This window comes from Ischnura elegans, chromosome 12 (assembly GCF_921293095.1).
Source record: "Ischnura elegans chromosome 12, ioIscEleg1.1, whole genome shotgun sequence".
Lineage (NCBI taxonomy): Eukaryota > Metazoa > Arthropoda > Insecta > Odonata > Coenagrionidae > Ischnura > Ischnura elegans.
Window position 1 is genome coordinate 79356806 of NC_060257.1, and position 288358 is coordinate 79645163.

The window sequence follows — 288358 nt, forward strand, 5'->3', positions numbered from 1 at the left end:
ATAATCAATTAACAGTGCCGTTAAACCATTTATAAATCGAGAACGGCTTAACTAATTTGGACAATTTTTGAGTATAACTACAAGGCATCAATAAAAATGCAAAAATAAATATTACAATGGCTTATTAGAAAGGTATTTTATTTACTCAATTTTCCTAAGGTAGGCCGAGGCACGTTTACGCGAATTTTTTTTCAATGCATCTTCTAACTTTTATGTTTTAACGGAAAATTTTAGACATTATAGTCCTATAAAGCAGTTAATAAAGACAAAATTTTTCGCATTCATTCGCGTTATTGTTCTCTTTGTGTTTTTTACCGTAAAAAATGTTTTTAGGCCCAAGTCTGTTGCGTCTTGGGCTAGACCGATGCTAGACTGCCCCGGTATACCCTACACATTCGGCTTTATTCTCTTGAGTCAAGTAACTTTCAATGTATACAACAGTTTTTGTTTTGTTGTCAGGTGCAAGAACGAATAAAGCGGTTGGTTTAGCAGCACATCAACCTGCAACATATATCTGACAATGAGAAAAACATGGGTTTTCTATATTCAGACTAAAAACACTCAACCACTGATCTTGTGATTGTTTAATTGTCATCGCGTATGCTGCTCGAATTAGAAATGGAATTCGTTTAAACTCAAAGGGCATATCGGTTGGGGATCTTCGGAATGAGAACCTTAGTAAGTGAGAAGAAAAAGCTTATTGAAATTTTAACGACTATAAAAAAAGGATTTTAATTGTGATTAAACTTAGAAAGTGATGACAAACAACATAAACGATGCTGACGGTCGTCAAGGGGACAATAAGCCAAAAACGCTAAAATTTCAGCATTTTTTACTGTTTTTAAAAATTCATCTGTAAATCAAGTGATAAACGAAATTCAAATGAAAGAAGAAGGATGTGTATTTATTTTTATTTTCAATGGTATATATTACAACTATATGTGACCATTATCACTAATTTAAATACGCAAAAGTAAAAAGGTTTGCTGGCATAAATAACGAACTTTACATGTATTTATTATGAAAATGATTCAGGGCCCATTCCAGGGGCTTATGGGCCCTGCGGAAGAATGAAAAATAGTTAACGTCCTATTCTCAGGCCTACTGAATGTACCCAAAACATTTCGTAGGAATCGGTCAAGCCGTTTCGGAGGAGTTAGGCAACAAAACTGTGACACGAGAATTTAATATATTAGAAGATATGTTAAAATAAAGTATTTTCCTGCGCACTGTATTTCCATAAAACATATTGCAGTGGGTGGTACGTGGTATAAAAAGGCCTGAAAGAAAATAACCACATATCTTTAGCCTAGTTAATTCTATTTCAACTTTTAAATAAAATTTTATCGCATCGTTAACATTGACGCTTGAACGCCATGTCACCGTTTCTTCGCATCGTGACGTCAACTCGCACACAACTTAAACGCTTCACAGAAATGCAATAAAAATGCTGCACTTACGCTGAAATGATATTCACAGCAGCGCAAATGCGATGATGGAGATGTCATCGTCCTCAAACCCCTTCTAGTGGCAATCATACAATTTCTTCTCAAAATTGATGGGCACTCTTACGAATACTTTCTTCTTTTTATTTCTTTTCTTTTTTCTTGAACTTATTTCAAGGGGAGAAACACTCATACTAGATCGTGATCTGCAGAATAAAACAGTGCTCTCTCTAGGTATTCTTGGACCTTTAATGAATTAATTTACTTCATTATGAAGAAATTTCTGAACCAACCATTCATTTGCTCCGAAAAGATTTAAACAAATATTTAAAAATAAAAATTATTTGAGAAAACATAGTCACAGATACAATAACCACTTTTTTATATGATCCACTTTTTTTGTTTTACCGAGGTTTCGACAATAAAGGTACCCTGAGTCATTCTCAAAGGTGAGAATACGCGAAACATGTGTATTTCCACCTTTGATTATGACAAGGTTTATAGTGTCAAAACCTGGGTCAGACAATGAAATAACTTATGGATCATACAATATTGTAGTGTGTATGTCATTATGTTTCACAATTCCACAAAATATCGCCATCCAAACTTAAATTATTTGAGAATGCCAAAGAGCTATATCAAAGAGAACTGAGAATCGCTAGTTACCAAGCAACAAAAATAAACGAACAGATGCCGAAGAACAAACCCTCGTATTGTGTGTGCCTCAGAGTAGTGTGTGCAAGTTGACGTCATACATCGGAAAACAAGAAGGTCGCGTGTTTCGGCACAATTCCAGTTTTGAATAATTTAATAATAAATAATTAATCAACGATATGTCCTTTCGACGTAAGATTTGAAATTTAGTGTTTTGGCTGGTACAGACTTTTTGTTTCAGTTTCCCGAAAGTGAACAAATACTCTAATGTTTGAGATTAAGCCAGAAAAAACACTCTATAATGAAATGTAATGTTTGAATTTTATCAATCTATCATGCATTTATTTGATAAAGCAGGTGGATTTTTTTTGGGTTTATCCCTGTACAAAATTGAAGCAGTCAGTAATAAACGGGGAATTCAATTGGAGGCCCGAGTTGTCGCTCTATATGGAGAGTCCGACCACGTTGAGGATGCAGTGCATGGTCTCGTTGTCCCATCGGAGCGACGAAATGCCATCTTGCGTCGCTTCCCAGTAGCACGCGGTCGACGAGTGGAAACCTGCGCCGTTGCGCTGCATGATGCTCACCTCCACTGCGAGAAAAAAATAGATAAAGATTAATTACGAAAAGAGGAAAATTAATAAAATAGCATCTAGGTTATTATCTCTTTCGTCTCATGCTCCGCCACGCCACGCCGAGTTTTACTTTTATTGCTAGTCACTGTTCCCAGCCCAAGGTAGTTTCCTTAATCAAAGAAAACGAAAGGCATTGATTGCGATTCCTTACCCACCATTAGTGTGTTCATAACATACAAATTATTTGGTTTTTAGAATTCCCAGTTTGGACGAATGTTAATGGTCAATTTAAACTCATTTGAAAAAGACCAGAATGGCGCCCATGCGATTCCACTCCACATGACGTCACATGGACCTAGATGCTATACGTGTAGATAGGATTTTACATCGTCTGAGATTACCAATGCATGCATGAGGCACAGAGCTCAGGGAAACATCTCTTAATAATCACCTATTAAGACTGCCTAAGGTCGGAAAGTTTCCTTCCTTTGATAGGGGAATAATAATCCTTATTTAAGCCAAGCGCTACCTGCTAGCAGGGTACTCTGCCACCTGGTAGCAACTTGAATCGTATCAGCGCTCAAAGCCTCGCTCCAAGGTCACCTCACACGGCGACAGCTGGAACCAGAAATACGCCACACGGGCTTTTCCCAGCATTCATACTCAGCCGTCGCGTTTTCGCGCGCTTGAAATTTTTCTCTTTTCGTTTAATCGCGAAATATAGATATCGTCAATTAAAAATCTAAGAGCGTGAAATGCGTACTCCAGGAGTAATAACCTTTCAATTTAGGCAATAAAAAATATTAGTAAACCACCCTATTTGACTGTCTACAGTGGGTTGCAAGAATTTTCATTGCAATTGTTGATATTCATTGGTTAGTCACAGTGTGGCAATAGGGAATAAATTAAGGGAAAGGGATATGGTGGGGGAGGAGGGCAGATTTTGGGGATTTATGCGTTTCAGAAGGCGAGGGGGAGTAATTTCAAAGATTTAGAAGCAGGTTATTGTCCGTCGAAGCCAGGGATTTTTCAAAAGTTTGTAAGCTATACTTTAGTTCAGTGATAATGGGGATTATATTTAAGTCTTTTCTGGTGTCCTTGTTCCGTAAAAACCGCAGATAGTTCAGGAAATGAAGCTCATAAAAGTGAAAAACCTTGCAATTTTTTCAAACTGAATGGATTTGCACAAAAATTTGGGATTAAACTAATTATACCCCCTACTTCAAAGTCTATATTATGCCGAAGGTCGCTTTTTATTTTTTAGGGGTGAAAACTACCCCTAAATGCTAAAACTTAAAAAATTGTATTTTAAAGCTAAATACATGTAAAATTTAGTTTAAATTATTTGTATAATTATTTTTTTATGTTTGGATAATAATTTTATGGTGTTTCAACCCATAATAATCAACCCTTATTGGGGATTAATGTAAAAAAGAATTTTCAAACCAAATCGATTTTCATAAATATTTGGGATTAGACTAATCATACCCCCTTCTTCAAAATCTATAATATGCTGAAGGGCGCCTTTTATTTTTTAGGGGTGAAAACTACCCCTAAAAGCTAAAACTTAAAAAATTATATCTTAAAGCTAAATACGGGTAAAATTTACTTTAAATTATTTGTATAGTTATTTTTTTGTTTGGAAAATAATTTTAAGGCGTTTCAACCCATAATAATCAACCCTTATTGGGGGTTAATGTAAAAAAAAATATTTACCCTATAAATATAAATTATTTATCACATTTTATCTTCTTATCACTTTCTTACTCCTTTTATTATGTATTCACTTTTTTCTCTCATGATTTTAATCACAGCACTGAAAAGATATAACAATAGGATAAACAGAACAAACTTCGTCATGGTAACATAAAACACTGTCAAACGGAGACTGTATGGCTTCCAGTCTTCCCACCACATGCATGCTCACAGGTCAATGTGAGCGAGAGCACACATACTCACATATGTGTATGTATGTATACATCATATGGGTATGTGTGTTTATTTTGTAGCAAATTTGAGTGTATCGTTATCTTCGAACGTAAAGTACACAAAGTATATGCTGATTATGAGGAATGATATACTCTGTATTGTGGATTTCGAATTTTTCGAAAATAAATTTGATGGGTATTTCAAACATAGCTCCTTTATTTTTTATGATAGAAAGTTCATTTAAATTGTATTTTGTAGGGTTTTTACTGATTACGAGGTCATGTGAATTAAATATTTTTCTCGAGTCATTAATTTTTAAAGGGGAGGGATTTAAGGGTCTAAATAAGGTGGAGCTCCCTTGGAAATAGAGGTTTTAATTATCAATATCTCACCAAATATTTATTGTATAGAAAATTAAAACACACCAAAATATTTGGAAATAAAGAAGCTACAATTTATTTCCCTAGCATTTTTTTCATATCTCCAGTTTTTTGGAGTTATTTTGAAAAAAAGAGTATTTTTAACAAAATTGTAGAAAATGACTTTTCACTTTTTCCTCCATTTTTTTCAAAATTTAGAATTGTAAATTAAAAAAACTTCTAGGATCAATTAACAATAGTTAAATAAAGAGAAATTCTGAAGGGCATTGGTCAATTTTGACTAGTGTAGTAATAAGGAGTTGTTTTCACTGATTTTTTCGTTGAAAAAAGTAGGGACTGATCTTATTTTTAATCATAACTCGCTCAAATTTCATGATAAAAACTTTTTTCCCCATTTTAAGAAAGTTTTTTAAAAACACTTTTAAACAGTTTGCATAAGTTTTCCTCGAAAAATACATTTTCCCGCTATTTTTAGCATATGACAAACAATAGATAACCATCAACAAGTTGCAGCTCGGTCCGAATTCGTCATAAAGGAAATATAAAATAATATTTTTATTTAATTTTCTACAAGCTAATGTTTAGTAATTAACAATTTTCTAATAAAATTAATACTTTTCAAGTTATTTGCCTATAATCGATTAAAAGCGTTGATTTTTTCGTCAAAAAACTGTTACTTTCAATCGCAAATAACTCGAAAAAAATTAATTTTACGCAAAAAATGGATAGAACATTTTATTCTTAGAATTTATTTTTCTATCGATTTCTGTTGTCAAAATATAATTAAAATTTTCCACCCCCGAGATGGGGTGGAAACCACCCCTAGGGTAAAAGCGCCCGTCGGCATGATATAGATTTTGATTCTTGGTATATTCCCTACTTATTGTGAAAATTTCAAGAAAATCGATTCAGTTTGAAAACATTGCAAGCCAAAATGCTTCATTTCCTGGACTACGATCTTTCTGATGATTTTATTTTCAGTAACTTAAAATTTTTAAGATGGTTCTTGCCGCCATGAGCCAGGCCGGAGAAGCTTAGGTTAGTAATGGCTTTCACATAACATTATACGGAAGGAGTTTTGTTTGTAAAGAATGTTTTGAGTTTCTGTGGAGCAGGGGACCAAGTGAATAAGTAGCTGCCATTGTTCTCCCTGTGGCAATGGTGAGATGTTACTTCCACCTCATTCTCTGGTACTGTATGACGCCCGGGAAGGTGGCTTTCTCGGATCGATGAATTTCGATGTTACCGTAGAAAATTGGTTCTCCTATTCCAGCCTTTGGGCGGCGCGAGAAAGTCACGTGAACACATTTGCGGGGGTTGGCAGATAACTTCCAGGAGTCGGCCCAATCTTAGTATTCATCTACCTGTCTTTGGAGCAGTTCCGCCGTAGTTCTAGGGTTTGAACCCTGGGCGATAATGGTTATATCATCTGCATTGAGGAGGGTTGAAGCGCCGGGAATGGTAGGCAGAGATGTTATAAAAAGTTTTAAAAGGGTGGGAGAAAGGATGGCTCCTTGACGAACGCCGGAGGAAATAGGAGCGGTATCAGAGAAGGAAGAATTGCATTGAACGAAGAAGGTGCATCGTCTAATGCTTAACCTTGCTGAAGTTCATTTTATCGTAAACTAGCAGGCCACCCGGCGTTGCTCGGGAAGGAGATTAGGTACCCAGAGAAGTGGAAAACTTGAAATTCATGGTCACATCAGTGCTGCAGTTGGGAACAAATTTAGGCGGTTCTCACCAAAATTTGCCAACAGATGAACAAACAATACATCCGGCCGCAATAAAAAGTCAAACTCAAGCTCTTATATTAGTTCCAAGTTGTGCCACGAGATAACTCTGAACAAGTAAATAATCATTTCCAATTTTTCTTTCTAAAATCCATTGGACAATTTACAGTTGGATTGTTTTTTACAGATTTAAAAAGGCAGTTTAACCGGTACGCTTATAACGAGTTTGGATTTTAGGGGGTACGCCGTACCGGCCCAACTACAGCACTGGGTCATGCAGTGGCGTGGCCCGGAATTTCCTTCGGGGGAGTCCAAAACCAGGGGGGAGGGGAAAATTTTGAAAAATAGGGTACTAACAATAAGTAATGGGTCTTAAACTAATATTTAAACTTTTCACAATCGAAAAAAAATAAATTTGTTAAAGAAATATTTTGTAAATTCATGATTTTTCAATATGTTATTTCTTTTATGGAGGAAAATAATTGTTTTTTTATATTTCGGGGGTGGGGGGGTTCCGGAGCCCCTGGACCGCTCCCCTGCCTCGCCACTGGTCGCATGGCAGTAATTTCAGGTAAAGGAATAAAGCAGGTATGATGATGGTATACATATGTTACAGAAAAAAATGGGAAAAATGATTTCCGTGTACGATTCCGTGATGGGATCAGCTTATACCCCTCACCAAACAGTGATCATTATGTGTGTCCGTTAGTGCGCAGGCCAAAAGCGTCGAGTGAACTCATACCCGAGAAAAATGGTTTGAATCAAGAGGATTAATCGTAAAGTGTAGAATCCTTTGAGCGTGTAAAGAGGTGTGTCTACCCATCAGGATGGGCAACCACCAAAGTTTTACGACCTGACGTAACAAACAATAATGAGAAAAGGACGGGTCGGACACAATCAGAACTAGCACTAAGGGCTTAGGAAGTATAATATGCACCTATTTAATAACTTTGGTTGCAATCCGTTGTATTTGTTTATATAATCCACCAATTTATTTTCAGTTTATTTATCCAATTTAGCTTTATGTAATTTTAGGGTTATTTATCCAACTAGTTCCGACTCAGAGTTTTTGCCTTCATGTACGAAAGGTACCTGAAGATAACGCATCTACATCGAAACTAGTTGTACCTGAAAAGTAAATAGGTGGAGTATAACAAAGGTTGTATTTTCATTTACGATACGTAATACCCTGTGATTCACCGCAGTGACGGAATTTAAGAGGGCTGCAGAGGAATTGGGGTCCCCCGTAATTTTGGAAATTTTTAAAGAATGGCAATCTTTAAGGTAGGATGAAGAGTTTTCGGGTTTCCAGCCGGGTCCAAGGGTTTTTCAGCACCGACGTTTCGAAGGCTAAGTCTGCCATCGTCGTCAGAGTGAATTTATGGCAGACTTAATCTTCGAAACGTTGGTGCTGAAAAACCCTTCGACCCGGCTGGAAACCCGAGAACTCCTCCCCCAGTCTATTCGCCGGGAAACCCTTAGATCCTTCAATCTTTAAGGTAGTTCCAGCAGGAAAGATTTATTGCACCAGCTTAAAAATTAATGTTAAAAAAATGATTGATGAATATCTAAAAGCTACTAGTCTGCGCATTTGAGACCTCAGCGACCGTTAACGCATGGAGGTTTTGCATACGGCAAAGGCGCTCCGTAAAGTGGCGAACCACCCCCCAAAACTCCATAGAAAACGACCTTAATCCGCCCCCAATCCACCACCAGGGTATTAGGCAAGGTATGCCTGGTTGGGTTGGGTTGGCTGGCAAAAATCTGGGACGATAATACCAAGTCTTTACCACATGCGTACTGCATAAGAAAATGACTTTAGCGTCAATTACTCCGTGCGATTAGTTTTGAAAATAAATTCCATTATTTAAAGGGGCAGAAATTAAAAAAAAAGCATATTTTACAATACAAAAAATGATCTTATATTTACCCAGTTGGCAGATAACAAAAGTTATCGAAAATAATACATTTTAATTGGTTTTTAAATGAATATATGGAGAAAATTTAAATTCAATAACACAATTGCCAAGTTATTTGATCAAAATCGTGTACTGCCGTGAAAACTATGAGTCTCAGATCATATCATTGTTTTCGTTTTTACTTTTAAGATTCTTGGTTTTCTCTTTTAAGATTACCGCATTATTGGTGATATGCCGCACCATTACTCTGGGAAGAAGCTGCCAGTATGGGTGGAAAAACGTCAGAGTTAGCGCGCGGTAAGAACTCCGAGGGTATCATATACACTGTGAAAAAGATTTTATCGTGATTGATTAACGAATTTTGCATTTACTTTGGCGAGTCCTTGAGGAACCTTCCATACTACCCAACTCAAATTAAAAGAAGAGTAAAGGGCCGGCTTTAGATGAAAAGAGGCCATAGGCTATTCCACTTATGAGCCCCTTTCACATGCCATTTTTTTGAGTTTGTAAAGTAAATGAGAGATAATAAAATACATAATTTTTATGTTTGTTTATTTGTCATCTGCGTAGAATTTCTCCTCCTTTTCGATTAGGTGTTTTAGTGTTCACTGTTTTTAGAAAAGTTTAATTTTTCTAGCAATTTGAATGTAAGCCAAAGAAAGAGATATGACTAAATCCTCAGATTAATAAAGATAAATAAAGATAAATTGCTGGCTTTTGCTCATTCGTCTAAGATTGGAACGGCCAAATCCCAGATCATGTGATGCGTGTTATGAGTCGGATTGGATGACTACGACGATAAAGTTAGTCATGTGGCGCTTATAAATATTTACATGTTTTAGTGATTAGAAATAACATCGTAGAAATCGATAGTTATATTCACACATCATTCCACGCTTGCATAAGATAGTACTATCTGCATTCGTTACGAATACTTTTTATTGAGTTATCTTTCATTACACTGTGGGACTTACCAATAAATTTGAAAGGCTTTTCCAGGGCAGCTATTCCTTGTAAACATCTTTCACCAATGTCATGCGCCCAAGATTTGACCTTTTCCTTTTCATAATCTTTTTCTTTCAGCACATACTCAATGCTTTCCTTTATTATGCTTTGAATTGTCTCATCCTCAGCCCACGGAGGTCCCTATCTTACAAAATCCACAAGTTATTCGAAAGGAGATGGAATTTATTACTTATCACAAGTAGTCTTCATCACAAGTAGTACTTATCACATAGTAAATATTCACTTTTTACCTTTCTCGTGTCATCTTCTTCGATAATGAATGACATAACGATGTCTGAGATCCGATTAAAAATGGTAAAGGCGAATTGGTCACCGATTCACTAACTAGCTACTTTGGCTAATGGACAAGGTGATATGCTTGCTATCTTGACTAAACCCTTGGGTAAGTAATTGATAGTTGATGCTTTCAACTTTTTGCGAAAATTATCAAATATAAAATGCTGAGAAATTTAAATTTACCACGGTTTCAGTCAACGTCTTTCAGACAGTGCTTTAGAAGTCTATTCTTGATAAATGGTGCATTAAATCTTGCCTATAATTATCTGATTTTCAGTCCGCTCCAGCCCTCAACCACAATGATTACGCACTTTTCTATTCCTCCCCGCGATACCATAACGGTTACTGTTCGTTCAATCACTATGGTTACGAATCAACATAAACAGTTGAGCATCTGTGGTGTATCCACGAGCGGCAGAAGGGGAGGGTTCGAATTAGTTCGGCGGCACTTTGCAAGCTATACGAACATTGAAAGAAACGGAAAACCTAATTTATAGTCGTGAAAGCTCAATAAATATTAGCCGTTAAATGGCATGGAGAATATTTGGAAGGTTGAAACGAGAACGAAACTCTCACACTGCAGTAGAAGCGCCATTTCAACGATAATATTGGTGTGGTATGTCTACTATCTGGAATACAATCCATGGAAAAGGAGTTCTGAAGCTCTTCAACCGATTTTTTTTTCAATGTTTCAGCCATTATTTTAACTTATTATGGCCTTCTAGGGTATGCTGAAATGGTGTGCACACAAGTTTGGCAACGAATAACAAAATAATGAAATAGAATTTAGATAAAATAATTAAAACAATAATTTCCCATGAGTAATATTCCGACGTTTTGAACAATTTTTTTTTAAACTTTAAAAACGTGTTTTAGCCATGTTTATCGCTTTAAAATCGCGAGAAAAACTGCTAGATAATAATAACTAACCATTTTAATGGCGTTCGGGCGAAACACAGCTACGGTTGCCCATACCTCGGAAACAAGTCGTTATATTGCAAGCATATTTGAGAACCTATTATAGACAAACATTCTTAATCTATTTTTCTAAATTTCAATTATCCACCTAAAACAGAAAGTGAACTAGAACTATCAAATTTGTAAAATGAGGTAAAAAACTGGGGTGTCGTAGACTCTCGTTTTTGATTGCGTTAATTAAATCCGCATCTGATCTGCGTCGATAAAAAATAGCTCAAGTGACTATAAAATCAGCTGATTTATTTTATGAGAATTTATTGATACTTATATTGACCGAAGTTGATTTTGAGATTTCCGGAAGGCGCCCGGAAGTCTTCGTAAACCGTAAATAATAAGCCCTGGACATGGGAACTGACTCGGTTTCTGAAACGTCGGCAGCAATGTCCACAATAACCCGGTGGGAATCCCGAGCAGCCTTCCAGGACGCATTATGCTTGAAAACAAGAGAGAACACGATACTTGCGGTTCTGTCGCCTTTCATCGCTCGCAACTGCCAGTGGACAACGAATTTAATCTTGTACATTTATCAAACTCCCTCCATGAATTATGCCATAGAGTAAGTATCTTCTATATGTAACTGGATAAGGAAATTAAACTCGTAAAAGCCAATTTACTAGCCGAAATTAAAGAAAATATTTTTATAACTATTGTTTTGAACAAAATCGAACTATTGCCAACACTAAACGTAGCGACCCTTTCTGCTTCAGAATATATTTTCATACTTGAGGAACGAGCAAATTCAAAAAAAATGCAAAACATTATTCCTCGCCTTCTGTTTAATTCTTCCAGAACTACATCAAAAATATTTTTGATTTACGATTTATGTACGTGCGGTGAGCCCTCCATACATACTTACTCTATGATAATACTCAGCCGGTTAGAGCTGGTACAGAAATTACGGGTGCGATAAAGTGTCTCCAGATAAAGGTCTTGAAGCGTGACGTCATAGTAGGTAAACTTCACCGTTTTCTTACGTAATCTTGATTTAGATTAATTTTTTTTAATCCTGAATTTGCGCATATTTAACATTATGAGGAACTTTTAACGACCTTAAGCAAAATTAAGCGGAAAATCCTCGTGATTTATTTGAAAAGGAAGAGTGAACCACTGACGATGGCGGATACAGATGGGGGCGCGCGCCCCCCCACGCGGGTCTGCCCGTATTGCCGAACATTGCAAAACCACAATTGCAACTTTTTTATATCATGAGATGGCATTGTACTTTACAAGTGTATAATTACTTTAAATTAAATTTTCTTATACTCTGCCTGTGACTTGATCATTTTTTATTACGATAAAAGTAAAGACAACTCAAGATATATTTTTCGCCCCCCCCCCCCCTTGAGTTTCTTTTGTACCTGCTACTGGCCAATGATGAATACGGCAACGACCCTAGGAAACGCGGCTAGTGTGTGCCCCGGAGAGCAGCTGGTTCCCGAGGGCGGTCTGGGGCAGGGATGCCGACTTACAAAAAATATTAGGGGGGCAAACCGGGGGTCATGCCCAGGGAAATTTTTTAAGTAGTGAGTTTTAAGTTTTTTTAAGCATTTTAGGAGAGTCGTATGATCAAAATTAGAACCCTGATAACTCGAACCTCGATACCTGGACACTACGGGAAAAATCGGCAAGCCTGACACATTTTTTCCTCACACCCATAAGTAATTTTTGAGGGGGCTCGGGCCCCCTTAACCCCAATGGAGTCGGCGCCCCTGGTCTGGGGTGCTTAGGGGCCCTTGGATGTGGCTTATGATTTGGCGCTCCATAACGGAGTATTCGGGGGTTGTCCCCCGAAAAATTTAGGAAATTTAATGTCCGAAAATGGATTTTGACGCATTTATTTTAGTTATATTTTATATAGTCTTTTTACACTAAGTATGTTTTAAATAAATAAACTAATGAAAACGTAGAATTTTATAATAGGGAAGTTACCTTCATCAAAGAAAACGAAAAGCATTGATTGCGATTCGTTACCTACCATTAGTGTATTCATAATATAAAAATTATTTGGTTTTAGGAATCCCAGTTTAGACGAATGCTAATAGTCAATTTTAACCTCTTTCGAAAAAGACCAGATTGGCGGCCATGCGATGCCACTCCACGTGACGTCACAGGGACCTGATTTCTATACGAGTAGATAGGAGTTTTACATCGTCTGTGATTACCAATGCATGCATGAGGCACACAGGTCGGAAAGTTTCCTTCGTTTGACAAGGTATTAATAATCCTTATTTAAGCCAAACGCTACCTGCTAGCAGGGTACTCAGCTATCTGCTAGCAGCCTGCATCGCAGCGGCCGGCAGCGGCGCACATATATCCTCGCCCCAAGGTTACCTCACTATGCGGCAGCGGGAACCATAGAATAACGTCACACGGGCTTTTCCTAGCATTCATACGCCGTCGCGTATTAGCGCGCTAGAAATTTTTCACTTTTCATTTTATCGCGAGAAATAGATATCATCATTTTAATATCTAAAAGCGTGATATGCGTACTCCAGGAGTAATAAAATTTCAATTTAGGGAATAAAAAATAATAGGAAACCACCCTATTGCAAAAAAACTTCGGTTCAGTTAATATGAAGGCGTGATGGAAGTATTGAACGTAGTTCAACTGCGAAAAAAATGAAGAATACTATCGCTGTGAGAGCTAATATTGAATTCCCATTATCCATAATATTTGAAGTTTTCCTCCAAAACTCGTTCGATTAATGGATTAATAATTATCACATGAAGGAAATAAGTTCCTAATGGTGAAATAAGGGGAGCTTGGTAGCCTAGTGGGTTGAGCGATGGGCTGTTAATGTAAGAGTCTCAGGATTCAGTTCCGGGTGAAGCCTTAGGTGACCTTAAAATAAAAATCCTCAAATAAACAAGTTGGCGCAGGGGAATGAACTGGCTCCCTCTACCCTGAATGTGTGAAATTCAATGCGACATGTTGTAGTCACTAATTATCCAAGCCAACCCTCGGGTTATGACATATTTCTAACCTGCCGACTCCACAGCGGTAAAATTAAAAATAGTTTCCTTGGGAAAGAGTCCGCAGAATCGAATCAGAACCGGGAATCGAACCACGGAATTAAATATTTCACGGCAACTGCGCAGACCACGGCGCTACCCTGGTGAATTAAAGTTTAGAAATTGGCGGAAATGAAGCCAACAACCCGGTGTAGATATCGAGCATAATTTCTGGATGTAACATAATTTCTATGATGCGTTATACTTTATATGTAACAGAAAAGATAGCACGAAGGTGTAAAAAAGACATAAATTACATGTATAATTAATGATCCATTTCATAGATACGATATTAATTGAAAAAGTTCTCAGAGCTACTCTTAAATTATCGTTAGAATAAGTTAAAGTTACTTATTTCAAAATCTAAGCCATTATCTTGGACAGTAAAATTCAAAAAATTTCTATTTCAACCTTTAGTGCGCGATAATTCTATGCAAGCATTATCGTTTTCGGACATAAATTACTCCACCTACCTGCTAATGAAATGACCAAGAGCCTATGTATGAACATTAGAGGCTACAAAGCATCAGTATAAGAGTAATGTGCCATTAAGAACGATCCGAGGAGCCTTTCCTCCATGAATGAACTCAATCTTTTACTTTTTCAAACTCCCTCCATGAACGTACAGGCCACCCATGGATGCGATTAATTGACTCCAGTAAAACGTCTTTAAGCGTGACGTCAGAGTAGGTACACCATTTTCTTGCGTAATCTGGATTAAGATGAATTTTTTGAATTTGGGCATATTTAGCAGTTAAAGGAACTTCAAACGACCATAAAAAATTAATTAGAGATTTCTTGTGATTTATCTCAAAAGGAAGAGTGAATCAGATAATGTTTAAAAAATCCCAAGGGAAAAACTGAGCCATCAAATTAAAGGCAAAGGCATAAAAAACCTATAAAATCATGTAAAAGTTCACTCAAAATTAAAATATCTTTTATCAACAAGATGTAAATTTTCCTTTGTCAAAGGGAAAAGTGAGAATATGATTAAATACCATTACAAAAAAATGTTACGTCACAAAGCCTCTGGCACCAATCTCAAAGGATGAACATCTCTAGTGGGCTTGTTTTCTTTCGGAAAACAAATGAAATGCGATTAAAATCCTCCACTTCGTAAATGTGAATTGCGGTACGGGTGTCAGTGATAGTTAAATTGTGTATTTTATGGTATCGCTGGTTTGATTGTGAATTAAATTAATGTTTTGTTTCTTTTATCTATGAATTTTACACGAATTTGAGCATAATTATCGATTTTAGTGTCCATTTAGTTCAGAATGATGCAACAAGTGCGTTTCAATTTTCTGCGTAATTCAGTTCAGAAATCCCTTAAGTCTCTGCATAGTGGAAGTACACAATGTGGATCGAAAGAAAGTACAGGAAATGATGCAAATCCTTTTGAGTCCATGAAAAGTGGTGAGTGAAGCTAATGTGGCTGTTGGATTGGCAATGGATGTTCTACTGTGTCGCAGTTATTATATGCCAATGCAGCTGTGATATTCAGCTGCTGATGATTTCTCGAATTTGATTCCCGCATATTTTTTATTACAGCGGCGGATTCTGAAACTGCAAGACCTTTATACTTAGATGCACAAGCGACGACGCCTATGGTACGTTATTTACCGGTTTTAGTGATAGCTAATGTGTACCATAATTAATCGAGTCTTGTTTATCGCTGATGATTTTGATGTTGCACTATCATCTTACCATCTCATAGATTGGGAATATCTTCTTATCATTGAATTCGTTTGTTGTATTTTCTCGTGTGACATTTTGTTGTCAACGGCCTTACTGTAATATACTTCGCTTTGAATTGTGTAACTTTGAGAGTTTCACAATTCGGTAGAAGGCACTTTCTTATTTTCCCCTTAAAATTAACATCATTTCTTAATGGAAACATGAAAGATTTTTTAACTTGTTGTTTTCAATTAGCTGACTTTTACCTGTCATCTGTGATATTATTAGTCGAAATTCTGATGGCTATCATGGCTCGTTTTTCTTGATTCTTTCAATGGACTCGTGCTTACCCAATTTTGAAATTTCTGTATTTTATACTGCATTACAGTTAAAACATGATTATGTGCTCCACTATTGTATACACACTTCCAGCTTCAGATGTTCAGGTCTTTTTCAAGAGGCTGAATCTGGTAGTGTCTTTGATATATTTGTGGAATATAAATACATGTTTTCATTACCATAATATCAATATAGTGATGATGCTGAACAGTAAATTGAGTTTCGCTAGTGGTCGCTAGCGTTGCCCAAATGATGGCAGAGTATTCTTCCATCCTTTCCAATCTGCTCCAATCCTCCTGGAGGAGCCTGATGACACCCTAGAGGTGTGATCGAGCTTCTATCACGACAGCTCCTCCTTCCTTTTGTCCTCCGTCCTCCTGAGGTTCAGGTGTAAAAGTCTCGAATTTATGAGGCAGGCCTCGAAAGTGTCCCTGCAGACCAATACAAGGTTTCATTTCTGTTTATATTATGTCAATCTATAGAAAAATATCTAGACCAGTGGTTCCCAAAGTGGGCGCTACCATCCCCTGGGGGACATAGCTGTAGTCTATGAGGCGAAAAGTGCCAAGGGGGCGGCAGGGGGGCACCGGAGGGTCCTGACAATGTGACAAATGCAAAGGTTCCGTAACCTTCTTTTTGCCTTCTTTTTTAAGCTTCGCTTCTAAAGTTTACTTTGTTTCCCGCGTATGGAAGTAATTTAAACCATGTGTTTTCTTACATTTTAAAGTACGAACGGTTGAAAAATATTTCCAAGCCTTTCTTGCACAAGGGAAACGTTTGAAGGGGTTTAGTTTCATTAGGTCTATCGTTGGTACAACTTCACGACACAGAGAACTTAATTATTTATTAGTCATTTAATTAGTCATTGTTTTTTATTCAATTATTACAATGTTCCTCATTTGGTTAATTAGTATATGATTCTGATTATTATTTTAAAGATACCGATTAGGGGGGCGTTGAGTATAGGTTTATGGATCCAAGGGGAAGGTGGCTCGAAAAAGTTTGGGAAACACTGATCTAGACCACCCCTTTCTACATGTTGGTCTTCCCTTTTCCTTGGAATATCAAATTAAGTTTAGCTTGTGGTTACTCACTCTCAAGATTCTTCCAGCGTTCTCCCTTCATCTGATATCCCTACACTGGAGGCATAGTCAGGCTCATGATCGCAGCTACACCTGTTTCCTTTCCTTTGTGTCTACACTTTACCTTGAGGTTCATGTCGGGAGGATTGACATGTCTCAGACTTTTAGGCCCTAGGCTCGAGGGTGTTATTATTATTAAAGTGTTCTAGCGATTAAAGTAGGTTTCCATGGAGTACTTAGGGAGTATTCCGGTAGCCTCCCCTTCCTTCAAGCACTTCCCTCTTCAATTCTTTGTGATGCCTACTCCCGTTTATTAAGAATAGTAAGAGCTAGAAGACGTTTTAAAATTCCAAATTGCCAAACTATGGTGCACCAATTGTCAACCTTAAAGTCTGCCATAAGAATATGGAATGAAATACTGGATGACATTGTTAACTGTAACACTGTAAATCAATTCATAATGAAAATGTCTGCTTATTTACTTGACAAATATAATTGTTATTAAAATACTGTTATGCTATATATCATTAATACAATCAATTCCTCAATACATCAATAACAAAGGATTAAAACAGACTTAAAACTTATACACAATATTCTAAATTCACACATTGATTGTTCTGATTTGCTTTCATCCATTAATTTCAGAGTGCCTTGCCGACCCACTCATACACATTCCTTACTCCATACGCCTATCCCTAGACTATCCCTCGTTAAGCGCTCACTCCAACACCGCCTTTGCTCCCTGCTCAATTCATTACCAGACAATATTGACCCGTTTTTTTCTGCCCTTAAACTCATTTATCAAACTCGCCATGTCCCATTCCTTGGCTAATAAATAAACCTCCCTCTCCACCTCCCTTTCCTCGTGCCTTCTATTTGTTCTTTACTATCTTATGCCTGTGCTCTTTGTTCAGATTTTTTATGTTAAAATTTTATGTTTGTTACTGCATCACTGTAAATTGGCAGAAATGCTGTATGTGAGCAACTCCTTAAATAAATAAATAAAAAATACTGTAAAATTGTATTTTCACTTTTGCTTTGATGTTCACTGCTGGGACTTATTTGTAAAATGTGATATGTTCCCTAGGACAAGGTTCTAGAACAATAAACTTATTATTATTATTTTATTCTATCTAGAAATCCTATTCTCTTCCTTCCTCTTCCTCGTTTACCTAACATTCTACCCTCTAACATCAAATTCAACATCCCCTCCCTGCTAAGTACTCCCTCCATCCCATACTTTCTGTCTCCTCCATATCTCATCAAGAGGCTGCCTTTCCTCACGCACCACCTCCAACACTTCGTCGTTACTCCTACTCTCTGTCCACTTCACCTTCTCCATTCTTCTTCACACTCACATCCGAAAAGCCTCCAGTCTTCTCTTGTCCTCCTTCCTGTAACCCTGTGGAATTCATTGTAGGATTGCAATTATCCAATTTCACCTGTGATAATGTCTCAATACCATCTGGTAAACTCCATGACAATGGATTGTATTTATATTGGTTTCATTTGTCTTGATGCTGGCTGTTTCTTGTAGGACCCCAGAGTTTTGGATGCCATGTTACCTTACTTTACCTATTACCATGGAAACCCACACTCCAGAACGCATGCTTATGGATGGGAAAGCGAAAAAGCTGTAGAAGATGCTCGAAAGGTATGCATTATGCTAACACTTAATTTTTTACAGTGCCAACTAAATGCAATACATTTTTGGCTGCATTGCTATGTATTATCAATACTCAAAGACCTTTTTTTTTACTCATGGTAGAAAGTTGCAAACATCATTAACTGCGACCCAAAAGAGATAATATTTACATCAGGGGCTACTGAATGCAACAACATTGCTGTGAAGGGCGTTGCACGATTTTATGCCAGCAAGAAGAAGCATGTAATCACCACACAAACTGTAAGTTGTATTCATTTAATTCTTTGATCCCTTCGATGTCTCAGGCCTACTGGAAGCTTTTCATAGTGCGAGATGCATAAAAAAAGGATTCTGATTCCTCTATTACTTTGCTCTCAATGGCCATTATTATTTTTGAATCATTTACTTTGGAGGAAAAAACTCTTATGAGTTGGCATTGCTCAAGATGCATGGTACATTTTCTGAGCATAATCAAGTACTTAGAGTAGAGCTTTGCTTATGTAAGGTCAACCACTCAATTCAACTTCTTATAGTTAGCTTTTATTCGCAAACTTCTGAGGTTTAGTCCATATGCCATATATATTATTAGCCGTTTTGCTGCAGATGGCTTGTTAGACAGTGTACATTTTTCTACTCAAGGGAGCAAAGGACTTGTGAGGTTAGACAGTGTAATTTTTTTTACCCCAGCAAACCCAGGAGATGTTGAAACCGGAATTTTTTTACATTCACAAGCCAATGATGTGAATAGACGTTGCTGAGCTGGGAAACTACTCTAAAGCTGCCTGAAAAGGTTTTTTTTGTCCTAATCCACCCTTTATTGCTGTGTGAGCCCCACTCATTGCATATACCCATAATCGCTAGCTGATGCAATGAAATTAGAAGTTAATAGGTTTTTGTACTATGTATTTGCAAGTTGAGGGTATAACTTCGTTCCTTATAAAAGAAAGCTTCGTGTGTAATTTGATGTAAATCTTTGATATTTAACGTTATGGTTGGTATTTCTCTATTTCCAAACTTATTTATTCTAAACGACCCAGGTTTCAGCACATAATGCCATTTTCTAGACCATCTTGAAAATGGCATTACATATGGACTCAACCTGGGTCGATTGGAATAAATACCGTATTTTTCCTAATATTTTCCCGTAATTTTGAGGCTTCAGTTTTGGATAAAAATTAAAAAAATGCGTTTGAATATAGTCCCTCCTTTTATCATGTGCATTTTTGGAAAAAAAGGGGGGGACTATATTCAGATAAATACAGTAAGTGTTGAATAGACAATTATTTTCATTCTATTAAATTCATTCTTTACGTTATCTGCACAACTACGCGTTTGTACAACTATGTACTAAGGGGAGGTATGCCGTACTATTTCTGCAGATGTTTTGAGCACCTATATCTTTTACTTGTGCTTGTCAATTGTTCCTTTCTCGAATTTATTCTTCCAGGAGCACAAGTGCGTCCTTGACTCATGTCGAGCCCTTGAAGCGGAGGGTTTCTCAGTGACATATTTGCCTGTGGGTAATACCACTGGCATGGTGGACTTGGACCAATTGGAAGATGCTATCCGACCGGACACATCCCTCGTCTCTATAATGACTGTAAACAATGAAATTGGTGTCAAGCAAAAGGTCAAGGAAATAGGTGAGTAATGGTGGAAGTAAAGGGAGAAATATATTCCCTAAGCTTTAGCTAACTACAGTGAAACCTCGTTAAAGCGAGTATGGGCTATAGCGACACCCCCGATATTACGAGAGATAGCCGATACACCATCAATTGACCCTATAATAAGCATGTTAAAAAATTCGTTTTTACGAGACCCTTTCGGTATTGGCTCTCGCCATAGCGAGGGTTTCACCGCCGGAAGACTTTCATCAAGACTCCTTAACCTCTGTAATTGCTAGCGATCTGTTAGAAATGAAGTTAATGGAGTGCTCAGTCTCAAATTTATGTGGTAAACTGTCGTTCGATAAATATAATGATTGACGAAACAATGCTTTGCATGATTTTTATTCAGTGCGGCGCTTATAAATTGTTTGAATAGTTAGTCATTATTTGAGTAAGGAAATTTAGTGATACAAAAAACATCGCCTTTCTTCTGGATTTTTGCTTACGTTTATCGGATAGATGTTTATCTGTCGCCGCACCACTCCTGTTCCTGTTTATCTGTTCGCAACAGGTATATTGGCTATTATTTGCTCCACCTCCGGTAAAGCGACAATTCGCTATAGCGAGTGTTTATTAGTGCACCGTGGAGTGTCGTTATATCGAGGTTGCACTGTATCTCTTAAATCTATCAGCCAGTTTTCTCTCACATTCCGGCATTTTTAATTGTGTTCATAGTAAATGGTATGCATTTTAGCCAAGGAGGTTGTAAATATCTGGAGTCGCTGTTTCCAAGTTTTTGGCGTGGTCAAAATTCTGCCATCTTAGTTTGACAATTTTTGGACTTAGTCTCCGACTGATATTTTGAGGTGGCTAAGTATCGTTCTGATAATGAACTGAATCAAGTGAAAAATGCAACCATGATCATTAGTCTTGACAAATATTTCTCGGGTTTGCATCCAGGTTAAAGCTTATATGCTAGCCGACGTTTCGGAAGACGACTTGTCTTCCATCCTCAAGGCTGTGTTACACACAGCATTAATGAAGACCATGCTGTTAAATGGTATGACACCAAAATCCTTTGGCAAGCTCAACGTTACTGGGACCGCGTAGTTAAGGAAGCAATAGAGATCCGCCTCAATCCCAAAAATTTCAATCGGGACACCGGCTTTCATCTAAGCACTACATGGAGACCTGTAATCAGCTGTATGAAAAACATAAGGGTTAAACGTGAATAATTTCAAAAGACGTACAGCCAATCAGACGACACCTGAGCCGTATTGTTGTCTTCGGTAAACGGTCGATCCAGTTCAGTGTGAAATTGAACTTCGATAAAGTAACACAGCCTTGAGGATGGAAGACAAGTCGTCTTCCGAAACGTCGGCTTGCATAAAAGCTTTAACCTGGATGCAAACCCGAGAAATATTTGTCAGAAGTAATCACCAGGAAAAACTTAAATCGTTTATGATCATTAGTATTTCGACAGTTTTTTTTCTTGGGATTTTCCCCATCATTCGTGATACATCTATTAATGTGTAAACTCTTTGTCTGTTAGCCACTTTTCTGGTGGGGATATACTTGAAAATATACTTTATTACTGTAATAGTTAATTTCTGTTGGCTATAATGAAATTCATTGCCAGTATTAGTGCAGGTAAATACTAGTTTACCCTCGTAAAATTTTAGTTTAAGCTGAGCTGGTTGTAGAACGTAACCATTGTGATTGATAATAATTTTTCCCCTGGGAAAAGATGCTTGTGTCATAACTTTGCAAAACCTTCCAATGAAGTGAGAAAAAAAGGTTTAGTTTGTGTGTTCCATAAGTTATTTTAATGTATTAACGAGTTACGACCAAAAATTTCACCAACTAGTAAGCATTGACCCTTATGGGATTGTCTATGTTTTGGTTTGGTCGTGGCTTGTCCTACCCAAGCACCCCCATTCTGGCCACACTTCACTCCACGCTTGAAACCAGTGGTGCCCCCTCCAGATATTCACATCCTCCTTGATTTTAGCAGTGGCGTGTATTAGCTGGGTCAAGGGAGCTTGTCCCTCGCCCCACCCTGCGAAATAAGGATAATTAATAAATCAAGCATCTTACTCGGCATTAGTGTGATGAATCATGCTAGAGGTAATGGTTGCAGTATACAGAGACACTCCATCATATATATTGTTGTGATATGCTTTGAACCTGCCACATAAACAGCGGTGAAATTCTCAATTATGGCCATGGGCAAAATCCCTTTGGATCAGGAATCGAACCGCAGACCTTTGGCTTTCTGGCTACTGTGCAGACCGCTATACTATGCATCCAGGTTCCTTTAGTCTCATAGCATTCCCTTGAACCTCATTAAATTGTCAATTGAAATACTACGAAACAATGTGCAATTTAGTACAATTTAAAAGAAACAGCTTGCAGCGCTTGTAGAATAGAAACTTGGAGATTCTAAGCCCACATTTTTATCATTGCCAGGCCTGTTCAGTTATACAATTTCAGCCCTTTGCTTAGTATCTTTCTTTGTTTTGTCCGTACCTGGGCCACTAATTCTTGGCAATAATTTGAGGTGATGGATTGATAATTTTAGTGGGTACTAAGATTGGTTAACTGAATTTACATAAAGGCACCCCATGATTTTACTCAATGTGTAATTCAACTCCATTGTAAGTTTGGATACATCTACATAATATCCCGCAAGCCACCTAAAAGGCGTTTAGAAGGGGGTGTTAGGACACCAGCCCTTTACACATAAAAAGCAAGTGTTCAAACAAAATTACGACTTGCATTTATTAAAATCCTTTATCGTTCGGGGGAAAAAATAATTCCCATATCTATACGTTTGGCTAAACATCTCTCTTAATTTATCGCTTCTGTTGGATCTGGAAATATGGTGGGGCTCTAATACCTAATGTGTTCTCCGCGTCATTTTTAAAGATATCCATTAGGTTACTATCCATTAGGGTGGTGCGAAAAAACTCAAGTTCCAAATTTCGTGTCGTAATAGTGCGGAAAAGTTGCGATACGTTAGTACAAGAAAAACAAAAAAAGAATTATTAAAATCGGACGTCATCTTCCGATCCCGCAAAGCACCTGAAAAAATGACAAAAATGAAAAAAATAGTTTTTTTTTTCGTTGTAAAAAAATTAAATTAAATTAATACCTTTTAACGCTGTAGCAAAAAATGATTACAAATAGCATAGGTTATTATTTATATATGCATATTTATGGCTTTTAACTGTTATTACCGATCGCACAAGATCATTAAAAATGTATAAATTTTGCAATTTAGCCGGTTTTTCAGAGTTGTGTCATAATAACTTAAGGTAATATTTTAATCTAAAATATATGTTTGATTATGCAGCTCTTCCTTTGTTTATAAATGATATAATAATATTTAAACAACCCAGAACTCACCGCGGAGAGGTGGCTGCACTTTGAGTTCTACCCGCACCCTCCCATCCAACCAATGAGGGTTACTGCTTCTACAATATTTAAATTTTTTGTCCTTCTTTTAAATTTCAACTCATGAAAACTACTTTGTACTGCGATTTAGTGGTAAGGTCTGGCATAATGGACCTTGATTTGAATTAGCCCTAATAAATCCATCTCTGGATCGATAGCCATAAACCTTAAGGGATGCCTCCGTTACCAATTTCACACATGGCTCCATTGCTTGTGTGTGATACGGGAAGTTATAATATCCCAATCTTGTTTATCGCCAGATTCAATGAAGGAAGCTATTTCTTCATTAGTAATTATTCTCATAAGAAGAGGTGGAGTAGATAGTTTGACTACATTCCAGTCAATCAAATCTATATGGTCAGTTATTTCGAAGTTTATGGTAGGAGTAATGAAGTTTACGATAGGTTTGTCTTTTGGTTAAGTCTGTCTGGCTTTAAATACTCTTTTTAGCTCTAGCTCTCTAATGTGCCTTCTGTAATAAAAAACCATCGCCATGAATACATTATCTTCGTGATCAAGGTTAGAGTTCCGTTCAATAACAGAGAAAACTACTTTCTTTTAATATCCAGGTATGTATCGAGAGGTTTCCTTTGCTCTGTTCACACGAGCCATCTACCATGTGAAAATGGGCCCGTATCCCGGTTTGCTAAGTCATTTGGAAAGTCGCCACTTGTGATTGCTTGACTAATGTCAATAAGGTATCTTTGGTTCTTGCTCAAAATTTATCCATCAACTTGTAGAATTTCACATTCAATAGTTTGGAAATGCAGTTTGGAAGCTTTCCATAACCATTCGTATTTGTCCAATTGGCCCACTAAATGATTTTTGGCCACTTGTTTCACCATCTAAATACTGAAAAATATGACAAAAGTAATTCAATGAGAAGAAATCACCCAACTGCCCACTGCAGCGGGTGTCATTGGTGTTTTACGAGCTTTCTAATAGTGCAACCTTTCCATCTAATGTTGATGTTCGTGCCATCACAGCAAACTAACTCTAAGAACTCTAATGATACTCCTTGACCAGAGAGATAAGATAGTATGGAGACCACAATATCTTTAGCAGACCCGGAGCATGGAGAAACATAGCTCAAATACACAAAAGCCGGTTCTTTTATTAGAGAATGGTGTTCCTCTATAACTGTCCGACAGTACTCCTTCGATTCAATCATTTCTATTACTATGGTATTGTCTACCCTTCCGTCAAAGTATAACCGTGTAGCTCACCTAAATCAAGAGGGATTTGCTGTAAATCGCTAATAATATTTTTCTTTTCCCTTTTAATTCTACATCGGTCAATGAACTTAGAAGTATATTCTTCAGTTATAACACCAATGTCTACAAGTACACTTGATGCTATAGCAGCAGCTGTACGGTGAGACACCCCGTATTGAACAATGAAAAGCTGTACTTTGGAATTTCACCCTCATTTGCCATGGTGATTTATATTTTTTTGGATGTACTAGGCATGTAATCTTCCTAATCAACAAATTTCTCCTTGATTGTTGAACTTTGCGTTGCGTCATTTAAAACCTCAACATCTTCACTTTCGATTTCAATAGGGTTAACATGCTGCCTATTTAAAGTGCAATTTTGTCGTTCAATTCTAGTGGTCAGTTTTATTGTCATTTTTGATCTAAAGAGCTAATTAAAACTTCTCAAATTTTATCCTCAAGTAATTATTACAAAAATCTGAAAAATAGGCGAAATTGCAAAATTTATACATTTATAATGATCTTGTGTGATCGGTAATAACAGTTAAAAGCCATAAATATGCATAAATAAATAATAACTTATGCTATTTTTAATCATTTTTTGCTACAGCGTTAAAAGGTATTAATTTAATTAAATTTTTTTACAACGAAAAAAAAACTATTTTTTTCATTTTTGTCATTTTTTCAGGTGCTTTGCGGGATCGGAAGATGGTGTCCGATTTTAATAATTCTTTTTTTGTTTTTCTTGTACTAACGTATCGCAACTTTTCCGCACTATTACGACACGAAATTTGGAACTTGAGTTTTTTCGCACCACCCTACTATCCATATCCATATAGGTGAGGCTAGAGCTGACTAAGTGAACCAAGCCACAGACATATGAATTTCACTCATTCGTGGTATGCGGGCCAGTATCTCTCCCTGGGCAACTTTGCTTCTAATACCATGTAATATCACCGGAGGCTATGTACCGTATATCTCCGAATATAGTCCCCCCCCCCCCTAATTTTGAGACCCCAGTTTTGGGAAAAATTTTAAAATGCAAAGGAAGGCAGTTTTTCTGTGATTAGCAAGATTAAGATTCTAGAGTCAATAAAAACTATTTTTTTCTGTGAATAATAAGAACAAATCTGTTCACATATTTTCCATCACAACAAAATAACTATTCCTAAAATATGTTGTTATCCATTGCATGTATCAGTAATTTATAGTTCCTTAACCAGATGTAATGAAGTAATGAGAAAATTTTCAACTATCCAAGGCTATTGTATTTTTTTAAACATTCACAAATTATTAATATTTTTGATTTCCAAATGACTACAGACAATGTAAATATATAAGCTTTAACATAAAGCTCATAAACAGTATTGCATTTGGCCCTGAAACTTCCTTAGACCCAGTGTAACACACCCATCAAGTCATGTGGAATCCAAGTGACTAGAAGAATTTAGGATATCTAAATAAAATTGTGTTAAATAAATTATAAATATTATAAAAATATTGCCATCTAATGCCTGCTAAGCAAAATAATTAAACTACAGGACTTACAAATATCAAAGTAATAAAATTAGGAAATAAACTTTTTCCACCAAACATAAACACTGAAAAAACATGTTATCAATTTTCAATGCCTCGTTGCGAATCATTGCATAAGTTACACAAAGAGTTTCTGCTCTGCATTTGCGCACAAATTCGACGATATTTTCCTCTAATTCTATGAATCTGCCGCATCGAGACCCCCGAAATGACTTCCGCGATGTATTAGCGCTTTGCAATCTTTCCAAAGACTGTCTTTCCATGCCAAATTTTTCAGCCGTCATATGAATACTATGATTTACGGCGCATTCTGCGACGGCTATTTTTAAATTGGCATCGAAACTCCGTCTTTGATAGCTTCTAATCTGCCGCAGGATTGATCCTCATCTTTCTACTTGATCCATCACCTCACTGTTGAACACGGTCTTAGAATATCTGTTGAACGTAAAATTATTTTAATTAAAGAAAATATCGCGGAAATAATTGCGAAATATTATGTGACTTAATTTATCGATCCTACTTACCCTGGCGAATTGAAGATATTCCTCCTAGAGATGTGCGAATAGTATCCGCGAATACTCGAATACCTCGAATATTAGAAAGTATTCGATATTCGAGGTCTCGAATAGTTATGCGAAAAGTAACGCCTCGAATACCTCGAATACTTTGAATTTCGCGTCGTACACTGTCGCACGCACGCGTCGTTGGTAGTTGACTGGGAAAAATGTTGAGAACTCTAGTCGTTTAGTGCATGCAGCGCCGTTTTAGGCAAGCTGACGAACTACATCAAATGCGCGGGTTAGAGCGGTGAAAAGAGTTCGACGTGGGGAACCTAAATTGATCCGGGTGATAAAATCCGAAAATCCCCGATTCCCCCCACCAGGAGAACCTCAGTGCCGTGGGATAGCAACCTTAGGGCATTTCCCACGATCCGCTATCCCCCTCTGTTCAGCACTCGCCTCACCCACTCTGACGCTTTCCTCTTCTCCAAAATCAGACAAAAGGTCCCAGCTCGCGCAGGGATCGCATTACGAAGACCTTAGCTTCAAAAAAAATATCGAGTTACGAGAACAATATAAACGTATTTCACGCCCTCCCCCCTTTCTCACCCACTGACCTTTTTCTGGCTACCTGCTTCGAAGTTCCCCATTTCTGGAGGTCAACTGCTGCGTGAGGACCGTGGGATACTTACATAAGCGCATTTCCCAAGATCTGTTATCCACCTCCATTCAGCCCCCCCCTGAGGCTTTCCTCTTCTTCGAAATAAAAAAAGGCCACAGCTCGCGCAGGGATCATATTACGAAGACCTTAGTTCGAAAAAATACCAAGTTACACGAGAACAATAGAAACGTGTTTCGGGCCCTCCCTTTTCTCCCCCACTGACCTTTTTTTCCTACCAGCTTCGAAGTTCCCCATTTCTGTGGAGGTCAACCGCTGCATGGGTCATCTATTAGCACAAAAGGTGTCTAAGAATGACTTTCGTCAATTGATGTTACACCTTTATTGGATTGAAATATTAGTAATGTGCGCGTAATTTAAAAAAGAATAGGACCAAACATGACGTATTTCTGAGTTTATTTAAGCATTTTACGCAAAGAAATAAATGTCAAAATACGACTGAGACTTGGCATTCTGGCGAGACTCGATATGAGCAGCAGAGCTTCTCGGAAGTTGATGCGGTATTTTTTTCCGAAAACATATATCAAGTTACAATTTATGAGTGGTGCTATAAATCTTTATTGTTACAGTCCCAGACGAAGGGATATTTTCTCAGGATATTTGGTTTCTCCCTGATAGCAATTCCAATTCATCTTCTAATCTCGTGAGAACTCCCAAAGATGGACTGAAAAGTAATCGAAGAAAATCCGGTGGAGAAGCGCGTGTATTTTGCAAAATGCCTCAGATTGTCAGCTAGCACTTGGCAGCAGTAGTGGGGGTAAAGGGATGTTAGTTGAATTAATTATATGCCCAATTGTTTCCATAAAATTAAAATATTCCATTAATCAGCTAAATTCCTGTTCGAATCCTTTAAAGGAAATCAAAATTACTCCCCAAAATCTTGCGTTGCCTGCTGCATATGCAACCGAGTCAAACATTCCAGCATTCATCGTTTAGTATTCGAGGTATTCAAAATTCGAGGTATTCGAATATTCGAGCAATGATTTAATATTCGAATTCGATATTCGAATTCGAGAAATCTGCTATTCGACCCATCCCTAATTCCTCCATAAATTGATCGCACTTTCGATGCTGAGTCGCTGGATTTCGATCAAATGCAGTAATGCCGGCGCTTCTGGTTTAAAGCCATTGATTATTGTGCCTTTTCAGAAACAAATGCATAACTTTTGCACATTCTTGTTCTGTGAAGGCGGTAAAGGCAGTGGTTGTAAACACGAACCGCACGGGCACATGGACATATAGTAGCTACGGCCGCAATGCAATGCGAAATCGTCACGAAAGGTTTACTTTATCTGTTTATTTTTCGCAATGATTTAAATCGTGTTACTATTAAATGAGCGACGGGTACATATACTATTGATTCAATTCTAGTGTTCGATTAGTGTGATAGTGTGTGTTTAGTTTTGATTTTAATTATTTATTGTTTTGCGTCATAAAGTGATCAGTGTCGATTGAATTATTCTAACAATACTTTTCCAAGAAAAATTTACAGCTACCCGATGGATTCCGTGAAAACCCGTATTCGATATGCTATTTGAATCAGAAGAATCATATCTTTACAACATTTGTGGCAAAAATTGTCTTAATTTCCGGTAAAACGTGGCAGTATTTACTCATATCTTCGATTATAATCCTCATATAAATATACTCAAATAGAAAGACTATGAGAACATTAGCCATTATGCCGTTATTTATAACTTGATGGTCACCTTTAGTATGCTAAATTGGATTACACTCGATTATAGTCCCCCCCCCCTTACTTTTCCTCGGCCATTTTTGGAAAAAAGGGGGGACTATATTCGGAGATATACGGTACTTAATAACTCATATTTCCCCTCCCCTGCAACATTTTTTACTACGAAAAATGATGCAACAATATTGTGTTAATGATGTGGAAGTTCTTAGGAGGGTAAGAGATAAGTCTTTTAAAAACATCTTGTATGATATTAGGCACGATGTGGTGGAAGTTCGTAATATTGTTGAAATGACACATTGCAATATTTCCACTTATAGATTTATTTTACACTACGCGTTTCGTCGTTACAGCGACATTTTCAAGTGTGAAAAAAGTCTTAAAGATTTTCCTTATATATCATGGTGCTTGAGGGGAGGGTGGGAGTAAGATGGAGAATGGGGTTTGGGTGACGAGAAGCGAGCATATTGAAGGCTGTGGGGGGGGGGGGGTTGGAGGGTCGTTTTAGGGTCTCGAACTGAGGCAGGGTGAGGGGGAAGAAAAGAAAGGTTCTAGGATGGGTGAGGGTACCCCGCACTCATTCACTGTCTTCTTTCGGGTTGTGGTTGTCAGGATAGCGTCCTCGCCCAGATGATCTTCTCCTCCTGGGTAGTTGACCTCGTGTCCTTCTTCTACTGTTCTTCTGCGGTGTGAAAGTGGGGGTGTAGTGTGGAAAGGGTTTGTACAAAAATTTTTTAAAAAACCTTTGGATATAGTAACATATTAAAAACCTTGGTTAAGAGACAGGACTACTGAATTGGCTGCATTATGAGATGCGAGGTGATGGTGTGATGAGAACAATCTTTGAAAGACAAATGGAAGGGAAGAATAACAGAGGGAGGCCTCGGATGAGATTCATTCGGAAATGTGTTAAAGGATGTAAAACAGTAGAAAATGTATGAAAAGATTGCTTGATAGTAATAATAATATTGTAAGCGCGGTTTCATTAAGATTATTATAAGCTGCGAGACGACGAGGAGCCGCCTCGAACGGACTTCGTTTGAGACCCAGCCATTAAGCACGTTCCTGCTGTCATCGGAAGGGTCGCTTGACAAACGATCTCTTTTGGTGACTCCATGGACATGGGCTGGTGGCGGCTAGGGGAGGCAGTTGTGGTCGGGCAGCGAAACAATGTGTAAGGCTCGGGCTGAATAAAGGAAGTTGCTTTGAGTGAGAATTTGGACTTGTTCCCTGCTTTGTTTCCCCGGAACCCCTTTACCGTCAGCGAAGACGACTTACAATATCTTTATTCATCTGTAGCACAATAGTAATTGTGGTAGATGTTGTCAGTCAATACACCTCTTATGAGGACACAGTAACAAGAAATACCCTTGGTATAAGAGGCAGTAGAATGTACATATACAATACAAATAAGAAAGAAATCATACAATTGGAATCAAAGTGCAAAAGTACATTTAAAAGCTAATAGTGGAGAAATCGACTTCCTGCAGTGAGTATATGGGTTTAGATAATAGGAATTTTTTTAGGGCCCTGCGGTAGACATTGTTGTCAACCGTTCTTGCTGAGTTGGGCAACATGTTGAAGTACTTAATTGCCTGGTTTTCCTAGTTAAAAGATTTGACCAGCCTACATTGAGGCATATCTAATTTACTCTTTGCTCTGGTGTCATGGTTACATACATCAGCTCTTGTGGAGTACATTTGCAAATTTCCCTTGATGAACAACAGAATATGAAATGCATATAGGCTGTAGACAGTCATAATGTTTAATTTGACAAAAAGTGGTTTACAATGTTCAGTACATCTAGATAGGTAAATAGAGAAGAGAGCTGCATCAAATAAACCTTTGGATTAATGGCTATTGACAGTGATTTGGCTCTAACGATGACTATTTGTCCATGATTATGTAACCATGACTCACGGCTTGATTTTGCAGTTGCCTTATGTATGCATTTCTTATGTTTCCAGGTGCATTGTGCAGGAAGAAGAAGGTGCTGTTCCACACAGATGCTGCCCAGGCCGTTGGAAAGATTCCATTGGACGTGAACGAGATGAACATTGACCTCATGTCAATAAGTGGTCACAAGCTATATGGACCTAAGGGTAAGCAGCAAATTCCTTTTAATTCATTAGAATGGAATTCCACAAAGCGGGCACCCCCAGATGTTGTAAAAATAGACAAAATTTTTTATGCTGCTATCATTACGTTCGTTTTGTTTTGTGTATTACTGAGCCTTAATCATTTCATTTTATGTTAATTACTTTCATGTTAAAATAAAGAGAATATTTCGTCCAGCAATTGTATCTTTTTTGAATCTCAACTATGAGAAGATTATTTGTCTGTCAGACTCTTGTGCCCTCTCCCCCCCCGGAAAAAAATCCTGGACCCTCCCCTGGGTATACTTTGAGCCCATATTGTCCTCATAGTTTGTAAAACAAACCCTTTCCATCCTACGAATATTCTAGGCTGTCATGCCATTATTTCTGAAGTTGATGTATTTTTAAAGATATTTCTTTTTTGTTTCTGTGGGCAGGTGTGGGTGCATTGTATGTGCGTCGTCGTCCAAGGGTGAGGCTGGAGCCCATCCAGAGTGGTGGGGGGCAGGAGAGAGGCATGCGCAGTGGCACGGTGCCCACTCCACTCGTGGTTGGCCTTGGTGAGGCGTGCGACATCGCCAGCCGTGAGATGGAGGTATGTGATCCCTAAACATCATATAGCCTTTGCCCATGTGGTGAACTCCCGATTATCAGGGCTAATGATGGGGACAGGCAGCATGAAGAATCAGAAAATGCGGTGTGCACGCGATACGAGAGTATTAATAGTGGACTGTATTTTGTATATGCACTGGAGTCCCATGCTATCCAAATCACCACTCACCTGAATGTCGGGCTCCCGTCGATGGCTTCCTCAGGCAGCATTAGCTCGAGACCCTTCCTACATGACGACCCATTCACAACGCCAACTTTCACGTCAACAACCACTGAAACAATAACTTTAAACAATTACACTCTCGCCCACACAGGCATACAACATAGCAAGCAGTGGCGATTACGGCATAGGACTCCCTATGGCACAAACACCCAGATAATCCAAATTTACTTTAATTCTTGCAAAGTTTTTAATTATGTAAATCAAACAATATATTTTACTTTTGCACATTGTCTGTTATTTTAGGCTGCTTCCCGGGCTCATTGAGAACTTTCATCGCCTGACTATGATCGTTTTTTATCGGCGATAACATGGTTGTACTAGAATTCCCACTGCGCCACATACTCCAGCAAACTGTTAACGGAGGCGAGCACCTGGCTATGACTCATTCAGTCTCTATTTCCTTTGTCTCTCCTTCCGCTTCCTCCGCTGCTTCACTTCTACTATTCCCCTCCTCTCCAGTTTGAACTTGACTGGTCACGGCGGTAACATGCGTGAGTGCGACGAAATCTCTGGTTTTCTTGGACTGTATGCAATTGCGTGCCAGGCCATGGCAATAACAGTGCATTTACAATTTGGCAAGTACATTTAAAGATCGTAGATAAATTTTTTCTTAATTTATAAGTGGTTAACGACAGAAGATTCTTCTAAAATTAATCTGGTGCTTTTTCCCCGCAACTCATCGTCTTCTGCAATACTACAGTAGACGTCCAAGTAAACTTGAAACATCCCTTGTCCGCAAGTCAATAAAGTTATTCCGTTTTACAAAGGGAATTCTAATAGTAATAACAATCCCTGTGTAACCTTGCATTATAATGCAATAATCCTGGTACTATTGCATCCGAGTTTATCATTTATTACGATGGTAGAAAATATCAAAGGAGTCTGAAAATCATGCATGGATAATCTGCAACACTTGTAATCCACAACCATATAATTGGCAGTCTGCTGTATTTTGGCTCAGAAAAGTTTCCCAACAAATTTAGTGGTGCCACAATCGTTGTTGAATATTTGGATACTTCTCTTGTGACATATCATTCTTAGGATAGGTTGCATTGAAGGGAATTAAAAACAGTCACGCACATCATACTGTGCTGCATGATGTAGTCAATAGATTTACCTTAACATATGCTTATCATGATTATTTAACAAACTTAATGTGTTGTATGGCATAATTTAGTCAATCAACTTACCTAAAGTCTTGTAACATGGAATAATTTATTTATCCTCAGAATGCTGCCCCCTGAGCTTACTTTTGACCACTCTACTGCTCTAACCGAGTGGTTTTCAATATGTTTTCATTTATGGTGGTTGTTTACTTTTCACTAATAATCAGAGAAAAAAGTATGGGGAGTGCTCTTTTTCATTGACCGTGCCTGATAGAAATATTATTTTTTCCCTAATTTTCCATGAACTTTGGACAACCTGGATCTGAATTAATATCCTATGACAGTATGGTGTTGAATTTTTGATCTTAATGAGAGTGGCTCTGGATTAATATGCAGCAATAGAGGAGGTCAAGTTCAAGGGCATATGTGATGCAACTCCTTTGTTGGGAAACATTTTTGGTCCATAGTATTGAGTGATTCAGAAAGAATACCACAGCTTTAAAAATGTGTAATAATTCAAAGAAATATAATATAACCTTGTGTTATATGTTAAAAAGAGTATTAAAAAGTTTGTTTTCACTTGAAAACAAGTTCACAATAGTTCAATATGACCCCTTCCAACACTCGAGCAATCTCAATCCGATACTCAAACTCCTTCCACATTCTCGATAGCATATCAGGAGTAAGTTTGGATAGCAGAGCTGCTCTGTTATTTCCTGTTTCAGATCATCAATGCTAAATGATAGAGGTGGTTGAAACACCATATCCTTATCATACCCCCATAAGAAAAAATCAGAGGGTGTGAGGTCAGGGTTTCTTGGAGGTCAGTCATGAAGTGGATTGTCATGGGCTCCCTGTCGTGCGATCCATTGCCTCGAGTAGTTGTCGTTCAGATAGTCACGGACAGATAAGTGCCAATGTGGTGGTGCTCCATCCTGCTAGAATATGAATTGGTTCAAGTTGAGGGAACAGTCAATTCTTCAACATCTCCAGATAGTTTAACCTAGTTACTGTAGCACTATCGAAGGCAAAAGGACCAAAAACGTTATTGGCTTAAATGGCACTGAAAACGTTCACTTTAGGTGAGTTACGTGTATGTTCAATCATTTCCCGTGGATTCTTAGTGTCCCATATCCGAACATTGTGACAGTTGACTTTCCCGTTGATGTGGAAAATTGATTCATCACTGAACACAATCTTTGACATCAACGATTCGTCTATTTCCATTTGAGCAAGGACAAACTTGCAGGAATGGATTATTTTAACCTTATCAGCCTCAGAAATGGCTTGCACCAATTTCAGACGGTAAGGTTTCATCACTAATGTTTTCCGTAGGACTCTGTAAATACAGTGGAACTTGTTTAGTACGTTTCTGAAGGGACCACAAAAAATGAACGTACTAACCAGGAAAACGTGCTAACGAGGAAAGTAAAAAATAGCAGTCGGGGTAATTGTAATCTGTGGAAAAGTCATCGTAATTACAATTACTATCGGTAGTTCTCGTAGGATCGCCTTCCTGAACTCTTTTCACCTTTAAAATAAAGAAAATGGGCGCTACATTGAAAAACAATACCATGTGAATAAAAATCACAATGTTTCATAGATTTCCCGAAGACAATTACATGAAAACGGCGTCTATCTCCCGTGATTTATCCTATGTGTATTTATAGAAAGAGGACAAGTAAAGTCATTTCTTTTTTGTCACAGCATACTCGGAGAATATAACAACAACCCTGAGTATGTCAACGGGTTGTTTATAAACATCATAAAAATTGGACAAAATTATATTAACCTTAAATTACGGCAACAGCAGTACACATTCGCTTCTGGGATAAAGCCATATCGAGTGTTATATCGATCGATATATCGAATAATAACACTCAAGATTATTAGAATACGACGTAATTACAAGAAGATTTTATATTATACAGTTGAAATTTACTTTAAAAATTTGTTTAATGTCGTCTGCTTTTGTGCCGAGATCAAGTATTTTTAAGCTAAGCTTCGCGTAGAGATTCAGAGCATCGTCTGCTCGCGCAGCAGTAGTCAAATACGCACGTAGTCCGTAGCATTGACGTCGTGCAGTACTGCTTTAGATGAAGTGGGAATTGGATAAGACTCATTTCTTCATCATGATAACTCGTGCAATAGCAACAATTGCCCACTCGTGAAATTTGTGCGCAGTGGGCACTCCAGAGGCAACAGAAGGTGAGGAGCTCGGGGTGGGGAAAATTAGGGCTTCTCATTGGCTGCAGTTTTGCATAGTCAGATAAATTCATCACGTCATAAGAATTGAGAAATGCATTTGGATAAATCACGGTCGAATAAAGATATGTAGAATGAATGCAAGAATGTTAATGGCTATTAATAATAAATTAAATCATGAATTCGGAGCTTTACGACCCTTAAGAGGATACTGGAGAACGAATTGCGGGTTGCATCACGGCTAGCAATTGAGCGTACTAACCAGGAAAGCGCAATTTTTTAAAACGTACTAACCAAATACTTTTGCCTGTATTTTGTTCCGATGGTACCGGGACCGAGAGAAATCGTCGTACTAAGGAGGAAAACGTACTAAGGAGGAATGTACTAACCAAGTTCCACTGTAGTTGTTTTTGGAAGTTACAACTCTCTGCCAGCGCGGTGTGTCGAATTTCCTGGGCTGTGAACAAGTTTTTTGCTGGAATCAGGCTACATTTTCATCACCTAAGTGCAGCCCTCTGGATTTTATTCTTTTTACAAACATCCCTTCTCTACAAATGAGCAAATAAATGTAACATTAGAGCTCTAGAACTTCAGAACTTCCTTCATTCGATGACTGATACTGCTCATCTTCTCTGCAGGGTTATAGATTTTCAAAGATGTGGTATTCATTTTAATCACCATGTATATTGTGCATTCCCCTTATAATGACAGTAACATTTAAGTCTCTCTCAATCATTTATTTCTTTCTATTTATGCTACGGAATTGCAGCAAAAGAAGAGCCCTTTTTCTCCTATGGAACACACAAAAAAACATGACCTTAAAAAAACAAAAATAAGTAACTTCAAACTCCACAATGTTTTATAAATACTAAGGATGGGTTGGATCCCCATTTTTTTTTGGCAGTTCCGGTTCAGTTCCTGCAATTAGTTCTTCATTCTAGTTCTTAAACAAGTGACTAATTTTCATTGCTTAGTTTGAAAAAACTATTAATTATTTTCATTAGGGTATTATGGAAGCTACTTATATTGGGACATAAAATCATCCCACAAGTGGTTAGGTTAAAAAAAATCTCACTATTTTATGTCTCTTGCATAAATTTTCTTGCTAAATGTTTTAAACTGGGTTTTGCATGTATAATTTTGGTTCTGATTATAGTAGGCTCAATTCCAGTTCCTGTTATAAGCTAAATAAGAGGAGGAATGGAGAACTGAACCATCCTATCCCTAATAAATACATCAAGATAATAAGAAAATGTTAAACATTACATCCTCTATTTATCATCTCCATCTCTCATTGCAGTATGACCACAGGTACATAGAAATGCTGTCCAAGAGGCTTCTGGACAAAGTCACAAGCAAAGTTTCTCATGTGTACCGCAACGGGGACCCAGTGCACACTTACCCAGGATGCATCAACCTGTCGTTTGCTTACATTGAAGGTCAGTTTGTGTTTGTTAAAAGTGTCTTAAAAGTACACCGTGTTTTGACATAGAAATAAAATACTTAAAAAGAAGCTTCCATGTAAAAAAATGTGAAAAATCAGATGCCGCCTGTGTAAAAAAAAATTTCTCACTCAGTATTAAAATTTTCAGTGGGTATCATGAAAATAATTGTGAATAGCAGGCTTCTGTATGAGAAAAAAAGTAGTGCAGACGAGACTCAATCTTGGAAATGTGGCTTGGGAGTAAAATACCTTACCCAGTTGTCCAGGGTAACATATATGTACTCAAATGCATTTCTGAAGGGAATTCGTAGCCAAATGCATTGACACCTACCGACCCTCGCACCACTAGTGACAAAAGTCGGAGTGTGATTTAGAGCTCGGAGATCAGGTTCACTATATGAATGCCACTGCTACCAAGTGGAGCCTCTTGTAGGAATATGAACTCCATAGTCCATATAGTAAACCCTTATGGTCCCCCTTCTAATGCAGGGGAGTCACTGCTGATGGCACTCAAGGACGTGGCGCTGTCGAGTGGTAGTGCATGCACCTCAGCCTCCCTGGAGCCCTCGTACGTGCTGCGTGCAATTGGAGCCGAAGAGGACCTCGCCCACTCTTCAATCAGGTATACTCACTCTCATTTCAGGAACTGACCATTGATTCTTCATTTATTCTACGAAGAAATTTCACACTAGTTAATATGGAATCTGTGAACTTCATAGAGGAATTATGTTTTTTGAAGAGTGGCTTTACTAATTTTGCCCTTTGCTCTCTTCAGGTTTGGACTGGGTCGCTTCACCACAGTCGAAGAAGTGGACTACACAGCCGAGAAGTGCATCAACCATGCAGTTCGTCTCCGAGAGATGAGGTAATGATCTTTCCTCTACTTTCCATTGTATTTCCCATCTATTTAGCGTAAAATATATCTTTTTTGACTTTGCTGGTTTGTGGTTATGAGACCATTTGAAATTCCTATTGATAAAAAAAACACTGATGTAGCAAGTATTTAAAAGAGATGGACACAATTTACCATCAAAATTTGTAATTAGATTTTACATAAATGGGCATGCTAATTACTTCTGGTTTGAGGGTTTATTTCAAAGTATAGTTTAAATGAAGATGGAAAAAATTCTTGTGGCATTTAATTTTTCTGTGAGTGTCTACCGATGTGAAGAAAATAAAAATGGGTGGCAAATGAGTTGAAAAAAAACATATGCTAGAAAAACTTACTAGAACTTCAAGAAGACTTTTATTTTACTTTTATAACTTTCAATGTATTTGTTCAATCGTTCCTCAGTTCATTGAACTTGTGAGTTATATTTAATTTGCAATTCTCAGTCGTAAAAAGTGCGTCAATCAAAGAGACTTGGGTTGATTGACTAAGCTAAGTAAGATTTTGGCATTAATGAGTAAATTATTTTTGTTGCAGTCATAAATAATTTTTCTGCATGCTCTTCAGTTGTCAAATAGGTTTAATAAAGATTGAAGCTTTATTTTCAGGATTTACGTTTAGAATATTTACAGTGTGCTTACCAGGGGTGGTCTGATCAGGTCGGCTGGTTGGCGATCGCCAAGGGCCCCCCCACAATGCTAGTGCCTATTATGAAGCGTACGTGAGATGTGTAATTTAAAAAAATCCAACTTACTTGAACCAAAGTTTCTTTTCCAATTACAAAATTCTACGTTATCATTAGTTGCTTTACAATGTAGCATGCATACTCGTTGTAGAGAGATTATATAGAAAAGTGAATAAAATGAAGGTTTTACAAGATAAAAGAAAAGAAACTGAAGATTTTTTAAAGGGGTTATTTTACAGATTTTTTTAGATTTCATCGCAGTTTCAGGGAACAATTTCATTAAATAATAGGTAAAGGAACCAAAATGCATAATTAAGTTTTATAAGCTGTGAAAGTCTCATTTGTCACTGTATTTTTTCTTGCAAAATTTCTACTGCTTATTAAATTGTATTTGGTTTTCAAGAGTGAGAATATAGCGTTAAAATCCATTCGCGGGCATGCAATTTCCTTATATTTTCTGTGGGAGGATCCCAGAATCCTGCGGCAAGGGGGGCCCCATCATGAGCCCTAACCGAGGGCCCCCAATCACCCCAGGTACTTACGCTGAATATACATTTTCCCCTACACTCCACGAAGATGAAATTAGGCCTTTTGACTGTTTGCCACTTGTGGCAAACCAAGCCAGACAGGCACAAATAAATTAACAACTTAAAGCACAAAATTAAATTTAATTAAAAAGCGTGAGTCAATATTGTATCAGTGTTTTTCTGTTATCCAAGTGTTTCTCACAGTTAAACTAGATTTTTTAATGTCTCTGTTTCTGATCATTTTGCAGTCCGCTGTGGGAGATGGTTCAAGAGGGAATAGACCTGAAATCCATCAAGTGGACCCAGCACTGAGAGTATATGTACTTACTTACTAGTGCGTTGAATGTTGGGGAGTACCGTTAATTTGTTAGTTTCATGAAGTAACCTGTATATATTGTAAAGGCAAGTATAGATTAATAAGACTGACGAAGAGTCATCAAAGCTGTGAATCTTCTTTTCAGGCGATTCAAACTCATTTATCCTCCATCATTTTCCATGTCTGTGTTTTTAGATTATATTGAAAGGCTCAAGCATATGTCTCCAATCCATACAAAATTGGTGCTCTCTACCAAAACTCATTTTATTTTGCAGTTTCTGATTTTGTACTTGCTGGTTGTTCCTATTTGAATATCATGAAAATTTATGTATTCATATTATATATATTCCTTTCACATAAAGTATATTATTCCTTAATGGTAAAACCTGAATTTACCGTGGCCTTGATTGCACACAGGTTCTTATAGTCACTGGACCTAGACATGGCAGTGAACTTGGTGACCTCCTGGTAATAGGGGTGGGTAGAGGGGAAGTTGAAGAAAGTGAGGCCATCACTGTTAGGTCCCACAGCACCATGGGAGTATGCTAGAGATCCTACTGTGAGGACCTCCCAATACTGTACCTCTAGAACTTAGCCTCTAGAACCCACTGACAGACCTTGGTCTGCTAATTTCTGATATATCAGTTACCATCTAGGCATCAGACTAAGGCCAGTGTTAATGCCCCTTCACATTACACTGCTGAGTGACACCACTAAGTGGTGCCGCAGGTGGAAATACATTGAGAGCAATGGATGCCTTTGCACAATGCCATGCAACGTGCGGCACTGCAACCTGCTGCTAGCGGCTACTACTAGCCATCAGCTGCGACCACTAGCAGCTCTGTTGCCCTTCACACTATGTCACTGCAGCAGCATGGCAGGGCTTGGTTCTGCTGGATCACCAGTTGGTGCATGAGTGTTCTTGAGACAAAAACTGAAGTCCAATCTATAAGGTTTTGGTGCGGTACTGCTATCTGGTGATACAGTGCTGCTGAACATCACCATAGCAAATGCACCACCAAGCAGCGTGTACATCTGTTGGTGCTGCTAAGCGGTACCGCTCAGCAGCATATTGTGAAGGTGACCTTAGATGGAATCCCCAGGGATGTGCCATCCAAGTGGTGCTAATGCCATTTATTTTCAACTGTTATAGTCAAACTGCATTCTGACTTGGCCTCGGACAGTGGGATCATGTAACATAATGGCATGATAATGGGTTTGCACTTATCATAAGTGGGTGGAACTTGGTTTGAATTTGAAGAGAGACAAATTTTTTGAGATACCTCTACAGAATTTTTCTATCGGAGGATGCATTAAGAATGTATAAAGTTCAAATAATATGTCATCTATTAATTGAACAATGCACCTTTTTTTTAGCCCAAAGTTATTTTTTCAAAAAGTCAGACAGCTTTTTACGATGAAATGCCTTTGGACTCCTATCCATAATAATAATTACTGCCATTTTAGTCATAGCAAATGATGAATTTAACTTTCAGCATAATGCAAGCAAAATTTGCAGCTTATTTAGTGGAATAAATAGGATTACTATGCATGAGAATAGACCACCTTAAGTCTTCTCTCAAGCACATCTCAGGTGCTTGGTGCATCTCGGTGCACATTTCTGCATCAATATGTTCAAATTAATTGTGTGAAAATTGATCAAAAATGGCAATAAAATTATCTTTAGAATGATGTGTATGTTATGGTTTTATCATGCCCACAGACCAAAATAAAAGCGTTTCAATTGCAGCAGCACATCATTTAGGAGGCTTAAGGAGTGGGTTGCAAAATTATAAACCATGATTTTATTCTACTTTGATTACTAGCTCCATTTATTTCAAAATTTTATTCTTTTCGGCATACATTCCATTGATTATGTATAGAGCAACAGTATATTGAGCGAGATAGAAATAAATCTGCGTACAAATGCTCCTAGAATTTTCCAAAATAATAAAAAAATTAACTCACAGTAATAGACAAACTCACTTCAAGGACACATTCACGCATGCAAGGGAGATGGACATTGAGGGAACTAAAAAAAAAAAAAAAAAAAAAAAAAATGGAACGACAATTCATCAACTTCTTTTTTATCATTTAAGGCATATGAGGGGGCCGTTAAAAAGGCCACTTCAGGGACACAGCCAGCAGTCAAACACTCTTTGAGCTCTTCTCATTCAGACGCCCAAGTCCCTTCCAAAAGCACCAATATGTTTGGTTCCATGCCCAAACACTGGACTAGTTGAACACACAAACTTCTCCGCACCATTCCGCTCGTTTGTGCCAACGCAGCGCACTCGCTCACAACACAGACTGCACCACATGCAACGAGTGGCTTCCCTCACTCCAGTCACCGGTGGCACTTGATTACAACATTGCAAATGTAAAAAGTAAAAACACACATACATACATACTATACACCAATGTTTAAAAAAATTGAAGCAATGATTATGGGATTATATTTTTCCATAAATTGTTTCTTTCAGATTTAAGCCATTGCTACATTCAATGTCTTCATTTCACATCCCAACATTACACTATTTGGGAAGCTTGCAGCCTATCCATTACATTTGTAATTATTCTCCAAAAATCACAACCAATAATACAAATGAAACAATTGATCCAATCCAATCTGATTAGAGTTAAAAAGAGGGCACGCCCCAAAAAGAAAAAAACTATGAGGAAAATTGAATGTGGATAGGCACTATGCTTGTCTTTTCCATTTGCACTAAAAATGTCATCTACCAAAAATGGGAGTGGACTTACTCATGATTAATCAGATGTGAATTGTACATGCATTGCTGACACATCAATCCCTGATAGCCCATTAGCAATTCAACTTCTATTCATGGAAATTGTGTACTGTTCATAGACTGATACTGTTATATAAAAAACACAGGGCTTATGCATGAAGGCCAAGCATCTTTACATCAAAAACTTAACATTATAGACTTGAAAACGAATTGCTTACATAAAACTATCCTGAGAGACAAGAGCTAACTAGGGATTTCTCACAAATGGAAACTACGTACCAGTTTCTGATGATAAGATTACTTGTCAATCTCATTGCAACATTTACGTATTGCACAAGTAGTGATCTCTCAAAGTAAAAGCTGTGCTGCAGTAATCTACTGACTGTACGTTAAGTAATAAATTCAGTCTTGACTTTGAGGAAGTTGCGAACTTTCACAATGAAACCAACTTTGTTCAAATCCACTTTCTTAATTTCCAAAACCACACAACAAATTTTCAGAGGCTTTTGATACAGTAGTGCAATTAGTATGGTAACATTTTTCACGTGTGGCCAAAAATTGAAGGTTAAGGTGGACGGGATAGAATGAACATGGTTTACAGTTGAATATTGCATCAGTGGTTGATGAGTTTTAAAGGAAGGAATGTGAGTTATGAACATAAAAGATTGATTTGGCAGCTAGGCTTGCCAATGGTTGTAGGGTTTTTTGAAATTTTACTTAGAAATGAGGAAAGTACTTAACTGGAGGAGCAATTTAAAATAGTCAATAGATGCATGACTTATGAAATCATTACATGCTACAGACTCAATTCCCCCTCCTAAATTTAGACCTACTCACATCCAAATTTTCAAGCTTGGAAATTAAAAACTTAAAGGTTATATTGCTGCGGTTTTTATATGAACCAATATGATATTTTGCTGGGTAATTTTGTAAATGGAGCAACTGTCTTGAAATCCACGGCAGTATGAAGTACAGTGTGGATTTAAAACAAATGATTGTCATTATGAATGGCTTGGTAGCTTAAGTGGCAGAGTACCAGGCATAAATTCAAGGGATCTGCATTCAAATGTCAAGGCATACATTTTTTTTCCTTCGTAGAATTGTTGCACTTGAGCTTGCACTGCAGTCTGCAATTGAGTCTTGAAGCTGCATGCAAATTAAGGAATCTGAGGCATGAAGATATTTCCTGAGTAACTGATTCACTGCCTACCATGAGGCCTGAGCCAATAATACCATGTTGCATCTGTAACCATTATAGACCCTTAGATAAAATATCCATCAAAAAGACTGGCTTGTAATGGTGATTATTTTGGTTATAAGAAGAATATTGTATGTATTTGAGTTTCCTCGTAAGCTTAGTATTAATGAAAAATCATCCATCCAATTAACCTAATCATCAGCTGATTTATTGGAAGATACTTAAAAATGTCATCAATATTTAGTTACCATGGAGCATCAATGCCTTTCTGTGTTTATCAAATCTACTAGTCAGCGACTTGATCATGTTTTTGAAATTGAGTTACTGTAGCTCGGTTAAAAGTTCCTAGCACTTAACTGTGGTGTAAGGAGAGGAACACAATAAAATTAATTAGGTTAAGAAGTAATATAGAAGAGTACCCAAAATATGAGGAAAACTGGATGAAGAAAGCAGCCAATAGGAAAATTTTACATATTGAAAAGTTTTGGGAGGGTGAGGGACACGTCAATCATTTTCGTACTCTTAGTCATCAGGTTTAGGGAGGCTGAGCATCCATAATCTTTAACCCTCTTATTTCACGCAATGAAACATGGGACAATATTTCTGGAATTATGCATGTCAGATTTGAACCTTTCTCATTTGGAAAAGTGTACAGGATCAAATATATCAATGAAAGTGGCAATAAGCCAAACTTATCTTTAAGGCATTATGGTTTTTTGAGCTTTCGTTAAATGGTGCTATGTTGACTCAGGCACTAAAGCATTAGAATCTGTCATTGCCCAGAAAATTTCCAAATCTAGAGGGAACACATTCACACAAGATATTTTGGGATGGCTAAATGGTCTCTAAAGGATAGTTTATTGAAATTATTAGCAATAAATTAACCTCCGGGAACATTAGCTCAGTGATTTGAGGTCAATGACAGAGTTCAAAGAAAAAATTGGTGCCAAATTGAGTAAATTAACGAAAAGCATTGAGCTCAGGTTTGATGGATTTTAAACTAGGGTGAATTTCTTGAATGCATTTCCTACTTACTATTACTTTACTCAGGCATTACTCATCCGTGTCTTGTTTGCTTAAACCACGAATTAAGGAAGAAGACGTCTTGAGATGACGAGCTAAAATGTACAACAAAAATTTTTTCTGGCAATTGTGGCAGACATTTTTCAGAAACTGCCCAATCCCTACTTGAGTGCCTTTTGGGAGCACTTCAAGTGCACTCTGTCCGTTAGATGGGACGTAAAGCCATGGTCCCCTAAGCACTTTTCGTTATGAGCAGGCTAATGGTGATGCTGGGTTTCTCTCCATCCTTCCTTTCCTACCCTTCCATCTCAGCAGAAATGATCTTAGCAGTCGGTCGCCTCCTCCAAATATGTACCAGGAAAAGAACAACTAAAGTCACTTTTATCAAAGTATGATCAGGAGATGATGGATGACATTGGGTTGGCTTTAATGTTTCTTTAAGAAGCCCGAAGACATGGATAACTTATGGTAAGTATTTAATTAAATTTCGTGCTATTTTTTCTATCATCCAGCCATAACTAGCAGGCCATACTCACAAGCCTTGCAGTAGAGATTGGGAAGGCTTCTTCCGCGGATTGGAAACATACCCGCTCAATGTCTTGAAGGGATATCCATTAGTTACAGGGGGGTTCTTACCACTAACAATAAGTGAAGTGACAACAAAGCTTTGCTCTCTGGGGTGGAACATACATAATTTCTACATAATTAGTGTTTCCACCTCCATCTGTCTCTTCTCAATTCAGAAGTGACCATAATTAATTGTGATAGTATTAACACATATTCTGAAGATTAAGATGCGATGCTGTGGACTTTAACCATTATGAGGTTAAATAATTCAAGAATTTTCCACTATTTTTACCTGTGTCTACTGCTGCCCGGGTTCCAACATTTTGCAATTCTTGATGATGATTAGCAAATCATTGACCTACTCAGTGATTCAACCTGATGGTTGATTTGGATAGGTGAGGATAGATCTCCCTCTAGACTAAGCCATATCACAAATTCATGGTAGGGGGCCAGTTCATTTCCCACCATGCATTGCAAGGATTTTTCCTTGAAGTCCAAATTCGTAATCAGGGGTATGACCTCAGGACCCTAAGGGTAGCATTCAAGCACTCTACCCACTTAGCTACACACTCTTGTTGATGTTGGCAGTAATGGTAAATTCATTTAACACAGCAGACCCTGCTGTTTGATGAGTTGGACTAATGATATTCGGCAAATGATCAGAGGTGATACAACGGATGATTTTCAACATTTCAAATTACCCCGATTATACTTCAACTCTCCCAATATGTCATCAATTATGTAATCCTTACCCTTATTTGTTAACAAACATTTTTCATATGGCAACATTTCAACGCCCAGTGCTCTTAAAACTCATCCCTTTTCCAGAAATAATGCTGATTCAACATACGATGGAATTCACTTTATGATCGATCTTCCAGAATGGATTAATATGTATCATAGAGCAAGGGTCTACACTAAAAGGAAAATACTTTCAATATTTAACCCCATAGTGATAATAGTGGGTTAAAAAAAAACTTAGAAAAGACAAACTTAACAATGAACCATTGGTTCATAGCATGTCAAGCAGCATAAAATCAATGCCCTCCATAGAGGTGACATTTCAGTGCAAATACTCAATCGATATACAACATACTCAACCTGCTTGCCTCATGAGCTCGCTATATGCGCACGGCTCCCTCGACAAAACTACAATTAGGAGAGGGAGAGGAGGATGAAGGTGATGTTCACGACACTCTCTGGCACGATGTGACGGCAAGCCGCTGCCACCACACAGCGCTAGCAGAGACAAGAGGGTTCTGTGGCCTCCTCTGGTGGCACGATCTTGAAAGAGTCTCGGTCCACATTCTGAAGCTCTATTCGAGATCGGTTGGACTGAACGAGGCGTTTGGCTATGTCGTTGAACATTTCCTCCACACCCTGCCCGGTCCGACACGAGGTTCGGTAGGTGGCACTGATGAGATTATGGCACTGTTCGCTGCAAGCAGACACGAGAACAGGAAAGTGAGAAAGGACTTAGAGGAATGTCAACCCATTCGGGAAATCCAATGGAGCCCTCAGGAAAAACAGGAATAGAAAGATACTGGATAGATCCAGGAATTAACTCAAGTTCCCCAGAAGTTCTGACTTTCTAATCTAAAGGAAGATAGGAATCTAAGTATTTAAATGTGCTCACATAATTAATCCATCCTCGTCACATTCTTGATGAATTTTAAACCAAGTTATTCTCCATTCTAAACATTTATACATTTTCTTTTTTGTCAGTACCAAATTTTAAAGGGCATTTTACACAGAGCACATAATTTTACAGATTAAAACAGCATTATTTTCTCATTATGGTTTGAAATTATGCAAAAGAATTTAAAACAGGGACTATTTTGCCATCTCACATCCATGGATTTTCGCATGCATTCTAGCAATTCACTGCTTACATGATGAAATTTTTACTGCCTTTTAAAACACAACAAATTATGCAATTATGTGCCTCATGTAAAACCGCCTTATGAGAAATCTTGCTGTAACTTTTTAAGCTGCTATGGGGAATCAATATAATTTATGCAACAAATTGTTGGTTGTCATACTAAGATAGGAGAGAGACAGTTGAACAAGGTGATAAGAGGATTGTTCGGTAAGGATGGAAAGAAAAGGCTAGTAAAAAGTCTTACCAGGAGATAATTACAGGGTGGCAATGTGAGTGCTGATGACGGAGGACAAAAAGATACTGGTGGATTTAAGATTGACGTGTGGAGGGAAATGGAGAAGGTGAAGTTGACGAATAGCAACCAGCAAGCAGGAATGAAGAAGAGCTAGACATGGAGGATGATTACTGATGAGAGGGGAAGCTGAAAACCATGTTAGGGGGAAGAATGTTAAGTAAGCAGAAAAGAGGAAGGAAGATATGTAATAGGATTTATGGATAAAATGACAAGTAACAGGCATTATCGTGAATTTAAGAGGGAAGTTCAAAGCAGGAGAGAGTCAGGCAAGGATGATTCACTAAGTTTCCATGTAAATCTACCACAGCAGGCAAAATATTCAAACACACACAAAATCTCTCACTACAGAATTTAAGGGCTATTGCTACTGAATCCACTTTTGTAAATACATATTTTTTCTTATTTAAGAAAATAAATCCCTACAGAGACCAGAGACAGAATGAGTTGTTAGTCAGATGTGCTGAGGGATAAATGAATGAATGAGTTTGCTATTCTGTTATAAATGTATGCTAGTACTGGAGAACTTTAAACATAATAAATTCTGAATAGATTTTATAGCACTTAATTGGGATACCTAATATTGAAATGAAAGCTTTTATAACAAGCTGCTGAAAATGCACAGCCGTTTCCAACAGTGCATGACCTAAAATTAAGGGGTACCTCTTCGTTGCAAACCATTTACACTATGGATGGACTCACCAAAATGTTTCCACATCAGCATCAGTCACGTGACTCGATGAATCAGCAGCTGCTCCTGATCCGCTGCTGCTTGAAGATGGGACAAGATCAGATTTGTTCCCACAGAGAAATATTTTTGCATTTTCCGCATACGTAACAACGTCCAATAAATGCTGAGAGAGGACATGAAAGGACGCGGGATTATCCAAGGCAAAAACTAATATGGCAGCTTCGGCAAACTTGTAATAACTGGATGTGATTGAGGCAACACGTTCCATTCCGCCAGTGTCCCACAGCTGTAACTGCAAGGAAAAACAAAATACTTCAACACTTGGAAACAGCAATACTAAAGTCAACAATCACGATAAACACATAATTCTTAAATTCAAAATCCCTTACTTATCTCCACCAAAAATCTTCATATCCCCTGAATTTTTCACCCTTTACTTTCACTTACTCCATAAAATTTTCACACAGATCAGGCAATCATGGCCAACTTTACCTGTGATTCATGTTTACCTTGGAAATACACATCATTGTTCTCACAGGTTATTAAGAGCACCTCAAATTTCATTGTAATAAAATTTTCTGTGAGGAAAACTTGGCGAAGATGAATGCCAATTGGAGGAATTTTTTGGAGGTAAGACAACAAAATAAACACTTGGTAATACAGAGTAAACTACACTATGCAATACAGTGTAGTCAGAAACATATTTTTCCTAAACAACAATTAAATAGGTTTATAAGGAATTACTACTTATAGGTTAACATTCTTAACTCTTGAAAATTACAGTGGTAATAGAAGAGACATTTTGTGGAACTTGGGAGCTCGGACATTTGAGTATTTGGGAAAATGGGTGATGATGTTCTTGCCTAAAATATTTTAAATCGGCCTCGGTTTCCGGATCACTTACAGACCAGCATCACACAAATAAGTGCCTTCCCCCTACCCACATCAACACCCCCACCTAGTTGACCTTTGATTCTATGCCATGATATAACTGCGAATAATTAACAGCTGAAACCATCCCAAAAAGAAAACTCTCGGTAGACAGCTATACAGCTGGGAACTTGAGCTCTAAAACTGCCTGAGAAAATTCAGCGATGCGATGACAAATAAGTGCATACACTCAATCCATTAACATATGCAACCAAATTTATAAAATACAGTAGATTCCATTTAATGGGTCCACCAGTTACTTGGGGCAGATCTTGAAGAACAGAACCCATTAGAGGAATATCCCAGAGTATTCTCCACTTATTTGGGACAGCATGCCGCTTTATTGGGCCATGAGTCGGCGACATATACTCTATACTGGCGGCGAAATTAAAATTTTTTGTTTTCAGAATACTATTTTTTTTATTTTCCTCCTTTGATTTACTCTTATTTTTCACAAATGTTCCTATTCTTGCCCTATTTTAAAAGCTCTTGTTGTTATAGTATCCACAAGAGGATAGGACTTTTCTTTAATAGGACTTAGTAAAAGACAGTCATTCAGCGTCGCCCGTGGCTGTGAAAAATATTTTTAACAAAAATGTTATAATTCTTAAAAATGATAATAAATAAACTAAACTCGCTGACTTATTAATCAAATTAATAGTTTAATAAACTTATGTTGCATTATAAACATTCTTTAGTCTTCTTTCTACCATTTCTACCCATATAAGTTTTTATCCCCATATACAAGAGAGTTCGCCTAATCGGGGCAGCCGCTTAATTGGGGCAAAGTGCACTAGTCCCGATATGTCCCAATAAACCATAATTAATTTTTCCATACTTTTTCCAACTCTCCCTTTGATTATTTCTTTTCATTTTTGCCTGGCTCCACCAATTACAGCCAACTTCACCACTAATTCAAGTTATTCTGTGTAATATGGTACATTGTAATTCTCATAGGTTACTCAGATGAGCTCGTATTCCAATTTTTCTACGAGAGAACCATGGTAAAGTTGAGTTTAGACAACAGAGTTATTCTTCTAGAATTTTGTGGAGGTGAGTAAACAGCTACTTGGCGATAAAGCATAGATAGTGCTAAGCAAAATGAGTTTTCCAGAACCTTAATTTTCCCGCATGATTAAGATTGAGTTGATTTAAAATTATGTAATTCAAAAATTTATTTCCAAAGGCAAATTTATTGGATCTTTCCATGTCATACTATGAGCCAGTAATAATACTGGGTTATTCTAACACCCATATTCTATTAAAAAGCCAGTTGAGGTAATTATTTTTATTCATGACATTAATTTTCCCTAATGCAATGGACAGGATTCCCAGGCTTTTCCCAGTTTTGTGGAATATGATCATCTTCATTGTAGCTCCATAATGACTTGGTAATTTTATGCACAGCCATTATTTTAGCAAACTGGTTTTGAAATTTCACTGTTTCATTCTGAAGGGAGTATTATCCTTGAAAATAACACAGTATATGTATTAATGAATGAAATTGAAATTTGTGGAAAAACAAAGTTCAATTTTCATTCATTATGAATAAATTCCACAAAGTAACGCCTCCAACCATCAACAGTATATGTAGAAACAGGTAGGGTTAAATAAATTTTGTGTGGAAACTAACTATGTTGTAACCACTCCCGTTAACTTTTCCCTGAAATCCCTGACCTTTAACCCTGCATAAGAGTAGCCATTATAGTTGTTCTGTTACATAACAGGGTGCCCAAGACAATTGGAAACTTTTTTAGAAACTTGGTTTGCCTGCACCAACAGGAAAGGGATGCATACTATAAAAACAACAGGTGCATTAAATTGCCTCAGAATGGACAATGAATTGTAACAATGAAAAGAAGACGGAAAATAAAGTTCAAGATTACTCATAAAACATGGTATATAAAGTGGTCTAATTGTGTAGACGCTATTTTCAATCCAAGCTATTAGGGAAGATAGAAAAATTCTTCAATTACTATTCTCAATTTAACTAAATTCTTACATCATTCTCAACTTAATTGAAGTCTTTGCATGGCTAGTGGTATGCCTGACCAACCCAAACCCACTACTGATATGACTCACTAAATATAAGGAGACAGTGACTAATGGAGAATTTATAAACATGTATTCTTATGGATTACCTGATTAACTCAGGTAATCCATAAGAATACATGTTTATACCGTAACATATTATAGCAGAAGGCAAAAATAGGCATCAGTAGAATATGTATTTTAAAAAACTTGGAGTGCAGAGAAAACACATAAACATATCTATTATTTTGATATATAGAATGGCGATAGAGGAATACTATGATGAATGCACTAAAACAAGAACTGAAATATTGAGTTGAGTGTGTAAGCACAACACAGCTTTAGGACATACTCCTATTGACTGGTAATAACATCAATTGCAGATCATATGTATTTTCCCCGATAAGCCAGTTCATGGTCGAGTGAATTACATGAAATGAATTTTGGGTGCACTATTCCTTCTATACTTCATAGAGAACATACTTGGAGAGGGCATCAACGCCTTGGGAAGTCTACTTACCTTGATTACTTTATCTTCTACTTTATAGGCCTTATCGTAGTGATCCAGGCCCAAAGTAGACTGCCTATCTGTAGACGTTATGAACGTGTTGGCTGTGTAGCGACGAAAAAGTGAACTTTTTCCAACCCCATATTCACCACAGAGAATGACTTTTTGCTCAGGGATTTTCACCGACGCCATCTGAGGTAAAAAACAACAATAATAGGAAAAATGAAATTCGAAATAAAATACTTAAAACGGAACACTACTTCTTCTGATGCACTAATTAATATGACAAGCACCACACAACACCGAAAACTGAAGTGTATGTAAGCGCGATGGCTAGTTAAGTCATAAATACAATGTGCTTACGTAAGTCTTCTTTCGTAACGAATAACTACAGAGTTTTTTTATTAAAATTTATCAAAAAGAGCACAAAATGTGGGATGAATCACGAGTTATTAGCATAAACCTAGATAACTTGACGACAGCCCCAATTTTTCATTTAATTCATTTTCGCTTTTCCTTTGTCATATATCATCTCACGGTTGACGTTCTTTATTTGTTTACCTTCGAAATTCGAATGTTTTCCCGGTTTCTCAATCAAAATGGGTGTATCATTTGACCACAATTTAGATTATCCCGTGTGGTGAATAATTGTGTTAAATTCGTTTCGGTTTATCATCGGTGAAGTCCTCTTGATTTACTCGAAGAAAATTGGAAAAACAAAGGAATTACAGATTTTTGAAGTAGACATATCACACTTTTCTGAGAAACAGTCTGTGCAAGGTAAGCATTTTCTGATGAAGGTCTTGCATTGTCCTTTCCCTATCACCATCAATTAGTAGTGTAGAATTTCCATGTATATCACTATTTTGAAGTGCGCAAACTTTGGTGTATATGTGATTTGGCTTGGTGATATCTTGTTGAATGATGTTCAAGAATTTCTCACGGGTTTCCAGCTGGGTCATCAGCCTGTGTATTTATCCTGGTGGCAAAAATTGTATGAATTCAGTTTTTCAGCCAAATACTTTCCATTGATGTGTGATCGTCGGCTCGTATTCACTACCATTGATGTAGTGTAAATTTCGAATTGTAACTGTATATTAATGGAAGAATTAATTATGTTATAATCGCTTCAGAATTATTACATTTTGGCGCATTAAATCAGTCTTACAACTATCATGTAAACATGCTTAAAGTTGAGTAAGTCAAAAGTACCATGATTGTGAGAGAATCACTTGCAGACTACGTGTTTAACCAAGGATTATTACTCCCACAACGACCGCAACTGCAACCTGCAAGCGCCTGGTGCTGTGTTTAGAGTGAAGTGTGACTTTATTCCTACTCAGCACAAGGCGGTTGCCAGACATATTAATTGGTGGGAGGGTGATTTAAAGGCCACTATACACATTGAATGATCGTGCAAATGATCATGTGGAATGATCATGCAAATGAAATCATTCGCTGTGTATAACAGAAAAATTTGCGAATGAAATGTCATGTGCAAGATCATTCAGTGAAAATTAGGACATGTTCTAGTTTTTTTGCATGATCCTGTAAATGATCACGTGATCATTCAGCATGATCATTCGCATGATCATTCACGTTTATAGCGGCCTTAAAGTGAATGCTCCTAGGATGAACTTTATTTGTCAAACATTATATGGACGGTTGAAACAATAGTGTAGCCAGGGGCGGATCCAGGATTTCTTTCTGAGGGGGGGGGGGGGGCACAAGCAAGGCCGTCTCCAGGATTTTGTCCTGGGGGGGAACAAGGATACCTCGTAAAGAAAACGAACGCAATGATATTGGAACAATGTTAAAAATCTTGCATATTTTTTAAGGGTCTGGGCCCCCCCCTAGATCCACCTATGAGTGTAGCCACAGAGGGGGGGGGGGCTTCCGGGTTACAATCCCCCCCTCGAGCCTTTTAAAGATTTTACTTCATCCAGTTGATATACTTTATTTTAATGAATACTTGTGCAAAATTACTGTTGAGTCGTAAAAATCACGTTTTCAAAATCAAAATCCCAAAATTTTCCAGGGGAGGACTCCTATTTCCCCCAGGGTATTTTCCATACACCCCGGAAAAGGCCCAAAATCTCTGGTAAACCCCCAATTTCAAAATCCTAGCTACGCCACTGGGTCGGAACCCCTTCTTTCCCTGCTCACTGGAGTGAAATAACTGTTTGCCAAGACACATGAGCAGGGGAATTAATTTACCTGATGAGCTGTGAATATATATAAATATTAATATATTTTATATCCATAAAATATATTTTTTCTTGTTTCAAGTAATTTTTATTGCTGTTGCACGTCAGCCTCTTGAGCTGCCTTTAAAAATGTTAAATGATGGAGTTGATTTTTTAAGGATATCCAATTTTGCACTTCAAGCATATTTTAAGACTCAGAAATCAAAAGTCTTAAATAAAATATAAAGTAATCCACAGCCTAAAATACACGCCTTTTGCTCTACATTTTCTAAAGAGTCTTCTCTGTTTCTAAAATTACTGAATTCGGCGAGAAAGGCTATAGGACATAGACATTTCCTAGGTCTATATTCTATAACATTTCATAGCTAAGGCTCTGTAATTAGAAGATTTGTTAGTGGTGCCACGGGCCGGTTCAAAATACCCCGGCAAACTGCTGTCATGTCAACTGGGAGGTTTGGAATGGAATAACCCCCAAATAAATGGGTGTTTGAGCATTTGGTCACCCCCTAGCTACATTACTCTGGACAGTCGCCCGCGTTGCCAGGCCCTTAAGCTGGCCCTGGTGGTGCTCAGCTGTCAGTTAAAGAATTTGGCCTCCGTTATGTATAATAAAAAATATCTGACTTTGCTTTGCCATCAAACAGACATAATTGGTGGAATTTATTCATGTTCTATTAAAAGGGGGTAGCAGGCAGATGAGGGAAGAGGAAATGATGATATCACAGGAATGGGTTTGTTGTGAATCCATTTTGAAGTAGTTAAAAAAGTGATCATGCTAATGCTAATCTATGGTTCATGAAGAATGTAATTGACTCTAAAGTGTAGTGGATTTTCGACTCAGTCACTTGAGTGGTTTTTCTTTTTCATGTGATATGTCTAATGAGGAATGAAAGCATTATCATTGGTGTCATACTCAAATCTCACCAATATCAGTATATATGTACTCAAACAACCCTTTCGCGCTGAACTTTAGGTGGAGCCGACAGGCATTTTCAAATGCAGAACACCTGACGTCAGTTATAGCTGTCACGGATATTTCAACTCAAACGACTGCGGTGTCTGCTCTGGCCGATGCAGAAGGGAAGGGGAGTGACCGCTGAGGTAGCAATTGTTGCATGCATTCAGGCCCGGCCTGAAACCAAGCTTAGCGATTCCTTAGGGTCTCTCCTCAGCAATTAAGCCTGACCCTCAATTTGTACTCACCAGGATAAGTGGTAGGTGCGAGATTAATACACCCATGTCTCGTATAGCGCAATTTCGATTAGAGCAATTTCGATATAGCGCAAATTCGTTCCTCGGGGAAACATTGCAACGCAGTGTAGCCTAATCAAAAATTTTAAACGCTCTCGTGATAAAACGTGAACTTGCGCTAAGTACACACGTAATTTCTATCAATTTACGCATATTAATATTATTTCTTGCCTCAAATCTTCTTTTTTGCTTATATATTAATCGAAATTCATTGCTGTGCAATTGCCAAAAGTATCACTCGTCATTGGGTCCAGATAGCCGGCCTACCGAAGATTTATCTCGTCTCCTTAACAGAATGATAATAAATAATTTAGATCGTTAATTAAGCGTGGGGCTAGTGGAAATGAGTTTTTTTTTCAGCAATACGGTTTGAGACGTATTTTTGCCGTCGTAGGTTACCGGGCGATTGACTTCCAGGTAGAGGGTCTACGCTAAAGCCTTCAAGGTCATCGGTATTCACGGGGGAGAAATGGAGCGGTGGCCGAGTTGCGCATGAATAGCATCAACACATAAAAGGGTCCGCTATAGAGTCTCAAACACAATGGCTTCGTTCCCTCCCCGCAGTCATAGGCCTTCTGCGTCTCAGGAATACAGTTCAGCAGAAGAATGTGATTTAGATAGAGCCATACAGAGTAAAAACCAAGAGAGTATGGCAAAAAATAGGAATGCGTTTAGAAAAATCAAGAATTTATCAAGAAAAACCATAAACCTAGAAGAGGACTTGAGAGAGGTCAATTGCTTTGAAAATGGAGAGCGTCAAAGCGATATTGCGTGGAAGTTTAAACTTCCACGCTTCCACTTCCTTATACTACTATTCTATTAGTAATATCAATTCAATTAAGTAAAATGGATTAATTTAAATAAATAAAAGATCGAATAACTTCCACCAATTGAAGCCTGACTGTTGAACTTAAAATGGGTTAAACTTAAAATTTCTCTGAGCCCTGGGTTTATCCCCCACCCCTCGCTGCACCACTGGACCCTCCCACTCATTTATGATCATTCTCACCGCAGGAATCAGTTGCGAAGTGGTCATATTGTCAATAGTTTTTTCAATGACATATTTAGTTGCATACTACAATTTTTTAATATTTTGAAATGAATTCTTCGTTTTGTTGTGTGCATAAGCAGTTTTCAAACAAAATTTTAGCGTTAAAGATAATGCACTTCCGATCTTATAGCCTTACTACCTTTGATTTAATAACTTTGTTGTTATTAACGCTAGAAATACCTATAAAATTCCTCAATGCTTAAAAAATGTCGATAATCCTTTCAGAAGAGTAAATTGTTGAAAATCAAAAGCAATGTTTGGTTGAAAAAAAGGCAGGTGGGTTGTGTAAATACAATACTTGCAGCCATTGGGTTATTATATCTGGATAACGCACTTCGATAATAACTATCTCTTATTCAATGGATAATTATAGGTGAGTTATTTATGTTATTGAATGTAAAGCATGCAAATCATCAAAAGAAAACTTAACATTGTTACTTTCTTAAACAAGTGATAACCTTACATAGTAAATAGTTCATCTCATACTCTATCACTACGCTCTCATAAAAATTATATCTGTATTCATGTGGCTTTGTAATTTTCAGGGAAAACTCATTTCTTTTTGGTAATGGAAAGCAACCAGATACTTTCCCCTGCAGCTGGCCTGAGCTATGCAGACCCCATGGATGCTGAATTACAAAAAATATTGGGGGGGCCCAAACCGGGGATCTTGCCCCAGTAAATTTTATAAGTAGTGAGTTTTAAGTTTTTTAAGCATTTTAGAAGGGTCATATTATCAACATAGGAACCCTGATAACTCGAATCTTGATATCTGGACACCCCGGGGAAAATCGACAAGCCTGACGCATTTTTTTCTCACACCCATAACGAACTTTTGAGGGGGCTTGGGCCCCCTCAGGGCCCGTGGAGTCGGCGCCACTGCAGACCCCTCTCAGAAGGGTCCCCTTCCCTTACATAACATATTCGGAGTGCAAGGCAATTGTCCGACCCGAAGGCTGGTTTGGTTAGGTGTAGGTGGAGCCCACCATAACATGTAAACGTCACATATTCAGGTCGGGTGCCTTTCCCTTGACCACCTTGCACATTGTGAATTTTGATTTGGGTTTTCCGAAGGCTTCCCTTGGAAATACTGACCACCGCTTGGACTACCAACTCTTAAAAATATTTAGACTCATCCAGTCCATTATATTGGTGATCTACTAGATGCCATAAGCTTTTGCTAGGACTTAAATATGTATCTCTTTTCACTTCATCGAGCATTCAATGTTATTTTTTGTTAATATTATGCTGTTGAATATTTTTATAATCTTGAATATTTAATATGACTCTGACTGATCAATTTTTTTGTTGGTTCTTATTAGTTTCTATTGATTTTTTCATTCTATCATTGGTTTTTGTTTCTCATTAACGTATTCACTGGTAATTTACACAGCTTAAGCTTGAATTCAATGTGTCTAATGATATTTGCAGCATTTTGATAATTTTTTGTGCCAGCTGCTATTCAGATGTCATCCTCAAAATAATGTGTTTTCATCATGCAATGAACTGTCTCTCCTGTGTTACTTATCAGTGGCACATATATGTCCTCGTTTTATGGTAGATGGGAAGAAAGGCAGGCACCCTGCGCTGCCTCCATTATTACACTGCACAGCTCTCATTGTGAGTGAACTTCTTTCATGCTGTCTGTAACTATTCACTTAATTTTCACTGTTGTTACCGTATTGAGCGACTTTAAACAAATTATATCGGTATTATCTACGTGGAGTATTGGTATTTTTTCTTCAACCTACTATTTGTTAAAACTACTAAATTCATTGAAATAAAATGTTACATTTAGCTTAGTGAAGCCAAAACTTTAATTCACTCCTGTTCTTGTTTATTTCCGAGGAATACGTCTTTCCCATAGTTTTAATTTTTGGACGTAGGACTGAGGTGAAATGAATTTCTTTCCACCCACTTCCAATTTGGCAAGACACTGCACTAAAACTAGTCGCACTAAAGATATGCTCTGATTGGCTCGAAATAAGCCATAAGGATGTAATTGACCATGTTGTTCTTTCGGCGAAAGTCCACTGTGGAATGGCATTCTGGATCCCTTACGCCTTACATCCCAATATTGTAGACTAATGATTATCGATTGAATTTGTCCATTGAATCATTTACATATTAGTTCCCTCTCGGTTCATCCTGGGGGCTATTCTACGTGGCGGACACTAAAATATAGCGGGTCACATACATCACGTAATGTTTGCTTATTTGGCTGCAATTGTAAGATGCCAGTATTTATTACAATCATTAATCCGCTAGTTGCTAATAGAATTTGGTGGTACCGGCAAAAAGTGCCAGCTATATATGAGCATCTTGTAGCACCTATGAAGAAAATAATGCGAAATACTATTGCAGGTAGGAATGCAACGTTTTTATTTGACTAAAATATGTTGATATTTGTGCATGATAAATAATACATTGTTTAAAATATAATTATGATAAACATTTAAGCTGGTGTATTGGCTCATGGCTTGGTTTGTGTTATCCATGTCACTCGGAAAGATAACTGTTCTTAATTACTCAAGTAATCTAAGCTCACCACTTTTACCTTCAAGTCCCTCCTTAAAGCTACTGAATTCATTGAAATGAAATTTAATTTTTAGCTCACTGGAGCCAATACTTAAATTTTATGCCTTTAGTTGTTTGTTTGGATTAATTATCCTATGCCTCTCCCATAGTTTTAGTTTTTTGGACATAGGACTGTAGTCAAATGAATTTCTTTCCACCGACTTCCAATTTGGCAAGACACTGCAATGAAACCAGTTGTCCTGAAGTTGTGCTCTGATTGGCTCAACATAAGCCATAAGGATGTAATTGACCATCGTTCTTTCAGATTTAGTCAATCGCAGAATTGAATTCCGACTCTCTTACGCCTTAAGCTCATGTTAAAGCTGTTAAGTGCTCTCTGTTCATTCGTAGCAGTTTTTGATGAGTTTGGCTGCTTTCCTTTGTATTTTATTGACTTTACGGATCATGTCTTTGTATGCCTTTCTCATATGGGTATTTAAGGTGGTTAGGCCTATCAAGTGCTATGAAGCTCCTCTCACTTTTTCATCGGAGGACCTTACCACAACACAATTCACAAATCCTAGTGTCTTTAGTGTTCTGCGACAAAGATTTCTTGTGAGTGCTCCCCATGATAGGCTTGCAGTTACAGTAACTCCCTGTCATTGACTTGATCTGACACCTTTAAGTTAACCAATAATCTTCCAATATCCTACACCCTAAAACATGTACCTTTCGATTCATGTTTTACAAATTGTCTTCTCAGTTTCTGTAATTGCTGTGTTAGGTTTAGTCCCTGTGTCTAATCTTCATAAAGTATGCACTGGTGGTGGTGCACAACTGTCAGTCGAAGAATTTGTAGAAGTAATACTTATTTACTTTATTTGCCCTCTCTCTTAAAAAATGCATTAACTTCCATTTTGCATATTTCCTGTGTACAGTAGCGGATGCAGAAAAAACAAAGGATATCTTGAGCTAACTTTGCTTTTATCGTAATAAAAAAATCAATCAAGCCACATTGCGAAGTTGAAGAAAGTTTTGTTTAAACTCATTATACTACACGTATGTAAGACAATATCTTAGGATACAAAAAAGTTGCAATTGTGGTTCTACAATGTTCAGCAATGGGGGCAGCCCCGCAAGGGGGAGGGGCATGCTCTCTCTGAGCCCCCCATCTGTATCCGCCACTGCCTGCATAAATATGTATCTTGAATTGAAATGATGGTTATACCCAGTCCATTGCATGTTAAGATTTTTTCAAGAGAAAAGGTAGAAAGTGCTCTAAAATAAGAGAATGGCCTTCAACTCCACTGATTATGCAATGTTGCCCCTATTCTGGAGATCAGGGAAGAAGAACCTGAAAGGAGATCTGGGAAAACTTGGTGAAAATAATAAAAATTTTATGGAAAACCTAGTGCCTTCATATTCACCATATAGTCATGTATAATAGGCAGTTGGGTGTATAAAATGACCCCCAAGTTTTCCAGTTAAACCTTCAGCTTTGGGAATGTATACGGCAGACTCCCGATTATCCGGCTGCGGTTTATCCGGGTTGCGGATTGTCCCTGCATGATTTTTGATCTTGCTCAATATTTTCCACCATCTTCGTTTAAAAAAGAGGGACGAAAAATCATCTTAATTACGGCATTAATGCTAGGATACACCTGGATTTCCGTTAGAATCCCCTTCGTAAAACGGAAGCGATCACGCGCTGGCTGCATTCCTGTATTCCAAGCCTCGCAGTGAGCGACCGTGCTCCTTGATCACAGATAAACGTCCCTCAGCAGTTGCAACCTGGGTAACTTGTGCGAGATGTGACTATGTGGCGTGGTGCCTGACAGTGTAGTTTCCGACGCCGAGCAGTGGTTTTGAAGCATTTGTGCAAACCACTTTTCTGTATCCGTGATCACACAGCCACGGATGTGTGGTTTTCGAAACCAGGAAGCATGGAGCATTAATAATATGAGTACAACCATATTATCGCCACTAAAATGATCGCGAAATGCTGGAAAAAGCTCTCAATGAGTCGGGGAAGCACTCTTAAATAACAGAATAACGGCATAAATATTAATAATATACCTATTGTTTGTTTTACGTATATTATGACCATTACAAGACGTTTAAGTGAAAGTTTGTATTATCCGTGTTTTCTGATTATTCGTGGCGTATCTCTCCATCATTAGCCATTAGGATAATCGGGAGTGTGCTGTATATAGGAGTGTACTTGGACTGCAGAAAAAAATCTACAAGAATCCCGCTCCCTCAGTCCCTTCTTATTTTTATGGCTCTAACTCTATATTTCATGAATAGGACAGTTGGCAACCCTCCCTTCTTACCAAGGCCGTAGCCAGAAAATATTTTCGGGGGGGTTTATGGAATAGTAGACAAACATAAAATTATTTCTATAGGATAAATAAAATAGCGTATATGGTTAAATATACATATTTATTATAAACCCTTAAAGGAAAATATAAAAATATTATTATAAAATTGAATTTAGCCTTCTAGCTTTTTTTTGCAGCGACCAAATGAATTAACTCCTCGGTGTCGATGTCAATTCTGCGGTCCCTCAGGAGGTTCATAAGTCACTCACCTCTCTACTAATTCACATCACTATTATTTCACACACTGCACTACAACTACACACACTGCACCTACAAATTCGCTTAGATAATTATTGACTTAAGTCGCATTGGACTACTAGATGTCCCTGCGCCGCTATATAATATCGTCGTGTGAGCACCAAGCGAGCATAAAGTATCTATTTAATTTTTTTCATTTCGGAGGGGGATCAATTCCCCTTGATCCCTCCCCTGGCTATGGCCTTGCTTCTTACCCAAACTAATCCTTCCCTTGTTTGTTAGCAGCTGCATTCCATGCTATAGCTTGTTTGTCCAATATCCTCCTAAAGCACTCTGGAGATAGGATGCAAGATATTAGGTGTATGGTAGAGTTTAGACCAATGTGGGCAAATGTCAACCAATTTACTAGGCGTTTCTTATGAAATTTAACAAAATTACAATCAAACTTCACACAATATTTATTTTTTAGGTTTAGGCTGATAAAATAATTTTACTAAATTATCTTACAAAGTTCCACAAAACTGACTCGAAGTCCTACTTACAAGCCGTTGGGAAAAGGGTCGGGGGGAATCACAAGGGCCTTCACCCACTCTGCTCCTTCAAGTTGAAATAAGGCTCTGGCAAATTTTCCCGTGCTGAGTGGAAGACTAGCGATTCAGCTACCACGTAACTAAAGGGTTAAAATATATTTTCTGGGCTATACATACTCACCATGTAAGATGATCCCTATTCTCCGACAATACTCTTACCTTCCAAAAATATATCCATGGTTTTATATTTTTATAGCATGAACTGCTTTCATACTTTTTCCGCTCACAGAAGAGATACATGTGCGGGCGGTCAGGGGCACAGCTAGGAATTAAGACCATGGGGGGTTTTAGGCACAACTAATACTGGGGGGTATGGAATACCTGCCAGGGTAAGCAGGAAGTGTGGGGACCCTCCCCCAGAAATTTTTTCAGACAAATGGTGAGTTGTAAGGCTTTCTGAGGAATATTTTATTAATCCTTACACTATTCTATTAGTAATATCAATCCAATTAAGTGAAATGGGTTAAACTAAAAAATTTCTCTGAGATCTGGGGGGGGGGGGGTTATCCCCCAAAAAACCCCCTCATTGTGCAACTGTGTGTGGTTTTTTTTCTAGCTTCCCCCCACTGTCATTCAAGCTGGAGCCCACCTCAAGAGTTAAAAAAATTGGCTCTATGAGACCAAATCAAGAGTACAAGATGACTCCTGACTTTTGAGAAGATTTCCTGGGTTAAAAAGTTGTCTTTTATGCATGTATGGTGAATACATGAAAGCCTTCTCTGTTGCAGCTTGAATGCCTAAGAGTCTTAGCTTGAGGGGGAAAGAAGCATAGCCAGGAGACTGAGGAAATTTCAGCTATCAATGGGAAAATTTCAGACTTAACTCCCTTATTATTTCAATAAAGATTTTAGAACATTAATGTCTCTGTATCCACTTACTTTGGCTGGTCACATCTGACCTATGTGTGATTTATAGTGTTACTGTCGGATTTGGTACTCTTGTACATGATTCTAAGAAAAAGACTTCTTCTGCTAGAGGTTTTTTTCCTTTTCAAACAGAAAAAAATATTTTGCTTTGAAGTTAGCATATATGTGATAGATATACAGCAAAAATGTCTTTGTTAATTGCATAACACCGATAGATTAATTCAAGTTATTTTAGGAAACCCTCAGGGACTTCAAAGAGTTGAATATTGAAGTATGCTTTGTGTGGTGAGGCAGGTATCAAAAAAGTCTCATTTGCCATCACTAGACACAAACTGTAAGAAAGGCGAATGGGAAAGAATTATTTTGCATTCCTAATTGAGAAAACAGATTGATTTTAAGTTGGCCAATGAGCCAGAATACCCACTTAGATTCCTTCAGCTTTTCTGCTGCAGCTAATTAACACTAAGGAATGTAAATAAAAATGAAAATTCATTTATTAATTTTTAATTATTGCTAATTCATTCCGCAAACATTATTTGGAATGTGTTAAATTAAGTATATAACACTTGTATTTTAACTTTTACAAAATTTTACACAAATGCATATGCATTTTATACAGTGGTAATCTATCAATTTTTGGCTTCAATAACCTTATCAAATTTGACAAAGGATAAATAATATGCCTTCAACTTTCATGGGCATTACAAAATTTCTCTTATTTGCTCTAAACTCATGGTTTTACAAAAATTAGTAGATGCTAACATACCAAAATACAGCAACAAACTATTTATAAATTTCTCTGAAAAAAAAAAACTGCAGCCCAAACGTACATTGACAGCTGTAAAATTAACTTTGTTGGGCATTTTTTATCGTTCTTTGGGCCTGAGAAGGCAGTGCATACTGCTCCCATCTCTTCCTCTAGATGTCCCTTCATATGACGTTGTCCGACATTACAATATTTAAGCCTTTTAGGCTTAGAGTGGTACATACAAATTGCGTGGATTTAGGAAGAGGGTTTCATATAAAAACTGGTCTTTATTATCACAAGTCACAACAAAAAGATTGTTTAATCTAAAGATTGGCTTGTAAGGGACGTGCGTTTTGGTAGTTTCCACAGGAAACCAACACCAAACCAGCATGTCTACATCACTAAATAACAGTCAAAGTCTCCCTGAGAGAACATAAACATTGTCCAAAGCATAAAGGCATCTGACTGATGAACATAGCATCAAAAAATTACCACCTTAGTAAATCGGTGCTTTGGCTCAAAAATTAGCATTCAATGTGTCAGTGCGATCCTGTAGATAATTTACACGATTGACAGAACAGGTAACATATTGAGTAATCCACTTTTGTTTGTACAAATCTGCATAAAAAATTCAAAGAAAAAATGGAAAGGACAGTGTGTATTCATCATCTTCTCCTTGTTTCCTTCCCTCTGCAACTATACATCCGATGGCTTTCCTGTCATCAGCTCAGTTCCATTCTGGGCTATTTGAAGTTCCTCTTCTTGAAGCTCAGTAGCCAGTTTCCTGGGGGAACAATGGTTAATGAAAGATACATGCTTCAACGCACGTCATCCAATTAGCATATTGATGCTATTAATTAGACTCATATTTTAATTCGTATGATTAATAATCCTGATATTCGCTATGCACTTAGGAAACTTTTCTGGAGAAAAGAATGTTGAAGAAATAAATGTTAAAGTTGCCGTCAGAGCTGGATTCAGTATCAAATTTGGAAATTTTTTTGTAGGGAATGCAAGCTCTACATTGAATACAACTAAAGCTTCTCTCATGTTTGGTACTTGTAGCCAGGGGTGGATCCGGGATTTTTTTCTGAGGTGGGGGGCACAAGGGTCTGACTAGTCTTTTTTGTATTTTGTTTTTAATCTCATATTTGAGATTAACCTCTTCCCTACGCAGGGCGTGATTTCACGGCCTGAATTTTCTGATGCTAAAGAAGGAAGGCCGGATTATCACGGCTTGACGTTTTCGAAGCAAAAGGCCAAAGGCTGTGTTTTCACGATTTCGCGGTCAAGCATGCCAAGTGGGTCCCAACCGCCATTAGGGTCTCTCGGCGTGAGAGGTCCGACCCTTTCATATTGTCCGCGTGGGGATTATCTCGGCCCATCCCGGCACTTAGTGACCCACTCAAGGAAGGTGCTCATGGTCACTTATTTGTTTATAAGTTAAAATAACTAAAAACGTTTATGTTGCATTTATTGAAAATCAATGCGAGGAATTACATTCTGTATGTTCTGCTGATTGGTTCCAAATTTTAAACGGAATTCTAGCGTTCATATTAACGGAGTTGATCATCACCTAGAACAATTTTTGGAGACGCTAAGGTTAGATGTTTAATTGTTATTTTTACAACTCACTAGCAAGTTTGTAGGAGCGATATTGTAATGATTTACATCTAAAAATATAAGTTATTTTGTTAGCTACATTCTAGATGTACATTTGCGGTGAAATTCGATAGAATATTCGATTTAACTTCTATGAATAAAGCCCTCGTAATGTAATAAAATATGATTCTCTCACTTCTTTGTCGTGAGCCAAAATTACAGCGACTATTTTTAATAACCTCTTACCAACCTTCGAATACAAAGGTATTATAAACGAATTTCGCTATAAATACTGATTAATGCATATCCTAAAAATTCGTAAATTTAATGTACGATAATGTATGATAAGGAATGTTTTACGTAGACACATGTTGTGAGAAGCATTCCATACCATTGCAGGAAAGACAACTGCTCTACCCAGGTAGTTACTCTCATATCTTGGATCTCTGGTCAGGTTGCACCTCACAGAGTTAGTTCGGGACACATTAGCGCATTAATGTTTTCTTAGAAAAACTTATTATCCTCCAACTGGAAGACCCAAGAGTATATTGGTGTAAGTATTCTCCTACGGAAATATGTACGTGAAAGATGATAACCTCACTCTTCTCGGAAAAGCTCATTTTCTTTTCAAAATTTTCTTGGCGTGTATTCAAATTTAGCCGTTAACTATCTGTACGCATTCCGCTACCTATACCAGGGATGGTTTCTGTGGAACCCTGCTGTGCGATGCAGCCCATACCATGAATGAAAGAGAACTGCACCACCCAGGTAATTACTCTCATATCTAGCTTCTCTGGTCAGGATCCAGGTGGTCTGCTTTGTGCCCCTCACGGGCTTATTTCGGGACACATAGCGCATTAATGTTTTCTAGGAAAAACTTATCATCCTCCAACTGGAAGACCCAAGAGTATATTGGTGTAAGTATTCTCCTACGGAAATATGTACGTGGAAGATGATAACCTCACTCTTCTCGGAAAAGCTCATTTTCTTTTCAAAATTTTCTTGGCGTGTATTAAAATTTAACCGTAAATGTTCTGTATGCATTCCCCTTCCTCCTCCTGCAAGGATTTTTTTCAAATGATATTTCGGTGGAATTACATTTTTTCTTGGAATTATACATCCAGGATTTTTTTCTTGAAGTGCCTTTCGTTTCGCTTTCGTTAGTTTTGCTTACGTTCTCGACCTTTCGGAGTTGCTTGGCCGAGAGGAGCGTTAGGCACATTTCCTGGACTTAAAGTATTTGTTGGTCTATGACATAATGCCGTTTTGCTGAAAACCCTAAAAATAACCGTAGAACTTCATTTAAAAGTTCTTCAGGCATTGCAAAATGAAAGGAATACATTGACGAACTGACATTTAATGCAACAGTAACAATTAAAAAAAATTAAAATTGCACTGGTAACAATTAACTGACCGCAAAAGTACGCCGGGATGGGCTGCTCTCGGGGAAAAGGGTCGAGGATTATCCCCACTAGGAAAGGTCATTAAGGGGAGGAGCGACTACCTGGTCAGTCCCGAGCCGAAAAAAAACTCCGTACGGGGTGAAAAAGAAAATCTCAAACCCTTCGTAGAGCCAAAAGCAACTTCCCGCGAAGGAGCTCGGCTCGAAAAGGTTAAAAACAAAATACAACAATTACTGTAGAAAATATTCTTTATTTTGATATGAAAGTTATTATTCATAAATTAAATGATTGAGGCTCTGTGGTTATTACACAAAAATAAAAACACTTATTTTTTATGGTTTTAAAGGTGTTGCAAGATAATTAATTTACTTCATTGACTATTTTTGAACTAATAACCATGAATTTTTGCTGTGGCTGTGTTAAAAGAAAATCTCAACTAATTGTCACTTCATCTCTGTAAACCGAAGAAGTAATACAAAATGCCATGCATGGTTGGGAAAGGGGAATTTTTCTTATTGTTTTCCTCACATATATATTCCCTGACTTACACCATTGATGTGCACATGATAATTCCACAGAGGTGGTAAACGAATTTTTTAAGTAAGTAATTATAATTGCTAATCGATAATGTCAACAATGGTTGTTAAAAATAAGATTAAACCCTCAATTTATAATGCTCATTAATATTTTGTAATCTATCCCAAAATCCTCTGTTAAGTGGCCACCCCTGCAAACAGCTATATTTTCCTGGAACCAGCAGTCATCACCTTAGAGAGATTTTACTGTAATTACCAAGGGACTGAAGTCCACAAAGCCCCTTACCTGACTAGATGCCTGGAAACTACTATGCTTGTTTATTCAACTCCACTTAATTTATCCGAGAAACAAGATTATATACATGTTTAAACTGTACAGAACAAAGGGGAAAGTTCTCTGTCTTTGTAGTCAAAATTAAAGGCAAATTGAGTTTCCCACTTGGTCAAAGTTGACATGGCTGCCGATGAAGTCAGTTTTAGAAATGTTGACAGTCGTATCAGCATTGATCTAGTGGGAAATCAGAGTTGCCCTCCAAGATGCTACATGCTGGAAACACACCAGAGAATACTTTATGTAGCATTTATAAATTTCTTCGATATAATGGATAATTATGTATTACCTTTGACTAGCAATACATCTACAAGCAAAAATATCTGCATATTTAGGAAAACGCATCTGACTAAGTTTTCCTGGATATCACACAATTACTAAGACCACTTCTTTTTTAGTTTTTGAAGTGCAACTTGCCAATTGTCCTCAGGGACGTCAGAAGCTGTGGCACTCGAGAATTTTTTACTACCATTGTTCGCCAGGAAAAATGAGACATCATATCACACTATGGACCTTAGTTTTTGAGATATGTATTGTCGATAGAAAGTGATCTACCGATTTGATCGATAGATTTTTCTTCCTCATAGGAAAATCTACTAAAATTGGTAGCATATTAATTGCGTAAGCTTGGTTTCGTTAGTAGTAGGACCTGCCCGCCTTTGTGACGGTGCAGGATTCCTCGTCCCTTCCTTCCTTCCCCGTCCTTTCCCTGGAGGCATCGTCGGGCTCTCATCGCGGCGGTGCCTCCTTTCCTTGTTCCTTCCCGTCCTTCCCCTTCTGGTGGCAGAGGAGAAAAGCTGATCGCTTATAGTCCCTGCCCCAGGAGTGTATCCTGCGAACCCGACCCAAGGGTTTCGTTCCTATTGTCGATAGAAAGTGCTAGTGAGTGCCAATATTTATGCAACCTACTATACAAAAATACCAGAGTATAATAGTAATATCGCTCCATTTTCATTTACGGAGATTCTGCTGGTCTGTTGCTAGGTTCGAGGAAGACTGTGGAAGGCCCTATGCTGCCATTATATTGCAGCATAAACAAATTGCAGGCTGCATAAATACAGGCGTTTTACTTGTTCTTTCTATCAATGATGCCTCGAAAACTTAGACCCAATATATGCTTGAACAAAAACACATATATCTAACAATGTTCTTTTCCACCACACTGTTTGAATGCGATCTTTTGGTGACACTACCTTGGTACCTTCCCTTTTAAGAGCTAGAGATAATGAAAGCGTTAAGTGGAGAGAAAAACGATCCATTGTGTTTATATTACAGTTAAACACCTAAAATAAATTAGAGTGCAATTCTCCCCAACAACACACATTTGGATATACATATGTATATATATTGTATTTTCATGGGTCACATACATATATATTTTTGTTATGTATTACATCTGTAGTACATATGTATTATTGAATGTATTTCCTTTGTATTCATACATATGTAAAAGTGGCACTTGTTACACGATAAATACATTTGTATTTTTTGTGTATTTTGAAATTTGGATACTTATGTAAATGTGGTGAAAAATACACAAAAATACAAATGTATTTATCGTGTAACACGTACCACTTTTACATATGTATGAATACAGAGGAAATACATATGTAAATGTGGCCAAAAATACACAAAATATACATTATGTATATTTCCTGTAATACTTGGGAGGTAGATTTTCGTGGCGTCTTGCGAAACGTTCATAAACATTTTTTCCAGAAATAATATGTTCACAGCAAACGCCAGATTTCCCTATTTTAATGATCATTCATCCATTCGAATTTATACCCAGAAAGCTTAAAAATAAATCATATACTAGTCGATGTGAGCAAGGGTAGTAAATATGGCGGCTATTTATGTTAATTTGTAAATGCACGCGAAATACAGACGTATTACATATGTAAAATTCAGTTTCTATCCGCGAAATATACACATGGAAAAATGGTTCACAATACATGAAAAATACAAAACATAGTACTTGCACAGATCAAAAGTAAAAGCGAAGTTTGATTTTTTAAACAATATTTTAATGTAACTGTTTAGACAAAAAATTAAATTCTCAATTCCGCGGCTCACTGTCGCTAGGGAAGTGAGTGGGAGTGATACAGTTATAATCTCGTTGACAGTAAACCTCGGCCTCGGCATTTCGTTCGAGACTACGAGAACGTGCTGTAGGAGGAACTCCGGCATCTACGCTAATAAACAAAAGGAAATCCGTTATTAACTAGCTACTGATGTATAGTTAATTTTATATTTGTTTGTATTATTATACTAATTGGAAGAATTGACATAGTGTTTTAATCCTCGATAACCGGTGCGTGTGGATGGTGTGCTCAACCCGAAGCTATGTTTTGCTGGAAATGTGCTTCAATCCCACACGTTATTGCGATTCGTGCAAGCCAGCTCCAGCAGTTTCCTGTCACTGGATTATTAAGGTAAGGTATGATTTATCTTTTATTGTATTGTACGCCTACATAGACTACATTAATTATGTTATTTGAGTATATTTGGATACAACTATTGGCGCAATGTGTTGACCACATTGCGCCAATAGAGGTAATTATATTGTTTATGTTTGGCTATTGTTTTCCTTTTTTGTTGAGTTATGTATCGAGGAGACTGGTCTCCATTGAAGTTATATGGTAAAACATAGTAATGTCAATCTTGTACGTATAAATTAATAGATTATGCGTCGTATAGTAATTCCGTGCTTCGCGGCTGAAGTTAAATTTTTTCTTCTCTTAATTAAGAGCAGAAAAAATTGTTTAAGGAATGTTTTCGTTCACGTGTAAGTTGTTTTATCGCTGTTTATTACCACAACCTACTGTATTGTAGTTCTTGCATTCCTAGTTATCCTATGCTTTAGTCGTAACATCTTTGACCGTAGACTTATCAACGTAGCCTTGTCACTAATAGATTCCTAGAGGTTCCGAGCGGTTTTGCCCTCTACTTCTAATTATTTAACGAACAAGAAGTATTGGTCGTGTAATATCGGTTCCCTTAAAGCAAAATGTAATATTTCTTTCATCTTGAAATGCAGTCAATCAAGGTGCATTTCGTCATTATTATTAACACAAGATAAATACGTAATTTTCATGCGAAAGTTTGTCATTATATGTAAGAAAAAGGTGCGTACGGGCCAAATTAATTACTTATAATTTTCTTTTCATGCTCTTTCGCGCATACCCAGCAGGCGACGATGTAAATAGCTTGGCCTGGACAAGAGGAGAATGGATTACGGAAAAGACGACGAAGCAAAGCCAGAAGACCAGGTGGAATTGTTAATACCGAGGTAAGCTTTGAGGGAAATTTTTTTTTTACCATAATGGAGAGGTTTCTTAAAGTTAAGCCTGAAATTATCGGTTATGTATGAAATTTATTTGTTTGAAAATTTGATATCACAAGTTTATATTTTTTCTGTGTGAGTCATCCGCTACTAAATCATGGTAGTAATATATTAGTATCATGTAATAAATAAGCATACCAATGGATTCACGTTTTCCTAGTTAATTTATATTTAAAAGTAGTCATATGATCTTTTCTCATATTTCTCATTCTTCTTAAGAGAAAGGCTATTAATTTTGTAAAATGAAAGCATATCCCCAAAATATATGATTTCTCAAAGGACAAGGTCAAATCTGTGCTAGTTGGGACCTCGACATTATTGGTAAATGAAAAAATTTAAAACTTATGTCTGGAATCTATCAGAGAAGCCAAACTTTCATTTGCATTCAGAATACAGAATTAGTACTAAAATTACAGACTTCACAGAATACTGACTGCCTATATGAATTGATAAAAATAAAATTGAAAGGCCTTGAGCTCCTATTCAGATCTTACAAAAAGATATATTTTTGCATGACTTTTAAACTTGACTTCTTCTTTTCTCCTTTCAGAAAGTGGCTAATTGTGCAGAGTTGGTTTCCTGAATTCAGGTTTCTTCTTGTGCAATGGGTTACAACGCTTGTTCCGTGCTAACATTTTTTTCTATTTTCCAACTCAAACCATTGTTTGTACTTGATTTATCTTTGTGCCATTTTTTTTAAACTAAGTTTCACCTACTGTTTGCTGGCCCTTAATGCTTGTTAGCAATATTCATGGCCACACTTGTTATTTGTGTGTATTATTTTATTTTTCTCTTTGAATAAATGTTTTATTATCTGTACGTTCTGGTTTCCTTATATTTATTCATCCGTTTGATCGATATTGATATTAAGTGGATGTGGGTCAGAAAATCAATATGTATAATTCGTGTACGAGGGCCTGCAGATACATATGTATATTACATGTAAGGATATTCAGATTTCCAATTTGTAATACGCATGTATACATACATCCTGAGGGACTTTTGAGCCACTTTTACGTGAAATATACAGACGTAATACGATTGTATTCCATTGTATACATATGTATAATTCATGTATGGGTATTCAGATTTCCAATTTGTAATACGCACGAATACATACATCCATAGGGACTTTTGAACCACTTCTACGTGAAATATACCGATGTAATACGATCGTATTCCATCTTATACATATGTATTTGGTCACGTTTTTTGTGTGTATTATTGATGTAATACAAATTCCGTGTTATCTGGGCTCTAGGATTTTAAAAATTACCTCTTTTTAATCTGGAATATTATAAATATGATGATCCCATTTCCAAAAAGTAGAATTCCAATGATAATGGTGGGGATGAGGATATCTGGAAAAGAAACATGCAAAGCATGAAATTTCAATCATCATTAAGTTTGAGAAAGCAAGAACATATATCAAATCAGGCATTCAGCCATTCTTACCAAACATGAGGTCCGTTTCCATCCATGCCTTCTTCATTTTGAGCTTTTCAGTTGATTTCGAATTATCAGGAAAAGCAGACAACTTTTTGGTTATGTTTCCTTTGACCAGAATGCTGTCACCATCTGAAATTCCAGAAAAAGACTTTGGTCACGATTTTGCTGATTCAAAATTTGAGCACTAAGACATTTCAACTAGGTATTTTGGTAACAATTCACTGTAAAACATGAGAGAAGCATTTCATGTGTGCTCTGGACGTAGGGAAGTCAGCCAAAAAAATGTTTCATGGGGAATGAGGGGGTTTACTTGTATGTATGGAGAATGAAGTATTTGAGGTGTGTTTAAAAAAGGAAACGAGAAATATTTCCCAAATGTATTCACCTTCCTTAAATTTCACTTTCATAAATATTCTAAAAATGCAGTTCCAATATGTACCCATACAGCACACAAGGTGGAATACGTATGCATTGCATCTGTAATACAGCCAAAATACACTAACGATAAGACTGGATGCTGTATTCAAGCGTAATACAGCCGTAACGTCTGTGTACTTTAACTGTATATATGCTTCAAATGTCCTCTAGTACACATATAATTCAGTGTAATACATGATGTACAGTAGTGTATTTTTCCACGAAAATTACATGGTGTACCTAAATGTATATTTCTATGGAATAATGCCCGATGAGGACTAATAGATAAAGAGTCTTTTACAATAACTTCTTAAATTAAACACAAGTTTTCAAAAATCAAGTAGCTCGAAAAGGAAAAAAAGCTATAGCGAGATTCCCTCACACAGGAGAAACTTCTTGAATTGATGATCTCAATCTTCTGAGTAACCGTGCCGCTTGATAGAAGGTATCAAAAGTAATGGTGGCAACAGTTTCAGAGGAAACAGTACTGTGCTCAGAGATGATCTTATGAGTGGACTCATTAAAATCATTAATGCGCGACTAGGCAATTATTAGGTTTTGAGAGTGTATATAAATCCAACAATATAATTTTCCTCAGCATTGTACTATCCCTCACGTTATAATTAATATCTTTGGTCGCTAATATGAGCTCACAGGTTTATGCATTATACTCGTAAGGATACACCTATGTGCATCATGTAAATCCCTATATAATAATGCTGTAATACAGCAATAATAAGTTACAAAATACATTATGTATAGTATAAATCAATTTCCTTGGTAAATACATTATGTAAGCGAATTCTTGTGCGGTGTGGGTACTTTACTGAGATAAAAAATTGTGAAATTTGGCAAGCCATCATATAATCAAGAAACGTCACCGTTTTCATCTCTATGGTTGCCTCCAAAATTTCTGTTGTCCGTACCATGTTAATAGTCAGTTTAAATGGATTCACTTTCTCCCCTCATCCCCCCTAGAGATGACAAGGGGTGTTCCCCTGCAGTGGCACAGCGAGGGGGGGGGGTTTTGGGGGATAAAATCCCCCCCAGAGCTCAGAGAAATTTTTAAGTTTAATCCATGTTACATAATTGGATCAGCATTACTTATAGCATAGTGTTAGGATTAATCAAATATCCCTCAGAAAGCTGTAAAACTCGCCATTTTGAACCTTTAGTCTTAAAAATTTTCTGGCGGAGGGCTTCCCGCAACTCCTGCTTATCCTGGCAGGTATGCAATACTCCCACACACCGAGTATTAGTTGCGCCTAAAACCCCCCCTAGCCTTAATTCCTAGCTGCGCCCCTGTTCCCCTCACTACCCGAGAACCAACAAAAACCCCCAAGATGATTAACTAAGACTGAAATTTGATTTTATATCCAGCTGCGGATCTGATTTACCGTACGAACTACTTTTGGGGGTTGCAAGTTTTAAAATGTCTGTTAAGTTTTAACTGAGCCATGACACACCTGTGGCAATAATTCTTGATAATTAATAAAAGTGAAAGTGAAGCAAAGAGGAAAAGTTTGGTACATATTTCCAGCCGCAAATATTTTCCATGATTTTTGCTTAATACTCTAAAACTATCTCTAGTAAATATCCTAATGAAAGATCGGAGAGCCTATGTGTCTCAAACTAAAGATACGCGTCTACTTATTACGTCAGGTTTTTCCAGAAAAAAGGGTCAACCATTTTACGACACTAAACCACACCAATATTAACTAAATTATATAATTTTATTACCATTACCATTATTATCTAATATATTAGGTAATAATGGAGAATGTAGATAATGTACCATATTACCAGAATATAATGTTTTTTTATTCGTTAAAATGCTTCAAAAACTCTACCAGAAGCTTAAATCTCAGTCAAAGAAAAATGAGATAGGGCGTGTTTTTGGAAATTAAATCATGCTTGGTCCTCTGTATCTCCGCAACGACTGAGTTACACGAAGAATGACTTATTGTTTCACGGTCATCAGTTATTTTTGAACATATACGCCAAGTTTCAAGTCTCTTCCACAAAAAACGCTATTTTGGAGTTATGTTCGGCTTTTTCCGATTTCAGATCGTTGCGGAGCGACGGCGAGAGCACAATATGCGTACAGTGAACAAGAAGTACAAAAAATACGCAGCGAATAGATCGCGATATGCTTTAGTTTAATAAATTATGACCTGAAAATTTCAAGAGCGCAATGGTTGAATAAAACACGATAGCACTTTTTCCTCAAGTTTTACTATTTTACTACGCGTTTCAACCGCTAGGCCATCATCAGGTACATATGAAATGTCTCCGAGCTCTGATGGATTAGTGGTGGGGGAAGGAATAATTGAGATGCGAGAGGGGTGAAGAAGTAATTGAAAGGCCGGACGCTCGGGAAATGGAATGGCAATGATTGGGGAGTGATACGGAAACGTTTATTCTTTCAGTAGCGTACTGCTTCACAGTGGCGTAGCCAGGAATTTCGTTCGGGCGGGGGTCCAAAACCAGGGGGGAAAATTTTTGAAAAACCGGGCACTAAGTAATGAGTTTTAAACTAATTTTAACACTTTTCATAATCGAAAAAACTTGATTTGTTAAAGAAATATTTTGTAAATTCCTGATTTTTCAAAATTTTGTTTTCTTTTACTTAGCCAAGGGGGGGGGTGGCCGGACCCCCCGGATCCCCCCTCTTGGCTACGCCACTGCTTCTTCTTGTAGTTGAACTCGGGCTGTCCGCGGGGTGAAAGTCTCCATTGATACCGACGTTTCGAAAACCGAGTCAGTTTTCATCTTCTAGGCCAGTGGCGTGACTGGAAATGTGGCCAGAAAATTTAGGTAGGGGGTGAATGTCAGGTGTCTGCTGATTGGTCCGATTTTCCCGCCTTTTTCTTTTCTCTTCCCTCATTGATCAACCTCAAATTCGACCTCCAGGCGATAATTAAGTTGCAGCCGTTGTCTCGGGTGATATTTTTTCTTTTACAGCCCAATCTCCATGGCTTCTTGTGTGAGCCTTTCCCAGTAATGGTCAGTGCGACACATAATTCGGGCCTTGACCCAATGGATGGTACATCTACATCTACATAATACCCTGCGAGCCACCTCTAGGGGGTCTGGCAGGGGGTGATCAATCACCAGCATGCAATTGGACTCCCACATGCACACCACACGGTCCAAAAAAAGTCACGTATACTAAAAAATTATACTACCATATGCTGTAAGAAATAAAAATAAAAAATAAAATTAAGAAACATGCATTAAGTTTTACATAGGTTAGTAGGCTACACAACAAGTCATGCAATCTATTTATGAGTTCTATCGCTGCCGTTATAACCTCTTATTGATCGTGGAAAAAAAGACATTATGAATCTGTCTATTCTACAATCTATCTCTCTTATTTTATTTATATGATCTGATCTTCCGTAGTACGTTGGCGTCCGTAAGATATGGTTAACTTAGTTAGAAAAGACACTGCTCTTGAATCTACCTAAAACGTTTAGTCTACTTTTCAATCTACGGTCTGACAGAGATTCCCATCCGAGTTTATCTAAGAAGTCACTAAGAAGACTATTGTAACGACCTTTAACATACCTGGTAGCTCTTCTTTGCACGCGTTCTAACTCTGTTATTATGCCTTTTTCATGAGGGTCCCAAACACTGGCAGCGTATTCTAAAAGTGGTATGGTTGGTTTATGCAGGGGATTTTTTCCGGTTGACCAAACCTATAATGCCTTCTGTTTCTCTTGATGCACGTCTCAATGGTCCTGCTGGTTTCGGATACCGCTTCCTCTCTGCACAATTTCCAGTCTTCGGCCCACGAATATTACAGAAGAGGATCTTCAAGTCGGCCTCTAAATGTGTTGTCACCCACCGCGCATTTCAATGGGTTTGCAGAAGTCGCCACTTACGTCGCTGATTGACCAATTGATCGGAGTTTCACGGGGAAATAAGGTGTGAATAGGGATTTCAACGGATATCGATATACATAACGATATGATCTATCAAATTCATAGCTTTTCCATGTTATTCCTCGAATTTACAAACTGTATACTGCAAAATATCGGAAAAAAATGCATCGCATTGAACTCACGGACATTTTTGAAAACCGATTAAAATGCGACCGAAGTGGCAACAGAAATCAGCCTTCTAGGGGATGGAATTGGGCCTCCCCTATGAAATCCCCTCGCTCTGGCCTTTCCTCTCAACTGGAGTATCTCCGTGTCAAATGCACACATGTTCTTCTACTAGTAGGTGTTACACCACGAGAGAAGTGGGGTCTCCTTTTTCCCAACACGTCTTGTGTTCCAATATGCGGATAGAGAAGCTTCAGCCCTTCTGACCAATATATATTTTATCGCAATGTTGATTAACGCCCTGGAGGATAGGTCTAAGAATGATATTAAAAATTATTTGCCAACGATATATTTTATATCTTATTCAGGGCTATAAATTAATATGATTGCATTAAATTGACATGTAAAGGCATGAAAAATTATTTAATGGTTTTTTACAATAATAAAATAAAAATAAACAGAATTAAACTGTACCTAACTTAAAAAGAAGAGACAAGATTTTTGACACTACTTTTTTGCAAATTTGTTTACTGATTTTAACTAATCTAGAACAATATCACAGTTGTCATAAACAAACATTGCAGCCTGAACGTATCGATTTAATGCAAACATATTAATTCATAGCCCCGAAGAAGATGCAAAAAATATAGAAACGTTTTCAAATAATTTTCCATATCATTCGTGGACCTATACACTCCGAGACGTCAATCAACATTTAAAAAATTGAAGTCAAGAAATAGAAAAAAACTGTTACATCACAATCACAGCACTTGATTTTGTGCCCTTCTGATTGGAGTGAGGAAGTAGTTTGTGGTAAAAGCTATCTTGTTTTATTCAACTAAAATGTATTTTTCCCACTACTTATCGCCTGCCTCAGTAAATTTTATGACAGCATAAGTATGAAGCGAAAGATTCGTCGCAAAAAAGGCAAAGAATACGATCGGTCGAGTAAGAGTGAGGTGTCCTCTTGATGAGTATTTACTAATTAGTATCTTCGCGGTGTATGTCCTTCCAATTAGCGTTCGATGCGTTTTAGCCCTTGGACTGGTCGCCGAGGTGCGAAGTGGACGAGGAGTTGGCTTGGCTTGGATTGATGGAGGAGGAGTTGAGTTGATTGAAAGACGATGTATAATTGGGAGAGGGGAGGATGAGGAACGAAGCAAGAGCGGCGACATCTTTGAACGTTTCATAACAACATTCCATTTTCAATTTTCCGTGCTTGATTTAAAAAAAGTACACTATCGGGAGAGATATCGTAGAACAGCGTACATAATGTACTTAAAAAAAGTTATCGTACTGTCTACTTATGTTAATTTCAAAACTCTACAACAAGTTTTTCTCACACCCAGGGTTCACACTCTAGCTAAATTATAAAATTCACGGTCTTTGTTTCAGGTTTTCACGGTTTAAATGTCGTCGAATTCACGGTCTGTTTGTAAGCAATTGCAGGCAGAAATATCGATCACGTAACAATCACCGGCCGCGCGTTAACTAAAGACTTAACAAACGCCGTGAATGCAAACGCAACAATGAAAGTGCTATCCCCCATGACGTCACTTATTGTTAACAAAATTCAGGGCCGGCTAAAGGTCGTGAGTGGGAAAATGGAGGGATAAGGGTGGCATGGAAGCGAAAAAATGTCTGATTTTTCGCCAGGGTTAATGAACACTCTGATTACTGGGGCGGAATTCTGTACACCGTACCGACGATTGTCGGTGTCGGTAAGCCGGTCCTACCGATAAGTCTCGGTACGAGCGATTCAGGAGACACGTTTTACCGACGATTGTCGTTATCCCACCGACAGTTGTCGGTAAACCCGTCGGTACATACCGACGATTTCAAAACGCTCGGTAGGACCTACCGACAAATTTTTAGCAACATGGCGGACTTTTGTTTACACTTTTCGGCCTAAGCTGACGATTTTAAATCATAATCTACGACACTAGATCCGTGGAAGCGCTCTAATTGTATGTTATTTATAATAAAAATGATTGATTAAACACTTGAAACGTAAAATTTACATAGTGGGAGCAGTATTTAACTTAACCAATGTTTCACGTATATTACATTATGCGTTCCAATAGCGTAAGGTATTTTACATTATAAATATTCCGTAATTTTAAGTATGTAACGTATTGCTTTGCTTTTAAATTACTCACAACAAGACACGATAGGTATCTATTGTTGATTTGTAAAGTTTGGATCCGAAATTAATTTATATTTTCAATAAAAACGAATGCCTATTGATGCACTTCCAATGAAATATATACGTGGACATTTCGTTCACTTTTATATTAACTTCAATACCCTATGTGAGCGTCTGAGAATGGGGTTTATACTCTCCTACCTTCGTAAGTACTCTTGAGAGCATCAGACAGCAACGGCGAAATAGAAAAAGCATATTGCTACTATATTTTAGAAGAATATAAATGGCATCACTTAACTCCTCTCACTCTTTGACGTCGTTACCGGTGCACAAAACTTCCCGTAAAATTAATGCTGAATTTACTTCACCATACTAACCAAACACCGTACGAGACTTCAAGATAGATTTTCATTATTACTATAAGAGCACTGAGTAGGTACGTACCGTGTATTCCATCGGTAGAAAGGGGCAAATAAAAAGAATGATTGCACGAAACAAGGAAACATTTAATGAATTATTCATCATAAAACTACAAAAATTTGATTTCAACACGAGAAAACCTTCATACTTCCAACGGTATATCACAAATTAACACTGATCAAGCATATTTAGTCAAAGTCATATCAACGCAAAGTTTGAAATAACACACAAATGGTATCAAAATGCAAAAGCTAACACTTCCAAATAGATAGCGTAAAGTATGTCACTCAAGTTCACAATCACAACACTTGACGCGATGATACTGATGATACCTTCCGTGACATCCGCGGAATCTCGGTGTTTTTCTCAACGAATGTATTTTAAATAGCCCAAAATGTGAATTCAAGCGACAAAAATGTTTTCTAATTAAATAATTACCCTTGTGGAAGTATCGGACTTACGGCGAACAATGAGGCAAACGATGTAAACAAGCCGTGGCTCAAGATGAAGGTCCACTATCACATAGTACATTGTTACAATACTAATAAAAATAATTTAGTCACTGCTAATCCCAAGAATACAATTATAATAAGCGTAGGTGAACATTTATGTAGCAGACAAAGTCCTCTTCAAGACAATTATACTTGAAAATTACAATACATTGAGCACCAAATGTTGCCGGTGTTCTTCTATCAACGACCGTTGAATCCTTGAATATAAAGGCTTTTTTACTTGGGCTAGAAAAAATCCGATGGTTAATACAGCAAAATCTCGGAATACAAGCCACATCGCACCAACGGGAGTAAGAAATTGTGTTCGCAGAGTGATTAAACATCGTAAATATCTCACAAAGCAGTGATCAACTCTGTTTAACTTCTTCGCGGTCTGACGAATAACAGATGGCGTTTTCGGAGCCTCATTTGTTTAATGGAAACAAAGGAGAAATATGATTGGTCGAGGCACCTAGCCTCGCGTGCGGGTGCCACTTTCGTACCGACAAAAGCACTACGTCACGAATTTGTCGGTTGCACCGACAATCTGTCGGTAGCGGCGTTTTGTGAATCACATTTCTATCGGTGCTACCGACGATCGTCGGTAGCCACCGACACCGACGATCGTCGGTATCCGTGTACAGAATTCCGCCCCTGGTCTTCCAATCACAGGCGTAAGGTCAATGTGTCGTCATGGCACACGGACCAATAATTGCGCTCCGAAAACACGTGTGCAGATAAATGCGAAGACAGTGTCTACGCTTTGCTGACCTCGAAACATGATCGACACATCGATTTTTCTATTGATCTGTCAATCGTAGTTCTAAAATCAAGTTTGAGATTCACGGCTTTTTCCTGGCGCCCTGCATACCTAATACCGGGGCCGGTTCTGGACATTTTTCTATTGTTAGCGAACAACATAACCCCTTCAAAAATAACCTGAGGATTCTCCATGCATACATTTTAAAATAATAAATTCAAATACTTTAGGAATAAGGGTCGAGATTTAAATATCAGCGTGAACTTATAAGTGTATGCTCTGGTATATCGAATGAGATATTTTTAGGGCTAAAAAACCTGCGATCAGGTGCCCCCTTTTGCTTGGCGCCGTAAGCGGCCGCGTACTTTGCTTACCGCTTGAATCGGCCGTGCCGGATGAGGACAGCGAACCAGTTTAAACACGTGTTGTAGAAAATTTAAAAATTTCTCGGGTTTCCGCGCGGGTGAAGATATTCGAAGAGCGCCGACGTTTCGGGTTCCGAATCGTCATTACGTGAGGTTAGAGATTTGAAATTAAAATAAGTAGACTTTGATATCTTTGTGTATCTTTTTTTTTCGTGACAAAGCAGTCGTATTGGTGAATTTAATAGAAAAATGCAGTCACTGTCAATAAAAAAAGTAAGATGCCCGAGTTTGAGGAGACCTGTCGTCTAAACGAAACAACACAAACTATAATAGAGACCTCTAATTCCTACGATGGATCACATGTAAAAAAATCCTCGCCATCATCATTAGTCAACACTGTTGACCCAACAATCCTAAAGCCTGAATCACACGATCATTTTTTTTCGTCGCGAAAGTGATCACTATACACGGGAAAAGTGATCGCGATAGTGATTACTTTCGCGACGAAAAAAAAAATGATCGTGTGATTCAGGCTTAATATTAGTTTGACGTAACTCTCCATTCTTCTCTCATATCCGCTACCCTTTTCATAGCGACGTATTTCTTCTCTTTTACATCCTTTATAACATGTACTATGTAACCCGTTTTTTGCGTATTAAATCCGAGCGCTTGGTGTAAATTTCGTTTCAAAAGCTTATATTATTTCGGTGAAATTGAACATTTTGGCTTATTTTTTAAAATAATATTTCCCTTCAATATATTTTTCTCCTTCGGAAATAACTTTGTTCACTTGCACTTTACGTAAACGGGTAATGACTATTTGATTCTGCTTGTCATTATTTAAGTGACTTTGCCTCGTGCCTGTGACTAATCGGTAATTATCTCGTCTTTGATTCAATTGACGCACGAGTGACACTTATGTTTTATCATCGTGCTATCTGTGGGTATTGAGGGTTGCACACATTATATAAAGTGATACTTCAGACATCTAACTTTTACGAATATATTTGGATCATACTGAACAATACCGCTAAATGGATACGGTTACAATGCCACGGTAAATGTAATACAAAGGTAAAAACGTAAAAAATAATGCACGTAAAATAAAGATGACATTCGCTCATTACAATTACTTCTCGTACTTCAAATTGGATGAAATATTCTGAATCTGAGAGCATTTTATTGAGAAAGAATGGGTTAGACAACTCAGAAACGATATCGTTCTTCGTTATCAGAATTCGCTAGATGGCAGGGAAAGATACGTTCGGAGGTCAAAAATATCCCTCCTCCTTCAGCCATTCTCTCTTGATTCGAAAATAAAGAAACGCCAAATTTGCCGCCCACTTTTCAATAGTTGGTGATGTCATTAGAGATCCGGCTCATTCGGAAAGAATCACTCACTGAGGGAAGTGAGTGATTCTTTCCGAATGAGCTAATGGAGGAAAGAACAATGAGCTGGGGGCCGATTGTGTAACTTTACGTTCGAACGTAAAGATCCGGTTCCCGTGGAGTTTAGATCAACAACTCGAAAACAATTGAAGGAGCGATTGTGTAACGTTACGTTCGAAAGTGTTTCGGCTCTCGATCGAAAGCATCTCATCGTCAACACATCACTTGACGATAAGGCTCTCGAATCGTTCGCAGGTGAGGTTTGGGATGGAGTAGAAATGTTTATTTCCTTTCATATTCTCGTTGTATGTCCTTTATTTGGCATTAAGTGAATTATGCTTCCGATAATATTTATAAATCCTATTGTTATGTTGTTAATTACGTGAATTTGTAGTGAATTGAAATAAATAATTGCAATTTGTGCGAGTTGGTTTACCATGGCACATAGATGAGCAAGTTTGAATTTGCTTCGTCAAGACATATCGGTGCAATTGTAATGAAACTATCGTTTTTGCATTCTTCATTTAAGAATGGTTTAACTGTGTGGAAAGTTATGTTCTCAATAAGGTTTAATTTATTGCGGAACGTTGGTCGGTAATTGACAAGTTATAATTGTTCTCAAATGTAGTCAATTTGTAAGTTCTTGACCTAGTAAAATCTTTTGAATTTATAATTGTTTTTACATTCTTAAGTGAATGTCCATGATGCGATACGATTTCTCATCAAAGTTTAATTTTCTAAATGATATTCGAGTGTTTGATGCGAAGTGATATATATCAAAGATGAGTATGTTTTTAAGATTTTTCTTTCAAGTAATGGGTGAAAGGATTGTGGCGGCTTTGTTCCTCCTCGAGGACATAGAAAGGCGAAGACGGGATCCAATTAATATCGAAAGGAGGCTCCTGCGGGACCGAATGGATCCCTACATGATAGAGAGGGAAGAATTCGTAGCTCTATACAGATTACCACAGGAAGGTGTGAGGGCTTTGGTGGGAAATATAATTTAAAAGGCCCTGGCTGGTGAATTGATCGTGAAAAGCTGTGGCACAGAAAAAAACAAAAATAATGTTGTATCTATTTCAAGCGAATTTAAGAATATTTATTCCTTTCTTACGATTTACTTGTTTTCAACAATCACGTACAGCTATGCTCCTAATGGTTGTTAAATCATCCAGGCGGGATGTGAACCCGCGACCTCAAGGTTGGCAGTCGGGGGCATTACCCAGGCGCCACCGAGGCCGTCAAACAATATTGGTATCAGAAATAGACAAACGAGTAATTCGTAATTTTATCTAACACCATCCATTATTTAAGGAATGAATGGTGTAATAAATATAACTTCGGAAAATTAAAAAAGGTGAAATTCAAATCAATTGGCGCACAAGGCGATGGAGGAATACGTTTAGATGCTTCTTATGGAATTAATTACTCAATGCAATCAGCGTTGAAGGTTACTTCCGAGCCACAGTTTTCACGACCGTTCGCGCACTTGTTCTAAGTGAACCAACTAAATAAAATACTGATGCAAGTTCTCATTTCGTAAAATGCAAAAGTACCGAAAAAGACACTCACCGCGACATTTAAAAAAAAAAATCAGCTCTGCCTAAATAAAGTCTGCTGTTCCGAATGGAAGCAACTATCCAACAGAAATGAATGCGTTTAATATTGAGCAAAACAAGAATGCTTTGCAAGCGAAGTGAAATTCTTTTAATAATATAAACTTAATTGGTCAATTGTCTCTAAAACCAATATTGTTAAGTTAGTTTCGCTATTCAAAACAACCGCAGGAACTCGCAGCCTTACTGCGCATGAGCAGAAAGAAAACAATCGCGTAACGTATTCCCAATTCCAAGTAAATATGACAACGTCGTAACTTTCGATTGCTTGTTGACGAACGTCCATACACAATCGCACTTACGGCTTACGTTCGAATACCGGGAACTCAATCGAGAGTGAACGGATCTCTAACGATCGAAAGGTAGCCAAGTTACACAATCGGCCCCCTGAGAGGAAACGAACGATGCACGACCGAAAAGCAACTCACACGGGGTTTGGTGATGGAAAACTGTCCATCAAAATCGATTTAAATCGAAATGAAAAAATCGACTTTTCAACAAAAATCAAAATTTGAACCGATAAAGATTGATTAATCGAAAAAATCGACGGTTCTTTAAAACAAAACAGTTTTTACAAAACATTTTAGTATACATTCGAAAAACACCCAAAATTATCATTTAAGATGTAGAAAATCCCTAAATACCTACTTAGAATACATGCGTGAGTTATTAATAGTGAAAATTTACAAATGCAATTACAATTCGGCTTCACTGAAATTTTAAGGAAGATCAACGGATTGAAGAGTTATCTTGATGATGAGGGCCTGCTTCCCAATTTTACCGGCCTTATAGAAAAGTATTTCATAATGTGAGATGGATGACGTTATTATAGGCCAGCAGAGATGCTTCTGAGATCAAACGAAATGGTCACGATCGAAGTTGAAAAATAGAGTTTGTTGTAGAGAATAAAGTTTGGATTGAGACTGGAAGATCAAGGGTCGATGTCAATTTTCTCGATTTTTGCTTTTAATCGAAATCGATTTTTCCATCTCTAAACGAGGTTACCTGTTCGGAAGAAGTGCGTGACATCATCAACTTGTCTTCGAAAGGTTTATGACTGAAGATTTTTCTATGCTGATAGCTAAACAAATCCAAGGTTCCAAACATCCAAGACGACTACTGGCGATATTTTCTCTCAGCCTTGATCAGGGGATGGACAGTTGATGACAATCAAGTAGTATTAGTATATTTTTTAAATTAGTTATTAATTACATTTTTTTCATCAAGGTGGTTTCCATTATTCTCTGAAGACGGTATTTTTATTTCATACGCGTGACATACATATAGCTTCCAGTCCATAGGTAATTGTTAGTTTTTTTACTTAACTTTATTTCTGAAGTACTCCTTTATTGTTTTACCGTTTATCAATATTTAGCCGTGTAGTACAGCCACACTCAATTAGTTTCTTTTCGATTAATTTCTTTTCGTTATCATAGTATATATTTCACTCTAGCTTGAACGTTTTTTTTTTTTCAATTCATTTGTCCTTAAGTTGGTTTCACTACATTTTGATTTTTATGCATCTGACGGATTAAAAAATGAAAGACATACGGGTCTCTTTATCTCAGTATCTTATAACTCAGTGTTACTTCTAGGAAACATTAAATTTGAAGACCTGCCTTTTAATAAATGCGTGCACTTTGCGCTCTTTTAGTGACAGAACTGAACTACTTGTTATTTTTTTAACCAAATGAAATTGTTTATAAGATGCTGCCTCGATTCTTATGTTATTGTGGATTCGCATTTTTTTAAATGAAAAAGATTCGAGTTTAATTTGTTCCAGGAATAATGTTGGGTCAGGAAGTGTTAAAAATATAAATCGGTAGAAGAGATTATTACTATCAAAAGCAAACGGTTGAAAGTCCACGGTTAATGACGTAAAGTAATAGGTAATGACATCCATGCATTGTCATCACTCCAATGTGTAAACATTCTCTGAATCTAAGACCATTCTCTTGAGGTAAAAAAATCGGAAATATGTGCATGGAAATATTGGGTAGCGGGGGTAAGTTCTATAAGGTAATAACTTGCTATTGAAACAGAGAAGCGGAATAGGGTGGTTTCCTATTATTTTGTTATTGCCTCAATCGAAAGATTATTACTCGTGGAGTACGCATTTTACGCTTTTAGATTTTTAAATGACGATATCTATTTTTCGCGATTACTTGAAAAGTGAATATTTTCAAGCGCGCGAAAACGCGACGGCTAAGTATGAATGATGGGAAAAGCCCTTATGACGTGTTTCTGGTTCCTGCTGTCGGCGTGTGAGATGAGCTTGGGGCGAGGATATTGTGCGCCGCTGCGTTGCTGACTGCTTGCAGGTAGTAGAGTACTCTGCTAGCAGGTAGCGCTTGGCTTAAATAAGGATTATTAATACCTTATCAAACGAAGGAAACTTTCCGACCATAGGCAGTTTTAATAGGTGATTATTAAGAGATGTTTCCCTGAAGTCTGTGCCTCATGCATGCATTGGTAATCTCAAACATTGTAAAACTCCTATCTACTCGGATAGAAACTAGGTCCCTGTGGCGTCACGTGGAGTGGCATAGCATGGGCGCCAATCTGACCTTTTTCAAATGAAGTTAAAATTGATCATTGCCATTCGTCTAAACTGGGATTTCTAAAACCAAATAATTTGTTTATTATGAGTACACTAATGGTGGGTAACGAACGCAATCAATGCGTTTCGTTTTCTTTGATGAAGGAAACTACCCTATTGCGTGATCTGTAGCAAGCTAAGAAATAAGTTCCCAGTGGCTCGTCCTATTTGTGCGGGAGCAGGAGGAAGGTGAAAGGTTAAAAAGACCGAAGGCACGGGGAAGAGTTACCCAATCACTTGAAAAGACACGATCCAAAGAAACTTCTCGCAGTAGGCGACAGCGCCATAGATGTGACAGAAAAATGTCGGTCAAAAACGATTTTTCGAGCAATCGATTTTCAATCGAAATGAAAAGCTCGAATTTACAACAAAAATCGAAAATTGAACCGGAAGATCAATTAATCGAAAAAATTGACGGTTTAAAAAAAAAACAGTTTCTACAAAAACATGTTCATTTTACATTCGAAAAAACGCAAAATTCACATCTGAGATGTAGAAAAAATTCCAAAAATCTATTGGAAATACATGCGTGAATTATTGATTGTAATAATTGGTACTAAAAAAATAGTACAAATGCACGCACATTTAAGCTTTGGGATCATGGGTTGGAACCATAGAGCTTTACTAAATTTTTAAGAAAGATCAACTGATTACTTTGCTTTCTTAATGGTCAAGATAGTGCTTTCCAGTTCTACGGGCCTTACACACGGGACGGATGACGCTATTATGTGCTGGTAGCGATTGTGTTGATACCAAATGAAATGGTCAAGATCGAAGTCAAAAAATCGGGTTTTAATTGAAACTCGAACACCAAGGCTCGCCCTCGATTTTCTCAATCTTTGGCATTTTAAACTCGATTTTTGATGTTAATCGAAATCGAATTTCCATCACTACGCGCTAGTCTTACTCGTACCTTCATTTCATCCAGATGCCATTTTAAGGCCGGTTCAGAGAAAACATAGATACAATTAAAACGTATTTAAAGTAACGCGCTTTTTCCAAGAACAGTATAAAATGCACTAAAAGGTAAAAAAATAAGCTTTTCATTGCTGGAAGAAGTTTAAGGAAGAATTTTGGACAGTTGGCATGGGAACGTTTGCATGGAAACGTATTTTGGTTACAATAAATAAATAACAGTATTGTTGTTCTGTTTTGATACATTGAACTGTATTTTTATTCTCTCTCGAGTAACAAGAATAGTACAACCAGTGAAACCATATATAACTAAGAATTCAATATTCATCACTCGCAAAATAAAGCCGGGTTGCTGATTAGGTATATTAGAATTGAGAACTATCCGTTAATATTTATACCTGGACCTTATCAGCAAGATGATTATATATTAACTGGTTGGTGTATGAAAAAGCTCATATTATGCTCGTCAAAACTTGAGTACGTCTAATTCTGGGTGATTGTTACACGCAGAAAATTACTGCAACTGAGAAATCTAGCTTAACTATACTATGGGAGAATACCAGAAAATGAAGTAATCGATGTGGTTGGTAACGTTCCGTTGGAGGAGATGAGGAAGTGATAGAGAAATTGTTTGGAAGCAACAATGGAAGGAAGAAGGATTCCCAAAGCACTTAAGTATGGATACCGATTATGAACGATGGGATCCCTGCTCATGAGTCGAAGGAATTGAGCTGGGATATTTTCAGCGATAAGTACTAAGAGAGAAGACACGTATACTTCTGCAAGAAGTGAAAAATTCTGTTCCGTATATAACTGCCGCAAACAGAAAATCACTGCTGATAATGATTTTAATAAAATGTTCACTGCGATTCCTAAGCCTTTTATTGAGACAAATCCCATTTATTCTAAATAAAATAAACACGCAATCAGCCGCTTAGTGGATGCTCTTCACAGTGGCCCTAATATTCAATTAAAATATTTTTGAACACATCGAATTTGTCGTTAAATTGAACGAGAAAGTAAAACATTCCTGCGATGGTTTTCCTATTCTCTTTTATTCATATAAAACCATACGATTACCGTAAGATCATGTTCAAATCAGATGTAACACTCGATTTGAAATTACCTACATCTATTACCATTGATTCTTTGATCTACGGCCTTGCGCGCCCCAACAATGGTACTACCATGGAAACCGTTGCTTGAGGGTCCCTTCATTATTCATTAGGCGTGATTAATTGCTTAACGGCGAACGTGTGTTTATTATAAGTTTTACAAGGAGAACTCATTGGGTTGTTGAATGCATTGAAGTTTGCAGTGTGAATTAATTATTATTATTACACGAATTTATCAGTTTCGTTCTACCTCTGACATTCTGGACGGCGTAGTTTGTGCATAGGTTTATCTAGGAAAAACGTAGACACAAATAGAAGTAAGTATGCACTAACCTATAAGAATTGGAATTTTTCACACATCCACGTCCGGATTGTTGAAAATTCACCCCAGCAGGACTAGAACCCGTGACCCCAGGATTAGCAGTTGAGGACTTCACCACGCCTCCACCCAGGCTGACATTTAGTCGACTATGTCCTTTGTTATCTATCGCATTTTTAGTTTGAAATGTGGGTTTCGTTGTAGCGCGTGTTATAACGGGTGCTTATCATTCTCAAGAAATTACGGTAGATGCTGTGTTTGGGTCCACAAATGGGAGGCCATATCTTCCTCCGCAATCGTTACGATAAGAGATAAACTCGACCATGAAAACGCCAATGATGCAGATCTTCTTATCAGAATGCAGATGTTTGAGAGTGGGCGCGTTTGAAAGAAGGAAAAAAAGAACGTGCTCTTGATTCTGCCGAGTGTTTGGGGCCCAACGTCAGCACGAGGCCAAAGTCCAAATGGCTAAACATCACAAGCTACTCGACCTAATTCAAATCCGAGAGGGTACCAGTGAGTACAACATTTCCAGGAAATTCTCAAAACCATACTTGGTTGAATCACACGATACTTGGAATAGTCTCCAGAGAGGGATGAGATTTCCATCCCTGGGGCCTATTGAATGCTTGATAACTTACGATAGTGTATTAGTACGACATTTTGTACAACAATGGTTGTTATGCCAACAGGCAGAACAAAAATTACGTGTCACTTCGAACAAATGAGTACCTTTTAAATCAAACACATTCTCAACAGATTCATCGCGGAAAATTATGGCATGAAACTTGCGTCATTGAAGCGATCGCTGGAGCTATCGCTCGGAAGGGACGAGAAAAAAAATCATCCTGTGATTCAGTCATTTTGTATGATGTGAGGCACGATGTGGCGGAAGTTCTTATTATTAGTAAAATTAGACGTTGCAGACAATCGTCGAAGGACAGGTGGAAGGCAAGAATGGAAAAGGAAGACCTCGAACAAAATATATGGAACAAGTAAAGAGAGATGTGAAAGAGAAGAAATACGTAGGAGTGAAAAGATTAGCTGATAGGAGAACTGAGTGGAGAGCTGCGTCAAACCAATCCTAGGATTGTTGACCAGTGATGATAATGATGATGAATATTTCCACTGAGTTTTATTATGATACTACGCGTTTCGACGTTACAAAAACATTATCAAATAATGCTTCATAATCAAATAAACAAATGTTTGATAATGTTGTTTGTAACGACGAAACGCGCAGAGTCCTAATAAAACTCAGTGGAAATATCGCAATCTCTAATTTTACTAATACAGGCTTAAGTCGCTTGAGCCCAGCATCAAGAGTATCCCGTGGTAACCACATGGGTATGTGTTCTGAGTGCTTAGCATTTGGAATAAGAAGTAAGCTAGTCTAAACTGCTATGACTGGTCTTCTTATCTATTCTTCTTAAGTAATAGTAGTCACCACATTACACACAACAGTTTTCTGCAAAATAAACCAACCGATTCAATGTCCACAGTCACAAATGAAGCAATATCACTGAAAAATTAAAATGAATGTTTTCTTTGTGTATAAAACTCTCAACATAACTACCAGCATAAATAATTTTTGGTTTCTAAGCACCACCAAAGTCCACCGAAGACTGCAAGAATCAACCTTAACATTGTCGATCCAATAGTATTCATGAGTCAGGCAGTATCGCGATAAACACGCATTATCTAATTTATTGAAAAATAATTGACTGACATACTTAAAGCGAAGCGCATTAAATTGTCTCCACGGCTGGCGGGCTGTCGACCCCTCTTCACTGTATGTATGCATCTCTATCAATAAGAGAAATCGTAGGGGCAGAGCGCGCAGGAAATGAAACTATTGTGGGGGAGCGAGCCGAGATGCCGTTGAACACATCTATAATCTATTTCCCACTCAGCTGTTCGATCTGACGTGACCTCTTCTTATTCACGCATGGCTCATCTTTTACTCACTTCGGAGGACGCGTCACTCACTCGAATTCCGATGCATATTACTCGAGTAAGGCATTTTCAATATCTTAATGTGAAATATGCGAAGGATGTAGTCTATGTCCACTTTAATGTCGACTCGTAAAAATAGTTTCGACACATTCAGTAGCGTTGCCAAGGGGGGGGGGGGGAGGGGTCCCCAAGGGGTCCGGACCCCCTCCGAAATATAAAAGCATAATTATTTTTCTCCGTAAAAGAAAACAAGAATTTGAAAAATCATGAATTTACAAAATTGTTCTTTAACAAATGAAGTTTTCTCGATTATGAAAAGTGTTAAAATTAGTTTAAAACCCAATAATTAGTACCCTGTTTTAAAAAAAAATTTCCCTCTGGTTTTGGACCCTCCCCCCCACCCCCGAACGAAATTCCTGGTCACTGTACACATGCGTCATCGTCGGGTTCCCATGACGCACTGTGATTTCATTATTATCATTACCGGTTGGAACAATGGGATTTAATTATTATTATTATGAACTACATAGGGAAGAATTTGAGGATCGATCTATAGCATTGGATAGCGACCAAACACCATTTGCATAGACTTAAAACAAAAAATGCTTAGAAAGCCAATATACGTAAAGGCTTCATCACCGTTAAAATCGCGGTAAAGATCATTATCTTACGTGTGTGAATGTGAACTAGCTGTACGAGTCAATATTAAAGTGGAAATATACCGCATCCTTTGCTTATTTCATTTTACATCATTATGTTACACAACATCTCGCAGCACACCGTTGACTTTAATCAATAATATCTCCTTGATATTTTTAATGCGCAAGATGTGCACTCTCGACCCCATTTTCCTCCTATCAAATGTGAAAATATGAAAACTTAAACTCAATTTTTTCTCATACGCAAATGTTTGTATTTGAAATAGAGGTAAATTTCAACCACTAAACTCTATAAACCGTGATTATTTAAATAAGACGTTTTTTTAATCATTGATATTTGTTAGTGGTAGGTACTACCGAAAGCAAAGAATCGCTGTGGCATCTATTAAAAATATTAATAATTTCGCACTGCAACGCAAGTCTCCTTAGCCCGGCAGAGCATTGTAATACAGGCAACAAATTCTGGGAGGAATACGAGGATCGATGAATGGCATTGAATGAAGACCAGACATGATTTGCATCGATTGAATGAATTGACTTAGTACAAGATTTACGTCAACATCGATAATCAAAGGGTTAATTGATAAACGAAAAATTAAACGAAGACTTCGCTTTCGGCGCATAGTATGAGGGGAAAAAACAATGAACGAAAGTAGGTTTTCTCATTAAAATCTGACGAGGCTTAGAGCTTAAGTGTAAATGTAAACAAAGCAAAATACTGCATGAAATAAGTTCCTTGAGTTTCAATTTGATTTTAAAAAAATATATGGCTTAGCCGGGATTCAAATTCGGTTCTCCTGATACCCGGTCAGGTATGCTGCCAGTAACAGCACGTAGCTTGAAGGTGTAACTGGTTGCATACGTGACCTGTGATCGGGAGATCCGAGTTCGAATCCCCGTTAAGCCAAATATTTTTCACACTTGGTGTATATACACAAAGCACTCTATCAAGGGCATTACCGTAGTTGTCACATGAATAAAGGATATAGAATTGATAGAATTTGATTTTCGACGATAATTTAAAAAAATAAAAATTAGAAATAGTATTAAATAAATCAATAATAATGAAGTGAACCGGTAAACATATGATGATAGAGAAAATTTATATGCAAATGCTTAGCAAAAATTAATAGTAGCGGGCGTAACTTGGTGGAAATCCATAATCGCAGGAATAGAAGGATCAACAACTTTGCTATTTCCACATAGTAATTTATTGACACCGACCATGGTTTCGTTACAGAGTAACATTATCAATAACATGGTGCCCTTGATAATGTCACTCTGTAACCAAACCATGGTCGGTGTCAATAAATTACTACGTGGAAATAGCAAAGTTGTTGATCCTTCTATTCCTGCGCTTAGCAAAAAAAATATATAAGGTGGTTGTGCGTAAATACGAATTATATATTTATTTATCACGAAATTCCACATACAGTAATAATGCCAATTTACAGTGGCCCAATAACAAGAAACTGCGAATATACATAAACTGCGAATTACGGTCACAGTACTCGATGAAGGGCAGTGCGGGGAAATACAGAGACGGAAGCGACAGAGAAGCTGTTTAGCATACGTCTCATTAACTTGTCTGTGCGATGGAAGGCGACCCGTTCCCACGGCGACGGCACAATGAGAGGTCCAGCGAAAGACCCAGGGGAGGGGGTGAAGGGTATCTTAACGGTCAGACAGGGGGCAATAGACGCAGGGGAGAGAGACCCCCCTCGATGTCGACCGGCGACTGTTTGGCGGCAGTCGAAACGAAGGGAGATAGGAGCACTAGGGGGATACGGAGGCAGATTCAAGGAAGGGAGGAAATGCGAAATACGTCTGGGGCAGGCCTGTGGCTGGACGCCTTCTTAAGGCCGTTTTACACAGTACACGGAATTGCACAATCTGACGTACGCGCGAAGGCGCAATCAAAATTGCGTCGTGTTAAACGGTGAATTGCTTGAAACACATGCGAGAATGCGTGGTTGCGAGACGGCAAAATAGCCCCTGTTCTAATTTCGTTCATGCATTCGCGCAATTTCACGCCATTTTAGAAATTAATGCAGCTCTAACCTGCGCAATTCCGTGCCCCGTGTAAAACGGCCTTTACGGCGGTGGACGGCCATGGCCAGCACTATTCAGGGGGAGGACTACCTCTGGGGGTGTGGAATATAATAAGTTATAACCCATATAATAAAATAATTAATTTAGAAATTTTATTCCTTACCCTCTTGAGATTGAATCGAATCTCACCATATTGAATTATATTATTTTAAGTTATTATTTTCTTGACTGAAAACGGTGTTAATAGGGTGGTTTCCTATTATTTTTTTATTGCCCAAATCGAAAGATTATTCTCGAATTCGAAAGAAACTCCTGGAGTACGAATTTAACGCTTTTAGATTATCGAATGACGATATCTATTTTTCGCGATAAAGTGAAAAGTGAAAATTTTCAAGCGCGCGAAAACGCGACGGCTAAGTATGAATGCTGGGAAAAGCCCGTGTGACGTTATTCTGGTTTCCCCAGCGCCGAGTGAGGTGACCTTGGGGCGAGGATATATGTGCCACTGCGATGCAGGCTGCTAGCAGGTAGCAGAGTACCCTGCTAGCACGTAGCGCTTGGCTTAAATAAGTATTATTAATACCTTATCAGACGAAGGAACCTTTCCGAACATAAGCAGTTTTAATAGGTGATTATTATGAGATGTTTCCCTGAGCTCTGTACCTCATGCATGCATTGGTAATTTCAGACGATGTAAAACTACTATCTACTCGTATAGAAACTAGGTCCCTGTGACGTCACGTGGAGTGGCATCGCATTGGCGCCAATCTGGCCTTTTTCAAATGTGGTTAAAATTGACCATAGTCATTCGTCTAAACTGGGATTTCAAAAACCAAATAATTTGTTTATTATGAATACACTAATGGTGGGTAACGAATCGCAATCAATCACTTTCGTTTTCTAACTACCCAATCATATTAATTTATTATTTTCTTTACTCAAAACGGCGTTAATTGTACTGTTAAATGAGACATCGTTGAAATCAAATTAACTCCTCAATTTTGGTATTCTGACTGTATAATTTGTCAGTTTCGGAACAGGGGGACGCCAAAGATTTCCAGGCTGGAGGGCGCAGCGGGATACGTTCAGGTGTCCCGGCGGCCCAGCACGGGCCTGTTCTGGGGGTTTTGTTTGGTCATCTCACGATAATTCTGTGAGAGAAAAAAAAATGGAATACGATACAACCAAGTTATTTTAAGCGATGAAAAATGTGTAGTTCATCATCACTGGTCCAAAATCCTAAAGGCCGTTTTACACGGAGCACCTACTTGCACAATCTGACGAGTGTACGAAGGCGCAGTCAAAATTGCGTCGTGTAAAGCGGTGAATTGCTAGAACACATGAGAGATTGCGTGTACGTGAGATGGCCAAATAGTTCCTGTTCTAATTTGGTTCATTCATTCAGGGTTAATTATGATGATGATGAATGCCAGGTTTAGCGGTAAGCTAAACGTTTAATTCCTAGTTATATCCGATCCATTTGTCTGTTCGTTGCATACGCGATTTATCGTCGTATCCGGATACTAAGTGTAATCGCGTGTTCTTTGTACTCGTTACTTTAGTTTCGAAGTACCTGGGTGCATAAGAAAATGCGAGTACCGATTCCTTTGTGGCAATCACAGGCACTTGGACACATCTCCAGCCAGATTTTTATCACTTTAGATCGACGAAACTTATGACAACGTTTCAACTTTCCGTTTTCCAAATAATTTAATGATACCTGCAGTCAACGCTGGCTAAGGGGGTTGCCATTGTTTGCCACAAAGTATCATTATCACCTCACTAACATATCGTTGTCTTTCCCGGCGAATAATATTAGTAAAATCTTTTACGATCCGGCTCCGAGGCTCTTAAAGGCCAAGGTTGCGATGAGTGACTCCCTCATCTTCATAACGGCATAAGTCAAGTCATCACGGGCTATAGTCTGCATTTCCAAATAAAAATGATCACATTCGGAGAGCTGTTGGATCTTCAAATGAGTCGTTCAATGAGTTGCTTATCGCTCGAGTAAACGACAATGGGGCCGATTGTGTAACTTGGCTACCTTTCGATCGTTAGAGATCCGTTCACTCTCGATTGAGTTCCCGGTATTCGAACGTTAGCTGTAAGTGCGATTGTGTATGGACGATCGTCAACAAGCAATCGAAAGTTACGACGTTGTCATATTTACTTGGAATTGGGAATAAGTTTCGCGATTGTTTTCCTTGAGCGCATGCGCAGTAAGGCCGAGAGTGGCTGTGTTTGTTTTGAAAAGCGAAACTAAGTAAACAATATTGGTTTCAGATACAATCGGCCAATTAAGTTTATATTATTGAAAGAATTTAACTATGCGTATAAATCGATCTTTCTCAATTCAGTTTTAAATACCTTCCTTTCCGTTGGAGCGTAACTGATATTTGGGATAAGTAGTTTTTACTCAGATATCGCTGACTATTTAGAAATGCCGCGGTAAGTCTCCATTTCGTTACTTTTGCAATTCGCTAAATAATAACTTGTATCATTTGTAATTGACTTAATTCATTTAGAGGAAATATATGAGCGGATATTCGATATTGATAGGCTCTCGTCTTCGCCTTTGTGTGTCTGTAAGGAGCAATGCCGCAGAATATTGAATATTTGCAAGAAATAAAAACTGACGAGTGTGAATTAGTACGACGTCTTAATAATAGTCGTAAGGTAAACAGATAAAAGAGCACGTAACTCATGAAATAAATAAGTACGTTAATATTCTCAATAAAAAACATTCTCATCATCACAAACCTTTCACCTATTACTTGAAAGAAAAAGCAAATATGCAGAGTCATCTTTGATATCTCTTCTCGTCTCAAACACCCGAATATCACTTCAAAAATTTACCCTTTTTGAGGAAACCATATCGCATCAGAGACATTAATTGAAGTACATAAACCTTATAAATTCAACTTAATTTACGACGTCATTGAGAAGTTAAAATAAACTATTTGAATACATAAATTAAATCATTTACTTGTCAATAACCGCCCGATGATCCGAATTAAATTAAACCTCGTAGAGAATATAATTTTGGCAATTTATTATAGCACAACTATAATTTACCTAATATACTACAGTGGAACCACGTTTAAATCAAGCATAAAAAAAGGATAATTTCAATTGAATTGCACACACATTACATAGCGAAGCAATTGTAAACGTCCTCATCTTTGTATCGTATAGTAAACTAACACGTACAAATTGTATTTATCGATGTAATTTCACTACTTATTCACGTTATTAAAAACATAACACAATGATATATAAATTAAAAATAGAATGTTTAATTCACTTAATTCCACATGAGTTAATTTCATTTCAATTGCACACACATTACACAGCGAAGCAAATGTAAACTTGCTCATCTTTATACCATAGTGAACTAATACGCACAAATTGCAATTATTTATGTCAATTCACTACAAATTCACGTAATCAACAACATAACACTGCGATTTATGAATATAATTGATTGCATAATTCACTTAATCCCAAAAAAAGGACAAACAACGTGGCCATGAAAGGTAATAAACATTTAAATTCCATCCCAAACCTCACCTGCGAACGATTCGATAGCCTTATCGTCAAGTGATGTGTTGACGAAGAGATGCTTTCGATCGAGAGCCGGAATACTTTCGAACGTAAAGTTACACAATCGCTCCTTCAATTGTTTTCGAGTTGTTGATCAAAATTCCACGGGAACCGGATCTTTACGTTCGAACGTAAAGTTACACAATCGGCCCCAATCACACGATATAAATGAACCGTTCCCGTTCGCATGAGCCGTTACTCACGCGCCGTAGGCGGTGCCTACCGAACTTCCTAACAATACCCGCAATTAATCTCTGACGTCATTCGAGTTTGAGTCCATATTCGGAGATACAGAAAAACCCTCACGGCGATCAGTCTCACAATCAGCCCGGATGACGATACGGCCTGAAGTATAATAATCCGTGCCAAACCGAGAAGATTTGATCAATTATCACTTACCTCCCTTGCAATAAATATTCTAGTGGAAAAAGAAAATACATTTATGTTTCCAAAAGATCTTCCGATCAAGGATTCCTACGGAGTTTCCTGCAGAGATTACTTATTTACTCTATATATCAATAGCAAAGTTCTAAAACTACGTATCTCAAAATTTGGCCGGACTGAGATAATACCGATAATACTGTCAATAAAAAATAAAATTCAAGCAAAAAAAACAACTCTTTGCTCGCAAACGTATCTTTCTTTTTCAGTTTTATGTATTTTTGGTTTTTAACTTCAATTAAAATTATATACAATGGTTTTTTCGCTCTCCTGAAAAGCTGCTATTTTTGAGATACGTGTGGTTAGAACTTAGCCAACGATATGGAGTTTTGTGATCATTGTTTCCGGGATTCCACCGCGTTGTTTGATGCCACATGACGAGAGTTTCGCTGGTTGCCCCGCCGTAATCTTCAGGTCGAAAGTAGAATTTCATGTAAAAGTGGTAGTTTTTATGCATAACACTTCACTTCTGATCTGATGATTCTGTTGAGATTTCCAGATTAACTGACGTTATCTGACATTAAGCAACGCGGTACAATCCCCTTAACCATGGCCACATCCATTACTCACCGCTGAGGCCTTCGCAAGATGGGAGTTTTTCTCTCGAGGACATAATCTGGAGCGGCGCAGACACAACCCCCAATTGTCCGTCCGCCAAGGCGCAAGCACGCACATCCTTGGAAGATTTCACTATCGTCGTGGTCGCCTCCGAGGGGGTGATATGGACGCGCTATCTGCTTAACGGCTCGAATTCCTCATCGCCCGCAATCCGCATCGTTGGGAGAATTCTCTCGCTACACCAGTCGTCATTTTTCCTCGGCGCATAATTTGTTCAACACCATCATCATCATCTTAGCAATTCGAAGACTGTGAAGCATATCCGGTTTATTATAAACCATTTTATGGTTGTACTTCTGCGGGGAATGAACTTTAAAAGCTCAATTAATATTGTTTTAATTTTCAATTAATTTATTTATTGGGTTTTATCATAATATAATTATGTTATTATAAAATGTTTCATAATAAAATAAAACTCAACAAATACGTAAATTGAAATTTATAAATTAAAAAATGGAGGTATTTAAGTTTATTCCACGCAAAATGCGACCAAAACTGGTTTATATTAAGCCGAGAACGTTTTATAGCCTTCTGATTGCTGACTTTTATAATTATGAGGGCAAGTTTTGGACAAATTATACGCTAAGAATTTTACTTATTTTATAAATTCAAGGCAACAATGGTGAGAATTCTGAATATCCATCCACATAAAAGCGGTTAAGCGGTAGTCAATCAGTCTTATTTCGACGTTTCCTGCAGGAGTAACGTTTAAGTTGACCATTTAAGAGTCCATTCCACGCAACAGTAAACCAAGTAAAATGGTTTATATTAGAGAATCTGACCACTGCTAAAATCTGTAAACAAAAATTAGTTTCCGACTAAACTCTGTGAAAACACGATATAGGGAAATAAAATGCACTTTGTGCGTTCTACGTCAGCATCAGTGGTCAACAATCCTAAAGGCCTGGTTACACGGTACATTAGAATGGACAAGAATCTGTACATTTTTCTGAATGGTTTTCTGAACAGATTCTTGTACATTCTCATGGACAAGATCCACGAATGGGTGGTTACACGGTACATTTTTTCGGACATTTTTTCGTACATTTTTTAATGCGCAACAAATTATTTCAACTTCAAATATAAACCAATGGGGAACATGCAAACTTTTTTAAAAGTACTAGAATAATAAGATCAAATGGACTTGCCGAAAATTACGCGGATGAATAATGTTTTATAGCTGAGATATGAGTCTTTAAAAATAATCTTCTTCGACTGTTTGAAAACACGTGACGGAGCGTGCGCGCGTTACATCACGGCCTGGAATCCACAGATGACAGACTGAGGAAGTGGATAGAAAAAATGTCTATTTAGGGACTCAAACGCAAATTTGGCGAATATAATTGCTGCTTTAACGTCAAACTTCGGATTGTGAATATAATGGGTTGCCAAGGCGTTGTTGAAATAAATAAAGGCGATTGTTTGGGGGGCTTTGGAAAGATTAAATTAAAATAAGTTGATTGCAGATTGTGATCTACGTTACACACCTACATCATTTGCTTAATGCAGTAAGTATATTGTAGCATGGACCTTCAGTAGAAAAACGTGTGAAAACCATGTAAATAGTGTATCCCATAAAACCATATAAAGTGCCCCGACGTCTAGTACCTCTATTTACTCGCCGGAGAAGTTTTTTGCTTGTGTTCGAAGGGACAAAAATAAGAGTAATGAGTGGTTGATGATTCACAGAATGGAGTCAAATACATTATCTATATTGTCAACGGGATATCCTCAACGTAAGTACACTATTAAATCAGGGTTACCGCAGGATTTTATCAAGTTAATTATTTCACTTTGTAAACAACTCTAAAAATGCATCTATCATTCTACCCATTGTAGGATCAAATTATAAGGAAAGTGGCTGTTTACGAGAATAAATACTGATTACGATTAAACCACGGTGAAAAATAAGGAATGTAATGGGCGGCCGGCCTCTCGTCACAAGGAGCCCCTAACAAGGAATATTCTCAAAGTGTCTTTCGCCGATATCGTTAAAATTTTGTTGGATAGTGTTCCTAATAAAAGCACATTTTCAAAATTTCTCGTGCCCTTAAGCCTTGTGATATAATAAACAGGACATAATAAAGGCAGTTGAATTTTAGATTTGAAAGCGAGTGTGTCGTGATTTCTCTCCATCCTTCTCCTGTGAATCCGCGCACGCTGCAGGAATATACGAGAAAAAAATATGAGGCTTTTGGCAAGGTAAATTCAATATTTATTACTGCGATGCCCATAACGTTCGCTGCATGTCAACGTAACACCTAAAATTTCGACTCGCTTTGCAGTCGGTCTCGATTCAAAAACAGGAACTTGAGTAAATACAGCGTAAATAGTACTTGAATCTTATTTCTTTGCCTATCACATGCTTTTTATGACCTTTTAACGATCATTTGGATCTCAATCTTGGACATTCTCGCGGTTCATACATTCAGCGCCTTTCCATCTGATCCTTCATTTTACCCATCCCCTTTTCTTGTGTTCCATTCTTTCGCTACCTATATCCAATCAGTGAGATATCCAAGTCAAGCAAGATCATATCAAATCGAAATAACTATCGGGGCCGTACGTAAACAAAGAAGTCGCCTATACAAGCCAGATGAAATGAATGTGTCGTTTTCGTATTCTGCCACCAGGTGACTCTGAGTTCAAATTGTATGATTATCTGAATGAAATTAGAGCAGGCGTTCAGAAATTCATACATTCTTACATTTTGCGTGGTTACACGGTGCATTTTCGCGTTCATTCTGAGATTCAGACATTCTCACATTTTCTTGTACATTCTCATGTACCGTGTAACCAGGGCTTAAGATAGGTTTGACGCAGCTCTCCACTCAATTCTCCCACCAGCTTATAATTTCACACTTAACGTATTTCTTCTCTTTCACATCCTTCTTTACCAGTTTCATATATTTCATTCGAGGTGTTGCTTTTTCGTTCTTGCCATCCACTTGCCCCTCGACGATTGTATTCATCAGGCCATCGTGTCTCAAGATATGGCCCATAAGATTGTTACGTGTTCTTATTATGGTTTACATGAGGTTTCCATTCTCTCATACACTTCTTAGCACTTCCTCATCATTACTAACTCGTTCGATTCATTTGATCCTCATCATTCTTCTGCTGCGCCACATTTCGAAGGCCTCTACCCCATTGATTTCTCCGCTGCTGTCATTACACTGACTACCACCAAATATTGTTATGTCACTGCTATGTCATTTTCAAGGTAAAAATTCTCAAAAGTCGATACCTTAAATAACGGAGGGTCAGAGAGGGGTGAATTAGGGGTAGGGGTAGTTAAAGGGGGAAAAAATTACGTAACAGTGTCGAAAACGTGGTCGGTGTAAAATTTTTGGTTTTCCCGGTGTGTAGATTGATGAAAAATTTCTCGGGTTCCCCACTGGGTGATGTATTGGGTTAATTCTCCCAACGTTTCAACGGCTAAGTCTGCCATCGTCTTCAGGGGTTACTTAAAAAAAAGGTATCATAAAGAGTAAACCCCTGAAGACGATGGCAGACTTAGCCGTTGAAACGTTGGAAGAATTATCACAATACCACACCCGGTGGGAAGCCCGAGAAATTTTTCATCAACGTGGTCGGTGATAATAAATTGTCAGTGTGGAACATACACGGCGTATATAATTTCCCAAGCAATTCGAAGTTTGTTTTGACGCAGCTCTCCACTCCATTTTACGATTAGCTTACGCGTTAACGCTTAAATTATTCTACTAATTTACACTTCCACTTCGATCAAGCAGTAAACTAATAATACGCTCCTTTACACACCTTAACATTAAGGTGCTTGGTCTCAACAACAACTCAGACCGCTGACTTACATGTATATTCACACGAGGAACCCATTTATGCCAATGCTGGTTGTTTCGACTTACGCATGCACTCCGCAAATCACGAGCAGGGATGGCAAGTGAAACGAAACGAAAGTGTTCCGTTTCGACGCGGAGGGAAACGAAAATACGAGGCCTAGGTTTAGTTTTGTTCCCGCACGAAATTAAAGTAACCAAGGAGTTTAGTTTCGACCCGGGACGAAACTTTATTCCCGGGAATGAAACTAAATTCATCGGAACTCCGTTGCTCATAGTTAAGTTTAGATCCCAGAAGTTGAGTGGAGGGGATAAGAGGGAATAGTTTCGATCCATTTCATGACAGAATATAGAAAGGCGAAAAAATTTAGCTTAAAAATCGAATGGCCAGTTTTCGTCCACCGTTCTCCTGTTAGAGTAATAGTATGAGTGCCCCATGTATCTAATGGGGTTATGCCGAACCTCTACTTCATTCAACGACACTTTGTATCTACTCGTTGTGCGGGTCGAAACTAAACCGTTCGAAAGTGATGCATGCGGTCCCTCCAGTGCGAAACATTACCTGCGTTTCGCTTCGTCCCAGAGTTTAAGTTTAGTTTCGAGACTTTCGACCCGAAGTAGTTTTGACTCCGATTTCGTTTCGACCCTGAGTTTAGCTCCCCGGGTTTAAATCCATTTCGTTTCTACATTTGCCTCCCGGGAACGAAACTAATGAAATTTTATTGGTTTTGACTTCCGTTTAGTTTCGATTGCTATCCCTGATCATGAGGCGTATGACGGTGGTGACCAAGAGCTAACTCCTCATGAAAGGGTGACCAATTAAATTATCTATGCCCTAACCACGTATCACCTGCGGACGTGATTGTAGCCAGGTATGTCACGACGTATTGAAATTTCATTTCAGGGAGACCTTTTTTTCAATTCCCGAGTGTTTTAATGTAATGCTTCCCATAAAATAATTAAAAAAATTATGGGAACAGGGTGAATTTTATTTTTATCCACTAAAGATTTTATTTCTTCAAAATTAAGACGTAGGCTTCATCATTAAAAGACGGTGAAAATACGTAATAATACCGCTTACACGAATATCCTCAAAAATTTTCTCACTTTTGGTGAATGTATTTTTTTTCAAGAAACAAGAGAACTCTCTACGGCACACTTTCCAAGTCCAAAAAACGATTCATGAAAACGAAAGTCAAAGACTGTATCAGCTGGAGCCAATTCTGTTCCTTTTCACAGAAAAGATGATATCTTTCGTGCTTCCGGTCACAGCCTTTCAATCACGCAACAATGCCGCTCGATCAGTCTCTTTTATGACGCATTAATCGTTCATATCTGAAATGATACACGCAGATGTAAAAATACTTATGCACAGACAGAAATTGAAGTAATTCCATGTCGAAATTTGAAGCCATTCGGATTTTTTTCTCAGCCCATTTTCACTAAAGGCAATAAGAACCGCAACTTAATTGTTCTCTTTGATGCCATGATTTACAAAACGGTTACAGGTCCTTTTGGGCAGAATTAGGTGATGAACAGTAAAAAAAAATATCTTTTGGATATAATATATAACAGGAACGCACCGCTGAGAGAGATTCCGCCGTGCAACACAACAGGTACACACTCATTATGGGATAATGGAATTTCAAGCTCAACAGGTTCCTTCAATTCCTGAAATTCTCTTAAAGAGAACCATAACGGTTTTATTTCAGCACATTATTTCCATAGTGGTTTAATGAGGTTCGTTTCAGCATCTCAGAGGGGTTTGTAGTGGAAAAAAGGAAACGGGATAAATAGATGCGAAATAATTCTCACATCGCGCGCGATTCTCACTTGTCATTCATTTCCACCGAGGTGGCTTTGAAAAAAATAATTACAAGGTATTTAAAAAAATGCTTACTTAACTTTTGAGTGAGTAAGAGTTCGTCCTCTAGTGGCAGTTTCATTAATGAACTTATTAATAAAATTTCTGTGTTACTAGGTTACCAACTAAAGTCGGATACTCCAAAACATAACGCGTCCATTCGGCAAAGTTTTGAGATGTGAAAATTTCGTGCGTTTTCAAAGTTAATGCCATCCGTAGCAAAATCACCCGATGCTTCCTTAAGCATTAGCAAATAAATATATTCGAAACAAGGAAGCAGTCAAAACGGCGACTTCTTCGGGAGCGCAGATGGGGAAATATGGAGTGTTTACAATTGCATCAATAACTGAACAATGTAATAATAAGCGTATAAATAAGAAACTTTATATGATCATCGCGAAAGCCTTTAGCTACATTATACACGAAGAAAAAGTTGATATCTTGATTCCTTTTGTTGCTACAAAGCTGTAAATACGATGAATCGGTGCGGCAACCAAATAAATAGACTAAAATTCCGCTCCTAAGCGCTAGAAAAAATCATTTTGAACATTCAAATAGCTTTCATGCCACGAATCAACACATAAATAAAAGAACTTAAATAAATTTCCTTCGTTTTTATAATCGAATGAGCGGTCTTTGAGGCATTGGTCTCCATACTCGGGTGACAGAATTTTACGAAAGACAGATGGACAGCCATAACTTAGTTTTCTTTATCAGAGTTACTGATGTACTATTCATTCATAAAAAAAGAGAAACAGCAGAGTTAACAGTAACGAAGATTGAAAAAAACTGTCTATCCGAATTCGTCCATAGTGGGGCTGAGATGTTTTGGAAGTCATCCCTTCAATTTCTTTTTTTTTCTTGGCCATAATCCGGGTAAAGAACATCTATCATTTATACCTAACTTAAAGCAACAGTTTTTCTAAATAACCTCATTTCCGAATCAAAATTCAGAACCTTATCTAACTAACGGGGATATGTATTGTCACTATGGGGATGATGACGGCATCATACGTACGTCTGAATCACGGGGGGTATTGATTTATGGGTCCGAAATATTCGACGTGGTGATTTCTTAGTGCGTCAGCCTCTGCCTCAAGGGGAAATTTGAAACGTATACTATAAGCAATTCCAGGTATGAACCAAGTTGTTGACCGGTGGAGTAAAATTTTAATTTATGTTAGGGTCGTAATTAAAATGTATATCTGATTCTGAATATAAAATGGAACTGTTAATTACAATTTACAGGAATTATTTGTGCATGAGAGGATTTTTTAAAGTCTGAGTATCTGATTTTGCGTTGTTTTCGAATTCACCCTTTCAGTTCTTTGCGATACCCATAGGATTACTTTGATCATACTTAGATCGCAGGTATATCCTGGGATATATTTTCCTTACTCTTCCCCGCGAATGTATTTTTCCGCTCACACCCGTTAACTCGCTGCAAACTGCACACCGAATCGCTCGTTGTTACAAGTTTCAGCCCTCACAGGTGGTATTTTTTACGTATGTTTTAACTTACGCATGGCTCATACTTTTAAACTTTTACCGTCACCATGACATATTAATTCGAGATTTTCTGAAAAATTGATAAACTTCCACATTAAGTGAACCGGATGCCGAATCTTTTGCCTAGAAACTGATAGCTACTATCACGTAAGTCGGTAATGACCACATCGAATCCATATTTCTCAGACAATAGTACTGCTATGTTTTCTCTATGAAAACTATAACATTGAAGACATTGTATAGTCTGTGACTCTAGGGTAGAAAACCTAAATTAACAAAATGACCCTAACTTGCATCCGTATGCGTCCGGAAACGTCGTCGTTATAGGAGCATTGATTAAAATTAAGTCTGCACCGATTAAAGGCCTAGTTACACGGTAAATTAATGCAAAAGAGTTAATGTGTGAATGCATGAAATATTTCGGTGAATCTGAACCTAACGTAACATGCACGAATGCATGAACCAAATTAAAATAAGCTATATTTTTTTGTTCACGCGCTCGCACAAGTAGGGTGGTTTACACGGTGCATTTTCGTGTTAATACATTTAGACATTAACTGGTGCGTGTTAATGTATCGTGTAGCCAGGCTTCGAGGTACCGGTAATTTTATTTGCCAATTGTTAGTTTAGGTGCATTTCAGAATCACTATTTACGGTGAGATTGAGATAATCTCAAACCTAAGGCAAAATAAAAATTTTACTTTTATTTTCAACCCGATGACTAACTTTTCCAATAATTTTCCCCTCAGCGTAACGGTCTATTCCACCCCTCTCTCCAATAATGCACTTCTCTCTGGTCTTAACAACCCCCGTCCATTTCTGCTTCTGGCGCGCCGGTCGAGGACAACAGTTCGACCCTCGTGGGGGGTAAAAACCTGAATCACACGAAATGTCTACGCGCTAAATGCCAGGCATCATTTAGAGCCACTCTTTCCGAACGGCTACAGCCATCATTCAGTAAATCGCGTGTCAGTCGTTCGTGTCTTGATTGGAATCGTCATTTCGAAGCTTATGATTTGAAGTGCTCATCAATTTAATCACGCGCGGTGACATAATACCCACTTGAAGCCGTGCACTGGTTTGTCATAAGGACTCGACGTGCGTGTCCAACGAAATAAAACTTGACCAAGCCAATTGTTCTTCAAATGATGGAAAAATACCAGTGGTCACCACTCTTATCGATGCTCTCCCTGAATATATTCCTGAGAAATGTTTGAGTGAATAGAGCTTTGTTGACGTTCTATTCCGGCCAGTGGCGCCGACTCCATGGGGCCTGAGGGGGCCCGAGACCCCTCAAAAATTCGTTATGGGTGTGAGGAAAAAATGTGTCAGGCTTGTCGATTTTCCCCGGAGTGTCCAAATATCGAAATTCGAGTTATCAGGGCTCTAATATTGATCATACGACTCTTCTAAAATGCTTAAAAAACTTAAAGCTCACTACTTACATATAAAATTTCCCGGGGCAAGATCCCCGGTTTGGCCCCCCCTCCAATATTTTTTGTAAGTCGGCATCCCTTATTCCCGCTAAGCCGGTCATTTATCCCTGGCAATTACTTGCTAAAAATTCATACCATCGATCTCTAAATTTTCAGCCTATATATTGAAGTCTTTTTTCACATTATCCGGTATTTCAAATTTTAAAAGTTTTCTTCGTATTTTCTCAGTATACCATGGGATGCAGATAAATGTTTATCTTCGTACCTTCTCTCAATCTGTAAAATAGTAACTTTTATACCGTTAATGAGTTAAATAAAGGCATAAAATGACCTGTTGAACAGAAGTGATGGTTCTTCTATCCGAAGATGGACCTTCCCCTTTCCAGCAAATACTTCCGGGCTTTTCGGGTACTCTACCGGGTCAATTGCAGTTTCGACGAATCCTTCCTGTACAGACGATCGATGAATAACCATCGAAAGCTTTGCAACCTAATAAATTAACGCGGTGGGGAACCCGAAAACCCTTCACTACCCCGCAATGCGTAAATTGCGGGAGCATCGAACGCTTAGAGACACGCACTACGTTACATGTGTTGGTGACGCGTTTCGAGCAGTAGGTATTATGAGGGAAAATATCCAGAGATATCGTGTTAATCTTCGGATCCACGGCGGTCCACCATACACACATCAGACGACAGAGGAAGCAAGCAAGCAAGATGGGAACGGAAAATTATGATTTGGTCGCACACAACAGATCACACTCACAACTCAGCCGGAGAACTGATGTCCGGACTCGCCCTCGCGCCGGGTCTCGAACCAAAGCCTCCGGAATGTGTAGCCGGGAGATAGAGGCGACGAAAACACCACTATATTTCCTTCTCGTGCGTGAATAATATCTCTCGCGTCTGTCCCTCGTATCAGCACGTGGTCTGGCGACTGAATTTGGGGGTGCGGGAACGAGTAGTGATTGTCGAGGGGGCTTCCCTCTGGCGGCCGAAAAGAGAACCACGCCACCTCCCCTCTTTCCCGTGTCGATATTTGCTCTCCTTCCCCTCCGAAGGGGACCCGACACTTTTATATTTCGACTGCAGCCGGAGGGGGAGACCCTTCCCCTATCTTCGTATTGTGCGTACACACTCATAGCCTTTGTGTTTCGCCTTCCCCTTAAACCTATTGTCTGCTTCTCACCCCCCTCTCCCTTCTTATAGATTCTGAGGCCTCTTCCTTCAACCCTATCTCGGCCCCCCTTCTACTCCCCCCCCACCAAGGGCGACGCAATACTCCCCCCTAGCTTTTTTTCTGTTCCTTCGGAATGCTCCCGTTTCGTCGCCCGCTTCCCGCTCCCGTCTTTTGTGTGCTTCGGGAGCGGGCCGCAGAGCGACGCTGCTGCTCCCGCTCCCAGAGAGACGAAGGAGGAAGCAGGCCGCGCACAATTGAAATGTGTTTCATCCCTCAACGCGGAGCCGCGATGTCTTTTTTTGTCCTATGACAGATCCAACGATCGTGTAAACAGCAGATGCGTTGCTAGGGTAATATATTGGTCCCAACGTCAAAATGTTTTCGTAAGGAAAATTGTATGAATGACTAAACACAAGAAAAGAACGCGTTCTTATTTCGTTGAGACAAATACGCAATATCGAGCACCACGGATGCCGACTTTCAAAAAAAATATCGGGGGGGGGGGCCCAAACCGGGGATCTTGCCCCGAGACATTTTGTAAGTAGTGAGTTTTAAGTTATTTTAAAAGCATTTTAGAAGGGTCATATGATCAACATTAGAACCCTGATAACTAGAATCTCGATATCTGGATACTCCAGGGAAAATCGACAAGCCTGACACATTTTTTCCTCGCACCCATAACGAATTTTCGAGGGGGCTCGGGCCCCCTCCGGCCCCATGGAGTCGGCGCCACTGTCGCGCACTCTTTTTGGTACAACATATTGCGTGTGAAACGGGCTTTGGGAAAATTTGAATTGGTATTTCATTCTCAAAAGTTAAGTGAAATACGGCCTTAAATTCCAAAAGTCCTTGTTTTAAGACTAATCTCTAGATACGCACTTCTCTTCTTCGCTTCACATCCTCCCTTGTAATACAGGTGTAACGCTGATTTATGGAAAAATTCCAGCCATGGCTTCAGAAGTACCGCAAGGGATTTTTACAGCTTTTGGAAATGATGTTCTCAAATTTTTATCGCTACGTAATGGAATTTTAGCTTGTATACGAGGGTTTTTTTTCAACCTCTGCTCGCTCAGATAAAAACACCATACGCTTAAGCGACAGGCGGGTACTGCGCAGGTAAGGCAATTTCGCGTCCTCCGTACCACATAAAGTAATAGCACCTAAGTAATACCACATTAAGTAATTTCTGACCATAAGTTGTGAGTTTAAGGTTAGTAGCAATGTCATTTACTTCATTGCCTCAATTGATTCTCCCGCCAATTGTGCACAGCGGAGAGACAGCCAGAAAACTCACCGAATGGCTTCAGCGTTGACATTTCTTACTTCCTAAATGCCTTCCTAAATAAAGAGCGTCCACTCCATATTATGAAGGCCAGTGGCGCCGACTCCATGGGGCCTGAGGGGGCCCGAGCCCCCTCAAAGATTCGTTTGGGGGGGGCGGAGCCCCCTCAATAATTCAAGAAAATTATTAAGTTGTATTATGCCTTGTGAAATCACATAAATATTGGTAATTTTTATTTCCCATGTTTGACGATAGTTACCTTTTAAAATAAATTCAACAATGTGTGTTGAAACAAATAATTATAAGGCTAAGCAGGTTAACTGAATCAAGTGGTGTGAATCATGGTAGTGTTTCGGTGCTGCGACACACTTTGAATTTAACCTCTTCCCGGGGCAAGACCTCCGATATGGGCCCCCCCAATATTTTTTATAAGTCGGCGCCCCTGATGAAGGCTATTATGTCGAAAGGATATCACAAGTATGCTCAACATTAAGCAATGAAAGAATTTCTAATCATTCACTCCATCTTCTGTTCATGACCCATTGGAGGTTGAAAATAAATGTACCTCGTACACATATATACAGAAGATTTAATCGAAATGGAATCAGCCAGCAAGGGTGCATAATGGAGCAGGAATTATTTTGATGGAAAATGATTCCTAGTTCTTTAAAAACCCTTAAGCAAATAAAATCAAGAGCATGGCCAGAACTAGACGTTTTGTAATAATTGTCACCTTCATAATTTGGCCTCATGGAGTGGACGCTCTTCACACTTTTTTGGACCATATGAACGACCAACACCCGAACATCAAGTTCACTATGGAGTTAGAGCGGAATAATAAGATTGCCTTTCTTGATGTCCTCGTCCACAGGAAAGATAATGGCAAACTGGGTCATAGTGTCTTTCGAAAACCCACGCATACGGATCTGTACCTCAATGCCCATAGTCACCATCATCCTTCCCAACGTGAAGCTGTTCTTTCCACCCTAATACATCGTGCGAGAACAATTTCCGACGCGGAGAGTCTTCCTTCGGAATTGGACTATCTTAAGAATACCTTCCGCCTGAATGGGTACGGAGAGCGGCAGATCACTTTGGCCTTCAGAAAATCCTCCGCAACTACAAAGAGCTCGGTTACGAAGGAAGACCAACCTAACCCGACAGCCAGGGCCTTTTTACCCTATATTTTCACTATATCGGGCAAAATTTCTAGGGTTTTGAGGAGGTATAATATCGAAACCATCCATCGACCTATGACGAGTTTAAGAGATCGCCTCGTCTGTGTAAAAGATCCAATTGGCCTTATGACTCCTGGAGTTTATAAAATTCCCTGTGAGTGTGCTAATGTCTAGGTGGGTGAGACTGGGCGAACAATATCTACTCGTCTCAAAGAACATCGAAGGCATTTCCGACTTGGTCAACCGGAAAAATCAGCCATAGTCGAGCATAGCTTGGATGTGGACCATAAAATACGGTGGGATGACACCAGAGTTTTATGGCGATCGGATCATTTCTGGGATCGTTTAACCAAAGAGGCGATTGAAATTAAACTTGAAAATAAGAAAGTAAACAGAGACACCGGATTTTCGATCAGCAGCTCTTGGAATAGAACCCTTAAAAGAGTTATGCTTGCCAGAGCTAAGTCTACGCTGGTCCACGGTATTCCGCGACAACAATCGGATCTCGACCAATCCGGCCCCTCCTAACGCTGGGCTTCAACGGTCACTTCGAATTTTTTGTCAGTAGCCGTGAGAATGGGTAGCGAGTCGGTACCCGAAACGTCGGCGCTCCATTATAATCTTACCCGCGCGGTATCCCGAGAAGATTTTTCAAAAGTTGTTCGCCGGGAAAGTGTTAAATCATTTATACACACCTTTTGTTTGCTATTAAGAAGTTTTATTAATATTATCGCTTAAAATTTAATTAGAAAAATTAAATAACTCCTTTAACCATTCTACTGCCAGCCCATTTCTGGTAGGATGTACGAAGACTGCCAAGGCTATTTTCCGGAATTAGCAAAATTTCAGATTTAAAAATTTTTCAGCTACTAAATTTTATTTAATACGTCTAGATTTTTTTCCCAATTCTTAAGATATATTTATATCTTATAGCCATAGATAGATTATGGTGGTTTACATAAATTACAGCTGTTGAAAAAGCCACAATCACGAAAAAAAAGTGAAATAATTCGGGCCTATAAGTCGGCCCCTGGCAGTTGTCACTCAACCAGCTAGGGCCGATATATCGGCCTGGTGGCCGTAAAAGGGTTAAAGAAACTAGTAAAATTTTGTCGCCCCTGAAATCTGCCGCCTAGGGCACGTGCCCCCTATGCCCCACCCTAGTTCCAGGCCTGATCAAGAGTATCATGTTCTAAAGAACAGGTTGTATGAAATCAGTCGGCGAGGAGGCATGTAGCCAGGCACTTTAGGGTCTTCAGCTTCTCCCCTCCCCTCCGAAATTTTATCAATTTCAACTATTCAGGGAGTACATCGGAGAAAGATGGATACGGAAGTAAAGACATCAGGAAGAGAATGGCATTTGCTAAGGAGGCATAAATGAACAGGAAGGAGCTTATCAGAGGGTCATTATGTAAGAGTTAAGGTGTGGAGAAGAATGGAGAATGTGAAGTGGACAGAGAGGAGGAGGAATGATGAAGTGCTGGACATGGTGGGTGAGGAGAGGAAGCTTTAAGATGAGATATGGAGGAGACAGAGGATGGAGCGAGTACTTAGCAGGGAGGGGATGTTTAAAACAGTGTTGGAGTGTAGATTGTTAGGTAAACGAGTGAGGGGAAGGTAAAGAATAGGATTTTTAGATAGATTGAAAGAGAGCAGGCTTTATTCCGAATTGAAGAGAGAAGTGCATGAAGAAAGGAGATTTTCCCAAAATGCTTCTCAAGTATGTACTCCATGGAAACCTACCTTAATCGGTAGAATACTATAATACATAATAAAAAAATAACAGAGTTGACTGACTGCAATACATCCCATTGTTTAATATTTTTTGAAAACTCGGGTGCATTTTAGAAACAAGTGCCTGCATAGACCAAGCCATGAAAACCATTCCAATGACACCTTCAAATTAAAGCACTTCCCAAACAAATTTTTGTGACTTAATCAATGAAATTTCATGTTTTTCTGATGGGTGGGAATTGATAAACAAATTATCAGTGCAGGTAAGTCACATACCACCCCAGAACACCCAAGTATCAAATTTCTGGCTACGTGTTGGTAAGCAAGGATGCATATTCATTCTACCAAAATTATTTGCACTGGCTCTGACAGAACATGAACGTGATTTCCGTAAAACCTGAATTGAGCAACCATTTTTTCCTTCATTGTCAGCAGGTGAAAAGCTTTCGAATTCGGTTTTCTGGAATTTTCAGTTCTTTGAAATATTTTTGCGACTATTTGTACTTTGTGACATCACATCGCATGCGCGCCACTCTGGTTTCTATCAAATGAGGTAAAAATTGACCATTAGCATTCGTCTAAACTGGCATTTTTAAAACCAAAGTACTTGTATATTATGAATGCACTAATTTTGGGTAACGAATCGCAATCAATGCATTTTTTTTCCTTTGATGACTACCCTATTGCATTCCAGGCATTGGTCATTCCAGTTCAAATCATGAGGGACTGCATCCAGATTATTCCCTGGTCAAGCTATCTAAAGAAAAAAATTTTGATCATTCTCTTAAGGAATGATCTTCCATTTCTCTGAGGAGAACACCCGATGGCCCACTTGATGATCAGCCTCTAGTATGAGAAGAATGATTGAGCCCCAGAGAATTCTAGAAAAATTTTATGAAACGTTTGCTACCATATATAAGCAGCGAATATTCCAGCCGTGGGCCAGTCACACATTTACCAAGCCACTTGTCCTATACATGAGCGATAAATCTGCTTATGGGTAGTCCTGTGTAATGACTTGATGCTACGATGGTTGCCGTGCAAGTGACGCTAAAGCGTAGCGTCCCATTTATTGTTTGGCGCTTAGACCATACAAGAACTAGACCCGCCATTCCCCACCCCTACCCATGTCTCGCCATGTGGCCAACATCTCCCCTCCGCTCCCTTCCTTCCCCACCCACTTTTAAAGCGGCGTGACGTCACGGTTGGGACGCTCATCGTCGTAGCGCATGGCTACGAATGGGGATTCACTGTATCACTGCGGTATTTTGACCATTTTCTTCGCGATTTTTCAATTAAAAGTACTAATATTTATTGCGTTATGTACGAGAAGTATTCTATCAGCCATGGTTGGATTGGTGAACTTACAATTAATGAACATTGGCATTTTTCGGCATTGGCAGCGACGAAAAAATATTGTGGCAGTAAAATGAAGACAAAGCCCTTTGTAAACTTCCGCAGATTTTTTTCTTATCTCGTTGGCGATCTAGCATCACACGGAACATCGTTATAAAAACATGAAATCTTGTACAAAAGTTGTAAACGGGGGGAATTTTAGAGAGGAAAAGGGTCATGGTGTAAAGAATTTGCCGGTCATCCACGAAGTAACGCGGCAACGCCTTCGCATATAGTAATTTTTAAACGGTCAATTATGCGATGCAAATTGAGCTGCGCGCTAGCGCTACTAAAAAGGGATGTCAACAAATCAGCATTCATATTATTTAGGTAAGTAATTTAGTTATTTCATAAATGCATAATTTTTTACTTAGCAGACAGCTCTCGTGTTATATATATTTTGCGATGGTGGAAAAAGGTCTAGCGCCGGCTTTGCAAGTGACACCTACGATTTACGTACGCTACGGAAAATTCTGGGAATAAATAATACCTATTAACATATTTATAATTAGAAAGAAAGAGAGGATTGGATTAAAATAATTTTAAAAATAAATTTGCTTTATAACAATCAATTATATTTAATATATTGAATAACTTATTAAATATTTTATGTAATTTTGTACGTATGTACTTACAGAGTTTTCAATTAAATTTTTTTAAACAATTTACGACATAATTTAATTTTTTATATTGTTGTCACAATACGTAAGAAAAGAGGATGTGGATTCAAAGATCATCTAAGAAGTGAATCTCATTTTATTAAAAAAAATCCAGACGCGATTACTCTGTCAAATGTGTGAAATGTAACGGATAAATTTCTATTTTTCACGGCAGTATGATATTTCGAAGCACTTGGAGACGCAAGACCATAAAAGATATTTAAATACTGCTCTATCTTCCTCCAAAATACAGAAATTTTAAGTAAAATCAATTTATGAAAACGAAGAAAAGAAACTAGCATTAGCAGAAGGATGTCTTTCCATGCTATTTTTCATAGTCATTCCTTCCTGTACATCACAAGTTATCAAATCGGTTTTGCAGCGCACATGATAAATAACGCCGTTCAAACAGCTGCTGTTTTGTTGCCCGCAGATGTGGAAAATATTGTCATTAAAATATATTTCTATTTCTACATTACACTGTGCGTCTTCAAATGCTGAATGAATTTTGTGAAAATGCGGAAGTCGCATGTATAAGAAAATACTTGGTTACAGTAAAACGCGCTAGTTACCTCTTTCGTCAGCTGTAGATAGAATTTTTAAATTATACCACACCATGAATTCCTAATTTCTATATCAGGCTTAATGGCCTAGAATTGTAGAAGAGAGTTTTGAAAAAGAATCCTCAAATTTAGCTAGAGTTTAAAAACAAACAATCACCTTTTTTTAAATGCTATTGAAGTTATTGAGGGAGATAAAATTTTGGTAATCGAAGTAGCGAATGAAGTTTAAAATATCTGAATCAAAAGCGGTCAGAAAGTCAAAGCGGTCGACTAAAATCTCTATGAACTTTGACCCCCATTATGACTTTCGGAGGTCATAATAAATTGTTGTACGGATGAATGAACTGCGTAACCGACTTTGGGACCCTTCAAAACCTATGGTTTGACACGTTGGCTGTCATGATGGCCAGACATTTAACTCTACGACCTTTGACCCCCATTGAGACCTCGGTGGTCAGCAAATCAACAATACGGATCTATTAACTGAAAAATCGACTTTAGCACCCTTGAAAACATATGGTTCGAAACCTGGGTGTCACGATGGCCGGACGTTTACCTCTACGGCCTTTGACCTCCGTATTAACCTTGGTGGTCAATTAGTGAATAATACGGGTATTTGGACAATATCAATGACTTGGGTGCCCTATAAAATCCATGGATCGACACCTTTGTTGGTATGCTTTTCTTTTTGCCACCCTTATGACCTTGACGGTGACCTTACTGGGTCAACGGTTGAATTTTCGTAAATTTAAGTGGTTTTTTTTCGGGTTTCTTGTGTCCGAAAACCCAAGAATTGACATTTTTGGTCAATGAAATTTAGACATTTTTCAATCTCGATTTTTTACATTAAAACCACATAAAATTAAAATTTTTGGTTTGGACCCACATTGCGAGGTCAAAAGGTCAAAATTGTAAAAATTTTCCTTAAACTCAACAAAACTTAGGACCTTTCCCCATAAGTGTGCCAATTTTTATGATTATTGCTCGATGCAAAGTTACTAAAATTACGGGTCAAAAATGACACACGACCGTTGGGACAGTCTTAATATTCATTTTCTAGGAATGTCACCGTTAGGTTAATCTACTAGTAATAAGAAATATTTCAAAAATAATTTTGCCTTTTTATGGACCCCTCCCTTCACCCTTTGTGAAATGTCGTGGGATTTTGCTCCACGCCTTTTTTTTAATCTCACGTAGGATTTTTCAAAATGCGTATTTTCAGTGTAAATACGTTAATCTAGGCTTCATTGTACTGGGCTTATAAATAAAACGATTTGTTTAATTATTTTTATTGAAGATTACCGAGATCGCAATAAACTGGTTTTTGCGGAAAAAATTACGAGATACTTGCCAGGACCCCTTCTTTTTACCTAGAGGGGGTGAAAAGGTATGGTCTAGGGGGAGGAAAGCCATGGTCTAGGGGGGGGAAGCCATGTTCTAGGAGGGGGGGGGGCAAGCCAAGTTGAGACATTTTAGCATGGGAAAGATGAATGAAGAACATTATAACAGCGCTTTATTAGTTTATGAGATCATTTCCTTGAAAAAATAGTTTTATTTCAGTTACTTAACTTATACTAATACATATCATTTTTCGTTGGTTTGAAGAAAATTTGTTGAATACTTTCGTTCCAATTCAGTACTGATTTTGCTTAAAGAATTTTGCGATTTTTGCTTCTAGGGGGACAGCTGCTCCCCCTGGCCTTCGCTGGGTACGCCCATGTTTACATATGACATTCTTAATCAATTTATTTAATACGATCGCTTCTAGCTTTATCTTGATTTATTTAGCTTTTTGCGCACAGTCAAGGCTATAAAATGCCTTAGTTCATCGTAAAAATATATTTATTAAGTGTATAATCATTTTGCGTGCCCAATATCGTCACTTTTCGGCGACTTTGCAGCGAATTAGCGTTAAAATATCTCAAGCGCGCATACGGAATATCGTCTGCTGTCCCAACCGTGACGTCACGCTCCCTCATCCCACTCACTTCCCCGCCGTGCGATGTTGGCCACAGCGTTCCGCCCGAATGGCACGTCTACTTACTTAAATGGTCTAAGGTTTGGCGCCAAAACAAATGACACACTAAATTATATCTAACAGGTTACAAAAAATAACAATGACAATATATCACATCCTGCTTTCATTATCACACTACATGCCCAATCTTTATGGATATTAAATCTGGTTTTGCATGTGGTAGCTCTAATGATGGCATGAAGATTTCCCATCCTTTACTTTTAATCCCTTGGGATCCGTAATCATAGCGGCATGCTTATTCCCTTCCTTACTTCCTTGCTTGAGGTCAGGGCATCTATGACCCTGACTTGCAAGCTCAGCCTTAAGAGTGTACCTCCCTTGGAATCTGAAAGGATCTCAATCCAGTTAAGCAAGGATACCATGGGCATTCTTTACAGTAAATACAGTACCAAAAATTAGTGAACCCATAAAGGCGTGTTTTATAGAAGTGCTCTTTAGCTCATTTTGATTGGCTCTTGCCAGTCAATGGAACGAATAAGAATGCTTCCTTGTAATTTATGCCATTAGCAAACATGCGTAACAAACTATCTGACAGTTAAATAAAAACAAATCTTATATTTCTTATCATAAGCTCATGGCACCAAAATTCAATTTTAATATAAAAATTAGCTTTTGATGTCCTGTATTGCAATGAATTCCATCCATGTATGAGCATTAGTTTTATATCTAGATGTTCATTATTGATGTTATTAACCACAGATGTATTGAAGGATATATATTTGACAGTAGCAAGCAGGAGACATTGAAACAGGCTGCATATTCCTTAAACTCAGCCATTTAATTTGATTTTTATTTGAAATGACATGACAAACTATCAAAAATGATGCCAAACTGTTCATTTTCAATCTATCAGAAAAATTACATAGCTATAATATTTAACCCTTTTACTGCCAGCCCATTTCAGTTGGGATGTGCGAAGACTGCCAAGGCTATTTTCGGGAATTAGGAACATTTCAGATTTAAAAAAATTTCAGCTACTTAATTTTATTTAATGCATCTAGATTTTTTTACAATACTTAAGATATATGTAGTTATATCTTATAACCATAGATAGATTATGGGGGTTTACTCAAGTTACAGCCGTTGAAGAGGCGACAATCACGAAAAAAAGTCAAATAAGTGGGGCCAATAAATTTGCCCCTGGCAGTTTTTGCTCAACCAGCTAGGGCGGATATATCGGCTCAGTGGTAGTATAAGGGTTAATGAATTTTGAGTTAGATAAAAGTCAGGTCCACTATCCTTTGAGAGCATTGAAATATTCAAATTCCTATCAATCACCTCAGCTGGCAGGGGTGGAATCAGCATGATATTTAGGGTGGGGGGGTTTATAATCTGGGGAGGATGAATACCCACCAGGAGAGAGGGTCATTTTTAACCTCTTCCCTACGCAGGGCGTGATTTCACGGCCGGTATTTTCTGATGCTAAAGAAGGAAGGCCAGATTTTCACGGCTTGAATTTTTCGAAGCAAAAGGCCAAAGGCCGTGTTTTCACGGTTTCGCGGTCAAGCATGCCAAGTGGGTTCCAACCGCCATTAGGGTCCCTTGGCACGAGAGGTCCGACCCTTTCCTATTGTCCGTGTGGGGATTACCTCGGCCCATTCCGGCTCTCAGTGTCCCACTCAAGGAAGGTGCTCATGGTCACTTATTTGTTTATAAGTTAAAATAACTAAAAACATTCATGTTGCATTTATTTAAAATCAATGCAAGGAATTACATTCTGTATGTTCTGCTGATTGGTTCCAAATTTTAAACGGAATTCTAGCGTTCATATTAACGGAGTTGATCATGGCCTAGAACAATTTTTAGAGACGCTAAGGTTAGATGTTTAATTGTTATTTTTATAACTTACTAGCAAGTTTATAGGAGCGATATTATAATGATTTACAACTAAAAATATACGTTACTCTGTTAGCTACATTCGAAGTGTACATTTGCGGTGAAATTCGATTGAATATCCGATTTAACCGCTATGAAAAAAAGCCCTGGTAATGTAATAAAATATGATTCTCTCAGTTCTTTCTTGTGAGCCAAAATTACAGTGACCATTTTTAATAACCTCTTACCAACCTTTGAATACAAAGGTATTATAAACGAATTTTGCTATAAATACTGATTAATGCATATCCTAAAAATTCGTAAATTTAATGTACCAATAGGGAATGTTTTACGTAGACACATGTTGTGAGAAGCATTCCATACCATTGCAGGAATAAGAACTGCTCTACCCAGGTAATTACTCTCATATCTTGGTTCTCTGGTCAGGATCCATTAAGGTGGTCTGCCCTGTGCACCTCACGGGCTTATTTCCGGACACATTAGCGCATTAATGTTTTCTTGGAAAAACTTATTATCCTCCAACTGGCACACCTAAGAGTATATTGGTGTAAGTATTCTCCTACTGAAATATGTACGTGGAAGATGATAACCTCACTCTTCTCGGAATAGCTCATTTTCTTTTCAAAATTTTCTTGGCGTGTATTCAAATTTAGCCGTTAACTATATGTACGCATTCCGCTACCTATACCAGGGATGGTTTCTGTAGAACCCTGCTGTGCGATGCAGCCCATACCATGAATGAAAGAGAACTGCTCTACCCAGGTAATTACTCTCATATCTTGGTTCTCTGGTCAGGATCCAGGTGGTCTGCCCTGTGCCCCTCACGGGCTTATTTCGGGACACATTAGTGCATTAATGTTTTCTTGGAAAAACTTATTATCCTCCAACTGGAACACCCAAGAGTATATGTATTGTTGTAAGTATTCTCCTACTGAAATATGTACGTGGAAGATGATAATCTCACTCTTCTCGGAAAAGCTTTGAAAAATTTGCTTTAAAAAAATAATATTTAGCCATTTCAAACAACAAATTTGTAAGATTCAAGTAGTTGTATGAGAATTTTTCGGGAAAATATTCTTCTAATAAAATTCTAAATGTATCATTCTCATGTTTTCAGAGAACTGGAGAGCAGACGCAAATGAGGAGTGTGGATTTTGGCATCATGGATCTAAAATATGTTAATATCATAAATCTTAAATACCTAGAAGTAGGCTAGGAATATTGAAAGATTTCATTCCCTTTAAAGTATTTGTTGGTCTATGATATAGTGCCATTTTGCTGAAAACCCTAAAAATAACCGTAGAACTTCGTTTAAAAGTTCTACAGGCATTGCAAAGTGAAAGGAATACATTGATGAACTGACATTTTATGCAACAGTAACAACAAAAAAAATTAAAATTGCACTGGTAACAATAAACTGACCGCAAAAGTAAGCCGGGATGGGCTGTCTTCGGGGAAAAGGGTCGAGGATTATATTTGCCCAGTTGCTGAGGAAAGGGTCCGGGACCCCGCTAGGAAAGGTCATTAAGGGGAGGAAGGGACTACCTGGACAGTCCCAAGCTGAGAAAAAACTCCGTACGGGGCGAAAAAGAAATTCTCAAACCCTTAGTAGAGCCAAAAGCAACTTCCCGTGAAGGAGCTCGGAGCGAAAAGGTTAAAGTAGGGAGTGCCATGCTCTACGATAAATACTACTCAAACTTCTCTCGCATTTGGAAATTGTATCCATGAATTTGCATGTGAACTCCCTTTACTACTTTTCAAGGGTACAAAAACTAATTAAAAAAATATTTGATGAAATTTGGGGGGATATGACCCCTGTGACCCCCTAAATCTGCCCATGTCTTCTGTATGGGTAATATTTTGAAGTATTCTTCACCACCCGTCAACAGTTAGGCTGATCAGCTATTCATTTTTCAAATTGCCGCTATGTAGATTGAACTAATAATTCATCAGAGACTGAATAGCATGAAGTTGCCTGATGTGGATGGCACATTGTGTGAGCTCGTAGCAGCTTGTCTTGCTGATAACTATTGCCGTTTAAATTGGGTGAGTGTGTAGCCATGAGTGGTCACTTCCAGTAAATGACAATACTAATGCATTCAATCTGCTGTCTGCCCATGGGCTCTGGAATCTGCCATACTAGCTACCCTCACCATGATTTCCTCATGTAGTTGTCTCACTTACCAATGATGCAGTCAGGCAGGAGTCCCTCAGTGGCTCCTCTTGGTTCGTGGATGCGCCACAGACCGTGCTCCTCATCACACCTCAGCTCCCTCTGGCGAATGCCGGTGTCTGGGAACTTGAAGCCCACGCAGCACATGTAGTAGGCTGCTGTTGCATTGCGTGTCACCAAGTAGCCGTCTTTGGGTGTGTCTGGGTTAGGCCAGCCACAGCCGAGGGCTGTAATAGAAGAGAGGTGATAGTAAGACTCCCTCAAGTCCGTGGTCTTTTCCATTGTAGTTCCCGAGGGAAACTGTAGGTATTCCATTTGGGCAGTACGGGATTTAAGACTAGGCGAGGAAAGTGGCCAATTTGAGGCCTTGCAGGCTCAAGAAAAAGATTAGAAATTGAAATTATTTCATTTTCAAGAAACTTTTTAATCGTATACTTAAGATTTCTTTCTATGATTGTAAAAAGTATGCAAGCACTTGTACAATGAATAAAAAATCTGATTGTAATAAAACATATTGTTTGTTTGCCTTCCTATTGGATTTTTTTTACAAATTTCATTTTAAAACATAAAAAAATATTACAGCGTTAGACTTATAATTTTTCCCATAGGTAATCTGGGAACACAGGTTTGTTTGAGGGGCTTTTTTGACCATCTTGCTGTGAGGCCTCTAAGGTTCCAAACCCAGTACTGCATTTGAAGGAAATTTTTATAACGTACATTAAAACCCCTCATTTGCACTTTTCTAGGCATCCCAGGAAAAAAGTGCGAATTGCGGGAAAATGCAAATGTGTTGTGGGAAACGGAGAATTTTCACTTTTACTGACGTATTTGCTTGGGAAATGTTAAAAATAAAAATCTGACTGATAAACTGAAACAGAGGATTAGTATTATTTATTTATTTAAGAATACTGAAAGAAGATATTGCAAACATATGCAAGAATTACAATGGCGGCAACATTTCAGTGTTACTTGTTATAAGTAATCATTAAGCAATCTATTGTTTAACATATTGATTAGAAAAAAAGTCTAATACTTATTAATAAGTCTAATACTTATTAATAAGGATTATGTAAAGATTCCTTAATACTATTCCTTTGTCTACTGACATCATGCACATTGTTTTCAATTTTTTGCAGTTCATCAAGCATTTTCTCTCTGCAGTTTCCACCTAACGAGTAATTCCTTAGTGTGTGAGCATCAAATACTGTGTCTTGGTATGAAGGTAAAGGAGCCTCATCATCCTCTGTGCAAGGGTGCAATCAGGATCAAAACTAGAGGGGGGAAAGCCGTGGTCGTTCAACTTGTAACACAGAAAAGGTTATGAAAACTAAATTTCAAGAATATTATAACAGTTCTTAATTATTTTTAAACATTATTTGCTCGGAAAAATATTGTCATATTAACCCTTTTACTGCCAGCCCAATTTCAGGTGGGATGTGCGAAGATTGCCAAGGCTATTTTCCGGAATTTGCAACATTTCAGATTTTAAAATTTTCAGCTATTTAATTTTATGTAATACATCTAGATTTTTTCCTAATACTTAGCATATATTTATATCTTATAACCATGCGTAGATTATGAGGGTTTACTTACTTAAATTACAGCTGTTGAAAAGGCCACAATTACGAAAAAAAAGTAAAATAATTTGGGCCGATATATCGACCAAGTGGCAATAAAAGGGTTACTTACATGTTTTATATTAATATCACTTTTCTAGGATTTTAAGAAAATTTGTTCAAAACCTTTGTTTTGAACTTAATATTCTTTTGCTTCTAGGGGAGGTGGCTGCCCCCTCCAGCCCCCCACTGGGTAGGCCCATGCCTCTGTGTCCTCCTCATCTGCATCTTCCTATAGGCGTTTATCCAAAAAGTCATCTACACTCTCTATCGATGTTGCCACAACACAGGAATCTAATTTGACGAATTATGAAAATGTAAAATTTGTCTCAAGAAGATTTCACTCATATCGATTCCATAGTATCATCGTCACAAGTTCAGTCAGCTGAAATTTCTTTGATATTATTAACATGAAACCCTGCCCTTTTAAAGTAGTTGTATATTTTAGAGTCCTTATCTGAGAATATCTGAGTAAGCGCATAAAATACATATAAAACTGGGTCATTAAAACCAAAAATTTTATAATACCTTAATAACATCTTGTAGCAGTCTGAGCCATTTCTGTTGGAGGTGGATACTTTGATTGTAAGTTGATGTTATTGACAGCACTTCCTTTATTTATTAGAAAAATTTGACTTTTTCTAATGTCCACTATGCTTTTATATACAATGACTTCATCCATTTCTTCATAGCTACTGGAAAATTTGTGGTATAGGACTACCTTTACTTGTATTGTAAAGTAAATAAAACTTTTGCTCACTGCTTGGAGATTTCTACGAACATCTTTAGTGCCAAAATAGTGTTATGTGACAACTCCCGTTAATCTACTGCTGATAATAACAGTGCCAGTGTTTGTAAAGCATAAAGTTTGACTAGATTGAAAAATATCTGCCAAGAGTTGTACTTATCAGTGTCCCATCATGATTGGTTTGTAAACAGTGCTATTATTGCTATTGAGACATATCTGACAGTAATGTAAAGATTGTCAGTGGTGTGTTCACCTCCGTTATTCACTGTCAAGATGACAGTTCATGATCGAGCTATCGAGCATCAAGGAGCTATATGTGAAGTTTGTTTATTCAAGTATATCAACCGTATCAATGAATAACAGTGGGAAAAGTCACCTGCCCCACTTGCGTAGGTGAATGTAAGGCTTGATCAGTGAAAAAATAGTAGTTTTCATCGTAACAGGCTCTGTGATTGTTAGTTATATGTGATGAATATAAGAATGGTTGCGACTTTCAGTTTTTGGTGATTGTATTTGCCTATTTCCCAGTATTTTTAATGGTGTGAGCTACTTTATCGCTTGTGGATTTTTCCTTAATTATTGAAAGATATTGCAGCTTGTGTGTGTGTGCGCTGGCAGCGACCGATTTGTGATCTCACATTTGTATTATTGTCAGACTGTTTTGATGTCATTATGTATTCGTGAAACCAAGGAAATGGTGAAACTCTGTCACATTATCATGGAATAAAAGTGATAGCTTTTCATAGATAACTGCCTTAATGGTATTTTTCATTATTTTAAAAAGTGCCTTTCATGTGCTCTATGAATTGACATTAGCTTTCCAAATCCCATTACTTACATGAAAGAAATGCAGAGCGACAGATTTTTTGTTATTACACAGGAGTTGAGTGTTTTTGTCTGTGATTTAGGCTCTCTGGCAAAGTATGCATTCGTGATGGATTTTCATATACAGCAGACTTCCAATTATCCGGCCGCGGTCTATTCGGATTGTGGATTATCCATGCACAATTTTCACTTTCGCTCAATTTTTTCCGCAATCTTCATTTTAAAAAATCGGATGCAAAATCATCGGAATTACGGCACTAATGCTAGGATACACCGGGCTTATTATTTCCGTAATAATCCCCTTCGTAAAACGGAAGCGAACATGTGCTAGCTACATTCATGGGAGCATCGTGTTCCTGTTTTCTAAGCCTCGCAGTATGCGAACTTGCTCCTTGATCATGGATACACGTCGTGCAGCAGTTGCAACTCAGGCAACTTGTGCAAGACACGACTAGGTGGTGTGGTTTGGACCCTGACAGTGTAGTTTCCGACATTGAGTGGTGGTTTTGAAGCATTCGTGCTAACCACTTTTCTGTATTCGTTATCACATAGTTACGGATGTTTGGTTTTCTAAACTAGGCCTTACATGGAGCATTATTAATATGAGTAAAAACCATGTTATCGCCGCTAAAAAGAGCGCTAACTGGCAAAGAAAGCTCTCAATGAGTCCAGGAAGCATTCTTAAATATCAGAATAACTGCATAAATAATAATATATTATTTGTTTTATGTAAATTATGAGCATTACAAGACATTTAAGTGAAAGTTTGGATTATCTGTGTTTTCCGAATATTCATGCCGTCTCTCCCCATCATTAGCCCGGATAATCTGGAGTGTACTGTATATTTTAAGAATGTGCATTTTGATCACAGCTTTGATGGAGTTGGTGGTCCATCTTGTGCAGTGGCCCTACAAATACTCCTCTCGCAAAATTGCGATGGTCTGCCATGTAATTTGTCATTACCTGGGTCTGCTTTTATATGATTTTTTGAATATTTCTTCTGCAAGTCACTGCTAATTATTGTTTTATTCAATTTTTTCTCCTAAAAAATACAAATGAAGGAAAAAAAACTGATTCATTCACAAAATATATAAGATAAGTTAACGAATAACATGCCCTGATAAATCTATAAGTACCACTATTGTCTTAATCAACTGCCAACAACTGTTGCCAAAATATTCGTCCGCTAGAAACAGTTACGGCAGAATTTGAACACTGCAAGCACTTGCCATTGGCTACAGCCCTTTTTAGGTTGAAGGAGCTCAGAATTTTTCATATAAACATCACTTAAGCCTCATCGCTCCTCTTCAACCCCCAGAGAAGTCCACTCTGTCTAGTGGTGCCTCTCTGTATGTCCCATTTGTAATACCAGGGGATAGGGTGACACCATATACTGAAGGGAAACCCTGCCTAGTGAAGGTGAACTGTCCTCTCGTTCGTAATAGTCCCCTTGGTATTGAAGGAATTGTGAATGAAATTTTATCAAATTTTCCATCTCAGAATTGACTGGAACTTTTTTTTCATAATTTAGGCATATCAACGATTCAATTGCAAAAATAAAATTAGCGCACATAAAAATGTATTAAAAATTTTGGTTGGATGACCTACACATCATTGGTAAAGCAAATTAAAATCAGTCTGTTTTATAGTTCATTAGTCCATTTAAAATTGGTATTCTTTGTTCTTAATGTGGGCATGTGTCAAATAATAATATGTACCTGTTTAATTACTTTGATTAACTATATTGAAAAACCCTTCAAGTGTGTGTGATGAAGCATATGTGTCCAGCTAGTTCCATACCTCCAGCATCACATTAATGGGGAGATATTTAAATCACCCGCTATACTTTAAGAAGGGTCAAAGACTTAGTGCAAATATTTATGCAATGTTTTTAGCACTATGGATGTAGTTATTAACGCAATACCAAATACGGAACAAAAAGACCAGAGTAAAAGCAGGCAAATCAAGTTAATATATTAGAAAGTGAATGATTAGAAAGTGAATGATTAGAAAACGCATATGCTATATCATGCACACTTGAGATCTTTATATTGCTAGAAGAAGGCATTACATTAAACACACTCAGGGTTTATATACTTCCATTCAACCTTCTGGCATGCCCATGGCAAATTTTCTCATATTTTAGTTTTTGAGATCTCCACTTGGTGGTGTTTACTTTCACTGCCTATAATTCCAGATTAATTAAAATTGTTAATGAAAGAACGGATAGTTACATTTAGAGCATATAGATGGTGGGTCAGTAACTGTGTGCTAGAGATATGAAAACAATGTATCTTGAATGCGAGCAAATTGTAGACTGGTAAACACACAACCACACTGCAAGACTTCCATTCAACAGAGCACAAACATAGAAACACATTCTCAAACCCTGAGTAGACTGGAAACATTAATAGTAGTGCTGTACATTGGTAAAAAATTAAACTTTTGCTATGGCTAAACTGTGAAAACCTAAAAAAATACATGCATTCATATGATAATATGGTACATTGATAAAAAGGAGGACATTAAGGCAATTTAAAAATTGTTCGTGGACAGAGGACACAGACGTAAATTGGAGGACGAGTCCGCAAAAAAAGAAGACCTCTGTTCACCCTACTACTTTGGAGATGCCATGGCACTCTCCTTGGATAAGTGTAATTCTCTCACCCTTGTAGTGGAAGAGCACCCCCCTCTTGGTGTATATGGTGGGTGAGGATGAGCGCAAGGCGACACGCAAAGCACCTTGGGGTGACTCGAAGCGCACAGCCTCCGGTGCCTCGCCGCACCCAGACAGCAGTACTCGCTCCTCCCCCTGCTCTTGATCCGGGCCACTTGGCGTCGCCACCGTAGACACCTCCAACCAATCAGGGCACTCCTGCTCATGCGGACCAACACCTAAATGGACATTCAGGAAGGATGTAATAATCTAAATAAGAAATGAGTAGATAACAAACCAATGGTTGGCAAGTTCACTTCGTAGAATGGTGACATGACAGAATCAAAAATTAACATTGTTACATTCCACACAGTATTTATTAAAAAAAAAAACTACCAAATTTGACCTTTTCAGGTTATTACCAAGATGCACTGAATTGTTGAGGCCTTTACTTAGATCTAAATATTTCCATTAAAGACGGCGAGCATAAGTTCTCCATTTACCGAAAGTCAACTTATACAGACCAAGTCATCCACGCAACTTCCAAGCATGCCATAACCCAAAAATTGTCAGCCTTTCATTGCATGCTGCATAGAGCTTTGTCGATCCCTTTAGAGCCCTCAGATCTCCTTTCGGAAATTACCACCATCAAAAAAATCGCGATAGCCAATGGTTACACCGAAAAATTGATCAACGATTTGTTTGAAAGCAAAAACAGAAAATTCTTACTCAGAGGTATTTACTCTACCACCCCCACGGATCAACAGTCATGGCGACGCATAAAATATTTAGGCCAACCTTCTATTAAATTGGAAAAATTACTCAAAGTAATCTACATAAAACCGGCCTTTTACAATAATTCTAACCTGAAGAGCATGCTACCTTCAGTCAAGGACCCCATTGACTCAGCCCTCAAGAGCGGGGTCTACCAATTAAGGTGTGGTGATTGTGACTCCAAATACATAGGACAAACAGGAATAAGTCTGACCGAACGAGCGGAGGAACACCGGCGCGATTACTACAACAACACTGGGATGTCCCAATTCGCTACCCATCTTCGGGAGGAAGGCCACCAAGCGGATTTTACCCCGAAATTGCTGCACCGAGTCAAAAAAGGAACACAGCCGGACATCAGAGAACAGTTGGAAATTTTAAAAATTGTAAAGAGGAAAGAACCCATTGCTAATGACCACCTTTTCCCTTTCCACTCCCCCCTCCTAGACATTCCACTATTACACCCCAAAAATCCTTGTGACGCCAACCCACGCTCTTCTTTGTAACTACCTCTGGTTTTTCCCCTATCCCTTCCCTCCTTCACCATTCCCGTCACTTACCTCTCCCCTTCCCCTCCAATCACCCGACCACAGAGTATATATACCGGCAAAATCTGATGTGTATCACTAGTCTTGAAAATGGTACAGTGTAACCGAAACTAGTCGGCAATAAAGTGTGTGTTTTTGTAGAAAAGCTAAGAAATTTCCTTCCAACCATATTACCAAGAGTTCACAGGATACCTCTGTAGATTGAATACCTCTTTTACCTCTTGAAAATGACCTGAAAAGGTTGTAACTGAAAGAATTTTTAAGGAATACTGTGTGGAATACAGCAAAATAAATTTTTGATTCTATAATGAGTAAATAATTGTTACTGCATTAAAGACAAACAGGCACAGCAGTAAGGGTATCAAAAAGAGAATTCTACTAACCCCTAAAGCACGGCGGGCACTTAATTAAATCCCATCCCAGCGGCAGGATGAGATTTAAATGACTTCGCCTTTTTGGCATTCTATCATTCAATAATTTATGACTTTCATAGTATTCGATCAGTATCATTGAGAAATTTTCATACACTTGCTAAATATAATGCACTAATAAATGATTATTTTCTAGCAATTTTAATAAATATTTATTGTTTTATGTATCTCGTTCTCTGAACTAATGAATAAATTTTCAGTTTTCAAGATTTAAATTTTGTTTTGATTAAGCTGCGAGACCTCTAACATTCCATGCATTTTTTAATACAATTACATGATGTATTTTAGTGATTTGGGGTTGAAAATTTCATAACCGATGGGATATTTTTGATAGGATTACCCATTTTGCCTACTTGAAAATTCATCACTTCGCCCATTTCTCTGACTTTTTTCTATTATTACCGAATCATTTGATATAGGTACTCACTTGCTATTGTTTCAAGCATCAATATGTAAATATTGTAATGACTTTACTATAGTAATTCTGCATCGTGTGACCAGATTTGAAGCAATCCAAGCGTAAGCCCACTGCACATTTTTCACAGGAGCAGTGGCGCCGACTCCATGGCGCCTGAGGGGGCCCGAGCCCCCTCAAAGATTCGTTAGGGGGGGCTGAGCCCCCTCAATAATTCAAGAAAATAATTAAGTTATATTATGCTTTGGGAAAATCACAAAAATATATTGGTATTTTCCCATGTTTGACGATAGATACCTTTTAAAATGCATTCAATAATGTGTTAAAACAAATAATTTTAAGGTAGTAAGCAGGTTAACTGAAAACAAGTGGTGTGAATTATGATAGTGTTACGGTGCTGAGACACACTTTGAATTTAACCTCTTCCCGGGGTAAGACTCCCGATATGGGCCCCCCCAATATTTTTTATAAGTCGGCGCCCCTGCACAGGAGTACACACGTCTCTTCATTTCCCATACTTGGCACAAACTGCTCACCTTATTTGGGGCTTTGATTTCTTCCCAGCTGCAGAAATTCTCCTTAGGAAATGTATTTCTGTGAGTCTTGGTACTAAATTGTCTAAGGAGTGACGGCCATGTCCAAACAGTCCATATAGAGTTGGATATTTAAAAAATATTACCTCGACCAGCCGCACGTGAAATGATAAGGGTGTCAATTTTTTTAGGGCTAACCATTTATTGGTCAATGCATCTGGTGCGATACACCATTTAGCCTGGCTAGCATAAGAGATATCCACATATTTCTTTTCATATCGGGCGTTGTATCTCAGAAGAAATAAGGGCTAAAAAGGCATATTAAACTACCGCCATCTCTTGGAGTTTTCCGAACTATGTTGATGCTTCATGAATTTCAACATAAGCTAACAAATCACTACCTTGTGAATCATTGGTAAGTTTTCTTCACATGATATGTTGCTTACTAGTAGACCACCCAGCATTACTTGGGAAGGACAGTACACAGAGAAGTGAGAAACTTGGAATTCATAGCCGCATAGTAGGAATATTATATTTTCTCTTTGAGCATGTCAAGATGTGTGCCTACTCGGCAGGATTTCCAACTGCAGAAGTTGTATAACGTGTCGTAACTAACAACATTGAGAAAACAATGCAAAGGACACATCGAAAGCAACTGAAAGTAGCACTATGGGGTTTGGGAGCAAAAGATGCACCTACGTTCTAACTTTGATTGCAATCGGTTCTGCCGTATGGAAACACATAGTGGACATATGAACAGAAATCCTCTTTTATTATTATAGATGGATATGCGGAAGTCTATACGATTCTGAATTATGTTTATTATGGAGTCTCTTTTGAATTTCTTGGTGTGGTGGTATGGTATTTGGAGGAGGTGACCGACCGCTGAGGTCATTTGCACCATGAGGAAAGGTAATGGAAGGACGGGTGAAGAGAAATCCGGCGTTGGCATTAGCCTGCTCCTAGGAAAAGGCGCCAAGAGGACCACAGATTTACGTCCCATCTGATGGAAAGAGTGTTGCACTTTTCATGTCCTACACACATCATTCTAGCAGGGCAGTCTCTGAAAATACTCTGCCACTGCCAGGATTTGAACCTGAGTCCGCTGGGTAGGAGGCAAACACTCTAGCCACCACATCAACCCAATCCCCTTGAATTTCCTTTTCACAAATGCAAATTAATTATTTAGCTAAAACGGGCAATGTCTCTTGGGAGATAAATTGCATTTAAAAAATAATTAATCAACATTTGTGCGAAGAAACTAATATTTTGTCTTATTACTGAAATGTAAAAGAATATTTCTCAGCAAAATGTGAATAATCGACCGTTGATTACTATTATATTATTACGATTGAGTTGAAAGTACTTACCCCTGAGGGAGACGTCCAGGAGCGTGACCTGTACCCTTTGACCTGGGAGTCGCGGTCGAATGAGCCACTGGCAGTCACCTTTCATCACGTAGTAGTTAGGGTATCCCGGACTCGCCACAAAACCCTCACCCAGATGCCCCTGCTCGTAGTTATAGTCTCCACCGCTCTGCGGTGCCACACCAGCCACCACCTCCTTGTTGCAGAAGCGAAGCAACTGGCGGTCTGCAAAACAAAATGCACAAAAAAAATTACCATAAATATCTGTGAACAGTATTTTTTTTTATTTCAGTGGGATTAAGATTTCCCGTGAGAGGCAGATACATATGGGGGGCGCAGAGGGTACGTGCCCCCCCTTGCAGGGCCACCTGCAATGCCTAACATAACAGAACCACAATTTTAACTTTTTTATATCATAAGATGGCATTGTCTTGTATGTGTGTATAGTGATTTTAAATAAGAAGTAAGGGGGGTTTAGGGACACCAATCCTGCCGGGAGTTCAGGGGCTACGAGATACCCAATAGTGAAATGGAGGGGCGGGGGTCCTCGGGGCCTTCCCTTGGAAAATGTGTTTCAATTAGTCTCTGAACTCAGCATCTTACGTAATATCTAAGACCAAAATGTTGCGACATATCTACAGGTATCGTTATTTTTGGAAATTATACCTTTTCAATTTGGGGGGGGGTTGGCTCCCCCTGGCTGATGTAAAATATAGTTTAGATTCCCGTATCGAATTTTCACGGTAGCTATTTGTATGAACGTTTACCATAATTATTTTTATCCCTCAGAGATTCATCCTGAAGGTTGGTTAGGGTAGAGCTCAGCTTGAACTAAGCCTCAGGCTTGTAAATTTCACATATCCAGGGTAGGGAGGCCAGTTCCCTTCCCTAGGCAACCTCGTACTTCGAGAATTTTGATTTGGGATGTCCGAAGGTTTCACCCGAGATTTGAATCCAGAACCTATTGGTTAGCTGCCGAGCGCTTTATCCACTAGGCTACCACGGTCTCCTAGTTTTAATTTTATCGCATTATATTTTGATTACTCATTAATACAACACTTTTTACCGCAAAAATTCGTCAAAGAAGTTGGGCGCTCATTGTGTATGGATAAATATATATTTTTTATAGTGATAGAAAAATCGATATATATTTAAATAAAAATCGAGTTTCAATAGTCAAAGATTGAGATGGAGCCGCGATCTTCGAATTTGAATCCAAACTCGATTTTTCAACTTCGATCTCGACCATTTTGTTTGGTATAAGCAGCGTCACTACGGGCCTACGATAAATCCTGAATCACACGATCATTTTTTTTCGTCGCGAAAGTGATCACTATCGCGATCACTTTTCCCGTCGCGAAAAGCGATCGCTCTAGTGATAATTTTTCTGAATCACACGGTCACTACCGCCGTCGCTTTTCGCATCATTTCCGATATCACAGCTCGTTGTCATAGGACCCGCATAACGAAAATATACAGCGTGTTTGTTTATCTATGTCGTTCCCACGATTTTCAAACGTTGCCCTGTAATCGCCCTATACGGAAATGCGTTCTGATTGGCTGATATGGGGATTTAGGGACGGTTTTAGCGACGGAAAAAGCGACCGGACGAGTGACGAAAAATAGCGATGGGAATCCATATGACGATCGCGAAAAACAATTGCCGGCGACGATCATTTTGCGAGTTATCACTCTAGTGATCGCGATAGTGATCACTTTCGCGACGAAAAAAATGACCGTGTGATTCAGGCTTAACATCATCCGTCTATAACGTCGTCCCGAGTGATAGACTTTTCACAGAGACCGGTGAAATTGGAGAGTCACGCCCTCGATCATCAAGAAGGGTCATGCATCTCAATCAGTTAATGTCTCAAAAATTTTGGTGCAGCCGAATGGTTCCTGGCGGTGATCCCAAAAGTTTAATGTGCTGCATTCATAAATTTTTACCTCAAATAATTCAATCATGCATTCTGATTAGATTTGCTAGGAATTTTCCTCAACAACTCAGATGTTTATTTTGAGTGTTTATCGAATAAATAATAAACAAGTTTATGCATTAACCGTGTTTAAAAGAAAAGAAACGTCAATTTAGCGTTTTCCATCTACCACAGCACCGTTTTCCTCGTCGTTTTTCTATTATATGTTCAGATTATTTCTGAAATACCCTGCATGTGCACATGCCATTACGGTAGCACCTACATGCGGTTTAATGCATGTTGGGGAGAAATATTCACCCCCCGCCAAACACCCTAGCGTGGTGGCTTGTATGGTATCATTTAGATGTGGATTTAGATACCACACAGTGAAAGGTCTCCTGCTTTCGTGATTGCCCGCAATTTCGGGGGAATTCGGAGCAGAAACAGGAGAAGTTTATTGCGGTCAAATGGAGTCTGCGCATAAAGCCTCAACTTCATGGAGGTGAAATCGAAAGATCGCGGCGGCGGCGAAACAGGAGTTAGAGGTCACAGTTGATTGGAAGCCGTTGGGTGTGAGGCACGGAAATGAAATGGGAGTGACTTGGAACCGGAAATTACTGTCAACAATCAATTAATGGAATTGGAAGGGAAGAATGAGCGTGGAGAAGTTTGTTGACGAAGCCGCTAGAGGCGCTGCTGGTGTGGGCTGCTTGTGTAGTTATGTGATTGTGGCTATGATCAATAATTAGTTACCGTTGCTTAGTGTCTTGGAGTGTAGGTCTTGATAATTTAATTGAAAATTTTTACCTACGCTTCATTATATTTATGTATTTACCTTCATCAGGGTTCTTATTAGCAACGAATAGGATTTATTTATTGATGTATGTTTCAGTTACCATGAATAAATAAAGCCGATTGGTTGCAAAATATAGTCCTGATGAAGGTAAATTATTATACCAGTTACCACCAATAAAGAAAGCCAATTCATTGCAAAAAATAGTCCTGATGAAGGTATATTAATATGCTGAAACGTTGGCGAAAATTCACATTTAGATTATCAAGGCCTATACTTCAAGACACTAATCAACGTTAAAATATAGAGGCTGAGAGAAAAAAATCAAGCGATTAGTTAGTTTGAAATGCGATGCCGTTTCTTTTACGAACGAAGTGTCCGTTTTCCCTGGAATATCTGACAGTCACTTTCATTGACTATGGAGGATGATGGGGCTCTATCCTCTCCGGAACTATCCGTATCCTTATCCGAAAAAATATCCGTATCCTTAGTGTTTGAAATACAGTAACTTAATGTTTTATTTTTTTTTAAATTTGGCCACTCTGATTCATCTAAATTCGTAATTTAGTTGCGTAATTTTGCTCTCCCATCCGGTAGCCTTTTCATATTGACGTATTTTTTCTCTTTTATATCAGATACAACCAGGCCCGTGCTGAGCCGCCGGGACGTATCCCGGTGGGCCCTCCGGCCTGCAAATCTTTGGCGCCCTCCTATTCAGAAACGGAAAAAAATTAGAGTCAAAATACCAAAATTGAGCAGTTAACTTGATTTTAATGATATATAATTTAAATTGCATAATTAACACCGCCTTGAGAAAACAAAACAATGATTTAAATGAACATAATTCAATCTGATAAGATTCAATGTAATTTTAAGAGAGTAAGGATTAAAATTTCAAAATTTATTTATTTTTATATCCATATCACCAGACCATACCATATTTATTATTATATCCCATATGCTTGTCACATATGTTATCTTCCCCATTTTCGATTACTGTATAATAAGTCTATAATGACTTACCTAGTGTATTTGAAATGTGTCTGCAACGGCTAATGAACTCTTGCGTTAGATTTATTTTTAACTTACGTAGAAATGAACATTTGTCCAAATTCTACATTGATCTTAATTGGTTACCTCTTCGTTGCCGAAGGAATTATATCTTGGGATCTTTTCTGTTCTCCTCATTCCAAAACCAGACTCCTGCATACCTATACGAATTATTCATCCCCCGCCAAAAAGTTACTGGAATTTCCACCCGCCGTGTTTCTGACCTTCCAATTCCTCAAGCCCGCACCAATATATATTTCAAATCTTTTCATTTAACAGCATCTAGATTCTGGAACTCTCTACCGCCAAATATAAAGACGTCACAATCACTTCAGTCGTGTAGGAAGGCTGTACTCCTATTTGAAGTCTAGGGCTTAAGTTAGTCTCCTCAACTTATTTAAGTTATCATGTTAAACTTGTGATGTTATCAAAACTTTCTACATAAATATACATATTTGTATGTGTGTGTTCATTATGATATTTGTTGAAACTTACATTTTTGTGTAATTAATATTGAATATCTTACATTTTTTGTCAAAATATCTACTACTTTTTAACCTAGCAATAATTTCCATAATGCCATATTTTTGTCAAATCGTCATTTATTACGAGTAGAACATTTCCATTATTTTCAATTTTTTTGCTCTCACAGGTTTTACCTAGAGCATAATATAAATATTCATTCATTCATATCCATATTCCGTTAGTTCTCTCCCTGCATAGTGGTGTCGCCCGCTGGCCATGGCCGTCCAACGCCCTAAGAAGGGGTCATGCACAGGCCTGGTTATAGCCAGTCCTATGCAACTCATTCGGGGCCGGGGATGAAGTGCAATAAGAAGAGTTAACTTTGCAATTTGCATCATAGTGACTTAAATTACGAAGTACGCGCAAATTTTATGACATTCCATGACGGTGGTGTGAGAAACGATCGCTCAACCTCCTCCATTGCCATTTACTCGAAAAATAAAATCAACTTTGTGCGATCCTCGCTGAAAATTTATTGCCGACCATTGTTCTGACACTTATGTCTTTTTTTAGGTTGGGCATGAGTGTCCAAACCAGTGCCGTTACTAAGAATACGATTTAGGGGGGGGGATGGGGAAGGGCGACCTCCCCCCACCGTTTGGTAAAATTTTGTAAAAATGACATGCCTGCAAATACATTTTACATAATTTTGGCACTTAAAATTTTGGTTTCATTAAAAGTTGACGTTAAAATTTACTATATGTCAAAACTAGACAATAGTTATAAATATTATTTTTATTTCTCTGATGCTTTGGTGGGGATCTATCCCCTTCATTCCCCCATAGTTACGCCACTGGTCCAATGAATTTTATTTTCCTATATCATGGTTCCGCTAAGTAAAGCCGGAATAGTTAACACATTGTGGTCCGTTCACGTAAAATTACGTGCTTCCTCATCCAGCGGTACTGGTCTGGTCACCTATTTTTACGTGTTTCTGTAAAATGATTTGTCACACCCCTCTACGGAATTATTTTGCACTGTTTGAGCAAGTTATTGTTCTTGCATAGAATAAATAAAAGCACATGCATTAAACATATATGTTCATTAGAAAAACATGTATTTGTTTATGCCAAAAAAATGCCATAGTTCTCGAGTTGTGCGAGTTTAATGGTATACTTGTACAGGGGCGCAGCTAGGAATTAAGGCTGGGGTGGGGGGGATTTAGGTGAAAATAACACCGAGGTGTGTGGGGATATGTTAGGTATATACCCACCAGGATAAGCGGTAGTTGCGAGATTAATAAATTGCGGAATTTTAAGGTAAATGGATCAAAATGGTGAGTTTTACGGCTTTCTGAGGGATATTTTATTCATCCTTTCACTATTCTATTAGTAATATCAATCCAATTAAGTAAAATGGATTAAACTTAAACATTTCTTTGAGCTCTGAGGTGGGGGGGGGATTTATCCCCCGAAACCTCCCCTCGCTGCGCCACTGCAACTACAAAAATATATCCAATATTTTGGCAATAGATGCTTGTTCGCATAGAAAACAAGTTGAGATTATGTTGAGAATTTTCAAAATACCCAGTAGCATAATATTATCATAATTTTCAAACTTTTTCAGTCTTGTGAAATAAAATTGCAGCCCACAGCTAACTGGATTTCATGGTACACATATTTCTCTTGAATTCTTACAAAGTATAAAGTATTTTAAAAAGCCAAACGTTCATAAATAGCTGACCATTGGCTCAGGTGATGATAGGAACTCTTCTTTTAATAATCCTTACTCAGTAGGCCAGGAAAGGGTGGGACACACCACTGAATCTGGTTCCAAAGTTGAAGAAAGGTACCTGAGCAAAATCTCACTGGGAGAGAGCTCATTAGAGGGAGAGGAAAACGTACTTGAAGATCTCAAGTGTAGGAATCATTGAGCACAACACCGGTGTGATAGGGTGAACTTAAGGATTAAACTTAAAAATTTCTCTGAGCTCTGGGGGGGAGGGTTTCATCTCTCAACCCCCCCCCCTCGCTGCGCCACTGTACTTGCATCTTCTGCGTAAAAATTTAAAAAATGGCCGGCCTCCGGGGTTAGTCAAATGCAACGGGGATCGGACTAAGAAGTGTTAAACAGTCTTCTCCTATTAAACAGTCTTCTCTCTACCGATCGTAGTTTCCCACGGCAGTCCTTGCCTCACACCCTGACATGACATGAGTCCTCCTCCCCTGGGCAGTGTCTGTCGTCTGCTCTGTTTATGTCACCGTCTTGCACCCTCCAGTTGCGAGACACCGACCGTCAGAGGCAGTGTGCTCCTTCGAACGGCGATGTGTTTATCATCCCCTCGAGAAGACATCGCGTCGTCGCTTGTTACCAGCGGCGTGACATAATCCACTTCCCGAGGAAGTTGTTAGCTCTTGAGTCGGAAGCTTGGGTCTTCATCGAAGGGTTAAAATGACGCATCACTAGATAAGTCTAAACCGGTCGTGTATTGCCTTTTTCGCTGAGCCTTGTTTCTCGTTTAAAACTTAAGCTGTCGTGATGAAATTTTCAGTGTATCGAAAGTAGATTTTCTTCAAAATTAGCCTGTTCCTAAAGTAAAAAAAAAGAAATATTTCTTAGAAAATACGGAGTGAAATTTCCAATTTTGAGATACAGGAAAGTGTTGAATCGAGTCTCCTATATAGTCACTGAAAATTTCAAGATATTAACATATGTTTTAAGGTAGTAATCCGTCACAAAAAATAAATCTGTCGAGAGGGAGTTATGTCTCTTCGTGCGATTGTAAACACGTATACGGAATCGCTTAAAAAGCTGAACAATGTTATTTTCGGGTCTTTTACATGTCAAAGTGCCTCTTTATTACTGACACTTCAAACGCTGACTTTGGGGTTCATCACTACGTCACCAACATTCAAGGAACTCATGTAGAAGTACTTGTAACTGGCTCGGAGCGTATGACGGGGAAAATATTCTCTAACAAGAAGCATTTACTTATACCTACATCTACATACTACCCCGCAAGCCGCCTAAAAGGCGTGTGGGAGAGGGTGTTAGTACACCAGCTATTTTCACATAAAAAGAAATGCTCAAACGAAATTACAACTGGCATTTATTGAAGTCCTTTATGGTTCGGGGGAAAAAGGAATTCGCATATCTATCCGTTCAGCAAAATATCTCTCTTAATTTATCGCTTCTATCGGACCTGGAAATATAGTGGGGCTCTAATAATAATAATAATAATTTAATAATTTATTTATTTCTACATTTTGGTTTTACATCTGAATACAAAAAATAACAAGAGAAGGAGCTGTAGGTGGTCTCCAAGGTCATAGGACCAGAATTGAGCCACCATCAAATAACAAAATGTATGCCAATAAAAAAAATAATGCAGTAAATGGTACATGAGTGTTTTAAATAAATAACATAAAAATAAATTTTCAATTATTTCTTGCGAGAAAAGCCAGTCTTTAGCAAGTCTTAACATTACATTTGAGGATTTGTTTTTATTCTAGCGGGCAGTAAATGAAATAACTTAGGCCCCATGTAAAGAAAACAGCGTTTATGTAATGTTAACTTAAGGCTGTTTGCTACTATAAATGACTTACTCCTTAAATTATATTTATATTTATCACATCCACTCGGCATATTACCACTTCTGGCAAAAAACAATTTAAGCACTTTGAATAAATGCAAATGCCTTAGTGGCGACAAATTTAGGGCCACAAACAACGGAAATTAGTGCTCATAATAATTTTTAGACAATATTACCCTGATTATTTTTTTTGCGAAACGAGTGCACACTTAAATGTGCTCATGTATGCACTGCCCCAGCAGATTATACTGTAAGAAATACTATGTTATCAGTGTCGTTCTTAAAGATATTCATTCTCAATTGTTCAAGCAATGTAAGCCCAGCGCGCAGCCTCCGAGTCTCTAGCGTCTCCCAGCCTAATTCGCTTAACATCTGGGTAACGCTGTTTTTACACCTGTAGCAGTTTTTGACGAACCGCGCAGCCTTCCTTTGTATTTTATTAAGTTCGCGGATTGAGTCTTTCTGCACCGGATCACATACGCTCGCTTCATATTCAAGGTGCCTATGACTTGCCTAAAGAAACATGTAGAAGGCAGTGGCGGATTAAGGGTAGGAGGATAGCACCCCTCTCCCCCCTGTAACACTCGGAAAAATAGAAGCGATGGTAGTCTTTCAGTGCGGCAAGCCGATATATCGGATTTTGTGTCTCGGGTGCCAAGTACGGCGGACCGATACATCAGCTCCTGTCTAAGCCATTGTTAAAATCACTACAAATAACGGCAATTAAATTCTCGATAACAGTAAAATTTTTTATTAAAATTTAAAATGATTCAAATCGTAATAAGATAGCGAAAAAACAACTTAATTGTTTCTCTTTCTAAAGCAATTCTTCTTCATATTGAAATAAATACTTGAAAATTTCCTCGATAATAATTAAGCGTAATTATTGCAACATGGAAAAATTCCACTCTATTTTGCATGAATCGTCAGATTTTATTTAATTATTCCACATTTCACTTCACTTTTCTTCATTTCTTCATTATAATAATTTGGCTTCCGCATTTCTCACTAGTGCCCCAGGAAGAAGGTTAGCGCTAAGAGGGTTAAGGTGGCTCTCCAATGAATGTTTTTTTTACCAGCTTTAAAAAAATGTTTATAAATAATTTGTGAATATCTAAAATCCACTTTTCTACCCATTAAATGCCTCTGACGCATTATCACTGTGAGGTATTGCATGCGATTAAGGCACCGCGGAATGTAATGAACCGCCTCCTTCCTTCCCGGCCCTTAAAGCAACGATCTTTATCCACCCATGGTAGGAGGGGCTATGGGAATCAGGGGTGGCAAGTGAAACGAAACGAAATTGTTTCGTTTCGACCCGGAGGGAAACGAAAATACGAGGCCTAGGTTTAGTTTCGTTCACGCACGAAATTAATATCACCAAGGAGTTTAGTTTGAACCGGGACGAAACTTTATTCCCGGGAACGAAACTAAATTAATTGAAACTCCGCTGCTCATAGTTAATTTTCGATCTAAGAAGTTGAGTGGATGGGGAGAAGAGGGAATAGTTTCGACCCATTACGCGTGGTAAACGTGTAGAGAGGTTAAAACATTGGGCTTAAAAATCGAAAGGCCAGTTTGCGTTCACCGTTCTCCTGTTAGTGTAATAGTATGAGTGCCCCATGTATCTAATGGGGTTATGCCGAACCTCTACTTCATTCAACCATAATTCACCCTCGGTGTGTCGGTCGAAACTAAACTGTTCGAAGGTGAAGCACGTGGTCCCTGCGGTGCGATATATTTTATGCGTTTCGTTTCGTCTCAGAGTTTTAGTTTAGTTTCGACCCGAAGTAGTTTTGACTCCGATTTCGTTTCGACTCAGAGTTTAGCTCCCCAGGTTTAAATCCATTTCGTTTCGGCATTTTGCTCCCGGGAACGATACTAATGGAATTTTACTGGTTTTGACTACCGGTTAGTTTCGATTGTCATACCCGATGAGAATATTGTGACAGGTAAAAAACGTTTCTTTCGTTATCATTATTTAAACTGAATCACCCTAAATTCTATGACAGCCCTGCAGGCACGTCTGAAGTTACTGTCCACGTGAGCCGAGTGACTCAACCCAACCAGCCAGTTCACATAAGCAACGATTTTTTGCGCATTTTATTGCGTTGCCTGAGTTAAGTGTGGTTTGTGTGAAAAAAGAAGCTAAACAATAAATCTAACAAAGCGACATCAAGCATAGAGACATAAATAATACATTTTCATCCAATGCATAATTATTAACAAATTTCTATTTATAAAATTTTCATAGAATGGCATTCTATTATTATTATTTGATTTTTTGTTTCCAATGTATATTTTTATATATTTTTTAAATACCCAACTGGTATTTTTCTTTATTTTCTTTTTCCGTGTCAATTTTTTTATAGGGAGCCAAGTAACCTATTTGATAGAGCGCCTGGCTGCTGATCGAGGGGACCCAGGTTCAAATCCCGGGTGAAGCCTACGGACACACTCAAACAAAATAATCGAAGTGCAAGGTGGTCCATGGACAGGGACCCTGAATAGTATCTGATGTGAGCTCTACCCTGACCTATCCAAACTAACTCTCTGGCTGACTCATTAAGAGTGTGATTTCACCATATAGGGAACATCTATCTTTTAATTTGTAACATGCGTCCTTAAAAATACTAGAGGAACATTACGTAATGTACGGATATTTAAAAACAAATATGGACTCAAATAATCTTGCAGCAATGGAAAACGCGGTAGAATTAAAATTAAGATTCTTGCCTTCCCCGAAACATGATTATGCTCTTAGCTGTCTCGTGATATCATAAGAAACTTCACTTAAACATTAAGAAAGTTCTTTCCACATGTTTTACATCATACGTCTTTCATGTCCACCTTCCAGTTACGGTGCGTCCGAGGAGAGGGCAAATATCGTGAAAGTTAGGTGGCTGGAGCGTTTTCTTGATAATGTGCATATTTGTTTGAACATAAGCACACGCAAGGGCGTACCCAGGATCAAAAATAGGGGGGGGAGCAAGTTACAGGTAAGATTTAAGCATGGAAAAGGTGAATGAAACCAACATTTTAAGGAAACTGTAACATCTCTTTATTAGCTTTAAAAATTATTTGCTTGAAAAAATATTATTTTCCTCAAAGACACGTGCGGTTTTGCTTCTAGGGGGGGGGGGGAGGCACCTGCCCCCTCCTGACCATGAGCGCACTTGTTTATTTTTATAGTACAAAAGCGAAAAAAAGTATATTTATAATGGGTCGCGAGAACAATCTTAAGATTCCTGCCAATTAAATGTTCCGATAGAACATGTGTTTTTATCATTCTTCTCTGAGTTCGTGGGGCCTTAGTCAGTGGATTTATGTTTTAAAAAAGATAAAAGTGTGGGATATAATTCTTTTGTTACATCCACATTCATGAGATCGAAGTCCCAAATTCTTCTACTCCGTCTTCGGCTCTTGGAGTCCAGCGATTAACCACTTTAATTGTTCTGGGAACGAGTCGTAGCGGTGGATATCAGTTCGGGGCGTAATGGAAGTGGTAATGGGAGGGGGAGGAGGTGTCTGGAGCGATGAACAACAGCCGTGGGAGGCGCTGGCGTCGCGGAAGTCATTGGGGAGCGGAGAAAGCGGGCGTCGACCGTCATTTGTAATTGCTTCCTCCGATCGTCCGCTCTCCATTGTTGGCGCCGCTCTCCGTGCTGATGATGACTGTAAAGGCGTATTGAATACTCCTTGATGTACGGGGAAATTAATTGATCCATCCATCTATATTATCCGTCCGTCTTCGCCTCCCGTGGGAAACACAATCAAATGAACTGGAGGAGGTTGAGACGTTGACTCAGAAAAACACGGGGTAGCGAGAGAGAGAGAATGGAGGAGTCGAATGTCCTTTCAAACAAACATCTTCAAACAAACATCTTGCAAGTAAAGCCTGAATCACACGATCATTTATCCGCCATTCCCGAGTGATCACTCCCAAATGATCGTCGCGCGCAATTGTTTTTCGCGATCACTCCAATGATGAGGATTCCTATCACTTTTTTCATCACTCGTCCGATCGCTTTTCCCGTCGCAGAAACCGTCACTAAAACCCCATATCAGCCAATCAGAACGCATTTCCGTATGGAGCGATTGCAGCGCAACGTTTGACAATCGTGGGAACGACATAGATAAACACGCTATATATTTTCGTTATGCGGGTCCTATGACAACGAGCTGTGATATCGGAAGTTATAGCAAAAGGCGACGGCGGGAGGGACCGTGTGATTCAGAAAATGATCACTACAGCGATCAGTTTTCCCGTCGCGAAAACCCATCGCTCCACTGATCACTTTTCGCGACGAAAGAAAATGATCGTGTGATTCAGGCTTAATCAATTACTTGACATCGCAATTGGCGCCCCGAGCGTACTTGCATGAATGCATCACGGACATAATGTTAGCTTCTAATCAGCATTCGTGCAGTGAATTTTCGAATGCTTCCATCATTCACGAATAACGGAAGTGCACGATAGTAAGAAGTCAAATGACGTCTCAAACTCAAGGAATATGGGCAGCTGCTTTCTTGTTCCTTTATTTCATTTATGTGTCAGATTCGCCGCATGAAGAAATATTTCTTTCGCCGTAATTTAGTCTTGCCCTGTCACACATAGAATTCCTTTAATTTATTGCTACTTCGGAGTGAACGACCCAATTCCCATTTTAAGAGTTCTTCTCGGGTTCTCCACCGTATGCACGTAAACAGATATGGTCCTTTTCACACTTCATTGTTTAGGTAGCTGGTCCCAGCATCAATTCCCAAATTCTCAAATTAGGTAGCTGGTCCCAAAAACAACCCGTACCAATGATGTCACACTGTTTTATATCATAAACTGAGGACCCCATTCGTGACATGATTAGCTGCTAGTTTTTCGAGTTTCGCATACATATATATAACAATATTTTACAAATGTATTGTTTTATTTTGGAATGGGAAATACCAAAAATCTGTATTTGAAATACAAGATACGCACTTCGTACACGTAGTATTTCAAATACATAATTTGTAATACTAATTTGAAACACTGCCCAGCCGGTGACGTAGCCTGGAATTTCATTAGGGGGTGGGGGGTTAAAAAAACCCTGGGTAGCAGCATCGATGAAGTGAAGCCGAATTCAAATCGTTCTTATTAAACGATTTGGAGGATTTTATTCTTCCGCATTAATGGTTCATTTCAAACGATTCATGGGGATTTAGAATGATTCCAGGGTGAAAAAAAACAGGGTACCAAGTAGAGGGGTTTAAAATAATTATACCTCTTTTAATAATCGAAAAAACTTCATTCGTCAAAGAAATCTTTTGTAAGCTCTTTACTTTTCAATATTTTGTTTTCTTTAATGAAGCAAAGTTACTTTATTTTTATATTTCGGAGAGAAGGGGGCAAAAAAAGCATCGACGCCGTGAAGCCGAATTCAAACCGTTCTTATTGAAAGATTTGGATTTGGAGGATTTGAATCTTACGCACAAATCGTTCATTTCGAACGATTCATGGGGATTTCGAACGATTCCAGGGCGAAAAGTAAAAAAACAAGGTACCAAGTAGAGGGGTTTAAATAATTTTACCTCATTTAATAATCCAAAAAACTTCATTAATCAAAGAAATATTTTGTTAAGTCATTATTTTTCAATATTTTTTTCTTCTTTTATGAAGAAAGTAACTTTGTTTTTATATTTCGGAGTGGGGGGGGGGGGGGAATCTGGGTAGCAGCATCGACGCAGTGAAGCCGAATTCAAATCGTTCTTATTGAAATATTTGGATTTGGAGGATTTGAATCTTCCGCATTAATCGTTCATTTCGAACTATTCATGTGGATTTCGAACGATTCTACGGTGAAAAAAAACAGGATACCAAGTAGAGGGGATTAAAATAATTTTACCTTCCTCATTTAAAAACCAAAAAAACTTCATTTGTCAAAGAAATCTTTTGTAAATTCATTATATTTTCCAATATTCTGATTTCTTTTATGAAGCTAAGTGACTTTGTTTTTATATTTCGCGGAGAGGGTAGGGGGTTCGGACCCCCTGGGCTCCCCGCCTCGCTTCGCCACTGTGCCCAGCCCTGTATATTCATTCAAATAGGCGAATAATCCTTTTAATGAACTATTTCTCACCCTTTGGTCGCATGCAGGCGTATTTTATGTGGACGGCACCCGGTCCCCACAGCTGTTTGGCCTCCTCGAAGTCTTTAGCTAGGATGAAGCTGCAGTGGTTGACGCCCGAACACCTGCGAAGTACAGATCAAAGAAATTCAAGCGATGGGTACGAACAGATCTACATCCACATACTACCCCGCAAGCCGCCTTAATAGGCGTGTGGCAGGGGTTGGTGTATGCTGCATATATTTAAACTGCAGGGGAAGGTTGCCGAAATCGCACCGATTTTGAAAAAAAAACGAATCAACTCGAAAATAAGTGACGCATTATAAGTTTTTAATGCTGCTTAATATGAGGAGGAATGTCTACTTCTCTCACAATTTTTGGGGACGATCAACTCCAAGTTGAGCACATGTGTAAAAATTCAATTTCAAACCACTGCAAACGGTGCAATATAGGCAACCGGTTTCCCAAATCGCACCACTGGAAGCTAAAATTAAGGAATGATATTTCAAAGACAATGAGACGCAGAGAGGCAAGTTAAGGTTATTTTTTAGATCCCTTAAAAGAGCAAAAATGTTCATTAAAATATCCCCAACATAGGGAACGAAAAAAGTTAAATAAGTCATCTCTTTGACATTAATAATAGATGTTGTCTTTTTGCTTGAGAAAAAATCTGCAATAATTGAAACAATATTTATTAGTCTTTTATAAAAGTGCCCTTGCTTAAGAATAGTCTTTTCACGGCAGCTTTTTCAAGACTTCTTACATCGCACAGATATGGAGAGACGTGGTGCTATCGGAAGCGACTGCCATTATATATGAAATCATTTCCACTGCCTAAAGACATGAATATACCACGCTGTTAATAGCGCTAAATGAAACAAAATAGACTTAAAAATATGATATGTATCTAAAACTATGTAAATACAACTTATTTGTTTTCAATATTCTTGTGAAAAGACGAAAGAAATAGCAGAAGAGGCACTTCTTTCCTTAATACTTAAGCACCCGACTTGTCACTACACTAGTGACCACAATAGGGTGGTTTCCTATTATTTTTTTATTGCCTGAATCGAAAGATGATTACTCCTGGAGTTCGCATTTCACGCTCTTAGATTTTCGAATGACGATATCTATTTTTCGCGGTTAAACGAAATGTGAAAATGTTCAAGCGCGTGAAAACGCGACGGCTAAGTAGGAATGATGGGAAAAGTCCGTTTGACGTATTTCTGGTTCCCGCTGCCGCCCTGTGAGGTGACCTAGGGGCGAAACTTTGAGCGCTGATACGACGCAGGATGCTAGCAGGTAGCAGAGTACCCTGCTAGCTGGACGCGCTTGGATTAAATAAGGATTATTAATAACTTATCAAACGAAGAAAACTTTCCGACCTTAGCCAGTTTTAATAGGTGATTATTAAGACATGTTTCCCTGAGCTCTGTGCCTCGTGCATGCATTGTTAATCTCAGACGATGTAAAACTCCTATCCACTCGTATAGAAACTAGGTCCCTGTGACGTCACGTGGAGTGGCATCGCATGGGCGCCAATCTGGACTTTTCAAATGAGGATAAAATTGACCGTTGTCATTCGTCTACACCGGTATTTCTAAAACCAAATAATTTGTACATTATGAATACACTAATGTTGGGTAACGAATCGCAATCAATGCCTTTCGTTTTCTTTAATGAAGGAAACTACCCTATTGAAGTGCGGTGTGCTTGGTGATGCAGGAAGTTCTAAATACACCATTTATATCTAATACTTTTTTTCTATGATGGTGGTGCGATCTAGGCAACTCTCCCCTATGCTTCCAACGAGCGATTTCAATTAACGTATGGCTCAAAAGAAAAATCTGTTCTCGTCGAAAAGAATTTTCATTGATCCCGGATCTTAACAGCATGGAGAAGTGCACAATACTATGGAACCATGTTCACAAGGACCGTCAGAATTAATAGCTTCTTGCGCTAGAAAGACCGAGTGATGCTTTTATTCCAACGCATCATACGTTAACACTTCTTGACCTTTATTTCTTGGCGTTAGATCCTTATTTTGGCACTAACCTGGATAAGCTTATTTAAATTACATCTACAACCACATATTACCCCAAAAGCAGCTTCAATAGGCGTTTGTTGCGGGTTATTAGGACACCAGACGTCAACAAATAAAATGGAAATGAATTTATGTTTAGCATTTATTGAAGTCCATTATTGTTCGGGAGAAAAACGGATTCCCATACCAATCCGTTCGGATAAAATATCTCTCTTAATGTATCGTGTTTGTCAGACCTGGAAATATATTAGGTTTCTTATATGATGTTCTCCGTTTTGTTCTGAAAGATATCATTTCTCCATGAATTGCCTTGAGAAAAAATTCCCGGGAATCGATCCAAGGACCTTTGGCTTTCCGGGCTAATGCGCAGACCACTACGCTATGCAGGCTTCTGATTTGAAATCTCACCGAGTCTCGTGGCACCACTACCGACGCAAACACAAAGACGAAAAATCGCCCCGAGACAATGCACGCTACCAACATGGCGATTTTTCGTAATTTCGGTTCATTTTCAGTAAGAGAAACAATGTACACATTTCCTGAAATGAAAAGTTCGGAAAATTTTTTTTTCATATTGCATACGTAATTTCGATATTCAGGTACCTTTCTACACTTCGGAAATTGAAATCTCAGCCAATTTGATGACCTTTCGGCCATTAAAAAAATGGGTAAAGTTTGATTTTAAAAAGCTAAAAAATTAAAAGAACAAACTATGTATTTATCCACCAATTTATTCATGGGCCAACGATGGCCCGACGCTTACCTTTATAACCTTTTCCGTATTAACCTTGGAGGTCAATTAGTGGATGATACGGGCATTACGTAGGACAATACCATTGACTTGGGCACACTTTAATATCAGGTACCTACTTAATGATGACGCCGCTGCGTCAAAACTAGTTGTACCGCGAGAATAAATTGGTGGATAAATACATAGTTTGTTCTTTTCATTTGTTACAATGAATTTTCACAAAGTTGAGCCTGAGACTATGGAGATTATTTTTAAAAAGCTATTTTTAACGCGAGTATATGGTTCTCTCTATAAAAAATACGATGAAATTCACCAATCAGATATTTTTCCCGTGACGAGATGAAAAAGAAGACCGCTTCGCCGTTCTCATCGTTTTTCGCGGGTTCTTCTTCATTATTTCGACTATAGAAGCTAAAAGCTTATGTTAAAACAATGTTCAATTATTCATTGTTGCAGTCGAGTAAACAATGAGTAAAACGATGTATGACACGAATTTCATAAAAATACTTTAAGTTCAGCGTTCTACCTTTTTTTGCGCCGATGGTAGATGTTAGGGCCTCGCGGTCCATCAAGGATGGCAACCAGAGGTGCCGACTTACAAAAAATATTGGGGGGGCCCAAACCGGGGACCTTACCCCAGTAAATTTTATAAGTAGTGAATTTTAAGTTTTTTAAGCATTTTAGAAGAGTCATATGATCAGCATTAGAACCCTGATCACTCGAATCTCGATATCTGGACAATCCGGGGAAAATCGACAAGCCTGACACATTTTTTCCTCATATCTGTAACGAATTTTTGGGGGGGCTCGGGCCCCCTCAAGCCCCATGGAGTCGGCGCCACTCATGGCAACGCGAGGGAGAAAGGACTTCCGAGAAGCGACAACCGCTTGTGAGCCTCAAACCTGTGCTTCGCATGACGGTATGTGAAATATTTCGTAGCCTGCCGCTGAACGGTGGCGAAATACTCATGAATTGTACATAATTGGATATAAAATCATAAGCATTTCTTCAGGGTTTTCTTCCGCGTCAGCTTGTTTGTAGACAACAGTTTCGCTCGCTATCCTGCCTGCGTCTTCAGGTCGAAGGCGTCGGCTGATGGTTTCTGCCTCGCTTATATACCGTAGGCTGGATGGGAGCTGTTGTCTACAAACAAGCTGACGCGGAAGAAAACCCTGAAGAAATGCAGAGATCAAACCATCGCCGCGGAAACATACGTTCTGATAAATTCATAAGCCCTGGACTTAAGAAATTCACCACTCCGGTCATAAAAAGTTCTCAAAACGTTTTAAATAAAAAATACCTCAAAGGTAGAATATTGAGAATTTGAAACAGAGGAAGTCTCAGAACGTTCGATTGTAATGAAATTTCTGGTCTCTGTCCGCTGATGGTGGTAAGGGCTTTAGTCTAAATGCGCGCCCAACTATTCTGCGTAGACGCGCTGCACTGTGCCATGTGGGTAGTCAGGGGGGGGGGGGTGATATAAACAGGGGATACATTGTTCGTAAGACTTTAGCCGGCCCATATCGACGGGGGGGTGCAACCCCTGGTGAGCTGAGGGGGACAAGGAGAAGGGACCCCCCTCCACCAAAAACCTCTGCCAATGAAGACGGGAGTGCGTCTAGCTCCCTTTTGGGGTTCCTACGAAGGGCGCTGATGGCAAACTTGATTGATTGGGGTTGTGGGGAGGGTAAGGGGATGGCAGTGAATATTCGACCTCTGGTGGGAGGGTAAGGAAGGGGAGGTTCACACAAATAACGCTGTTCCGTCCACAAATGGTCCGTCCGTAGGAAGAGGTCGTGGTACAAGGACATGTGGTGAGCGGCAGAATCATCTCGAAAGATCTAAAAATGACGCCCATCGTAGAGTTAATAAAATATTCACATTCAAAATTTTCAATATCCTTTGCCGCCACTAAAGATAAATTATTGAGTCACCTCTGGGACTACGAACCCCTTCTAAATCCCAAACACCGTACCCTAAATGTACCCTGAACCCTAACCATGCCTCTAGCCCCAACCAAAACGTATTGTCCTTTTCTAGTACGAGTGGTTCGTGTCTAGTTTATTTGGTAAAACTACTATATCCCATAAAACTATCCCTGTAATAAGATAACCGCCAAATAAGTTGAGAATAAGATTTTATCGTAAGTTTGGAGCGAAAATTTTCATGCAAGTGTATTTTCTTGCATGTGTTCTACAGTGTGGATATTTGACCGTCCCCTGACAATTCTAACCGGTTCTCTAATTTATTTTTTCGTGAAATTATATTATGTTCATAAATGTATTGAATTATGTTAGTGACGAAACAACCCATTGCTAATATCTGCTCTGTGTCAGTATTATTCATGCCACTATCCTAGTTTTCTGGTCTGACCGCGTGTCGTTGTCCTGTGTGCTTGGCTTGCGTCCGACGAACGGAAGCGTTTCTGATTAAGGCAAGGATGAGTGCTGCAGCCCTGGTGTGGAAACACCCCGTGCCACACACCCTGGTGGTGGCTCGCACGGCACCTCGTGGATGTAGATAGATGTACCGAAAAATCTACCCACCTTCAACTTCATACCCAAAAACATACATGTCATGAATCAATAGGTTATAAAAAAAGTGAATGATATTGATTCTGTGAAACAAAGGATATAATTTTTGGTTTTTCCCCGGCGAACAATTGCGGTGAAGTTTTCTCGGGTTTCTCACCGGGCCAGGTCCTTCATATCTCCCTCCTACGTTTCGATGAACAACTCGCCCATCGTCTTTTTTCAGGAATCCAAAGGAATTCATTGGATTCCTGAAACCCTGATGACGATGGGCGAGTTGTTAATCGAAACGTTGGAAGGAGATATGGAGGACCTTACCCGGTGAGAAACCCGATAAAACTTTACTGCTCTGAAACAAATGTTACGCGAAATACCCAGATGACAGATTTTGCAGGAAAATGTGGTACAATAACATCAAAAGCGAAAAATGTGTTGGTGCAAGGACAATGGGCTTCGGAAACAGGGCATTAGTCGAAAGCCGGGCCTTGTCTCCCTAGAATGATGAGGAGCGCTTTTGATTTTTTAGTCATCATCTCTGCTTCGTAGTGAAGAGAGGGTGGATTCAATTTGAAAAATAAAGCGTTTGAAATTGATTTTTCGGCCTATTACAGTCGGGGATTCTCTAGCCTTTTACCAATTGTCAACAACTGTTCCCTTAAATGGGTTTACAAAAGCCGCCACTAGTGTCGCTGACGGTTAAGCGATGCGAATTTAATGTAGAAAGAAGTAATAATTGGAACTGCTAGCCTAAATTTATATTCGTGATTATACAGGGTGTTTCAGGAGTAATCCTTAATACTTCAAGAGGTGGTAAGGGGAGATAATTTTAAGCATGTTTTGTCCATAAACATGGGTTGGCAATACCTTGCTTCCCGAGCGATGGAAACGCAAATATATTTTTGGATGGAATTTGCAGTTGCCATGAAAACGGTTTTTCTTGGGTTTAGAAAGGAGGACGAGAGGACTCGAGCCATTCGAGATGTGGGTGAGGCGAAGAATGGAGAAGGTGAAGTGGACGGAGACGAGGAAGAACAACGAAGTGCTGGACATGGTGGGTGAGGAGAGGCAATTTTTAGGTGAGATACGGAGGAGGCAGAAGGTATGGATGGAGCGAGTACTTAGCGGGGAGGGGATGTTGAATATGGTGTTAGAGGGTAGAATGTTAGGGAAACGAGGTAGGGGACGGAAAAGAATAGGATTTTTAGATAGAATGATAGGGAGTAAGCCTTATTGTGAATTTAAGAGGGAAGTACTTTATGGAAGAAGAGCCTCCCAGAATTCTTCTTAAGTACTCCACGGAAACCTACCTCCATGGAATCGGTAGAATACTTTTAGAATAATAATCGGCCCTTTTTGACATTTTATTTAATATTCTGTATTTTTAAGGGCATGGAATAATTATGGGTGGATTGAAATGTGCGATTATTTTTGTCTGTAATAAAAAATATATACTAAAAGAATGAGATTGCATAATCGCATTGTTTATACTCGCTCAAAGCTGTCGTTTAATTAAGCTCAAAGATTAATTGTTGCAGGCAATTATAATCACACATTTCCGCCCAAACTTAATTATTTAATATCCTTACAAATCCAGAGAAAATTAAAATAAAAAAAATTAAAAAGATTAGAATGTAGAAAAGGCTGAATACCGTAGAAAAAACAGTTTCCATGGTAACTTCAAAGTGCATTCAAAAAACTTTTGCGTTGCCATTGCTCAGTAACTAAGGAATTGCGACCCCATGTTTATATGACAAAAATGCTTAAAATTATCTCCCCTACCACCTCCTGAAGTACTGCAGGTTCCTCATGTGGCGCCCTGCATAAGTTATCGGGGAGCGCGGTAGCCTAGTAGGCTTAGCGCTTGGCTGCCGACCAAGAGGTTCTGGGTCAAATCCCGGGTGATACCTTCGGACATCCCGTTATCAAAATCCTCTAGGTGGCAGATGAACTCACATACCCTGTATGTGTATAATGCACAGGCCTGTTGCTCAGTCGAGGTTGAGATCCACCCTCACCCATCCACAGGGGCGCGGCGGTCTGGCCAGGTCGGCGATCGCCGAGGGCACCGAAGGGGCCCCCCAACGCTCGCGTCTATCGTGAGGCGTATATAAATGGTGTGAACAGAAAAGACTCAGATTAACCGAGCCAAAGTTTTTTCCTATTATAAAATTCTACGTTTTCATTACTTCCTTCATATACAGCATAATCAGTGTAAAAATATCATACAAAAAGCAAATGAAATAAAGGTGTCAGAAGAATAAAGAGGAGCTCGTGCTTTTTTGAAAGGGTTATACGAAAAGGTTATTTTAGAGGAATTTTTTAGATTTCATTGCAGTTTCAAGGTACAAATCTCTAAAATTATAATAGACCCACAATGAATTATTAAGTTTTATAATCTATGTACACAATTCTCACCCTTCACAATATTTTTTCTTGCGAAATTGTTCTTTTTATTAACTTATATGTGCTTTCTAAGAGGCAGAATAGCGTCAAAATACATTTTCGGGCATCCAATATCCTTAAAGTATCCGGGGGAATACCCCAGTAAGGAGGGCCCTGTCATGAACCTCAGCCGAGGGCCCCCAATCACCCCAGACCGCCCCTGCCCATCCACACAGATTTTCGTGTTGAAACAGCAAGTGAATGTTAAGCTCTCGAAAAGTACTTGCGAGGATTCTTAAATCTGCCGCTAGAATTATTTTCGCTACGAGCGCATTACAATAAGATACCAATTACAATAAGTATCCAAATTTCCGTTTGAGGCGCTATAATCATCTATGCTCACTTTCCTCGAGGAAATACACGGCAGTAATGCGTGACTAAGCAAATAAATCAAATAAACCACGCATTTAACACATGCGAGACGACTGTCAACTAGAAATGACCGCTTTCCCGACTCTTAATGGAGAAAGTCACACTGAGGGTGCGGTCCAAAGAACGCCACCATTGCACCGGAGCGCGACCAGCGAGATCCCAACGGGTCCCTCATTCGCTACAAAGCGCTACAAAGGATTGGGGTTTGGCGTCATAGAAAACGCCAAACGTTTCCCGCCTCGAACGACGCACCGCTGCTTCACTGCGCCAATAAAATCATATAAACCACAAATTTAACGCATGCGAACGATTGTCCACTAGATAAGCTCTTATAAAAATTTTTTTTAAAAAAACCAGCCTTTATATTTAAATTACAGGGGATGAGCAACGTTTATATATGACACAAAGCAAAAAAACTCAGTGACCCCGAAAAACCAAAAGTGACGTATTAAAAAAGTCACTATATTTATTAAATTTTCAGTGAATGGTAAGCCCCCTATGTTTCAAAATGCCACCCCTATGCTTTTAAATGCCTACCCCTATGTTAAAAATGCCACGAAACACGAAAATCGACCATTTGGAACTTCTTAGATCAAAAACATGTTTTGGGGGGGGGGGGGGGTTGACTGGGGGGTGGTTAAAGGGGGGTTGGAGAGAAAAAGTTATATTTTCATGTATTGTCATCGGAAATGAAGAAGTGTGCAAAAATTCAGCGTTTTTGCTTCACAGGAAGTGAGTCAAATTTGAGTTACAAGATTTGTACCAGACAAACAAACAGACAGGTTGGTGAGTTGATATAAAGACTGTAAAAAGACCACGACCACTACAGTTATTGGCGAAAGTCATACTGGACTAGCGGCGCCGCCGAATAAAATGCGCGCGAAACGGCAACAGATATAACGCTTTAGCGCCATGTTATTGGGTCTCCTTCAATGGGGTCCCTTTGGGCAAACCATTCCTCGCGATCACAAATACTTTTATGCCAACATTGCGACTGAATGGATTGTTCTTTCTCCGCTCATTTTCTCGCTGTGGACATTTTTCAAAAACGAAGTGGTACCATTAATCAATCTTCTGCTAGACGGACTGAGTCCTCCTCTATGTTGACCCCTTGGCAAGAACGTGAGGCCACGGAAACGGGACCCTTTTGTCGAAAGGAGGGTGCTTTCTCCCTGGAATGATGAAGAGCGCTGCTGATTTTTATGGCATCATTTCGGCCTTGCCCCAAAGACCGGAAGAAGAGGGTACTCAGAAGTGAACTCAATTCGGGAAATGAAGCCTTTGGAATCGATGGTTTTGGCTCACCGCAGTAAAGGATGACCCAGTACGTCATAAGATGCCTTGTCAACCACCGTGCACTAAATCTAGAGCTTTACGGCTCACTGAAATGGATTTTCTAAATTCACCACTTCTGACGCTGAAGGTTCGAAATTTCACGGGGAAATAATATGTAATTTGGGCGCCGAGTCAAAAATGTACGGACTGTCCCACATGGTAGTGTGTCATTTTTGACCTCTAACTTTAGTAACTTCGCGTGAAGCGATATTCATGAAAATTGGCATACTTATGGGGAAAGGCCCTAAGTTTTGTTGAGTGTAAGCAATTTTTTAAAACTTTGATCTTTTGACCTCACAATATGGGTCCAAACCAAAATTTTGAATTTGCCTTTTGGGGTTTCAATGTTAAAAAAATCGAGACGTAAACAAGTGTGAATTTCATTGACCAAGATGTCAATTCTTAGGGTTTCGAACACGAGAAAACAGAAAATAATACTTTTATTCACGAAAATTCAACCGTTGACCCAGTAAGGTCACAATCAAGGTCATAAGGGTGGCAAAAAGAATAGCATGCCAACAAAAGTGTCAATCCATGGGTTTTAAAGGGTGCCTAAGTCAATGGTATTGCCCTACATAGTAATCGTATTATCTACTAATGGACCTCCAAGGTTAGTACGTAGGTTAAAGGTCATAGAGGTAAACGTCCGGCCATCGAGACAATTAGCGTGTCGAACCATAGGTTTTAAAGGGTGCCCAAGTCCGTTTTGTAGTTCATAGACCATATTGTTAATTTTTTGACATCCGAGGGTCATAATGGGGGTCAAAGGTCATACGTGAGGGTATAATTAATGAGATTCACACATGTTCAATGTTATTCCTCGCGCAATGCTGTAGTTGGATCGGTACGGCGCACCCCCTAAAATCCATACTCGTTTTAAGCGTACCGATTAAATAACCTTTTTACATATGTAAAAAATAGCTCTACTGTAAATTGTCCAATGGATTTCAGAAAGAAAAGTCGGAAATGATTATTTACTTGTTCAGAGTTATCTCGTGGCACAGATTGGAACTAATATAAGAGTTGGAGCTTGACATTTCAATCGCGGCCGGATTTGTAATATACGTTCAGCGGTTGGCAAATTTTGGTATTGAAAATGACACAAAGTGTCGAAACCATGGTCGGTTATGTGTTAAATAAAATAGTGTGGATATTACTATTTGTGTTTTAATCATGGATATAGCATTATTCCACAAAATTAAGCGTGAAACGATTTTATATAGTCCAAGGTTCTTAGAGCAGTCTGAGAACCTTGGGAGTAGTCCACTTTGCAAGGACAAAATTCACTAACTCTTGGTTCGTACTTTGCAAGGACTTGAGACTTCCGATACGGTGCCTTTGTCGTATGGAGGTGACCTATCTTTTTACAGTGACGAAGAGAGTCGTTAATTTTTTAGGCATTATTTCGACTTCGTCACGAAGAGAACATCTACATCTACATAATACCCTGCGAGCCACCTCTGGGGTGTTTGGCGAGGGTGATCAATCACTAATATGCAGCATGAAATGCACATGCACACCACGCGGTCCAAAAAACGTTACACATACTAACAAATTATGTTACTACATGCTGTTAGAAATAATAATAACATTCAGAAACATTCATTAAGGTACACATAAGTTAATAGGCTACACTACAAGTCATCTAATATATTTGTGAGTTCTGACGCTGCCGTAATAATCTCTTATTGATTGTAGAAAAAAGACATTCAAAATCAGTCTGTTCGACAGTTTATCTCTCTTATTTATATGATCTGATCTTCCGTAGTATGTTGGTGTTCGTAAGATACGGCCAACTTCGCTGGAGTTTATCTAAGAGGTCAGTTACACTAACAAGACTATCGTAACGACCTTTCACATACCTGGCAACTCTTCTTTGCCCGCTTTCTAACTCTGTTATTAAGCGTTTTTCATTGGCAGCGTATTCTAAATGGGGTCTGCGAGGGAGAAGTAGCTAATTTCTCTAACTTTGCCGTCGCATATCATTTTAACAAAACCTATTTTACGATTAGCTTGACCTGTTATTACCCGAATACTTTTATTCCACGATAGATCATAATTGACTCTAACTCCTAAATATTTCACAGATTCAACAGTCTCTAATTGGGTACCCCGAATGATATAGCTATGTTGTGGGGAGTTATTCTTTTTCCAGAAATTCATTGCCATGCATTTTTTAGATTTAATTATAACTTCCATGCATCGCACCACGCTTGGATAGCAGAAAGGTCGTTCGTTAGTTCGTTAAAGAGAATACTAGAAGTGGACTACATACGGAAAGAAAGCGTTCGGAATCGATTTATTGGTCCATTGCAGTGAAAGATTCTCTGTTTAGACACAAATTGTCAAAAACCACGCAGTTGAATGGATTTACCAAATTCGCCACTCGCTTCGCCGACGGTTGGGCAATCCGAATTACATTGATAAATTAGCAATGATGGGATATTTTGGGCGAAATATCCATTTGTGATTATCTAAGTTATCGGGGAGCGTGGTTGGCAGATCGATTGGCTGCCGACCGAGTGGTCCCAGGTTCAAATCCCGAGTGAAACCTTCGGACCTCCCGAATCAAAAGAATGCTGCAATCTTCTGTGGTTTCCAACCGTGTTCGTTGTTTACAAAAACAACAGTTTCACCGGCCTACCAGCAGGAAAATACACATGAAAACACCTACCTGGTTAACTGCCACATGGACACAACTATCTGTATGTTTGTAATACTAAGGCTTGTTGCTAAGTCCAGCGTGAGCTCTAACCTAACCTATGAAAACCGAACTTTAGCTTGTATCAGTGAGTGAATGGTAAGCTATGGAATTGATAAATTTTCAATGCCATTCCTCGCTATCGCAAATACCTAATTGCAAATTTGAGATTGAATTGATCGTTCTCTTCTCGTAACAGCGCCGCGGACATTTTTAAAAACAGAAGTGGCACCATTAATTAAGTTTCGACGTGAAGGACATGGGAGTCTTCTATTTAGTTCCTTTGGCAAATAGATGGGCCTTCGGAAATGTGACTTTTGTCGAAGGGAGTGCCCTATCTCACTAGAGTGATGAAGAGCGTCGTTGATTTTTATGGCATCATTTCGGCTTCGTTGCGAAGAATGGACTCTAAGTGGGCCCTATTCCTAGAATGGAGCGTTAGAAATCGATTGCTTCCTCAATAGCAACTTAACTGTTCCCAGGAGAGCTTAACTACTTTCCTCTCTTGAGTAATAGTTTCCTGGAAATGTCGATGACGGATTGACGAGCTTGAAATTTATGTGAGAAAGGAAAACTCAATTGATGAGTTTCACTACGACACTTTGTTTCCAGCCATGGTTTACTCATTGTTGTTTCCATGGATATTAAAAATTTAGAAGACGGCAAGCTCCGCACTTCACCGTGATAACTTTGACGAAACCGTCCGTGACGCGGCGCCACCAGTCGATTTGAGGCTACTGGCAGTGGGAAAAAACTTTAGGCTGTACTCACCAAAAAACCACCACTCACATCCGGCCGCGATTGAAATGTCAAACTGCAACCCTTACATTAGTTCCTAGTTGTGCCAAGAGATAACTCTGAACAAGTAAATAATCATTTCCGATTTTTATTTCTGAAATCCATTGGAAAATTTACAGTCGGGCTATTTTTTTACAGATTTAAAAACGTAGTTTAACAGGTACGCTTATAACGAGTTTGGATTTCAGGGGGCACGCCGTACCGGCCTAACTACAGCACTGGCAACAAATGCACGAGTTTTATGTGAACTTACGGAGTCTCGCAATATTTTAATTGCAATCAGAAGATAAATATTGCCAGCTATGGCGTAAATTATGCCTGTGTCAAATGGGCAATGATGTTCATTGTATGGGGTACAACGGACACAGAATACAACGAAGTGGGAAATATTCGTATAACACGTGGGTCAAAATGCTTTATTCTCGCTTAAACTGGTTCAAATCAATGACCTTTACATTAGATAATTACAATAAAATTATTCCTCAAATAATGACATTCAATAGATGGTCATACATTCAAATATAACCAACGAAGATAACCTGTTACCAAGCGGTAGGCGTGGAATACTACGAGATACTTACATTAGCTTTGAACAAACTTTTAGCCTTCATTCTGGAAAGTTTGTCCTTCTTCTCTGCAGCTCCACAGTCCATGGAAAATGCAGGGACAAAACAAGACCTTTTAATCATTCATCACCAAGATATTTCTGAATTCCTCTGCCGACTACAAATATCTCTTGGCTTCATTTGGCAATTGCTTGGCTTCTCTTGAGGAGAGGATATTAGCATTCATCTGTTTACACCTCAGTGGTCGATCGTGACGATATAATGGAGTCAAAACCATGGTCGGAAATGAATTGTAATTGTGGAACGCAGAAAGTGACTTTTATTTTCCCATTTCGTGGTTCCTCAAAGTAATGTCGCATTCGTTAAGCAGTATATTTTATTTAGTGACATTTATTAATCAAATATTATCCCATAATTACCATTGCACTATGGTGAAAGGGAAAATAGGGGAAAAATACACCTGAACGGAGAGAGATTATGTCATTCTCTCCTCTAATTATCAGCAGTAAAAAACAGTTGTGCAATTCTCGAAAAAAATCGCTACGACAACTGATGGCATGTTTTTCATTTTCCCGTTTTATCATTTATTACTAGGCTAACCTTTATTTTTATGCAGTAAACCCTTTGTTTGATACGAACCTTGCAGCGATAAATTAACTTCAATCACTGACCGTTAACTCATATTTGCTCTCATTGCATATGCATTCGTGTATTTAAGAAAAGCCTTGCGTTGCCTAAAGCGAAGCATGCCTGGCGGAAAGCTTCTACCTAACGCATACACGTGCACGTGATATTATCCTATGTTTCGATAACCATGAAGAGCGCAAGTTAAGTAATGAATGCTGCCCATCAGTGATAAATCACCACCCCATACCAAACACCCATGTGGTTGCTCGCAGGTTATTATGTAGATGAAGTCGCAATTTTTCAGTTTCGAGTTGGCCCAGCGCCAACGTGCATGCAGCGTTACTTATTCTCAATACCGTTCTATCTCCGTTATTCAAATACGACAGTCTCCCCGACCTTCCAAGGGTGAGTTGTAAGTTTCCAGAATTAATTTCCGAGCCGGTGGCTGGCTCATTTGAAACAATCGGCCGGCTGCCCCCGGCCAATCAGCATGGGAGAGCGTCGTCGTCATGGCAATGCAGAATAATATTACCCTCCATCCCCCTCGGCGGCAGACTAAGGGGGGCTATTTGATCACCAGGGGATCTCGCTCGGAACATCAAAATTACCGAAGTCTGTTTTATACGCCGAAGTTGACTACCATGGTGGTAGTCTACTTCGACGTATTAAACAGACTTCAAATGAGGTTAACATTGACCATTAACATTCGTCTAAACTGGGATTTCTAAAACAAAATAATTTGTATTTTATGAATACAATAATGTTGGGTAACGAATCGCAATCAATGCCTTTCGTTTTCTTTGATGAAGGAAACTCCCTTTTATGCCATTTTCAAGGTATTATGTAACGAAACCTGGGTTGGTGAAAATAATGAAGTGTGGAAATCTACATCAAAAACGATATTTTACTGAAAACAGCGACACTGAAGTGCATAATGAGTGCCAATACCCTTTGTGATTGCAGAAGTGAAAAAACAAGAGAAATTTTGGTGCCGATGGAGAATATTTTCACACGATTTCTCTTAACTTGACTCGCCTGTTTGTCTGTTTTATCGATGGGATCTTTTAACTGATTTTTAACCCACTTCCAAATGTCGGATCGCACTGAGATTTTGCCCAATTTATTGCTTCTGGCGACGTTAATATTCATCATAATGAAAGCACTTCTCTATTTCAACACTTCATTATTTCTACAGACCCAGGTTTCGGCACAATATGTCATTTTTAAGGCATTGCATGCCGAAACCTTGTTCGGTAGAAATAAAGAAGTGCGGAAATGGACCAGTGCTCTTATTATGTTAAATATCAAAGATTTCCACCGAATTACGTCGGAAACTATATATTTTAATACAATATTCAATTAGGTATTTGAAATGTTGTTCCATTATGCTCTAATAAATGAACAAACCATGAATACTCTATAGTAATATAAACTCTATGGAACTAACTTTCCATTTGGAAAAATAGTTTTAAATTTTCTCAATAGATGTTGTTAGCTATAAATGTTCTGGCAAATATTTCTTTAACTGCTCTGTTTAAGTTATAACATGAACCACCGCTAATAAGTGGAAAATAAAAAAAAACAAAAAAACAAAAATATCACTCTATTTCCAGAGACAGAATAAAATGAGTTTAAAGTAAAAATAAGATTTTCAGCACTCGGACAATAAAGCGTAGATGCTGATTAAGATTAGAGAGTAAAAGTGTGTACTAACCCAAGCATGTTAGGTCCTTCTAAACTCATTTCTGTTAACCATAATAAGCATCCAATTTATCTACGAGAAATCAAAAGGTTTTTAATTACTAGTTAGTGCATTTAATACTGTTTTTCGAAATATCGTTGTTTATAATGTTTCAATAATTTATGTAGTAGGTGGAATTCTAATCTCGATGCCATAGTCGGCCATGTTGATTAATTCTCGTTTTCGCGGACATCCCAAACGGCTAATTTTATACGCATCCAGAAATGTCCAAAAATACCATAAATTTGAATTAAGCCCTCTTAGTGCAGGCCTTCTTCCTGGGATACTGGCGAGAACTGCAGAGGATACTTTCATAAAATGGAGTAACTAAGAAAAAAAACAATAAAAAGCTATTTAATACATATCCATATGCGGTTTATTTAAATTGATGAGTTAAAGGGTCAATATTGGCATAATAGTTTTACGTTTAGGTACTGAAATAAGTCACAGCATATTAAATAATGAACTACGTAAGAGCCGACATATCGGCTCGCCGTACTTAAATGTTGGATTAAATAGTATTCCCGTGCCTAAGATGAAGTGAAGTTTCAGCATTCATCTTATGTTAGCTAAAAAAGTATCCATGCAAACACCACATTACAGCCGAGAGGGACTTCCGAAAGCGGTTGGTAAAGGCCTGGTTACACGATGCATTAACCCGTACAAGTTAATGTCTAATTGTATTAACGCGTGAATGAACACGAAAATGCACCATGTAACCACCCAACTTGTGCGAAAAATAGAACATTTTTCCAATCTGGTTCATGCATTCGCACATGTTCCGTTCCGCTCCACAGAAGTCATTCACGCAAACAGACTTTAACTTGTACATACAAACGTGTTAATGTACCGTGTAACCAGCGGCGTAGCCAAGGGGGAGGTCCGCGGAGGAGACCCCCCCCCCGAAATATAAAAGCACAATTATTTTCCTTCATAAAAGAAAACAAATTATTGAAATTTAATGAATTTACAAACATTTTTTTAACAAATGAAGTTTTTTCGATTGTGAAAAGTGTTAAAATTAGTTTAAAACCCATTACTTAGTACCCTTTTTTTCAAAAATTTTCTCCCTTGGTTTTGGACCCCCCCCCGAACGAAATTCATGGCTACGCCACTGGTAACCAGGCCCGAAGAATCACTTGATGTCACAAGCAGCGATCACGAACATTCGCTAAGGGTGTGTGTTGACATTCGTGATTCTTGTGCAGAGTAATTCCCCTCAGCCTACATTCCGGTTCACCCACTTTAAATACGCGTAAGCGCGTGAATGTTTACGGGACGGAAGGGGGGGGGGGGGTCTGGGTCCCTTCCGAGTGGGTAGCATGATTTGTGTGGTGTCGAGAGATGGGACGACCTCGCTATGAGTCACACGTACAAGATAAGGGGGGGGGGGAGCTTCACTTCCATCCCCCATTAAACAGGGTGGAAGGGTGCACCCACCCTCCATGTGTCCTACCCCCTGACCCCCTCCCTGCTTGGGAATATGGGGTGAAGGCAGGAGGGGCGGGGAGAGATGCCTGCCGTTGCCATGGCGACGGCCTCCTTGCATCCACAATGCACTTCTCTCCGTCCATTGTTGATCTGACGCCCTTTATGATAGTAAGGTCTAGCCTCCACTTCGCCTCTGAATGCCTCGAAGCTGGATGGGTCGACCTGAAAGACGTCAAAGGGACAAGAAAACCTCATATCCATCTAGACATGCGTTTGTGTCTTTCTGTGTAAGGCACCGATAGTATAACATTGATTTCGGTGGAGTCTGGGCGTATTTGAACAGAAGTATTATGCCGTACCACTCCTTCAACGTCGAGGCAGTCAAAAACTGTAATTTCCTCCCACAATATTCATGTAAAAAAAGCATTTATTAAGCCTTTTAGATCAAAATTAATCTCATTACCTCCTTACTCATTATGCTAAAATAATCAATAATGTAGGGCACAGGTATTATTCGCTTTATTACATTATAATGATTTATACAAACTCTGATTTTTTCTGACGTTTTATTGCTACATAAGTTATGTTGCACGCTATTCATGTATAATAAATACGATTATAAAATGCAGTTTCCTGTACTTTTTTGCTACCCTAAGCGCAAGCAAGGTTTTTTCTCCATCTTTTCCTTAAAATTTATCGAGGGATTCTGTTTGATTATCTAGCTGTCCTCCTATGTAATCCATGCTATTGGCATTGTTAAATTGATTGCATTAATATTTCTATGTTGTATACTAGTTGCCGTCATTAACTTAGGGAATGCGAAATCCCAGCTTCTAATAAAATTTATTGTAATAACTTTTGATGCGTACATGCTGATGGCCCCTACGGCATAAATTGGTAACTATAAACAGCTAAAAATCAAATACCAAGCAGTTAGTGCAAAATACGATGTAATACGAAGTGCGTGTTTTAGTACTGATTGTGAGTACATACAGAGAGTCTTTTCGTCAGCAAACTCGGTGTCAGCACCGTGGCCTGGAATTGTGTTTTTTTTGTGTGGTTAATTTTAATTGTGGGGCCCACTTCCAGTCCATATTGATAGAGTGCGAAGGTTAGTTACGTTTGTTTGTAGATGAAGTAAAGTATCTAGGAATTACGATAATTTCATAACTATCGTGAGGAACACATACAATAAATATTTGCACGCTTATCCGAGTCCCAGAAAAGTGTTGAAAACATTAGCGTAACTCACGTTTTTAGCTTAGAACTTATACCTAACTTAAAAACAAAAACTGAAAAATTCATGCGAATTCCCGGTTTTGTAAATTTTACAAATTTCCTTGTAAATTTGCCGACCTCGGTGGCGGTCAAGTCCTCGCCTGCCAAATCAAATATCGCGGATTCGAGTCCCGCCTGGGTACGTTACCCCTATCCAGGGCATGGTTGTTTGTGAACGCTTGATTGTTTAATGTTATCATCCCCGATGTAAAGGCTGGACAGTGTTATTTTCGGTGGGAAATAAATTAATAAATTCCAGGTCAATCTTACGTGATTACTGCGATGGATAAGAATTTTGAAACACCCAAAATTACTTCAGTGCCTTAAAATAATTATATATTATGAATTTACAAGGACTGAAAACAGGCTAATTGGCACACGTTGTATGTAAAATTTAAATTTATTCAATGCAAGCCAAGAGGCTGCTTGAACCTCGTAAGTAGAGGTTGGTGTCACATGTAATTCTCTTCTTTGTGTTCCTGAATCTTACTTGAGTCAATAGCGCTAGACATTCCGATTCTCTTGTTTTGTTTTACGTACCACGTTTCGATATGGCTGTAAAAAATCCACTATGCTTCTGTACTTAAAATTACGACACATTTTAGGCCAGAAAGTGGGTGTTGAACTGGCAAATTTTGTGTGAAATGAATTCGAAACCAAAAAATTTTGAAATTCAAGGCTGGAGCTTCGGTTAATGAATAATTCATGCATAATTCCAGGGATTACAAATTCACGCACAATATATAGTAGTTTCCTTCATCAATGAAAACGATAGGCATTGATTGCGATTCGTTACCCACCATTAGTGTATTCATAATATATACTAATTATTTGGTTTTAGAAATCCCAGTTTAGACGAATGTTAATGATTTATTTTAACTGCAATTTGAAAAAGACCGGATTGGCGCCCATGCAATGCCACTCCACGTGACGTCTCAGAGACCTAGATTCTATACGAGTAGATTGGAGCTTTGCATCGTCTGAGATTACCAACGCATGCATGAGGCACAGAGCTCAGGGAAACATCTCTTAATAATCACCTATTAAAATTGCCTATGGTCGGAAAGTTTCCTTCGTTTGATAGGATATTAATAATCCTTATATATGCCAAGCGCTATCTGCTAGCAGGGTACTCTACGCTACCGCCATGATCGGCAGAAAGCAGCCTGATTAGTAGCGGCGTTCATAGTCTCGCACCAAGGTGGCCTCACACAGCGGCTGCCGGAACCAGAATGACGTCACACGGGCTTTACCCAGCATTCATACTTAGCCGTCGCGTTTTCGCGCGCTTGAAAATGTTTGCTTTTAATTAATTCGCGGAAAATACAAATTGTCATTTAAAAATCTAAAAGCGTGAAATACGTATTCCAGGAGTAATAAACTTTCCATGTAGGCAATGAAAAAATATATATAGGAAACCACCCTATTCAGAAAAGGGGCCACAGTATAAGCGGCCAGGATTGATTTGTGCCAGTGACTCACATAAGAGCGACCGGGAAAGAAAGACGTCGGAGTGGGGCTGAATGGAGTGCAACCCTCGCAAAACCTTCCCTCAATGGCAGATGAAATCTATCTTCGAAAGGAAAAGGGAGTGCTGTGGTTGAGAAATGGATGGGGGAGGAAGAATCGTTGAGAACATGGAAGTAGGGCACTGGTGATGGAAAGAGGCACGCTCAGGGGAGATGCAAGGGATGGCCATTGTTGTGGGGACGCATGGATGGTGACGGGTCAAGCGGTCAGCTTACCGCACTTTCCGAAATATTGGGATTTTCTTGAGCTCATTTTTTATGGAACGAAAAATGATTTCAAATAATATTTTTTCTTTGTTTAAATTTCTGTTTTTTACTTCGTTTCAAAGATTTTTTAACCAAATCTGGGTGTCCTTTCGTTAAAAACCTGCTGCCACAAATGTTGTCTCGTTTTTTAAATTATCTGGAACAAAACCCCGAACCATAAAGGACAGTCTTAATTTCCTTAGAGGACTTCATTTGTTAACTATGCAAGTACGTAAAAATTACGTATCTCCTAACACCCCCTGCCACACACCTTTTAGGCGGCTTGCGGGGTATTATGTAGATGTAGATGTAGATGAAAACTAGCATCCAAAAAGTAATTACGTCGTGAAATTTGTTTTAGAGGGTTAATTGATATTTTTTGAAGACATTTCTGAAGAAAGATCAAACACCAGCTTGCTGCGCCGAAAGTTACGCTAATTTTTTGAACACGTGATAGGGGCTTTCCTGACGTTCTGTCATCGCGCTTTACCCTGGAGTAACTTCATTGCAGACATTCAATATTCTCTTCTTTCCACGGAAATGATTTTTGTGCCGTATTTTGAGGAGTTTGGCCCGAAGAAAAGTGTTGTCATTGTTTCGAAAATTTCTCTCCGGTAATAGGGTAGTTTCCTTCATCGAAGAAAACGAAATGCATTGATTGCGATTCCTTACCCACCATTAATGTATTCATAATACTAATTATTTGGTTTTAGAAATTCCAGTTTAGACGAATGTAAATGGTCAATTTTAACCTCATTTGAAAAAGGCCAGATTGGCGCCCATGCGATGCCACTCCACGTGACGTCACAGGGGCCTAGATGCTATACGAGTAGATAGGAGTTTTACATCGTCTGAGATTACCCATGCATGCATGAGGCACAGGGCTCAGGGAAACGTCTCTTAATATTCACCTATTAAAATTGCCTATGTTCGGAAAGTTTCCTTCGTTTGATAGGATATTAATAATCCTTATATATGCCAAGCGCTACCTGCTAGCAGGGTACTCTACGTTACCGCCATGCTCGGCAGCAAGCAGCCTGCATCGTAGCAGCGTTCATAGCCTCGCAACCCGGTGGCCTCATACAGCAGCGGCCAGACGTCACACTGGCTATTCCCAGCATTTATGCTTAGCCGTCGCGTTTTCGCGCGCTTGAAAATTTTCACTTTTCATTTAATCGCGAAAAATAGATGTCGTCATGTAAAAATCTAAAAGCGTGAAATACGTACTCCAGGAGTAAAGGCCGTTTTACACGGGGCACAGAAATGCGCAGGTTAGAGCTGCATTAATTTCTAAAATGGCGTAGAATTGCGTGAATGCATGAACGAAATTAGAACAGGGGCTATTTTGCCTCGCATCCTCGCATTCTCGCATGTGTTCTAGAAATTCACCGCTTTACATGACGCAATTTTGATTGCACCTTCGCACACACGTCAGATTGCGCAATGACATGCCCCGTGTAAAACGGCCTCAATAATCTTTCGATTTAGGCAATAAAAAAATAGGAAACCAGCCTATTGTATCTATTTGAGTCAAAGTCACAAGAACTAGACTTCTTATGCTGTTTTTTTTTCTCGAAGTTGTATTTGAATATCTGAAGTAAAGGGACAAGTTATAACAGCGACACTTGGCTAAGTATACGAAAAATGTTTTCGTAATGCTGAAAAATTCTGTTGTAACAATCCATATTTACTTCTTACAATTAGTAATATAGCTATGATACGTATAAAATATGCATTTTTAAGCTGTCCATGAAAAATCAAGTCAGATTATCGATCAAAGTTATCGAAAAAACATGCTTTAAACAATTTTTTTGACATCAAGGGCGAAAATTGACTCATGCTTCAAGGAAGACAAAGATGTAAAATATAATTATTTTGTGAATGTCATTTATGCGAGATTAGAGTCTCCTAGCTTGTACTACCTGTCCTAATCTGTATGGTGGACCAAATAGCCCTCATATGAGTACCATTTCAAATCAACTGATTTGGGCGTTACTTGGTGGAACGAAGTGTACCTCACCAAACATATCAAACATGCTTCGTTTCAGAAGATGTTACGTGGAAATTTTATATTTTCTCGATCTGCTTTTCACTCATTGGTTGGAGTCATGGAACTCGCATGAAAGAATGTGATGTCGTAACGTCACGTTCTTGGCATTTGCGTCAGACGCGTCGCGATGTTCCATTTGCCTTTTTTCATGACCATACCCTTGAAATAACGTAGGGTGTTATAAAAAGTCTAAGGGCCTGTCATTATAGACCTCTTTTATCATGCTGGTGTTGTCCCTTCTCAATATACGGCCCAGCCATCATAAACATTTTATCTTTATCTTTGCAATTAAGTCCGGGTCATAATAAATCTCACTCATTTATCTATTTCTTCTGATTCTCAAAACTCCTGCTTCGTAAATAAGCCCAAATATTTCCTTCGTACTTTTGGTTATAAAGTTTATGAGCCTTCTTTCTTGAGACTTAAAAGTGACCAAACTGCGTGACCAGTGAACGTACCATCATTTGCAAAAGTAACCTATGGTAATGGTAACTAATGCTAATCCTTAATCTTGCGCGCACCCCGGCGCTTACTTTTAAATATAGGAAAGGCTTATCTTGAGGTATTTTTCAACTTTTATTCTTGTGCCTATATTCTTCAAGCAAATTATGGCATCAAAATGTATATGATAGAGCTACAAATTGGCCCCATTTACACTTTTTTGAAGTTTTTGAGAATCACTTACGGCTTCAAGTCTTACCACAGGTAAATTGCTTCTTCGTCTCTGGCTGGTAAAGTCGCGATAAAGATGTAGGGAAATATGAGGTGCAGGACCTATTAACTGACCAAAACTACGGTCCGGGAGCACCCGATTCAGCGTTAAGAGCGGAGGGAGCGGCTAAATTCTGCGCAAAATATTTTGCCTCCCTAATCGATAGTCTGGAATTAAAAAATGATGAATATTGGTTGAAATTGACTTTCAATTTAATCTCTGTCCGTAGGTGTTTTAGGAAACCTTACCAATAGGGGCTTACATGGATAGGGAAAAGCCGTACTGTTAACTCACTCTTTGAGTTGACTGGCCTTAATGTAATCCGGACGCAAACATTTGAAATTTCAGGTGCAGGCAGCCAGGTCCTTGGGTGGAATTCAGTAAATGCCAATCAGATGAGATATTTAATTATTTTTGAACTTAACTACATAGTCAGTATATGGTTCCTTATTACATTTACGCATTCATCGTGGTACTCACAAAAATATATCTTGACTCCCTACAGGCGTTGCTGAGTGCTGACGGTGGATATCCATATCCACGCATAAAATTCACCTCGCTTTGACTCGACGGGATCCCCATTAATTTTTTTTCTCATACTATTCCTGCTCCTATCATTCCTGCTCCTATTAGCCTACTTGGGAACATTTGGGGAAGTCGGGATATACGGGAGGGTTGGCAACCCTGTCCCTCTTCACCGATCCCTTCCAATATCTTCAGAAGCACGATCGGACAGTCCGTCTCCTGATTGCATTCGTCCTTCGGAGCCTGGGGCTGCGCTTGTCCTGACCTACCCCTCTGTCTTTGCTATCCTCTCTCTCCCCCATCTGTCAACCCATGCCCAGCTGTGCCATTTCCCCAGATTTCATCCAGAAATGAATTCATCTGCATCCATTTCAACATTCAACCCCGCAAACAGTCTCAATAGGCGTGGGCTGAGTAGTTTTAGGGCATCAATCGTTCACCTGTGCCATAATACATCTATATCTATTATCTACTTACTACCCTGCCAGCTGCCTGAAAAGGCGTGTGGCAGGGGGTGTTATGACACTAGCCGCTTACATATAGAAAGCAAATGCTCAAACAAAAATATGACTAGCACTTATTAAAGTCCTTTATAGTTCAGGGGAATTACTATTTCCCGTATCTGTTCGTTCAGCAAAATATCTCTAATAATTTATCGTTTCTGTAGTACCTGGAAATATAGCTGATTTCTAATATGATGTTCTCCGAGACGTTCTTAAAGATATCTTTCCACAATTGCTCAAGCAATCTAAGCCTTTCCCAGGGCCTAATGCTTCATTGGTTTTGCTTTCTTGCGAGAGTTTTGGCTACTTGAGGCCGATATAGTCAAGTGAGTGCCACGATTAATTTTATGAACTGCGAGAATGCCGGTATCCCTGATAATACGAGGAGAGGATTACTTGTTTTTGTAGTAATAAATCAGCTGAATTCGCCCCATGTTTGTATTGGAGAATACCCCACTATTTTAAAATTCGCTCATGCCAGTCAAAATATTTTTACCTCACGAATACCGTTCCTGCTCAGTCCTTCATTTTCCATTCCCCTTCGACCTTAGATTGGATAAATTCAAGAGCAGTGTTCCGATGAAGTTCGCCATATCCTACGAACGCCAACATACTACGCGTAGCTATGGTAGATCAGATCATATAATGATAATAAGAGAGATATGCTGTAGAACATATAGATTCAGAATGTCGTTTTTTCCACGATCAATAAGGGACTATTACGGTAGCTTAAGAAGTCACCACTAGATTATTTGACTTGTAGTGTAGCCTAATAACGCGTGTATACCAAAGCATTGCAGGAGCAAGTGACTTTCTACGCAGTCACGCGAACGAGTGCAAAGTTGAATAGTACATCTACGGATGAAGTTCGCCATGAAAAAATATTTGACTTAGCCGGAATCCCGGCTAGGTCAAATATTTTTTCATGGCGAACTTCATCTGTTAGTGTATTTAAACGCGTGCATACCTTAATGCATGTTTCTGAGTTTTCTTATTACTTCTAACAGCATGTTTTGTGTGTTGTAGGTTGATTGGCAGATTACCTTGATGAGTAGTTGGCAAGTTTTGCCTTGAAATGAATGCGGTAGTATAAATTGTTAGTATGCGTAACGTTTTTTAGACCGTGTAGTGTGCATGTGGGAATCCTATTGCGCGCTCCATGCTGGTGATTGATCACCCTCTGCCGAACACCTTAAGGCCGTTTTACATGGGGCACGGAATTGCGCAGGTTAGAGCTGAATTTATTTCTAAAATGGCGTCGAATTGCGCGAATGCATGGACGAAATTAGAACAGGGGCTATTTTTCCGTCTCGCATCCACGCATTCTCGCATGTGTTCTAGCAATTCACCGCTTTACACGACGCAATTTTGATTGCGCCTTCGCACGTACGTCAGATTGCGCAATTCCGTGTACCGTGTAAAACTTTAGAGGCGGCTCGCAGGGTATTCATCTACACCTACATAAGAACGGTGGCTCGCAGGGTATTATGTAGGTGTAGATGAATAAGCCTACGAGCAACCTTTTGGGTGTTTGGTAGGGGAGTTTGTTTTTAAAATGCGCTCAAACCATTCAAAATATTATTGCCACTTGAATCCTTATATTTCTACTCCAGCTCAGTGGACCCCTTCATTTTCAGTTTTCCTTCGACCTTGTTCCTCCCAATGTTTTTCTGTTCTGCGTCGCACGTACCCTAGTCGATGACGCAAGGGCAGGGGAAACAGGTCGAGTTTCGAAATAAAGTTCTTGAGAGAGGGTTGGGAGCCCCACTTGAAAAATTTGAAACCCCTTATCCATAGATGCTTGGACAAAGTCTTCTCGGTTTTCAGTCAACTTGGAGGTGTAATCCGTGCTCTCGCGTGGACGTAAAAACAACGGCAAAAGGTCGACCATTATAAAGGCGATATTTCATGTAGGTCTCACTCTTTTGATGCAGATTAGTTCGTAATATCTTCAAATTCTGTTAAATTCCGGTCCCATGGCTTACAGGGTTTGGCAACCAGTACATATCATATTACTTATTACTGTAAATATCACTTGTTACAGTAGTATATCATATTACTTAAGTTCGATGGTTATGTTAGGTTCGTTAATGCTATGATTTACTTTTTCCCTCTCCACTCCGCCAATATTATTTAAAAAACGATGACATGTTAATATCTTTGTGTATTGCAATATTTTAATTTTAGTCGAAATCGAATAATTCTAAATACATCCGAAAATGTTATACAAAGGAGCTGGATAGTAGCTTCATCAAGTTTAAATAGGTTGACGTTTTATTAATATGAATTTGTAAAAAGAACGAGCCTTTATGCACATGATCACATAATGAGTTACCTAGAGTTTGGTCGGTTCTACACAATACATTTGGTATAGAAAAAAATCAGGGGTGCTTTATTCCCAAGATACCCATTTATGACGTTTTCATGGTAATTGCACAGTTCAATTGCCATGAAAACTTGAGTATCCAGCCTTTCCGATGTTTCATTGAATACTCTGGATTCTTATGGACATTAAATAAATAAGGTTGGACGAAAATGTGCGGTTACTCGCTCAACTCTCTCTTTTAATTAAGCTTAAACATCAATTGTTTCAGAGAATTATAATAGCACATTTTCGTCCAACCTTAATTATTTAGTACACTTATAAATCCAGAGTATTAAATAAAATTTCAAAAGTGCTGAATACCCAAGAAAAACCGTTTTCATGGTGACTGCGAAGTGCCTCCAAAAAGCACCCCTATACCTACCGATATACCTGAATTAAAATAGCATAAATATCTTTGTCCCTAAATAAATATCGTTTTGATCCCATTCCTTCAGTAAATCTTATAGTAGTGCCCTCAGATAGCCAGCGTATTTTGAGACAGTTGGAAAGGCTCATGCAGATTCGATGACGTCAATCGTAAGCTTATTTCGAACTTCATTCCCTGATAGAAATAAGTCTTCTGTTTCCAAGAATGTGCTAGCATGGGTAACATGCAGAGATATCAGTGGACACTCACGCTATCCCGAGAAAAATTGATCGAACCAGGATTGGCTTGCGTGCAAGAAATGGATTGATGATTCTCGCGGGAATACCGATTTCCATTCCGCTTCGTTTCTGTTTCACATGACCCTTTGCCTGCATTATAACTCAAAGATGTTTGGAAATGGCTGAGCTTTCGCTATGCAGGGCGTTTCAGGAGGAATCTGAAATACTTTAGGAGGAGGCAGGGGGAAAATGTTAAGTATTTTTCGTCCATAGACATGGAGTCGCAACTACTTAGTTACTGAGCTATGGCAACGTAAACATTTTATCGGATGCACTTTGCAGTTATGTACTATGAAAACGTTTTGTTTTTCTTATCCAGCTTTTCCGATATTTCATATTTAATATTATGGATTTTTTTAAGGACATTATAGTCTGTATACCGTAGGGTGGCGCACGGGCCCGCCGGGTACTTGAGTCGGTCCCGTAGAGTTTTTATGGTCGGTCCTTTCCTCCCCCGGCGCTCGCGGCTGGAGGACCGACTCAGGTAGTTGGCGGGTCTGTGCGCCACCCTACGGTATACAGACTATAAATATTGATGGAGACTTTCACGGGGTGGAGCAACATTCGTAGCAAGGTTTTCGGGTTGACCTCCGCGTCGTTTCATCTTCATGACGGCAGTTTCGCCGGCGTTGCATCTGGCGTCTTCAGGTTCCAAGTGTTTGATGCAGGTTTTTGCCCGTCTTATATAGGCCTTAGTTTGGACTAGGTGCGTTCTGATTGGTCCGCTTGGGGAAGAGTCTCTTCCAGGTGTTTTAGAGCGAATAGCTGTCCTCCCTGTTGAATGTGGATGTTTTAGCTATTTCGATAGCCTCTCGTATGCGTCGGGGAAAGTAATGATTTTCTCTAGCGATGATTTTTGCATTTTCAAAGTCCAAATTGTGTGTTGAAACGACGCGGAGGTCAACCCGAGAACCTTGCTACGCAGGCTATAAATAATTAAGGTTGGACGAAAATGTGTGATTGTAATAGTCTGAAAAAAATTGATCTTAAAATGGTTGAGATTGCGCAATCGTATTGGTGATACTCGCCCAAAGCTCTCTTTTAAGTAAGCTCAAAGATCAAAGGAGGTTTGGTAAAAGTTTTCCCAAGTTTATATTTCGCCAGTTTTTCGTAAAATTCAAAATTCCTGTGAATCTCACGTGTTTAAAAGCAGGAACAGGTATGACTAAGAATGTCCGTGAGGGAACAGAAACCTCTTTTGTACAATCCACGTTTACGTTCCATACGAAGAGAGTCTTTGTGTAGGCTATCCCGAAATGAGCAGATTGTGTTGAAGAAATCGAATGGACCACGCCTAATGTTTAGGTTCTCTCCGCATGATAGATTTCCTCAGAGTGTAAACGAATGCCTGAAATAATCTGGCCTCAATGATATCTATTTTTAGTGAACAAACAACAAAAGGCCATTTTATCGTGGATTAGCGGAATCGTTCTTCAATGCGTTCAAATAATGATGTCACGGTCAAAGGAAAGCAACAGTTCTAGTGCAGTGTTATCACAGAAATCGTATGCATGAAATTATACCGTAATTATCTGTTTATAGTAGGTATTTTTTTTTCGCGAAAATACTGTAATATATTTTGTCCAAAAATATTTAGGTAATTTATGAGAGGACATCTTAAGGTTGCTCAGCTTCATTGACTGCTGTTGCTGGCTGATAATGTCAGTCGTCTGGTTGACGTTCATGTGATAGACATATTTTAAATCATGTTACAAATAGGTGCATGGTTTTAAAACTAAAATGTTTCAAGCAACCGGATGAATTTTATGCATGGATACTCTATTATGTACACGCATTCTTTTGTTTATTCGTTACCATGTTATTATTTTTATGTTATTAAGTTCTAATTTTGTGATTCATTGAAAAACGGAATAAAAAACTCAGTGCACGAAGCAGAATTTGGTTTTCAAAGGTGGGATTTTATAGATGCAAGCATGGTTTCAGAATATCAACTTTTATTTGGTTATCGGATCAGAACTGATACAATATGATCAGAAATAAATGTTTCTCTTAACGGTCACTTCATCCTGTACCTTTGGAAGTCCCTCTCATCACCAGAATCGAACACCATGAAGGTATTGAAGGTAATGTCATTTTGCATGGTACTTCTTTCAAAATTGTCATACAGAGTTTAAGATTTTTAATTTTAAGATCTAGTTTTAATCATTTGGCCCAGCCTACGAATTCAACTTATCATGTCCTCCCAGTTAACAGTTTTAAGTAATTATCTTAAATTTCCAACTGTACTAACCTTCGACTCAACCTACCAACCCTAACCAAGTCTAACTTCAGCAATAGGGTAGTTTCCTTCATCAAAGAAAACAAAAGGTAATAATTGCGATTCGTTACCCACCATTAGTGTATTCATAATATACAAATTATTTCGTTTTATAAATGCCGGTTTAGACGAATGGCAATGGTCCATTTTTATCCTCATTTGAAAAGGGCCAGATTGGCGCCCATGCGATGCCACTCCACGTGACGTCACAGGGACCTAGTTTCTATAGGAGAAGATAGGAGTTATACATCGTCTGAGGTTACCAATGCATGCATGAGGCGCAGAGCTCAGGGAAACATGTCTTAATAATCACTTATTAAAACTGGCTAAGGTCGGAAAGTTTTCCTCGTTTGATAAGGTATTAATAATCCTTATTTAAGCCAAGCGCTACCAGGCGGCAGGGCACTAGGCTACCCGCTGGCAGCCTGCGACGTATCAGCGCTAAGCCTCGCCTCAAGGTCACCTCACCGGGCGGAGGGGGAACCAGAAATACGACGTACGGAGAGATTTCCCATCATTCCTACTAACGCGTCGCGTTTTCGCGCGCTTGAAAATTTTCACTTTTCATTTAATCGCGAAAAATAGATATTATCATTTAAAAATCTAAAAGCGTGAAATACGTACTCCAGGAGTAATAATCTTTCGATTAAGGCAATAAAAAAATAATAGGAAACCACCCTATTACCCGATTGTTTCCAAATTTTCTGGAATAAGTTCACTCATAATAACTCACGCGTGCTACAACCCACAAAATCCATGGAACCTTAAATAATGAAATTCATTCATTCTCGGAAAAGTTTGCAAAAAAAAACGTCAAGCAAGCGCATAACATTCGAGAATTGAAGGTGTTAAATTTAAATTTATTTCATTACCAATTTAATTAATAAATGAAATGTTTTTCGTGAAATTTGCCGAAATTCGAAAAAAAAAGTGACGTCACTTCCGGATGGAGGGGAAATTTAAGTACGCCTCCTATTATGTCCAAAAGATTGGAATTAGATGATTGGAGTTAAGCTACAGCCAGAAAACCAATATCCGTTGGGAAATACCTGCAGTAGGTATCTGAAATATTCACGTAACATTGGAGCCCAAACGACTGTAATTCACTCATGTGTACATTAAAGTTACGCACTATTTTATTTAAATTTGCCCGGTCCAACCGTTCTCCCCTCAGCTTGGATATATTATATGGGTTGCAGCCCGGCGGGTGGCGGGGCCTGCCGTTGCCTTGACTACGGCTTCCTTGCATCCACAATGCACTTCCCTCCGTCCATTGTTGCCCCGACAACCCTCCTTTCATAACCTCCCTCAACTTAGGCCGCTGAATGAACCAGGAGTTTGTTATGAATGCCTTGGTCTTGTTTGGATCCCTTTCGAAAAAGACGAAAGGGGACTAGTTCTCAGAGGGCTATAATCTAACAAAAAATGTTGGCCAATCATAGAAAAAAGGAAATTCTTTGGTGGACAATAATTTTAAGAATATTATTAGGTACTTGTATGCTTAAAGTAATTAATTCCATAATGGCATAACTAGGAAGCTTGTTTAAAAGTATCCTTCTACATCATTCCAAATATTTAGCTCGCGGAAGAATCGCACCAGTAGAATTCGAGAAATTCGGTATGACTTTCGCCATGAAAATAACAACTTCTTTCAACCATTGCAAAAGTGCTGTTCGTGGGTCGATTGTAACTTTGTGAAATGATATTGAATCCCACAAATAAGGAATATGTTCACTGCATTTTAAAATGTAAAATTGTAAACGTTAACAATGGTTTTATGAATACGTAAGGGTAAATTCGACATTTTAAATAAAAAAAATTAAGATTTTATCAATTCCTCAAACATTTTAGACATTGCTGCCATGGATATTATATAATAAATGAAGTTAAAAGTAGCAATATTTCGTTGGCTTCCAATTTTGTTGGCTTTTTTCGAGGAATTTGATGTTTGACCTAAATACCTATTTGACAATTTAAATTTTTTTATGACAATTTAAATGACAATTTAATTCTGCAGTAGGTCTCCGCATGATCCAATATATCGGCTCAAGTTTGGTATTTGGCTTGATTTGGTATATATTTACAAACTATATTTGGAATTGCAATGATAAACGATGAACAGAAAAACCAGAAACGCGTTCTTCGAAGCGTTGGCGACGATGGAGTTTTCAACCCTAGTGGGAGCCCGAGAAACATTCAGTGCTTATTTACGCCAAAAAAGAGTCTCTTCATAGATAGAAACGGGAAAATAAGGATCCAGAACTCTGCAAAAATGCACCGATATTCATTTGCTATTAAGTTCGAGTCCCTATTCTTGGCTCCACAAATAAACGTTGTTTAAATCCGATTATAGAATTTCATAGCCAGCGTGATCACTTTTCGCTATAGATGACAGCTTCGTCAGCAAATAAACGTATTTTACCGCTAATTCGGGACCAGAGGTCATGATATGTATGAATGTTTATAATGAACTAAAGGGGGCTGATTACGTTTCCTTGTGGAACACCTGATGTCACTTTAGCTACATCAGAGCTAATTCCGTGAAGAACTACTTTTTGTTTACGATCATTGAGAAAGTCGCGGATCCAGTTTACCACATACGGTAAAGTCGATCTTTTTAATGAAAACAAATTAAGTCGCAAAGTCCTATTAATTTGTTTCATGCGATTTGCGGCCATGTTTTGATAGTAATTACCGTGAATTGTGAAAGTAGACACCTCTCAATGAAAATTATTGCTATTTTTCTATTTAATCTAGTAGTAATAATCCATATTTAAGCCAAGCGCTACCTGTTAGCAGGGTACTCTGCTACCTGCTAGCATCCTGCGTCGTATCAGCGCTCAAGCCTCGCCCCATGGTCACCTCACACTCCGACAGCTGGAACTAGAACTACGTCACACGGGATTTTCCCAGCATTCCTACTTAGCCGTCGCGTTTTCGCGCGCTAGAAAATTTTCACTTTTCGTTTAATCGCGAAAAATAGATGTCGTCATTCGAAAATATAGGAGCGTGAAATGCGTGCTCAAGGAGTAATAATCTTTCGATTTAGGCAATAAAAATATAATAGGAATGTTGAATATTGTATCTAAGAGATCTAATCTGTTTATTAGTTACTGTTAGAGTTGAAGTAAAATAATATTGTCCTGTGCGTTGTGTGAAGTTATTAGTAAAATAATTACAGAATTACTGGAAGTTTCAACAGGTCATGGACCCAGACACCAGTATCCACCGAACGCTTAGATTCTGAGGAAAACGTAAAAATAGAAGAAAGAAAAAAGATAAAATTGGTGTTTAAAAAAAACTAAAAGAAGATTGTAAAAATAACGCACTCGGCAACAATGACTGAAGATCTATCAAACATTGAAATACTAAAAGGAGCTGAAACTTTCGAATTGTGGAAGTTCCAAATACGAATATTCTTCCGAGCAAGTGGCCTACTGGACGTGGTCGACGGAATCCAACGTCTGGCTGATGTGAAAGATGAAAAAGACATACGTCACTGGAAGATGATGGACGCCAAGTCACAGAAGTATATAATAACGACTATTGATAAAAAGATAATGGTGCATATTATGTCTTGTGTTACTGCCCATGATATGTTTAAAACCCTGACGAATATATACGAACGTGATACTGAGCAACAGAAGTGTAATTTACTGCAACAGTTCTACAATTTCCGTTTCGAGAAGAGTGCCGACATAATGACCAATATTTCCAACATCCAATCAATAGTTCACAAACTTAAAATGCTACAGCAAAATATTGATGAAACCATGTTAATAACGAAGATACTTAGTGTGCTGCCCACTGATTATCAAAACTTCAGCACGGCATGGGAGTCTACCGCGAAAGACGAAAGAACAATTGAAAACTTCGTAGCGAGATTGGCGGCAGAGGAACAAAAATTTAAAAATTTTAACGATGAAGTAATACAGAACTCAGCATTAAGAGCGGAAACGAAATACTCGAGGAACCAAAATAAATGTAATAGCAAACCATTATTTTGCAGTATTTGTAAGAAAAACAATCACGAAGAAAAGAACTGATTTTTCCGAGAAAGATCGAAAAACCAAAAAGTGTGTCATCACTGCAAGAGACCGGGACATTTTATTAAGCAATGCCGTTTCCTGAAGGATGAAGAAAGGAAAGATAAAACAAGCAAAAATGCATTCATCAGTTCTACTGCATTTTTAAATGAACGAGTAAATGAAGAAATTTGGTATTTAGACAGCGGAGCCAGCGAACACATGTGCAATGAAATTGGAATATTTAAGGAATACCAAGAGATTAGCGAACCCAAGAAAATTAAAATTTGAGACGGATCAACGCTGGATGCGGTTGGTTGCGGGACGGTAAAACTTCTGGCGAACAACGGTGAAGAATGGATGGAAACAATCCTTAATAATGTCTTGTATGTGCCTGAACTTAAAACTAACCTTTTTTCTATGGGAATAGCCCTAGATAAGGGATACAAACTGGAGTCTGATGATAAGAAATGCGTATTGAAGAACATGAACAATAAAATCTGTGCACAAGCAATTCGATCAGGTAAATTATACGTAATGGATTTTCGAACAACCAGGCAATCAACTGGTGAGTTATATTTGGCAAAGAAATCCGAAACTTTGCAGGAGTGGCATAATAGATTTTGTCATCAAAACTTCACTTTAGTGGAAAGAGTTTTAGAAGAAAATAAGATTCCATTTATAGAAAATAACCTCAATTTTTGCAGTTCCTGTGTAGAAGGGAAATATGCAAAAAGAAAATTCACTCCAAGCAGCAGTAGCTCTAAAAGCATATGTGAATTAATACATGCAGACCTATGTGGACCGATGGAGACAGAGTCGATTGGAGGAAGCAAGTATTTTCTGTTATTGAAAGATGACCTATCACACTTCAAAGTAGTATATTTTCTCAGAAACAAAAGCGAAGTGAAAGAAAAGCTGAAAGTTTTTATAAAATACGTAAAAAATCAGACTGGAAAAGGGATTAAAATTTTTAGAAGTGACAATGGATCTGAGTTTGTAAATAAGGAAGTAAGAAAAATATTTGAAGGTGAGGGCATTTGTCATCAAAAATCTGTGCCCTACAATCCTGAGCAAAATGGGAAAGCTGAACGTGAGATGAGAACTTTGGTAGAATCAGCTAGAACAATGTTGTTGAATAAGAAACTGAGCAAAGAATTTTGGGCTGAAGCAGTTAATACTGCAGTGTATGCGATCAATAGAACTGGAACAAGCTCAATTAAAGGCAAAACTCCTTATGAGTTATGGTTCGGTAAACCATTTGGAGATTTTGAAAAGCTTAGAGTTTTTGGATCAGAAGTCTATGCTCATGTGCCATCTCAGAAGAGACAAAAGTGGGATGCCAAGGGAAAAAGAGGGATTTTTGTGGGATATGAAGATTGTTCAAAAGGAGTAAGAGTATTTTTTATGGATAAAAGAACAGTTGAGGTAGTTAGAGATGTAATCTTCATTCCTGAAATTCAAAATAACTTCAAGGAAGAGAAAGAAATTAAAAAGACCATAAAAGAGCAAAGGTAGAAAATCAAGATGAAGAAGATATAGTACAAGAAACAGAAGGTGTAACAGCTGGAAGAGAAGAAGAAGAAGATGAAGGATTACACTACAATCTTAGAGATAGAAATAAACTTAAAGCACCAGATAACTTGAAGGAATATCAATGTAAAATGGCTTTAATTTCGTATAATGAAGCTGTAACTGGACAGGAAAAAGATAAATGGATAGAAGCAATTGAAGATGAAAAATCATCGTTGATGAAAAATGAAACATGGAAATATGTCAGTCCTCAAGATGCCAAAGGGAAGAAAATTTTAACCAGTAAATGGGTATTCAAAATTAAAGAAGATGGGAGATACAAGGCTAGATTAGTAGTTAGAGGCTGCGAACAAGAGAGAGGAATTGACTATGAAGAAACCTTCAGCTCAGTGGTGAATACAACATCACTAAGGATACTGTTTGCCATTGCAGCCAAAAATAATTACAAAATGAAGGCATTTGATATTAAAACAGCTTTCCTTTATGGAGAACTAGAAGAAGAAATCTACATGCATGTGCCAGAGGGTTTTAGTGTCAAAAATAAAATTTGTCGTTTAGAAAAATCCTTATATGGATTAAAACAAGCACCCTTGAAATGGAATCAAAGGTTGAAGAAGTTTTTACTGAACAGAGGGTTTTTTCAGTTGACATCAGAGCAGTGCGTATTCAGAAATGAGAAAAGAACTTTGTATTTAGCTGTGTACGTAGATGATGGGATCATAATAGGAGAAAATGAATCTGATATAGACAATTTATTAGATAGTTTAGGAAAAGAGTTTGAAACAAAGACAAGAAATAATCCAAAGGTGTTAATTGGCATAGAGGTAACAAAAACTAAGGACTCTATTTTCCTATCTCAGAAGGGGTATATAGATTATATATTAGATAAATTTGAGATGAAAAATACCAAGGGAGCTGATACACCACTTCAAATTGGGAAAAGAGTTGACGAGCAGGAAGAAAGGGATAATAGTGTTCTCAAGTTTCCTTACAGAGAAGTGGTTGGTAGTCTTTTATATTTGACGAATAAAACAAGACCTGACATGGCTTTTGCAGTCAACTATGAAAGCAGAAGTCTAGAAAATCCAACAAAAACAGACATTGAAAATGTAAAAAGAACATTGAAGTATTTAAAGAATACAGAGAACCTGGGTATTCGGTACAAAAGAAGATCAAACTTGACTCTGACTGCTTATACTGATTCTGACTATGCAGGTGACTTAAAGACTAGGAAGAGCACAAGTGGATACGTCCTGATGTTCTGTGGAGGTCCAGTAGCCTGGTGGTCACGTAAACAACCAATTGTGGCTCTCTCCACTACAGAGGCAGAATATATTGCAGCAGCTGAATGTGTGAAGGAAGTCATATATGCAAAAACCTTTATTGAAGAATTGATTGGTAAAGAATTGAGTGTAAGTTTACATGTGGATAATCAAAGCACTATTCGACTAATTGAGACTGGACAGCTTAATAGACGAAGTAAACACATTGATGTAAGATATCATTTCATTTCCGAAAAGGTGTCACAAAAAGTAGTGACTTTAAATTACTGTCCAACACAATATCAGTTAGCCGATATATTTACAAAGCCCCTCAATAGTATCAAGTTTCATGCACATAAAAACTTATTACTGTCAAGTAATTGAAGGAATTTTAATTTTTGCTAAAACGTAAATGTGTGATTAATTTGTTGCATTAAGGTTATAATTATATGAATTAATTCTGTGATGTAATTTTCAAGAAAAGTTTTATGGTGTTGAATGATGTAATTTGTTTTCTGTTGTTTCCAAAGAAAAAAAAATTAAGAGAGAGTGTTGAATATTGTATCTAAGAGATCTAATCTGTTTATTAGTTACTGTTAGAGTTGAAGTAAAATAATATTGTCCTGTGCGTTGTGTGAAGTTATTAGTAAAATAATTACAGAATTACTGGAAGTTTCAACAAGGAAACCACCCTATTGGCCTCGTCGTCGTCGATCTTTGACTATTAAAAATGGGTCTTCGATTTTAATTGCAATCGATTTGTTTAAATCACTGAGTCTTACCCACCTGCGTCACAAACTCCAAGTGATGCCTTGTTGGAGTGGGGGTAGCTTCTCTCTTTCGGGTTGATGCTGTGCTTACTTTTGAGTGTGTTTCTGTGCCACCGTGGAGTGTTTTCCGAAGCCGATCGTACGTTCTAAGTCGAGAGGTTTGGCCTTCGTCTTGTTTACCTTTGAAGTCACTTATAGACGCACTGATTACCTCTCCCCAACCGCCATCGCCAAACTCTTGGAAATTTCTCCGGCAGGCAATTTCTCGCTTGAGGCATGGGCGTATCCAGCGAGGGGCATGAGGGGGCAGCCCCCCAGAAGCAAAAATCGCAAATATCTTTGAGGAAAATAATATTTTTTCAAGCAAATAATTTTAAAAACTAATAAAGAGCTGTAACAGTTTCCTTAAAATGTTGGTTTCATTCACCTTTTCCATGCTTAAATCGTAACTATGACTTGAACAACCATGGCTTGCCCCCCGTCCCCTAGTTTTGATCCTGTGTACGCCCTTGGCTTAAGGGCTTCCTTTCCGTTAAATAAAGTTGGTACCTTCATGTCATTTTCATGAAAATTTCCAAACATAATCATGTTATGTCTGGTGGGGAAATCCATTCCCAACATCTTATCAACCAGTATTATTTTCCGAAGTTATTGGAAAACTATATTATTATTAATAAGTTCTTACAAGTAGGCCATTGGCCTGGTGGTAACATGAACATACGATTAAAAACAATAGGGTGGTTTCCTATTTTTTTATTGCCTAATCAAAAGATTAATACTCCCTGAGTACGTATTTCACGCGTTTATATTTTTAAATGACAATATCTATTTTTCGCGATTACATGAAAAGTGAAAAATTTCAAGCGCGCGAAAACGCGACGGCTAAGTATGAATGCTGGGAAAAGCCCGTGTGACGTCATTCTGGTTCCGGCTGCCGCCGTGGGAGACCACCTTGGTGCGAGGCCATGAGCGACGCTACGATGCAGGTAGCAGAGTACCCTGCTAGCAGATAGCGCTTGGCTTAAATAAGGATTAGTAATACACTATCAAACGAAGGAAATTTTCCAAGCAGTTCTCCTTCTTGAACATGAGCATACGTGACTGGAAAGATATACCAGTAAAAATATTTGAGACCTTCAGAAAAAGTTACGTATTTATAAAAATCGTTCAAAGAAATAGGTTTAATGATGATGACGAATAAAACAGTTACACGATGAACAAATTTTCCTTTAATTTGACGCAATTTTACCCCTTGACGTGGTCATCAGGGCAAACTGTTACGAGTACAGTCCCGTAGATTATAACCCTAAGAAATGGAAGGGTTCGCATTAATTTTGACCGAGAAACTAAGTTCATTTAATTGTCAAGAAAATTTCGAAAAACAATACATACAGGGTCTGACCTAGGAGTAGTTTGAATAATCCCGCGCTTTTAAAGCCATGGTAATTTTTTTTCGACAAAAGAGGCATTGTCCACTAAAGAGTTTGTGCCACAAAATCAAACTGTGGATAGACAGTTTTACTTGCAAAGCCTAAAGATACTTCAAAGCAGGGTGAAACGAGTCAGGAAGGAGACCCCTGACACTTCGCGTCTTCACCACGACAACGCGGCGTCGCACACCGTCTTTATTGTTACGGCGTTTCCAGCGAAACGCGGTGTAGCAACAGTACCCCAGCCACCATTCATCTCCGAATTGGCGCCTCCTGACTTCTTCTTGTCCCCGAAGATCAAGAAGACAGTGGCGCAGCGAGGGGGGATTTGGGGGATAAAACCCCCCCCAGAACTCAGAGAAATTTTAAAATTTAATCCATTTTACTTAATTTGATAAATATTACTTATAAAATAGTGTAAGGGTTAATAAAATATCCCTCAGGAAGCGGTAAAACTCACCATTTTGAACCATTTATCGTAAAAATTTTCTGGGGGAGGTCACCCGCACCTCCCGTATTCTATAACCCCCAGTATTAGTTGCTCCTAAAACCCCCCTAGCCTTAATTCCTAGCTACGCGCCTGCAAGAGTGTACTCAAGGGTCACCATATCGGGACTTCAGAAGCCGTCAAAGAAGCGAAGACGAGGTGCTAGCAGGAGGTCCCCGTCGACGCCTTCCAGGGTGCGTTTCGCGATTGAGAATAACGCCTGCGCCGGTGTGTTCCGACGCCGTGGGGGCCTATTTTGAAGCATAATAGGCGTTTGTATCGATATCAACGATAAATATTTTTCCTAAACTTGTTCAGCTTAGTTCTTGGACAGACCCATTATATGTTTCGAAAAAGTGTGATTTGTGACCTTCAGAAATTTTACAGCGTGTAATGAAAACTAGAATCTATTAAGGCCGTTTTACACGGGGCACGTACTTGCACAATCTGACGTGTGTATGAAGGCGCAGTCAAAATTGCGTCGTGTAAAGCGGTGAATTGCTAGAACACATGAGAGAATGCGTAGACGTGAGATGGCAAAATAGCCCCTGTTCTAATTTCGTTCATGCATTCGCGCAATTCCACGCCATTTTAGAAATAAATGCAGCTCTAACCTGCGCAATTTCGTGCCCCGTGTAAAACGGCCTTTATATAGTGCTCACTAGTCGTGAAGTATTTTTGTGTGTGAATTCATTTTACGTCCCACAGCGATTCTGAAACTCGATTTTGGAAAAATAGTGCGGAAATGTTTGGTTTTTGGTTGCTAGCCGTCGGGAATGCATTTGTGCGAGAGAAACATGTGAGGAGCGAGGGCGTAAGACATAAATTGGAGATAAAATAAATAAAAGCGTTTGACTTGATTGCCACACATTTTTCTCATTGGGGCATTCCTTCGAGACTTATTTGACAGAACTAATCGAAGGAGACGGAGGCGTGGAAATGAAGAAGAATCGGAAAACCAAGCAAACGATGTTAGCTTACGTGTCAATCTTCAATCGTCTTGGACAAGATCCTCATCAAGGTTGAAGTACCAACATAAATATTACAGGGGTAATCTCATGGAAGTATTTTCAAACCATATTCATTTTCTTAATTGAATTTCAATTTCGTTGGATTTCTTTATTCTATCATTACTGGATATTACTTATGTGCCAAAAGTTCATCAAAGAAATTTTGTTATTCAATGACGTACACAGTATTACGATTGTTTTCTGAAGGTGATCCCACCAACTGGTTAAAGCCTCCTGGATCACCTAAAGCTCCTAACTGGTATTGTATCTATGTTATTTGAAAACTTTTATGGAGCAAATATGTAAATATTACTATAATAATTATATACTACAATATATTATATAGTAATATAATACAATATTATTATAGTAATAATGATAATTAAATTATTAGTAACAATTATAAATATTAATAATAACATTAATAATTATGTTTAAGTTTCCCATGAATCGGTTGCGATTTTCGATTTGCCGTCGGAACCAATATTTTTACCCTTTAAACGCGTGAATAGATGACATCCGTGGCCTAACTAGGAATATGCTTTGGGATGGGTGGAGGTAGCGACCCCCCCCCCCCCCAGGCAACGGGGGGACCGGGAAATTTTTGAAAAATGCATGCCCGAAATACATTTTACATAATTTTGTCACTTAAAATTTAACTTAAAGCAGATGAAGTTATTATAAGTCAAAACTAGACAATATCTTTAAATATTTTTTTTGTTTCTCTGAGGCTTTGGGGGGGATCTATCCCCCTCCACCCCCCATAGTTACGCCACTGGATGACATCATCGTCATCATCATTATCCTCATCTAAAATTGGTTTGATGTAGCTCTCCACTCCTACTTCTCCTATCAGCTAATCTTTTCACACCCACGTATTTCTTCCCTTTCACATCCTTCTTTACCTGTTCTATATATTTCATTAGAAGTCTTTCTTTTCCGTTCTTGCTATCCACTAGTCACTCAAAGATTGTCTTCATCAGGCCATCATGTCTCAAGATATGGCCTATAGGGTTGTTCCGTCTTCTTGTTAAGGTTTTCATGAGGCTTCTCTTTTTTTCTACTCTTCATAGGACTTCCTCATTACTAACTCGGTCGATCCATTTGATCCTCATCATTCCTCTGTAGCAACACATTTCGAAGGCATCTACACAAGATATCTCCGTGGCTGTCATCGTCAATGCCTCACTTCTGTATAGAAGCTTGTTAAGTTTCGATAAACTATTTCCTTCCTTTTTTGTTTAAATTTCCCGCTGTAAGTAGATATTTATTTTGGCGACGTCTTTCCAAATCAATCCAGTGCAATGCATATTGGGAAAAAGTATTTCTTCGAATAATCTTGGGAGATTCATGGATTTTTTTTCTGATGTTCGTTCGATGGATATTTTAAAATAAATTCATACTGATTCAAGCCAGATGTAGTGTAAGTTCGTCATATTACAATTAAGATAACAATACCTCTACCCCTTCTCTTCCTTTTCATGGCGAAAGTGTTTTTCTTCCTCTCCAACTCAACGGTACGAAATTGGATAAAGCCGGAAAAAAGTCCAATGGTTTTTTTGGGCCTGAGCCTTAAAGCAAATACTCATAAATGATTGCCTATAACGGATGTAAGTATATGCCATTTTGCATTATTTGTCTTGTTAATGAAATACAGTCGCCCAAACATGACCAATTTTTGACAGACACGGGCGATCGCTATTTTCTTCGAAAATCTTAAAACTTTGGCAGTTAGTGTTATAAACCTATATTATCCATTATTTTTAAAGACCTCTAAAGGCTCACATCTGTTTAGTTTTGCTACGCTAAATAGCGTATCCGATTTTCACCTGAAAGTTGACAAAAAGTAGACATTATATTTCGTTTACGAAACATGTAACTCAGGAAAATTTACTTCACAGTGTAAAATTAATTTTTTGAAGAATTTTAAGCAGAAATATTGGAAAGAAAAGTTTCCGTCCTCGGATTTGAGAGCGATTTTTCGATCGCGCTTAAAATCTAAGCTACAAGACGCAGTATTATCCCAAATTGAAATGATTACCTCGGAGAAGTCTCACAAATGTATCGAATATCTCGAACCTCACGAATTCGTACGATGTGATTATTGATATCGCGACATTTAATATGAAATCTTATTTTCAGAAGGTCATTATTCATCAAAATGTTTTCGTAATAATGATCGAGAAAAGTAGAGTGGATAGACGCGCCATTACTATATCATGAGGCCATGGACAAACACTTTTAAGAGACATTCCTGAGGGGTCTCAGATGCATCTCGAATGTCTCACGTGACATCCCAGGGACTTTATTGTGAATTATTCCGTGACATCTCAGGGACCATTAATTTTTGGACACATCGACATCTATGAAAAGTCTCCGATATCAACATCTAAGAAAAATCTCTGTAGATCTCAACAACTTTTGAGGCCGTTTTATACAGGGCACGTCATTGCGCAATCTGAGGTACGTACGGAGGCGCAGTCGAAATTTCGTCGCTACTCGCGCACTCAACAGACGACGAAATTTCGTGAATGAATGCTTGATTGACTACTTCCGTGTGAGGCGGTAACGCATTCGTATGTGCAGTAATTATTGCTCGCAAGATAGAGAAAAGAATGCGGTGCTGAACGGCGCAATGATGTGCCCCGTGTAAAACGGCCTGAAGGCATTACATGTGATATTCGTGATATTTTAGAGATGTATCCGAGAAGTATTTCTGCTTTGTGGACTGAGGCTCGATAACTGCTGTCGATTTGTCAAGTTTTTTGAGAATTAATCCTAAAAAAGCGTCATATGAAGCACGGCTAAACACATGAAGCCTAAAACACTTTACTGAGGATATTACCAGGATAATGGATCGATGGAATTGGCGCGTTCCTCCTTATTGTACACCCTTAGCTTTCCCGTTTCCTTGTTTTTTTCGCCGTTTCGTTTGTCTACAGCTATTATTAGATTCCTCCTCCCACCATTATTTTTTCCGTCCACCCTTAAGTTTTTCGCTTTCTCTTTGCTTTCCTTTACTTCTGTATCCGAGCCTTGGATTACTGAGCTATTCCTATGATGGCCTTCCATTTGAATTAGAGAATAAGGTTAGTTATTACATGCTTAATAAAGGCGATTACATGCTTTTATTTTTCCATGCGCTTGTGGCGATGTTGGTGATTGGTCACCCCCTGCCAGACACCCTTGGCTCGCATGGAGTTATGTAGATACAGAAGATTAAATGAAGTAGTGAAGGTCAGCGAAAGCTCACACCCTGCCAGAATTCCTGAAACACGTGGACCAGCTAAAAATTGGGGTGGGGGGAGAAAAAGGAGCTTTTCGCGTTCCCCCCTCCACTCACAAAATTTCGGCGTTGCCAATTCAGCGGAGGCAATGGGCGTCAATTTGATCACTTTTCGTAAAATCCTTATTTCTCATCGTAGTACCTCGATCAAAAGACGCATTTAATCGCTCAACGGCAATGAGTATATGATAGGTGTAATTGTTTACCTCCAAGTACTGGCATTAGTAAAGTAAAAAATGTACTACGAAAGGTCATATCGGCAGCGGTTACCTCATACTGTGATGCCCGTCTCTGGAGGACCCGGATTATAGCTGAGAGCCCGAGAAAGGGTTCGAAAAAGGGTCGCCCTTCCGTCCACTATACCTGACCATTTCTTGGCCCCAGAAAAGTACCACTAACCATTGTTGTATTTGTTTGTATTTTCTCTTAATAACATCTATATGATACCCATCCTAAATTTATCTGTTCTACAGTCTATCTCTTTTATTTTTTTTATTATGATCTGATCAACCGTAGTATGTTGGAGTTCGCAAGATAAGATCTCTTGATGAGACCCAGAGCATTAATAAACTTTATTCATTCTTTCGTTTTCCACCCATTTCACAAACTTGACAAATCCTCACCAAATCCTCCTCAAAATTCATAGATTTGATGTTCTCCTGTATGATAATCACCTTTATCATCCATGTATCATTATCAGCCGTGTACCATGCCTCTGAGAGCTGAAACGCGTCGTACGCATTGAAATAACCATGAATATTACAAAAGAGGTTCCTCAAGTAGACTTCTAAATATGTTGTCGCCCACCGCGCATTTAAATGGGTTTACAAAAGTCGCCACTCGCGTCGCTGACGGACAAATTGATTCGAATTTCACGGGGAAATAAGGTATCATTAGGGTTATCAACCGAAATTTATACACATGGTGATGTGATCTATCACGTTCATTATTTTTCATTGCTACACCTAGCAATTACAAACATTATGATGCAAAATATTGGAAAAAAGTGGATCGCATTGCACTCATCACCGCGCCGCTGTCTTTTTTGAAAATGTGGCCGAAGGGGCAACAGAAATCAGCCTTCTATGGTATGGAATATGGTCTCCTTTATGCAGTTTCCTTGGAAATGACTGTGGAAAAGTATTATTTTCATCTTCTTAAAATATATCTTCACCTCCGCAACAGCATATTTAAGGCATTTATATCAGGGTGTTTCATCATTTATATTAGCGATCAACAACGATGGACTTTCACAAACACCCATGCCCTAAATAATTGGTTTGTCAGGCGGGGACTTTACCGTCACCAAGGCCGGCAAGTTTTTATTCGCAGTAAATGTTAATATATTCTTGAGGCAGTGTGTAGTAAATTTTACATTGGCATCTTTCTGATCAAATACCTTACTTAAAGATTTTGGAGCTGAAGAGAAGATAATGTGAAACAGATATGCATTCGTGCTATGATTTGCCGTTGATGTATCAGAGCCATAAAAACGGAACCTAGAACACCAGCAGGTGCGTTGGAAAATAGCGCATCAAGTAGTGGGAAATAAACATAAATACGAATGGAAAAAATTCCGAAATATGGGTATGTAAGATAGGATAGGACTATAGAGACTCATTACATAGAGTTTTACAATTAACTGATTCGTGTTTTCTGTCCACTCGAACAAATATTCGGATAATCGTAAAATCACAATGAAAAGAGCCGCAAAATTGCTTTTGGAAATGAATTTTTTCTACCCAAAATAATTAAAACTAGCGCATATTAAAATAGAAGCTACTGAATCACATTGGTCTGTTTTCGCTCCAATTGGATTATTATTCAGGAAAGTATTAGCTATGAAATTAAAATTTCATTCAGTTCTGGAGAAGCTTATGTAAGAGCGTAAAAGTAATTTTATGCAGGTACATCGGACGGGACCCATGATAACGCAGCCTTCCTTAAATAATAGTGATTTAATTACGTTAAATTTTCTCCTTAGTGACCAAGTAGGGTGAATCCTTCATTATCTACTGCATATGATGAAAGGGAATGTTTCTAAGATTGACGTAAGCGAAGGATTGCTCAAGATGAGATGTTTTTTCTTTCTCCTCCTTCGTGGTGCTAACTCAATCAACGAAGTTCAGCGGGAAGTCTTTCAATGCATTCCAGGGCGGGAGACGTTCTACTCGGATCGAAAGAGACCGTTCCTTCGCACTGCACTACACCCACGTCTTCGGTGATTTTTTTAGGCGCCGGTGGCGCCAGAAATAGACGCCAGCTGGGCGCCACCCCCTGCGTCACTCTCTCCTGTTTTCGCAATCCTAACCAACCCACGGATCCGAATCGGAGGAGTTATTCCACCCTCTAATTGGCGACCAGCAGATATTATCGGATCATCAGTCGATTAAGTGGACATTACGAAAAACCCTAATCAATGTTGTTTCGAGTTCTTCATAAACGGTTGTTACACATGAGAACATCTCTCATGAGAACTCGTGGGTAAAATATTGACTTGGGTAGCTTTGACGATGTTCCGAGAAAGCGTTAAATTTCAAAATTATGGTTTATGAACTTGTGCTGTTTAAAATTATTGCATGGAAAAAAGGCAAATACGATACAAATATATTTAATAGAATCTTGATACTTCTTTTTTTTCGAGCATTAAAAAAATTAAATGAAATAAATTTTCTGAATTTAGTGGAAAAAATTTCCTATCTAGGAAAAAAGTAAATAAAAGCTTTTGCCTTAGTTCATTCTCAGGAAAATTGCCTAAGCTCAGGAAAAAATGTCGCGCAGCGGCTCCGGTCATATATTTGTTTCAATTCATTGACACACATCAGTGCGAGTTGTCTCATTTAAGGTTACAACAAAAAATACCGCTTGAGTCGTATTATGAACAAAATCATAGGAAAGTAGAACATAAATATAGGTATACATATCGCCGATTAAATTTCATTAATGGTGCTAATCAATTTTTACGCATGCTTTAATCATATTTTTTTGACTGCCTATATGCTATAGGGTTAGTGTTGAAAAAAATTTTTATAAATGTATTTCCAAATTATTGGTTCCATTCATTAATTGTCCAGTTGAGGAAAGAGAACTATTTGAAATTTGCTTATTGGAATACCTAGATATCACTTTGAACATACTATCATTTTTGCCAATGAATGATGCTTGTTCGAGTTCTTTTCGGTGCTGTCCCCAAGGTGTTTCGTTCTTAATTACTTTATGTTACTCGCAAGTCACACTTATTTCCCGTCTTCTATATAGACTGAACCATCATAAGACCCCTATAATCTATGACACGCTTTCAGCCCCTTTGTGTATATTCAGAAGGTACCTCGCTGCTTTCCTTTGAATGCCTTCCAGCTTTTCCACGTGATCTCTCTCAGGCTGCTCCCAAACCATACATTCGTATTGACCGAACAAACATTCTATACGCCATTACCTTTGTGCTCATCTTGCTCCCCCGTAGATATCTCGTTATCCTTTGCAAAACTATAAAAGCTTTGCATATAACTTGTTCGACTTATTGCCCACATCCTAGATCGCCTGTTAAACTTCTAGGTATTTAAATGAGTATATGTTCATTATTTTTACTTCCCGAAAATGAGTCTTGCCTCCATAGAGTGTGCTTCTTTCGTGACAAGGTAAGATGCCAAATTTTACATGTCACTTACAGCAGCTAACCTATCCATAACCACCACCACACCCTCCAGTACTAAAATGCATCATCACAATAATTTCAAAGTGATAGGTAAGAATGAAAGATATATGCATTACTTAAATTATATCACATAAAAATACAACTTTTTGGGTCCAAAGTTGTTACTATGTATGTTTAACTTTTATAATGTATACATGATAAGGAGTAAGGCCCGCAACTGGATCATTAAATCAAATGCGCTTCTCGTATGTTATTAAAATAAGGTTCTACTTTTCAATATTGGGCGCATGCATAGGTGATTGTTATACCACTTGTTATTATTTTAGGTCGGAATGCAGAAAAAAATCGCGATAAATTAAATTATTCACTTTACGAAAAATTAGCTCAATGACTTAGGGGTGTTTACGAAATACAAGCGCGTATTGGGCGTCATCTATCAATATTCAAAGAACTAGCAGCAATAGGGTGGCTTCCTATTATATTTTTATTGCCTATATCGAGAGATAATTACTCCTGGAGTACGTATTTCAGCCTTTAGATATATAAATGGCGATATCTATTTTTCGCGGATTAATGAAAAGTGAAAAATTTCAAGCGCGCGAAAACGCGACGGTAAGTATGAATGCTGGGGAAAGCCTGTGTGACGTCTGGCTGCTGCTGTGTGAGGCCACCTGGGCGCGAGGCTATGAACGCCGCTACGACACTGGCTGCTTGCTGCCGAGCATGGCGGTAGCGTAGAGTACTCTGGTAGCAGGTAGCGCTTGGCTTAAATGAGGATTATTAATACTCTATCAAACGAAGGAAACTTTCTGACCAAAGGCAACTTTAATAGGTGTTTATTAAGAAATGTTCCCTGAGCTCTGTGCATCATACATGCATTGGTAATCTCAGACGATGTAAAACTCCTATCTACTCGTATAGAATCTAAGTCCCTGCGACGTCACGTGGATTGGGATCGCATGGGCGCCAATCTGGCCTTTTTCAAATGAGGTTAAAATTGACCATTAACATTCGTCTAAACAAGGATATCTAAAACCAAATAATTTGTATATTATGAATACATTAATGGTGGGCAACGAATCGCAATCAATATCTTTAGTTTTCTTTGATGAAGGGAACTACCCTATCGCGGCACGCACTGCATAATGTTTATATTTGCTCCTTACCAGCCATGAGCCTTTATCGGGTCTTATTTCGTAGGACATACAGCTTTATCTCGAATAGTCTTATTGAGTGAAAGGTTTCTCGCGTAAAACCCATCTTGAAGTTTTCATATCAAGAAAAGTAGACCCGGTTAAACATTTTCCCGCGCCTCAAAAAAATGCATCTGAGAATATAAATAATTAAATGAAAAATTATCAAATATGAGATACAGAAAAATGTTGAGAACTGTCTAATCGTGGAAATTTCAAGGTCATAGCATTTAGGTTTAACATTAAAAGCGTCATAGCGTTCATTTTTGAATTTCAAATGGTCTCCTTTTCCTTCACGATGCTTAAGAAGTATTGCTATTTCGTGACTTTTATTGAATTTTTGTCCTCCAACCACAAGCAAAAAAATTTGATTATCAGCTGCATGAATTATGAAATATTTGCTGACATTCCTGATACTTGACCGGTATTATTAACGTTCTGTTTATTACTTTTGTACTTTAAAATCAGATATTTTTCTAGCATTATGAGTCGTAGTCACGTCACGTAGATTTAATTCACAACTGATTTTCTGCATGTTTCCATACAATTGCATAGAGTATATCTATCAAAGTTTGTATCAAAGTTGAAAAACTAAATTAATTAAAAAAATATTACTTGAATGTATTGTAAATTTGTGTTAAAAGTAAATAGTCATACTTCAAAATGATATGTACCATTGAAATTCTTTACACACACCTCCTCAACGTGAGAAAACACCTATCGGTCAAAACGGCCTCTGCCGGCGCATTTTGATATGGAAAAAAGAGTGCAATTCTCGTGTAAAAGAGAGAAATCTCTTACTAAAAATACCAGTTGAGAGGAAGGTATGCGATACCTTTGGAGTAATTCAATGTTTGGTTTGAATTCCCTTGTTACACCATGTATACCTGAGTAATGGCATATGTAAAGAGTGGAAAGTCTAAATTCCATATAGGTAGTAGTAGTAGTAGTATTTTATTTTTAGGGTGCCTCGACAACTAAGGTCATTTGCACCACTGACAATATATAAAATAAAAATTTGTAAAAGGTGCATAAAAAACATTTAAGCATGCATAATTTTTTTGAAAATAAAAGGGTGGTCAGATGCTGAAAACTTTTCAATTTAAACGCTGTTAATTAGCCCGGTCTCCATTAAAAAATTTATCATTCGGCTGATACTATCAGGGTCGTCTCCTAGGATGTGCCCTACGTATCCCCCGATGTTCAGCCGATGGCGCACAGATCGGTATTTCTTACACACTGTCAGGAGATGTCTCACAGTAATGGGAGAGTCGCAATCATCACGAAGGGGTGGAATTCTCTCTCCAGTGAAGAGGTACGAGTTGGTATACATATTGGTATCCATGCTATTTTTAATTCCGATATCTCATCACCAAGTGCGTGCCCAGGATCAAAACTAGAGGAAGGGGGGCAAGCAGTGGTCGTTTAAGTTGTAACGCAGAAAAGTTATGAAACCAAAATTTCAAGAAAATAATAACCGCGCTTTATTTTATTATTTGCTCGGAAAAATATTTTTATTTTAATTACATGTTTAATAATACTATCACTTTTCTAGGATAAAATAATTTTTTTTCAAAATTTTCGTTTAGAACTAAATTTACTATTGCTTCTACTGCTCTACTGTACCCTTATGCCCCCCGCTGGGTACGCCCTTACTCATCATCCATAATTCACGGTGCGAGGTAACAAAACAAGGGTGAAAATATCATAAAACCAATAATTACGACACTCTTCGCTTGTAAATGTTCACGCTAACTCGAAATAGAACAAAAACTACGGTAGTTTTTCCGTTAATTTAACATTGATTCTAAATTTTTTCATTGAATACTGTTATTGACCTTTATGCATTGTATTGTCCCCATTAATATGGGTAGGGTAATGAGTAAATATCAACTGAAAATAAGCACGAAGAAAACAAAGATATTAATGTGCAGCAGAGGAGAATAAGTCAAGACTAAAATTAATATAGGGAAGCAAAAATTGATAGAGGTGGATGAATTCGGTTATTTGGGAAGCAAGATAACTAGTGACGGGAGAAGCAAGACAGAAACTATCAGCAGAATAGCCCAGGCGAAGAGATCATTCCACCAAAAGAGAGACGTGCTTACAGCGGGAAACTTAAATATGGAAGTAAAGAAACAATTTATAAGAACCTACATTTAGAGTATAATGCTCCTATACGGAAGTGAGGCATGGACAATGACCGCAGCGGAGAAAGCAAGGATAGAGGCCTTCGAAATATGGTGCAACAGAATAATGATGAAGGTCAAAAGGATCGACCGAGTTAGTAACGAGGAAGTCCTAAGAAGAGTAGGAGAGAAGGGAAGCCTCATGAAAACCTTAACAAGAAGACGGAACAACCTTTTTGGCCACATCTTGAGACATGATGGCCTGATGAAGACAATCGTCGAGGGACAGGTGGAAGGCAAGAACGGAAAAGGAAGACCTCGAGCAAAATATATGGAACAAGTAAAGAAGGATGTGAAAGAGAAGAAATACGTAGGTGTGAAAAGATTAGCTGATAGGAGAATTGAGTGGAGAGCTGCGTCAAACCAATCTTAGGATTGTTGACCACCGATGATGATGTTGAGGTATTGTAATATAAAAAAGCACTGCAGGATCCTTTGGTGTATTTAGCATTGTAATATCTTTGAACCTCACTAAGCTTCTTGGTTCGACAGTAACGATAAAATGAGAAAGATGCTTAACGGATAGGAATTTGTTTTCATCCGAACAACAAAGGGTCTTATTATATAGTTGATGGGAATGCATCCAACGCCCACCACTGTAATTATTTTTTTTTATTTACGGATTATTTCCCAGAACGACGTACGCTTGCTGAGGGGGGTGGCGGAGTATTTGTTCATTTATTTCCACATACTCTGGAAACAGTTCGCATTGTTTTGCATCGAAAATCCCAATAATTAACAACTCTATAAGTACGAATACCCGTTGCCTGAGTATAAGTAACGTTGCCAGGCGAATTTCGACTCGAATCCGAGACTTTCAGATTAGCAGGCGAGGATTTTACCTAGCCGCCACCGAGGCCGGCGATGAAGTATAGTACTGATGTAAATGAAAATATGACTCTAAGTGCTCCCTAACGTAATCTAGAGAAAAGTATCTCGATTTTGCTCTTATTATGATGTACCTATTTGTTACAACTATATTGTGTACTCCACCAACCATTATCAGCAATTATCTAAAAAGAACTGATTCCCATTATCCCCCTTGGACTCCAAAGTCCTCAGTTCTATCTGGGCCCAAATGTCTACCTTCCGATTTAATTGAACGGTTCTTGTGTTTGTTGTTCCATAAAACGTGGCAATTATTATTATTATTACTATTATTATTTTTATTAAAAGCTAATTTTTTCCGGCCTTTACTCTGACGTTGAAACACGCTGTTTGAAACCCTTGGTCTAGGATTTTATGATGACGTTTTTGTTTGGAAGCAATTCCACAGAGAGAAAGAGGCGGGGAAAAAACAGCCGAACAGAGAAAAGCGTTCTTTCGCGAAATATCCTCATACCTCCGTTCATCTTCGGTCGATCAACATTCAGCCTAGTGGAGTAGTGTAAACAAGTCGTTAGTTTCTGGCGTCTGGAAAGAAAGGGTGTCTCCCCCTACCATACCCCCTAAAGAACCTCTCCATAAACACCCCTCCTCCACCGTTATAAATCCACGCTCCGTCAAGGTCGGCGCTCCAGAGGAATTCCAGTGACGTCAGAGTGAAGAGCGCGCCTCTTTTGTTCCTAATTTAAAAATAGGCAACCCACAACGGTCTTTTTCTTCTCTCACCGTCCACCCCCAACAAAGAAAAGCCGCCGCCAAGCACCCCTCCGTGCAATCTGCGATGACTCACCCCCTCCCGCCCCTCCGGAGAGGCCGTACAAAGCCCTCTGTCTCCCCACCCACCACTGTACTGCTATATGGGCACCGGCGAACGGGGAACATGCAAAATACATGTGGAATTTCCACCCCAGGTAATATGCCCTACAGCGCCCCTCAGTGCTCAACATGGAAGGGTGGGCTCGAAGGTTTAATACTCCAGGTAATTGATTTCTCATATCGCAAGAACTGCTGCACGGTCCCTGCTATATTTCTAGGTCCCAAAGGAACGACAAAGTGATTTATCAAACTGGAAGTACTACTGTACAATCCCTGATATATTGCTCGGTCCAACAGAAACCGTGAAGTGATTTTTCTTCCGCAAGAACTGCTGTATTCATAAAACCGATAGAAACGATAAAACGATTTCTCATACCACAGGAACTACTGTCAACTCAGTGCTATTTTTCTAGGTCTGACAGGAAAGATAAAGAGATTTCTAATGTCACAAGAACTTCTGTAGAGTCCCTGCAGTAATTAGTCTTAGAGAAAAAATAAAGCGATTTATCATACCGCAGGAAGTACTGAGCAATCCCTGCTATTGTTCCAGGTCCGGCAGGAAAGATAAAATTATTTCTCATGCCACCGGAACTACAGTACGTGTACACTGTACAGTCCCTGATAATTTCCAGCCCCGACAGAAGCAATAAAAGTATATCTCGTGCCAAAAGAACTACGGAATGAAATTTGTGAAGGAATTCTCTTGCCAATGATATTAATTTTGTTTGGTTTTTCCTCTTGTGTATGAATATTTTTTAAATCAAATTTGAATTTGTTGAGACTAAGGGTGTGCAAAATCACCGTAATGTAGGCTATGCGCTTTCCAAATGATTCCATGAAAAAAGGGTCGATAGCAAAATCGTCGACAACAAACATTTCGCCGTGCAAAAATTTCGACAGCAAGAATGTCGCCGTACCAAGAGATCGACATTAAAAAGGTCAACAGTCTATGAATCGCATTGCAAAAGGAAGCCGAAAATGGGTTGCGGTTCAAAATGATGGGCAGGAAAATGTATCGAACCTTGATATGATAGAGTGCACGAGACAGCTGATACTTGGAAGGTGGTGCATGCAAATAGATTTAGCGGAGAAGCCATTGGAAGGCCCACGGTTCTAGGAGAGACAAACAACCTCATTCACCTAATAGACCTCACAAGGTACTTAGAGGGGGTCAGGGATGCAGACTTACAAAAAATATTGCGGGGGGGGGGGGGAGCCCAAACCGGGGATCCTGCCCCGGGAAATTTTATAAGTAGAAAGTTTTAAGTTTTCTTAAGGATTTTAGAAGAGTCATATGATCAACATTAGAATCTTGATAACTCGAATCTCGATATCTAGGCACTCCGGTGAAAGTAGACAAGCCTGACACATTTTTTTCATACCCATGATGAATTTTTGAGGGGGCTTGGGCCCCCTCAGGCCCCATTTAGTCGGCGCCACTGGTGGGGGTTTGGACTTCACCACGCAGCTACTTGTACTGCTACTTGTTTGGGCTACTTATGCACAGTTTAGGGAGTGCAGAGTCCAACGTGCAAAATGCAAATGAGAGTTATTGGAGAAAATCGAAATGTTTACGGGAAATCGAACCGTGCATGCTATTTCCTGGGATGTCAAAATGTACATCAACTAAAAGCAACCATGCTCCTTTTCCATATTGTGGCTGAGATAATGGACATTAATTTTTCGCCGCGACTGTCGGATCAGTTGCGGAGGAAGTTGATTAAAATGCTAATATGATCGTTGTCAGTGGCGCAGCGAGGGGGGGGGGGGTTTGGGGGATAAAAACCCCCCCAGAGCTCAAAGAAATTTTTAGTTAAAACTATTCTACTTACTTGGATTGTTATTGCTTATAGAATAGTGTGAGGATTAACAAAATATCCCTCAGAAGGCCGTAAAACTCACCATTTTGAACCATTTATCCTGAAAATTTTCTAAAGGAGTGCCCCCGCAACTCCCGCGCACCCTGGCGGGTATGCAACGCCCCCAGACAACCCAGTATTAGGTGCGCCTGAAACCCCCCCTAGCCTTAAATCCTAGCTGCGCCACTGATCGTTGTATCCATCGAACTGTTTGTTATTCGCGAATCCAACCGAAGCGTCTCGGCGGACAAAATTCGAAGCCTTGGTAAGGTGGTCAGTATTTTATGTTATGTGTTCCAAAATAATATGTTCTTATAAACTTCGTTTGGCTGAAATTATTATAGACTAGATTTTAATCTAAATTGCAGTAGGTGCGCGAGCAATCACGGGGACTATCCTGGGACATCAACTAGGTACATTTTTTCATTTCCCGAAACACACTTGCAAATTATGTTGCATTAGACGTAGCCTTGAAGCTGGCATGGACGGTGACATGATGAAAAATTAGTCTTACGAGGTTTCATTTTCAATTTACCTGTCTAGAATACAAGCCCATTGATAGAAAATCCTTGCAGACGAGCAATAATTTATACAGCATATAATTAATCACACGATCGGAGTTTAACGATTTAGTAGCTTCATTCAATGGTTGTTGGCTGACATCAATATATTTTGCAAGCTGTAAGACTTCAATTATCGAGGTCATGGCATGAATCGACCGAGTAAGTCATGGGGAAATGTTGAGAAGAGTGGGAGAAGAGAAGTCTTCTATAAACCTCAAGGAGAAGACGGGATAACTTATCACTATGAGGCATGATGGTCTAAAGAAAAAAGCCATAGGAGGAAGATGGACGGTAATAAGGGCAAGGGACGGCCCCGAATAAGTTACATACGACAGGTTACAAAGTATGTAAAAGAGAAGAAATACTTCGCTATGAAAAGGCTAGCGGATAGGAGAGTCTAATAGAGAGCTGCGTCAAACCAATCCTAGGATTGTTGACTAATGATGATGATGATGTATAATTAATGAAAAAAGACCACCATTCGTCTTCACGAAACGCATACCTATGGCCGTGTCCACCCGGTTTGCTCCTCTCTGACGGTAATGGTGCCACCGCCATTGGATTCGCGGATATCTGTTGAGGATGATGGCTTCATGGGTTGGGGACAGGTAATCGCGTGTGGAGAGATTTGGCGCCACCTGTTGCAGTCACACTGGGATACAAACCTCATACGCATGCCAGGGCTTGTGGTGGAGGGCAGGTGTGGCTTGATAGGGTTGGAATGTCGAGAATATCTGGGTCGTGTTCTTTCATCTATTTCGCAGTCGTATAGCAAAATCTTGAATATGCAGCGATCATTTGGGATCCGCCCCAGAAAGGCTTAATACGTGAACTATAAGCTAGGATTCGTCAAGCGTATTGTGGGAGGGTTTTCAGACGAGAAAGTAAAAGAAATGTGCTATTTCGCACTCGTCCGACCACAACTTGAATATGCAGCGAGAGTATGGTATCCCGCGCAAAAATCCTTAATCCGTGAGCTTAATGGAATACAAAGACAAGCTTCGCGATTCGTCAAAAACTGATAAGGACGTACAGAATGCGAAACGCAGATGTTAAACGAATGAGGCTGAGAGCCGCTAGAGGCTCGAAGGCTGCGGAAGGTATCACGGGGAAGTGCTGAGTCTGCCATCCTATAATTTTTAACCTTCATGGCAAAGATTATAAACTGTTGTATGTGATGAAAGGCAATCATATCTCAAACCGCCATCTCATCCGTATTATTTGAACTGAGAAGAGAATTAAATGTTACTTGATTTCCCTTGCATTAAACTGGAGCGTATTTCTAAAACTCCTTCCCAAGATGGCCCAATTCGGAATTTCAAGGCTTTAATTTGGCTGGGGTATGAACATTATCCTTTACCTTGGGCTGCAAGCTTGTCGCGGTGGAAAGGCTTGCGCGTTCCTATAACCCCTAGATCTGCACTGGCGGGATGAATTGTAACATTGGTACGACAACCCATGCGAGAAAGGTCGAAGGATAGAAGCCAGTCGAAAGGTAGTCCAAGTGATGTTGTCAAGTAAAAACACTGTTGGAATGGAAGTGGAAAAACCATACCAACTATCTCTTCCCTGAAAACAAGAAGTACAACCAAGTGAGTCTCGGAAACTCATCGAACGGGACCCGTCTGCAAAGGGCGGGTGTCATTCACGGCAGCGAGGACGGAAAGTTACTCGGGGTCATCAAAATGCATAATCCTCGCAGAAAATTATCATAACCAGCAGCAGCATTCAAGAAAGAAGAAAATAAGACCAAGATGATGGAGAAGATGAAGGCAGCAGTATATGTAGGCGAACATGTACAAAGTAGAAAATATCAAGAAAGGTTATTGTTGACTTTGAGGAGATATTCTGATGCCTAGGGGAAACGACAGATAGCAATGAAGGCTCAAGAAGTAAAATATTATCGCTCAAATATCCGCTCTTAGCTCACGGCGGAAAGGGTTCCTAATGACCAAAAAAGCGTGATACCCATGAAAGCACTATTCTTAGCAGGGCATAAAAGAAAAAGTGTAATACGTTGGTTACCTTAAACGCCTTAAACCTACAGACCACTGCCACTGTAAATAATGAATTGTAGCAATATATGGCGACTAAAAGGCACTTCACATAAATATAAATCCACACCACATATCACTTACGATGTTATGATACTTGAATACCAACAAAATAACAAGAGAAATAGGAAAATACCCAACAATGCCGATGATTTTTCAACATGGTTTCCTAAGGATATTTCTTGGTCTCCTAGGATCTTCTTCTTATCCTAGGACCTAATACTTCTGAATTCCGCCAACAGTTGGCATCTCACTTACCTGGATTTTGGATTGTTGGGGTCACGAATAATGCATTTGAGGATTCTGAAGTTCGCCGCTAGAATTGTTGTCGATCCGCGCGCATTAAAATCATATTTGAAAAACGCCAATCGCGGCGCTACTAGTCATCTTTCTCCACTTTTCACGAGCAAATACATGGCAGTCATACGTAACTGCGCCAATAAATCATATAAACCATACCTTTTTACGCATGCGAGACGATTGCCAACTAAAAGAGACCACTTCCACAACGATTAATGGCGAAATTCCACTACGATTAATGGCGAAAGTCACATCGAACGAGAGACAGCTGCCTAGTGGCGCCGCCGAATAAAATGAGCGCGAAACGGAAATAGATATAACGCTCAATCGGTATGTTCTTGGGCTAACTTTAATAGTAGTCTCTTGACTGGGGTAAAACTGGCAATGAATGGCATAGCAAACGTGGGGGGGGGTTCCGGGTTACAAACCCCAATTGAGCCTTTACTACTTTATTTCATGAATGCTATATACTTCATTATAATAAATAATCATACAAAAACACTGCTTTTGAGTCCTATAAATCACGTTTTCAGCATCAAAAATCATAAAATTTTCCGAAGAGCCCCGAAATCTCCGGTAAACCCCCCCCCCCCCCAATTAAAAAATCCTGGCTACGCTACTGGTACCACTCACCGTCTGTTCAGCGCCAGCCTGAAGTGCTTCCGTCCTGGGTTTGGCGTCAGTGGCCACGGGAATGACTGGTTTTCGGCGGCCGACAAAGGGTCTTGCATGGCCGAGCCATCGGGGCTGAAGGTCCTCACATAGGGCGACTCCTGCAGCCAATCAGGCGGAGGCGAGAACCCGGCGCACGTCAAAGTCCCATTCTCTCCTGTAGCGATGGTAGTCTCTGTGGGAACTGCAGAAGTGGAATCGGCGTCCGTGGTGGTAAAGGCCTCGTATTCAGTCGCAGTGGAGGGCAGGAAGCGGGCGTCTAGGATGGCGATTGTCGAGTCCAGTTGGCGGCAGGTCAGGCGGAACTCAGTGTCCCAGCAACCTGCCTCGTCGATGACCTCGGCGGTGCCTGGAAATAATAATAATAATAATATAATTATAATGAAGGACCTGGTACTTTCCCGGCGAATCTTGTTGATGGAGTCTTCTCGGGAAATCAGCCGGGTCAAGATTGACATTGCTGCCAAGGTTTCGATGGCCTTCTCTGCCATCGTCTTCAGGGCGAATGACATTCTTAACATTCGCCCTGAAGACGATGGCAGAGAAGGCCATTGAAGCTTTGGCAGCAATGTCAAGCTTAACCCGGCTGATTTCCCGAGAAGACTTCATCAACACATAATTATAATGTTTATTCCACAATTATTAATAGTAGATACATGTATGATTTGGAACATAGGTAGGTACCACATTGGAATTGAGATTCCGTTTTGAGGTAACCGACTCGTTTACATGGATAGATGTTTGAGATGTGTTGCTTCATCTTAGAACGAACAATACCGGCAATTACAAAAGAAAATAGGTAATTTTTTTGAGATTTCACTTGCGCTAAAATAGTTTGTGTCCAACGATAAAAGACTTCGTTTTATCCCCTTGATTTTGAAAACTAGGCAACCTTTCTAGTTCATCAACTCATAACACCTTTCACAATGGATGTGTTCTCCTGTATCATTCCCGAAAAGTCTTGTGTCATCTGCATGAACAGAATGTTGGAGCTGAAATGTATGGGTGGGTTGAGGGCAACGGCGGATTCAGCATCAAATTTGGGGGGGGGGGGGGGTCATGTCCTGTGTACAGGGAGTATGCAATACCCCCAGGGAGAGAGGATCGTTCTCCCGAGTGATATTTTTTTAAATATCTATTTTGATTACACGTGTTTGATCCTGAAATTTCATTTTTATACTTAATAACATATAAAATTGGACAACTACATTTAATGACAGAACAACTATTTACTACAACCATAACAACAACTAATAAAAATTTAAAATATCTGATAAAGTTTGGTGGGGGTTCATTACCCTCGTCACCCCCTCCCCTAAATCTTCTTTTTATTCTTAAAAACATATGCATTCGAGCAAATTTTCGAAATTTTTAGGATAGAAAATTATAAAACTATTATAATAAAAATAAGTAATAGCTATTTGATAAAATTTGTGAGGAGTCAATACCCCCACCCCCTAAAATTTATTTTAATCCTTTAAAAGAGATGAAAATGAACAATTATAGACTTTTAAAGATACAAAAACTATTAATGTAGCAAAAATAAAAAAATATTGATAAAATTTGGCCCCTCTGACCCCCTATATCCGTGTCTGGTTAAGAGTAGGGGATGGTGGGATAAGTAAACACATGGCGCGTTCCCTCCCCAGCCATGAAGCGATTAATTAATTGGCTGCATTTCGGCATCCATTCCCCCCTAAAGAGATCTCGGGCCAGGCAAAGGAACGAAGAATATTTCAACATTAAGACGCGAGTGATCTCAAAAACATTACCAAGTCATACATTGTAGGGGGCTTAGAAGGAAACATGTCAAAAGCTCAATTCGCGTTGGAAAGAATGATCAAAAATTCAAAGTTTCAATAGGCAGAAAACGCACATTTTGAAGAATTTGTTCTTGCGTAGAGGAACAAAGGAATGAAGCAGAAAACAAAACACAAGCGAAACGTTCACTCCATCCAATGGCAGGCAAATGAGCGCGATACAAACATCGACTTGGCGCCAACTCATTTTGTAATGAGCAGCTGCGGCACAGCAGTTTTCTTTTATTGCGGCAGCCGAGTTGCGTAGAGTTTAGTGGCGTCGGAGGGTTAATATATATGTATATGGGAGCACGCGTGCGTATCCGATAGGCGTGCGTCCAAGCCACACGCGTGTGCCCCCCTCCCAAACACCCCCGTATCGCAACCCCCCTTCCCTTTCGCTCACTCGGACCGGAAAAATCGATTTCACTTCCGGTGGAGCGGTCGAAACATTTGAAACAGTCTCCGTTTGTCCACGAGTATCCCTTCCCTTCTATATACACGCACCCACGCTTATCGTTCTGCATCTGCCTGCAAGGCCTGACGAAACTTTGGTTTAATTGTAAGAGGGTTAGCATAGTTTAGTCATCCTGGAAATTTGGTACGTAGTAGACTATTAGGGCTACTACGTGCCTAATTCAAACCTTCTGTCTTCTCTGTTTCTCCTCCATTGGCCACCATACTAATCATTTTGTCGTTACTCCTCCTATCCGTTTGCTTCACCTACCCCATTATGGTATTACAACAAACAGTAAACGGCTATTCTGTAACCGACATCTAGTAAATGGACAGTTCGTAAACACGACATCTCGTAAACGGACAGTTCGTAATCACGACATGTCGTAAACGGATCAGTTCGCAACAAAGACATCCCGTAACGGCGACAATGGATTGCCAGACAATTCGTAAATGACTTTTCCTATACTCGATTGTTCATAACAAGACCGTAAGTGATGAAATTTACTCATGGAGAGCACGAGAAAAGTTAATACTTACTTTAAGTACCAAATTTGCAACAGTAGCTTGAATTTTCGATTCTTTTTTATCTTCTTGCTCAGATTGTCTTAACTTAATCCTTGTCTGAAACGTTTGTTTATGGCGTTTTTGATCCTCTGTAGCCGAATTTGCAGTTATTTTAGCTTAATATTTGACAGTTACTTTAATTTTCTCAAATTATTGAAATAATTGAATGATAAAAAAATTAAAATATATTAAAACAGGTGTTTCGGAATGACCTAACGCCGAGCCGCTAGAGTCGAATTTGGTATTATTTTTTCTATATCTTCGACTGTCTTTGTTTATGTAATGCAAATAATTTAAACAACTCCATGTTCCTATATTAAAAATAATAAAAACAACTGAGTACATATGATTTTAAACCGTTGGAACCAAATCAGCAACTTCTATTACTTTAAATAATTTGATAATATTGTAGTGAATGTCATTGATTTAGCAAAAAAAAAACAGATTTCGAACTCAGCGGATCGAAAAATTCAGATGAAGCTGTTTTGATTTATTTAGATGTCGAAGCACTCAAATTTGTATTTTTTGCATAATTTACTCAATAATAGTCATAGTTGCAGATATGAAATAGTCGTTAACGTATAAAGGTAAAACCATTCTCCTTCACACGCACACCTTGAATGCCTCTAGTCGTGTCCCGTCCTCTTTCCTCGGCGTTCACGTTTCCTCACCGTAGAGCGCTACACTTTAGATCAGACTCTTCATAAGCTTTCGTTGATTTCGACAAGTACCGGTGGTAAAAATCTAGATTTGTCACTCCGACAGACTTCCAGGAGCATCGCGCACTCAAGATGCTTTTGTTAGATAAGTTATAGTTATGGGGATGAAACAAGAAAAATGACGCAGAAAATGTAGACGAGGGAGTATTAGCCTTTGACATCTAGTGCCACCCGAGAAATCTAGAAAAAAACCATTCTTTTTTAAAAACTGTTGATTTAGTCTCTTTGATGGACCTGTGATCATCATTATAGTCAAGAGTAAACCTTACACTGTCCGCGTGTCCCTTCGTTGTTTTTTTGGGATTGTTTTGCCGTTTTGCACATATTAACTTGGTCTATGGTGTGAATAAATAAACAACTTCTGGTCGTGTGATGAACCCAATTCTACACAAAACGGGAATTGCACCTTTTGATTTGCTCCATTTTTAAAAATCTTCATATTTAAGTTACAACAAAATTTTAACAATAAAGTTACTTTTATAAACATGAAAAACACGAAATCTGTGCCGATGTGAATTAACCATTGATTATACCTGTGAAAATGTAAAAAAATACTCCAAATTGAGCTAAGAAAAACTTCAACCATGGAATGAAGAAACCGGTCTACTAAAACTTAAGTTAAATTTTGCTTCATGGAAATCTTAACACTCTTCCTCTGAAAATACCTATTTTGAACTGTAATAATCACGTTACTACAGCTTGAAATAAGTACCACAGAAGCACAAGACATAAGTTATCAAACATTAGAGCATCCTACATTCTATTGTACAGATATTGAAGGCCTATCATCTTCTTTATTCTTATCCTTGGCAGTCTTTTAGTGAATATATCTGCAGTATTCTTTCACTAATGGATGATTAAAAAGGAAGTGAGATGTTGGTTTGATTTTATTTTTTCGGAATAAGCTGCTGAAACTAGTTCTGCTGCTCGTACGCTTCGTCTACTTGAATCCTTGGGATTGCCGATTTCATATTTTATTAATTATATAGAGTTTTTCCTTGGAGAGATCCCACCCTTATTCACTATAATAAAGTCTTTCCCCGGAATCGGGAGTAAGTTCTGGAAGCGAGAATTCGGTTGAAGTGGTATTACTAACCCATGAAACTGCGGAACATCACACGGTATCCAGTCGTAAAGTCAGGTCAAAAGCCGTTCTCAGTTTACGCGTTCCTATTTTACGTGCGCATTACAAATACAAACAAATGAAGAGCGCCCCACCGTTTGAATCAGACGTATCTCGTCAGAGCCTGAGATTTGCTGGCATTAGGACATCATCAAAGGCTGGCTGAATCGAAGAATAGCTGCATCTTTCGTCGGGAACATAAAGGGAACCGAAATACCTAGAGGCTTTAATTTTTCCAGTAATACATCTAAACTTACGTAATACCCTGCGAGCACCTCTAGGGTGTTTGGCAGGGGGTGACCAATCAGCAATACGAAGCGTGCAACACAATCCCCACATCACCACACCACACAATCATAAAAATATTACGCATAGCAATAAATAATGCTTCCAGGTTCATGCAAAGGCAAAACTTGCCACCGCACAGTGGTCCGAAATCGGAAAAAGTCCAAAATATTGTTTTTTGAGGTAGAGACTTGAAACTTGACGTAGGTATATGCTCAAAAATAATTGATGATCATGAAGCAATATGTAATTTTTAATACATCTCATTCGTTGCTAAGATACAGAGAAGCAAACACGACCAATTTTCCAAAAACACGCCCAATCTCATTTTTCTTGGAAAAACTTAGAAGTTAAACTGCTGATGAAGTTTTGGAAGGATTTTAATGCGATGTAATCGAAATAACATGAATTTAAAATGTAGATAAAGTACCATATTGCTGGAATACAATGTTTTTTACTTGCGCCCCGATCGATCGCGAGTTTGCCCTGTTGCCGGATTCCTTGCATGTATCGCAATCTCCGGCAGGCAGAGCATTCGAAGCCATGAGCTGTCCACAGCATCCGGCAACAGAGCAAACTTGCCGCCAATCGGAGCGCCTCGCTCAAAAGTTCTGTAGTTAAAAAAATGGCGCGTTTTCGATCTAAACATCATTAGTAGAGATACGTGAAAAACGCACTTTCATTTATATTTTATCGCACTTTCAATAGCAGTGTATCGCATTTTGCAGCGTCTATTTTTTATTTTCATAATGAGGTAGATGACGATAAAATGTAGTGAAACACAGTTTTACGACAAAATACAGGATATTTAAAATAAATATGTTGCAGAACATTAACAAAATAAGGAATGAGACATATAGTGGCGGAGGTGTAGCTTGCCCGCGCCCACTTGTAGTTCGCGGCCTCGTAGAGTCCCAGCCAACTAGCAGCTGGCCAGTCGCTCACATGCTTTAAGCGGTGAGTGTCGGCGGTTAGCATTTAAACTGTGCTCGGCGCAAAATGTACGAATTTTGCCGTGAAAAAGGCAAATTTTCGTAAAAATATCACAAAAGTCTAATCATCGCATCTATGTCGCATTTATTTGCGCACATCGCATCTATTTCACATTTATCGCATTTGCGATTTTCACGCATCTCAAATCATTAGTTATTTTTCGCGATGGACGGGTCCGGGATTTTTTTTCGGATCCGGATTCGGATCGGATCCTTGAATTTTCGGAGCCGGATCTTTCGGATCGGATATTTTCGGATTCCAATGCATTTTCAAATTCCTGACGCTGATATTCGCCCGATGATTGTTCCATCTCTTGGGAAGAGTCACACTATGTGCCAGTCGTATTTTGCCTTTTTTATTTTCCACGGCTGAAATTCTCCTGCGTAACCTCTGCGAGAGCATTCAAACAAAACGGTTCATGAGTAGGACAAGAATCGCATGCGACGGCGCATTCGAAGAGAGAATCGGAACTATTTCCACCATTATGGCTTGCATTCACTGAAGCTATTTTTCAAAATTTCGGATCCAGATCCGATGTCTTCCGCGACTTTCGATCCGATGTATCCGATGCAGGGCAATATCCGCGGATATTTGGATTCGAGGTATCCGATCCGACCATCCCTAGTTATTATGGTTCCTATTGGCATCGGCTATCCAAGGACAAAATTTTGTGAAAAAATTTTTCTCCACTCAATACAGCTATTTTCGTAGCTTAGTCTCTTTCTTCAGGGCCTGGAGAGTTATACGACCTGATAGAATTCAATTAATTTTCTACTTCCTTTAGAAATATCTCGATTTCTGGCATGAATAACCGTAGCATAATATCTAGGATGCTAGCAATAAAGCAAAATAGTATGCTACCCATTAATCATCACGATACAGGAAAACCTTCATTTAGCTCTGGTGGATACTGAACATTCAGTATCGGATTATTATAACTTTTTTAGTATCCATCGTTAGCGGTGGCGATAGCTAATATCGGGACCATAATATGGAAACCGATACAGATAATGGACCTGATCAAAAGGTCGGACCCGATTAAAAATTGATGGTATGCTTGAATAGGGTAGTTTCCTTCATCAAAGAAAACGAAAGACATCGATTGCGATTATTTACCCACCATTAGTGTATTCATAATATACAAATTATTTGGTTTAAAAAATCCCAGTTCAGACGAATGGCAATGGTCTATTTTAACCGCATTTGAAAAAGGCCAGATTGGTTACTAGTTGGACTACTTGGAAGACTAGTTTCTGTACGAGTAGATAGGAGTTTTACATCGTCTGAGATTACCAATGCATGCATGAGGCGTTGAGCTTAGAGAAACATGTCTTAATAATCACCTATTAAAACTGCCTATGGTCGGAAAGTTTTCTTCGTTTGATAAGGTATTAATAACCCTTATTTAAGGCAAGCGCTATCTGCGAGCAGGGTACTCTGCTACCTGCTGCCAGCCTGCATCGTATCAGCGCTCAAAGCCTCGCCCCAAGGTCACCTCACACGGCGACAGCGGGAACAAGAGTGACGTCACACGGGGTTTTCCCGGCATTCATACTTAGCCGTCGCGTTTTCGCGCGCTTGAAAATTTTCACTTTTCATTTAATCGCTAAAAATAGATATCGTCATTTAAAAATAAAAAAGCGTGAAATGCGTACTCCAGGAGTAATAATCTTTCGATTTAGGTAATAAAATAATAGAAACCCACCCTTTTGATAGTTTGCGGATTGTTGTGTGATGGTTTGAGGGTGGGTAGCGTGGATAGCGACGGGTGCCGCTGCGCAACTGTTTCCCCTACGGAGTAGCAGGTGGAGAGGCGGAAGAGGTGGGAGGGTCGCGTGGCTTATAGTGGGTGTGGGGTGGGGGTTGGGAGGCAGCTGCCGGGTGGCTTAGTGGGTGTGCGATGAGGGTTGATCGCCTGCACTTTCGGTTTTTGCCCATTACTTCGCACATATTCGAGTGACCCGCACATATTCTCCTTTTGCGCTCTTACACCAGAGGGGATCGGGTTGATGTGGTGGCTAGAGTGTTGGCTTCCCACCCGGCGGGCTCGGGTTCAAATCTCGGCAGTGGCAGAGAATTTTCAGAGACTGCCCGATCCCTGCTTGAATGTTGTGTGAAGGACATTTTGTGCGAAACACTCCGTCCGTCGAATGGGACGTTAAGTCGTGGTTCCCTTGGCGCCTTTCGTTAAGAGCAGGCTAATGCCGATTCCGGGTTTCTCTCCACCCTTCCTTCCATACCCTACCCTCTTGGCGCAAATGACCTCAGCCGTCCTCCAAATACCATACCACACCATCTTACTCCAGAACAGTGAAGAGGACTCAACCTCATGAAAAACTGCAAGAGGGGCGTTCAAAGGGGTCATGATCCCCTTCAAAATTTATTATAAATTCTTTTTCTTCTTATCTTGACCTCATTTATTTATTGATAAAATAATTCTTGGGGTATAGGCCAAATGTGTATGATGCAGAAAAGTTGTTAGCCAACATTTCAGTTTATTTCAAACTATCATCAAGGCTATGAATGAAAACATGAGAACACAATAAAATATAATGAGATACAATATTTGTACATAAATATATGTTACGATAGAGTTTTTTTTACAATAAAATAATTTAAAAATAATTATAAGAAAAGAATACACAAAAATTTTTGACATATCATAGCTTTGCACATATTTATTGATATTACGTCATAAGCTATTACCAAACCTTGTTACCATTAATTTTGATTAATTAAATAGAAATAAATTTTGCTATGGTTTTCAATGTCTGTTTTTTTATTACAACTTTTAACTGATTTAGATACGTGAACCATTTATTTGAAAAGTCGTTTTCTCATATTAAACTCATGATCTAAAATTTCGGCGTTGTCAAAATCAAAAACATAACCATTGCTTATGCTATGGCTAGCAAGATCACATAATATTGTACCTTTTACTGATGACTTGAGTTGTGAAATCCTATTTTTTTTTAAATATTGTGATGTTTGATTTTTCAAAATTTATGTAAAGTTTTTAATTTGACTAGGTTAATAGTTTTTGAATCCTTGTATAGAAGTAAAGGGAGTGTTTATTGCAATTGCATGATAACAATGTTTTCTATTTTATTTCATTCCCAATCCACCATATACAGGGTGTCCCATTTATCTTAACCACCCGAAATAACTTTTTGTCCAGATGCAATTAAAAAATGTGTCAAGCAAATGTTCATTAGCCGTCAGGGGGACATTAATCAGCATGACTGCCTTTCTTGTAGCTTTGTTATTTACAAAGATATGAACAGCGGTATATCTTTTTTAAATGGCACCCTATATTTTTTATTCGGCAATTCATTTCCTCTCCTAAAGAATTATTCAAAAATGTAGCACAGTGGACCATTAACATAAACACAACGTTATGAAAACATAAGAAACTCGTCCACTGACTGTGGACGAGTTTCTTATGACTGGTGTGCATTTTACTATGTTTTCATTTGTTCATCGTCAACGTCAGCAGGTGGAGTAGTTCCAATGCCCGCGAACCTACACTAAGCGCTAGTGAGTCAGTGATTTTTCATAACACTGTGTTTATGTTCATGGTCCACTATGCAACATTTTTGAATAAGTGTTTAGGAGAGGAAATGAATTGCGGAATAAAAAATATAGGGTGCCATTTAAAAAAGACATACCGCTGTTCATATCTTTGTAAATAACAAAGCTACAAGAAAGGCAGTCATCCTGATTAATGTCCCCCTGACGGCTAATGAACATTTGCTTGACACATTTTTGAATTTGCTTCTGGACAAAACGTTATTTCGGGTGGTCAAGATAAATGGGATACCCTGTACATCTCATATCGGCCATTTTATATCTGGGTATTCAGCAAATTTAACAATTGTACGTACGCAAACAACCATGGCCTGGATAGGGGAAATCTACCCTGGCAGGACTCGAACCCGCGACCTCTTGTTTGGCAGGCGAGGACTTCATCCCATCGCCTTCGAGGCCGGCAATGGAAAATTTTTCCCTCTCTCGTTCTCGCATAAGTCTCAAGCTGAGAGAAGGGTGAGTTGCATTTATCGTCGGGCGTAGCACTCCCTACAGTAAAAACGACCTTCCCTCCTGGGAGGTATTCCAAACTTCGCGTACCCGGATCTTGACCCCTCCCCTCAAAATTTGACGCTTCATCCGTCCCTGACTCAGCCCACGCTCTCAACCTGTCTTATTATGTAAAAAAGTGTCACATTATTACTTTAAACGGTACAAAATTTTAGATACGGAAAATATTTTATCGAAAAGATAATTTAAATAAAAGATATGCATTTCCAAAACAAAAAATAGTTGCAATAAAATATCGGGCATTGTAAATTTAAGCAAAATCGATGATTATTCAATTAACCAAAACTGATAAGTAACCATAATTTGTATTAGCTTGTTTGAGGTAAAAAAATATATTTTAGAAAAGTTACATATCAAAATTATAATTTTCTTTTTGTTAATTTACCACTGAATATCATTATATTTTTATTACGCTATAAATAATTGTAAAAAAATGTCATATCCCTTTATTATGTTTGCTCAGAAGATTATATTCATTTTCATTTTAAGCCTTGATGAAGGTTTAATAATTAACCCAAAGATTGGAAAATTTGAATTTTATATAATTTTTTAACGATCCATGCTCCAAGAAACAGAATTTTCCTACTTACAAATAGTGATAATCATCAAGCATGTTGAAGATCACAGTGTACATAGGTTGCACTTTTACCAACATCTGCCTCTTACATGCTAGAAATTGTTTATCATCTTAATAGCCAAATTTATATAGTGGTTCGGATTGTATTGTTTTTGCATGAATAAGGATCGACAGAGACCAAAATGGAATTATGCCTATTTTTAATGAATTTTCTGATTAATTAAATGAGAAAGAATGCACGTTATAAGTTTATAACCTGGGTATAACTTACTGGAAAAAAGACAACACAAAGTTTTCATGAAAATTGCATAGGTAGAAATCACTATTTTGCTGAAAGTCCTCTCCTCCTCCGCGTAGAGCAATCTTTGAAGTTTCAATGGGATAGAAACGCCTTTTGTCAACATTTCCTGAGTTATTCCCTCTCTTTGGCTGGGAGTTAGCTCTCTTTGTGTGATGCTTTTGTCTTAGATGCTCAATAAAAGTTCCTCATGGGATCGTTGTCCATTTCTTTTAAACTGTAGTTTTGATAGACTTCGAAAATTAAAGAAACTCGTAAATTTTCGTTTAGCAGACCGTCACCTGCTTCTAGAGCTATTCGTGCAGAAAAATCTACTTCCCTTACCCTTTCGCACATTAGTTGATGACGTCACGAACCCATGCCGAGGCAATACCTATTTCGCAGCCACTCTCCGCGTTTTGTATCATCCTCGCGCAGCTTCATATTGTTTTTCAATCTTGCGAGCGAATCTTATCTTCAGTAAATATTTTCTCCTAAGCGAGCAAAGGAACAAAACCTCTGATGACGTCATCGAATCAAAAAAAATCGGCGAAATCTTTCGTTTAATCGTATGTAAATCTTGCGAGAGAATGAAATTTTCGTTTTGCATCACATTAAAGCAATTAGTTGTTTATCATAGTAATTTCTATTTTTTTCTGTGGGATCTGTGCTGTTCCATTCAGATGGTAAATAGTAGATTGTTTGATTATTGACTCAATTTAATGTGATCTTAGCAGCACAATGATTGACGGCGGAATCAATGCTTCTTTGCGATGATATCCCGGCTAATGGCCGAATTGGGAAAGATTTTTTTTAACCTTTTCAATCACGATGACGGTATAAGGCGACCTTCCGATGGAATTAGAGGGTTATCTTCAGCGGCCCTTAAAATCCTGCGTTAGATTTGCAATGGACCTTCGTAAAGGTGATCATACGAGCTACCAATACGATTTTTACCAATGTCGTATCTTGAAATTCTTATTGTTGGAAATATTTACTTGGTTCATATATTTTCACCCTCTGTAAGTGAATGATGAATGAGCTAATTTTTTTCGATTTTTAAACCAGAACCAGCCTTAGATTCTAAAACCAATATCATTGACCTTTTCCAGCTCCTACGTTATACATCTCGGAAAAACACTTATCTCTATTCGTTTATAATATCTAGCTGTAATCTCTGGAAATCCCTGCCGTCATCTATAAGAGATTACTCTTCTCCATTCCATTTTCAAAGAAAAGCATTTGCAAAGAAAAAAATTATTACCTCAGAAGGAGCTTACGTCGGTAAATTATATTAATTTTTATAGTGTGAATTCTAAATTTACGTGGAAGATTTTTGTCTTCCACTTGTTCGCTTCAGTATGTTCTCATTGTTTGAGTGGTGTAATTTTTGCTTCAGTTTATTTAAAAATTTTTTTTGGAAATAAAATTGTGCCGGCTGTATTTTTATTCTCATTATTTGAGCAGTAATAGGGTGGTTTCCTATTATTTTTTTATTGCCTTAATCGAAAGATTATTACTCCTGGAGTACGTATTTCACGCTTTTAGATTTTTAAATGACAATATCTATTTTTCGCGATTAAATGAAAAGTGAAAATTTTCAAGCGCGCGAAAACGCGACGCTCAAGTATGAATGCCGGGAAATATCTCCGTACGTCGTATTTCTGGTTCCCCCTCCCGCCCGGTGAGGTGACCTTGAGGCGAGGCTTAGCGCTGATACGTCGCAGGCTGCCAGCGGGTAGCTGAATACCTTGCTGAATGGTAGCGCTTGGCTTAAAAAAGGTTTATTAATACCTTATCAAACGAAGAAAACTTTCCGACCTTAGCCAGTTTTAGTAGGTGATTATTAAGACATGTTTCCCTGAGCTCTGCGCCTCATGCAAGCATTGGTAATCTCAGATGATGTAAAACTCCTATCGTATAGAAACTAGGTCCCTGTGACGTCACGTGGAGTGACATCGCTTGGACGCCAATCTGGCCTTTTTCAAATGCGGTTAAAATTGACCATTGCCATTCGTCGAAACTGGGATTTCTATAACCAAATAATTTGTATACTATGAATACACTAATGATGGGTAAGGATTCGCAACCAATGCCTTTCGTTTTCTTTGATGAAGGCAACTACCCTATTGGCTAATAATTCAAATTTTTATCGAGTTCTGAAGAAACTTATGTAAGAGCCTAAAAGTAAATTTATGCAGGTGCATCGGACGGGATCCATGAGTACGCAGCCTTCTTTAAATAATAGTTTTTTAATTATGTTAAATTTTCTCCTTAGTGACCAAGTAGGGTGAATTCTTCATTATCTACTGCATATGATGAAAGGGAATGTTTCTAAGATTGACGTAAGCGAAGGATTGCTCAAGATGAGATGTTTTTCTTCTCCTCCTCCGTGGTGCTAACTCAATCAACGAAGTCGGAAGGATACTTCCCTATTCTCGTTCCCTCATGGTCCACATGGAAATGTGTGTCCCATGACATGAAAACACTAATTTTGTGAATATTAAAGCACATAAGTATGCGGAGTTTTTCGTAATAACTCCACAGACTAGGCACACATATAGGATAAACCGAGAGTCCTGTTATAATTGACTATCTCATTCATTTGTTATATACACTCAAATTTCCACTTCGTAAACATCATTTCAAGTGATAGTTCTTAACAAGGTGGAGACTAAAATCTCCAAAGGATATCACAAAAAATTGAAAACTAGAAGCTAATAGCATATTCTTCAATAGAACCAATTCTTACAATCATACACTTTCTCATTTAATTATGAGAGAATTTAAAAAATTTGGGACGTATAGTGTCCCTTGCACTTTAAATGTGTTAAGTCAAAGGAATCACCCCATGCCACACGCCTTGGTGGTGGCTTGCACGGTACCTCGTTGATGTAGATGAACACAGTTTTGGTTTTTGGCTGATGCTATTTATGAGCAATTTTAGGTTTTTATAAAACAGCATTATCGGACTACTACTGACGAGAAAGCGTGGTGCTTCGCAAATTGCCCGAATCCGTTAACCCCCTACTCCCATACGTCTCTGCACACCGCAGCGGTCTTCCCCATAATTGTCTCCGCTGGCTTTTGTGTTCGCTCTGGCCTGCGTGGTGTCTGCTCAGAGTGTTATTCATCATCTTCCCCTCTCATTCATTCATTCATAACAACTTCTGCTTGAGAATGTAGAATGCTTCCCCGTCACTTCGAGCCCCGCTTTTATGCTAATGGATTCGTTGAAAGATGCAGCTGTATACTCTTTCGTATGTATATCTCGTTACAGTAAAGAGGACGCAAATCTCTCTCTCTCTGCCAACTGTATTTTTAATTATTTGGTGACTTAAAACTCACTTAAAACTTACGCAATCATTATGAAATTTTCAGCGTTTACATAGGTGACCTTTGTAAACATTTGTTTGAACTTAAGGGTTTTCCACCGGATGAGTAATTCCATTTTCGTCGACGTTTCGATTACCGACTGCGTGTTCATGTTAAGAACTTCCGTAAGCTTATAGCCTGAGAATGAATGCCGAGGAGGTAATAATCGAAATGTGTGTTTGCATAATTAAAAAAAAAAATAAAAATAAAATAAAATAAATAAATATCTCTTCCACGTAAGGAGGAGAGGAAGTAGATGAAGAATAAACAGTTTTATTCAGTAGAATGCATTAATATATTTTTGAATTAAAAATAAATCCCTAAAATGCCGAGGATATCAGCAAGAGAAAAAACCTGTGATTCGTCGACTGGTTGTTGACGTCACTTGCTCGCAGTTGCGCAAGGATGGCCTGATTGCGACTCTGAAGAGTGTGATAGTGACGAAAACACAGTTTTAGAGTTATATTTTAAAAAGGAAATTAAAATATTCTACCTAGCGTAGATATCTTTATGGTGGCGGAGTACTTGAAGTGAAATTACAGTCCCAGTGATTATTCACCCGATCGTTGCATTTTAATACCACATATTGGTGATGTATTTGATTCATTCATTCGTCCACTTGAAATATAGCATGAGATAACTCGAGTCCTTGTGCTTCTGATTGTGGTTTTGAGTTGATACATTGAGGAAGTTGAAAGTTTGCCTTGAAAGCACTTGGTCTATTGTCGACATTTGCCTGAAACTTAAATATATAAAATCGAATCTGAGAAAATAATGAGGTAAAATTACCAAATATGAGAAAAAAATTAATATTGATCAGGGTCTACTTCCTCAACCCAGGTGATTTCATAAAAATGTAATTATTAAGAGAACTATAAATCACTAATGAGACCGGTCGGGCGAGAGGAATGGGTGCTAATAGGATATGCTGAACTGTGTTAATAATTACGGGGCCGGTTGATTCAATAATTTAACTATCTTTATTTCAACGATCAAAATTAGGTAATTTATTGCTTGATTGATCCGGAGTTTTTTTTCAGATTAGTAATTCATTTACGCTCATGATACGTACTATATTTCCAAATACTCAGTGAGTAAAAGATTGCCCTTTTCAAAGTTATAAGAAATTGTGGCCTTCCAATAAAACATTATTTTGACCCTGAAAATGCCACTATGTACCGAAACCTTGGTAATTCAATTGGCCGAATTTGTTGGGGAAGTTACTTGTTTCGCCCTCTTATAAGTTTTACGTTATGTTAAAGCAATTAGTGGCTGAATACTATAATTACTCAAGTTTGTGCGTAGAGATTCAAGGTACGCATTACAGACGATAAATACTAGGTAATTAATGGCAATCAACATGACGTAATTGGCACGATGCAATTTGATCTTGGCAGCAGAATGATTGATCGACGAATCTGTGCCTCTATCCCAAATAATCCCGGCTAATGCTTCCCCCCCACCCCTTCCGGTTACCATGGTTACGAAGCACGTGTTCACGGTCACACTCACCGATCGATGGCGCCGCGTTGGCGCCGCCCGGCGCCTGCAATTCGACGCCCGCCGGCGGCCAAGTGGGCACCACGGACTGGCACGCGGCACCAACAATCAGAAACGGCAGCAGCACCAACAATGCGGAGCTGCGCTGACCCTTCGTTGCCATGGTGACGGATAGCTGCGTCTCCCCTCAGGATCGACCTTTGGTCCACCCAGGGTCAGGGGGGCGGGCAGGGTCTTCGAGGATCCGTCCCATGTGATCCCGTGGACCTAATTCCACACAGCACAGCTCACGCGGCCCTCCATACGATTGTTTGCTCACTCGATGCTCACTTTTTTCGAGTCTGCGCCCTCCTTCAGACCACGTGTCTCTCCTCAGGTTCAAACTCGAGAATGTCTCCTGCGATGCAGAAGATGGAAAATAAAATATCTCGGTCACACAAAACGGCTCTCTGCCCTTAAAACCAAGTTTAGGCCAATATCTTCATCTTTTACGCTATGATCACCGTTATCACCGCACTCACGAGGTTGATTTAGTCTTCAAAAAACGGAAAAAAATCGGCATCGCACAGGTTTTTCTACTCTTGCATGAGTTTCTATATCATGAATGGCACCGGAGATAATTAATTACCGTCAATAAGTCAAATTTCACGTCTAGAAACGGGAAAATCCGTACAGGATGGTTTTTAAAAACTCAGTTCGAAGTTTTATTATCATATATGGCACTTAAGTTGAATGATCCTCAGCAATTAGGCGTGAGAAAGCATTTACTTTTGACCGAAAACCTTTTGAGCTATGGCACGAATAAACTTGAGTCACTCAAGTCTTCCGATGCTACAGAAAAACCTGGTCCTATCTCGTCTCCCTCTCCAGTAATCCATTCCTCCTGGAGACGGCACTTCCCTTAAGAGAGGCACCCTCGTCTGTAGTTTGTTTACAGGTGTTACGGAATTGTTGGGAGGACCCTGGGTAATCCACTGGTATCAATTAGGTCACTAAAAACCACTCCGGAAACATGCTCCTCGCATCGAATCCTGAGAATGTCATATTGTGCCTGGTGGCGCCTATCCCTCGACCCTAGCGCCCCCGCTGCGTGACCCCTGAACTTCGGCCTTTGACCCTGAGTGACCGCGGCCCGACTGTTGAGGGAGACACTGACCACAGTTCACTCGGAGGGAATTGAACTTTGACCTATCAAAAAAACAAACTGTACTCAACGGGCCACTCACTCCTGTATCAATATTCAAATGAATATTTCACTCGAATGAGGTCATGGGGTCACCGTTAGTATCACTATATCGATTGGGGGTCATCTCGGACACGCGGTTCACCCGAGGTCATTCCGACAGGTGGCGCCTGTATATGAATAGGCGCCATGCGATAGCATCCTCGCGAGAAGATAGATCTTCAGAGAACTATGCGGTGGTTGGGCCCTTTCACAGACACAATGCCCAAAATCAGGACACCGAGACGACCTCCGTCGTCCATCGTAAGGCCCCATGGCCTATTGGCTAGGGGCCTTCGCCAAGGCCTTACCGCAATCTCTGGCCTTCACAGAAACATTCGCACAAGTATGGTGATCACGCGGGGTTTCTTTCTCGGCGAAGTGGAGCTCTCCCGTGGATACGTCCGCCTGGATTGACTGACGGGCTTACACTGGAGGCCCCCTCCTTCGTAAACTGCAACTGGAGTGGGTGGGGGAGTGAGGGGAGGGGTCGTGGTGGGGGTAAGGGGGAATCCTCCCTCCCCTACTTCGTCTCACAGTGCTTCCTGGTTCAACAGCACCCTTCTTTTCCCCTCCCTGAACCCTAATCCACGCGTTTTCCACGGGAGACCCTTTTGCTGCTATGCGAGAAGGCGTGCGTCTCCCTGTATGGCGACCCTTAACGAGGTTCCGACGACACATGACCAGCTAAATACCTTACGCGTATTTTGTTCAAAGAAAGCAGACATCCATCATCAACCTTCAACACTCCGGAGATTTGTTTGACTAAGATATCCTTGTCATTTCTGCTCTCAGTTAATCCTATCGCACCTATAAGGAGTTCGGAAACAAATGCGTTGCGAAAATTTAAGGTACTTAATTTCATATTTCATAATCTTTGATATTTAACATTATGAAAAACTCTTGTATATTTCCACACTTATAAAGTCCATCCGGTATACGATGACATTTTCAACCTTGCCATCATCATCATCATCATCATTACTGGTCAACAATCCTAAGATTGGTTTGACGTAGGTCTCCAATCAATTCTTTTATCAGCTAATATTTTCACACCCACGTATTTCTTCTCTTTCACATTCTTTACGTGTCTCATATATTTTGTTCAAGGTCTTCCTCTTCCGTTCTTGCCATCTACTAGTCACTGAAAGATTGACTTTATCAGATTATCATGTCTCAAGATATGGCCTATAAGGTTGTTCCGTCTCATTTTCAAATTTTCTCTTCTCTCCTACTCTTCCTAAGACTTCCTCTTCACTTTGTATTTAATGAAAAACAATCAAATGTTGACTAAGGTCTTCTTTAGCTATCCTGATTATTAGGATGGTATAGAATTTTCTTAGACATAGAATTTTCTATGCCATCATTAATGGTCCACAATCCTTAGATCGATTTGACGCAGCTCTCGACTCGATTATTCCTTCAGCTAAACCTTTCAACCCATGTATTTCTTCCCTTTCATTTCCTTCTCTGACTGTTCCGTATATTTTGTTCGAGGTCTTCCTTTTTCTTTCTTGCCATCCACTTGCACCTCGACCGTTGTCTTCATCAGGCCATCATGTTTCAAGATGCGGCCTATAAGGTTGTTCCGTCTTCTTATTAAGGTATTCATGAGGCTTCTCTCTTACTCTTCTTAGGACTTATTCATTACTAATAGGGAAGTGCACTAGTGTTTCAAATGCACCAAACACATTTTTTAAATTAGAGTTCAGAATAACATAATGTCGTAAAACCACAGTTTAAATCCTAATAGTGAATACTTTATTCGAGATGACCGTCTGAAATATGGAAAAATTCAAAGGCCGCGAAAACGGGTGTCCATGTTGAATATTGGCCGTGACGTCACAAGGCAGTAGCAGAAGGCAGCTTCTACACCGTTTAGTTCTACCACTATTATTGCATAGAAAAATTACAGAATTTGAGGGTATCCGTTTTTTGCTGTCATAAAATATCTTCAGAATATATATGTGGATGCTTCTCTTTTGAGTAAACGACTTCATCATTGCGTAATATATTAATATTCATTTACGTGTCAACTTCAAGTTTGGAAAGAGTAGTACGAATAGCACATTGAATCTTTAATAAGTGCATGATGGCATTTATTTTTCGCTGGGTATATTTTGACACAATGCCGTTTATCATGCCAAAACTTTTTTTGTAAGAACCGAGTCAAACTAATAAACCTATTTCAGACGTTTGCTGCAAGACTTATTCGTTGCGTATGTATTCACGCCGGCCGGAACGTTCGCCCTTCGCAACTAGAATCATGGGATGTTAGCCTTATTTCCGAGCTGGCTGGTTGTTGCAATGGTTCGCTGTCCAGGATGGGTTCAAGAAAAGATAATCTTGGTTGGGAGAAGGAAAATTCCAACGATTTATAAATGGTATACCAAACTTTGATGTATTTATGGTTACTGAATTTTTGAATAAGGAGGACAGGTTCAACGCTCCATAGAAATGCGAGACGTTAAGGCTAACAAGGGTAGACCGCGTACCTTGCTGCATCTTTTTCAATTAGGGCGTTAGTTAGGCTGTAATTAATTAATTTTCATGCGTTACCTTTTACAAGTTATATATATAAATCCAAAATGTCCTCCTGGACTCAATGGGTCGGTTGGGGTAGTGGTAGCGTGCACGACTCTGAGGATAGATTTCACCCGAGGGACCGAGGTTCAAGACTGCGTCATGGCATTATTTTTTGTTGTCCGGCATTTGTTATTATACGGCATCAAGTTTATCATTAATTATAATTGCAGCAATCATTGACGTGAGACAATTTTTTTATCATCATTATGGCGTTTAGGTATTTTAGCAGTGTCATTACAAACGCAGAGATACGATGACTACAAGGGTTGGTGTGCGCTTAAATGTTAATATTTTCTTTGCTTATACTGACCAACTTCCACATTAAAAATGAAAACCACTCTTGCAAGAGCACATAGCATTAAAGGCTCGCGGCAAGCAACAATATGCGTATAGGCATAATTAATAAGAACACAAAGCGAATATAAAATGCCATATATCTCGAACACTTGTAATTCACATTACTCCAAAGGGAGTTAACTTACTCAGTACATACCTCAGTACCTTGTACTCAGTACCAACCAGTTTACCTCAGTAGCAGTGCTAAAAGAACCATTCTGAAATATAATTTCAACTAACAAATAGGATGAAATAAAAGTTGATAACCCTGGACCGGGCGCGCTGGCGTATAAAATACGTCAATCTTTGAAAACCAAGGATTTCGACATTGTACGTACATTCTGGGCTATAATGGTCTCGTGTATTCTTACAATGTACTTTGACTGCCTATATTGCGAGTTTTCAAAGTTCGAGGTATTGTAGCTAATTTTTTGGATCAGCAAGATGAACCCGTCACCAGTGGAGTACAAATTACGCCGCGCGACCTGCCGTGTACCTTTATATCTGTATCACCTATAAATGTACTAATTTCAACAAATGAAGATTAACTTTAACAAAAATCGTTTGTTATCATATATGCACATATCATGGGCAAAGTACGCATTTTGCCCGGTCGTGTAAAAAAACAGTCGCGCCATAATTCTTTAACCAAACTACTTTCAGTTTATAAATTACGTAGGTCTACGCGGAAGATGCTATATTTTGACTCAACACATTTTCTGATGTGACTGAGGTACCTATTAAGTAAATTATTATAATATAAATATCAATTTGATCTTACAATACCCGCAAATGATCTTCAAAACAGAATATCATCGATAGGTAAGAGTCAGGAGCAGCCTTGAACCATTTATTCCGTATAGCTTGTGCTTAAGGCACGGGAATGAATATCTTCTCCAGGCTTTTGTTTCGACGTCGAGATGAAATTTGAAACAAAAAATCATTTATAATTCTATTTTGAATTCATGTTTTCGGTACTAGACGACATTTTTAGGAAGCAAACTCCACCGATTCCCGGAAACTCTCGCCGCGCTAAAGAAGGCGACGGAATTCAGTGATACTCCACTGGTGACTACTGCCTTGTGACGTCACATCTCAATCAAGATGGAGGCACTGTGTTTCAGCGCAACATGAAATTTTCCGACTTTCAAAACGTTTTAAAGTGCGTACCCCAGATGCAGAAAATAAAAGTGACTATACTAATGTTTCTTTTTTAGGCTAAACTTTCAAATTCAGCAATAAAAAAAAATTAGTGCACTTCCCTATTCGGTCGATCTATGTGATCCTCATCATTCTTATGTAGCACCACATTTCGAAGGCCACTATCCTTGCTTTCTCCGCTGCTGTCATTGTCCATGCCTCTCTTCTGTATAGGAGCATACTCCAGATGTAGGTTCTTATAAATTGTTTCTTTACTTCCATATTTAAGTTTCTCGCTGTATGCAGGTCTCTCTTTTGGTGGAATTATCTCTTCGCTTGGGCTATTCCGCTGATGATTTCTTCCTTGCTTCTCCCGTCGTTAGTGATTCTCCTTCCCAAATAACATAATTCATCCACCTCTACCAATGTTTGTGTCCGTATTTTAATTTTATCCTTGTACTTTTCATTACATTAAATATCAAAGATTTCCACAAAATTACGCCGAAACTGTATCTCTTACAATAGCCTTAATTTCAAACTGATCGAATTCGTGATGGAATAGGTCATTCAGACACTGTATCGCAGTTTATTATAAAACTTCGGAAGATTGAACGGAAAGAAAAGTTATGAAGTAAAAAATCCCCCTTCAGCCATTCTCTTGTAAGTTTAAAATCAAAGAGATGCGATATTTTTTGCACACTTGTCACGATTTGGTTCGTTTTCGTCCAAGGATAAGAAACCTCTCATTGAGGAAAGGGATAGCTCAAAATAGTGTGAGCAACAATGAATCACTCGACTCCCAAACAAATACCGAGGAGTATCTGAGAATTTGTTTGTTTATTATAAAATAAAATTAGAAAGAATGCAATAACAAAAATATATTGGATAAAGTACAATTTAGAAAAAATACATTATTAGAAATTTTGATTTAGAATAACTGAATCTGAAAAATTGATCGGGAAGGGTTTGTGGTCGTCCATTGTTATTTGTTGTAGCCCCCTGATGTTAGGGTCTAATAGTGTCGTTTTCGGGATGCTGTACCCATATAAATGATGCTGTTTCCTGATATAGACAATCACGGCGCTGAAGTCGACTTAAAGCTCAAGTGTAGCTACCGCACCACACTTAAGATTAGACTTAAGTGAAGTCACTTAAACTTAGTCTGTAGTGTGGACAAGGCACGTGTGGGCGAGGGTGTGATTGTTTAAAATTATTGTTTTCGTGGTTTTTGGCCGTGAAAGTTTGAGTTGTGAATGTGTCGTCGTGCTGGAAGGGTCTCGAACCAACACTGCCTGAGGAAGCCATCGACGGGAGCCCGACATTCAGAAGAGTGGTGATTCGGATAGTGTGGGGCTCCCGGCGCGTACACAAAATACAATCCACTTTAATAATGTCGTATCACGCGCAGGAACATCATTGATGATTTTGGTTCACACAGGCATCAGCTATCCAGGATTAAATTTTCGTGTCACAAGTTTTTCCACCTTCTATTCACAGTGATATATGCTGCACGTGATGAAGGATGTCGAAGATAAGAAAGAAATTTTATTATTCTGTATGAGTACAGCACACCGAAAAAACCCTATTAGACCTTTACAACAAATTACAATGGACTACGACAAACCTTTCCCGATCAATTTTTCTGATTCAATTTTTCTAAACCAAATTTTCTAATAATGCTTTTGTCTAAATTGTACTTTGTCCAATATATTTTTTCCAATTGCATTCTTTCAAATTTTATTTTCGTGACACCATTTTTCTCTACATTGAATATTCCTTCCTTTGACGTTCTTCCCTTCAGCTTGTCCATCAACAATAGTCTTCCTTCTTCAACACACCATCATATCTAACGACGCGGCTTAATAAGTTTTCCGTCGTCTTCTTAGGGTATTCACTAGCATTTCTCTTTTCCTTTTCTAGTTAGTAGGTAAATCAATTTTTGCTCACGGTCGATGCATTTTTACTCCCCCAGTCTTTGAAGCACGATATTTTAAATGCGTCTTTTCATAACTTCTTTAAAGCTGCCTTTGCACATGTCCGAACCCCCCATGAAGGAAACAAAGTTATCCAATCATCGAAGTTATCTCATGACGCGGCTAATTTGATAATTTTTCATTAAATATATCCGTCATATTCTAGGGGTATGTATTCACCAACGTATGTCTTTTTCCATTCGTTCTCAGCACATCAACAATCACTCATGGTAGAAGCATTTTTACTTCTCCATTCTTTTGAAGCACGATGCTTTTTTATTCTTAACTTCCCTACCGCTGTCATTGCCCATTTCTCGCTTCCATAAAAAAATCATGCTCCAGGTGTATCTGATGAGGAATTGATTCCTTTTTTTATTCCAATGTTCCCAGTCGTATATCCTTCATTTTGTAGAATGCTCTATTTCCCTAGAATCTTCTACATTTCTTTTTCTTACGCCCACTTCTGTATATTTTCACGTGAATGAAACTTCATTTTATGTAGTTAGAGGTCACCCCAGTCTAAGTCAAAGGTGTATGAATTTCTCTTATCCATGACAGGCGTGACAGTATCAAACGCTGATCTTTCCTCGCACTTTTAGGTTCCCTGTTCGAGCCTTTCGTTTTGAATTCGTTCCTATGAAATGTAATAGCTGCGATCCTGATGCGAGGGTCTACTAAAGAAAAAGTTAGCTCGAAGTTAGCAGAGATTTGCGTTGTTCACAACAAATCTATCAATTTTAGTCGTATGAACAATTTTTTCTCGCAAAATTTTAATAGTAAATCTTGCTTTCTTATAAAAAAAATTGCAAGTTACCTGAACGACAACTACGGGGACACCAAGCGCTCAAAGGGCAACTTGATTTTACGCGTAAAAGAAGGTACATTTTTTGAGAAAGAATTAAGTCCAGAAAATACTATGCAGCAAAAGATTTTTTTAAGTTAGTGATCCAACGTAGAAATAAATTCTCTTTCGTACTTTTTTTGTGGCATTGAAATTGATTGCTTCGTTTAGAAGATAGAGCTCCTCAAACTTGAGTATTTTGATTTTTTTGCGGACAGAAAGACGGCACATTTCATTTCAAGAATAATAGCCGTGCGATCAAAACGAGAAAGGCGTGACGTCACTCGGGGACAATCCGCGGAATAATATGATCGTGCACCTGAGGCAGGAACCCGATACGGATCAAATCCCCCCTCCCCACACCCCCCTCTATCCTCCCCTCCAACCCACTCCACTTTAGGAATATTATTCGGGCATTGGCCCTTCCGGCGGCGATGGTAGCACCGCCTGGGGGCGACTCGCGGAAATCGACCGTCAGCCTCTCTTGCTGATTATTTCCTCGGAGTATATGCAAAATAAAGAAGTGAGCTCAAGGCGGCTCAGCTGTAACCGAAAACTCAGTCTAGCTTCGAAATCCCCAAACTTCCGCATTATTATGGGAAATGGAAAAAGCTCTCTAAATTTTACGGCGAATGAAATAGTAAAACGTGGTGATTCAGGAGAATTTTTCTCAAAAACGTTTTCTGTTCGTGCCAAAAAAACGTAATATCATCTTAATGGGCTATCTCTGATTTTTTCCCCATTCCTCTGCACTTATTTATGGGGATGGATAGGTCTGAAGATCTCCACGTTTATCTAATTAATTTATTAGTGCTTATTATACAAGGCCTTTTACAATCACAGTCTCTGACTTATACACCTAAACAAAACGTACAGGTCTCCTTGTCAACAAAGGACAATTTTTTGGCACCATTTACGGTCACTACATATTCATGCATATTCATGTAAGTGTATAAGAGAACATTTTTATTTCCACAAAATTTGAAATTTTATAGTTTACTTGGTCCATCGGTAAACATTAAATATTTCCATCGTGTAACACCTTAGGCAACCAATTAATCAATACTGACTTGGTTGCATAAGAGTGATCCGTTTTTACATATTTGTGCAGTGTTCATACCGATTAGGGAAAAATCGAGGCTATAAGTCATTGAAATGTCAGGGATATTAGGTTATTATTGGAATAACGAAACTCCAGAGGCATAGAAAATAGAAAAAAATTCGTGTCCGCAACTAGGCATAATCTCCTCAGAGGCTGGCCGCTGCCAAAGGGCATTGGTTTTACGGGCTCCTGCATCTGGGGCCCGTATTATTGCATCCCCTGCGGACAAAGGGCCCGCGGCGGCCCTCTTGAGGCCATGGTCCTCTTGCGTCTTACCTCTACACAAAGCCAGTCCCCGTATTTATCTTTGTCAATGCATCAGAACTCATCGTGAGGAGGTCTCTATTGTATGCATCAGTCCTCCAAGAGCCGACAGAAGAATGCAACGAAGACTATTCCCTCATCGCGTTCATTCGCACGTAGCACAGAATATTTACTACGCTATTTTATGGTACTATGTCTTATACATCCTGTACATTTTGAATGTTCGCTAGATGCGTGTTATTAACCGTCCTTCGGGCGCAACAGATCTGGTCGTGAAAGTTTCTTTAGTATTTCACAGTCGTTATGCGACTAAGTTATGAGGTTTTCTTGGTGCTGTTTGTTTGCATATACTCTGTCTAACCTTTGTACTTACTTTGTTTTCGGACCTAACCGCAAAAATTGTTTAAATTTGGTTTAGAATATTTCATTGCGTCTAATCTATTTACAATTTTGAAGATATGTGATTTCAACATCAATGGATGAACAAAATTTATTATCAAGGCTTTCAGACTGAATTAATTCGAGAAAATATACTTCCAACGATTATATTTTGACATTCAAAACACGAGCTAAATAGAATTTCAATGCCGGATAACCTGAACCATCATGCGAGATTGGTACTGGCTGCATATGAGGTCGACTTAGATTAATATAAAGGGATCGATTTAAACATAAAAGTTGCATAACTTTTTCTTTGAAATCTTAATAAATTTTCCAAGAGTTCCTCAAAGGCCACCATGAAAAAGGTGACTACTAAAATGAGGAAACGGGTGTGTAGCTACGAATGATGTTCTTTAGTTGCTTTCGGATATCTAATTCGATCCAGGCTGAAATCCTTACACTTCGGTAAAAAATGTGGATGATATACAATCAGGAGTTTAAAATTAGAAAAGCCATAGATGCCACTGATATTAGGTTATTTACGTAGCAATGGCAGAGTTTGAATGCATTTGTATTCAAACTCTACCCTGAAAAAGTTGATTAATTCTTCTCGCCGGGAAAGTATTAGATCATGCGTCTCGAAAATGATACGAAGAAAAATTATGAAAATGATAAGAAGAAAAAAATATAGAGAAAACGCATTGATAACAAGAAATGTTCATCAATACAAGAAGAAAAACCTGCGATGAGTCGCCTCTTTTCTCCCAATTTCCATAGCGCTTCTTCGTTACTTACTCGGTCGATCCATTTTATCTTGATTATTCTTCGGTAGCACCACATTTAGAATTCTTCTACCTAAGGCTTCTCTGTCAGTGTCAACGTCCAAGCATCGCTTCCTTAGAGAAACATGCTCCATATAATGTAGCATCTGATGTGTCCTGAAATGCGGGCGATGGATAGGGTGCCTCAGATTACAAATTTTTTCAGGAGCGAATTCTAATACCCGGCAAAAGCTGCGTACCTGGATGAGTATTACAGATGAGATTTTTTTTTCAAATAGCAACCTATTTGAAAAAATGTCTTCTGTTCGCCATTTTGCTTTGAAATTTAGAAATTTTTAACGAAAAATGATAAGAATGTAAATAACTTGAATTTGGTTTAAGCGAGCACTCGTTTTTTTTACATTGACGTATAACGCTGTATGTAATTTGATTGATATTTAAGACTAAAAGACGTGAGATATATTTGTTTGAATTGTCGAGAAAATGACCTTATATCGTGTCCCCGAAAACAGTTTTGTGGGGTAGGCAACCCGCAACACACACCCTCATTTTTCCGATGGAGCCGTTAATCATCACATTACGTATTTATTCCGCCTCCCCCGACGAGCTCATATTCATTCGCTCCGGGGTGAAATTCTAATGTGTTGACGCGAGTTCAGCTTGACCGGAAGCGCTCTGCTCGGGCTTGTAACTTTCCGGGTCAGTGCAGCGCAGACCGCAGCCACTCCACATGGCGGCCAGTAGGCGTGACATTTGCTTCCGATAGCGACCTAAGGTGATTTTATCAGCCTCGATTTAATTTTTCGGTGTAGTTATCAATTTATTCATTTTCATCTTCCCATGAATTAACTCGTTCAAGGATAGGGACCTCTCATTGAGGAAAGAAATCACTCATAAGAGTATGAACAGCGGTAAACCACAACAGGCCCATGCACATATCGAGGAGTGGCTGAGGAGCGATGACCCGCTCGGTATGAGTCCGTGACGTCATCCATTCTATGATAACAATATCGTATGCGGGAGTTTTTTGGACATAGATTTTTGCGGAAAGCAGCTCGAGAAGTAAGCGTCGGATTAAGAAAGAAAAATATTAAGCATCTCTATTTTTCAAACTTTATTAAAAGATACTATAAAAGAGAAATCGGTAGGGGTTGAATCCTTGCTTGCCAAACCGAAGGTCGGGTGGTTTGCCAAAAGCTGGGGCAAATTTGAATGATTCTGATAGTCCATTGTTATTTTTTGTTGCCCCTTGTACGGTAATAGTGTTGTTTTCGCGTTTAAGAATATCAATTAAAAAAAATTAAATAAAGAAAGGTGAATTAGCTCGTTCTCGTAATCATGAAGTATTTATATATTTGTTCATTTTCATTTTCCCGTAAACAGTTCATGTTGGGTGATTAAAAAAGGGAATTTTCAACAGGTAATTCGCGACAGTCACCAATAAAGGGGATGAACAAATACCCCTTACTTGGATAGGAGCAACCTAACCAGGTGGGACTCGATCCCATAGCATTTTTTTTTGGTAGGCGGAGACTTTACCCCGCCGTCATCGAGGCAGGAGATGGGACTTGATAGCATCCAGCGATGGGATAGGATATTTAGGTACAGGAAGAAGTGGACAGTTGGAACGAGACTCATAGGGCGGGCTCGCGAGGATACACTCCCGAGGGCAGAGTCTGTAAGCGCGAGCTTTTCACCTCTGCACCGCAGAAGGGGGAGGACAGGAAGGAGAAAGGAAGGAGGCGCCACCGCGATAGTAGCCCGACGACGCCTCCTGGGACGGGATAGGGAAGGAAGGGAAGGAAGGGAAGGGACGAGGAATCCCGCACCGTCACAAAGGCGGGCGGACCCTCATCATCATCATTATCATCATTGGTCAACAATCCTAGGATTGGTTTGACGCAGCTCTCCACTCTATTCTCCTATCAGCTAATCTTTTCACACCTACGTATTTCTTCTCTTTCAAATCTCTCTTTACATGTTCCATATATTTTGTTCGAGGTCTTCCTTTTCTATACTTGCCTTCCACTTGCCCTTCGACGATTGTCTTCATCAGGCCATCATGTCTCATGATGTGGCCTATAAGGTTGTTCCGTCTTCTTATTAAGGTTTTCATGAGGCTTCTCTTCTCTCCTACCCTTCTTAGGACCTCCTCGTTACTAACTCGGTCGATCCGTTTGGTTTTCATCATTCTTCTGTAGCACCACATTTCGAAGGCCTCTATCCTTGCTTTCTCCGCTGCGGTCATTGTTCATGCCTCACTTCCGTATAGGAGCATACTCCAGATGTAGGTTCTTATAAATTGTTTCTTTACTTCCATATTTAAGTTTCCCGCTGTAAGCAGGTCTCTCTTTTGGTGGAATGCTCTCTTCGCCTGGGCTATTCTGCCGATAATTTCTTTCTTACTTCTCCCGTCACTAGTTATCTTGCTTCCCAAATAACAGAATTCAGACTACCATAGCGAAACCAGGAAAAACCATTGCTATTCTAACATTTTTGGAAGATTATCCTATGAGGAAGAAAAATCCAACGATCAAATCGCTAGATAGGAGAAGGGGACAGTAAGACGTCCCCAATTACTGTTATCAAAACAAGGTTAGCCTGTCAACGCCCACGGGTGCCATATGGCACCCAGTGCAGAGCCGAGCCAATGCTCCTTCAACGCATTTAATATGTGAATTTTAGCGTACATTTCTGTGCACATGCTTAGTAGAAGGTTTCCTCTATTATTCAGTCAGTTTGGATTGTGTTCCTTGTGTTGAGCTCATATGTATAATATTTTTTAAAAGTGAAATATGTGTGAATTTAAAAAAAAACTTTGGGCGCTGACTGAGAACTTCTAATCGGCTTTTGCGCATGGGCTCAAGGTTGAAATGGCAAAAACCAATATCCACGTGATGGATTTGTATCTGTTTCTACGAGGTGCCGTGAAAGCATCCACACGGGTACGTGGCACGGGGTGATTCCACACTAGGCATGCGGCACTCATCCTAGTTTTAATCAGATTTGCGCTCGTTGGTTGGACACCGGCCAAGATCACAGGATAGCGACACGCGGTCAGATCAGAAACTAGGAGAATGCTAACGACACCATCATGCTACCGTGCTAATAAAACTAACAGTCCGTAATGGAATATTTAAAGTTTGCTTAAGCATAAATCACACGCTCATTTTATCCGTCATTTCCGAGTGATCACTTCGCAAATTTCCGAGTGATCGCAAATGATCGTCGCCGGCATTTGTTTTTAGATCGCGATGAGGATTCCCATCACCTTTTTCATCGCTCGTCCGGTCACTTTTTCCGTCGCTGAAACTGTCACTAAAACCTCATTTCAGCCAATCGGAACGCATGCCCGTATGGAGCGATTGCAGCGCAACGTTTGGAAATCGTAGGAACGACATAGGTAAACATGAACACGCTATACATTTTCGTGATGCGGGTCTTATGACAACGAGCTGTGATATCGGAAGTGATGCGAAAAGCGACGGCAGGAGGAACCGTGTGATTCAGAAAAATGATCACTCGAGCGATCACTTTTCCCGTAGCGAAAAGCGATCGCTCTAGCGATCACTTTTGGCGACGAAAGAAAATGATGGTGTGATTCAGGCTTTAGTTAATGATTCATTCATGAGATATAACATGACAAAGTATTCATCCAGAAAGCTAATATTACTTACTGTATTGATCAGTGAATTGCAAACTGGCCTAGTCTGGAAAGATTTCGTGCTTTCCCGGCGAATGGGCTTAGTGAGCAGTTCTCGGGATCGCCACCGGGTCAGGAACTCCATATCTGCCGACGTTTCGATGTCCGACTCAGTCATCGTCCTCAGGGCTGTGAGTCGGACATCGAAACGTCGGCAGATATGAAGTTCCTGACCCGGTGGCGATCCCGAGAACTCTTCACTATGGCGTAGTCTGGTTGTAGGTTCGAGTTCCACCAGGATGGGTGTCTCCTATCCAAGGAATGGGTATTTGTCCATGTCCTTTGTTGGTGACTGTCGCGAATTACAAGTTGTAATTCATACTTACTGTATTGACTGATACTGTTAGTTATTAATTATAAATTCAGAGCCTATTTCACCTATTCCAAGTCAAGCTATCGCGGAGATTAGCTATCGCAAGTATTATGGTTCTTGGATATTATTAACGCGGAAAAACGATATGGATCTGATGAGTGTAAATACGATGATACCGGGTATTGCTTTCGTGTGTGATGGCAATAGTGTTGCTTTCCCACCCTGTGGGTCCGGGTTCAAATCCCGTCGGTAGCAGATATATTTCCGTGACGTGACCGAACCCCACTTGAGTGTTTTGTTGAGAGCACACAAGGGAAATCAACATGGATTCAGGAAAAGCAGATCGTGCGAAACTCAGTTAGCGCTTTTCGCCCACGATATTTTAGTCTCCGGGGAAGAAAACATTCCAGTAGACGCGATTTTTCTTGATTTCAAAAAGGCATTTGATAAAGTACCCCACGGAAAGTTAATAATAAAACTGAAATCTTATGGTCTAGACGAAGATGTCATTTCCTGGATTAGAGAATTTTTGAGCGACCGCGTCCAAAGAGTAGTATTAGACGGTGCAGTCTCCAATGAGGTTAGAGTGACTTCTGGCGTTCCTCAGGGTAGTGTCATTGGCCCACTCCTATTCCTTCTTTATATAAACGACATTGGCGAAGTAGTGCAGAGTAAGTTACGATTATTTGCAGACGACGCTGTAGTTTACAGAGAAATTCGTTCCAGCAAAGATATAGATGAACTAACGAATGACCTTGCTGCTATCCAAGCTTGGTGCGATGCTTGGCAGTTAGAATTAAATTTGGAAAAATGCGTCGTAATGAATTTCTGGAAGAAGAATAACTCCCTACAGCGTTAAAGGCGGTTGAATCTGTGAAATATCTAGGGGCTAGACTCAATAATGATCTATCGTGGAATAAACATATTCGAGAAATAACCGGTCAAGCTAATCGTAAAATGGGGTTTGTTAAAAGAATATTAGGAAAGTGCGACGACAAAGTGAGAGAAATTAGCTACTTTTCCCTCGTTAGACCACATTTGGAATACGCTGCCAGTGTTTGGGACCCTCATGAAAAAGGCTTAATAACAGAGTTAGAACGCGTGCAAAGAAGAGCTGCCAGGTATGTGAAAGGTCGTTACGATAGTCTTGTTAGTGTAACTGACCTCTTACATAAACTCGGAAGGGAATCTCTGTCGGACCGTAGATTGAAAAATAGACTAAACCTTTTAGATAAATTCAAGAGCAGTGTCTTTTCTGACGAAGTTAACCATATCTTGCGGACGCCAACGTACTACGGAAGATCAGATCATATAAATAAAATAAGAGAGATAGATTGCAGAACAGACAGATTCCGAATGTTATTTTTTCCACGATCAATAAGAGATTATAACGGCAGCAATAGAACGCGTAAATACATTGCATGACTTGTAGTGTAGCCTACTAACCTATGTAAAACTTACTGCATGTTTCTGAATTTCTATTCTATATTCTATTTCTAACAGCATATAGTAGTATAGTTTGTTATTATACGGGACGTTTCTTGGACGGTGTGGTGTGCATGTGGGAGTCCAAATGCATGCTGCATGCTGGTGATTGATCACCCCCTGCCAAACACCCTAGAGGTGGCTCGCAGGGTAATTTGTAGATGTTGTAGATGAAGTAATGTATTCCGTCCGTCGGATGGAACGTTAAGCCGTGGTCCCCGTGGCGCCTTTCGTTAAGAGCAGCATCCTACCGACGCCGGGTTTCTCTCCACCCTTCCCTAACGGATAAAATTTACTTAATCTGTCGTTCGCTTCCTCCAATTACCATGCCATACTAAGATTTTGTCTGTTTCCTTTATTTCCGTTGGATATTTTATAGCCAATAATGTTAATACTCTCGAAGAAGGGAAAGAATCGGTATTTCAATAAAATCTAAAGTTTTATGCCGCGATGTGGATGTGCTCATAATACTTTGTATTTTTTTGAATGGCTGGTGTCGACTGACTTGGAGTAATGCATGATTGGTGATAGCTCACGGTGCATACTGACATGCGCAGGTGTTATGGCCTTTTTTTCGAATGCTACGTAGAAATGCATATTTCATGCAGCATGTTGGTGTTTATGCTCACCAGTGGCGCAGCGAGGGGGGGTTTTGGGGGATATAACCCCCCCAGAGCTCAGAGAAATTTTTAAGTTTAATCAATTTAACTTAATTGGATTAATATTTCTAATAGAATAGTGTAAGGATCAATAAGGTATCCCGCAGAAAGCCGTAAAACTCTGAACACTTTGAAACTTTTATCTTATAATTCCGCAATTTATTAATCCCGTACCTGCCGCTTATCCTGGTGGGTATTCCATACCCCCACACACCCCGATATTAGTTACACCTAAATCCCCCCCCCCCTTCAGCCTTAATTCCTAGCTGCGCCCCTGACACTCACCCCCTGCCAAACATTCTTGAAATGGTTCGCGGGTTATTATGTACATGAGGTATGCAGACTGTCCCAACGGTCGTTGAATTTTCGTAAGTAAAAGTGTTATTTTCGGGTTTCTTGGGTCCAAAAACCTAAAAATTTATATCTTGGTCAATGAAATTCAGACTTTTTTCTATCTCGATTTTTTTAACATTGAAACCCCATAAGGCAAATTCAAATTTTTGGTTTGGACACATATTGTGAGGTCAAAAGGTCAAAATTGTAAAATTTTGCCTACACTCAACAAAATGTAGGACCTTTTCCCTTAAGTATGCCAATTTTCATGAATATTGCTCGATGCAAAGTGACTTAAATTACAGGTCAAAAATGACACAGGCCCCTGGGGACAGTCTGTATACTTTGATATCTGTTTCAATATCCCATAGTGATATGGTAGTTAGTCAGGGAATAATAACAATTAATGTTGGCTTCGCCTTTGGGTACCAAGCAACCAGCAAGTGAAGCCCCTGTGTATATTTCCTCTTAGCTGAAATGTAGTACAGTATCCCTGGTCGCCCTGCCCATATCCTGGGTGGATCTTTCCTATTGTGTGAGGTTGAGTCTTCGTTGCGTCACTGATCCTTCCATTAGTGGGGATTTACCCTCTCACGAGCGAATCCGCTGAGTCACGGTGCATTGAGGTGGTGCTGATCGACCAAACGTTGGCTTAGTTATCGGATATCGATTTCCTGAATCCTAGTGCCTCGAATATTACAATAGTGGATACTCCAGTAGGCCACAAGATGCTTTGTCACCCACCGCGCTTTTTAATGTTTTTCCTCAACCCGCGTGAGATAAATTTACGTTTCCTTAACGCGTAGTCGCGTGAGATAAAGTTACGCAACTACTCGCGTCGTGTCATAATGGCCCAGAATTTAAACATTTAAAGTGACTCATAATTTAAACCTTGCAGTATGCTGATAGTGAGTGGGATTATTATTTTTACCTATTGCTGAAAGTAGGCTATTGCCTCGTGGCAACTTTAGATTTACACTAACAAATCTACCTATCTAATAACAAAGTAAGAAATAGAAAGGACACCTATAGTAGAAAATAATACATTCATTCTAATACCATACTACTAAAAATTGAACATTGACCCAAATAACCCAATTTAAAACACTCCACCTTAATTCTACCTAGGGTTCAAATCCCGGAGATGGCAGAGAATTTTCGGAGACTGCCCGATCCCTACTTGAATGTTGTGAGGATGATAGATATTTCAAGCGCAACACTCAGTCCGTTGAATAGTACGTTAAGCCGTGGTCCCTAGGCGCCTTTCGTTGAGAGCAGTCTAATGAAGACGCCAGGTTTATCTCCACCCTTCCCACCCTACCCTTCCCTCATGGCGCAAATGACCTCAGCTGTCGGTGGCCCACTCCGAATACCATACCCATTTTCTATGCTTTGAGTTCAGTGAGTACTTTTTACTTGTGACTAGCTGAAGAGTAGCTGTAGCTAACTGGAATAAGTCCTCCTGTTCACCCTGAGCATATCCTGGGTGCACCTTTCCTATTGTGTGACGTTTTTGAGTCTCCGTTGCGTCACTGATCCTCCCATGAGAGGGGATTTGCCCTCTTGCGAGCGTTAGCCGCTGAGTCACGATGCATGAAGGGGGCAGTAAAGAGCGACCGCGCCGTGGTTGACGGGACACCTGGCACCCCTGACACCCCCCTGCCCTGAGCCGTTCGCCGCACATTAATCTCGCAGAGAAAGGGCCGGTGAAAGGGCCCTCGAAAGGCACGCGTGACGAACGACAGAATCGCTGAATCTCGGAGCGAAACGTAAACCTAGCAGTCTGCGGGTCGAGGAAGCGTCCGTCGCCCAGGGCAACGCCACGAGACAAATCTCCGCTATTCTCTGCGCGCGTGTGTGACTAATCCTAAAGTGTCGCATCTTTTCAAATATGTCGAAGCGGATGATCGGGAAATGCGATTGTGTGAGAGGGAGTCGATTTGAGTGGAGATCCCCATCTATGGAGCATTCTCTTGTAAGAGGACGCGCTCACCCCAAAATGCACCCTATCGTTCCGTTTGAGTTTTGACCTTTTTCCCCATTACATCTGAGCCGATCATGTTTGGAGGCTCCGAACATGCTACAGCCTTGTATTTTACTGCTGTCGGTCGCGCTGCACTATTATTAATAAAGTATTCTACCGATTAAGGTAGGTTTCCATCTAGAACTGAAGGAGGAGTTTTCTAGGAGTTTTCCCTCCCTTCATGGACTTCTCTCTTCTATTAAGAATAAGGCCTACTCCTTTTCAATCTATTGAAATCCCAGTCTTTAAGTCTACTTTATTCATCTTACCAAGTTGAACCGAGGAGTTAAATTTTATTACGTTTAGCATATTTTTTTCTTAGCGCTACAATCTTGATGCCTGTTAAATTTATCTTGTGTAACAAAGCTCACCTGTTGGATGTTACTTTTAAAGTATTCTACCGACTAAGATAGGTTCGCATGGAGTATTTTAGAACAAGGGCGTACCCAGGATAATAAGTAGGGGGGGGGGGGTCAAGCTATGGGATTTATAAGGTTTGAGCCTTGAAAAAATAGTTTTATTTTAGTTACATATTTTATACTAATATATATCATTTTTCGTAGGTTTGAAGAAAATTTGTTGGATACTTTTGTTTCAATTCAGTACTGATTTTGCTTAAAGAATTTTGCGATTTTTGCTACTAGGGAGAGGAGGGGGGCAGCTGCCCCTCCCCTGCCCCTCGCTGGGTACGCCCATGGTTTAGAAGTATTCTGACAGTCTAGCCACCCTCCGGGGACTTCGCATTTCAATTCATTATAAGGCCTGCTTTAGTACTATGAGGTTTGTGTGACTAATCATAAAGTGTCGCTTCTTTGCAAATATGTAGAGTCGGATGATTTGGAAATGCGATTGTGTCAGAGGGAGTCGATTTGAGTGGAGATCTGTGGAACATTCTCTTGTGAGAGGACGCGCTCACCCCAAAATGCACCCTATCATTCCGTTTGAGTTTTACTCAGGCTTTTCCCCCATTACGGGAGTCAGTCATGTTTGTTGGTCCCGGACGTGCTCCAGTCTTGCTTTTTACTACTCTCGGTCGCGGTGCACTATTATTAATAAAGTATTCTACCGATTAAGATAGGTTTCTATGTAGAACTTAAGCATTCTGGCAGTCTTCCCTCCTCTCATGGACTTCTCTCTTCAATTCACAATAAGGTCATGGGCGTGCCATGACTTCTACTGAAGTATACTTGATTCATCTTACCAAGTTGAATCGACTTGTTAAATTATTACGCTCAGTACATTTTTTTCTTAGTGCTACAATCTTGAAGTCCGTTCCATTTGTCTTGTGGAACTAATCTCACCTGTTGGGTGTTATTTTTAAAATATTCTACCGACTAAGTTAGGTTCGCATGGAGTATTTGAGAATTATTCTGAGTCTTCCCACCCTCCGTGGCCTTCCCTTTTCAATTCACAATAAGGTCTGCTATACTACAGTTAGGTTTGTGTGACTACTCATAAAGTGTCACCTCTTTCAAATATATCAAACGGGATGAACTGGTAATGCGATTGTTTCAGAGGGAGTCAATTTGAGTGGGAATCCCTACTTAAGGAGCACTCTCTTTTAAGAGGACGCGTTCACTCCAAAATGAACCCTATTATTTCGTTTGAGTTTTACTCGCGCTTTCATTCATTATATGTCAGTCGATAATGTTTGGAGGCTACGAACGTGCTCCAGCCTTGCTTTTTACTACTCTCGGTCGCGCTGCAATATTATGAATAAAGTATTCTACCGATTAAGGTATGTTTCCATCTAGAACTGAAGTATTCTGGGAGTTTTCCCTCCCCTCAAGGACTTCTCTCTTCAATTCACAATAAGGCCTACTCCTTTTTAAGCAATATTGAAATCCCAGTCTTCAAGTCTACTTGAATCATCTTACCAAGTTGAATCGACGAGTTAAATTTTATTACGTTCAGTTTATCTTTTTTTAGTGCTACAATATGAAGCCTGTTCCATTTGTTTTAGCCCTGAATCGCACGATAATTTTTTACGTCATTTCCGAGTGATCACTCCAGCGATCTTTTGAGTGATCACTCGCAAATAATCGTCACCGGCAATTGTTTTTCGTGATAACTCCAATGATGAGGATTCCCATTATTTTTTTCATTACTCGTCTAGTCGCTGAAACCGTCACTAAAACAATATATCAGCCAATCAGAACGCATGACCGTATGGAGCGATTGCAGCGCAACGTTTGACAATCGTGGGAACGATATTAGCATACATAAGCACGCTAAATATTTTCATTATGCGGGTCCTATGACAACGAGCTGTGATATCGGAAGTGATGAGAAAAGGGTCGGCGGGATTCAGAAAAATTACTCATTCAGAAAGATTCAGAAAATTCAGAAAAATAACTTTTCCGATCGCGAAAAGTGATCGCTCGAGTCATCACTTTTCGCGATGAAAAATAATGACCTTTTTATTCAGGCTTTATGGAACTAAGCTCACCTGTTGGGCGTTACTTTTAAAGTATTTTAACGAGTAAGTTAGGTTCGCATGAAGTATTTAAGTAGGATTCTGGCAGGCTCCCCGCCCTCCGTGGATTTCTCTTTTTAATTCAGAATAAGGCCTACTATACTACAATAAGATTTGTGTAACTAATCATGAAGTGTAGCTTCTTTTCAAATATATCGAATCGGATGATCGGGAAATGCGGTTGTGTTGGGGGAGGAGGAGTCGATTTGAGTGGGGAAACCAATATATCGTATGGAGCGTTCTCTTGAAAGAGGACGCGTTCAACCAGAAATACACCCTATCATTTCGTTTGAGTTTTGAGATTTTCCCCCATTACATTTCCCCATTACATACAGTCAGTCATGTTTGATGGGCCTGGGCGTGCTCCCGCCTTGCTTTCTACTGCTAGCGGTGCACTATTAATAAAGTATTGTACCGATTAATGTAGGTTTGCATTACGGGCGTACCCAGCGAAGGGCAGAAAGGGGCAGCTGCCCCCCTCTAGAAGCAAAAGTAAATTTAGTTCAAAATGGAAGTATTTTTTACACTGAAGGAAAGTGATATTAGTGTAAAACGTGAATTAAATAAAAATATTTTTTTCGAGCAAACATTTTAAAACCTAAGAATGCGCTGTTATAATTTTCTTTTATTTTTCGTTTCCTTAACCTTTTTTGTGTTACAAATTGAACGACCATGGCTTGCTTCCATCTAGTTTTGATCCCGGGTACACCCTTGGTTTGCATGGGGTATTTAAGAGGCATTCTGGCGGCCTCCCCTCCTGTAGAATGGGGTTACATGCAACAAGCGTTACGTATGTGACTTTTAAGCAATAATGAAATTTATATTACGCCCCCAATTCAACATTATGCATTTTCTATCTATTTAGTGGGAATAATTAGAAACTACTCCAGAATAAAGACATTTTCAACATACTTGTCTTTTTATTGACCAAATTGCAGACATATGAAAATTGACTGTTTTCCCCTAGCTCGCTAGTGTGGATTTTTTATAGCTGTAACCTCATAAAAATGTCTTTAAATTAAATTTTTAAATTATTTATGTAGTTCTACAACATCTTGTTTTTGAGAAATACCCCAGCTTGTGACCCCACTTCTTTTCATTTGGCGCTGCATGAATTTCAAGGAAATAGCCCTACTACCATTTCAGGATAAAAATATTATTTTTAATTAAATAGTATACGCTATGATGTGCAAAGTCATTTTTTCCAGAGAGACATCGCAGAATAGCATAATGAGCAGATAACAGTATCACAGATATATTGTGTACATCATGCTTAATTTCATATGCACTGTTTATTTTGCATTGTTATTCATTTTACAGTCACTACAGTTTTGAAATTTTTGCGCAGAAAATTTCTTCAATGTTTTGTTTTTGGGCAATTAGTAGTATATTTGATTTATGTTCTTTCATTTCCGCATTTAAGAATTTTTAAGTTAGCCTAATTACAGGCTTACTGCCTTGCAGGCTACCTAACTTCACTGAATGGAAATAATTTACTGTATGTGCATACGTATGGAAAAATATTTTATTAATATTATATTATTATTATACACAAATATATCGTACTGTCTACGTTTTGGTTTTCAAAACTGTACAACGCGTTCTTCAACTTGCTCACACACTTCACCAGGTTATATTTAGGATGTAGCTGAAGTATAGATATTTGAGTCAATTACAGCGAAAGGTTTAGTCCATTTTTTGAGGATTTTTTCCGAAATTTGTAGGAAAGAGATGGATCAGAAGGAAGTTTAGGGGGGAATAATCTTCAGCTGAAATATTGCTGTTCCTGATGGTTACTGCGAGCTTGTTGAAAAACGTGTCGTGGAGTTTTGAAAACTAAAATAAATACGATATGTTTTTGTATTTTTCGCGTTGTTTACATTGAACTTGATTTTCTCGTCATGTTATTTTTATTGGAGAATCAATTAAGATTTCATTATATTCATTCATTCATATTCATTATATTCATCTGCGAGAGCTTATCTTAGTAACGGGGTACGCATCGTTACCCACGTATCTAAGTATTGTCGTTTGTTTAAAGTGCGTCACGTGGTGTAAGGAGTGAAAATAAAGTTGAGTATTTCGAGTATGAGAAGTTTTTATTTTAGCGAATCACCAAAACATTCGAAAAAACTAATAATTTCAAAGTAAGTTACTGAAAAATGGCGGGAAAATTCTTTCAAAACTTTAAACTATGTACTATTCAGGACATTTTCTTAAAATTCTTTCATGTAAGAGGCTAAACTTAAAGGAGGGAGGAAGGGTGATGTTGCGCTAACAAGAAATCTGGGAAACCACCCGAAAAATACTTTCTTCGTCAACGTTTCGAAATTTATTGAATTCCATCTTCAGGACTACGCAGAATGAAGTGTATGAGCGTGTAACACCTATGGCAAAATGAAGTTCCGTCATCGGAATTTGCCACTAGCTTAGAGTCATCGCTGTACTCTTTTATTCATAACCTCCCAGTGGTACTTCTTAATTGTCAGCGCCGATTTTCGGGTTCCTCAGCCGCGTTGGTTGTTTTTGGATGACAACAGTTTCGGGAGCCATCCTGCTCCCGTCTTCAGGTCGAAGATAAGGCGGCCAAAAACGAGAACTTCTCACCTTCGACCTTAAGACGGGATCAGGATGGCTCCCGAAACTGTTGTCATCCAAAAACAACCAACGCGGCTGAGGAACCCGAAAATCAGCACTGACCCTGAGCAACGCCGCGGAAACCTACGCCAGTACTTCTTAATTATTTAAAAAAATTACATCTGTATTAAATACAGATTATCATGTCGTATCTTTATTTGAAATTAATCAAACCTGACTAAACATTCATATTGGACCCTTCATTATTATAATCTGTGTTTGCTTCTGTCTAATCTCATTTCTTACAATTAAATACATCTGTCCATTCTCGTTTGTTGAAAGATTATTTGGGTTGGTGATTATTTTTTTAAGATTGTCTATTTACTTCTTACTTACTACAAAGGAAATGGATAATCACAGTTTTCTTTTCCATGCCAGGATGTCGCAGATTTTGTGTTGCCCATTGTCAGTCATTTCTTCGCTGTCACCGTCGCTGGGAAACCGAGAGGAATGGACCGAACTAGATGGCAACCAATCAAATTTGAGATCTCTGCATTCTTCTCGGGTTTTCTTTCGCGTCAGTTGGCTTTTGTACACATGGAGAGATCAAACTCTTACCACGGAAACCTTCGTTTTAACATCAAATGTGAGTGTTACATTTCATATTTTATTTGTTTTTATTTTATATGTTTGGAATCAACCACCATTGTAGTCGACGTGGGCGCCGAATACTGTTTTGTCAGACGCGGTGGCTGATCGTCTTCCGACCTGGAGGCGTAATCGGAGTGCACCGCTCATATTTTCTTATGCGATACTTTTGTATCCTATCGTAATCTCTTTAATCTCTCTTTAATATATCCTATCATAATCTAATATCTCTTTCCTAATTCTGTCACGATTTACATCAACGTTCCTCATTATCTTTTCCTTTTTACATCATTCAGAATAGAAAATTGGGGATAGGAAAAATGAGAATAAACAATAAAAAGTTATGGTACTTTTTCACACGATTTATTCAAGACGACCGGTTTCGTCGCAGAGGCGACATCATCAGGTACAGAAATCGTTATATTAACAGTTATTTTAAACGATTAAAGATCAGTTATACCGATTTCTGTACCTGATGATGTCGCCTCTGCGACGAAACCGGTCGTCTTGAATGAATCGGGCGAAAAAGTACCATAACTTTTTATTGTTCAGAATGGATTTTCACAAGGTAAGGCCAGAAAAAATCGAGTTTGAAATGAGAATATGTTGGAGCAAGCATTGCTGTGTTGCCTGGTTCGCAATTGCCATACTCGACTCGACTCGATACTCGCGAGCAATTTTCAACTCGATTCGACACTCGAATCGAGAACAAAAAGTACTAATTGCACATACCTAACTAATACTCATGCCTTCGATGGGGGCAACCTACATCTACACAATTCCCTGCCAGCCACCTCTACGGTGCTCGGCGGGGGGTGATCAATCACCAGCATGCAATAGGATTCCCACATGCACACCACACGGTCATAAAAACGTCACGCATAGCAACAAATTATACGACCACAATCTACTGTAACAATTCCCCTTGACGACGGGAGAAAACCATGGGAATCAAACAATAATGGACCACAAATCTCTTTGACGACGCGAAAATTCAAAGAGAAAGGGATTCATAGAATGGATGGCGTTCGGTTGTTCGCGTCGTTGCTCCCGATTTTTCGTCCTGCTAATATTAATTGTGTTCGCAAATGTATGTTAATTTGACTTGTGAAGTAATAGTACATATCGCCGACCCCTATTTTCTTCTTGAGTAATTACCCTGGACAATGGTGTCTATAATTAGGGTTAATTTGATTTGTGAAGTAGGTAATGGTTGTATCGTCGTTCCAGATTTTTCTTTGTAATTACCAAGGAGCTTTTGTGGCTTGTGTTGGCTTGTGTTGGCTTGTGTTACAAAGGTAAACGTTTCACAACCCAGTCGGAACTCGAACCCATGATGTTCGGTTTGGCGGTCGAGGACTTTACCCTTTGGCCAGTATATTAATATTAATATACGTAATATTATTCTCCTCAACATGCTTCAGAAATAGCTATTGGAGATAATCCTGGAATTAAGTGCGTCCACGTTCAGAAACAGCAAACATATCCTGAATGACGCCGCATAAGCCTGCAGAAAAATGTTTTTGGAGGGGTTAATCTAACTGTCAACATTTTCTTTCTTTGTATACAGTGCAAGCATGTTACTTTATCCTTAAGTCCCTATTCACAAGTTCCATTTTCCATTCAATTCGTTTCGTGTGGCAGCTAAGGTGTACCAGGGATGGCAAGTGAAACGAAACGAAATACGAGGAATGGGTTTAGTTTTGTTGAAGTTAAAATCACCAAGGAGTTTAGTTTCGACCCGGGACGAAACTTTACTCACAGGAACGAAACTAAATTAATCAAAATTCCGCTGCTCATAGTTAAGTTTCGATCTCAGAAATTGAGTGGAGGGGGATAAGAGGGAATAGTTTCGACTCATTACGTTTGACATACGTGTTGAGAGGTTAAAACATTGAGCTTAAAAATCGAATGGCCAGTTTGCGTTCACCGTTCTTCTGTTACAGGTAAAAATGCCCCATGCATCTAATGGCGGTAAGCCGAACCTCTACTTCATTAAACTATCTGTACTTGAAATATCTGCATTTGAAACACAAAGTAAAAGATAAATTCATGTCGAGTATTTGAAATACAGAATACAAATTACAAATGTATTTCAAACAATTATTTTAAAACACTAGTACTTGAAATACCTACTACCCAGCCCCCTCTGTATATGAACAAAACTTCTTTAGACTTATGTTAGCCCGTCATCATTAGGTAAAAATACCTTGCTAAATCACACCCGTTGCGTGAAAATTGTTGAAAGTGGACCTCATAGTTATTCATTACACTGGACGGCAAAACATAATTTTTTCTCGAGCTCTGGTACTAATCTTGCAATTTCGTTGTAAAATGACCTCCTGAATCCGAATATGACATCCGTTTTCCTCCATCACCCACCATTTCCGGGGGGCAGCACCCCCTCTGATTTTTATCACTTTTGCAATAATTTGTAGGAATGAGATGGATTATATTAACATTTATATTTATTACTAGCTTTTTGAGAGGTGAAAAGTTCTAAACATGATAATTAATGATAGGGATGTAGATTTGGGGGGATTAGTTTCCGTTAATGATTTTAAAAACGCATTAAAAATTATCATCTTTTCCTTTTCTTCGCAAATTTTTTTCACTTATTTTCATCATTTTTCATCTCCCATTTCATCTTCCCCTACCCGAAATCCCAGAATAATGGAAAAATATATCAACAGCTCATATTAGCAATAATAACAATATTTAAGAACACAGCATAGAAAAAATAATAAAAATTTGTGCCAACAGTTCAGAAGGTACGCTACCACGCTGGCGCCCTCAATACCACACGCGCATCAACAAAGAGAAAAATAACAAATGTGAAGAACGATGAATAACAAAAGTAATTTGGTATTTGATTTCCTTTTATACACCGAGTTAGAAGTTTCTCATACAAAAACCAGCAGTAGGCCTAAAATACATACCAACATGCCCGCATTCAACTTCTCTGAAAATTTCCTCTCCTTCGGTGATATCTTCATTTCATGGAACCGTTCCCAATGTTAATTTGAAACTGCTCCAAAATATTCTATGAAAAGGTCCGGGTGTGAATGAAGGAAATGCATTTTTAGTGATATGTTACACCCGATGGCCTAATACGCTGACAGCAATTCCTCGACATTCCTCATAATCATCACTTCACTGTCACCCAATAAGTTCTAACACACGTTTCAGAATCCAAGGCATGCTCAATTCTATTTATGATTCAGGTATTTCATTAACGTCGAATCTTGGAAAAGTTTCCTATTCTGGGGGCTCACGAATTTCTTCCTTGGTTTTAGCCTCACTAAAACGAAGACTTTAAGTTAAAAATTGAAATTCAGCTCCTGCCCTGTCGATTGCTTTCACAAAATGTTTCATCTGTCCTAGTTTGATGTTCAATGGTGGCAAGTGAACATTTTCTGTCGGAACCCATGAGCGAAATTTTTTTAACCATGTGTGAAGCTTTCTCGCAGAGGCCAGTTCCGTAAGATGTAATGTTTTTCTCAGGCGCGGCTGTTGTATTCACAAAGGAAGCAGTTCAGAAGCATCAATAGTAGTTTGACCAAGTATTTCGTCAAATTACTGTAACAAGTGGTACAGCAAGCACTTGGAGCTTAATCCTAGCCCTGACCTTCAATTTGGCAGTCAGAGTAAAATTTATATGCAGTTTTAAGATTTTAAGAAAGAGGTTATTGTTGCGATGTTTAAGCCAATTCACCTCAAACAAAGCGGAAGCGATAAGGATGATTTTTACACACGCGTAACATAATTACACATTAAATCACGGTAATAATCACAACTCAAGCCTACATACTGACATTCACTCGGAAAAAGCCGGAGTATAACAACTTTTTTTGTTTTGTACAATTTAAACTACTTTGAAAAAAGGACCCTTGCCCAGGACACCGAAAGAGTTGACTCTGCGATCATTAGAGGTATACTGAGGGAAGGTGACGACAACTTCAATATACATAATTGATTTGAGAGGCTAATACTTTGTGGAACTCCATGATTAAGGAGAAAGAATACTTTTTAACTCCAATGAGAGTATAAAAATCTCAATCTTGTATTATTCGTATAATTAGAAAGTATTACTTTTCCTGTTTTAGCTGCGAAGGCAAGAGAATTGCCGTCAAAGCCTGAGCGGGACAGGCGGGAGAGACCATCGTAGTAAAATGAATCTTACGAGCCATTGCTATATATTTAAATTGTTGTTGCTATGCCACAGCAAAATATTTTTATTATTACTGATGTTTCTAGTTTTTATATATTTTTATCATTCGGGGGAGGATTATGTGAAATGGAAGCTGGAAATTTTTTTTAATTACGTGTAAATTCGCGAAAAAAATGCAAAATGGATCATTTTTAATGCGTTTTTACACAATTTACGGAGATTATATCTATCTCTTTACCATAAATATTAATTTTTTAGGATTTTGCTCCCCTAAAAACCCCTATACAAAATTTAAATGCTAAAATAATGCTTTTAATTCCTCCAAATTACCGAAAAATGATGAAAATTGGAGGGGGGAGCTCCCCCGAAAATGGTGGGTGACGAAGAAAAATGGAGTTCATATTCGGATTTCGGAGGTAATTTTGCATTAGAATCAGCAGGAATCATGTCAGGGCCGATTTTCATGCCGTCCAGTGTTATCAACCACAAAGCAAAGGGAACGTGTGAATAGTGGCTAAAAAGCAATGTGGCTGACGCGCGGTACTTCATACCAATCTTATATTGGCAGTAATCTGCTCAGCACTCCTGGGCTCTTCAGATTATGATTCGCTTCGGGTTCCAAATTGCCAAGGGACTTATTCCCTGTAAAAGCCTCCTATGTTGAGGCCGTAAATCCCGTTAAGGGACCACGTTCTTTTGTTCATTCGGAGGAAGATCTTCTGTTTGGCCGGTTCCGGCGCAGGGTATTCTGTATTTTGTAAGCAATGTGGACGGTCGAATATTTCATTTAAAAGGCCCTCCGATAGGGGCTCACCTCCCAGCGCCGACAGTGCAGCCATCTATTGGCTACGCGTCAAAGTCGGATCGCAGCACCCTGATCTGGTTAATCGATTGGCGCTTAGATGGCAGGACCTTCGCTTTGAATGCCCAAGGTCGGTAAAAGCTTTTCGGTCTAGTAAAAGCTAAAAAAGGTCGGCTTTTACCGACCTTGTGAATGCCCTGGGCAAGGGTATGGAGAGGACGCGGTGAAAAGCATTGCTTTGGCGCCGTAGGGGCACAGATCAAAGCAAAATCGTCTCGTTGAATACTCGTATATTGTCATCACCGCTGATTCTGATATCGTGTGCCCGCGGCTGAAGTTACGCCGACGTTACAACTTATCGGCGTACTCGTCATTTTTAGCGGGGGCACTCAAAGAAAAAGAATAATTGTTGGGTACTTCTAATGAAAAAGAAGATTATAACAATCGCGTCTACGAAAGAGGTGGACAACGCAGAATAAACTGTCGTAAAATGAGAATATATGCCATAATCATTGAAATTATATTTTTTGGGTCAAAGGGTTTACTAAATTCACTTTCACAACATAGTTTTATAATTTTTTTCACAACATAACATTTAAAAATCCTTTGTGCAATTATGGCTTACTCGGTAAAAAGATTGTGGGCTTCATTTACAGCTTAAGGTTCAATGTTCCCATTTGGGAACAGATTTATAAAAAATAATTCAAAATTATATTTCTTATCTGTGATTAATTTTAAAGCTTTTGTTATGTAAACAAAGTATTGAAGTATATTTTAAAGAGAATCGCATGACTTATGTATTCATCGCATGACATTGTTCGTTAATTATGCCTTTTCAAATTGGTTGTTTCCATCGCCCCTGTAGTGAGCATGCGATTTATTCGATATTTTCCCTATTATTGCTCTCCCGTGACAAATGCTCATTTACCCAAAATATCAATATCGATGGCTACGTTCTAACAAAACGTATCTCAAAAATAGCAACTTTTCAGGAGAGCAAAAAAAAACATTAATTTTTTTTATTGTATAAAATTTTATTTGAAATTAAAAACCAAGTATACATAAAAGTGAAAAAGAAGCATGCATTTGCAAATAAATAGTTGTTATTGCTTGAATTTTATTTTTTATTAACAGCATTAGCAGTATTAACTCAGACCCGCCAAATTTTGAGATGCGTGCTGTTAGAACTTAGCCATAAGTACTAACCAGTTTACGGTCAGTCGAAAGTTATATTTTTCAAATGACTGAAAATAAGTGCAAAATTTTTTATAAGTGTAAAAATGTTTAATTGAGAGAGTATTCTAAGTTGAAAAAGGAGTGTACTATTTGTACTCCAGTGAGTAATGTAATTTATGCAGTGTCTTACTTAGTTTCTAGGTTCATACTGCTGCATAATACTTTTCTCTTCCTGTTAAATGCTTCCTCTCTTATAGGTAATCATGATTAGATCTCCGCCTGACACCTCTAATCTTCATTCAGCATTCCAAGATATCGATACATACTAACCTGCTCTAATACTTCCCCATTGATCACAGCATTCACATTTCTGCCAAATATTACCTATCATTACTTTCATTATCTCAGCATTCATTTTCGTTCCATTGGCTTTAATTCCTTCTTCTAAACTTTTTATGGTCCCGTTGAAGTGCCCGGTTGCAATCGGCTAGGATCGCCACATCATCGGCAAGCCTGATGCTGTTTATCTCCCGAGCTCCAATGCCGTAATCTTTTCCACATCCCAGGGTTTTACTGACCATCTCCTCAGCGTAAACAGTAAATAGTGTCGGTAAAAAGGCAGTATCTATATCCCACCCCCTTATCGAAGTCCATTCTTTTCGTAAATCGCCCCTCCGCACTCCGAGGGGAAGGGCCGCGCACATGGGAGGTCCGCCGAAGGGGCTGGTTACCGCAACCTTGGACCCCATCCCTCAGCGTATGAGGCCCCCCCCCTCCGAGTGGCGATGCTCCAAGAAGGCTCCGCCCTTGTTGTTATGCTCTTTCTTTTATGGCTCCGTCCTCATGTTCAGTATTAGGTCTCCGGCTTCCGTGTCTTCCACCTCACACAGGACAGGACCTTAAGCCGACCATGAATATCAAGAAGTGGGTGAAACTACCATATGTAGGCAAAGAGTCTTACAAAGTCTCTAAGTGCTTCCCGAGTGACCGATTCAAATTCTGTTTTTATTCCCCAGTGACACTTAAAACATTATTCGACAAATCGTTTGATAAATTGGACCCTCTTTCAAGATCCGGCATTTATGAAATCAGCTGTGACTCGTGTGACGCAAAATATATAGGTCAAACAGGCCGCAATTTCAAAGTACGGGCAGCAGAACATAGATGTTATGAAAAGAAAGACACTAAATCCCAGGTAGTCGCTCATCTCATCAACGAGGGTCATTCGTGCAATTTCACTCCAAAAATATTGGTCTTCGAGAATAAAGGACGTCGGCTCGACGCACTTAAGCAGTGGGAGATCACCAGAAGGAGGAAACGCAAAATAAATCTCATGAACGACATTGAGTTCCTTAGTCATTCCCCGCTGTTAGCCCTGCCACCGCTAAAACCTTCAACCGAACCCCAATGACTTACGTATCCCAACCGACTCCCCACTCTATTCCCCCATCCTTTACCCCCCAACCCCCCTCTCCCACTTCCACCAACTCATAAGCATACCCCCTCCTTTCCGCATGTACATATATAAGAATTCTTGACGTAAGCCATGCATTTGTACCTGATGATAGCGATGAATCGCTGAAACGCGTCGTACTTGAATAAATACTGTGGACATTCACAAACTTTGTTCACTTTCATTTATAACTGCAATATGTTCCACAACATCTCGCCAAACACCGTTGAATACATCACACAGAACGCCGCCCTGACACCACATGTCAACGAAGGATTTCATATTACCCTTGATCTTGCGATAATGGTATCCCCTGGTGATCCTGCCTTCGATTCTTTTTTTTTAAATACTCTGCATATTTCGGAGCCGTTCGTTCGTTCTTTTCGACTGCCGTAAAGCAGTGGTAAATGTTGGCCTTCGCGTCGGATATTATATAGTTGGCCAGCGAATCGCATTTTGCGAAGCCGCCCTTCTGAGGAGAAATGCCTTTTTGCAGCTGCAAGGCGTTGCTGAGGGTTTTGCACCCCGTGACCTTCGACGTCCACTCCTTCGCCGTCCTCCACACCTCTCCTGCCTCTGCGCAGTCGTAAAGGATGTGCCAGGCCGTGGCCCGGCTTCCGGGGCACATTCTGCACTCTGAATTTTGTCGTATTCCTGAGCGCGACGGGATGATGCCGTCTGCCTGGCGGTCGTGCGCCAGCCTCCAGGACACCTCGCCTTCTCTCCTCAGCGTCGGGGCCGTCCAGAACGCTTTCCAACACGTCGACTCCCCCAATAAGACATTAGCACGCACGAGTTAATTTCACACTGTGAAAAACGCAATAATCATCGCCAAAATGCAGGGTGTAATCACCAAACTTAAGCGAATGCAGGAACAGGAGAAAGAACATGTTCTAAATTGATTCATGCATTAGTGCTTGTTCCGTTCTGGTCCACGAAAATCGTTCGTGAAATCAGATATTAACTCGTACGTTTTAATGTACCGTGTAATCAGGCCTTCACGCGATACATTAACCTGCACGAGTTAACGTTAGTGGCGTAGCCAGGGGGTGGGGGTCCGGACCCCCCCGAAATATAAAAACAAAGTTATTTTCTTACATAAAAGAAAACAAAATATTGAAAAATCATAAATTTACAAAATATTTCTTTGACAAACGAAGTTTTTTCGATTATGAAAAGTGTTAAAATTACTTTAAAACCCGTTACTTAGTACCCTGTTTTTAAAAAATTTCTCCCCCTGATTTTGGACCCCCCCGAAATAAATTCCTGGCTACGCCACTGGTTAACGTCTAAATGCATGAACGCGAGAATGAACACGAAATTGCGACGAATAAATACCCAACTTGTGTGAATGCAAAGAAGAAAAAATGAAACCTGTTCTAATTTAGTTCATTGCATGCATTAGTACGTGTTCCATTCCGGTCAACAAATACCGCTCATGCAAACAGAAATCAACTAGTGCGTGTTAATATATCGTGTTAATAGACCTTTATGCCTTTTCCTCTTTCTCTATGTCTTTCATCCACTGTCCTGAGTTGCTTAATTCGTCTTCATGCACCCCATTTCCTTCTGAAGCCAAACTGCTCATCACCTATATTCTCTTCAATTACTCTTTGGAGTCTTAGGTTCAGTCCTCTTAAAAGTATTTTAGTCGCATACGAAACCAGCCCGATTGCACTGTGATCTTGACACTTTCTGTTGCGTGTCCTTTTCGCTATTGGTATAGTAATCGTTTTTACAATGTCCTCTGGCCATACCTGCTTATCGTAATCTTGTCTTCCAACTGTAGTATTTCTTTATTTCTTCTTGATCCTATTTTTATGCGTCTTTAAGGAATTCAGTTGGAAGCTCTTCTATTCCCGTTGCTTTTCCATTTTTTTTTCGTGGAATACATGCAGGTCCACGTAAATGGAAAAATATATTTTTTGAATAGGGCATTGAGAAAGATTACTTCATTTTAATTTTATGGAATGACAACGAATCCTCAATTTTGTCCGCTTTATATGTATCTTCGGGCAAAGGGCCAGTTGTTGGTGTATAACGAACGAAACCAAATCTTTAGTGTGGTTAACCGTGCGTTTAAACGCAGTAAGGGTACTATTGGCACAACAAGTGTAAAGGGACCAGCGTAACCTTTCTTGTGTAAGTGGAGGAGAAGATGAAGACATACTTGGTTAGTTGGAAACGCTTGCAATACATTCTAAAATGAGAACTAATCCTAACTGACGAATTAAGCCAGAAAATGCCCGATTGGACATAAACGATTTGATCATAGCTTATAACAATTTTTTTTTTAATTTTCATGATTTTGTATTTTTTGTTGCATTCTAAGATATTTTATAATTTATTAAATTTTAATTTTTTTAAATTTTGTTTTTATTTTATCCACAGTTTTATCATTATTTATCCACGATAAAAACTATAAATAGTAATTTCCACACTTCACATAAGACTCTACTACCGACCATTGTTTCGACATTCTAAGGTATTTTAAAGGTGATAGAACAAGCACTCTCTGATGTATTTATACCCGTAGCCAAGGAAGGAGGTGGGGGTGTATGGGATTGGTGTGTGGGAAGTGGGAGGGGAAAGAGTTTGGACGAACAAATGAATTCGGGCCCTCATTCATTTGTTCAACCTTACTGTTTCGCCTCCCACTCCCCTCACGCCAATTCGATATACCCCCACCTCCTTCCTTGGTTACGGGTATAAATACATCAGAGTGTGCTTGTTGTATCACCGTGAAAATGAAATAGAATTTCGGAACCATGGTCTGCGGTGGAGTTTTGTATTATAGTTCGGAAATTGCCATTTGTAGTTTTCGTCATGAACATATCGCACATTCCCAAGTGAAGACTGATACGATTTTATGCGTTATCATTTTTTTGCAACAATTTTATTATTTTTTAACGTAGGTTTCCGCAGCTAAGGGCATCGTTGCTAATGGCTCCCGGGTGCAGCTGCGTGTTGCGCTTTGTCGTGCAAACTTTCGCGTCCGTTACAGGGCGCATCATTTATAATTTTTTTCCTTTGCAATGTTCTCATTTTTTATTTTAACCATTTTTAACTAAATAAGATTGACTGCAGTGGATGAAGGCCAGCTACAAGGGTAGTAATTTCAAGGAATCACCAGATAAAATTTGTTCTAAACTTATGATTTCAAATTTTATACTGATTATAGAGAAATGTGAGGTACTCAATATAATTTCGTGGGATATTGTGTACCTGTCCCAGCAAATTGCCCGATTATGCAAGCGAATCGCACCATTGTGTTTCGTAATCGTAAACGTCCTTGGTGGATCTCAATTCACGTCATATGCAGCGCCCACTCGATTCATTTGCAAACCAATCAGCGACCTCCCACAGCCACCTCATCAACTAATCAATGGTTGACAGATCGGAATGCGTACCTCTTTTGTTTTAAGATTTTGCTCCCCATGGTGAAGCAACACTGTGATCGGCATCTCACCATTAGGTTCAGTCTACGCCTACGTATAGTGTGCATGAGTCTTAACGGAAACCCATGTCTTAATTAACACGTGACTTCAGGCTAAAATCGGTGAAACTTTTCCAAAATGGAAAATGAAGGAATACATTTTCTTAGTAAAAGACACGGTCTCAGGCGTTTCTTTGTGGAATTGCTTCATTACATAATAAAATAAAATAACTCTGTTTTATTCCACTCTTTATTTTAAATAGCACGACCCGGGTTTCAGCATCAAATGCTATCATCAGGTGACAGCATTCGATGCTGAAACCCGGGTCCTGCTATTTAAAATAAAGTGTGGAATAAAACAAAGTTATTGTATTTTATTATACATTTTCTTAGGTTCACTAATATATTAAAAAACGCACGACCTCGGGTTTCATAAAACTGTACAGCTCTCATGTTGCTATACTTAACGATGACAGTTGCAGCAATATGAATGATAAAAAATTTTGCACTTATTCTCCGTCATTTGAAAAATATAACTTTCTCGACCGACCGTGAAATATAATTTGGCTGCCGTATTTGTTTTATGGCCTGCTTACCCGATAAATTAAGACGTGAGAGTTACTTTGTGGGGACATGAATGCAAAAATTCAGCTTGTCAACCGCCTAACTTGTACAAGTGGATGGAAAGTGAATAGAATCTGCTCTACTTTGGTTCATGCATTTCTACGCACGTCTTCCTTTCCAGTCCAGTGAAATCTTTCTCTGGGAAATAATGCGTTCGTGTATATCAAGTCACTCTCAAAAGTTTTAGTACAAAGTTTGTGGCGCAGTTTCTGCTTCTCAAGGATTTCATTACTCTATAATTTTGCTGCACTCAATTATGCACCGCAAATATTTTAATGAGCAAAAACGAAGTGCTTGCGATTCGTAAGCAAGGACAGTAAACGAAGTGTGAGAAACTCAATTTCCTTGAGAAGTATAAGTGAACTTATAGACTTTGTCCTACAACTTTTGAAATTAACTCTACCTATTGTGTTACCAAGCCTTTATAATCTAAAATGATCGAGATTTTTACACATTTAAGTACAAATATGTAAATTTATTGGTATCAAGCCACTGCTCAGTGATTCAGTTTTCATTTATCAAATGCAGATTAATTAAAACGCATGCCATAGTGCAACATTCAGCTATAAAAATTCTTTACCTTTGCTTGAATAGGGTGGTTTCCTATTATTTTTTTATTGCCTTAAAGTTTTTGCAATCACATATTTTGTTGAATACTACAGTTTTTTATACTTTGAAATGAATTCTTCGTTTGCTGATGTGCATGAAAATGTTCAAAACGAAATTTTCAGCATTAAAAATACCCGACTTGTGGACTTTTAGTCTGAGTACTTCATGTTAACTAACTTTTTCGTTATTAACGACGCCAGATATCAGTTTAAAATTCCACAATGGTCACAAAAGTTTTCGTAATTCCTTTATAAGAGTTAATAATTATTGAAAATAATATGCAATATTTTTTTGAAAAAAAAAAACAATGGTAACGCAGTAAGATGACCGTGAATTCGTTCTAAGATAGGGTTAGAGATCTAGACCAGCGGCCGGGGTAAGGACGGGCGTCCCGTTGAGCTGGGTCCCAAATCTGGGACGAAAAGATCCAGGCAACTAACCCCCAAGTAAGAGCTCTGCACAAGGAGGTTTCAAATAATCTTATGCTACTCGTTGCACGGAAAACGTTTCCCTATTGCAGGTGCTGTAAGGAAAGGGGTAGAATACCTTAATTTAGGATGAACCAATTATATATGAATGGGTGAGAAACCAAGGGGTACAAGTGATTTCTTTATTCTATAAGGAGTTAGGTACAGAAATTAGGTATTTAAACGAGATAAATTAGATATTTGGTAGTGCATTTGATTTTCCACTCGATGTCAGCACAGAACAGAGACTCTTTTTTTCCCTTGGCAACCAAGTTTTTATGTATTTATTCTAAAAATTAACTTCACCTTACCCTGTTGAGAAAAAAAAACACTTGTACACCGTGGCTTCTCAACCTCTCATATATGAAGCGCCAGGTTTGCACCCTTTCTAGAAAAAAATATTCGTTTGCACCAACTCTATAATGCTCTTTATAATGTACATCTCTTCACATTTAATGGAAAGATCTCAGCATACCGTAATATTAATTTGACAATATTTTGTGTCATACGATCTCCTGCTTTTAACGAGGGGTGAGATTTACCTCATAAAATAATTAGCGGCTGCTCAGATTCGCAAAGAGGCATTTATTATTCCGTTACTGTGAGCCACTCATATCTTGACGAAGAGAACGTCGTCTCAATTATTTCGGCGGTGAAAGTGTGGGGCACGAGTCATGAGGACTGGAATTTTGACGGCACGAGACATACATTAAACGTCATGAATAAACAATTTTCAAATTGAGTGTCTCGTAAAAATGAGTTCATTGCGAGAAACACGAAGAGTAATGTGTTTCCATCAGGAAAATCGCAAATATGACTCCCCAAGGACCTGAGTCTCATTAAAACGGTGAGAGGCCAATATTCTAGGAAGGCCGTTTTGCTCTTAAAAATTAAAATGGTTGGCTGAAAAAGCGTTGAATAATTCTTAACGGCGTTCCGAACTCCTGGGCCAGAAACCTACTGGTTCGTTTTATCCATGGTCCTTGCGACGAATAAACATGATTTATGTACCGGAAGAATCCGTGAATGGTCACATAGTTTTTTGTGTTCTCGCGAATCGTATTTAGTACTGAATGAGTAAGGAGATAATAACGATGGCCAAGATCTAAGAAGATGTATCTCCAAAATAGCAAATATTAAGGAGAGTAAACGATTAAAATTTTTGATTTTAGACTGAAATTAAAAACCAACAGTTCATAAAACTGAAAAAGAAGCATTCGTTTGCAAACAAAGAGTTGTTTTTTTGCTTGTATTTTATTTAAAAAAATGTTATTACAATTTGTTTAAGAAACCTGTCTCAAACCTGCCGAATTTCAGATAGGTGTTTTCAGAACTTTGCCATCGATAAGTCTGCTATAAATTTATATTATGTGGCTCTCTTGGCCCCGAGAATATACAGTGCTAATATTTTGAAACCTATTTCAAAGTCCTTTTTAGATCTATCCATCCCTAGATCATGTAACAACTTAAAGTTTTTGAAGCAAGGCAGCATTCCTTGAATTTTGAAATATAATGACAAAAATCTGCTATTCATACATGTTAATAAAATGTGTGGCGTTGTTTCAGCTGATCCGTGAAGTTGCGACATTCACACATGCATCCTTGGTGAAGTGCGTCCTTAGTTAAGTGTTGAGTGAGTATCATAAGAATTGGAGGATTAACAATACGATATGCAGTAAATGTCATAAAATGTTTTTAAATCGAATGTCCCGTACAAATATGCTGTCAGAAAAATGATGTCATAATCCGTTCAATGGTATCAGGCTCAACTATGTGGAAGTAAATATTCGAAAATGAAAAGGAGACTTCGTTGATTTCCACTGATTTATTTCGTCCGTACGACATGTTTCGAACCATAGAGGTCATTATTAAGTACATAAATTTGAATTGTAAGCAAACATATATACTCCTTGAAAGGGATGGGGCTTCCCCATGTTTGCCTACCATTGAAATTTGTTGTACTTGATTATGACCTCTATGGTTCGAAACATGTCGTACGGACGAAATAAATCAGTGGAAGTCAACGAAGTTTCCTTTTCATTTTTGATGTCATAATGCTAAAGAGGACCTACTGCTTATAAATTAGAATCAGTAGCAGTGGCGCAGCCAGGATTTTGAAATGGAGATTTTTGGGGCCTTTCCCCCGGAAATGTTTAGGATTTTTGATGCTGAAAACATGATTTTCAGGGCTAAAAAACACTAATTTTTTTAGCAGTATTTATTAAAATAAAGCATTTTTTATTTACCGAGGCCATCTTATTCGTTTTTGGCGCCTGTTTTATAGGCTCACAGGGGGTTTGTAACCCGGAACCCCCCCATCCCAAAGGCTGCGCCACTGGTCTATAGGATGCCAGTTATTAAGGATTTCTGTTTTGCTTTAAAAAAATCAAACTGTTCGATGGTCTAGGAGTGAATAGTAAGCTTTGTAAACTATTTGGATGGAGACACACTTGAACGTTTTATCGCAGTGACCAAAAACTTAATTGAGTGCATATGATGAATTCAAGTTTATTCCATTTTTTTATTTTGAGAAAGTATTTGCATAACATCTTGACTTCATGGGTAGGAAAGAAAAAGCTCTGTTATAAATCTTAAAAGCGTGGAATAACTCTGAATGCGCAGACTATTACAAATGCTGGAATAAACCTCAATCTGCATCGAGCATTTAATCAAGGATCTTTTGGCCACAGGGAGCGTATATGAAAGGCACTGATAGGTTTCTAGCCTAAGATATTGCAATGATATTTTCGATTAGCTGAAGCAGAAGAGCTTCGTTTAAATAATGGCATATATTAAATCTCTCCAATGAATTCATATTGTGTAAAATATCAGTTTTTTCTTTCTACGCATATGCAAGGAGTTCAAAATAGTCCTAATATCCACCAAATCATTTTTTTTCTAAATAATTCTGCCAGAAAAGTCATCATTAGGACTAACTGAGTATCTATTATTCATTAAATTAGTGGGAAGCCAATATTTATAGAGCCCTTCCACCTCATCGAAAAATTTTTCATCATTATCAATCATGAATATGATTTTGTAACTGTAACCTTGACCGTGGTGCTCTTAAACTCCTCAGTAATTCCTTAGGTAAGGAAGAAATTATGCTCTCTTTGCGAGGAATTGCTTGCTTCAGTGATAGTATAGCGAGAAATTTGACTAAAATACAAGTTTCTTTTCTCTATTTTTACACATTTTTATGTGGTTTCGAACAAATGAAAATTTATCACGCGATACCTACATGTAAATATTGGCAATTTATCATTGGTTTAAAACGTTATTTATCATCGTTTATAATATTTATGATTATTACTTATAATATTTGTAATACTAAAATATTATTTATTATTTATAATGCTACAAAATGTAAAATAATGCCCGATATTTTGAAATTTCTCCCTAATCTTTCCATGGCGTCAGCGTAAAAACTGAAAATAGGTGGTTATATTTTCTACACTGCTAGGCTTTGTATTATAAGCATTATCGTAAACAGTTTTCATAGCTGTATGGAAGAAAAATTGCTGATATTACTTATCGAGTGCTAGGCCCACAGCTTCGTACCTATATTAGCGAGTCAGTTTTTCTTTTGTATGGCTCGAACTCTTAGTTGAGGTGGCGGTGAATAGTTTTCATTTTAAACTCTAGAGACCTAATAGAACGTTTCGTTCATGATCTCTATGGCAAATAAACATTATTGAATGTACAAATGAATTCAAGCTTATTCCCATTTTCTCGGAAGAATCTCCACATGTTCTCCATGGTTAATTTGATTGAGGTCTTGGAAAGTCTTGGGTCCATCCCAGTGATGGCAGTAACGGAAATATGGCCCTATGTGCTTCGAGGCCGAGCAATATTTATGACTCCTGCGGATTCCTTTATGTCTTTCTTCTTCTGACTCTCCATTATCTGCCATCAATATATCCAAATGGCATCCTTTCTATTACATATTTTTTCCAAAAGAAGTTTTCGTTGTTGTAATAATTTTATGACTTAAATCAAAAAAAAGTTTTTATAAATATTATTCTTTTCCCGTCATGCGATCCACCGCTTCCAATGTTGAACTTATATTCTTATATAGGTTGTTCTTCCCTCAATTTACTTTAGTTACCATGGTAATTATTACTTAAGAGGAAAATTCATTACCCGTCAAACTGTCGTTTTTGTGACATTTATTGAAAACTGGAAGGATAGTACCCAGAGAAGTGGAAAACTTGGAATTCGTGGTCACATGGTAGGATATTTAGTTAAAGGAACAAAACGGGTGATAATGAAATGCACATGTAACCTCAAGCAATGGAAAATACGATTTCAGTATACCGCGCACGGGATTAGATTATACCCCGCTCCACAACATTGATATTCATCTACATCTACATAATACTACCGCAAGCCGTCTGAAAGGCGTGTGGCAGGGGATGTTAGGACACCAGCCGTTTACAGCTAAAAAAAAATGAAAGGCTCTAACGAGGTTGGGACTAGCGTTTATTAAAGTCCTTTATGGTTCGGGGGAAAAACGAATTCCCATATCTATCCGTTCGGCAAAGCATCTCTCTTAATTTATCTCTTCTATCGGACCTGGAAATATAGTGCGGCTCTAATATTATGTTCTCTGTGTCGCTCTTAAAGATATCCATTCTCAATTGTTCAAGCAATTTAAGCTTAGCGCGCAGCCTCCGAGTCTCCAACGGCTCCCAGTCTAATTCGCTTAACATCTGGGTAACACTGTCTGTACGCCCGTAGCAGTTTTTGACGAAACGCGCAGCCTTCCTCTGTATTTTATTCAGTTCGCAGATTAAGTCTTTCTGCACCGGATCCCATACGCTCGCTGCATATTCAAGGTGCGGTCGGAACAGAGCGAAATAACACCTTTCTTTTACTTTCTCATCCGAAAATCTTCCCTTAATACTCTTGACGAATCCTAATTTCTTCAGGGCTATGCCGCAAATATTCTTTATATGTGTTCCCCACGTGAGGTACGAGGTTATCGTAACTCCCAGGTACTTCACTTCGTCTGTTGCCTTTACATTAATGCCATCCACTGCATAAACGTGGTTAGAGTTGGACGAATTCCGCAAGAAATGTACCGCCATACATTTGCTCAGATTAATCCGCAAGAAATGTGTATGTTTGGCCGTAGGTGCGTAGACTAAAAACGACGTGTGAACGCACACCACAGCAAAAAGATTTGCACCAAGAACATTAACCCTTTCCACCTCGATTTATTTTCCGAATATCGTACTCCTATTCTGTATATATTTTTTCTGTGGTTCTTTTTCAAATGGGAGGTTATGAAACGATAATTTTGTAATTTGTAATCAGCGTAGAACCGTGAAATAAAACATGTTTACTAAACATGGAGAACACAGCTATCGTTACTCGAATAAAAACATTTTAATCCTTCAAATGCATCATGTTTCATCAAATATGAATTATTTATGTATACTTTGTATGTTTTAACATTTTTAAGCTTTCAAAATAAATAAATTGTTCCCAAAAATGGTGCTAAACTTATAAAAATCCGATGACGAGATACAATCGTCATCGCTCGGTTTGGCATCGCAAGTTCATGACGAACTAGGCTCGTCACTACAGCGCAAGGGGTTAATAGTTACGCGTAGAATCCTTTGAGTTATGCTTTCTCTTCAGTCACGACGAGAATGGTGCTTACCCGGCTGGATATCCAATCGCATAAGTTAAAGACGTGACGTAACAAACGCTAATGAAAAAAAATCGACGTAATGGACGCATCGGACACAACCAAAAGTTACACCCAGAGGTTTGGTATCATGAGATGCACCTAAGTACTTACTTTGGTTGTAATCTGTTCTGCCGTATGGAAATGCATAGCGGAAAGACAAACACACATCATCTTTTATGTACTAAATCTTGATTAAAGCGCACTAAGCGATAATATATATGTATATGGCCGATCGAAGAGAACGGACAAAAGTTGACACTTCAAAAACACAGAAACACATAAAGAGATGACACTCACAAAAACTCGCAGACGTTTCAGCGGGTTGACCCGCTATCTTCGATGCCGAAGGTGAACTGCTGCAGGCAGGGGAAATTTCTCCAGTAGTCCTCCTTGGTGAAGTAGTGGGGGTGGAAGAAGGGGAAGGGTATAGGGGGGAAGGGATTGGGGGGATAGGGTTTGCTTTGGCTGTTAATGGGCAATGTTTAGCCCGGGCGTTTCAAACGCCTTTTCGACCCAGATGTGGGACATCTCCCTAGTTCTCACCTCGATGGTTGTGTTTTTGAAGTGTCAACTTTTGTCCGTTCTCTTTTATATATTTATAGATAAAACGGTGTTGAGGAAATATGCCTGTCATCATTTGTCTGTGCTTCAAATTTGAACAGTATTGTCTCCGATGAAAATTCTCATTATTTGAGAAGCTGGAAAAAGTGGAGAAAAGTTTACTCGGCGTGCAAGTAAGGAAAAAAATATCTGCTAGATGGCCTACTGACCCTGTACCCAGAATGTGAGAAAGTCACAAGCCTGCGACTTGATATGGGGTCAGCTATACCCTCACCTACACAAGCAGACCATCGGGTTTGAGTCTAGGTGTGAAATTGAATTCCTAATAGCGTTTTAACCTTGATGGCTATCTCTAGGTGGCACCATTGTCGACGTTGGAATGTTTCCCTGTTGAATCACTCGTTTAAGTCAATAGCTTTTGTCGACATGTGAACAAGTGAACCCCCAGTGTCCAGTCAGAAGCAATAGTCTCTCGCAATTCGTCCCATGGGATCTGCTCACGTCTATAGTACACATAAAGCACACTGAAAGAGGACCTCCCTTGTGTGTCGAATGGACCCGTGAACAGCTAACCAATCACTCGCGTTCGTTTGGTCTGCTTCAACCACGGAGGAAAACACTATAAATTGGAGACGGCCTATATCAGGGGTCTCTAAACTTATCAATGTGAGGTGCACATCATGTATTTCCCTCATTTACGGATGAATTAATCTTTGTTTATGCTCTCGGTTTCCCCATAAGAGTGAATACAAAATGCAACAATTTTTACGCAAACAGTAAAAAACAAAAAAAATAATTTAAAACATAGAAATATAATGGACATCATAAAAATAAATTGACTTGGCGCATTGCTATTTGCGAATAAAAGCTAATACAATAAATTGAAAGCAAAAAATAACCTCCGGTTAACAATAAGGACAAGCAGGATTGAACAAAAGGAAAAGAATATCAGAAAAAATTCAGATAACTGGTGAATGCACACTATAAAAGTAAATATAATTTACTGACGTAAAATACAACAGTAGCAGCCTACAAAATATAATTGAAATATTATTCAATAAAATGCTATTACATTTATGCGGGGCGATGGAATAAAAAAGTAATTTAATTTCCTAAAAAAGGAATTAGAAGTACAATAGTGATGGAGTACAAATAGTGATGGAAAAAATAAAAAAATTATCTTGCTGGAAAAAAATCAGGGTTAAATTAATAAATTCCTGCCTATAGTTTTATGCAACCGAATTAGTGTGACGAATGATACAGTCGTTTTGACTTCTAAATTTCATTAAAATTAGGTTCTAGATTGGGTGAGCCAATCGTAAGAATAGATTTCAAGTGATCATCAGACAAATTTGCTCGATGGTCAGATTTCACATATATGTACTTCTTCTCGGCAAATTTTTGTTCAAACAAGTATCTTGTACCAAAAATGGACACTGAACTACAGGAAAACTTTACCATTGGAAACTGATCTGCTGCAGGCATTTATAGAATTCAATCAGATTTACGTCTCTATGAAGTTTTTCATAACTTGCCGCGCGATAATAATATTTTTAAGACCAATACAGAGCTTGGGCGTACCCAGCAAGGGGGGGGGGGTGAGCTGCCCCCCCAAGCAGCAAAAATTGCAAAAGTCTGTAAGCAAAATCAGTACTGAATTGAAACGAAAGTATTCAACAAATTTTCTTTAAACCTACGAAAATTGATGTAGGTATATTAGTATAAGGTATGTAACTAAAATAAAAATATTTTTTCGAGGAAATAATCTCATAAATCCCATGTCTTGCCCCCCCATAGTTATGATCCTGGGTACGCCCTTGATACAGAGGTATTATTTTGGTGGGTCGGATGAAATTATGTATCAGGCCGGATGCTGCCCGCGGGCCATAGTTTGGAGACCCATGGACTAGATAAGCGATGGGCGAAATACGGTCCACTGCTGCCACCTGAAATTTTTTATGCGGCCCGCGCGGTAGTATTCTTAATCTTACGACCGGAAAAGACTATTTGGACCTAAGTGTGCAGAAGCAAGACTAGAAAATGGTGTGAGACAAGGGTGTGCACTGTCCCGCATAATTTTTAATGCCTACATTGAGAAAACCATCAATAAAATCAAGGATTTGGATCAAGCTTTCGGTGTCAGTATTCACGGAGAAAATAGTATGCTGCGATTAATAATATTTTATAATAACATTTTTAAAATAATAATATAACTTTATTCCACTCATTAGTAAGATGAAAAAAGGTTTAGTATGCTGCGATTTACTAACGCCATAGCAACATAGTCAGGACAGATTTGACGAAGACTTTGACAAATGCGGGAAAGACGATGGAAAGATATCACCTAAAAATCGACAAAAAAGAAGACTTACATATTAGTATGCAGTTCATCAGATGCTAAATATGGCGCTTGTTTCTCTGTGGAAGCGAAGCTTGGTCGTTGACACCATTAGAGAAGTCAGGAGTGGAAAAAATTGAAATGTGGTGCTATCGAAGAATGATGAAGATAAAATGGATCGATCGAGTAAGTAATGAGAAAGTGCTAATAAGAATTGGGAGGAATGAGAAGTCTTATGAAATCCTTAAGCAGAAGACGGAAAATTTAGTTGGCCTCATTATGAATCATAATGAACTGATGGAAACAGTCGTAGAAGGACAGGTGGAAAGGAAGAAGGGAAAGGGATGGACCCGAATGAGTTACATAGGTTATAAAGGATGTAAAAGAGAAGAAATAGGTCACGAAAAGGCTAGCGGTTAGGAGAGAGGAATGGAGAGCTACGCCAAATCAATCTTAGTATTGCTGACTAGTGATGATGAAAAGGTGTACTTTGTACAGGCTCTGAGAAAAATAAATATTTTCCTCTTTTTCCTGATCTTTCATGATAGTGGTTTAGAGACAGCGACCAACTGCTGATGGAAAGAACATTTGGATTCTTAAACGTGAGACAAACTTCGTCGCGTGAAAACTCACGTGACGGTATGGACCTTTTCTGCCAGGAATTCTCCGAGAGAGGAGGAAGTCATCACACGTTTGGGGATGGGACACTCCACTGCGCCATGACTCTATTTCACATTTTCCATTCTCCTTCATAAGACATTTGAATTAAGTCAAGACGATTTTTCAAGGGGTGATATGGTTCGGGACCACAATAATAAGATTTATAGTATAATTATTTCGTTCCTGAAAATAATATTTGAAAAAATAATAATATAACTTAATTCCACGCATAAAGTATTACAGAATACCCTTTAACAAAGCAGTGGGAGAAAAAGGTACCTATATGAACCTATTTAGGATCTTATTATAGAAGGATGTCCCCTTCAATGCTGAATGTAATGAAACCTTAATGTAAGACACGGTCTCCGGCGTTACTTTGTGGAACCTATTCATTGTAAAATAAAATAATTTGTTCTATTCCGCACATTATTTTAAATAGTACGACTCGGGTAGGTTAGAGCATGATATGCAGAAACCCGGGTCGTACTATTTAAAATAAAGTGTGAAATAGAATAAAGTATTTTGTTTTATAATGAAACATTACTCGCAGGTCTTGTGTGGGGAGGAATAAATGTTTTTATGACTACGCCTGACGATCCCCGCTTAAAAAAAACGACACAAAAGATTGGGCTTCGCTTTAAAGTCTTGCATTGATATGTCTGAAATCATGTTTAGTGGATAAATGTCTGTCCTTGGCCTCATCTTTATTTGTGTTATACCGACTTAAAGCTGAAGAATACGGTTGTTTGGTCATAAATAGCCATTTTGGAAGGCGCATTGCGCCGTTTTGAAGTGCTTCGTGTTCGTTCAAGAGGCGGATATCGTTCGGGCGTAAATTCAGGAAATCGCGATAGGCAATTGTTATCGGGAGATCGTCCCACGGGAAATCTCGCATTCGATCGTAAAGTTCCGAAATCCGTCCCTCGGTGGCGCGGCATTCGTACAGAGTCGGGAAGAGAAGGGTTGAGGTGTTGCTAGGTAACCGTTTATTGACGATTTGGCGACTTCTGGTGCATGAAATTGAAATGGCTGTGTATTGAGGGGGATGAAATGGTTAACTGAAATGTGATGAGTGTTTCTGAGTATTTTATTGAGGGTTCTCTTGTGAATAAACTTCTGACGCACATCTGGGACTACGACGCCAGCGTCCCAACTACTTATACACTGTCTCATGAAATTCATATCCCATTATTTTTTCCTATCTGTTATAGATTAACTGAGCCTCCTTCTTGGTTGGGTAAATTCCAGTACAGTAGAGCATCAATGAGAAGTGTCTTAACCCTTTCTAACCCAGAGGTGCTTTTGTGAGAAATCAAATTTGAAGATTTTTCATTTTGAAAACTAGAAAATTTTGCACTCAATCATAATTATAGTTGATGATAAATATTTTATCATTAAAATTTACACCACAAAATAATACGTAGTTTACACATTTCCTAAATATAGCTGAAAATTTATACATTTTGGATGTTGCTTAGAAGCAGCATTAAGGGGATTAGGGAAACACTTGACTTTTCTTATATTTTACCTGGCAAAGGTGAGGTCGCAAACTGGCCCCCTCTTCCCCCGTGCCAGGGCTGTTTGAAAGAGTTTCAGATCTTTCTTACAGGCTTTGCATTTTGTTTAAATTTTAGGCACGCAGGCTGGTAAAAGTTCGTTTTCGTTCAAGTTCATCTCGGAGTAAAGTCAGTAGGCACACAGGCGCGTAATTCCACACTCCAACGCCAGCATCAGAAGGGGCAGGTTACCTTTAAACATACTTTGTGTTGAATGTGAGGAAATAAATGAGTAAATAGCAGTAAACGAGAGAAAAAATTACACATGAACAAGTCAAAATTAACAGATGTGGCAGAAGTTTCCAGAGAACATGAAGTAGATATGATATTCACAATTTTATGTGCCAGAGAATAACATAATATTTAAAATGGCATGCTTAAAATGCTGTTTAAAATAAATAAAAGGGCATATTATTTGAGAAGTTCTCATAGCACAATTTTTAAGTATCCCCTTAAAAAGGATATGAAATCCTGAGCATTAGCAATATGAAAAATCTTTATATACATGGTGTTATAAAATTTTAAAAGCAATATAAAAATGATAAAGAATAAAGGCATATTACTCCTGATTTAATGGAATTATCCCATATATGCCACTCATGTTATCGAGAAGCTCTTACTGTTGAGGGTCGTGTTGTCAAGGTTATTTGGGCTATAAGTTTATTATAGAGGTCAATAGAATCATTAAATCTCTTCATAACATATTATATTGTAAAGAGTAATATTCAGAGTTTCGTTAACGAAGTTGACTTCTCAAAACGACTTGTTGGAGAGGTTCTGAGTTACGTTGTGAATTACAAAAAACCGCACTATTTAAATTGTTTGTATCTAGTAATAGTCGAGTTATAGAGGTTAATTTAACATAATGTGTTATGGCATTCTCAAGAAGATTTAAAAAATACACTTGCAATTGAGGATGTCATGTTATTGAGGGTCTTGCAAGCAAGGTTCTACTGTATACTGATTCATTTCTCAAATGGTAAGAAAATAGATTACAATTGCTATGAAAATATTAAGAAAACCAGCGCTTGGCAAACAGACAATATAGGAAAATATCTTCTCATTTAAAGTAATTAAGGGTACTTGAAAACTGAAATATTATAAATAGAAAAAAATGTTGTATGTATCGCGTAAATAAACCTTTGTTTATGTTTTGTTTTTACCGTTTTGTTTTGAAAATGTTTTTAAACTAATTTTTCAGTCTGTAATTCGGTTTACGATAGTTTGATGTCTGCTAACGCAGCCTGCATAGTTATTTTCGAATTATTTCAGCGCTTAATGGTCCTGGTAGCGTAGTGGGTATGCAATATGTCATCGGATCCGAGGGTTTGCTGATCAAATCTTATTGACGGCTGATCGTTTGATTTACTCATAAAGTAGATCGTTTGTGTGGTAGTTAAGATTACAATTAAAAGAGTAGCATGCCTCAAAGGATGAAATATAACCAATTAATTATCCAGCGCTTATCTATCTGCTAGAAAGGGGTTCGCTGAGACCCTAAAACGCAATTAACTGGCACGAATCAGGTGATGAAAGTGAAAGAAAAGTTATGACGATAATAATCTTCTCCTTTCAGCTATTTTCCCACTTTTCAAGAGCTCGTGATGTCACTAGAGTTTGGATCATTTGCTTTATCACGAAGAACGTTTCACCGATGGAAAAAAAGCTCATGAGAGTTGAAAATTTCCGTTTGGTTATATAGCATCCTCTTAAGACCTCCTGGTTTCTTAATCGTAGTCTTAATGGCAAGAAAAACGGTCTATATTATGAGTACCGTATAACATCAGCCTATTCAATATTTGATCGGCAGACTCTTCGTCTTCAAAGACTTCTCTTTTAGCCCGCTAATCATAAAACTTCGAAATCACTGTCAAAATCTATTTATCATATCTCTATAATTCATTGGGAAAATGTTAAATTGTTAGTAGTATGAGGTTACAATTAATTTATTATTTTTTACCATGGGTGTCTTTTCTGTTTCTAAACTTTGTATTAGATAGGTAAATTTGTTATTCATGAGCATACATCTAATACTGTCACCAGGCCATAGTCTACTTGCAGAAATGTGTAATAAAAGTAATAATATTTCTGTATAATCATATTTTGGATAGTTCCACTCTTGGCGTCTCAGTTGCAGTCCCTAATAATTTACATCTCTCATTGCTTGTTAGCAGCAGAAGCGGCTTGCCCATAAGGACTCTCGGACGCTGCTCCTCCCAAAGATTTGAAAAAGGAAATAAAATTAAATACCCATTCAATTTTAATTATGCATCTTTAAACCAAGGTGTTTTTTTCAATCGCATATATCGAAAATGTAGGAAAAACACGCAAATAATAGCGCGAGAAGTTCGCATTTGTAGCCGCAGGGCGCTGGCCAGAACGTCCCAATACGTAACCATGAAGTTATCTACATCTACATAATACCCCGCAAGCCGCCTAAAAGGCGTGTGGCAGGGGGTGTTAGGACACCAGCCGTTTACAGCTAAAAAAAATTAAGTGCTCATACGAAGTTGGGACTAGCGTTTATTAAAGTCCTTTATGGTTCGGGGGAAAAACGAATTCGCATATCTATCCGTTCGGCAAAACATCTCTCTTAATTTATCACATCTATCGGACCTGGAAATATAGTGTGGCTCTAATATTATGTTCTCTGTGTCGCTCTTAAAGATATCCATTCTCAATTGTTGAAGCAATCTAAGCCTAGCGCGCAGCCTCCGAGTCTCCAGCGGCTCCGAGCCAAATTCTCTTAACATCTGGGTAACACTGTCTGTACACCCGTAGCAGTTTTTGACGAAACGCGCAGCCTTCCTCTGTATTTTATTCAGTTCGCGGATTAAGTCTTTCTTCACCGGATCCCATACGCTCGCTGCATATTCAAGGTGCGGTCGGACGAGAGCGAAATAGCACCTTTCTTTCACTTTCTCATCCGAAAATCTTCCCACAATACGCTTGACGAATCCTAATTTCTTCAGGGATTCCGCAAATATTCTTTATATGTGTTCCCCACGTGAGGTTCGAGGTTATCGTAACTCCCAGGTACTTCACTTCGTCTGTTGCCTTTACATTAATGCCATCCACTGCATAAACGTGGTTAGAGTTGGACGAATTCCGCTAGAAATGTACCGCCATGCATTTGCTCAGATTAATCCGCAAGAAATGTGTATGTTTGGCCGTAGGTGCGTAGACTAAAAACGACGTCGACGAGTCCCCACTCTTGGCTCCACAAATGAACGTTGTTTAAGTCAGATGATAGAATTTCATAGTCAGAGTGATCACTAATTTCGCGATAGATGACAGCGTCGTCAGCAAATAAACGTATTTTACTGCTAATGCGGGAGCAGAGATCATTAATGTATATAATGAACAACAGGGGGCCGATTACGCTTCCTTGTGGAACACCTGATGAAACGTTTACAACATCGGAGCTAATTCCGTCGAGAACTACTTTTTGTTTGCGATCTCTGAGAAAGTCGCGTATCCAGTTTAAAACTGTGTCGTTTAATCCGCATGACTGTAATTTGTGTAAAAGTTTATATGAAGAGTGGGCTGCTGGTGCTATGACGCGTCTAAGCTTGTGCCTTATGGAAGTCTTGGGACGCCGCCCGAGCATGCGCAGAACGAGTGAGTTGACGTTGGAGGTTTGAGGTGTCACTTTGTGGAATTAACTCATGATGAATGAAAATGAACAACCAGGGAAAGACCTAACCCCTCCCCCTCCTCCCTCCCAACCACCCCTACCTCTTGATTCCCCCCCCCCACTACTTCTGGTATTATATGGCCAAGTATTTAAGACGATCTTTCATTGTGCTCCTCGCCTGAGGATGACGCAGTGCGTCGAAACCGCGGTCGTGATTAAATAAATATTTATGTGGAAAAACGAAGTTCATTTTCATTCATCATGAGTGAGTTGACATCGCCGCGCCGGCCGGCGGCCGTATAATCTTGGTGTTGCAGTGTTGCAGAATACCTTGTTTTGGTGACCAGTTGACTTATTATGTGTAAATTGTTTTAATGTTAATAGGCCTAGTTGTAGTTGAGTTGATCGAGTTAGTGATTGTTAGTGTTTTAGTGTTACTGATTGTTTTGTGTATTATTGGTCTCTAGAAAGCCTGAAAAACTCACTAAAATACTAAAAATATTCAAAACTTTTGACCCCCCCGGTGGAGTGTGCCCCTCCCAGCATTTGACTCACGAGCCGCCACTGGTTAGCAGATGTTCGTGGTTATACCACGCAAGCACGCTTGAGGCGCCTGGAGGTGCGATGTTAAACAATTGATTCCGCGAAAGATGATCGTGTGAAGACGGCTTTAGAGGGAGAGGAGTCTCGTTGCTAGACGACGGCCGATGTTTGTTTACGCTTCGCCATGAAAAGGCGAAAGGAAGGAAGAGAGTGCGCAACATGATCCTTAAAATAGAGATGGCCGCTCGAATGTACCCGCCCCCTGAGGGGTGAGTGACCGACATCTACGTAATACCCATCGGACCTCTTCTAAGGTGTTCGGCAGGGGTCAGTATTCAGTGGCGGCGCCAAAGATTCGCCCACCCCCGCGAAATTTTTGTGGGGCCCCTATATAAGCTATGCTTGTATTAATGGCAATGAATTAAAAGCTTTCTATTCTATATATAAACCTACATATGCTGTTATGATTAAGAAGGTGTAGTATACAGCACCATAAAAGTTGAATATGCATTCAATTACATCATTTCAACAAATTATTGTCTAAAATGGGCTTTGAAATGTGTTGAAAGTTCACACTACTTATATAATAAAAAATTAAAAATAAACTGAATATGAAGTGTTCTCGTAGTTGACAGAGTTCACAGTTCGCTCCACTTTCACAATTTTTCAGCACGTTTTTATAACTTTGTTATAAATTGCTCATGAGTTCGTAAAATATGTTACAGAAAGTTATCTTAAATAACTAACTTATCCAAGTTTAGTTAATAAAGGTTTTTCTCCTAGTTTGCCTAAGCCCAATCTCCTCTTTTTCACAGCTTAGAACAAAACCACTTCGTTGATATTGATTTTCATTGTTTCTTCATGTTTGATGCTTAATGAAAAGCCAAGTCACTCGACCGAGCTTTAGTCATGGCACTCCTCAAGTATGACTTAATTAATTTAAGTTTAGATAAACTTCTCTCGACCGTAGCTGTTATACGAGTAGAGTCAAATTAATCTGCATTATGGTTTTTGATTTCCTTAAAAATGTATTTTATCTTTGAGATCCTCTGAAATATTAAAAACTCAAAAGCAAGTTATGCAAATTGATTATCATTTTTTAAATGTTCGTGTCGGGGGCCCCCCGAGGTCTGCGGGGCCCTTATCGCTGCCACTGTCAGTATTTCTCCCCGACATGCACAAAGCCACGTGCCTGTTCTACCACAATGATTGGAGCTCATACGTGGCAGGGGTTACCCATTAAAATGAGGTGGGAACTCCATGTTTAGCCAGCTATGGTGATGCCATCCAGGGGCGGTTTGGCCAGGTAGGTTGGTCGGCAATCGCCGAGGGCCCCGAGCTTAGGAGGCCCCACACTTTACGCTCTCGTCTATCTTGAAACGTATCTGAAAGGTGTAATACAAAAAATTCAGTTTACTTGAACCGAAGAATTTTTGCAAATATAAAATTCTACGTTTTCATTGGCTTTTTTTAATTTACATAATACTTAGCATAAAAATATTAAATAAAAAATAAATAAAAGAAAGGTGTCAGAAGGTAAAAGAGAATTTGATGCTTTTTTGAAGGGTTCTTTTAGAATTTATTTTTGGATCTCAGTGCATTTTCAAGGCACAAATACCCTAAATAGATTATGGACCATGATGCATTGTTAAAATTAATAAGCTGTGAAATTATCTCTTTTTTATGTACGATTGTTTCCTACTCGTACTTCTTTCCTGCGAAATTTGATAAAATTTATCAACTTTTTAAGAGAATATCGTCAAAATCCATTTCCGAGCATAGAATTTCCTGACTTTTTTTCGGAATTCCCAAGTAAAGTGAGGAGGATCCCATCATGAACCCCAGTCAAGGGCCTCTATGACTCCAGACCGCCCCTCATGCCATAATTTTCTAAGATCCGTTTTCAGTTACCAAGGAAACATATCCTCTCACCCAACATTTTTGGGTGGTCAAAAGATAACGTTAATCCATGTCTCATTGAGGGTAAGACTCGGGAAAATCAGAATCAGGGTGAAAGTCAGAATATTTTTATTGAGTAGGGGAAAACAGGGAAGAATATAGGATTCCTGTCAATGGCGGCTGGGAAAAGTTATGTCATAACGAGAAAACCAAAATAACCTCCTCGAATTGTAATATTTTTCTTTAAAAATAAGTGTGGGTGAATAATTTACTTGAAATTCGCATTTTTCTGTGAAAACTTTCTTTATGTGGACCCGAATATTATTCATACCTTCGTGCAAGAAGTAGGATCTTTAGCTTTCATTGGGCATGCTGCCCGCCTGGCTTCTTCAGCTCGGAAAGGTGCTGTAATTTTGCCTTTTAAACAGGATCCATTCTATTTGAAACCACTTTAATAATTTTTTGTGGGAAAATTAAGTTTCTGACATCAACGACTTCCTTAGGATTGTTTTTACAGTAAGGATAAATATTTATTTTGTGTACCTGTAAGAAATTCTAGAAAAGAATTCTATATCTCCGCGCTCAGCTTCACTACGTTTCTCTCATGGAAAATTTTACCGCAATGTGAGCAGGACTGACTAACCCGTAATTACTACAATGTATATTTCCCGGGCGAACTGTAATCTTACTAAAGTTGGTCATGATTGACTGAGCCGACCAAACTTTTTATGTGATGAAATATCGCAGAGAGAGCAAAATATTTCTGGAGAAATGACGAGTTATGCCTGGAAATAGTCAGGGAATTCGAAGACAGGGATATTTTAACAACCCTGACCCTAGTTTTCCGTAAAGTTATCCCCATAGCTAGTCCGATCATAGTAGAATTAGATAAGAAATGAGCAATACTTTCTCTTACATTGATAAAACGTGCGTGTAGTATACAGATTACAATAAAAAATGAATAGGCGAATAACATTTTTTCTAGGAACTACAAAAAGTAAGATAAAAACTTTCCATTTCCTGACTTTTATTATTTTTCATACTTATCCAAGGGCGGATTCAGGATTTCTTTCTGGGGGGGCACAAGCAAGACCGTATCCAGGATTTTGTTTTGGGGGGGGAAGTATACCTCGTAATATATAACGAACGCAATGATAATGGGATCGTATTAATTTTCTTGCATATTTTTTAAGAGTATGAGAGGGGGGGGGGTTCGTGCTCCCGTGCCCCCCCTAGATCCGCCAATGTATTTATCATTATTTTATTTAATATTTTTCATATTACAGCAGCTGTTGTGTTGTTGTGTTTGTTTATTTTATAATGATAGTTGTGTTTACGTATTTTATAATGATATTTATTGCAGTTCATCGATTGTTAACTTTAGAAAAAGTATGCATATAAATTTGTTAAATGGTTACCAAAATACTTAACATTCAGATTTTTAATTGTGAATTTGTGAATGAGATCTGAGACTCTAAATTATTTGCGTCATGTGCAACGAAAAACGTTGTACGCATGTTTAATATAACATTCAACATTGTAACAACTAATATCATATATATTGTAACACTTAATTTTGAGTTGTTTTGGGTTGTATGTTAATGTGACAATTGATGGGAGAAAGACAATGAAGCGGGCGATAATGAACAGCAAAAATAGAATGGACCAATTGTTGTTGACGACGCAGGGTAGAGAATGGAGGAGTATGGCTGTAAAAGTTGTGGCGTGCGGGTGTGTCTTTGCTCCCGAGTTTTTCGCTGAGAGGTGCGTTACCTTTAACTTATAAAAAATATTTATAAAGTGTATTAACCATATTTGTGAAGGTTGAAGAGGAAATAAAAAACACGTCACAATCTATTTAATCTATCTAGAAAGGATAGAAGTTGAAAATAAATAGCGTAATGGTAATAAAAAAACAAACAGGAGGGAAAGACAATATAGTCCTTCATAGAGTCGCAGTGGGAACTATGCGGTGCCCGTTTTCCCCGTATTCCACTGCTACGTCCGTGTGCATGGATAGCAGCATCCGTCGTCCGGTCTGTTTGGTCCATGCTATCATCCTTCCTCCCCTCCCCATCGCTCCATTCCGAGAAGGACTCTCTCAATGGACCTGCCTTCGATCGGTGCTCTTCATTTCCGAGTAGTGCGAAATTGCCCACAATGCTCTGCGGCACAGCCTCGTGCATTTCCCCCACCTCCTCCTCCACCTGCCCTTCACGCGAGATGCGAAACGATGCCCTCGCAATACAACGCGACATTTTACTCCGATGGCAAGACACTTTCTCGTCCATTGCACTTAGGAATCGATACTGCCGTCATGTGTCACAGGCTTGGGAGTTTAGGAAGGACCGGCATGACAATTTAAATTTAATCTTTCGGCGAGGCAAAGTGAAAAACCTCTCAGAATAGAGCAAATATTATCTTGCGCAAAAAATCCACAGAGGAAAAATCATTCGCTTTGACCGGGATTCGAACCCGGATTCATAGATTTCCTGCTACCGATGCGTCATTCTTCCCTGTAAAAAATTTGTGGACAATACCGGACAAGGTGGTATGGACTGCTGAGCATATCATGCGACTAGCAGTCCAGGTCAATAAAGTCAGTAAAGCACTCGGCCGGAAATCGGATTTGTGAATTTCATTAAATGATTTTTCCTCTATGGATTTTTCGCACAGTTTGTGGATTGCGGGTGACTCCGTAAAAGTTATCACCGTGGCTAGTCCCGGTATGCTTAAACAAATATTATCTCTATCGCCACAGGATCAACCATGTGGAAGTTTATTTTATCGTTAAATAAATAAAATTTTTGTCGTATTCCACCAATTTATATTACGACTTTAGTTTCGACTCTGGTACCTGAGGATGATGCCGCTGTGTTGAAACTAGTCGTACCTGAAAATGAATTTGGTGGAATACAACAAAGTTTTTATTTCATTAGCGATGAAGCAAATATCTTTCATTCTGCATTAAAATATGGGTTGATAAATTTATTTTTTGGAGTGCTATCCCATTATTTCCTGAGAATAATTTTGTTCATATTTAACCAATATGGTAGTAGCCGTCTTAAAAATTAAATCGGACTTCCTAATTTTCGACAGAATTTTGTTTTGATTCAAATTGGAAAATTCAATTTTTTATTTCATGCCAGGATTTTATTTTAAATGAACATTTTTTATATTTCATACTCAGGCAAATGTTGGATAATGTGTGCGAACTGTATTAAGCCTGAAAATTTCAAGATTATGAAGTACGTTTTGAATGAGAAACGCGTCACGAAAATGGAAAAAAATACGGTTGTTCTACAATTATTGACGCGACGAATATAGCCTCTCATAGTGCGACGAAAGCTCAACAGAGATCTTCTTTGACTGGAGCGAATAATATAAAACAGGGTAGTTTCCTTCATCAAAGAAAACGAAAGGCATTAATTGTGAATCGTTACCCACCATGAGTGTATTCATAATATACAAATTATTTGGTTTTAGAGATCCCAATTTAGACGAATGTTAATGGCCATTTTTTACCTCATTTGAAAAAGGCCAGAATGGCGCCCATGCGATGCCACTTCCTGTGACCTAGGTGACCTGGGGTCACAGGGACCTAGATGCTATACGAGTAGTCAGGAGCTTTACATCGTATGAGATTACCAATGCATGAGGCACAGAGCTCAGGGAAACATCTACATCTGCATAGTACCCTGCGAGCCACTTCTAGTGTGTTTCGCAGGGGGTGATCAATCACCAGCATGCAGCATGCAATTTGATTCCCTTATGCACACCACACGGTCCAAAAAACGTTACGCATACTTACTTAAAAATTATTCTGCTACATGCTGTTAGAAATAATAATAAAATTCGGGAACACGCATTAAAGTATACATAGGTTAGTAGGCTACACTACAAAGTTATCTAATCTATTTGTGAGTTCCAACGCTACCGTTATAATCTCTTATCGATCGTTGAAAAAAAGACATTCTGAAAATGTCTTTTCCACAATATATCTCTCTTATTTTATTTATATGATCTTATCTTCCGTAGTACGTTGGCGTCCGTAAGATATGGTTAACTTCGTTAGAAAAGACACTGCTCTTGAATTTATCTAAAACGTTTAGTCTACTTTTTAATCTACGGTCCGACAGAGATTCCCATCCGAGTTTATCTAAGAGGTCAGTTATACTAACTAGACCATCGTAACAACCTTTCATATAGCCTGGCAGCTGTTCTTTGCACGCGTTCTAACTCTGTTATTAAGCCTATTTTATGAGGGTCCCAGAAACTGGCAGCGTCTTCTAAATGGGGTCTAACTTGGGAGAAGTAGCAACTTTCTCTTAATTTGTCGTCGCACTTTCCTAATATTCTTTTGACAAAACCCAATTTACGATTTGCTTGACCTGTTATTTCCCGAATATGTTTATTACATGATACATCATTATTGAGTCTAATTCCTAGACATTTCACGGATTCCTTAGTCTCCAATTGGGTACCCCGAATTTCTGTAGCCATGTTGTGGGGAGTTTTTCTTTTTCCAGAAATTCATTACTACGCATTTTTTCAAATTTAATCCTAACTGCCATAATCTCTCAATTACCTATTAAAATTGCCTGTGGACCGAAAGTTTACTTTGTTTGATTGGGTATTAATCCCTAATATATACAAAATCCTTATAAAGGCCAAGCGCTACCTGCTATCAGCTTGCATCGCAGCGGCGCTCATAGCCTCGCACCAAGGTGGCCTCACACAGCGGCAGCTGGAACCAGAATGTCGTCACACGGGCTTTTCCCAGTATTCAAACTTAGCCATCACTTTTCATTTAATCGCGAAATATAGATATCGTCATTTAAAAATCTAAAAGCGTGAAATGAGTACTCCAGGAGTAATAATCTTTCGATTTAGGCAATAAAAAAGAGTAAACCACCCTATTCACACCTACTGGCCGTCATCGCTGTCGTAACTATTTTTCTCTGTTAGAGAAACACATTCCATAAACGAATTTGAGATTGTGCAGTGATTTTTATATGCGATGAAATGAGCTCCATTTGGATTAAAATCTTTCTTACGAATGCTATAAAAATACTCGTATAAATCTCAGCTTTGGATCACGTGCAATTTTAATCAAGGATAAACTATGAGGAGTACGGGAATATTTTATTGCCGGAATGATGACTTGTGGAAGGATGCCCTATAAGATTTAATCAAGCACCAGAATGTTTCCATGAGTTTCCATTAGAATTCGTATTACGGGAACACTGTCTGCGTTTAATTAGGATTAAATCATTCTCTCAATGTGAAGAACTCAAAAAAAAAGTCCCAAGCTCAAATTTTTCCGGCTGTGAAAAGAGTCGCAAAACGGCAAACATAAATAGATTCAGTTTATATTGAATGCGAACGACTAACCGACACGTGGCTGAATATAATCGTGAATTCTGCTTTTAATGTTATTCATGGACCGACTATGGCTGAATGCCGTGCGTTATTTCTCGAGGAAAGTCAATTATGAGTTCATTCATAAAGGGAGCCTCGGAGATTTGGAGGGTAGCTGTGAATTGGTCGATTCAAAAGGTACTTCTCAAGGGAATAGAGATGTAAAAGGGAGAATTAAAATGAGATGAGGTGTGTATGTAGCCATGGTTACGGAAAACGGGTGGGTATGATAGTCGTATATAATTAAAATTTGGATTCAGAGCGAAATTATTGATTTGATCTCAAAAATTACCAAGGTGAGATAATGAAAATTGTTCGAATTTAAATAATGAATCCAAATCATGATCGATGTATATCGTGTGTTCATTGACGATAGAAAGTAGATGTTATCATAAAGTAATTCGAACGCTTATGCAAAGTCATCCATATTTTCAGACAGAGGGATAAAACGGTTGATCGTGTGATGTTCAGAATTATATGCAGCTGTATTCTACACCATGCTCTACTAAAAAAAAATGACTCTAAAACTTTCAGTTGTTATTCAAATACTAATTTATGATATGGGAAATTTAGGTAAGTCATTGAAGCGTGTCTTTTAATCAATTTTCTTTCAAAGGACTCGCTTGAAATGTGGTATTATCTACAAACTCACATACATGTAGCCACTTCTACTCCTTACCCCGAAAATAATATCAATAAGCTTGTTGAGGTGGTTTGTGGGTCCCCAGTCTTAAATCTACTTTAATATGTAAAACAAAGTCGTAAATGGTGCTAGTTTACACCATTTATAACTAAAAAATGGCCGCACCGATTCTAATGATAATTGAAATTGGAGTTTATGGATACATACGGGTGTAGGCCGCGTGATGTAACAAAAACCATTCCCTTGAATAAGTGAGCAGCAGTCGGTCACGCAACTTCGTACAGTGGGCGGAAATCTGAAAAAGCCGTACAAAATTACAAAATGGCTTTTTTTTTTAAGTAGACCCTGGAGACTTCGCATGTACACTCAAAAATGATTGAAATTTATGGATATATACATCATTTGACATATGCCTTACCCGTTACTGAGATACAGAGGCTCAAACGTGAGAAAATTTCCATAAAAACGCACGTCTTCAATTTTCTCTGAAAATCTTCCAAAGTAAGTAGATGGTGAAGTTATAGGATTTTTGGATTTGTATCAGCCCCAAATGGCAGAATAACCATTAAAATATCGTAAGAGTTTGCAGAAAAAAATAATAATGATCTTTGGGGTAATTTTTTGAGTTGGTTACACTGCAACAACTGTCAAGGCTATCGAAACTGCTAACTAAATGATTTATTTTTGAAGTTTTTTCGAAATTTTCGATGCTATTTTATTTATTATATAATTAAAAATTAGATACGATTGAAATTCGTAAAGTCGTACTTAATTTGTAAATGTTGTAACTAAAATGTTCATCGATTATTTGGTGGTACCAAGTTCGACTGGTCTTTTAGTCTATTCTAGATGCCAAAAAATATTTTTGTAAACTTAGCTGAGCACTTTATTATGATTAATGATTATGATCTTGTGTTTTTATATTACTATCTGTCTTCAGAGAAAAAATTACAATGTCTGTATTTTGTCATCGTGTCTCTTTTTATTCTATCATTTCTGTTTGACCTGAGAGTATAGCCCTCTGTGACGCTCACTAGACGTCTGCTATTACGTGCGTTGATAGATGGGTAAAATAAATTATTTCGGAATTCGATTATTTGAAGTTTGTGATTGTTTTTTACTCGTTATCCGCATTTTGTACGCTAAAATCACTCAAATCTCCTTTTGTGGAGGCACTGGTGAAGTATGCGAGGTTAACGCATCTGCTTGCATATTTATGTGGACGTTTTCAAGTGACCGTGACTGCGTAGAAGGTTGCGAGTCTCTGTAGATCCTCTCTATAATGTAAAACGTCCTTTGAGAGGTGTCTTTTGCCATGCAGATATGTAGACATCTCCACGCCACTCCAATCTTCATGCGAAATAAAAGTGTTCAGCGAAAGAAGGCTTTGTGGTTGAGATGAAATATTTTCGTGGAATATGAGTGAATAAGCCTTTTAATAATTCCTTGGGAATATACTGTGCGCCTGTGGAGCTTCCCGAATGGAAATACTGTGATATTTTATTTTAGAATAATATGATGTACGGATCGATTTTAATGGAATAAAAGATTGGTATATTGCGGAATTTACTTCTAGGAGGGCTTTGATGGGGTTCGTATTGTCTGCAATGGTGATCTTAAATCAACTTGCACGTACATATAGTGAATTCAAATGTTTCGTTAAATAAGCAGCCATTGCTAAAATTTAAGCTATACGCAATAATATGACTTAATAAGCTATATTTTCGTCATAATGAAAGTTAACACTTACCGTGCCGAACTTAGTACTGTAGATCTGTACCCCAGCCTTGGCAATCTCCAATACTTATGCGTTATTTCTTAACAACCCATGTATTATGGGAGGAATAATTGATTGGTATTATTTTTATTAATGAATTTAGCTTTTTTTTTCTTAATTTGTTTATTTAGAGGCTAGTACCACTTAAAAAAAATGGCAAACTGCGATAAAAAAAAGGATGGCGTAATATTACACCCGTAGCAAAAATCGAAGGATATCACGTGGCATAATGTACATTCTACGCAGCAAGCCGCCAAAAAGGTGAGTGGTAGGGGGTGTTAGGACACCCCCTGTATGAATAATGTTGCGCGCATATTTACGTAATGGTTACGTTATGTTACGCACATAACACGCAAAGTGTTAAAATCAGCGACTGTTGCCACTGAAATAGCCTAAGTCATTACAGCTCTGTCTCCAAAGGCATTTGATTCCGAAATCGCTTGATTTTTTTAAGCATTTTAAACTTTAGGATAATGGCGGATAATGTTCGATTCTGAAAAAAGAAATATTTGAGCAATGCTCGATTCTTGAATCATGATTTGATATACTTATTTTAGAATAATAAATATTGTGAGTGATGCCACTCATTGTAAATTCTAAAGATTCCTTTAAAAACATTTTACCTTTTCAAATTCAAAGCAAACTGAATTGAACAATAGGTAATTTTTTTGCATCATGGTTCACATTACGATTGTCCCAGCGATCGTATTAACGATAGTTGGCAGAACTAGCTGTGTGCATGCAAGTCTGGACAATATTTCACAGTTCCTATCGTTGCCACTTAACGATGATTGGGCACTGGATGACCGGAAGAGGAAGCGACAACAAGAAGACGAAAAGTTTTAGAAGCTCCTATTGCTCTATTTTTTTCGTGGATTTGTCCAAGCAAGGAAGAATATGGGCGGAAGAAAAATTATACTTTAAATACACGTTGAAACGGTAATATCTTAACCCACCCTACCACGACAGCTTTGCTAATCGTCAATTTCTCGTACACTTCAGATTTCAGCACTGTAGGGCAGCACAGGTTTAAACCATCGTGGTGTGAATGCTCGATAGTTCCAACGATCGCTGGAACAATCGTAATCTGAAGGAGGCATCAAGTAAGGTTACAGGGCTGTTGGTCGGAGGTGACACTGGGGTGGTTGTTTTTTGAGAGGACGTACCGCGGGAAATTGCCGAAAGGGAAAAATTTCGGGGTGGGGGTTAGGGTTGAAGCCCCATTGGTCCTCCTCCTGGATAAGTGCATGCACAGGGTTGACGTTAACTTTGTTTCCACCCCCTAATATTTTCCCCTAAAATCTGATATGGTTGTATAATTAATCGCTCTTTTAAAGTTTCTTGATTAAAGCTTTCGCGGCTTACGGTGATTAAAGAGAGACATACGGCAAGAATTACAAAAGGTGTGGTAGTTTTTTCACAGAATTTATTCAAGGCGACCGGTTTAGTCGCAAAGGCGACATCCTCAGGTATAGAGTTCGTTATTTTGATGTTTATTTGGTTGTTGTTACGCGTTGGTAGGGAGGGTTGCGGAATTGGTAGGTTAATGTGTGCTTAAGGTAGTTCTGGGACCGGTGCGGTGGTTCAGGCGAGGTGGAAGCGTCACTCAACTTCAGTGGAATTTCCAAGAGAATGGTTGACAAAAATATTCTCATTAGCTAAAATTCCATTCCTAATGTGCTTTCTTCCTTTAACCTTTATACCCTTTTAATTCTTTATCATGGATTTTCACAGAGTAAAGCCTAAAACTATCGAGTTTATGGATACATACGGGTGTATGTCACGTGATGTATCAAAAACCATTCTCTTGAATAAATTATCGGCACGAAATCGGTCGCACAGAGGGCGGATATTGGAAAAAGCCGGACAAAGTTAAAAGTGACTTTTTTTTAGTTAGACTCTGGAAACTTCGCATTTATACTAAAATTATTGAAATTTATGGATATATACTTCATTTGACATATGTCTCACCCGTTTTTGAGATACATAGGCTGAAACATGAACAAATTTCCAATAAAACGCCCGTTTTCAATTTTCTCTGAAAATCTTCCAAAGTAAATAGATGGTGAAGTTATAGGCGGATTGCTGCGTAATGAAAAACATTTAATCTGTTTCATGGTGTTTATTCTTCGATTTTCTGTAATCTTAACGAATATCTTCGATAAATTCTTAACATGCAATTACAAAATGGCGGACACTTTTTTTCAACAATGCACAATCGTGCGAAAGATCCACAGAGAAAAAAAATCATCCGCCTTGACCGGGATTCGAACCCGAATCCACAGGGAAGAATGACGCCTCGGTAGCTAACTGGCTCAAGCACTCGACCGGAAATCGGGGGATCCGGGTTCGAATCCCGGTCAAGGCGGATGATTTTCTCTGTGGATCTTACTCACGTTAAGTTAGGTTGTTATCTCGTTCTATTCACTTCCAGCCTTGTGTTGGAAGTGCTTTTTCCTTCAAGAGGGCCACTTTGTTTGTCGAAATACGTGTTCAAGGATACTCTGCAAGTAAAAATTGCTTCGTTGCTCGAGATCCAGTCTGCCTAAAGTTGTGGGGTTCGGCCAGTATAAAGGGCAGACCTACCCTAAATGACCTACATACTGGGTTCGAGTCTAGGCTCCTCAGTTGACGCAGATCCCCGACCTGGGGCTTGTGTTTGAAATGCTATAGATAATTTCGAGCGAAGAAAAATTAATCTGGGAGAACTAAACTGCGCCTTTGGAGATTTTGAAGAGCTTGGTGCAACTTGGTTGAGTCGTCCTAAGGGATTGTGTTGTGAGCAGCTCGATGTTATTCCTAGCGAGAAAAAGTCGATCTTGGAGACTCGATTGCTTTCTTTTTCAAAGCACTTACAAACATCGAGTTTTGTCCCTCTAGATTCCCACTTGAACTTATCTCGAGCGCGCGAAGTTTACAATAGAAGATTCTCCAACCGCTTCTGGTTCTGATGCAACCCACCGAGCGAAAAATGTCTGTCTAGTCGAGCCTAACTACCTTTTATAAAGCACTTAAAATCTCAAATGCAGTGTCATGTCATATGATGCCCTGTCGAACTCCATTTTTATTTATTTTATTTAATCATAAATAGTTCATTATATGGGCTTTTAATTATATAAATTTATATGCTATTGTATGTTTTGTTAGGTAGATTATGTCTTAGATTGATTGTGTCTTAGATGTCTTAGATTGTCAATTGTTTGTTTAAAAGAACGTTGCCATGTGTCGTTGACAAAAAGAAGGGGATTGTCGGAAGGAAAGTTTAACGTATGTTTTGCTAGTTTGATGTCTTTTGTTGTTTATTGTTCGTGTTAAAAAACGTTGCTATGTGTTGATGATAAAAATATGGGGATTTTTGGAAAGAAAGTTTAAGAGGGAATAGCTGTAATAAAGAGTGGAAATTCCAAATTTATATATTAACGTATGTTTTGCTTGTTTGATGTTTTATATTTTTATTGTTCGTGTTGAGAAACGTTGCTATGTTCAATGGTATCAACAATGTGGAAGTTAATACACGAAAATAAAAAGGAGACTTCGTTGATTTCCGCGAAATCAACAAAGTCTACTTTTTATTTTCACGTTGCTATGTATATTGCTGATGAAAAGAAGGGGATTGTTGGAAGGAAAGCTTAAGAGAGATTACGTGTAATAAAGAGGGGCGATGCCGAATTAAATAATTTCAAGGAGGTTTATAGATTTGAGGAATCCCGAAGTAGCAGCAGCTGTTCAGTCCCATCATATCTAGTTTTTTTTACCGCTCTATGTTATGTCGAGCGGTTTAAACAGAATCCCCAGACAAAATAGAATCACCATGCCACTTGAATGAACTGTAACGTCGACAGAGGGCTTTGTGGTTCAGGTTAAAATGTTCTCGCGGCCTATCGGAAAGCAAGCCCAGGTTGATTGATCTCCCAGGCAGCTCTCGCAACGAATTTTAATGGTCCTTCAAAGTATTGGAGCGTTTTCAGCAAAAATATTCATCTGCCTCTCTTCGCATCGTGGCTTGTCGAGCGTGTTAAAGTTCTGTTAAGAGCAATATAACGTTCGATCCACTTTCATGCTCGCTCACCTTTTAAACATAGTGAAGTTATTTGGATTTTCACTTAGTTGCGAGTTTCCATCTCAACCACCCTACTCAAATTTTTGTCTGATGTGTAAAGTGTCGAAATCTTAAAGTATAAACTTGCGATATTCCGGCTAAAAAAAATGTCAAAATTTTTTTTGTATACCATTCTGTTCTGTAAATTATATTATTGTATAAAAAACCCGATTGTTCATTTTTTAATGTATAAATATTGTATATCGTTTTAATCTTTGTATTTTATATTGTTCATACTTTTTCTTACATAGCCCTGATGATGATGATTTAAAAATAAATCGAAACGTTGGCTGAAACTTGTTTTAAAATTGACCTAAACTCCAAGAAATATTATATCGTATATTAAACAAGATCAAGAAAAGAAAAAAAAATATAATAATGATATTCAGGTTCTGCAGAGTGTATTGTTTTAAACGTTAGCCGATGCCTGACCATTGAAAATTTATCTAAGTTTTTACAAAGGAGTAATATTTGAGATCTAGTCCCTGTGTGAAATCAATGGTCGACGAGGTTACTTGGTGGAATATTGAAATGATATATAAAATTCGAACTATGTTGTATTCCAAACAGATTTATTAAAAGAACCGAACTATTTCAACCTTTCCAGGTCATTATCAAGAGGCTATAAGAGAGGACTTCTTGATGATGTCCTGGAAAGGTTGAAACCTGTCGATTGTTTTAATAAATCTGTGTGGTATACATCATAAAATAATTTTTGATTATGTATTCAATGTAGCCCGAATGTTTCGGGCAAATATCTTAAGTTATAAACATATAAAACATTTAAAAAAAATCCTTTCGGCTAGACCGAAATGAAGAAGTAGAGTTGATAGCACTTAAAATTTAAAAAATCTATCATTATTAAGAAAATTTTCATTCGTCACGGATTGGGATATCATATTTATTAGACAAATTAACCAACATATTATCACATGAATACTTGTGTATTTTGTGAAATTAATGTGTTGGGGTAGTACTGATTTTTCCGTAGTTTTCGGGAGCTTTGGCAGCCGTTTCATAATTAATTTACAAACTCAAGACACTATTTAAGAAAGTGACCTGCGTCATACAAATCAAAGTAAAGGAAATCGGTTTATTTGTGTTATCTATGAAGCTTTTTCATCCATACGATTTTTTAACGATATTTCCTCAAAATGTGGCTTAAGATTGCTCCTATATTGGGTGAGAAATAATTAGGAAGTTCTCAGAGAATTTTTTGTTCCTTTTTCAATGAAATAGGTAGATATCTCTCAATGACCAACGGGATTTATAACCGTTAAATCATGCCCACATGAGCATTTGTAGCTGTAAAGCCCCTATACAGAATGTAATTCGTATGAGTAAATTAAGTCCCTATATAGAACTTTGTGGTTGCCAATACGCTATACGCCATCGTTTAATTTAGGGAAAAGGGTGTTATTTTGGCATTGGAATTGAAAATATCAAAGATAATAATATCGTGGGTGAAAATGAAATACAAAATGATAGAATTAATTTATTTTTCGATATCGGTACCAGTATAAAGTACAACCGCATATTTGCTATCAGATTGCTTTTTGATATTTTAAACCCCTAGTATTTATACATACTTTTCTACCCCTTAAAATAAGAGTTTTCCGAATAAAATATATTAGAATAATAACATTTTAAGATACCTACTGCTATGGTAGAAGTAGGTTGATCGGAGTAAGCGCTTTTTATATGGGGGAGAACTTTGATTGTTCGAATTAAAAAATCCATGTTTCTTGCACCTTTTTTAATATACAGCAATTAAAAAAATATGCCACACAAAAAATTTGAGAAAATTGGATGTAAGCTAGGTTGTTGCTTGGTGTACTAATTAATTTGAGCATTTCCCTGCATATGAAGGCTTATGAAGAGGGGTTTAAGCTCTTTTCCCGCGAGACATCGGCATTCGTGCGAACAAAAGAGTCTTTTGTTAAGAGTTGACTTGCTTAGTTGGAGATAAACACGTTCATTTTAGTTCCTCGAATGCCCATGCTGCCTCCTTTTTTGCGCGCCACCTTCATTTAAATGCTAATTCAGAATCCCCGCTACACTTGCGCATGGGAGATTAGTTCGTATGCATCAGGCTGGTCAGTGGACCTAGAGTGGGCTTTGTGCAGTAATCCTGCCCTTGCATGTAATGCATGAACCCTCGCCCCTATCTTGGATGCTAATGTCACAGTGTGACAATGTTAGCATGGTGATCCTCTGATCTTTGTTCATTTTATCTTTGCGGGTGAGCTGGTGTGGCTAAAGCAAGTGGGGGTGAGGGGAGGGAAAGTTTCTCGACACGTGACTTTCCCTTTGCCAATCAGCAAACAGCGGGCGTGGCCTCAGTCCGTCGCTCTCAGACCACCGTCGAGTGAGCATCGTGAATCTGCTCGTGGAGCAGTGTTGCCAAACCTCACGCGTTCTCCTTGCATGTCTTAAACAAGGAGGTTGTAAATATACTGGAGGGGGTACTACTGGTTTCGAGCGTGGAGCGAAGTGTATTCGGAATGGGGGTGCTTGGGTAGGAAAAACCACCCCACTTTCATCAAAACATTAACAATCTCATTAGGGTCAATTATTACTATGGGTTCTACAGCCAGCTCAGCTGAAAATAAAATTTTATGTGAGTAAACTAGTCATTTACCTGCACTTATGCTGGTATTTAATTTTATTATAGCCAACGGATATCTAACAATTATAGTAATAAAGTATATTTTCAAGGTTATCCCCACCAGTAGCGTGGCTAACGGACACAGAGTCTATACATTAATAGAAGTATCGCGAATGATGGGAAAAATCCGAAGACAATCGCCGGCGAAATACTAATGTTTACGGTAGCATTTTTCACTTAATTTAGTTAATTTTCAGAAAAAATCTTAGCCACATCAAAACATCAGTCGGAGACTGAGTCCAAAAATTGTGAAACCGAGATGGCGGAACTGTGACCACATTAAAAACTCAGAAACAGCGCCTCTAGATATTTACAACGTCCTTGCCTTCTGACTTCCGTCGAGTTTATATCGGGTTTGCTCGTGGAAGCTGCAAAGGGCCTATTGAAGGCACAACTCCGATGGATGGGGATTTGTAGATAATTGTTTCACCCTATAGTAACCCGTTCTTGGAAGGTGTCCTTTAAAGAAATCCAGAGTATAAGGAAACTAGTTCCCTACTGTTAAAAATATCGTATAAAAGACTACCCAGGAAACATTTTCTTTGTAAACATCTTCTTGAATACCAAGGCATCGTAGTGCATGTGCGTAAGGTGTGATATTATCGTACTCTCGTGAATCAAAAATAAATTTAATACAGGCATTTTTTTCTCTTTGTAGTTTTATATCGAGTTTTCTTGTTAAATTGCCATATACTATACTATGTTCATTTTTATATCTGCGAGTGAGCTGGTGTGGCCAAAGCAAGTGGAGATGAGGGGAGGGAAAGTTTTTCGACATGTGACATTCCCTTTGCCAATCAGCAAACAGTAGGCGTGGCCTCAATGAGTCGCTCTCAGACCTTCGCCGAGTGAACATCGTGAATCTGCTCGTGGAGCAGTGTTGCCAAACCTCACGCGTTCTTCTTGTGTGTGACTAAGTATACCATCCACCTTAGGTGCCTCATTCAGCGTGATAGCTGAAAATATCATGGGCTTCTGTGAAAGGATTATCCCCAATGCCTTCCAAATGAGTAGGTATATTGTCTCGGCGTCGGGGCCAAAATACCTGTGGCCAACTATGACTTACACGCTTTCAGTGACAAACTAGGGAGGCTATGCACATTTGGCAACGTTAATTTCGCTACTACTCCTTCTCTCGGTATATCCCCTCCCACATCAGCGAAGTTTTCCGAGAATGTCCAGGCTCTCACGGAGGCTCACGCTGATAAGCTGAAGGTGAATAGGAAACATAATAAAATAAACACTGTTGAATGTTCCACGGAAGTTTACTTAACCAACCCAGGTTTCGACATTACACTATGTCATTTTCAGAGGTTACATTGCATTTCCTTACAGTATGTCATTGACAGTGTAATTTCGAAACCTGGGTCGGTTAAGTAAACTTCTGCGGAACAAAAACAGTGTATCTTTTATAATGTTTCCTGTCACCAAGTTCCACCAATTATCGCCATCCAGCCTTAAATTGATAAAGTGAATAGATTATAGTTTTCCAAATCAATCTGCATTCTGAGGGATTTTAAGAGAGTATGCAAGAGAGTTTTGGTGTCGCCTGATTGACAGTTGCTGCTTAAATTTACCTTTTAACCATTCTCTTTTCATTCCTTCTGTGTTTTATGATTTAAGGAAGTGAGTGATGGGAAATTACAGCTGCGGAGAAATCAAGGGGGTAGAGGCCTTCGAAATGTGTTACTAGAGAAGAATGATGAGGATCAAATGGATCGACCGAGTTAGTAATGAGGAAGTCTTAAGAGGAGGAAGACAGAAGAGAAGTTTTATGAAAACCTTAATAAGA

The 288358-nt window shown here is 38.7% G+C and overlaps 4 protein-coding genes and 1 long non-coding RNA gene across 7 annotated transcripts; 2 read left to right on the forward strand and 3 right to left on the reverse strand.

The window, feature by feature from the left end:
- Nucleotides 1–2413: 2413 nt before the first annotated feature.
- On the reverse strand, nt 2414–10279 carry LOC124169170 (dynein light chain Tctex-type-like). Of its 2 annotated transcripts, XM_046547681.1 has the most exons (4): nt 10118–10279; nt 9889–10035; nt 9607–9778; nt 2414–2691 (listed from the first exon to the last, which is right to left on the reverse strand). In XM_046547681.1, the coding sequence occupies exons 2-4, from the start codon at nt 9922–9924 to the stop codon at nt 2543–2545; spliced, it is 357 nt and encodes a 118-aa protein (XP_046403637.1). In that variant the 5' UTR covers nt 9925–10035; nt 10118–10279; the 3' UTR covers nt 2414–2542. The 2 variants fall into 2 exon arrangements, with proteins under 2 accessions (XP_046403637.1, XP_046403636.1); XM_046547680.1 differs by having other exon boundaries at nt 9889–10279.
- Nucleotides 10280–15016: 4737 nt separating this feature from the next.
- Nucleotides 15017–39812, forward strand: LOC124169684 (cysteine desulfurase, mitochondrial-like). Its single transcript, XM_046548355.1, has 11 exons — nt 15017–15340; nt 15476–15534; nt 18563–18679; nt 18794–18931; nt 20118–20313; nt 31322–31456; nt 31888–32045; nt 36897–37035; nt 37530–37662; nt 37816–37905; nt 39390–39812. The coding sequence occupies exons 1-11, from the start codon at nt 15202–15204 to the stop codon at nt 39451–39453; spliced, it is 1368 nt and encodes a 455-aa protein (XP_046404311.1). The 5' UTR covers nt 15017–15201; the 3' UTR covers nt 39454–39812.
- Nucleotides 39813–41260: 1448 nt separating this feature from the next.
- LOC124169685 (ras-related protein Rab-1) lies at nt 41261–51835 on the reverse strand. 2 transcript variants are annotated; one of them, XM_046548357.1, is made up of 4 exons: nt 51693–51835; nt 51342–51521; nt 47872–48152; nt 41261–46433 (listed from the first exon to the last, which is right to left on the reverse strand). In XM_046548357.1, exons 2-4 carry the CDS (start codon nt 51519–51521, stop codon nt 46235–46237), a joined length of 660 nt encoding a protein of 219 aa, XP_046404313.1. In that variant the 5' UTR covers nt 51693–51835; the 3' UTR covers nt 41261–46234. The 2 variants fall into 2 exon arrangements, with proteins under 2 accessions (XP_046404313.1, XP_046404314.1); XM_046548358.1 differs by having other exon boundaries at nt 51623–51696.
- Nucleotides 51836–51899: 64 nt separating this feature from the next.
- Nucleotides 51900–62465, forward strand: LOC124169496. The gene is made up of 3 exons (XR_006867141.1): nt 51900–52109; nt 56384–56532; nt 62081–62465. It is a non-coding gene; the product is annotated as an uncharacterized LOC124169496 (long non-coding RNA).
- Nucleotides 62466–62878: 413 nt separating this feature from the next.
- Nucleotides 62879–219119, reverse strand: LOC124169071. Its single transcript, XM_046547545.1, has 9 exons — nt 217497–219119; nt 201677–202064; nt 144248–144360; nt 130319–130540; nt 126259–126486; nt 120414–120629; nt 71812–71934; nt 71633–71717; nt 62879–63922 (listed from the first exon to the last, which is right to left on the reverse strand). Exons 1-9 carry the CDS (start codon nt 217645–217647, stop codon nt 63835–63837), a joined length of 1614 nt encoding a protein of 537 aa, XP_046403501.1. The 5' UTR covers nt 217648–219119; the 3' UTR covers nt 62879–63834.
- Nucleotides 219120–288358: the final 69239 nt, after the last annotated feature.

Coding starts and splice junctions, on each gene's coding strand:
- LOC124169170 (XM_046547681.1), bottom strand. CDS start 9,924: ATGTCATTCATTATCGAAGAAGATGACACGAGAAAG. Junction 9,779..9,888: donor AAGAAGATGACACGAGAAAG/GTAAAAAGTGAA, acceptor TTTGTAAGATAG/GGACCTCCGTGGGCTGAGGA. Junction 2,692..9,606: donor AAAGCCTTTCAAATTTATTG/GTAAGTCCCACA, acceptor TTTTTCTCGCAG/TGGAGGTGAGCATCATGCAG.
- LOC124169684 (XM_046548355.1), top strand. CDS start 15,202: ATGATGCAACAAGTGCGTTTCAATTTTCTGCGTAATTCAGTTCAGAAA. Junction 20,314..31,321: donor GCAAAAGGTCAAGGAAATAG/GTGAGTAATGGT, acceptor TTATGTTTCCAG/GTGCATTGTGCAGGAAGAAG. Junction 37,036..37,529: donor GTCGTTTGCTTACATTGAAG/GTCAGTTTGTGT, acceptor CTTCTAATGCAG/GGGAGTCACTGCTGATGGCA.
- LOC124169685 (XM_046548357.1), bottom strand. CDS start 51,521: ATGGCGTCGGTGAAAATCCCTGAGCAAAAAGTCATTCTCTGTGGTGAA. Junction 48,153..51,341: donor TAGAAGATAAAGTAATCAAG/GTAAGTAGACTT, acceptor TTTTCCTTGCAG/TTACAGCTGTGGGACACTGG. Junction 46,434..47,871: donor GCTGATGTGGAAACATTTTG/GTGAGTCCATCC, acceptor GTCTGCTTGCAG/CGAACAGTGCCATAATCTCA.
- LOC124169071 (XM_046547545.1), bottom strand. CDS start 217,647: ATGGCAACGAAGGGTCAGCGCAGCTCCGCATTGTTGGTGCTGCTGCCG. Junction 202,065..217,496: donor CAACGCGGCGCCATCGATCG/GTGAGTGTGACC, acceptor TATTATTTCCAG/GCACCGCCGAGGTCATCGAC. Junction 130,541..144,247: donor CGCCTGCATGCGACCAAAGG/GTGAGAAATAGT, acceptor TTTGTTTTGCAG/ACCGCCAGTTGCTTCGCTTC.